Source organism: Ochlerotatus camptorhynchus, unplaced genomic scaffold (genome assembly GCF_037179485.1).
Source record: "Ochlerotatus camptorhynchus isolate MF236.1 unplaced genomic scaffold, CSIRO-AGI_Acam_v1.1 ptg000140l, whole genome shotgun sequence".
In the NCBI taxonomy this organism is placed as follows: Eukaryota; Metazoa; Arthropoda; class Insecta; order Diptera; family Culicidae; genus Ochlerotatus; species Ochlerotatus camptorhynchus.
This window is the reverse complement of record NW_027040630.1, coordinates 305332-593689: the sequence shown is the minus strand read 5'-3', so window position 1 is coordinate 593689 and position 288358 is coordinate 305332. Positions and strand designations below refer to the sequence as shown.

At 41.6% G+C, this 288358-nt stretch overlaps 1 protein-coding gene and 3 pseudogenes across 1 annotated transcript; 2 read left to right on the top strand and 2 right to left on the bottom strand.

Annotated features, from left to right (window-relative positions):
• The first annotated feature begins 85810 nt into the window (after positions 1-85810).
• LOC135700659 (ras guanine nucleotide exchange factor R-like) lies at positions 85811-87899 on the top strand (annotated as a pseudogene).
• A 30592-nt stretch (positions 87900-118491) lies between these two features.
• LOC135700654 (uncharacterized) lies at positions 118492-259136 on the bottom strand. The gene is made up of 8 exons (XM_065221237.1): positions 259046-259136; positions 207856-207962; positions 183762-183878; positions 183445-183591; positions 122510-122576; positions 121999-122367; positions 119952-120053; positions 118492-118628 (listed from the first exon to the last, which is right to left on the bottom strand). Exons 1-8 carry the CDS (start codon positions 259134-259136, stop codon positions 118492-118494), a joined length of 1137 nt encoding a protein of 378 aa, XP_065077309.1.
• Positions 259137-267239: 8103 nt separating this feature from the next.
• Positions 267240-268409, top strand: LOC135700623 (uncharacterized; annotated as a pseudogene).
• A 55-nt stretch (positions 268410-268464) lies between these two features.
• On the bottom strand, positions 268465-269567 carry LOC135700622 (uncharacterized; annotated as a pseudogene).
• Positions 269568-288358: the final 18791 nt, after the last annotated feature.

Below are 288358 nucleotides of genomic sequence, written 5' to 3'. Positions count from 1 at the left end.
GTTGCACTACCAGGAAAAAAGCACTTCAAAGGATTCAGAACAAAATTCTGAAGATGATTTTGAAGTTGCCTCCCTGGTACAGTACTACCGAAGTACATAGAATTTCGAATGTTGAGACTTTAGCACAAATGTCCAACAAAATAATTAATAATTTCCGGCAAAAATCGTTACAATCCTCAATTGCAACGATTAATTCCCTTTATACTTAGATAAGATTTAGTTTTAGTTATTTAGTTTTAAGCTATCAATTGTTATACTGACATGCAGGTTTAAAAAACCTGTTTAAAATACTGAATTGCCAAGACAGGAACAATGTAAAAACACTTAGATATATATCATAACAATTAAGGCTGGTAAGTTACTGTAGTAACTGGAGCACCTAGGTTAAAAATGAAATGTAATTTATTTTGAATTTGGAACAAATAAAGAGTTAAAAAAAAAAATAAATAAAAAAAAAAAAAAAAAAAAAAGGACATCCAAAACAACAGTCTGCCGTACTGCTGGTCGGTTGAGATGGTGTGTTTTAGGGTGGTCCTCACAGACAGTTTCGTTAGAGTACAGCAGTGAGAAAATTGTATTTAGAGAGCAGAAAGCGTGCTTGCTATTTTTGGTAAAGGAGATTATCAACCCGATTCATGCCTTCCCCAAAATTGCCGACCTTCTGAGCATCGGTGGTTCGCAAAAAAGAGATCCTAACTAACCCTAATGTGTTAGAGCTAATCGCAATAATTATATTGAGCGAGTGCGCAATTCCAACAGAAGCTTGAAAACATCCCAAATATTATTCACGGATCGAAAGCTAAGACCTCAAAACTCCAATCGATTCCAAATGCCCTCCCACAAGCCCATCCATCGTACCGCGTTGACAGATGCTACGATCGAATGGATTCCTCCCCCACAACTGTCCGCCCATCATAAAGCCATGGCTGTCGTGCGTGATTCATTATATTCAAACGACATAATTAGAGAGTGAAAGCTCGCATAAATCTCCGCGCTGTTAATTTCTTTCAGAAGCGGGAAAACTGACGACCATACAGCATGGAGCAACTACAGCTCGCTAAAATAATCTCGTTCAAAGTTTCTCGAATAAAGCGACGGAACGAGCAGGATGGTCGTCACAATTTTCTCAAAAAAAAAAAAGAAAGACGCTTGGGTTGGCGATCTGCTGGAAGATCTGGCTAAAGCAATGGACCGCTAATGGCGCATGACGTCGTAAATTTGAATTAATTGCCAAACGAGTGCCGCCACGCGACCTGGTGTCCCGTTTCGGGTTCGGGCCGGTATGAGAGGGATGGGGGTTGAGTAGCATAGTCGACAGCTATGACGGTCTGTAGTTGCCTTCATAATTACGCTTGGATTTCTCATGCCACTCAATCCAGAGAAAGGGGAAATTGGCGGGATGATGCAGGCGGTGGAAGATGTTTATATTTTTAATACTCAGCTAAATGATAAAAGCAAGCTGTAAGAGATCTTTTGCGAGTCTTAGATAAGAGGGATGGGGGGGGTTAGTGGCCAGGATCAGAGTAAGGTTGAATGTCAACCTTGATTTTAATCAGGGATTGCGAGCGTCATAACGAGGAGATACCGATGAAAATATGTTTTCAAGAAATATTTTATAGAAACAGGAACAGGACGCGTCTCTCCAAATCGAAATTCAAGATGCCAGAAAAATCTTAATTATGTCATGGCATGGTAAGTATAGAAAGAAATTTCTACATTAAATGAAATTAACGGTCTTACATTCGGTACCGACTTCCGCCACGGTACAATCTGGAACGACTGAAGCTGTCCGAAATCGCATCTGATTACGCGCAATGCCTCGACACAGCTTGCCGGATGAAGGAGAGCTCACCGAAGCCCCTCTTGAGGACTGCTGGAACAACTTTAAAGCAGCCATTAACGGCGCTGCTGAAGGTGCCATTGGGTTTGTGGGGCGGAATCTGTGGAACGATTGGTTCACCGAGGAGTGTCAGACGGTTTTGGACGAGAAGAATGCAGCGCGGGCGAGGATGCTGCACCAAGGAACCCGTCAAAATGTGAAGCGATATACGGTTAAACAGCATCAGTGTCCATAAATAGCTCAGATTTGCCACCACGGTGACGATGGTAAACAAACAACTACCATTCGGGAAATTTTACCCATTTCAGGAGCAACGATGGCAGTGGTGATGTGAGTAAGGTTTTTTTTTTCCACTGGCCAATGTTCTCAGCATTCAGTTCTGTAAAGTATTTAAAGCTTCTGTCCTTTTCACCCAACTGCAACAATGCAACTGAAGTCGTTAGGTTTTGTTTACCAAAGGAACGAAGGAAAAGGGTTACCTTTATGAAACTTCATTCATTTTGGAAGCTATAAATTTTGCAACCTTATTAAATACCTGTCGACATTTCAACTTTTACACACTCACACACCGACCAGAAGTTCAAATCTAATTTCCGTTTAATTTTCTCGTTCTACTACACCTCTGCAACTCTGCAACATTCGCTCGGAAAAAATAACCCATACCACCCATCCACACTCAGCAGATGTGCAATTTTGGCCACTCAGTTAGAGTGAAAACCTAGCAAAATGGGAAAGAAGGTGCAATTTCGCCTTGCCACCCCGTGGAGCAGCTGTTCAATTTTGCTCAAGTTGCTGGCAGGAAAAACTGCAGAAAATTCTTTGAGCAAACTGTGCGCTTTTTTTTACTCATCATTTTCCGAGCTAACACTTTGCACTTAAGGAAGGAGGTGAAATACATAATTGCATTGCCTAGTGCGCAGGGAATGCTGCATGCAAGAAGTAAATTTTGCTCGTGTAATTAAAATGTGTTCTGTAATAGTTTGCGCTGTGGTTGCCATCGCTCATGGATTGAAGCAGCGGTTCTCAAGCTTTTTTCGTTTGCGACCTACTTCGTACAAAATCATAAGCTATAACATCTAAAAATGAACATCAGCATGATTGACCGCCCGAGGATGCTACTCCGCTATTGCCAGTTCAAACTTTATGATTGTCTGAATCCCAAAAACAAAACAAAAATCCAAAATAACAAGAGCAACATAGCAGCACTTGTGGTGCCGTGGGAAGCGTCATTGCATCTCACCCCAAAGAGCCTGGGTTCAATCCCAGTCAACGCCACCGGGATTTTTTTAAGCATAACACCTCTGATCACGACTTCCTTCGACTGATGGCACTGATGAAGTCTGCAAGTTGATTTGGCAACTTTTAGCGATTTTGCCAACTTTGCGTGCGAGTAGCTCGGATTTTCGCGATGCGCGAGCAAAATTTTGATACGCTGCTCTTCTTGCTTGAACGGCATTTTGACAACTGAAGAGTGAATTCCAAAATCAAAATAGGAGCAACATTCTACACACACACACCTTCAAAATGAGGGGTGTTCAGGTTTTTTAAATGCAAAATTGAAAGAAATACGTCAAGTTGATATTGACCAAATTTTGACCGTATCACCCTTTAGTAGACGAAATACGCGTATCTGTCAAAAGATAAGCAATTATAACGGAATTTAAAGGAAATAATCCAACCCACTCAAAGCTCTTCAAAAAGGGATTCCGTTAAGAGGTTCGACAAATTTAAAGGATTGATCAAAATATGTCCAAAATTACCAAAATGGCCCAAAACACAAAAATAACCACCGATGGGTCGTGACCCATAGATTGAGAATCGCTGGTTTGCTGGTGATCGTTTTGAGTATTTTACTTTTTAAAATTAGAGCAACATTAGAAATTGACTTTCACAATTGATACTGATCAACGGGGAATTAATTTGATATTCTGTTGAATAACATATTTTGCAACTCAGTGCAGTTTCGAACCCCTTCGGATACGGTTGTGTTTAAAGTTTGCTCTCTGTTTTGTGCGTGCTTTTGCTGTCATAGTTTTCGGCTGCATTTACCAGATCAGTGCTGGCACTCTGCCTCTCGGACGGTTATACGTGTGTGATTGGTGGTTTTTTCGCTTTCGGAGAAGTTTTAGAATCGAGAATGAAAACATGATTCATCATGTTTGCAAGCATCAGAAGATTTTGCGCTATCTGCGTTGTTTGATTTCTCCCGTACCAGAAATTTGTGGCATCACGAGTGATAATTTTAATTTCAGTTTATTTTCGCGGTGATGATGTTGGTTCGCTAGCAACAATTTTTGTTTTCAATCGAAAGGGGAAAGTGCTGATATTGTGTCCGTCGCGAGTTTTGGTGGCTGACGTTGCCGTGAATCAGCAAGTTTACGGCTTGCAAAAGTGCTCGTCTGCTGGTCTCTCGCAAGCAGCGTTGCCAGTATTCTAGATTTATTCAGATGCACAGACAGACCACGTATATTTCCAGATTTTTTAAATATGTTTCAGATTTTCCCAGATTTTTTAAACATAGGAGCAGGAGGGGCATAGTGAACAGGTGGGGCATCGTGAGCATTCCGCACTTTGGCTCTGGATCTCCAGCTGAATGAAACAAATCAACTGGTAGTAGGTTCAATATCATTATGATATTGATCCTAACACCAACCAATTTGTTCCGAACGGCCGGAAGACCAAGCTGGGGCATGGGATGCTCACTATGCCCCTCTTACCCCTTTTGCTTAAAAAATATCACTGCAATTAATTTACCCTCTAATCAAAAAATAAACAGCCAAACTTGCTGCTTCAATTATTAAAGACCATCAACGTTAGACATTATTGGAATTTAAAGGTAATTCAGAAAATAGTTCACAGTGAAGTGTGAGGCGAATTCCTTGTGAAATCAAAAGAGAATTTCAAGCAAATTCTGAGTAGAGTTACATCCATTTTGGTGGGCTTCAGGGTTATGCGGCGTCACCCATCATTCATTGTGAGTGCCACGAAGTGAGGGTTCCATTCCCGCTCCAGCCGGTGCAAATTTTAGGAACCAGAAAATTTCCCTACTGGTCTAATGGGTGTGGTGTGTTGTCTAGTGTTGAATATTCAGTCTGTGCAACCTATGGTTGAAGGCGGCATCAATTTTCTTGTCAACTGTGATGACAATTGCATGGAAATTTTTGTCAATAAAGGAAATACAATCCGGAAGAGAAATCATAGAAAATTCTTATGATGAAACTTAACGAGTATGCTGATACAAATCGTGGGAATAATTTCAATGTAAATCTGTCCAATGTTTCTATGGAGATTAATTTTAATAAAATTTTAAGCGCAATTTCGGGAGACTTTCAAAACCAGTTTGGCAAAGTATTTGAGTACTTGGGTAACACTGAAAAAAATTTCAAAACAATTCTAACATTACCTATAAAGCAGTTGAAAGGGAATTATCGGATAAGTCTGAGAAGAGTGTGACGGTCATTCTGAAGAGCGTACCAAGGAAATTGTTAAGAATATTTTAAGAATCCTATGAAGAGTTCTAAGTAAATTCAGACTTAAAAAAAAATAATGATCTGGGACGCAGGAAAAATATAAATTCCGGAATTTAGAATCATTGCAAGATCCTGAGACTTCAAAACTAAAGCTATCAGACTTAAATTTTAGTAATATAATTGAATAATTATTTGGCATAATGTTCATGAGAATAGTGGAGTTACCCGTAATTAAGATAAACTGTGTGTTAGTTCCACGATGTTAACCTTTATTCCCAATTCAGCCCGCTGAATTTGGCTTCAAAATAAAATTGCCTACTGGTCTGCTGGGTGTTGTGTGTTGTATGATGTCAAGACCAGCAGGTCCCGAAGAAACATGTTCAACTTTCTGGCTCTGCTCTGGTACTATCTTCGGTCCCAAGATAATCGATGCACCCCTCGAAACATAGGAAAATCCACGAACCCCTCATTTTATCTGTCAAACTTTCATAGCGAATCAAAACAAACATTTGCTTGGGACCAATAGTCTAGTCAAGTAGTGAGCCAATTTAGGATCGTTAGTTTCGTACTGATTGTTGGTTGCACCATGACGAAATGGCAGCGTATTCGTGATTTGTCCCAAGCGCAAATGTCGCAAAAATACATTTCAATCGCCGTGGGAGTGTCCCGGTGGACCGTCAAAAGGGTTTTAGACTGAGAAAAGAAAAGACAACTATCCGCGAAGGTGGCCACAGGTCGTCCGAGGTCAGCTCGGGTTCCGAGGGTTACCGCTGCTATCAAAAGGAAGATTCGGATGAATCCAGTGCGTTCAATAAGGAAAATGGCAAAGGAACACGGGATCAGTTACTTTACGGAACGGAAGATCGTAAAGGAAGATTGCGGGGTGAAGTCGAGGGCACGGAAAAAAAACTCACATGATTACCAACCGCATCCGGGAGCTACGAGTCGAACGATGCAAGAAAATCTTGAACTTCCTTAAGCGAAAAAATCCGGTAATCCTGTTCACCGACGAGAGCATGTTTACCATCGATCCCGTAGCAAATTTCAGAACCGACCGGTATATTAGTTCTCTTCCGGTAAAAGACGCGGCCGACGAGCATAACAACGTGTATCTGACCAAGCATCCTGCTCGCGTTATGGTGTTTGGATTGATGGCTTCCGATGGCAAAAAAAAATTGACCCGGTGTTGATTCCAAAAGGCGACAAGGTCAACACGGAGGTCTACATCGGGATTTTAAGTAAGTATGTTCTTCCGTGGATTAAAGAACAGCACTGTCCGAAGCCAAATGTTGTATTTCAACAAGATGGGGCTCCATGCCACACCTCGAACCGCACTCAGAAGTGCTAGCAGGAACATCTTCCGTTCTGGGCGAAGGATATGTGGCCGCCATCCAGCCCCGATCTTAATCCGCTGGATTACTCAATATGGCGCGTCATGAAGGCCAAGGCCTGTTCTAAACACCACCCGAGTACAGCAAGCCTCAGCAATGGATCCAGACTACATTATTAGAACCTGCCGTGCATTACGGAAGCGTGTGGAGGCCGTAATTGCAGCAAGTGGAAACTCGATCGATGATTAACATAGTGTAAGACTCTGAGAAACATCCTTAAATTTTTTTTTAAATTTTGACATTGCTCAATGGTGCAAACATTATCACGCATACGGTTTATCCCGTGTCCTTAGTTTAGTGCATGTCGTATTACTCCATCACTATTGAGAAATAATGAAGAATTCGGTTTTTGATTCAGTTGTCATTCTTGCCTTCATCGCAAGGAATCGATTCTAATTGAAAGGTCCCGCTATTTATACCCTTCGTAGTGTTGAAACACCCTCCAAAGGCGCACCCCTTTGTCAGTCAAAACTGGATTCCTTAGCAACAAAATTAAACAATGACACCGATAATGACCATGCATCAGAACCCTAGTCTTAACCACTTCAAACGAATAGAAGATTAGGAATCACATCGATGAAGACTAACTAACTAATTTTCCCTTGTTTCAAGATCATCCTCGGTGAACAAAGCCGAGTCTTGTCACTATCAACAAGGCATAAAAAGTAACAAGGACTAAGATGTGTTCCTTTGATAACTGAAAAATCCTGTTCCCCTATTTTGTAGTAGTCAAGACTAGGAATCGGTGGTAGAACCTACATCCCGTAAAGTACAACGAAAAGGTGATCTACCTACCCACGTTACGGGGCAGCTTCATTTATGTCAGAGATGTATTTTTCTAGTGGTTTATTAATTAAGGTTCAAATATATGTCAGCCGTTTTCGTTCTTGCATGCACAAAAATCACATAGGATCAAAGTGTAGCAAACAAATATAGCAAGAGCTATATGCCTGAGATTCGCATTCGATAAATACTTTGAACACATTTTCCAAACAGTATTTAAAAAAACAAAGGATCAATAATAGGATCCAATCCACCTGTAGTCTACGTATCGGTTTTCTTCTCAGGCTCATGAAACTACCTCCATCCAGCCAGAACCAAACCACTCCGAAATAAAATTGGTTGGTAAGCATTATTTTTTATGATCTGTCACTTTGCTTTATTCCTGGTCTTCATTGTTATTTCTCACTTCCGTTTCCTGTCCTCACGCTCGCTATACCTTAAATTCCTGAATCCATTCTCCATTATCATCGCTGTCTGTGCGGGAGTTGCAACCGCGAAAATTTCACCATTAGTTACAGCTATTTTTGTCCTTGTTCAAGATTTTCCCAGCGAATCCCGTTGGTGGTCGCCAGATGAAGAAAAATAAATGAATAGAAAGGGCACCTCGCTTGTGCAATCGCGAGGTGAATGCTACTTGCTATTGGTTCGTGTAAACTTGTGCACGTTTTTTCGGGAACTTTCACTGCAAAGAGAAAGCTGGGAAATTATAACGACGAACATGACGCTTTCGGTGTTCGGGAGAGGCTCCTTTGTCCCATGGGTGTATTATTTCCTTTATGCAGTAGCCTCTCTATACATGCGGTGGGTGGTACTGTCCACCCACCGCTATTTATCGGATGTCCTTCAACCAATTGAGCTGATTTTCTGGAGATAGCTAGTTTATGGTTGACAGTTATCACACACCAGAAATAAGGGTATTTGGTTAAGCGACAACCGAGAGACAGTGGTGGGTGGATGGTAACACCCACCACATTTATGGAGGGGTTACTGAATTTCTTTTTCACTTAGGATAGTTCAGAATACAAGATAGAAGAAGCAGGTGTATTTGGGTAATTTTGTTTTGTATTAAGTCCTATCACTACATCAGGCGATGGTTCGTGCAAAGCCTACACCGACTGAGAGATGAGAGATAAAAGGAAGCAGGATCAAAGAGATGACCGCTGATAGATTCCTTTATAATGCAAGTAAAATACGATTGCTACACGTCCAATCTTATTAGCCCAAACCGAACCCCATGACTTGTCGTCCGGAAAGTACTTTAACATTTATAGTTTATTAAAATTAACTACCCTTTTCTCGATCCGGGTTGGAGGGGGAATCACATACACAGTAATCGAAACCCATAAAGTTGCCGCATTGTAAATTGAAAGCATCTGATGGGATATTCCAGTAACTATATATCCAACTCAGAGTTGACAATGACAATAGTGGTTCACAATTCGATAACCCAACCAGGAACACCCAAACCACACATCCAGAGTATGCCCTAAATATTAAATCCGTACAGTTGTGCTTTATGAATTTATGATTGCTACTTATTACATGATGAATGTCGATGGTGTGTGCCTGCAAGATAGAAGGCGTAGTCTCCGACGCGAGTCTGACTGTTGAGGACTTGAAACGTGCCTCAGGTAGTTTTAAAAACTCGACACTCGCTAGTGCTAGTGCCGTGATGTAAGGCAACTGCATTCAGTATCTTTGCTAGACGGTAAAAAAGTTTATCGACATTCAGACGGGTGACTTTCGCAGGTTCAGCGCGCCCAAACTATGTTAAAATTGATGGTACTTTTTTTTCCGGTGCTGTTGTTTGTACAGAGGTTATACAATTGTACCAACTGCAAAAGGCTGGGACACTCGGCCAGCCATTGCGGCAACAAAACTCGTTGTGGCAAATGTGGTGAAAACCACAAAGAGGATTCTTGCCACAAAGAATCAGTAAAATGCGCTTATTGTGGCGATAATCCTCACCCTTTGCAGGAGTGCCCGATGTACAAGCAGCACTCCGATAAAGTGCAGCGTTCAATCTCAGAACGCTCCAAGCAGACATATGGTGAAGGCTGCATCAGCCGTCCAAGACGCAAACCAATTTTTTGATTTTGTCAGCTGAAGAATCGGACCCTGACTCATCCGATGAAGGTGATTCGACGGTGGTACACGCACCTTCAAAAATGGACGGATCCACAAAAAGAAAATGCCCCTCCCCGAAAGTGCGCCGTAAGAAAAGTGAAGTCACCTCCAGAAGATTGGCAAATTCCCAGGGTAATGGGGATGAAAAAACGAAACCGAAGGCTCCACTATTTTCTACCATTGCCCAAAAAAGATACGAAAAATAATTAAGCAGCTCTTCAAACTTCTCGGAAGAAATCCAAGTCTGAACGAGGTTTGCTAGCTTTTTCGGACATTAAATATGTTCAACATACAAGACCCTCTTAGAAGCTTAGTTTCTGCCTTGCTTCCAACATTAGAATCATATCTTAAGCAATTGACTGTTTCATGGCCCCTCCTTGCATCAATCATATCTTTCGATGGATAATTCGTCGAACGAGGTTGAAGATATGATCACTGTGCTACAGTGGAACTGCCGTAATCTAGTGCCTAAACTAGACTCGTTCAAATTTTTACTTCACAATTCTGATTGTGATATATTTTCTCTCTGTGAAACATTGCTTTCTTTTGATAAAGAACTGAACTTCCACGATTTTAACATTATACGCCTGGATAGAGACGTTGCTCATGGAGGAGTACTTTTAGTGATCAAAAAGTGCTACCCTTTCTAATCTAAATCGTCGATTGCCAAATAAATGTGAAGAACAAAGACCTTTGCATAGCTTCAGTTTATGTTCCACCAAGAACCTTCATTAGCCGTAGTCAACTCTGGAATCTAGTTTCCATTCTTCCATCCCCAGCAATATGCGAACGCGCCTCCGCTGTCGGCAGAACCCCATCGGAACACACCGCCACTGGTACGATTCGGTGGAATGGAGAGCCGTCAAAAAGCGAAGAATACACAACACCAGCAGAAGAGTTCGCTGTCGGGAGATGCTGCAATGAGACTTGAAGTACCTTCGAGATTGCTTGGTGTGATTCCGAAGCAGTTACAGCATCAGGTCAAATTTGTGGAGAAGGTTGTTCCAAAAGGGTTCATAGCGGATGAACAGTGCAACACAGAACCGTTGGCAAGTAGTGAGAGAACATTCAACAGTAGTGACAAGGCATCATCGAAGTTATCGAGACGCTCAGCGAAATTACGGGAACTGCAAGTGAAGGCCCTGGAAGCGAGACAAGCGTTGGAAATAAGGCAGCTAGAAGAGCGACTGGCGTTTGAGTATGAGATGTTGGAGGTCACTGATTCCGAGGTAGAGTCGATAACGAGTTTTGACAAGATCAACGAGTGGCTGGAGAAAACGGACAACGTAGGGAAGGGTGTAGGAAATATGACGAACCTCTGCGAAAACCGGTGGTGTATTCAACCCAACCGTGGCTCACTAGCAGCTGCGGCCTAGTTCCACCATCTAGTCTTCAGCAACCTGTGGGGAATCCTACTTCGTTTCAGCCACGCGTCTCGGAGCATTTTGGTGGAAGTTACGGTCATGGTGGCAGGTACATCGAGCAGCCTCGACCTGGCCAAAACTTTCCAAGAGCAACAGCGAGTCATCATCCAACATTCGGCGGATATTCAGCACCAGTAAAGGGTGATACGGTCAAAATTTGGTCAAGGGAAAACGCGTGTAAATCGGTGAAATCGTTTATTTAAAAAATCAAATTAATTTCAATTAGTATTAAATTCAGGAAAAATATTCAGTTAGGCTTCCGCTTTTCCAAATCCGAATTGCCGGGCCTTACGCTTGACCCCTGCCATCAGATTTTGTACAGCCACCTTGTCCACCTTCTTCGCCGCAGAAAGCCAGTTTGCCTTGAACTGCTGCTCGCCCTTAGCAGTTTTTTTGGTCTTCTTTAGGTTCCGCTTGACAATAGCCCAGTATTTCTCAATTGGGCGGAGCTCTGGCGTGTTGGGAGGGTTCTTGTCCTTGGGAACCACCTGCACGTTGTTGGCGGCGTACCACTCCATGGCCTTTTTACCGTAATGGCAAGATGCCAAATCCGGCCAAAACAATACGGAACAACCGTGTTTCTTCAGGAAAGGCAGCAGACGTTTATTCAAACACTCTTTCACGTAAATTTCTTGGTTGACAGTCCCGGAAGCTATGAAAATGCTGCTTTTCAAGCCACAGGTACAGATGGCTTGCCAAACCAGATATTTCTTTGCGAACTTTGACAGTTTCATGTGCTTGAAAACATCTGCTACCTTTCCCCTTCCTTTTGCCGTATAAAACTCCTGTCCCGGAAGCTGCTTGTAGTCGGCTTTGACGTAGGCTTCGTCGTCCATTACCACGCAGTCAAACTTCGTCAGCATCGTCGTGTACAGCCTCCGGGATCGCGCTTTGGCCGTCGTATTTTGTTTATCATCGCGATTTGGAGTCACTACCTTCTTGTAAGTCGATAGTCCGGCTCGTTTTTTTGGCTCGATGCACGGTTGTAGACGATACACCCAGCTTATTTGCGGCATCTCGGAGAGAGAGGTTAGGGTTTCGCTTGAAACTACCGGCAACTCTCTTTGTCGTCTCAGCGGCTTCCGGTTTTTGATTTCCCCCCGATCCAGACTTCCTGGCTGTCGACAAACGTTCCCCAAACACTTTAATTACATTTGTAACGGTTGATTTGGCAACTTTTAGCGATTTTGCCAACTTTGCGTGCGAGTAGCTCGGATTTTCGCGATGCGCGAGCAAAATTTTGATACGCTGCTCTTCTTGCTTGGACGGCATTTTGACAACTGAAGAGTGAATTCCAAAATCAAAATAGGAGCAACATTCTACACACACACACCTTCAAAATGAGGGGTGTTCAGGTTTTTTAAATGCAAAATTGAAAGAAATACGTCAAGTTGATATTGACCAAATTTTGACCGTATCACCCTTTATCCAGTCAACCGTCGGCCCCAGTGTACACCATACCGTCACAGCAGCCGGTATTGACTACAGCTAATCCGGTAATGAGCTATCCGTACCTAGGCGCTCAGAACTTCCAGAATATGGCGGGCATGTCTCAAAACATTGGACAACCACCGATGGTAACGTCAACCCCGCGGCAACAGTATCAGCAACAACCATGCAGTGATCCTGTACTGCTAAACAGAGACCGTTTAGCAGCAAGACAGACGGTAAAAGATCTGCAGAAGTTCGGTGGAGATCCAGAAGATGGCCACGTTTCATCGCGGCGTACGAGCGAACTGCCAGGATGTGTGTGGATGGAACGATGAGCTACTCGATCGTCTCGAAAGGAGCCTGCACGATAAGGCACTCAATGCTGTTAAAAGCCTCCTCCTACGTCCCGATAACGTTCCAGTCATAATCAATCGGCTGAAAATACTGTTCGGCAACCCGGAGTCTATCGTTGAAACAATGGTTCGGAGAATTCGGATGATGCCGCCTCCGAAGGCTGATAAACTGGAAACTATTGTTGACTTCGGCGTGGCAGTTCAGAATTTGTGTGCAACTATACAAGTGTGCGAAATGGACGAACGGTTGTACAATGTCGCTTTGCTGCAGGAGCTTGTAGATAATTTACCGTCAGCGTTGAAAATGAAATGGGCATTTCACCGTATAGAGAAGGACGCTGCCACACTGGTGGATTTTAACGATTGGCTCGGAGACATGGTGGAGGCGTTCAGTCAGGTGATCAGACCCGTTGTGTGGACTAAATCACAGAAGTTGAAGAACAAGCCGGAGAGGAAAGGTCGATACATCCGTAAGCTTTCGGCGCAGGAAGAAGCAACGTACACAGGGCGCTCGTGGTATCTGCCGATCTTTCCGGTGGTTAACCCCAACAAACCCGGCAAGCTGTGAATTGTCTGGAATGCCGCCGCCAAAGTGGGTAGCCTCTCGTTGAATTCATTTCTGCTAAAAGGTCCTGACTAAGTCACGCCCCTTCCACATGTCCTTCTACGGTTTCGTGAATATCGTACGGCTGTGTCAGGGGATGTTCGTGAAATGTTTCATCAAGTGCGGATGAGACCCAAAGACCAGCATTGCCAGCGATTCCTGTGGGATGATGACGTTCCCGGAGAAGGTCCTTCGACGTACGTGATGGAGGTGATGACGTAGCAGCAGGGTTGCTTCCACTCACTTGCTATAAAAAAATATTTTTCGGTATTATGCAATCATTAGATGTTAATAGATTTAATTGGACACATAACGTTCATGTGATTTAGTGGTGCAATTTCCAACTATGGGATCACATGAAAGTTATGTGAAATTCACATGGATATTTTCCACTGGTTATGTGATTTATTTTATGAGTGTAGACGTAATTAGTAATTAATCTTTCATTTAAAAATGTACCTTGTGTTTTTTTTTAATCCGTTCAATTTTGGCACGGTGCCAAAAACGAACGGTTTTGTGGTTTTGTTGCCAAAATGGAATCGTGCCATTGTTTTTCCATTAATCTGTCGATGCTACATAGGACCCAGTCCATTTTTTGGTTTGAAATTCTTCCAGCACATGCAATATTCATCGAATGTGTTTTTCAATCGTTTATTCCAAATGGTCTTTTTCAAGAGAAAAAAAACCAAACAATCCGCTTCAGTCGCATGCAATTGATTACATTTTGTTTTGTACACGCATCACTTTCAAACGGTGGTATACTAGAAATGCACTCAACAATGGATGATGTGCTGAGTGCTATGGGAAAACATACTGACGTCAAGCTGTGTGCAGTGTGCTAACACACGCACAGCGATTCCGATTTGCCTGGAAAGAGTGCCTCTCTCTGTAAAGCTTTTCGGGTGATTTTTTTCCTCACCAGAATAGTTAGCATTGATCAAATGCACTTCGACCGAACTAGACTGATGACGGACATTGGATTCACAGCGGTCGGTTTTCTATTTCCGCGTCCTCTTCATAATCGCCGGGATATTCGATTGTGGTACGATTTCAGTGCTTTTGTTCTTCGTGGTACGTCGGCAGGTCAGATGACTTTGAGAGGTACAAAAACTTAAAACCCACGTTGCACGCCCGGAAGGATTGCGGTGGTACATTTCGTACACTGAAAAAAGTTAATAGCGGTGGAATCTGAAATCAAAATGACGAGTGCAATTTTTTTAGTGTTGGTCACGAATCGGTTTGCTTTAAAGAAAGTAAAGCTGAACAATGCATTAGGTCCTAAGTAACATTGATCGATTCTCTTCGTCAACTTTCTCTTTCGGTAGTAACTTGATCCCAGAACCGTTTCTTGATGTGTTTGTCGTATTAGATGCTAGATAAAAACTTCTTTAATCAATCTGTGTGCTGAAACTACCTGGGAATGTCTTTACATGGCCGTGGGGATGCAAAGAGAATGTCGATGAAGAGAATCTGTCAATGTGACTTAGGACCTAATGCAATGTTCAGCTTGAAGATTTGTTTCGATTACACGGATTCAGTAACAACTTTCTCGCTGCCAAACATCCAACCCTAAGAGGAAGAGAAGGCAACTGACTTCTTTTTGTCTGTGACGTGTTCAACCGTGCAAAAACTACTTCATTATGGGCGACGCAGTCGACTGTCAAAATAGAAAATTCTCGCGTTTATAAGTTCACCAGACCAATCAGACGCTGGTTTGCGTTGGACAGAAAATTTGTTAAAAAAAACCCCCTATTGTCTCCTCTTCCTCTTAGATCCAACCAGCAAAGTAGGCACCTGTTTATTATAAAGGGTGATACGGTCAAAATTTGGTCAAGGGAAAACGCGTGTAAATCGGTGAAATCGTTTATTTAAAAAATCAAATTAAATTTCTTTTTCAAGTTCAATTAGTATAAAATTCAGGAAAAATATTCAGTTAGGACTTTGACAGTTTCATGTGCTTGAAAACATCTGCTACCTTTCCCCTTCCTTTTGCCGTATAAAACTCCTGTCCCGGAAGCTGCTTGTAGTCGGCTTTGACGTAGGTTTAGTCGTCCATTACCACGCAGTCAAACTTCGTCAGCATCGTCGTGTACAGCCTCCGGGATCGCGCTTTGGCCATCGTATTTTGTTTATCATCGCGATTTGGAGTCACTACCTTCTTGTAAGTCGATAGTCCGGCTCGTTTTTTGGCTCGATGCACGGTTGTAGACGATACACCCAGCTTATTTGCGGCATCTCGGAGAGAGAGGTTAGGGTTTCGCTTGAAACTACCGGCAACTCTCTTTGTCGTCTCAGCGGCTTCCGGTTTTCGATTTCCCCCCGATCCAGACTTCCTGGCTGTCGACAAACGTTCCCCAAACACTTTAATTACATTTGTAACGGTTGATTTGGCAACTTTTAGCGATTTTGCCAACTTTGCGTGCGAGTAGCTCGGATTTTCGCGATGCGCGAGCAAAATTTTGATACGCTGCTCTTCTTGCTTGGACGGCATTTTGACAACTGAAGAGTGAATTCCAAAATCAAAATAGGAGCAACATTCTACACACACACACACACCTTCAAAATGAGGGGTGTTCAGGTTTTTTAAATGCAAAATTGAAAGAAATACGTCAAGTTGATTTGACCAAATTTTGACCGTATCACCCTTTACAGTCAAAAGATGACCTTTCTCGACGACTTGAGCGAAAGATAGTTGCATTTGCATAATGCCCCAGTGGAAAATCTCCCAAAGGCGAATTGCATTTATTACTTCCGGTTCACAGAGGAGGACAAAACACTTCCTCTTGGTCTAAATACTAACCGTGCGGATGTTTAGCATTTTGCGACCATTTCACTTGCTTGCCAGAGCTTACGAGGAATGAAAAAGAAACTTGCTTCAGTTGCCACTTCTCCATTTCCCAGCCGAGAGAAGCAGCTCAACCGGATGGATACGATTGCATGATCATAAAAGTGTGAAAAAGTGTCGCTCTCGCAGTTTTCTCGCCTCGATGCAATTCAGGAGGAGCCACTCAAGGAGGTGGAAAATTGCTTGGGTAGACTCGTTGGATTCGTTTTGGTTTCTGGTTTTTGATACAGTGCTGTGGGACAATTTTAATAGGATATAATAATCGAAAGTTTGCCCGGGTCAAGACTATACAATTTGTATTACGTATACATTGTATGAGCAAAACTTATTACTCGCTACGTGGGATCATGATTTGCGCAAACACCAAATGAAGAAAGTTTCATTTTTTTTCTCGAAAGCTAATTCATCACCCAGCATCGCTGGCGTGCTCAGCAGGTGGCCAGGGGGGGGGGGTCAAACTCGCTGTAGATTACTTTTATACCAAAGCCCAAAAACAGCTCTCAAACGAATAAAGGGACTGACGTTGCCAATTTGGAAGTTGTTTGCCACCCCAATATACGCAGCACTACGACCATCTGCATGGGCTGTGCAGGATGGCCCACTTGGCATCCTGCTGACTGTTACTTTTTGCATCCCTTACTTGGCCCAGGGATTAGCCCAGACAGACACCCTACATCGGACAACAAGGGAGAGAGAGAGCAGCTTTGTCAGCATGCGTAAATGCCATGTCCTGTCGCTCTGAGACAGTCCAGAGGAGACTCAGAAAAAGGGTAGCATCAACCAGTCCACCAGGACCTGAGATGGGTCCGACAAGCAGGCAAATAGAAAGTTGTGCTTTTTTCACTTGTGCACCAAAATCCGATAAAGCAATTTATGTGATACGTAATCAGTTTCTGCTGGATTTATAACCAGAGGCCTGTTGGGAAAGTGCCAATCGCAGGAGTTGATTCCCATCCTTCGTGTGAAGCTGTATGTGTGTATGGTAAAGTAACAACAGTAACCCCTCCATCGCTGTTTCTCGGCTGTCGTCCAACCAATTACGCCGAATTTTGGTATGTGATTAGTGTTAACCATAAACTACTAATGTACAGAAAATCAGCTCAATTGGTTGAAGGACAGCCCTCTGCATATATGGAGGGGTTGCTGTATATGCGATTTTAATAATTCAATCGAGAATTGTATACAACCTGTGGCCCACGAAGTCTACTGACAGTGAGAGAGTACCGGAGAATGGAACTTGTCTAATTGAATCAATGGGTTATCTGACTTGCAATGAGAGATTGAATTCTAGACTTGATATACAATCCAATTTGCTGCAAGCGTCGAAAAACTTTTGTTCCGATACCTATCAGTTGCAACGTAGTTGGAAATGTGGGCGATGTGTAGCGCTCAAACAATACATCCAACGGGGAAATGTAAGATTCTATTCCAGATGTTGACATTTTGCAGTCCATGAACTATATTCCCTTTGCTGGTGTCCGGTACACCGTAACGTAGGCGTTACGTTTATTTTGTGGAACAATGTTCACGATTTCATGATTTTTATTCATGGTATTCTTTCGGAAACGAAAAATTGACTTTGTTCGAAGAAAAGTTGCGGACGTCGCCAGAATTTACCGAATTCATGAAAATTTATTCCGAAAGTAAACGATGTTATACATTCCTAAAAGGATTTCAGTATGTTAAATTTTGCATTAATTACCGGGTATCAACTACGACATAATTTTGCTAATTCAACACCTCTTCAAACATAAATCCGATTGCGTCGTATGCATCTCTAGCGTGCGCAGTTTCAGCTGCTGCATATTAAATGTTGATTAGCAAATGGGTGCTTATAATCTTCAAATTAATTAATTTCCCCTTACCTTTTAGTTCGGTAATATAGACTTAGATTTATAGATTGTAGTTTGTAGAATAATTTAGCAGTTTCTCCTAAATTTCTTTTTATAGATGTAACCTATTATTTAAGAAAACTAGTCAGTAATTTGATTCGGTATTTGTAAATTGTTCTTCTCACCTTATGTTGATTTCAGTATTTCAGTGATTGTCTTCTATACACGTTTGGCAAGTCATCAATGGATGGCAGATCGCGATGACGACAGCGAAGATGACGTAGCGATCATGAAGTGGTGATCATGCGAGATCAGTGACGGGTCCCGCTGCTCACTTCTCATCACTCACAGGAAGTCGAGGGGTTCGCCGAATCGATAGGCGTAGTAACAGACTTATTCCGAAATTCGTGATTTGAGGTTCATGTTTTTTCTCGTGTACGCAACATCAAAAAATTCTAAAAATTTCAGGGAAGTCCAGAGAACACATTTTTGGAACATTATAGATTTTCAAGAAAGTTTAAATATTTTAGGACAGTTCCATTTTTGTTCAAGGCAGAACCAAGAACTTCACGAGAATTTCAATAACTTCAGCGTAGCTTTGAGAACATGTTCGAAGATCAGAGAACTTCAGGGCAGTTCATTCACCATGAAAAAATAGGAACTTCGAGAAACTCGGGGAATTTCCAACAAATCTCAGCAAAGTTCCGGGGCGTCCGGACATCTTCAGAGAGGTTTTGATATTCTTATACAGTTTCATTGTTCTCAGGGATGTTCCGAGTACTCCAAGGAAGATCAGAACGCTTCAGAGTAGATCCATAAGTTAATTGCTGGAACTTTCTGCAATTTCTGAGGAATTATGGGTAATTCCCAGAATTTTAGAACCACTCCAAACATTTTATGAATGTTACGGGGTTTTAGAAAAATTCGAAAAAATACCAGGAAAATTGTTGAGACGCTGGGGAAGTTCCGAGAACTTCTTGAACATTAAGGTAACTTCACCATGTAGAAATGAAAACTTTAGGGAAGTTTGGGGAAGCTTAGCGATTTTAAGAAAAGTTCCATGACATTCAAGGAAACTTCTTAAACTTCAGGAAAGGAGATTGGGCAAATTCGGTCCTGTGATATACACGAATTACATATATCTCATTTGAAAGGTCTCATTAAGACAAGAAACCGTTGGTATAGGTTTGAAAAAATTTATCGTGGAAAAAAAAAGTTATCCCGTAAATTCTAAACGAATTTGAGCAGTTTTAGTTATTTGTTCCATTCAGCTTCAATTTGCCTATATTTTTTCCACTGAGAAAAAGCAATCTAGCAAGGTTTTCCTGAAATGCAACACACGCACTTCAAATTGTAGCTGATTTCGAGCTGCCGATAATAGAACAGCAGATTTACATGCAGTTCAAATGGAACGGTTGCCGAAGAAAAACTGGTTGCCGACAATACTCGCTCTCACTAGAGAAGATTGGAGCTTTGTAAAAGCGTTTCAAAACAGTTTTTGACAATTCTTTCGACTGAAATTGTTAGAGCAGCTGGCAGCAAAAGATTGTAAACAAACCAATACTGCATATGTGAGCGTTCCATAGAGAAAAAGGCTATAGAAAGAAGGTTGCTGCTTAGGTTGCCGAGAATACGTAAATTCCCCTATATTGAAAAAGAGAAGTTTCACATGACAGTCCAACAATCTAAAAACTTTTTTAAAACTAAAGTAATATGAATAAATCAAAGTTTTAAAATATCATAAAAAAATAAAGACATCCTGTTTTATCAACTGGAGTTAGTAAACTGACTAAAAGCATTATTTTTTTACGTTTTTTTAAACTTTGTTTGCGATATTTTTAGCCCTCAGGTAGTTCATCTCGTGACATTATGTTAACATGCGTTACAAGGGCATACTTATGAAATGTTATGATGTTGGATGTAGTTTAAATTCATTATGAATCTCGCAGGCTGGTCAAACCATTTGTGGATATTGATTTTTTTGACGTAGGACTACGTCTTTGATTTCTATATGGGGGTACACTTTGTGAAAACCGAAAATGGAACATGTAACAAATTAAGAAAGATTTTGAACGTTAATAACTCAGCTGCCCCTTGTCCAATTTCAATAATTTTATCACGAATCGATCAGAAATATGGCTACGCATTTATAAAAATGCTTCCAAATGTTGATTTTCAACAAGAAACTATTGAAAAACTGGTAAATGTTCAGCCTTGTCCAAAAGCGTTGAATTAACTAACAAATCCACCAATTACCTACATGCATATGCTGCTTCCCCAGCACAGTCGTCAGAGAGTAGTAAGTAGACGAAACGAGTCGAAGTGGCATTCGCCTCCGATCCTCAGGCGCGTGCGAATAGGGAGGATGGAATTGCGTAATATTTTACACACTCATCGCCATGTTCAGAACCAAACGCAAATTCTTCGAGATAACCACCATCCGTCGTCTGGCTCGCCGTGGCGGTGTCTGACGTATCTCCGGTTTGATTTACAAGGTATGCTGAAGGTGTTCCTGAAAAATGAGATCCGTGATGCTGTCACCTACACTAAACACGCCAAGCGTAAGCGGCCATGGATGTCATCTACGTTTTTGAAGTGACAGAGACGCACTCTGTTTGGTTTCGGAGGTTAAATCATCACCAACATTGGAAACAAAAAGGCTATTTTCAGGGCCACCAAGCTTATTACAGAAAAGAGTAGGAATAGAATTCATCTGCCTGTTTGTCCATATTCAGAACCACCGACCACACAAAATGCTCATGTAATCAAACTGGAAGCAGGGATACAAATTATTTTGATCAACCTTGATCAACTTTGAATCGCCACGGCCGGATATTTTCGATGGAAGAAGCAACACTCTAGCATATAATTCTACGAAGACGGCAGGAAACATTTCTGGATCAACAATAGATTAGGGCCCATCAGCATTTGTAAACAAACCGTTCCAAAGCCTCACAAATCGAAGGCCGCTCACATAAACCAACACCAACATCTTGTAGGTAGAAGTTTCCCCTATCCGATGATGGTGTTGGTTTGTGTGGGTGGCCTTCGCTTTGTGAGTAAAGGGCTTTGGAACGGTTTGTTTACAAATGCTGATGGGCTCTTTTCTATTGTTGATCCAGATTTGTGAAGCCGAGTTATTTACGAAAGAGAGTGTCGATGAAGAGAATCGATCAATGTAGATAGGACCCATTGAAAAGTGACGCGAGATTTGTTTTCCGTACTGAGCTTCAATGCTACCGACGCCAGGGAGGCAGCTCCCAGAGATGTTATGCCTTAGAACATGCCGATGGCACCGACTGAGATTGGACCCAGGCCTGCTGGGGTGAGAGGTAATCACGCTAACCACAGACGCCGATATCTATCACGGCGAATGAGAACGACCCAAATTTGAGTTTAGTTATCTCAGAAATAAGAAATAGAGTGCAGGAACTCAGCGATGAGTAAATTTGCCTCATGTTTTCCCAGGTTTTTCCAGGATTTTCCAGGGAAAAATTCCCGAATTTGAGAAAAGTAAAGATTGGATTCACTCAGTCTATTGGCACTACTCCGAGACTGAATAAAATTTTCGTCAATCTCCTCATTTTCTGGCAGATTTTTTAGGTTTTCCACACGAAATCATGAGACAAATTTACTCATCGCTGAGTTCCTACACTTTTGGCGATTATGAGTGAACTAAACTCAAATTTGGGTTGTTCTCATTCGCCGTGTACGCAAAAAGAAAATAGCCAGTGTCGCTACTTGATAGCAAACTACTCATAATGGGAGGAGTCTTTGTAGCTTTTATACCACTTGGTTGCACATCATTCTGCTTTAACCTAAAAAATATAAAGCAGCGCTGCTGTCTGGTATCAGCTGAGACTCTTTGCTCGACTGTTGAGCTGTTCAGTTCGTTTTCTTTTTCGCTCGATTTCTCGCTTCGATTCGGTTTGTGTTGTCGCGTTGCGCCGTGGAAGCGTCGCCACCTTCGCGCGTTCTGGCAAGTTTACTGCAACTTGCCAACACGAAACAAATGGTGCGTAAACGTACCAATGATTCAGCAGCGGGCCCTTCAAAGAAGGTGGTAATCCAGCACAGCGCGTCGCAGGATGACGCCGGAAAACGGGTACTGCAAGCCAACCAGTTTGCGGTGCTCCCCGAAGAAAATGGCGATGGTGACGTCGTTCCCATCGCTGCAAGAGAGCGGATTCCCCCGCTTTTCACGCCGGAGAAGGATGTTGCCAAGCTGCGTGCCGAACTGGCAAAACACAAGCTGCTGCCTCGCTTCAAGCTTTGCAGCATCGGCACCAAAATCATGTGCTCCAGCCTGGAGGAGTACAATCAAACAGGATGTTTCCTAAAGGAAAACAACGTTGACTTCTTCACGCACGATCTGCCATCGAGCAAGCCACTGAAGCTGGTATTGCGTGGATTACCGTCGTTCGAGGCGGCTGTGGTTAAATCCGAGCTGGAGCGGCTTGGGCTCAAACCTGAGGCGGTGTTCCCAATAAACCGGCGTTCCAACCACAACACCAGCTTCCGTGACCAGTTGTTCCTGGTGCACTTCACGAAGGGATCCACCAGTCTAGCGGCTCTGAGATCCAAAATCCGGGACCTGTTTCAGGTCATCATCAGTTGGGAACATTACAAATCCCAACATCGTGATGTTACGCAGTGTATGAACTACCTCTCCTACGGCCATGGCACCAAAAACTGCCATATGAAGACTATCTGCGACAAGTGTGCTGGAACTCACTCGACTGCGTCCTGTGAGCAAGATGATGACATCGAGCCAACGTGTGTCAACTGCGGTGGTAACCACCAAGCCTCCAATCGCGGATGTCCCAAGCGAGTGGAGTTCATCAATATCCGTCGGAAGGCTACGATCAATAATCAGCCCGGTAATCGCCTCCGTAATCATCGTTCGCCTCCTGCACGCACGGAAGTCCAGTACCCAGCTCTCCAGCCCCGTCGACATGTTCCGAACTTAGAACCACTTCCGCTCAACAACCAACAAGTCAAGCATGTGAGTATTCCTAACAATCGAACAGTCCAGCATCGTCTCGCTGCTGCTGCTGCCCAGCCAATGCCAGGTCCCTCCACCGCCCCTGGTTTATCATACGCTGATGTTGTCTCAGGTGAGCCTGTCGACGATTCTCCGTTCACCTCGGAGGAACTTGTGACGCTCGTGGCCGAGGTCATCATCATCTTGCGCACCTGCAAGACTCGATCTGAACAGCTACATGCTGCCCTGTCCCTTGTCACTAAGTATGGACCGTGAAGCCATCAAGATCGTAAATTGGAACGCTTGCTCCTTGAAGAGCAAAAACATCGAGTTTGTTGAGTTTCTCAATGAACGAAACATCGACATTGCCATCATAACTGAAACCCACCTGAAGCCTGAAACAAACGTCTACCTTCCCGATTTCCGGCTCGTGAGGCTAGATCGGAGAACTCTGGAGGAGGAGGAGTGGCTATTGCAATAAGGAGAAACATCTGCTGTCGACTGATGCCCACCTTTCAGCTGAAGATCATCGAAGCCGTAGGGGTGGAAGTTTCTACTCCTATCGGCCCCATCACCATCGTCGCGGCTTACTGCCCCAAACAAGTCAACATCAGGGACGGATCGGCAGCAGATCTGCGACGAGATATTATCAAGCTAACACGACGACGGGAAAACTTTATCATCGCTGGTGACCTGAACGCCAAACATCAAGCTTGGGGCAACAATCGGCGCAATCAAAACGGCACCATCCTAAACAACGACCTGCAGGAAGCGCAATACAACATCTTGAGTCCGGAAACTCCCACCCGGTTGAGTCGGTCCGGTGTTCACGCTACCATCGATATCTTCATCAGCAACATGGGCAACAACATCGCTCAACCTATCACCTATCAGGAACTCAGCTCGGACCACTACCCGGTGGTGACTGAGGTGGGATCCTCCGTAAATCGATTTGAAGCTTTCCGGCGCAACTATCATCGTGTTGACTGGGGTCAGTTCCAACATTGCGTCGACACCGCTGTAGACTACGATGTCCAACCGGAATCGTCCGAAGATGTTGACCGGTGTCTGCGCTCCATCGATCAAGCAATTTCCTGGGCCAGGGAGCTACATGTGCCAGTATCCAGACAGGTGAGTAATACTCTGAACCTTGACAGGCCTACTAAAGACCTCATTAGACTCCGCAACACGATTCGTAGGCAGTACCAGCGTACTGGGATGCCTAACCTGAAGACCAATTGCAACCGTTTGAACAAAATCATTCAAGCAGGATCTCAGAAATATCGATTTTGCAAACAAGATTCGTTCCCTCCCAGATTGTGCTAAGCCATTCTGGAAAATGGCAAAGATTTTGAAAAATAAGCCGAGGCCCATTCCTCCCCTTTCCTCTCCTAACCAAAATTCGGACCCATCTTTACTAATAACCCCATTTGAAAAGGCCAATGCTCTTGGACAACACTTTGTAAATTCACATAACCTTGGCCACGCCATGGTGAGTCCCCACGAGCCTGCAGTATCACAGGCAATGGCTAGTGTCGCTGCCACCCCCGTAGTTGTCCCTGACGAAAGTAGAATATCGGCTGATGAGGTGATAGCAGCGATTAAATCAACAAAGAACATGAAGGCCGCTGGTGTCGATGGAGTGGTCAACCTCGAGCTGAAAAACTTGAGTGTTGACTTCTTCAAGCACCTTGCAGTGGTCTTCAACAAGTGTTTAATGCTTGGCTACTTCCCTGCATGCTGGAAGTTAGCCAAAGTTATTCCAATTCACAAACCTGGCACAGACCCTACCAGTGCCAAAAGCTATCGCCCCATCAGCCTCTTGTCCTCCATCTCGAAGCTATTCGAAAAATTGATACTCAGCCGTCTGCTGGTGTTTTCAAATGATAATAACATCTTTCTCAAAGAGCAATTCGGGTTTAGGAAAGGCCACTCTACCATCCACCAACTCGCACGGGTTACTAACATCATCAAGCGGAACAAGTCCGTTTCCAATACATCTGCCATGGCATTGTTGGACGTCGAGAAGGCGTTCGACAATGTCTGGCATGATGGTCTAGTGTACAAGCTGCATCGATACAACTTTCCGAACTACCTCGTGAAGATCATCAAAAACTACTTGTCGGGCAGATCATTCCAGGTCTACTTGAACAATGTCTCCTCTGATACGTTCAACGTTGATGCAGGGGTCCCTCAAGGTAGCCTGCTTGGGCCTATCCTATTCAACATTTTCACGTCAGACGTTCCTCCCCTGCCGGGTGGTGGTATCCTGTCAATGTTCGCAGATGACACCTCCATCATCTATAAGGGTCGAGTGATCCGTGCTCTGGCGAGTAAACTACAATCAGGCCTGGATGTTTTGTCCGACTATTTTAAGAGCTGGAAGATTTGTATCAATGCAGCTAAAACACAAACCATTCTGTTTCCACATTCGTATTCACCTCGGCTTGTTCCGCCTGCTAACGTCAAGATCCATCTTGATAGCACTCCCATTGAATGGTCGAGTGAAGTAGTCTACCTTGGTCTCACCCTCGATAGCAAATTGCTATTCCGATCCCATGTGGACAAGACATCCACCAAGTGTAACATCTTGATCAGGTCGCTCTACCCTCTGATAAACAGGAAGTCCACCCTGTCCCTCAAAAACAAGCTTGCTGTCCACAAGCAAATCATTCTGCCGGCTATTGAGTATGGTATGCCAATCTGGGAGAGTTGTGCAAAGTGCCACCACTTAAAGCTTCAGAGGATCCAAAACAAGATCCTCAGAATGATCCTTAACAGTCCACTGCGAACTCGTAATTCTGAGATTCACCACCTGGCCGGTCTTCAAACACTCGAGGAGCGAAAGACTTCCACGCTGGAAAGGTTCAGAGTCGCCTGTCTGCGATCAAACCACCAGATCATTCGTGATTTGGCAACCTAGTTTAAGTAGTTAGGTGCTCAAGTAGGTAGGTTATCAAATTTTTAAATTCAAACCAAAACAATCCCACAAAGGGTATCCTGTAAATTAGCGCTAAACGCAATCATCACATTAGAATAACCAATTAACTAGAACAAAGATGAAGAGCCAAAGGCTAACCAATTGAAATGTTAAATCAAATGTTGAAACATAAAACCCAGAAAATAAACGTAAATTTTACTACTACTGGTATCAGCTCATTTTCGCTTCGGACGGCGTGGTCAGCAATAGCAGCAGTAGGTCGTGGCTGGTCGTGGCAAAGGAGGTGCCAATCGTCATCGCAAATTCTTCGAGGTAACCACCATCCGTCGTCTGGCTCGCCGTGGCAGTGTCTGACGTATCTCCGGTCTGATCTACGAGGTGTGCTGAAGGTGTTCGTGGAAAATTAGGTCCGTGATGCTGTCACCTACTCTAAACACGCCAAACGTAAGTGGCCATGGATGTCCTCTTCAATAAAACGGCCCTTTTCAGGGCCATCAAGCTTACATCAGTAAAGAGTTGGAATAGAATTTATCTGTGCTTGTTTGTCCATATTCAGAACCACAAGCCCCCAACGATCACACAAACTTGGAAGCAGGGGTGCAAGAGATTTTGATTGATTCAAATGATGATCATTTATAACATTTCTCGATAACTTTTTCAAAGGACTTATCAGCTTTTGTAAACAATGCATTTAATCGGTGATTTGGCTCAACTGGTAGTTCGCCCACGCATGCTAACCAGGGTTACTTCCACTCACATAAAAAAATGTTTTTCGGAATTTTGAAATCATGATATAGTATAATGCTAGGGGCATCTGACTCTAAACTTCAGACCTAATATCAATTAAATATTTTTAAATTCCTCGTAAGTAGCATAAGTATTTTTAAGTATTTTAAACTAAGATTATATTTTCATCGAAGTAACACTTGTTTTTATGACGTATTGCTAGCGTAGAGGTTTGTTGTTGTCTTTTTTATATCGAGTCGTTCGCCGTGTATTAAATATTATTCAAATTCATATGAAAACTCATGTTAATGGGTGGATATTTTTATTATGTCTATGAAATAGTATTACTAATTTCTATTTTTCAGCCATTCAAAATGTTAAAATGCAAAGGTCAAGATCGACCTAGCTACAAAAAACGATGTTTTGCTATCGTTGGCATGAGATGCACCCGAGTGTAAATTATGATGTGTCTAATGATCGAGAGAATACAGATTGTTCATTGGCTCACATAAACCCTTTCGGTGGACCCCTACCTTCCTAGCAGCGAATCATCTGACTTAGTAGTTTTTTTACAGATGAGGAACTAAAAGTAAGCTCAAGATGCCGAGAAAATCGTGTCACAGAATATTCCTAAGGAAACCAAGATGACCAAGCGAATGGGTACTGGAGGATTGTGTCAGGAGGGTCAAAACGTCTGATCGAAAGCAAAAATAAAGTTTATCAATCTATCGAGTTTCTCAATTAACGAAAAGTTTCTATTAAAATTCAAATATCTATTACATTTAAACATTGTATTGCTTGTTTCTATTCTACGTAGGAAATCCTAAAAGTTAAATCCGACTATTTTAATCAGTCCCATAATTGTTTCATTTTATCGTTGGACCATTATACTCCAACTATTGCTTTGAACTGCTTTTTAATTAATTAATCAACAGATCATGCAACGAGAGTATGGAGTTCAAAATCGATATAGGATATAAACCGTATCCTCCTGGGAAGTTATAAAGAGAGCTGTGCTGAAAACTAAAAATGATTAAAATTAGTTTCAAACACGCTCCACCTTTGGTTCAAAGAAGATATCTTGCTTCGATGGTATCCAGCTAAACAGCCTTGATGATTTTTTATCTTCTGTAATAAACATATTCTACATTTTGAAGGTGAGAAGCGACGAGATCCGGGTCCGCATCATAGTATGTTGTGAAAGGTTTTACCACTTCCGATTTTGCTTAGGACCCGTAGTTATCGTTTGACTGGCAAGAACCTAGCGGCTGAAAAGTAAAAATATATCCCCGATTATAACACAATACTTACATGGAGATAAGGAATACAAATGATAGAAATCAAACCGAACGAGTAACCAACAAAAGGTTCTCATGTCTTTCAGATCAGAATGAACTCTTTCTGGTTCCGATCGAACAGATTACACCGGAAACGGTTTGTGACATACAGCTGCTCTGCTCACTCTCTCAATAAAATTAATGCTAATTCCATAACAAATTCACCAATATCCACACAAGCCTTCTGACTTGGATAAATAAACAAAATAAATCGGTAAAGCAACCAAGCAAATAAACTAACGCTAGATATTTCTTAAGTATTTTTATGTATTTTCAGGTATCTTAGATATCACTAAGAACTTTATTTGGATATGAGGGAAATACAAAGTTTAAAGTGGGATGCCCCTAGGTATAATGCTAATTAGTGCTTGTAAGTTACAAGAAGAGGTCACTCTTAGTGAACGCTCGCGAATCATAAGATCGCTGATTGTGACACTCTCAAAGCGAAATGAACAGGTTTTATGAGTCAAACACATAATTTACACCCTCTTCTTGTTACTTACAAGTACAACTTAGCATTATAACATGTAATGATTGCATAATTCCGTAATTTTTTTTATAGCAAGTGAGGGGAAGCAACCCTGATGCTAACACTACCCGAGCAGGAATGAATATCTCAATACCTTAAATTGGTATGGATGAGCCTGACATAAGAGGTAAAATACCAAAAAATAATACCAAAAAATTTTTCCCACAATACTATTCCAATACCAAACTATGATAATACAATACCAAAATAGTACCACCCAGGTATTCTTTTGGTATCCAAATATCAATTTTTGGTATTCACAAAGTATTTTGCACGTAATTTGTTGGTATTATGCTTTCGTATTTTACCTCTTATGTCATGCTGGTCAATACCAAATTTTGATATCAGATCAAAATTAGGTATTCATTAGTTATTTTCTCCTGCTCGGGTACCATCAGATAGGGGAAATTTTTCCCTACCTGCTAGTGGTGTTAGTCAGCGTGTGCAAGCTACCAGTAACGCCAAATCGACGATCAAATGCATTGTTTACAAAAGCTGATACGTCCCTTTGAAAAAGTTATCGAGATTTATTAGAATCAGTAGGTATCGAGGAAGTTTAGTGTTCATTAAAAAAACATCAATGATAGTTCTTCACAAAAATTTTCAGCTGCAAATGAAGAAAAAACGAGAATAATTAATTTTATTTCGATGTAAGAAGGTGAAACATAATATTGTAAGAGAGAGTAGGCTCTGCCTTTGAACAAGTTTGACGTGCACTTTCTTTGCTGTGATTTTTTTCGGAGAAACGATTTCGGCACATTTTTAAAACAGTATAAGAAACCAATCTGATAGTGATTTCTACAGTTATTCAAGTTTGGGGCTGTCTTTCCATGACTCTCAACAGAACCCGTGTCATGAAGTTTTTTCGGAGCTTCAGAGGGCAGCAACTCCGAAAACAAACTCCTCCAGTGAACCCCCGACGTTATTTCGTTTGCGACGACGTCACGGAGAAGCGAACCACAAGGGCTGACCCTGGGGACTCTTTTAGTCATATTTCATATTAGCTGAACCTGATATGGATGATCAAAATGTGAAAATTACAAAAAGATAACAGATACAGGGCTACAGGAAATTCTCTCTAAAGAAAAGGAATCACTAGGAATCGGGATGTACTCAAGAAGAGGCAACATGCTAATTCTGTTGAATAGTACCAGGTGGATATCATCCTGATTCAAGCAAGAAAGGTGGACCATGAAAGTACCAGTAGCACCATGCAATTTCATTCTGTTGACATTGCCCATGAATTAATTTGGTGAGTTCATTCCTACTTATTAACACTATCTAAGATGCAGGAAAAATTTTGCTTTGCTGTTGTGAGATGCACTCGCGCTTAATAGATAGAAACACGATTGATTATGATTTTGAAGATTTCCTGCAAAAAGGTGGAGAGCGATGCGAGTAGATGGGTTTAGATGCAAGAGATGAAAAAAGAGTTTTCGTAGATTGATTCGCTAGTGTGAGATTTGTCGACCATTTAAAATCGAGATTTAGATGTGTCACACCTCTCGTGGTCAACAGTGTTGAATGGTCACAAACGATTGTACGACTTTTCCCCGAAAACCAGTCCCCCGAAAACCAGTCCCCCGAAAACCAGTCCCCCGAAAACACTTTCCCCGAAAGTTATTGCCCCGAATGTAACTTTTTCCCGAAATACAATTCCCCGAATGGCACAGTTTCCAGAAAATAATTTCCCCGAATGTACCATTTCCCCGAATCTGCGCATCTTCGCTGGTTAACTACTTGTATCGAACAATACCACAATAAACATATTAATGTGCGTCGAATAAAGACAATAGTTTGACTTTCGTTAAAACAAAATGTAAAGGTCAAGCTCCTGAAATCAATGTAATCCTTTTTCAGCAGCTTTTGACCTTTCCATGTAGTTTTAACGAAAGTCAAACTTTTGTCTTTATTCAACACATATTGATTTCTTCGTGCTCCATACAATTTTAGATTCACCCTATAAGGAGTCACCATGTGACTAATATGTATGGCATGGGGACGCATGATATCTCTTCTTTGTTTGTATGGAGTTTTTTTAACGGTCGTACCTATCAAACAAACACACACATTGTATGCAATTAGCTCCATGGATCATACCATATTATACGTCAAAGAATAAACTATGATTCAAAGAAGGAAAATTTCTTGCGACAAGCAAAATTTTCCCTTCTTTGTATCACAGCTCGTTCTTTAACGTTTTGAGGAATAAATATCTTACTAATTTATCAAAGCGATATCTCATTGTACTAAAATTGAAGAACGAGCCGTGATATAAAGAAAGGAAAATGATATCTCTTTGATAAAACCAATTAGATACTCTAATAAAAAATTACCATAAACGAACGATAACTCAAATGTGTGAACGTTAAGCAAATTAACCATAACATTTTTATTAGGGTAGATATTATGCGATACGTTAAGAAACGAGCTGTGCTACAAAGAAGGAACATTTCTTGAAACAAGCAACGATTTTTCTTCTTTGTATAAGGGGTGATGTACAAATTATGTCACGCCCTAAGGAGGGACGTGTAGAAATCTGTGATTGATTAATTTTGCCTCAATTTCGCGTAACATAATTAATGTATGGCCCCTAACGGCTCGTTTTTTTAATTTGATTACGATTAGATATCAGTTTTATAAATTAGTAAGATATTTATTCTTCAAAACGTTAAAGAACGAGCTATGATACAAAGAAGGGAAAATTTTGTTTGTTGCAAGAATTTTTCCTTCTTTTTATCTTAGTTGATTATTTGACGTATAACTTGGTATGTTCCATGGAGCTAATTGCATACAATGTATGTGTGTGTGTGTGTTGGATAGGTACGAACGTTAAAAAACTCCATACTAATAAATAAAAGATACCATGCGTCCCCATGCAATACATGCTATAGTCACTTTGCGACTCCTTATAGGCCGAATCCAAAATTGTATGGAGCAAGAAAAAAACATCATACACCGATTTCAGAATATTTGGTAAAAAATAACAGGAAATCTGTGAAAAATCACCGAACTGTTTACCGAACGTTCAGCTGTTGAGATTTCGGTAAAATTTCACAGATTTCGGTGAAATAATCTTAGTGTGTGGCCTTTACATGTAGTTTTAACGAAAGTCAAACTATTGTCTTAAGCGAACCCTACACGGTAAGAAATATTGTCAATACTTAAAAGTATTGACAATAATATTGATGATGTGAATACAGATATATTGTCAATACCGATGTATTGACGTCAATATAAAATGCAGTGACAATACGATTATTGTCAATACAAACAGTCGTGTAGAGTCCACTTTAATTCGACACACATTGATATGTGTATTGTGGTATTGTTCGATACAAGTAGTTAACCAGCGAAAGATTTGATGAAACTGACACAATTTTCCCTTCTTTATATCAAAGCTCAGTCTTTATGCTCATTACAATCAGATATCAATTTGATAAACCGCCAAATGACATAACAAGTCATAACCACAAACTTTATCTAGGGTGTTGAACGACTTTGTTCTGTTTATCAATATTCAGCAAAGATATTTTTCTCAATTTCATATAGATAAGTTGTAACAAACCCAAGGATCATATTTAAATAGATCGCACAGTGTAAATTGTATCTTTCGGGGAACTAGTTCTTTCGGGGAAATAGTTTTCGGGAAATCGTTCCTTTCGGGGAACTGGTTCATTTGGGGAATCGTATTTCGGGGATAAAACTTTCGAGGAAAGTGTTTTCGGGGAACTGGTTTTCGGGGAAAATCGTACAATCGTCACAAACAACTGCAGAATCTGGTGAGAGCCTACCATTTATTCAATTTAAATTTTTGTACATTAGACGTTTGATTTAGGCACGGTTCGATTTTAGCAACAAAATCACAAAACCGTTCGCTTTTGGCACGGGGTTTAATTTTGGCAACGAGCCAAGATTGAATGGAATTTGAAAATAGTGTGTTTTTGCTCTTTGTGATTACAGCTTTTAATGATTTTTATACACGTAGGGTACGAGATGTCGTGTTTAAATCTTCGATTTAAACAGGCCCGATGTTTTCTGAATCATCTTGTATCTTAAATGCTGCACAGTAGGCCTGGCCGTTTTGATATGTGTGACGCATCTTCGACGTGAAACATATATCAAATAGACAAGAAAAATTAAGTAGGTATATATATCATTTTCCATAGGATGCTTTCAATATTAGATTAGATTAGATTAGATTAGATTAGATTAGATTAGATTAGATTAGATTAGATTAGATTAGATTAGATTAGATTAGATTAGATTAGATTAGATTAGATTAGATTAGATTAGATTAGATTAGATTAGATTAGATTAGATTAGATTAGATTAGATTAGATTAGATTAGATTAGATTAGATTAGATTAGATTAGATTAGATTAGATTAGATAAGATTAGATTAGATTAGATTAGATTAGATTAGATTAGATTAGATTAGATTAGATAAGAAGGTGAAACATAATATTGTAATTCCCAGATATTTGAAAAATGTTAATAATTTTTTTTTTTTTCCTTTGGTTTGTTTTTTACTGTCGATCTTGTTTTCCGTGCTGAGCACCAATGCTACCGACCTGCCAGGAAGGCAGCTCCCACACCTGGATCCTACCTATCGACCCATCAACTCATGAACCGGGGACCAACGGCTTTACTTCCCATCCGAAGGAAGGCGTGATCAGAGATGTTATGCCTCAGAACATCCCGGCGGCGCCGACTGGGATTGAACCCAGGCCTGCAGGGGTGAGAGGTAATCACGCTTACCACTACACCACCGGCGCCGTTAATAAAGACTTTTGTTATATTGCTTATTCAGCAATTACATTATGTAAAAATTGAGCAGGATGATTAATGTTAGGCTGGAATCTTGCGTATCCTAAAAACCATACTATTTACAGTCATAATATGTGCGCAACACCTTAGGTTAGGGCTACTGATCTTCGCATCGTGCGGCTCGAAATCACTCTTCTTCTCCGAACGCGTTCGAAAGAACGATGCAAACAAGTACCTATTCTCGAGCGATGCAAACGCTGCTTTGATTCGAGCCTCTGTGAGTGGCCAGTGAGCGAGAAATATTCCTGCCTGTTCTTGCTGTCCTCATTACAGTCTCGTTCAATTAGGATCGTCCGTATGAATTGATGTGATCGGATTCGAATCTAGTTGCGTGGGATGCAAAACGATGCGAAGCGATGCGATGAATATTCGCGGTGAATATTTGCGACAAATATTCGCCGCGAATGCTGGGTGGAAATGTTAACTGTGAGGTGGAGGCGAACCAGCCCAAGGCTGAAAGCCTCATTAATAAAGTTAAATAATAATAATGTTAACTGTGAAATGTTGAAAAAATAGTTAAGTGCCACATTGAGTAAACGACATTACCATTCATTGTTGCTTTTCTCTTCAGTTCCAGTAGCTTTCGCTTTGCTCTGAAGCACTCGTTGTGAATATTATTCGGCTGCGAATCGAATCGCTGTCGAATGCATCACCCAAGTCTTCGAGCAGAAGTAAGCAGCTGGTGAATGACGAATGATTGATGGCAAAATGCAGTAACTCAGCGAATGATAGCGAAGAGGAGAGGGAGCAAAAAACCGGAAAAAAACGAACCATTCGTGCAGCACTGTATTTGCGTATAACTAGCGCAACGTTTACTGCGATAGCATCAAATCACTGATGAGCAGCAGACAATGCGATGCATGATTCGTTGCGAATATCTGAGCTTTGGCTTAGAGTTCTTTTGCCAGAAATGCATGAGCAATAATAATTCCCTATTGCCTCTCTACCCACCTGGTCTCGACCAACAAGAATTTAACTATAGTATTTTCGTGGTCGAGCATGTCTAGAATGAATACTGCATCTTAGCAACCAAATATTCCTGCTGAAACGTGGAAATCTGGTACATCCCCAGACATTCGCAAAAAAGTTGATCGCTGCCTGTTCAAATTGTTGTTTTTGACGTATTCAGACAATCGATTGGGTAGGTTGATTCTATCAATAATGATATTAAGTAAGTCGGGAGCCCGTGCGTTGTTCACAACAGGAAATAAACATATGCCACTTAGCCACATTGAAATAACTTTGACGGAACAACTTGAAATCTCGCTTGAATCGTCCGTTAACTACCTCAATCACCCATCGACAGATGGTAACCAACCGTGACTATAGTCGCTATATTCATAGTCTGGCGGATAGAATCTCAGGAACCAATTGAGCTGTCAAATAGCGGAACCAATCAAGCAAATCACGACCAACAACAGAAATGAGCACATCAGCTATTGCGAACAAAATCTCGGAAACCGTTTTCTCGTGACTCAAGGCTCGCCTACACAAACTAACACCATCTTTATGTTGGAGAAAGTTTCCCTTATTCGATGATGCCGGTAATTTGCGTTCGATTGGCGAGGAAAGAATAATCAACGTTTTGTTTATAGAAGTTGATAGTACCTTTTCAATTATTGGTCTAAAATATATTGAATTGGTTCCGCTCTTTTATAGATCGAAATTCTATCCGCCAGACTATGAATATAGCAACTATAACCGTGACTGCTTGGCCTGCTCCGTTGTCAGTTGGTCTTGATTTCGTCTTTTGGAATGTGGCATCACTGCTTCATAGCCGAATAAACTAAGTTTTTTCAAAGCGCCCCAAAATCCTCTGTCCAAAATAAAAACATCAAAATTTCAAAATTGTGGCATCCGACGTTGAAGCTGCATAAGGACCATTTGCTTCAATGATGAATCCATCACAGCAAACGATTAGAAAGGGTTTCAATAGATTATCGTATTTATGAAGACTGTACGACTTTCGCTGGAAAGAAAAGTTACTGCTTTTTTGAATATATACGTACGTGCCAACGCAGATGACGATTGCTTTTCGCATTTCCAGCGGAACATCCATGTTTCCGTCTATTGCGTCTGGGATCATGAGATTTCTTCTCACCACGCCTTCTCGGTCAATATGATCAAATCCTTAATGCCAGGGTACAAATTCCAGTCATTTTAAACAATGCACTTAGATTTTTGATTGATGCACCACTGCGCAACTTTACAAGATATATTCCCAAAGCCGTACCTGGAGTGCCACATCTGTTGGTAAGCGACGGAATTTGCTCAAGAATGTGTTCGAACTGTTGTCTTTCAAATCCTACTAAATAATAAAGTTCATTATCATCCATTTCCAACAAGTTTTGGAAATCGAATCGTGTTTTGCTGCAAAGCGGTGCGCGCCGATTCAAAAATGGTCGGCGGCGGCGTTTGGGATAATTATGCTCGGCGGCGGCGGCGTCATCGGCGTCACGCCGATAGCACTTTTAGGCGGCAGCGGCGTGAATCGGCGCGGCATTTTTTTGCGCCCATTAGTTTTTTATTTTCTCTATTTAGGAGATTTTCAGCCGTAGGCTGGTTCATCTCCGACCCATTAGTATTATTTTTTCGAACAAATTGAACAATGAATATGTACGGTCAATATAAAGATAAACATCGCACAGTTTACATTTCTTCAAATATATAATTATATATTATGTAAGTGACATCTCATCATCATATTTTTAAGTTTTATTTGTGAGATCTTAGATCATGAGCAAATTGAAATGAGTCTAATTCGATTAAAATCACAACATTTAAACATCAATGCAATTTGTCCACTTCCAAACAGATAGCTCATTTGGTAAAAAATGGCTTAGTTGTAATATTCCCGAGAGTTCGACAATTTGAAATAAAAAAGGAGGGAAGTTCCTTGCACTAATTGGAAACATTCGCTATGCCTGTCATCTGGCGAAATGCTAGAGCTAATTTTTGGCCTATTAAGCGGATTTCGCACTTTATCCCTCATTTCAAACGGATTTTTTTAAAGTGAATGTTTCCACTATGGGTAGCTAATAAATGTATTCACCTTTCTATAATTACTAAAGGGTGATACGGTCAAAATTTGGTCAAGGGAAAACGCGTGTAAATCGGTGAAATCGTTTATTTAAAAAATCAAATTAAATTTCTTTTTCAAGTTCAATTAGTATAAAATTCAGGAAAAATATTCAGTTAGGCTTCCGCTTTTCCAAATCCGAATTGCCGGGCCTTACGCTTGACCCCTGCCATCAGATTTTGTACAGCCACCTTGTCCACCTTCTTCTCCGCAGAAAGCCAGTTTGCCTTGAACTGCTGCTCGCCCTTAGCAGTTTTTTTGGTCTTCTTTAGGTTCCGCTTGACAATAGCCCAGTATTTCTCAATTGGGCGGAGCTCTGGCGTGTTGGGAGGGTTCTTGTCCTTGGGAACCACCTGCACGTTGTTGGCGGCGTACCACTCCATGGCAAGATGCCAAATCCGGCCAAAACAGTACGGAACAACCGTGTTTCTTCAGGAAAGGCAGCAGACGTTTATTTAAACACTCTTTCACGTAAATTTCTTGGTTGACAGTCCCGGAAGCTATGAAAATGCTGCTTTCCAAGCCACAGGTACACAGGTTCCTTTTGCCGTATAAAACTCCTGTCCCGGAAGCTGCTTGTAGTCGGCTTTGACGTAGGTTTCGTCGTCCATTACCACGCAGTCAAACTTCGTCAGCATCGTCGTGTACAGCCTCCGGGATCGCGCTTTGGCCGTCGTATTTTGTTTATCATCGCGATTTGGAGTCACTACCTTCTTGTAAGTCGATAGTCCGGCTCGTTTTTTGCATCATATTTTATATTGCGTGGTTTGATGATGCTTCATGCAAAGAGTAGCCAAATTCTGGAACTATTTTTGAACTGGACATTGTTTACAAATTGATTCTATTATTGAAAATAAAAAAGGGTGTGGTATAGGGCAACCATCAAGAATTCCGCCTATGTGTAAAAATTTACAATGATGTGGCATCACTGAAACTAACAAACGTTTGTCTCTCACGCTCTCGTCCAGATTTTTCTTTGATATGTGATTTCTAATATTCTGCAATGAAAGAACACCCATGACTGCAACCTCTTGGAGCCAGTTTTTTGTTTTTCTGCATTTCATTCAGTTCAATACTTATTTGCCAATTAATATTTTTTAAAGTGATAGTGTTCAACGTTGGAATTGCATTGATGCTGTTTGCAAAGTTGTAAGTCTATTATAAGGTTTTCGTTGCTTGCTGTCAGCAATTTAAAACATTCGATGATTTCTTATTGTAGATTAAAATGCTGCCCCAAGGAAGGATCACCAGTGATATCTGGTACCGTTTCAAAAAAGAAGAAGGCAGAGGTATATGTCATCACTGCAAAGCCAGCATCGCTATGTCATCAGGATCTTCGGGAAATTTAAAGAGGCATATGAAAGGCAAACATCCATTCATCCGGCTGAATAGAGATGGAACACAGGAGCAACCGAAATCTTCAGCTACAACTGCTTGCACTGTCAACTCAGAAGACGTACAACCGCAACCTACTTGCCAGAACGTGAGTACTCAAAATCGAGAATCTGCTACCAAATCCGACACTGCTGTTACTGGATCGTCTTCAATTTCGATACCATCTGCCTCACAGACTTCGATGGCACGATTTGTCGAAGTAATCAAACCCATACCAATCCAGAAAAGTAGACTCATTGACATTCAGCTCTTGAAAATGGTTTGCAAGGAGTTCCATCCGTTTTCAATTGTGGAGGATATGAAATTCAAGAAATTTGTGCAGCTACTTAACCCATCCTATGTTCTTCCAAGTAGAAAAACATTGTCCATTGGATTGTTGCCAGTTGTCCTACAATGACTTGATGGAAAAGGTTAAAGCTGAGTTGATTGACGCTTCTGCAATTTGTTTAACCTGCGATGGTTGAAACAGCATTACCAACACCGGATTTTACGCACTTACTGCTCATTTCATTAACAAAAATGGAATGGTATTTTGACATCTTTCTTGCTGGAGTGCTCCGAGTTCATGCCAAGGCACACTGGTGAAAATATTGCAACATGGGTTACCAAAGTTCTTCGTTCGTCCGATGTCGAAAACAAAATTACAGCAATTACAACTGATAACGCTTCGAATATGAAGTCGGCTGCGACTATTTTGCAAATGAGACAGTTGGGATGTTTTGCTCATTCATTGAACCTCGTCGTATAGAATGCCATAGCAAATTCCATCAAAGCCACAGTCGATAAGTGCAAGGCGATTGTGCAATTTTTCAAGAAAAGCAGTCATGCTCCTTCAAAATTGCAAGAAATGCAGTTTAAACTCGGCCAAAAGGTTTCTAAACTCAAACAGGATGTTCCGACCTGGTGGAACTCCTCATACTACATGTTGGAACGCATGTTACTCAACAAAGAAGCTGTAATTTCTACTCTGGCACTTCTGGACTCAACACGATGCACGTTTGAGAGTAATGACTGGGACATAATTCGGAAAAGCGTAAAAATTCTCGGCCTCTTTAATGATGGTCGAGATTTCAGCGGAAAAATCAGTGCTGGCTCGAATTATGAATGAGCAAATCAAATAACTTGCAAATGACTACCTCCCGCGGTGTGTCAAGATGCTGATAGATTAGCTAACTGATGGCCTTATTAAGCGGTTCGGGGACAGAGAATCGAATAAATTAGTAGCCCAGGCTACCCTTCTCGATCCCCGTTTTAAGAAGCAAGGTTTCGCAGATGAGGGTAACTTCAACACGGCGTACCAAGATATTGTGGACAAAATGCGGCAAAATATTGGAGCTATGGATGAAATTGAACAGGCCGAGCCACAACCTTCTGTTGCTAAATCATCCATTTGCAAACAGTTTGATCACACAATCAGCAAATTGCACACAGATCAGGATCCTAAAGCTGCAAGCGTAATTGAATTGGATAAATTCTTGGCTGAGTCGTATTTGCCCAGAACTAGCTCACTGCAATGAGCGGAACGTTTCACAGGTGCTCACTTCAGTGGACCATTTTGCCCATCTCTAGCTTGAACGACGTTGTATTAGTCGGTTAAGATAAGTATTGGTTTGTTGGCTAGCGTCGTAGCGGCACGGAAGATCGCTGCAGCCTCGGCCAACAAAACCAAGCCCTGTGGAGGGATACTGCTGCTTTCAGCAATACCGTCTCCGAAAATTCCGATACCTACTCCGTTTATCGATCGGGAGCCGTCGGTGTACCGGTGTACGTGGTCGGCATAGTTGGACCCAAGTAACTCGTCGACCGATCCGCGCAGAATCACGGATGCATCCCCTGCTTTGAAGCGGTTCTTGATCCGATTGTCCAATTGAAATTGTGAACAGGGATAACTTTTCTCTCCATGCCAATGGACTTTGGGGAGGTCGACGCCGGCGGCCGTGCGGTGGACTCTGTTCCCCTCGTCGAGGAGAAAGATCCTATTGTTTCCGGAGGTCTTGACGGAAAGGCGGCGACTTTTGAGGCAATATTTGCGTTTAAGCAGAACCGGAAAGGAAGAAGACCCGATTCGATGCATGCGGCGTCTGCTGGAGTGGATGGCAGGAGAATAGATATGATGCAGATGAAGCTGTTGTAGACCGGTACTAGGGTTCTAACCAGCTTCTCGGAGGTGATACAAGTAATTTCCGTCCCTTGATTTGTTTTCCGTCGATCTTGTTTTCTCTGCTGAGCACCAATGCTACCGACGCCAGGAAGGCAGCTCCCACACCTGGACCCTACCTATCGACCCATCAACTTATGAACCGGGGACCAACAGCTTTACTTCACTTCCGAAGGAAGGCGTGATCAAAGATGTTACACCTCAGAACATCCCGGAGGCGCCGACTGGGATTGAACCTAGGCCTGTTGGGGTAATAGGTAATTACGCTTACCACTACACCACCGACGCCTCTAATTTCCGTCCCGTAAAGCAACCAACTGTCGATGATGGCTCGCGCCACCCGGAACCGAACATCGCGGTTGTTGGATCGGTGAGACCAAGAGATCGTTTTAACGAGGTTGAGTCTACTGCGCTAGTCCTTTTTGACCTGTTGGAAATGTTGGTCGAAGGAGAGCGTTCGGTCGATCAGTACGCCGAGGACGCGAACTGTTTTCCTAGTTGGAATGGCTTGGTCGTAGATCGTAATTGGGGTGCTATTGACTAAGTGATGAGACGGACATACGTGGCATCGGATGCTCTTTCTGACGGACAGTCGGTCCATTTGACGACGACAGAGACTGCCGCTTGCGCTTGCCGTAGGGTTCGCATCTGTGTGGGACCGGTGGCCACAATCAGCACATCGTCAGCGTAAACAAATATGTTAATGCGCCCAGGTAGCCGGTCAAATACCCCGTTCATTGCCACCAGAAACAACGTGACTGCGATAACGGAGCCTTGAGGGACTCCGGTCTCTTCGCTGAAACTTTTCGACCACGTGTTCCCCACCAATAAACGGAATGACCGGTCGGTCAAGAAGTTTCGTATGAAATACATCATATGCCCATTCAAGCCCCAGTTTGTAAGTTTTTCCAAAACAACTGGCGTCCACGTCCAGTTGAAGGCCTTGGGGATGTCCAATGAGATGATTTCAACGTGGTGTTCCTGGTCGTAAGCTTCCTTGAGGATGTCCCCCAGAGTGGCAAAGTACGTGGACGTACCGAAACCTTGTCGAAAGGCATGTTGTCGGTGGTCGAGCAAGCTGTTGGTCTCAAGGAACATCTTGAGTCAACGGTTCACCATCCGTTCGAATACCTTGGCCATGCAGGATGTGAGAGTGATCGGCCGGAACTTAGATGTGCCCCTGTCTTTTTCGTTTGCCTTTGGGATGGGCAAGACGACACTCTCCTTCCACAGCGTCGGATAGGTATCCGAGACCAAGAGTTGGTTGAGCATCTCAAGCATGCAACACTTGCCCTCAAGAGGCAGCTTTTTTAAAAGTGGATACCCGAGATCGTCAGGTCCCGCAGATTTGCCGTTGCTGCGGCTTAGTGCGGGTTGGAGTTCCTCCCAGGAGAAAGGCTCGTTGATCTCGAGGTTGTCCGCGTCAGGCGGGATGCTGAACTCAGCGACTGATGTACGGGAGACCGGAGATGGCCGAAAGTTCTGCGAAATACCCTCCGAGCCGGTTCGGAGATGGTAACTTCGTTAGGCCCAGATGGAATTCCCAACGTGGCGTTGAAGGCGGCGATCCAGACGTTCCCGGACATGTTCAGGATAGTGCTGCAGAAATGTCTGGACGAGGGTCAGTTCCTGATAGGTGGAAGGTACAAAAGCTTGTGCTGTTGCCAAAGCCCGGAAAACCACCGGGGGATCCTGCATCGTATTGCCCAATATGCCTGTCGGAAAGCTCTTGTAGAGGATCATCCTGAACAGGCTGGCGAAATGTACGTAGAGTGAACACGGGTTGTCAGAGAGGCAGTTCGGATTCCGGAAAGGGAGATCGACGGTGGATGCAATTCGGACAGTGATTGACAGAGCCGAGAAAGCTTCCAAACAGAAGCGGAGAGGAAATCGATACTGCGCCGTGATTACGATTGATGCGAAGAATGCATTCAATTGCGTCAGCTGGGAGGCCATCGCCAAGGCGCTCCATAGAATGAAGGTTCCAGACTACCTCTGCAGGATTCTAAGTAGTTTCTAGTCTACGAGACAGACACGGGGCAAAAATCGCTTAGAATCACGGCGGGAGTTCCACGAGGCTCCATTCTAGGTCCCACGCTGTGGAACGGAATGTACAATGGCGTGCTGACGTTCAAGCTGCCCAAAGGAGTTGAGATCGTTGGCTTTGCGGACGATGTCGTCTTGATGGTAACCGGTGAGACGCTGGAAGAAGTGGAAATGCTGGCGGCCGAGGCGATAGATACGATTGGTAACGGGATGCCAGGAGCGAAGCTGCAGATAGCCCATCACAAAACAGAAGTGATGTTCGTCAGTTACTGCAAAGCAGTGCAGCGGGCAGAAATTACCGTTGGAGAGCACACCATTGTTGTGAAGCGCGTGCTGAAGTATCTGGGAGTGATGATAGACGACCGGCTAAACTCTAACAGCCGCATCGAATATGCGTGCGAGAAGGCGGCGAAGGTCATCAACGCAATAGTCAGAATCATGCCGAACAATTCTGGTCCAAGCAGCAGCAAGAGGCGTCTTCTGGCTAGTGTGTCTTCATCGATACTAAGGTACGGAGGTCCTGCCTGGATTGAAGCGCTGAAAACGAAGCAGAACCAAAGGAAATTGAGCAGTACGTTCCGGCTCATGGCCATGCGAGTCGTGAGTGCGTACAGAACCATTTCGATGGAGGCAGTATGCGTTATCGCTGGTATGATCCCGGAGGACTACGAGTGCTATATGACGAGATAAACCAGAGGAGTACGAAAAATGGTGAGAACGGTGTCGATGGTTAAGTGGCAGCGTGGCAGTGGGACGCAGCAGAGAACGGTAGATGGACACACAGGCTAAAACCGATTCTTTCGACCTGGGTGAACAGGAAGCACTTGACGCAGTTCTTGTCTGGTCATTGCTGCTTCAGCAAGTACCTGCATCGGTTCGAACACACAACGTCACCCTTCTGTCTGGAGTGTGGGAATGTGGAAGAATCACCAGAGCACGTGGTCTTCGAATGTCCTAGAGTTGATGCTGTGCGAGGGGAGATGCTGGTGAGCGTTTTTGCTAGCAGCGAGCTCATTAGTGCTAGTGAACTAGCATAAGTGTAAACACCCCATAATGTGCTCACTAGACTGATGCAAAATTTGAAATTTTCGCTCCACAGTGTTCAAACGGTTTCAATTTGGGTCCTGATTAGCTTACGAAAGTTTAAACTCATTTGATAAGAAACTGACTTGGCACAAACCATTTGAAGTTTATACGGAAATTACTATGGGAAAACAAAACTTGTTGTTCATTGTCTTCTAGCCTTTTTACAAATTGTACTGTTAACACATTCTATTGTTATTCTTATGGGAATTTTTATCAGCTACAACTTTACACAAAATCGTTTTTCAGCCACAAGTCATATTAAATAGTTTTAAATTGTTTAAGAGATTGATAATCTTATTGCAAGATTAAGCATCTGTATTTTGGGCAACACTGTATTCTGCAGTGTGACATAGTAGCCATGATTTTTGTCCTCTATTCTACGCTCCATAAACACCATCACACCATGATATCTAGATTGAACAGTTGATTGAGCATAATCATAAGGCATAAGTGACTTGAATCATTGATAATTTTTGTTCCTTACATTTGATCGAAAAGTGGTCTTGAACAGAATTGTAGTTGAGAAAATTTTCAACAAGCTCAGCTATCATTTTCTAAAGTAGAGTGAACTGGTGAATTTTGAGATAGATAAGATCCGAAGTTATGGTTTCTCCTGGAGGCTAATCAGGGCTCAAATTGAAACCGCTTGAGCACTGTGGAGCGAAAATTTCAAATGTTGCATCAGTCTAGTGCTAACACCAGTGTGAAGTGAAAGACGAAGCCGGGAGAACTCTCCGTCGTAGTAGGCTGAACCCACCGCCGGGGGTTAGCCGAGTAGACCGCGACTACGCTGGGAGCTAAATGGCTCATAAATTTGAGAGACGATCAGCGAACTGGAAGCGCCAGTTAGCTGAGGTAAAGTGAGGTGCGTAATGCACAGCCCCCTCCGAAGTAATACGACAAGTGATTCCGGGGGAAAATGGGAAGGCGTCCAAGGAGGTTTTAGTGCTGTAAGAATCCCACACACCGTGTCACCGCGACCGTGCGTCCGGTCGTCAAGCGGTGGCATGAGCATGATGGCCTTTTGAAGGTTTTCTTCTTGCAAAAACACACACACACTTGTATCCCATCGTTGGCTTGGTAGAAACTTTCACAATCGTAAGGGAAAATAGCCTAAAATGCACCCCGGTGCAAAACGCCCGATACGAATTTTCATAGCATTCCCGGTTTTAACTCATAAATTTGACAAGCCACAGTGCTAGTTTCATACTTAAACTAGCATTTCGGCACAAAAAATCCCATAATTAAGAGTGGAATAGCTATTAAGCGCTATTTGTCCCCTGTTCTACCCTACGTGTAGCAGCAGCAGCAACAGCTAAAAGATAGAGGATGAAAGGGTTTTCGGTAGCCTTCCGGTGGTGTAGGGTGGCAAGAAGCTAAACCTCGGGAACATGGTCCCGTTTGTGCCAGTTTTTGGCACCTCGAACTTGTTCTTAGCTTCTTTCTTTACATCCGTGTGGTGGTAAAGGGTGATACGGTCAAAATTTGGTCAAGGGAAAACGCGTGTAAATCGGTGAAATCGTTTATTTAAAAAATCAAATTAAATTTCTTTTTCAAGTTCAATTAGTATAAAATTCAGGAAAAATATTCAGTTAGGTTTCCGCTTTTCCAAATCCGAATTGCCGGGCCTTACGCTTGACCCCTGCCATCAGATTTTGTACAGCCACCTTGTCCACCTTCTTCGCCGCAGAAAGCCAGTTTGCCTTGAACTGCTGCTCGCCCTTAGCAGTTTTTTTTTGTCTTCTTTAGGTTCCGCTTGACAATAGCCCAGTATTTCTCAATTGGGTGGAGCTCTGGCGTGTTGGGAGGGTTCTTGTCCTTGGGAACCACCTGCACGTTGTTGGCGGCGTACCACTCCATGGCCTTTTTACCGTAATGGCAAGATGCCAAATCCGGCCAAAACAATACGGAACAACCGTGTTTCTTCAGGAAAGGCAGCAGACGTTTATTCAAACACTCTTTCACGTAAATTTCTTGGTTGACAGTCCCGGAAGCTATGAAAATGCTGCTTTTCAAGCCACAGGTACAGATGGCTTGCCAAACCAGATATTTCTTTGCGAACTTTGACAGTTTCATGTGCTTGAAAACATCTGCTACCTTTCCCCTTCCTTTTGCCGTATAAAACTCCTGTCCCGGAAGCTGCTTGTAGTCGGCTTTGACGTAGGTTTCGTCGTCCATTACCACGCAGTCAAACTTCGTCAGCATCGTCGTGTACAGCCTCCGGGATTGCGCTTTGGCCGTCGTATTTTGTTTATCATCGCGATTTGGAGTCACTACCTTCTTGTAAGTCGATAGTCCGGCTCGTTTTTTGGCTCGATGCACGGTTGTAGACGATACACCCAGCTTATTTGCGGCATCTCGGAGAGAGAGGTTAGGGTTTCGCTTGAAACTACCGGCAACTCTCTTTGTCGTCTCAGCGGCTTCCGGTTTTCGATTTCCCCCCGATCCAGACTTCCTGGCTGTCGACAAACGTTCCCCAAACACTTTGATTACATTTGTAACGGTTGATTTGGCAACTTTTAGCGATTTTGCCAACTTTGCGTGCGAGTAGCTCGGATTTTCGCGATGCGCGAGCAAAATTTTGATACGCTGCTCTTCTTGCTTGGACGGCATTTTGACAACTGAAGAGTGAATTCCAAAATCAAAATAGGAGCAACATTGTACACACACACACCTTCAAAATGAGGGGTGTTCAGGTTTTTTAAATGCAAAATTGAAAGAAATACGTCAAGTTGATATTGACCAAATTTTGACCGTATCACCCTTTACTTGGTTTGATGAAGATTAACAAATTGTTGAGATATAGTTTAAAATGTACCACACCTTCTTGACAGTAAACTCAGCCTACGGTACGAAATTTGGCCTCAGGTATTGAAATTCAATAGCGCTGCACTTCGGCCTATTGAATGGAGAAAAAAGTTGATTCTATCCAATGTCATTTACCGTATGCGTGATAATGTTTGCACCATCGTACACATAAGGTTCCCGTTTCACCTGTGCATACAATGCCTTGGTTTTCTTTGCATGCACGTAACCTATAGCTCATACCGTAGTAGGCTGTGTATAAAGAAAATGATTTACTTAGTTTGACAGTTGCACCATGACGAAGCGGCAGCGTATTCGTGATTTGTCCCACGCGCAAATGTCGCAAAAAGACATTTAAATCGCCGTGGGAGTGTCCCGGTGGACCGTTAAAAGGGTTTTAGACCAAGACAAGAAAGGACAACTATCCGCCAAGGTGGCCACAGGCAAATACTTTATTTGCTTATCCTTGACAGATACGCGTATTTCGTCTACAATGTGCAGACTTCTTCAATGTCTTGTACTAATACTCGACTGAAGATAATGACTTCAGGTAATTTCCCGAAACTTTTAAAAGGTTCTGATAAATTCAAGGAAATCCTGTGATTTATATTGAAGTTAAGAGATCTTGAGGACATTTCAAATAACTTCAGAGCAGTATCAGAAGTTTCAGAAAACTCTAGACTTTCGGGAAAGTTTAAAAAATCTTGAAGAGTTATTTTGTAGCTTTAAAAAAAATATTGCAGTTTTATCATCACCAACGTGTGGAAACAATTGTTGAAACCTTCATCAAATCTATTGAAATAAACAAAATTGCAACAAACCTTTTTAACTAATGGTCATCCATTATCAAGCCCTACATCGGATCCATTTCAAAGGCTAAGAAAATAGCTTCTGGAGAGAAATTCTCTGCAAAGAAATTCCAAGTCAATCATCGAGTTGACTTTCAATCGCATCTTTAAAGAGATGCTCGAGCTCCTGTCAGCACCAAATCCTGTCAGAAATTGGAATCTCCTTCGTTGAAACGACTACACTCTTGCCGCATTGGCAGAAAATTGTCTGCATCATCAACAAATTCTGTCGAAGCATACCTTCACATCCGAACAGAAACTATCACCTTTCTAGCATCCTTCTCTTGATCCCACCTCATGCCACCTCGGTCGAACTATTTTCGTAACCTCTTTGTGCTCTTCACGTCCGACCATTATCCCTGGTTGGGGTCTGCATGTCCCGATTCCAGTGTCCCATAAAACTCGATGCACCGAAAAGTCTCCTCTCCGGTGAAGGCGATAACAATTTTACACTTCAACGAGTTTCTTTATGTCTTTTTAAAGAAGCTTGACACTCAGCTCCTACACTTGGGTGAACTTCGGTAAGGACAGACAATGGACCCCCCGTCCGACTAATAAACTCGGAGACATTTTATGGCAGAACAAACCGACGTCGTCACTATTTTCCTCGAAGTCGAACCCAGTCTTGTTTCAGCCTTTCCTTGTTGTTTGGCCCCGATGTGAGCCCGGAGTTATTACCATAGAAACGTGACCACGATACGAGATGACGATGATGGGCCATGAGTTCACGAGCATCTACGGATGCGACCATAACCATTAATCACGTTCTTGCCTGAAAATGGGAACCACATTGGACCGCAATCTAATTATCCGGGAGCGCTTTTGGTTTGATTCCGAATTGATTAACTGCTGCAGTTTCGATTGCTTTCTGTTTCGACTTAATGAATGTTCAATGCGGTTCCCATCGTGGCCAGTTCAGATCTCGGAAAGTGATTCATGAGCTTTCCTTCTGGCAGATCAGCGTGCATCCACCAGATTTTGTCCTTTCTCAAGAGGGAAAACGACGACATTAAAATGAATTATGCATTCGTGAGCTCTGCTATCATCCTCCTTCGGATGGACACCGTAAAGGAATCGTGAGCCTTTACCGTCATCGCCGCCCGGGATGATGAGGTTAGAATGCATGGGAAGGTATCATTCGTTACATCGCTTCGGGGGTGGAAAAGTGATGGTCAACGTCGTCGCCGTGAGTTGTCGTTGTCTTTTTGGTCCTCGGGGGAAAACAGTGAACAGATTTAATTGGCTTGATTCGGATTTACTGCTTCGGTGGAGTGTGTGTCTTTCGGGAGATTTCAGGTCCATTTCCATTAGAGGTGAAAAGAGTGGTGAAACTTGGTTGCTCCATTAATTCCTGAAAAATCAAGGAGGCCCATGGTGGATGGTAAAATTCTTTTAATATACAAAATTTCACCTCAATTTGGTTTTCTTAAGCCAACCAGTCACGCTCCAGAAAATCCTCCAATAAAGTAGAATCCCTCCCACATTAAAACAAGTAAGCAAGTAAGCTTTCGTGACCAGGAGATTAAATCTGAAAATCACTATTGATGGAAACAACAACAACAAAATGGCGAGTACCAACGCAGAGAAAAGATGGAATACCATCCACCATCATGATTATCATCATCATCTCCTTGGTTTCATTCGATTTTGATGGGAGAGAAGGACATCTTCCCAGAAGGCAAGCAGCAAACTGTTTTTAGGCTTCAGATGGATGGATTTTTCCTAAGCAAAACCTCACAGCATTTTCTCGGTTCATATCGGTCTTCGTCTTCTGATGATCAATTGTTCGAACCACAAGGCGTTGTGATTTCTCATAACCGACACCACCCTCCGTTGCTATTACGGCTGTTTCAGTGGCATGGAATTGCGTCTTTTCAAGAGTTGGAATTGGAAAGGTTGTCCCGGTTTCTTTTGCTCTGATTGGGCTGGTGGTAAAATTATCACTTTCAACGAAAATGGAAGCTTCCCTCCACAGTCATGACACAAATCCTTCGCCGAAATATTAGTCTTTCTTCGTTTTTGCTTGGATTCGGTCAATGAAGTAGATACGGATTGGACCCAGAAGGATTGCAGATTAGTTTGCGTATTTTCGTCGTCTTTTGAACCACAATGCCGTCACAAGACAACAGACACGACCGGAAGCTTTGATCCCCAAAACAGACAAAACTATTGAGGGGGGAAGACGAGGACATCAACCGTTTTGTTTCGTTTATCAAAACTAACTGGTCTCAGAAATATTGATCTATATGTGCTTCATACATAAGTCATGAGTTACATATATTATGTCTTCATTAAGATTCAACCAGTGCCTTTTAAATGTGGAATTATAATATTACAAATTCAAACGTTCGAAAAATATGCAGCCTATAAATCTATATGTGCTATGAAAATCGTTCTACACTCTTCCAATATGAAATTAGTGGCACCCATCAGATGCACACAGTGTGATATTTAGGCCTATTCTGCGAGGCGTGTGGGGTGAGGTGACAGTGCAGTGATGGTTAAGTGACAATTGTCACCTCGAGTGGGGTGACTCTCCGTGCAAATCAAATGGAGAGTCACTTCACCCAAGGTGACAACTGTCACTTAACCATCACTTCACTGTCACTTCACCCCACACGCCTCGCAGAATAGGCCTGATTATTTGGGCTGCTTTATGACAACTCACGTGCTCCTGTTGAGACAAGTATTTATACATCTCCAAATGAAGTAAGGTTTTTTTTGCTTATCAGAGTGATACAGTATTGATCCACTCCTAGTGATAACAAGAAACCATTAAAAATCCAACGAAATTATTAAATAAATTAAAACGGAAATAGTAGGAACTTTAAAAAAGTTCTGAGAAATTCAGGATAAATAGTTCAAAGAATAAAACAAAAAACTTCAGAACTCTTCAGAGCAATTTTGAAAACTTCATTATAGCTTCGAAAACTTTTAATGATGTATTAAGAAATTTTGGGAATATTTACAATATTCAGAGATGTATCAAAACATTTCAGGGCAGTTCTACAGTAAACTACAGGAAAGTTCAGAACTTTGGTAATGTTTAAAGATCTTTAAGGATAAGTTCCGAGAGCCTCAGGGCAGTTTAATAAAGTTCAAGAAAGTATCGTGAACTGAAAAAAGAGCAGAGAACTTCCCAAGAACTTAGACAAAACTTGTTACTTATCCTGGTCCGACATCCCTCAGGATTGCACCTGCATCACAATGTTGCGCCAATTCACTCGGTCCGTGGCTGCTTGTCTTCAATTTCTTGACCGTCCCACACTTCCAAGATTCTGCTCCACTTGGTCTAACTGCCTTGCTCGCTGTGCTCCTCTTCTTCTTGTAACGGCCGGATTCGAGGTAAACACCATTTTTGCGGGATTGTTGTCCGGCTTTCTTAAAACGTGTCCCACCCATCGTACCCGTCCAGCTTTAGCAACTTTCTGGATACAGGGTTCGCCATAGAGTTGCGCCAGCTCGTGGTTCATTCTTCGTCTCCATACACCGCTCTCACATACCCCGCCAAAGATGGTCCAAAGCAGTCGTCGTTCGAAAACACCATGTGCTTGCAGGTCCTCCTCGAGCATCGTCCACGTCTCGTGCCCGTAGAGAACTACCGGTCTTATGAGCGTCTTATACATGGTACATTTAGTACGGAGGTGAAGTTTACTCGACCTCAGGGTCTTGTGGAGTCCGTAGTAAGCACGACTTCCGGCAATAATACGCCGACGAATTTCTCTGCTGCAGTTGTTATCCGAGATAAACAAATTCATCCACCACCTCGAACTCATCCCCGTCGATTGTCACGCTTCTGCCAATGCGAGCCCTATCGCGCTCGGTGCCTCCAACTAACAGGTACTTTGTCTTCGACGTATTCATCTTTAATCCAACCTTCTCTGCTTCACGTTTCAGTCTGTTGTGTTGCTCCGCCACGACCTGAGACGTTCTTCCGACAATGTCCACGTCGTCAGCGAACCAGATGAACTGGCTGGACTTATTGAAGATCTTGCCCCGCATGTTAAAGCCCGCACGTTTCATAATACCTTCTAGCGCAATGTTGAACAGGAGGCAGGAAAGACCATCACCTTGTCGAAGTCCTTTGCGAGTTTCAATCAAGTCCGATAACGCACACGATATCTTCACGCAGCACTGTACACCATCCATCGTAGCCCTGATCAGTCTGGTCAGTTTCCCGGGAAAACCGTTCTCGTCCATAATCTTCCTTAGCTCTTCACGGTCAATAGTATCATAGGCGACCTTGAAATCGATAAGTAGGTGGTGCGAAGGGACTTGACATTCACGACACTTTTGGAGGATCTGCCGCAACGTAAAGGTTTGGTCCGTTGTCGATCGCCCATCCACAAAACCGGCTTGATAACTTCCCACAAATCTGCTCGTTAGCGGCGATAGACGGCAATAGATGATCTGGGAAAGCACTTAGTAGGCCACGTTGAGAATAGTGATCACTCGATAGTTCTCACATTCCAGCTTGTCGCCTTTTCCACTCCTGTAGCTTTTCTGTATCCCAGATCCTGACTATCAGCCAACTTATCCCATTTTAATAAGTTCCGCTCCGATACTATCTTTCCCAGCTGCTTTGTTGTCCTTAAGCTGTCGAATAGCATCCTTAACTTCACCTATCGTAGAAGCTGGCATGTCCCCTTCATCCGTTGTACCGACGAAGCTATCCCTCCTGCTGCCTTGGTCCTCTACCTCTGTGCCATTCAGATTTTCATAGTAGTACTGCTTCCACCTTTCAATCACCTCACGTTCGTCCGTCAAGATACCCCCTTGAGTTTCTCGTAGAACTTGCGCGTTTTGTGAGAACGATACAGCTGCTGCATTTCTTCACACTCCAACTCTTCCAGGCGGCACTTGTTATCCCGGAAAAGATGGTTTTGCTGCCTTCGATTCTGTTTATATTGCCCACATTTTGATTGGTTCCTTGGTGCAGCATCCTTGCCCGCGCTGCGTTCTTCTCGTCCAAAACCATCTGACACTCCTCGTCCAACCAATCGTTCCGTTGATTCCACTCCACAAACCCAATGGGACCTTCAGCAACGCCGTTAATGGCTGCTTTCACGTTGTTCCAGCAGTCCTCAAGAGGGGCTTCGGTGAGCTCTCCTTCATCCGGCAACGCTGCGTCGAGGCATTGCGCGTAATCAATTGCGACTTCGGGCAGCTCCACTCGCTTTAGATTGTCGTCGGTACCGAAGGTTGTTGGCAACAGAAAGTTTTTGGCGCACCTTAACCATTAAAAGGTAATGGTTCGAATCGATGTTTGCGCCTCGATAGGTCCTGAAGTCGATAATGTCCGAGAAGTGCCTTCCATCGATCAAAATGTGGTTGATTTGCGATTCTGTCTGCTGCGGTTATTTCCAGGTATACCGATATGGGAAGTTATGCTGGAAGTAGGTGGGCTCTTAGAGGCGGAAAAATCGATGAGTCTGAGGCCGTTGGCGTTCGTTAGCTGGTGAACTGTATACTTTCCTATAACCGGTCTGAATTCCTCCTCCTGGCCGACCTGAGCGTTAACATCTCCGATAACGATTTTGACGTCATGGATTGAGCAGCTGGCGTATTCCCGTTTCAGCTGCGCGTAAAAAGCGTCTTTATCGTAATCGTCACTTGCTAAGTGAGGGCTGTGCACATTGATTATGCTGACAGTGAATAAACGGCCTTTGATCCTCAACTTGGACATTCTGTTATCGATTGGCCACCACCCAATCACGCACTTCTGCATTTCTCCCATCACGATGAAAGCTGTACCCAGCTCAAGTGCATTGCCGCAGCTCTGGTAGATGGTATAACCATCCCTAAACGTATGTACCGACGATCCCTTCCTGCAAACCTCCTGCAGCGCTACGATGTCAAACTTGCGGACCCTCAATCAATCGGAAAGAATGCGGGGGGCGACCCCGGCGTAGTGGTTAACATCCATACCTCTAACGCCAAAGTCACGAGTTCAAATCTCACCCCCCGGACAAGTCACGAATGACCCAAGAGTGTTAAAGTGACTATAATAAAAAAAGGAAAGAATGCGGGTACTTTCCAAGAAACTGAGAGACTTGCAGTTCCATGTTCCGAGTTTCCAATCGTTAGTCCGTATCCATTGCTTGGGTCTATGCCGATTGTTCCGGTTCGTATTTACATTGCTTGCTTCCTGTACTTTTGTTATTTTACGGCTGGCTTGTAGGGCCTCTGCACCAGCCCCCATTGTCTCGCCGGGGACGTTGATCAGCCGCTCCTAACATGGAGAACAGACGCCGTTTTGAGCCGCACATCCATGGTGAACAGACGCTCGAAGACTGCACTCTCCGAAGACTGCACACATCGACGACAACCCACCGCTCGACACAGTGGAGGACATCGACCGAGCCCTGGAGGGTCTCCATCAAGCCATATCCGTGGCTGACGAAGAGTGCGTTCGACGAGTTCCTGTGAGGGGTAAGTTTCAAGCAATTGATTCCCACACCAAACTCTTGATTCGGCTCAGAAATGTTCGTAGACGTCAGTTTCAGCGGGATGACTGGGGATCTGCAGCGTAAATACGAAATGGTTGATCTGAATCGGCAGATCGCTTCCAGAATGGTCTCAATCCGGAACGAGAGCTTAGGGCGGCTCGTTCAGAACCTGGACGACCGTTCCAGACCATTCTGGAAGGTTGCTAAGGTGCTGAAGTCTCACCCCAAGCCCATTCCACCACTTAGAGTCAATGACGAACGGCTTATCACCAACGAAGAGAAGGCCAATGCGATTGGGGAGCACATTGCCCAGTCGCATTTGCTTGGCTCCAAAACCCCAAGTCCACTCGAGAACCAGGTTGCGCAGTGCGTCCAGACATTAGATGCCTCCCCTTGTGCCGTCCCTCCAGAAGAACGGATTACAGAGGAACAAATTTGCTCAGCGCTGAAATACAGTAAGAACATGAAGGCTCCCGGGTTTGACGGAATATTCAACCTAGCGTTGAAAAATCTCAGCCCGAGGGTGCACTCGCTGCTGGCTGCCATCCTCAACAGATGCTTGGAGCTGCACTACTTTCCAAGCATCTGGAAGGTGGCAAAAATCATCCCGATCCGTAAACCTGGGAAAGACCCTTCACTACCTTCAAGCTACAGACCGATTAGCCTGCTCTCAGCGCTGAGCAAGCTGTTCGAAAAATTAATCCTCAGCCGACTGAACAAGTTTGTGTAGGAACATGACATTCTTCTTCCGGAACAGTTCGGGTTCCGTAAGGGGCATTCCACCAATCATCAGCTAGTGCGGGTGATGAATAACATCCGGAGTAACAAAGCTGTATCCAAGTCCACAGCCATGGCCTTGTTAGACGTCGAAAAGGCGTTTGACAATGTCTGGCACGACGGACTTATATACAAGCTTTGTAACTCAAACTTTCCACCATACCTTGTGAAAATCACCCGTAACTACCTCCAGCAAAGGTCGTTCAGGGTGCCGTTGAATAGTTCCCTTTCGGGACAATTTCCGATCCCAGCAGGTGTTCCGCAAGGGAGTCTCCTGGGACCACTGCTTTACAGCATCTACACGTCGGACATCCCTCCTCTAGGAGACGGTTGCGTGTTCTTCCTGTTCGCAGATGACACCGCGATTGCCGTCAAGAGTAGGATGTCTCGTGAAATTACGAGCAAGCTCCAACGATGCCTTGACACCTTTACTGATTATGCCACCACGTGGAAAATCAAAATCAACGCCTCAAAAACCCAAGCGATCATGTTCCTTCACAGACAATCGTCAAAACTTAAACCGTCTCCCTCCTGTACCGTAATAATGGATGGTACAAGGGTCGAGTGGTCCACTGATGCTACTTATCTCGGGATGTTGTTCGATGAGAAGCTCCTGTTCCGCTCGCACATAGAGAAAACCCTAGTTAAGTGCTCCGCCTTGGTTAGGTGTCTGTATCCGCTCATTTGCCGCAGATCCCGTCTCTCAAGGCAAACAAATTGGCTGTCTACAAACAGATCATAGCCCCCGCGATCTTCTATGCCGCCCCGGTGTGGGAATTGTGCACTCAGACCCACTGGAACAAAATCCAGGTTGCACAGAATAGAGTGTTGAGGATGATCCTAGATCGTCCATTCGACACAAGAATAGCATACCTCCATCAAGAGGCAGAAATTCCCAAAATAGAATCCAAAATTGAGGATATGACAACCAAATTTATCCAAAAAGGCAATCTTTCTGAACATGCTTTAATAAGCAATTTGTACATAGTAGGTTAAGTGTTTATAGTAGAGTAGGTTAGTTTTAAGCTGTAAATAGTAGTATTAAGTAGTTTCTCTTCAAATTCTAAAAACAAAACAAACCAATCCCACCAAGGTGGTCGACCGTGTACTAAGTCTAGGACTAATTCTTTCAAACAAATTTTGAATTTTGACCATACCTAAAGATGAAGAAAGCAAGTTGAACTTAAATAAAGATCATTTAAAGTAAGTTCCAGAACTTCTTAAAGTTTCTTGAAGATGTTCAGATTTTAAAACTAACCTTTGCAGATCTTTAAACTCCTCCAAATGGTGGGCTTTCAGCCCATATAACAATTTGGGTTTATGAGGGTTCTGTAGACCATTATTTAGACTTGTAGAATGCTATAAAACCACGATAAAGTTTGGAATGCTACTTGGGAGGAAGTTATAGCGATTGGAGCTGCTCTTAAGATCGTTAGACCTAGCTTCCCTGAGGTTATTTGAATATCTTACCTTATGTTATCTGATCTGTTTTTATAATATTCATCTTCCACCGTCGTTAATTGCTTATTTTGGAATCGCTTGGACTTTTTCTCTAACGCTTCGTATTTCATTCCGTGCTTGTGAAGGACGGACAACCAGCAGAAAGGCGGAACCGGAGTAAAAACGGATAGCAAAGGTTTTTCTCTAAGCGGAATAAAGACGCGACCGAACTCAAGCGAAACGTGTTTATTTGTGTCAAAGTACAAGTGTGCAAAAAAACAGAAAAAAGATAGCACTCAACGTGCATAGAAACAAAGGTAGTTAAATTAATTTTCTCCGTAGTTCCCTTTGGTAGCAAGATATCGGTAGTAGCGAGGTGTTCATCATACTCCATCACTCCTCCTGGATGAACACCAAGTCTAGGGTTTCAGTCCAACTTGATCGATGAACTTCTGCATTGCTGTTGGTCCCATCAGTGCAACAGCGACCATTTCGTTGGTCGGGCAGTACACCAATTTGACAACTTTCTGTTCAGACAGCTCCCGTATGTAGCGCTTCTTGGTGTCAATGTGTTTAACACGACCGCTAGTTCTCTCCGAGGTCGCAAAGCTGAGACACCCTTGGTTGTCCTCGAAGATGACCGTTGGTTGTCCTTCGGGTACTCCCAGCTCTGATAATAGCCGCCTTAGCCAAACGGTTTCCTGGCAAGCGAGCGATAGAGCATTGTACTCGGCTTCGAGGGATGAAAGAGCCACAGAACTTTGACGCTTGCTCACCCAGCTTATCGGGCCGCTTCCATAGAAAAAGATAAACCCGGTCGTAGATCTTCTTGTCCGACGATCTCCGGCCCAATCAGAATCGGAGAAGCCCTTGAGACGCCATCCTTTACCTGGTCCGAATTTCAATCGCCAGTCATTCGTTGTGCTCAAATACTGCAGCACGCGTTTTGCTGCACCCCAATCCATGTTGTTAGGCTCGGCGACTTTTCTCCCAAGCAATCCGACGCTCAAAGACAGATCTGGTCGTGCGTTCACGGCCAAGTATAATAACGCTCCTACGAGGCTCCGGTACAGCGTCGGATCATCGAACCTCTGACTGTCTTCAATAGCTGACGTATACCCAGAATCCATTGGGGTCTTGGAGGGCCGACAGTTTTCCATGCCGTACTTACACAGCAAAGTGTCGATGTATGCTGACAACTTTAACGTGTAGAAGCATCCATCTCTCCCTATCTCATAGGCCAAGAAATGACGCACGGAGCCTAGCGAAGTAACGTCGAATTTCTTCCGGAGACTCTCATATACCTTGGCTATATCGGATTCGCTTGCGCTGCCAATCAACAAGTCGTCAACGTAGACTAAAATGACGACAAACGGTTTTTCGTATCGTATGTAGAGACATGGGTCTGCGGTGCTTGGCTTGAACTTTAGCTCGAGGAGTACAGAGTGTAATGCTTTATTCCAGCATTTAGCGGACTGGCGCAGCCCGTATATACTTTTACGAAGCCTACATACCTTTTGCTCGTGCCCTGGAAACGCAAAGCCTGGAGGTTGCTGCTTATACAGCTCTTCTTCGATGGTGCCGTTGAGGTAGGCCGTTCGAACGTCGTACTGCTCCAGGAACAGCTGCTTCTTCCCTGCAACGGCGAGCAGCGCACGCAACGTAGCCTGCCGCGTGACTGGTGCATACACCTCCGTGAAATCCACACCGAAACACTGTGAGTATCCCTGTGCGACGATACGGGCCTTATGCTTCACTATGCTGCCCGTCTCATCCCGCTATATCTTGAATACCCATTTCGCACCAATGGCCTTCTTGCCCGGCGGCAGAACTGATAGTTCCCACGTACTGTTCACTTTGTGTGCTTCGATCTCTTCCCGCATAGCGCATTGCCAAACAGGTTCACTCAATGCATCACGAAAGTCACTGGGTTCTTCGCCATGTAGCACTTGTCCAACAATAAAGTCCTCATACCTGTTTGGTAACACACCACGCGTACGCCGATGTTGGCGGTTCATCACTGATCCATCTGGCACTTCCGGTTCATCACTCTGTTCTTCAAAGCCAGGAAAGTCACTATCAATTGTGTCTTCTGCGTCTTCATACACCGACTGACGCTCTTCTTCCTGCGTCTTTTCATCTTCACTGTGTTCAAACACTACCACTGGGTTTTCTTCACTCTCCGTCACTGGATCATCTGGAACACGCCGCTCCTCCTGCTGCATATCCGGAAGCGCGTTTGCCTCCTCTCGCAGCCCGGCTCCTTTCGGGAGCTCCAGGAACTCAGCATCTCGACCAAAGACTATGCGATTGGTTTCGACATCAAGAAAGCGAAAACCTTTGTGGCAGCCGGAATAGCCCACGAACACAAGCTTCTTCGATCGAGGATCAAATTTCTTGCGCTTGGCGTCTGGTATACGAACATACGCTTCACATCCAAAGATTCGGAGATCTGTCAAGTTCGGTTTGTTGCCTGTCCACAACTCGAATGGCGTCCTCTCAACTGCTCTGGATGGAAGCCGGTTCTGGATGAACGTGGCCGTGAGAATAGCTTCTCCCCAATAGAGCTTAGGAAGGTTGGCATCTAATAACATACAGCAGGCCATTTCTTGGAGGGACCTGTTCTTTCTCTCGGCTGCTCCATTTGACTGCGGTGAGTAGGGAGTCGAGAACTGCTGCTGTATGCCCTCCGATCTGCAGAACTGCTTCAGCCTCTCGCCTACATATTCTCCTCCTCCATCAGAACGTAGTACACAAGGCTTCCTGTCGAAGATATTTTCCACCCACCGAACATATTCCATAATCTTGTCGGCAGCTTCGTCCTTCGACTTCAGAAGGAACACTACGCAAAACCGACTGAAATCGTCGATTAGGGTGATGAAATACTTGTTCTCGCTTGGCGTAGGGTTTTCCATGGGCCCGCAGAGATCGGTGTGTATGATGTCGAGCGGCCGCTTCGACTTCCGGTCTTGAACCTGTGGAAAGGGCTTTCGTACCAACTTACCCCTCAGGCAGCACTCACACACCAACCGTTCTACGCAATCCGTCAGTTTGATTCCGCTGGCCAAATCCTGTGTCACAATTGCATTCACAACACTAATGTCACGATGGCCCATTCGCCTATGCCACGTTTGCTGGCAGTTCACACCATGATTTCCCGCAACCGACAAACACTGTTCTGCCAGCTTTAACTTGTACTGGCAGCCGACCAGCCCGCCTACGGCTAGGATGGTATCATCAGCCGTTTTGATTGAGCAGCCTGTTGCCCCAAAAACTACTGTGAGGCCTTTCGTTGCGAGTTTCCGGACAGAGATCAACCCGCCTTCCAACGAGGGAACCAACAACACATTCTCGAGAGTAATTGCAACGCGTTCACCCTTGGCATTCACGCCCATAACTACGCCACTTCCTACTCCGGCCGATTTTGTTTTCGTTCCATCCGCCAGGGTCACATCCACGACGGCTCCGCGTTTAAAATCCACGAAAAACTCACGGTCGTTGGTCATGTGGCACGTGCAGCCACTGTCGATCGTCCACGCTCCACGAATAACGTCACCGGCCATAAAGCACACGGCCCCACAGACAACATCATCCGTGACCGCTTGCTTCGAACGATCACCACCGCCGCCCCCCGCTTGGGCTTGTTTTGCTTTCATCTTAACAGCCTGGTTGGATCCCGCCGGTTTACGATTTTCACTTGCATTTTCACCACCTTTTTCCGCGAGAAATTTACGGCAGTTTCTCTGAAAATGTCCTGGCTTCGAACAATAGAAACACTTCTTTTCACGCTTTTCTCTGTCGGCAACCCGCAGCGCTTTCTCACTGTTGTCACCACATCCACTGGGATCCGCACGCTTTTGGTACTCGTCACGCAACCGAGCTACCACTAGATCCATCGTGAGATCTTCCTGCGGTCGATTTTCTAACGACGTCACGAAACTACTGTATGTCGGCGGAAGACTGCGCAACATCATAATTATGCGCAACAGCTCACTGAGTTCCACCACCGCATTGTCGAGGTGCTCATACAAACACTCAATTTCTTCAAGATGCCTCTCAACGTCACCGCCCTCGCACAAATTCTTCGAGCATAACTGCTGCAACAACATTGCCTGGTTACCGATGGTGGCCTTCTCATGATACACTCGCAAATTTTCCCACATCTGATGAGCCGTTTCACATTTCTTCACAAAGCGGAGTTGACTGTCCTCAACGAACAGAGCGATGGTCGCTCTCGCTTTGATATCGTTCTTCTTCCACTGCGGAAATTCTTCATCGATCTCCTCCGGCTTCGGTTGACCGATCGTATCCCACAAATCCTCTCGTTCCAGCAAAGATCGCATGCGGAACTTCCACGAGGCATAATTTCCATTGCCGAGCTTGGCAAACGATGCCTTCCAGCCGTCGGTCATTTTGTCTTTACACTTTCGCAATAGGTATCGCGCCGCAACAAATCTCTTCGAAAAGTCTACTCAGAAACTTCCCGGAAAACCACAACTCCACCGAAACACTTCACTACTTCACACTCCCGGATGCCTGTGCCCATAACCTGAAGGACGGACAACCAGCAGAAAGGCGGAACCGGAGTAAAAACGGATAGCAAAGGTTTTTCTCTAAGCGGAATAAAGACGCGACCGAACTCAAGCGAAACGTGTTTATTTGTGTCAAAGTACAAGTGTGCAAAAAAGAGAAAAAAGATGTGCACGTTGAGAAACAAAGGTAGTTAAATTAATTTTCTCCGTAGTTCCCTTCGGTAGCAAGGTATCGGTACTAGCGAGGTGTTCATCATACTCCATCAGCTTGACCGGCATTTTCATTCTGTAGATCGTCCTTGGTTGATTCTAATATGATTCCGCCTTTTTTGGTCGGTTTCTTGTTCACCATCTGTCATTGAATTGCCATGGTAATCTGGGACGAGGCTCACGTCCAAAGTCACTGGTCCACCGAGCGCTCCGTGTGCGAAAAGAGAATGAAAGAAATACGAAAGGGTCAGTTTCAATAAGTGACAGTTTCATCAAATTCCCCAACTAACCATACTCAAGCAAAGTAAGAATATACAAGCTATATTGCGACTATATGGTTACTTGGGTACTCATATGGCCGTCAGAATAGTTCATCGGTTGCGAAGTGAAGTATTCCTGAAAGTGATGCGTTATATTTCTCAATGTTTTGATTTTATCCTAACGTTACCTCAATGTTATATCACAGACAAGCGGACACAACACATTGAACACTAATCATTGTAAATCCTACCGCCATCGGTCGAATAAACTTTGATGGGTAATACACTCAACAGATGGTTGTAGTGTGTAAATGTCAAAAGCTAGAGAATTGATAATGTGCACCACAAGTGGCGGTACTACCAACTAAGAAACATTTAAATTGACCGTTAAAAACGATTCAAATGAACTATTTAAAAGTTTTATGTTTGCTTGTCTGTGATCATACCTATATCGCAACTTCGGGTAATCTGCGAAAGTACTTGCATTTTTCTCAGGCAACCTTTCATCTAACTGCAATTACTCTCTCATACTCGAAATGTACCACGACCAACGACGCCCTATACGCTCTCTGACTGAAGCGCAGGGACCAATAGGCTAGTCAAGTAGTGATCCAATTTTAAATCGTTAGTTTCCACCGGTTGGCACTACACAGAAGCCAGAGAAGTAAACGGTTTATAATGATGAATAATGGTTGAAGGTTCCGTTAAATGAGGCCCACCAGTTAAATAGACAATTTGTGTCGAAGAAAATATTTATTTTCTAACATCAATTCGACGTTCAATGATCACATTTGAATAATACTTTTCTCTTAAAAACAAACAAAACTCGTAAAATTCATGAGATTTCCCATTTAAGCCAACGGATCCATAAATTCAGCCATTCAATTTTCAAATCCATTGCCTCCGATTGGGCCAACAAATTGCTTCGCGGGTGAATTGACAGACAGGTGTGGTACACCAAGAAGGTCCATGGCCTATTGATAAGACTCCTTGCGGAACACACCCAACCTCAGGAATTTGCAATTTTAAGCAACGGACCATTGGTTTTTCGATCATCCGGGCCTTTTGTTATATCTTCGTACCATCTCGGACTGAGGAACGTCTTCTGCCTTATTTTCTTTGGTTTGGTTCAAAGTTCTTCACAGTGGTGTTATCATCATCAAAGCCTTTCAAGATTCTACTCGGGGGAGAGAATGATTGATGTCAGCTGGCTTGCGGTTTGAGAGCTTGAATATTATCTTAAATCAGAATAGATTATTATTGGGGCTTTTGAAATGCAGGGCAATTGTTTAATTATATAGATTTCTCTGAATGTTCAAGGATCTGTACAGATTAGTAGGCGTGCAAACATATACAGTGTATCTCAATATTGAGCGTACATATTTCCTTAAGTTTTAGAGAAAATCAATTTTAGAGCACAATTTTAAGAGATACTTTTCTTAATTTCTGGCTGCTGAATCATCATAAATTTATCAATTATTTGTACAGTATTGGACTTATTTGGTTGCGTTTATTAAAAGTAAGAGCTATTTGAGAAAACGCCTTTTCCTTGAAAAACCTTAAATAATATCTTGAAATATAATGAACCAAACTTTTTGAAATTTTGCTAAAACGTTGAAAATCGTGCGTCATACTAAAATAAATCTTACTTCATACAGGCTATTCCAATAAAGTCCAAAACTAAAACGATAAATCAATAAACATCTGTTTAACCACCAGCCAAGATTTAAACAATTATATCTATCTAAATTGTTCCACTACGCTCAATTTTGCCATACACTGTTATTGCAAAAACTATCGTATATGTACACGTTTTCTTGCACTCATACGACTGCGTGAATATTTATTGCTTGCATTTACATTTACACCGATAGACAGCAGTGAGAAAGAATCGTTCGCTTCAAATGCAACGCCAACTATACCACCCAACCACCCAGCGATATGTTACCTATATAGGAAATGAGGGTTACTAGAATATTGTGTGCAAATACTTGACGGTATTAGATGCTTATTTTTCAAAATATCAATCAATTCATCACACCTTCTTTTCAATCGTTCTCATTTGCAGAATGCTGATGATTTCACAGCTAAAAAAGCCAATTATTCATCTAACCCTCAGTTCCCCTACGCTTACTTACTGTCGGTGAATTTCCTTGGAAAAGTCCAAAAGAAATGGAAATCGACACTGTTGTTGGGAGCTTTTATAGTATGTAAATTTCATGCAACGTTTCAGTTTTTATTTTTTATTTTTCGAGTTCAATGCGAAAACATCAACATGGTAGTTGATCTTGTTTGCGTTTCTGTGAGGGAAACGTGTGCTCCAGTGGAAGTTGCTGCTATTGCATCTGGTGGAAACGAGAATCGAACAGCATCAATAATTTTCCGCTCTTGGCAGTATTTTCCATTCGTCGATTTCAGAACAAGGGCTCATGCACATATTATGTCACGATATAAGGGGAGGAGGGGGTTTCAAATATTGTGACAAATCGTGAGAAGGGGAGTGGGGGTTGAAAAAAAAACGTTAGGTCACTCCAAATTTATCCCGAAAAAAAAAGGATTTAAAAGTTCTTCGGAATTTATTATGGTTGCTCAAGGGGTGGTCACTGTTCACACGAATTTAACGCCAACTTTTTTCTCAGTGTGCCTTACGTGTGCCGGCAGTACCGAGAGTGTCATCAGACTGATTTTTTTTTTGTATGTATGTTTAGCAACCCGTTTAATTTGACAGTTCATATGTGTTATTTGGAAGAAACAAAACAACAAGCAGTGGAATCCTATCGCAGATGTCATGACTCTCGGTTCGTTGCTCCCAAATTCTATCGGAAAAGGACTACACTGAACGTAATAAGCAACGACCTCAGCCACCGAATCGAAGCTTGGAGCGATAACTTTCTCCCGGGAAGGTACTTACAATTTCCGACAGGACAATAACTTTTACTGGATTGGAGTATGATGAGGACTCGAATGAACCACAATTGACTGTGGTAAGTAGACGAAGCGAGCGTACATCATCAGAGGAAACTGGTGCAGATACTATTCAGATTCTGATGAACGCCTCCGGGAGGAGTTTCTCCCGAAAGCCATCGACTCAATCAAAGATGTATCGCTAACGTTCTAGTGGGAGTTTCATCCGGAATCAGACTTCCCTGGTGGAGGTGGAGGCGGGGTTTAATATTTCCACACGGTAAGATATTCCAACGATCGGACAAATGGAGAGAAGTATTATGTCTCTGGCAAAAAGCAGTGCTGGCCAGAGAACATCTGTAAAAGCTGGGGCGCTGTCAATGGTAGACAATCAAACCCCGGTGAAGATTATACCTCCGAACATAGTCCGAGTGATCATCGAAGGCGAATACATTTATGTCAGTTACGGCGAGGAACGAATCATGGAACTGAATGTTGCTTGGCTGATCAACGAAGTGGTGTGGCGTTATGGAATTAAACATGCAAAACGATCACTGATAAAACTACTACGGCCAGATGGTGGCCTTTGAATGGACACCGATCGCCGTACGACCTTCTTTGCTGCTCGGATTCCATAATCAATTCGTACCTTATAGAGTTCGAAAAGCTGCGTGCGGATCAGTTCTACGAGGATGATTGCAAACATCGCGATGTTGAAATGCTTACCAGATATGGGAATTGTCGCGTTTGTCATTGACGCACAACAAGAGACATTAAAAAATGGTAATCCTGGAAAATTCTCGTCAAACAACAATTTATTGTCGCGTGACAAGATCACCACGACAAAATCAAGAATCCATCCAGTCGCGATTAACTATTCTAGTCATATGTCACTCATACTGTTCCTTGAGACATAGTACTATAGCTCATTTAAAAAGGAGGATCACGACAAGAAACCATCCATTCTAAAAAGGAGGACAAATTTAAAAAAAAAGGCCGGAATAATGCTAATTTCCTTCAATATTGGTTTTTCCTATTTCATAAAAAGTGGGCAATACTGCCAAATACCCTTGAATATGCATATTTTGGGAATCGGGATGACGTCTAGAGACCAAAATCGATATCCAGCGCCATATTGGCTGAAATCCAAGATGGCGGCTTCCAATGTCAGAAAAAGTGGGAAATACTGCCAAATACACTTCAATATGTATATTTTTGGAATCGGGATGACGCCTAGAGACCAAAAATCTATATCCATCTTGAAATCCAAGATGGCGGCTTCCGATTTCAGAATAAGTGGGAAATACTGCCAAATACCCTTCAATGTGTATATTTTCGGAACCGGGATGACGTCTTAAACACGAAAATGTTGTCCAGCGCCATGTTGAAATCAAAGATGGCGGCTGCCGATCTCAGAATAATGGGAAATACTACTAAATACCCTTCAATATGGATATTTCCGGAATCGGGATGTTTAATCAAACATGGTGGCTCTCAGATTCTGAATAACTGTCATAAACTCTACAAGATGGGTATTTACGGAACGGGTTCGACGTGTACATCCCGAAAATATATGTCTGACACTTTATGTAATCCAATATGGCGGCTCTCAGATTCAGAAAAACTATCAAATTTGGGTAATTTCGGAACAAGTACTACGCGTACATCCCAAAAAATCGAGGTCAGACGCCAGTTTTGAATCCAAGATGGTGGCAAGTGACTTCAGAAAAACTGTCAAATACCCTATAATATGGATATTTTCAGAACTGGGTCGACCTGTACATCCCGAAAATTGATGGCATTTTGGAATTAAAGATTGCGGCCGTTGTTTTCTGAAGAGCTGTCAAATTCTACGATATGGATATTTTCGGTACATGACGCGTGTAGATGCCGAAAATAGATGTCCGATACCATTTTTGAAATCCAAGATGGCGGCTCTCAGATTCGGAAAAACTGCCAAATACCCTTCATTATGGGTATTTTCCGAACTAGTACTACCATTTATGTCCGACGCCATTTTGTAATGCAAAATGGCGACCATTGACTTTAGAAAAACTCTCAAATACCCAATAATATAGATTTTTTGAGACGACATGTAGATGCCGAATATCAATGTCCGACACCATTTTGAAATCCAGGATGGCAGTTTCCGGTTTCAGCAAAAGATATAAATACAGTCAAATACCCTTCAATATAAGTATTTTTGGAAAAGGAATGACGTCTAGAGAATTACATCTAGAAATAGAAAATGAGTGACCTGAAATCCAAAATGGCAGCTACAGGATACAGGAAAAGTTGAAAATACTGTCAAATACCCATAAATGCCATATTGAATTCCAACATGGCAGCTTCTGGTTGCAGATAAACTGGATAGTAATGTTAAATACCTCCACAATATGGGTGTATTTTGAATGGGGACGATTTGTAGAGACTCAAAATCGATGTCCGACGCAATTTTGGAATCTAAGAGGGCAGTCCTGTTTAAAAAAACTGTCAAATACCCTTCAAAAGACGGAAAATTGATGGCTGTCGCCATTTCTGCATTCCAATTTTCGGCATCTGCACGTCGTCTTTGAGCCGAAAATATCCATACTGTAAAGTATTTCAAGCTGAAATTTGCATTAGTTCCTAAGTAACATTGACAGATTCTTTTCATCGACTTTCTCTTTGTATCCCCATGGCCATGTAAATACATTCCCATGTATTTTCAGCACACAGATCGATAAAAGAAGTTTTTATCTAGCATCTAATACGACAAACATAACAAAAACCGGTTTTGTGCTCAAGTTATTATCGAAAAAGAAATTCGACGAAGAGAATCGATCCATGTTACTTAGGACCTAATGCAATGTTCAGCTTGATTTTACAGTTTTACCCACTTTTTTCTGAAATTGGAAGCCGCCATCTTGGATTTCAAGAAGGCACTGGATATCGATTCTTGGTCTCTAGATGTCATCCCGATTCCGAAAATATACATATTGAAGGGTATTTGGCAGTATTTCCCACTTTTTCTGAAACCAGAATGGCGTTGGACATCGATTTTTGGGTTTTAGACGTCATTTCGATTCCGGAAATATCCATTTTGAAGGGTATTTGGTAGTATTTCCCACTTTTTCTGAAATCGGCAGCCGCCATCTTTGATTTCCAGATGGCCCTGGAGATCGATTTTCGGTCTCTCGACGTCATCCCACAATTTACGTATTTGGCAGTATTTACCACTTTTTTCTAAAACCGGACGCCGCCATATTTGATTCCAAACATCGATTTTCGGCAGCTTCCAGTTGTGTCCCTTCCAAAAATACCCATCACTGCAAACACGAAGTTCAGCGCCAAGATTCAAGCTACTTCGAGTCAGAGGTGAAATCACGTCAAAACAACACAATTCCAGTTATTTCTATCTTGTTATGTCTCGCATGCAAAGCGACATGCATGTACTAGAAAACGACCAGCGGCAGTTTTGTCGCGACAGAATGGAAGAATGACATGACAGACTTTTTTCGTCAATAACCATGTCGACAGTTTCCGTCATCTTGTCGTCCGACGTACGTGAAACGTCGTTCTGGAAAACGTCACGCAACAGATTTTTCGTGATCAAATGAGAGAAAGACAAGAATAGAAAATGTTTCGTCGCGAGACAGCCCAGTAGATCAGTCTTTAAAGCAAAAGTATGTTGCATCGTGCTTGTCAGATGAGCGCTGACTTTTGTTGTTGTCATTGTTACATAGTTTATCGTCATGAGGTTGACAATTCCCAAGCCTGATGCTTACCAATTTTCTCCAATCGCTGGGTACCATGGGAACCACCGGTCTCTTTACACTTCGCTGGGACTTCTTTTCCGTTAAGCCTTTAAATATTCTATTTCAAGCGCTGGGTTTCCAGGGTCGTGTCTAAGAGCTAAACCTATACTTCAACCAACTCACCGATGTCAACTTTCAGAAGCTCACCTTCAAGCCCAACAACTGACCAATCAACATTTTACAATTTGATTTCAGCTTCGCCACGAATCTCCCCACCACAAATCGATCTACCAACATCTTCAACGTTCCTTTCACTTCCTCCTTCAGTGTTTCGCTGTCTCCATTAACCAACACACTTACCAACCGAATCGGCATTATAACCAGTAGCAGTCCCTTCATAGTCATTTTTTTTCAATAAGCTTCCGGAACGATGCCACCCCTTTCCCAACTTCGATCAAACTGTTCTGAAACACCAAAGCCTTCCGCACCAGATCCTCGAACGGTTCGATCGTCTTGAGTGGAGGTTCTCCGATCTCAAAGTCTTCCGGTTGCGACTCCAGCACCATCCGGAAGAATTCCAGTAAGACCCCCCAGTAAGATATTACTGTTGTACTTGGCCATGGTCATCGCCTTGATGACCTCGCTCATCCTAATGTTTTGACAATATGTCCACTGGGAGGAAATTCACGGTTGAAGTTATGAAATAACAAAATCGGATTGTGTCAACAATAGTGATTCTCATTTTGACACATATACAGAGCAGGCGCAGATATAGTACAGTGTTGCCAGTAACTTTAAATATCATGAAAATGTCTAACCATTGGTGCCAATGAATGTGCCCAGGTGTGCCCGTCTGTATTTTTGGCACACTTTGTGGTTGACCGATGTGATTCATGATAACAGGAGTGGCACGTGATAGTTTGAGAGCAACCTGCATAATAAAAATTCCATTTGTAGAACAGTTCAAACTTTACTTACACCCTACTAGATATGTTAACCGTATGTTAAATAGATCTTTTATAGTTTATGAAGAAATGTAATGAACTTGTAACCTTCATGTAATGCTTCATCTACTGCATTTTCTCACGCCGTTGACATGAACCGTTTGATGGAAATTGATGCATTCGACAACATTTTGAAGTTTGGTGGTTCTATCAAACCCGTTATGATATGGAGGATGGAGTACCAGACGAGAACCCACGATACACGAAAGTGATTCAAACAGCCATTCACCACCAATGCTCCAGGCCGTAGTGCCCATAACAGAGTTGAGAGAAGAATTGGCTGGACTTATAATTCCATACGACAACTTCGGTTCACACTTGGACTTGCAGCTAAGAACTACAGACATTGAACTTGAAAAAAAGAACTTTAAGTATGCTGGTGAAACACAAGCCAAAGTTTGGAACCAACTGGTTGTAGATGAATACTCGACAGTGGCTGAGTATATAGATCCTGAAGTAAAGGGTGATACGGTCAAAATTTGGTCAAGGGAAAACGCGTGTAAATCGGTGAAATCGTTTATTTAAAAAATCAAATTAACTTTCTTTTTCAAGTTCAATTAGTATAAAATTCAGGAAAAATATTCAGTTAGGCTTCTGCTTTTCCAAATCCGAATTGCCGGGCCTTACGCTTGACCCCTGCCATCAGATTTTGTACAGCCACCTTGTCCACCTTCTTCGCCGCAGAAAGCCAGTTTGCCTTGAACTGCTGCTCGCCCTTAGCAGTTTTTTTGGTCTTCTTTAGGTTCCGCTTGACAATAGCCCAGTATTTCTCAATTGGGCGGAGCTCTGGCGTGTTGGGAGGGTTCTTGTCCTTGGGAACCACCTGCACGTTGTTGGCGGCGTACCACTCCATGGCCATTTTACCGTAATGGCAAGATGCCAAATCCGGCCAAAACAGTACGGAACAACCGTGTTTCTTCAGGAAAGGCAGCAGACGTTTATTCAAACACTCTTTCACGTAAATTTCATGGTTGACAGTCCCGGAAGCTATGAAAATGCTGCTTTTCAAGCCACAGGTACACATGGCTTGCCAAACCAGATATTTCTTTGCGAACTTTGACAGTTTCATGTGCTTGAAAACATCTGCTACCTTTCCCCTTCCTTTTGCCGTATAAAACTCCTGTCCCGGAAGCTGCTTGTAGTCGGCTTTGACGTAGGTTTCGTCGTCCATTACCACGCAGTCAAACTTCGTCAGCATCGTCGTGTACAGCCTCCGGGATCGCGCTTTGGCCGTCGTATTTTGTTTATCATCGCGATTTGGAGTCACTACCTTCTTGTAAGTCGATAGTCCGGCTCGTTTTTTGGCTCGATGCACGGTTGTAGACGATACACCCAGCTTATTTGCGGCATCTCGGAGAGAGAGGTTAGAGTTTCGCTTGAAACTACCGGCAACTCTCTTTGTCGTCTCAGCGGCTTCCGGTTTTCGATTTCCCCCCGATCCAGACTTCCTGGCTGTCGACAAACGTTCCCCAAACACTTTAATTACATTTGTAACGGTTGATTTGGCAACTTTTAGCGATTTTGCCAACTTTGCGTGCGAGTAGCTCGGATTTTCGCGATGCGCGAGCAAAATTTTGATACGCTGCTCTTCTTGCTTGGACGGCATTTTGACAACTGAAGAGTGAATTCCAAAATCAAAATAGGAGCAACATTCTACACGCACACACCTTCAAAATGAGGGGTGTTCAGGTTTTTTAAATTCAAAATTGAAGGAAATACGTTAAGTTGATATTGACCAAATTTTGACCGTATCACCCTTTATCCAAAATCGATCCCGACCTGCTTCATGAGATCGATACAAATTGGTTTGCTGAGTATGTAAGAACCAGTCAATATATCTTGTAAATAATTAAATGTTCAGATCTGTACGCATATGATTAAAAGTTCAATTGTTATATGGTAATTAAAGATATTTCTTTTGTAGTCAATGTTGCTCACCGATGAGAAGCAGTTTGAGTCACGTTCTGCAGACAAGATTTTTGCCTCCTCCAATATCCATCATGCTAACTTCAGAAGGACTAAAAGGATCAGCTCGAGATGAGCCACAGCATTTTCCTTCGCTGTTTTTATTGAATTCCATGGATATTTTCAAGACGTTACCGAAATCGTTTTCCGGCTTCAAAGTGGTTCCATACGACTTGTATTGCCCGTTGCTCAAAGATTGTTTGAAAGAGCGGGTCTGTACACATTGTGGATTATATTTCGCCACGCAGATTATGCTTCGAGAACAAAAGAAATTACATAAATCCAGAGGTGTCGCAAAACTGAAAACGTGTCCTATTCGAGTAGCTGCTAAACGCCAAAAGGAATGGTTAGGAATCTTTCTTCGCAATGACGGTACTGACTGCGAATTGATCGATGACACCGAATTGGACCTCAATGGTGTCCGTACCGAACATCTTGACACGACAAATGACTCGCATTTTCCTGTCGTCACAACAGAATCCCATCTTCAGAATCCGTGGGAAGACGAATGAAATGGATACTGCTTGGGATGAAATATACGAAATAAAGTACCAAACTACTCAGTGCTGAAAAGCGCAACTTTGTGTGATTCGGAAGAACATAACTACCTATTTTTCCAAATTTAATTATCAGTGCCGAAACAAAAGCTCCCTTTCGAAAAGTACTGCATTTTTATACTATTTTGACTGCAACTCATTGCAAAATAAGATTTTTTTAGCACTCGTAAGTATCCATTGGATCCTATCCTGGATTTATTCTCATTGGATAAATGTACGACTCGGGCTGAAATATGCAATTGTTGCATTAGTAAATGTTACGTTATATCACACTCTAATTCCTTCTTAAATTGCATTTGTTGGGGTGGGGGGGGGGAGGGGCATAAAAATATGTGACATAATTTCTGAGAGGGGGTTTGAAATATTGTAGCTCATTGCGGCATGGGGGGAGGGGGTAATTTTTTTACTAATTTAGCGTGATATAATTTGTGGATCACACCCAATTCAAGCTGAAAAATGCATTAGGTCATCGATCAGTGGGCTGAAAATAGCTAATAGGAATGTCTTAACATTGCCGTGAGGATGCAAAGAGAAAGTCGACGAAGAGAATCTGTCGAATGTTCGTTAGGACCTAATGCATTGTTCAGCTTGAATTGTTTTGCCAATTCATTTTCTCCTAGCTTCCGACAGTCGTCTCGACCCTTGTTTGCGGCGGAAATAGATACACGGCCAATGAGAACGACCCAAATTTTAGTTTAGACTACTCATAATCACACAAACTGAAGGAGCTCAGTGATGACTAAATTTGATTTTTGTTTTCTTGTGGAAAACCTAATAAACTTAATTGAAGATGCTAAAACAATAGCTGTAATTTCCAAACCTACGACTGGATGCCTTCCTTCAAATAACAACTGGAGTGGGGTAAAAATCGGTAGAACTGTTTCAAACACACCATCCCTCTCCAAAGGGGGAGTTTGGTAAAGAGAGATGATAAAACCGGTTTGTACCTTCCTAAAAGTTGTCCTAGCTCGCTGTCTACTCCTCTATATGATATTTTCACACTGCCGTACTCTAAAAGGAACTATCAATTCTATACTTTCATCTCCTCACTCTATCGTAAAAAAAATTACCACTTCAGTCTGTTATTTGAAATTAGCATCTTCAACTATGTAAATCGTTGACTTCACGCAGAAGTAATACTAAGCATATAGTCAAACTAAAAAACTACCGGAAATGAGGAAAATTGACGAACATTTTACTCAGTCTAGGAGAACTACCAATAGACTGAGTGAATTCAATCTTTACTTTCCTCATATTTGGGATTCTTTCATGGACAGACCTGGAAAACTCTAGAAAAACATGAGGAAAATTTTCTTATCGTTGAGTTCCTGTACTTGTTTTTTGCGATTTATGAGTAAACGAAACTCAAAACCCGGTCGTTCTCATTGACCGTGTAGATGAATAAAGGATGATTAGCACAGAAAAAGCAAATTCAGATCGTTGATAATGGAAATGGCATGTTCTCGATCATTCCCTCCACGTAATCGATTGAAGCTGGAAAATTTCATTTGTGGAATTTGAGCGGCTTCTGTAGCAAGAATGGAAACCAATATTTTCCTCCACTAGATAAAGACTTCTTCTGCTTCTTCGTCTTATTGTAGGCTTTCTAAGCTTTTGTACCCGAGTAGACGAGAATATCAAATCAATAGCAAGTTTTACTATTCAAATCGGGGAACAGAACATCAGAAATTGCTATTAGTTTGATTGTTATAACAAGTAAAATATCAAAAAAATTGACGGAACCATAACAGAATAAAAGCAAAGTCAGTTGTTCCACTTGTAAAAAATAGCGAAAATCAACACACATTTTACTTTTCTACCTTATTAAGCTATTGGTTAATCTAATTAATGACATATTACTAGCTTATCAGATCAAAATTAAATCTTCAATCCATGATTCCAAAATATCAACAATATATAGAGCTCAATTTTGGCATGTGGATACATTGTGTTCCAGAGCAACTGTTGGCCAAATTTTAGTGCTCTAGGACTTTGTTTACCCCCCTGACGATAATAGGTTAAGGTATTGCCGAAGCCAACATTTCCCCTAACTCAACTATTACAATAACATTATAAGATCCCAATTAAGTGTTCTAGATGCACTTCCACGGTTATTAATCGAGAGCTTTCAATGCCAATCATTGCATGGATTGGTATATTGCGTGGCTATGCCCAGGAAAGATGTTCCAATGCAGGCCCGGGAGTCGAACCGACCGTCTCCGGCTTGATAAACCGTGCCTTTAGGAACTAGGCTATCTGAGGCCGCACACATTATACCGGCACACTCAAGTCAAATAACAAACAAGTTGCGTGACGAGGATAGGAACGTATCCCATGTGGGTCGACCACACTCCGGGCGGAAAAGTTAACCACCGCTTTGCCTCAACCATAGCCTTCGCCATATCAATATTTAACTTCTGCTACACCCTCGTCACGGTTGGATTTCGGAACTTGCATCCGCTGGCGCTGAATTTGCGAGGAGATAGCAGGTACCACGCCAGCATCACCTTTCGTCCTATTTTTTTTGTGATTCAGTCGGCGTAGACCCGAATAGAAGTTTTGATGTAAAATAAATATCACATTAATCATCCATTCCAAAGACAAACGGGTACAATAATTATCTTTTGCATGGTAAAATTGGCACTTAGAAATCATAATAAATTTAGATTTCTTTGACCCGATCAGGGGCTGTTCATAAACTACGTAGACAGTTTAGGGGGGGGGGGGGTTGAGAATTATCCAAGGCCCATACAAATTTTAAATTTTTTGTATGGACAATTGTCTACGCAGGGGGGGGGGGTCAAAAATCCCAAAAAACTGTCTACGTAGTTTATGAACAGACCCTCAGCTGAAGCATTCGGTTAAAGCAAGCACTTCAAAAGCTTCACAAAAGTTCAGAGATTTAAAAAAAACTTCAATAACTTAATAAAAGTCCATGGGTCTTTAGGGAAGATCCGAAAAGTCCATGAATGTTTTATGAACCTTGAGAAAATGCAGGAAACTTTCAAAATTATCTGGCGAATTCCCAGATTTTCGTAGAATTATGCAAAGAAATTTTTTGGGTTCGTCACAGAAGTTCGGTGATTTTCACTGAAGCTCAGACATTTTCACTTTAATTAAGGTTAAGAAAATGACATTTCAATTGAATTCTCCTCAGAACAAAAAGCTTCACGTGAACTGCAAAAACGTTAAAGAGATTTCTAGAATTTCAGGAAATAACAGAGAACCAAAGGGCCGTTCCATAAAATTTAGAGAAATAACACGAATTTAATAATAATTACAAGGGACAGCCCCATATGGTTGTACGCGATAAGGACGTAGAACTACGTGGTCTTATAGCATAAATCAGCAGCAGCTTGTGTTTGGTGTAGGAATAGGAATTTGAGCGGGGTTCTCTCTGTTTATACTCTTTAGTATGACGCGCTTGACATGATGGCCCACAGCGACTCACAAAGAGCTACTGATTCCGATCAATGGTGGTGCGGCTTCTTCCTCCTTCTATGGATGTTCATGTGGACTGTAGCTCACTGCTTGCAGGCAGCCTTTCGTTGTGTACTGGAGAACAATGTTCAACGCCACACGCCGAAAGCACTGCTGCTGATGATGCCGAAGACCGGACACTACCACACGGTGATTGGAACTGAATCCGATCAGCTGTTGAGGCCAGCCTTGATAGGAAACTGCTTGCAGGCAGCCTTTCGTTGTGTACTGGAGAACACCACCAGTCACCACGCGGTGATTGAATAAACACCGTTTGGTGAGACTGTATAGAATTCAGCTTTGAAATCTGTGTTAGGGAAATTGCTTTTCGCAGGTTATCGGTGATCATTTTAAATATTATAGCAACAGTTGCCCATTCGTGCAATTTTCAATAGTGACATTTTGAAATATGATAAAGTCTATAATTTAAAATATGCGTAGATATATATAAGATCCATTGAAGATAAAATTATTGGATTTGGTCCAGAGGCAGCTGAGTTATTAACGTTCAAAATCTTCCCTAATTTTGTTACATGTTCGGTTTTCGGTTTTCACAAAGTGTACCCCCATATAGAAATCACAGACGTAGTCCTACGTCAAAAAAAAATGCCTTATCCAAACCGGCTTCTGCTTCACCCCTTCCATTAAATTTGGCACAGTGGTCTCATCGACCTTATTCGCCGCCGAACGCCAGTTAGATTTAAACTGCTGCTCGTTTACCATGGATTTATAAGTTTTTTTGAGATTCAAGACCTAAGGCCGAGAACATAGTAGAAGCGATTCGATGCGTTAGCAATAAGCGAAGCGCTTGCGTGAAAGCTCCCTCTATGAGCGTTCTATGGGAATCGCCCAAACCTGTCATAGTGAAAGCGATGCGAAGAGGTGTAAAGCGTTCAGCAAAGCGACAGAGCTGTTCGTGTAGTGTTTTGACGCCTGCGAACGCAAGTGGACTGATTCGATTGAGGAAAAATGAACACCGATATCGATTCACAAAATCTGATTGCTCTCGTTTTAACGAGAAAAGCGCTGTGGGACAAAACATTGAAACAGTACCGGAACAGGTTGATTGTCGATAAACTTTGGCGACAAGTTTCCTGTGAGCTGGGAGGAGAGGCAACGAGTAAGTGTAAATATAGATTTATTTCTTAATTAATATAATGTTTTTTTATTTACTTTACAGCGGATGCAGAGAAGAAAAGATGGAAAAAAATTCTGGTGGCGCAGGACCATCGAACTATGAAACATATACCGCCTGCCCCTTTTTCGAGTCGATGCTTTTCTTGAAGGATCCAGTGAAACCACGCAAGTCCGGCGGCAACCTTTCGGCTGGTGTTGGTGGCAATGAAAACGATGAGGAAGATGAGGACCTCCACGAAAGTGTAACAGAAACCATATCTGATGAGCCAACCGATAATGCAGATGCATATGAAGTCGCTCCTGCAGCTGAAATAATTCCTCAGCCGAACCCACAACCACAAAACAGACCAGGAAAGCGAGGTGTGCAACAGCAGCTGATTGACATTGAAGCCCGGAAATTGAGACTTCTGGAAAAAAAGGCTAATTAGTCTAGTGCTTGTGACGACGATGAGGATGAAGCATTCTTCAAGAGCCTCCTGCCACATGTGAAAAAGCTGAAGCCAAGAGAAAAACTTGAATTTCGTATGGAGATGCAAAGTCTCGTACACAAGCTTGTGTACAAGGACTACAGAACCCTGGATGATCCGAATGTGTACAACATTCAACGTTCTATGCAATTGCAGAGCCAAGCACCATTTGCTGAATTTGAAATGAACGCATCACAGCCATCTTGTTCATATCAACGTAGTCCACCAATGCAACAACATGATGATATTATCACAATAGAGTACCAGGACGTCCCGATGACAAATGAAGATCAGCGCTCCACCATAATTTCCCCAGAAAGGCAATATTAATCAGTGATAACATCACCTATCTCCAGTGTAATCTCCCAAAAATAGTTTTGATTTTTGAACAGTTTATTTATTTTCAACTTCAATATGATAAATACATAAGTTCGAAACGATTTCAAAGCTTATTTCTGTCCATAAAGTCTTTGAAGTAATTACGTACAAAGCGTCCAGTTTGTTGTAGATATGTTGATACATGTGTTGTTCGTCGTCTTCTTAATACCTCCTTCATTCAACTTAGCGGCCTCCTCCAGTTGCACATTGAGTCCTTCATGGTCAATGATGACATTGTGAAGGATGCATATCGCTTTCACAATAAATCCGTTCCTGATTCAATTGGTTTCCACAGGAGCCTCCACTTTGCGGTCATAAAGCCGAACGCACACTCAACACACTTTCTTGCTCTCGATAGCCGTGAGTTGAAATATGCGGATCAAATTTCGTATTAGTGGTTGGGTTTCGTCTCCGACAAATACGTACGGCATTTTCAATGTAAGTTCCTGGGGGCACATTGCGCAGCTGAACGTTCCAGCATCGCTCTGCTTACCTTATCCACCGACTTCCACCATCAAGAACCTGCTATTGGCGTCTGCAACGGCTTGTATAACGCTTGAATAATATGCTTTATAGTTGAAGAACATTGATCCGGAATTATCTGGACATCTGACTCGAATATGTTTGCCATCAATAGCGCCGATGCAGTTTGGGAAATTCCATTTAGTCCAATACTCATTTGCCACCGATCAAAACATTTTCTCAGTTGGCACTGGCATATAAATCGGCTGACATACCGAGTTTGTAAGTCGCCGCGATCGGACGTATGCATAAATAGCTCTATAGAGCATCAAATTGCATATCGGTGCTGATTGCTTGTGAAGTGTGTGGACCGACGAAGTGCATTTTTCGTTCTTTTTTGCCAGACCAAGCAAGTTTCGCTGCACAGTGAATAGAGGGCAAGAAAGGCAATGCCCTATACAGGCGGCCCCAGTGGGGCCCCTGGTCCCCTTCTCCCAGGGGAAGACTTTCCAGCACTCGGTTAGCAAAGATTCTCCGGAAAGTTTTTAGTGATCGAAAGAATTGATGAAGGCGAAACTCTTGAAAAGGTTTCACCTATAATCATTGAAAAACAATTCAAACCTGGTGCGGTGGTGACAATGTCGAACAAATAAGAAGAACAAAGGAGGGAAAATGTCTAATCAATACGAAGAATGATAGACAAGCTCAAGCTCTGTTTAAGCTTAAAACTATCTCTAGTGATATAAACGTTTAGATCTACGAACACAGAACACTAAACTCGTGCAGAAAAGTTATCACGAATCGCGACCCTTACGTAGTTACGGATGACGAAATGCTTGAAGTGCTAAAAAATCAAAACGGTGCAAAGGTAGAACAGATTAAAACGAAGCGCAACGGCGTGGTAAGTGCAACAAACTCGTTCATCATAACGTTCAACAGTGTAAATGCCCCCAAGTATGTGAAGGTAGGCTTCGTACGAATTGCTACTAGGCCGTTTTACCCTCGGCCAATGCGATGCTTTCAGTGTTTTCAATTCGGACACATCGGCAAAGCGTGCAAAGGAGAAAAAAGGTGCTACAACTGCAGTAAATCGTTCCATGGGGATTCATGTGACAATGTCCAGTATGGAAAAGGGAAAGTACCATAATGAAGATCAAGGTTGATCAGAACCTAACATACAGAGAAGCAAAACAAAAAGTGAAAAAAATCGGAAAAAAATGATTACTCTGAAGCGCTTAAGAAGAATCTGGAGACCAAATTTGAAGATAAATTGAAGAAGAGGGAAGAATGGTTCCTCGCTGAATTGAAGAAACGAGATGAAAAAGAGAAGGAAAGGTTGGACCAATACAAAAATCACTTCAAAAAAATGGAAAAACAGATGAACGAGTACAAAATGGACTTAGAAAAGATCAAAAGTCAATATCAAGCTGAGCATGAAAAAAGGGCAGAACTTGAGGATCAAAATAAAGCCCAAGATTTGACTATTCAAAAACTTAAAAAAAAAACTTAAACTATACGCCGATTACGGGGACTACAAAAGCAGTCGAAAAACCAAGCAACATGAAAGTATCGAGGCCTCCCCACCTAGGAAACGAGGAAGTAAGCGAGGCAAAGAAGATAAACAAATTGAACAAGAGGAAAATAGTGACATGGAAGTTCAACAAATATCGGAAGAAGAGGATCAAAGCGATGAACAACACTGTGAACAAATTAATACAAGACACAGAGTAAACAGCAGGTAACCCCACAAAAAAAAAAAAAAAAAAAAAAAAAAAAACAAAATGCAAAGACCCAAAAAAACAAGAATCATAACATGGAATATTCAAGGATTACGCACCAGTAAACAGGAGCTAACAATGCTAAACAATGAAATTGAACCACTAATAATATGTTTACAAGAAACCATGTGTAAAACTGATGCACTGGCAACCATTGGAGGATACAATGTAATACACCGAAAAAGGCAAACCAATAACAGAGCAGCCGGAGGAATAATAACTGCCATCAAAGAAGGTATAGATTATAAAGAAATAGCAATCGACACACAGATGGAAATAACTGCTGTTAGAGTAGAACATCCCATTAACGCCACTGTAATAAACGTATACTTACCGCCAAACACAGTTATAGATAAAAATGAAGTCGTACGAATCCTATCGAAGGTACAAAAGCCGTATATCATGCTAGGAGACATGAATGCACACCACTACTTATGGGGAAGCGAATTTATTAACGCTAAAGGGAAAGTTCTAGAAGAAGTATTCGACGAAATGGAACTAACAGTGTTAAATGACGGAGAATATACATATATAAATAATACAACAGGGAAAGGATCATGTATCGACTTAATCAGCTGTACTAACAACAGGAATAATAGACTTCGAGGTACACGAAGATACGCAGGGAAGTGATCATTTTCCGCTCGTGATCACCCTACCAGCAAACTCAGAAATCAGTAGCAGCACACAAAACTGGAAAATAGACGAAGCTGACTGGGTTCAGTTTACAAATACAGTCTTTTTTAGAATCAGAGCAACAGTAGAAGAACAAATTGAAGAAATTACAAAACAAATTATTAAAGCAGCTGACAAATCCATACCGAAATCAAAAGGATTCCCGGGTAAAAAAAGAATCCCGTGGTGGAATGCTGAAGTTTCAAAAGCCGTCAAAGCCAGACGAAAAACACTCAGAAAATTAAAAAACAAAAATACTCTCGGAGAAGAAAGACAACTCGCATTACAAAATTTTCAGACCAGAAGACAGGAAGCGCGAGACCTAATCAGCAAAGCCCAAAAACAATCATGGGAGGAATTTGCAAATAGTTTCACAGAAAGCACCCCTATAAAAGAAATTTGGACCAATCTCAGAAAGATACAGGGCAAATACAGTAAACCAACCATCAGACAAATCAAATTTAATGGTCAGGTAGCAAACGATAACAAAAGAATTGCTGACCTTCTAGCCAAGGCCTTCAAAACTGTATCTAGTAACGAAACGTATGATAAAGAATTCATTGAATATAAAAATAAAATGGAAGAAATACCTTTAAACGTACCTGTAAATCCAGCTGATGAGTATAACAAACCCTTCAATCAAACTGAACTAGAAGCAGCAATGGAAAACCTCAAAGGAACATCACCAGGACCTGACAACATTCATAACATGATAATCAAAAACCTTCCACCAGACTGTAAACGGATCCTTATAAATACCTTCAACAGGATGTGGAACGAAGCTTACTATCCAACCCTTTGGAAAACAGCAACGGTAGTACCCATATACAAAGGCAAGGGCGAAAGATAAAACCCAAATAATTATAGACCAATATACCTAAATAGCTGCTTAGGCAAAATCTTTGAAAGGATGATAAACAATCGTCTGGTCCATATCTTAGAGTCCCAAAACCACCTGTATGAACATCAATATGCTTTTCGAAAAGGCAAATCGACTACGGACCATCTAACTATGACCGAAGAATTCATCAGAACGGCTATGAGCAAAAAAATGATTACTCAAGCAGTTTTCTTGGACATCAAAAAGGCCTATGATACAACCTGGAGACGATTAGTCTTGAACGAGCTATCCCAAAAAGGCGTTGGAGGAAAATTACTGGCTTATATCCACGAAATTCTCAAAACAAAACATTTCAAAGTTAGAATCAATGGACAATACTCTGACGAAGTAGAAATGGAAACTGGACTATGCCAAGGATCGGTCTTGAGTGTTACACTGTTCTTAATTGCTATAAACACGATAACCAGCTTCATCCCAGACGGAGTAAAAATTCTAATCTATGCAGATGATGTCATCCTTCTAGCAACTGGTACAAACGCCAAAATAACAGAACATCTATTACAAACCACATTAAACAAAATACACAACTGGGAGATGAAAACAGGATTCCAAATTTCGGCGGAAAAAAGTGCAACAATAATTTTCAGAAACCCTAAAAGCAGAAAACCAACGAACCTCGATGGCCTAATACTGAATGGACGATTAATTCAACATAAAAAACACCACAAAATACTGGGTGTAATTTTTGATCAACATTTAAAATTCAGAGAATATGTAGAAGAAACGAGATCATCCTGTTTACAAAGAGTACAGATTCTAAAATACATCGCAGCCAGACAATGGGGTGGTGACACTAAAACACTTACTCAATTATACAAAGCTACAGTATTGGAAAAGTTGCTGTACGCCGCACCAACAATAACATCCATCAACAAAACCTGTATACAACGACTTGAAACAGTGCATAACGAAGGCCTAAGAGTAATATGTGGAGCATTCAGAACAAGTCCCATCATCAGCATTCAATCGGAGACAGGCATCCCTAACCTCAAAACATTACTCAACCAAAGATTAGTAACACATTTTGCCAAAAAGAGAGCAACTCCAGAAAGCTTTCCCCACACACCTCAAACCGATACCCGCACAGAGGATCCTAGCAGCTACAGTTCCGGAGAAATGTGGAATGAATCACGAAGCCCAGACCCCAACACACCGGAAATAAGGGCAGCTGATGTGATGAACAGTATTGACCTAACACTACCCACGATTAAGTTCCTAACGGTACCAAAAACAGCACCCTGGAATAGAAAACCAATTATTATAGATAAGCACCTCTGGCACCTAAGCAGAGAGAATGCAAAACCCCCAGAACTGGTTCAAGCATTCAAAACCCGGAATTGTTCTCTATACAAATTTCATCGTGCAATATGTACCGATGGATCCAAAAAAGATGGCAGAACAGGTTACAGCGTAGTGACTGCAGGCTTAACTATACGTAAAAGAATAAAAAAACTTGTGCAGCATATACACAGCAGAAAGCCTCGCCATAATTGAAGCACTGAAAAGGATTGTCCAACAGGAAACAGTCGGAGCATATATCATTTATACGGACTCCCTAAGCGCAATAACAACACTGGAAAAACAAAAAATCTCCAGCGTCTGGAAAGACGAAATCATCGACCTCTATAATAAGGCAGCACACAATCATTCATGTGTAACTTTTGGCGGGTCCCTAGCCATATTGGAATAATTGGAAATGAAAAGGCAGATACGGAAGCCAAAAAATCCCTCAATACTACGGAAATAATAAGTGCAATAGACAAACAAGACGCCAAGGCATTTATTAAACAAAAATTCCTAAATAAATGGCAAGAAGAATGGACTAATACCACCGGAAACGCTCTACGTAAAATAAAAAAAGGCATTACTCCGTACAAACAGTCCATGACAGGCAACCGTAAACAAGATGTAATGATGACCAGACTTAGAATCGGTCATACTCTTCTCACCCACAAGTACATACTAGACAAAGAAAATCCACCCAAATGCCAATTCTGCAACTCCAATTTGTCTGTCAAACACATAATAGCAAACTGCCCAGGTCTCGATCACCTAAGAACTTCAATTGGAATTTCAACAAGCTTAAGGGAAGCACTGGCGGACGACAGGGAGAGTATGGAAAAAATAACACTGTTCTTCCAGCAAGCTGGGCTAGTTAAGCAAATTTAATAAATCGTCGAAACATCAAAACCGTATCGCGCCATCATCATTTATTAGCTCGGTCACCCAAAATGCCAGCTATAAAAATCCCCATCGATCGGAAAGAGTCAATAGTCATACATCAAACTCCAGTCAACCATCATCATGGGCAACAGCGACTCCAAGGACCAAGAAGTGAAGCAGATAGGTGACCAACAGGTTACTGTCATTGAAAACCAGGAGGTGCATTCGGAGATGCACTCCCAGCATGAAGCGAAGCTGTGGATCATCATAGGCATGCTGACCTTTATCATCGCACTCAACCTAACAAAAATTGTAATCAACAAATGTCGGAAGGAGGCATACAAAGCAGCGCGAAGAAAAACAAAAGTGAATCTATATAATGTACTATAACTCTAAAGTCACAAGACCCGAATGACAACAGTTAAAAGGTCTTTAATAAAGAGAAAAAAAAATCGGCTGAAGAACTTCCCATAATGCACGTTTCTCGGACTACGCTAGCAACCGTTGATTGACCCATACGGAATGAAAATGCGAGGCTAGCAAAACATGACCCTGTTGCAAGGAACCTGCAAAAGAAATGTACAAGGTGCATTTGAATATGATGTTGTTCCAATAATCAAACAAATTTAATCATACCTGAGAGTAGCAATCAATCGTCCACAAGGTAGAATCCGTTCTTGATTAAAGTTAGTCCAGTCTTTTATTATCTTGTTTGTCACTAAATTCAAAATCAGATCGATTGTTCATATTCATTCTTGTGTAAGACCGAAACTTTTCTGGATATTTACGAAGATCTTCGTACAATCTGAAGAACTCCCCATATCGCCTTCTATTTCGATTGATCGTGTGAACTGCGAACTCTCTTTCGTTGTTCATTACGGAATTAATCGTGCTTGAGGAAGCGAAATATTCCTCATCGGATGCATCCATGCTGGATTCAAACAAATTTGAACAAATATTTTGCACTGCACCCGTGACTGTAATGTTTTCAAAAACGCTTTCGCTATGGCATAGATTGCTTTGCTTGTCGCTTCATTTTGCTTTGCCAATTGCTATCGCATCGAATCGCATCGAATCGCTTCTACTATGTTGTCAGCCTAATACTGTTCGATAGGGCGGAGTTCTGGGCTGTTGGGAGCGTTGTGGTCTTTGGGTACCACAACCACGTTGTTCGCATCGTACCACTCGACTACCTTTTTCCCATAGTGGCAGCTCGCCAAGTCCGGCCAGATCAGCGCAGGTCTAATATGTTGCTTTAGGAATGGTAGCAGCCGCTTTTCCAGGCTCGTCTGGACGTCGATCTCTTGATTGATGGTTCCCGTAGTAATGAAAATGCCACTTTTTAGACCACACGTGCATATGGCCTGCCAGACGAGATATTTTTAGGGGAACTTCGATAGTTTGATGCTTGAAATCTGCCTTCACATAAGTTTCATCGTCCATGACGACACAGTCGAACTTTGTGAGCAGATTCGTATACAGCTTTCGGGACCGCTGCTTTGCCGACGTGTTTTGTTTGTAATCTCGGTTCGCCACCTTCACCTTCTTAAACGTCGACAACCCGGCTCGTTCTTTGGCCCGCTGCACAGTAGTATGGGAGACATTGAGCTTGCCAGCGACTATCCGGATGGAGAGATTAGGATTCCGCTTATATTTCACCGCCACCTTCTTCGTCGTCGCTTCCACGTCCGGATTATGATTACTACCGCTTCCAGGCTTCCTAGCGGTCGACAGACGCTCCCCGAACACTTTTAAAACGTTTGTCACGGTCAATTTGGCCACATCCAGCAATTTTGCCAACTTGGCGTGTGAGAACGTCAGATTCTCTTGCTGCGCGAGCAAAATTTTGACACGCTTCTCCTCTTGCTTGGACGTCATTTTGAAAACTGGAGAGCAAACGTGTTACACTTTTCGAAGCTATGCCGACACAAATGCGTCAACAATTGCCGAAGTTACCGTGTATACTTTTAATAAAAGCAACCAAATCTTCAATGCAACATCATTATCCCTTCCTTCTACACGACGTCACTAGAGAGGTCCATAGAAATGGATTTATCTCATTCTCGCACAGTCGCACCCGCCGAACAATTAGCCCGAGATACAATAGGACGGCAATTGCAAGGATTGAAATCTGGCGTGGGGTTGGTTTCAGCCGGTGATGCCTGAAATTTGTGAGTTTTCCTAAACGAACAGACGTTAAAAGTGATCTAATATTACTAAGTGATAGTGAGCTCACTGTATGTTCAAACGGTCCCAGAGATCGACAGATTTGATGTGCCGTAAATGAATGCGACACCCGTACAAGACACGTGCATGGTAAATTCGCTAAAGCCGGATAACTCACCCAGAGAGGTAACAAATATTTTTGCATAGTACCCAGCATTCTTACGAACTCCTTACAGTATTGCATGTACTTCTGGAACTCGAGCTACTCAAATCGGGATATCTACGAGAGGGCTCTCCAAACCGTCACCGTTTCGACAATCGGAGGACAATAGGTCAAGATGACTCAAACACGCCATTAGGTAATACGAAGTCATTCATGCAAATTTGGATTTGTACCAATTTCCGATTTTACAGTACGATCGTCTACGTTATCTAACGATCGAGATCATCCAGCCTGCGACAAAGAGATACCAAAGGCTCTCAGAAGGTAACCTGATCATTATCAGTGATGACCAATGACTGGCTAACGCAGTGCCACCTCTACAGAGGGCCTTTATTTACAGAGATCACCTGACGATCGTACCCGGTCGAGCGGACCATCCCGGGTCGCCTCAAATCGCGCCACCAGACACTATTGTCTCGTCAGCGCATTCCAGTGGATTGCCAGGAGCGATAAATCCACAAATCGGTGATAGTTCACCAAGGCGGCTGAGTGCAGCGGTGCGGCACACAAGGCAATAGTGCGACGCGCACAGACGGGGCAACGGGAGGCAGTGGACAGTGCGACGAAAGACTGCTGCGTGACAAGCGCTGATACACTAGTGCCGTGGGGCTACAGAGGAGTGTGACGGTTGCATACCGAGCGTCAACACGGTCTGGCTCGACACCGATACGGCGACTGTTTGTTGTCGCGCGATAAACGGCGGTGCATCGACGCAACAGTGACGTTGTGGATCTACGGTGCAACGAAGGGCAACGACCTGATTGCGCGACACGGCGGTGCATCAGCAACATGAGCATGCAGGTGAAGCAGCATCACGGGGCCCCCAACGATACGCGTTAGGAAGAAGTAATAGTCTGTAGTAATAAGCTTTTAAGAGATGCATATTAAATCGTTAAGTAGCAAAATCCTGATGTTATCGTTCCGTGATTGAGTTTTTTGAATGAAATCATCCTCGTTTCATTCCCGGCCATCTGTAGCTAGTACACCTTATTAATCGTGAGTGGCTAGCAGGCCCAAATAAGAGCTTTGAGTGTGCAATTGCACCGAAGGACCACTTCTCCCTTTTGTGGTACAGATTCCGTCATTAGCACTATTAATTGACTTTGATTGCATTGAGTTTCGACATTCCTGTCGTATCTTGGACAATTTATCATAGTTAAAGAGAAAATTGTGACATTGGCGCCCAGACAAAAAACCCACTATTGCGCGCAGTAATTCGCGTGCGGTCAAGTGAGTGATCAGTGATTATTGGTGATACGAGTGTGAAGTAGCAGATCCATCATGGATTTGGACCACCTCACCCCAAAGGAACTGGACTTTGAACTGGCGGTAAGATCAGCGAAAGGATTGAGAGGACAGGATCGAAACTGGAAGACGTCACGGCTGCTACAACTGATAAGCAAGGAGAACGGAGGAGGAGCAGCTGCACCAACAGCGTCATCACATGTGCTTTCGGACGTCGATAGCATATACCAGTGCCAAGCGAAACTACCTCCAATTAGTCAGGCGTTGGAGTCAGCTTTACGACAGAACGACGAAGATCAAGTAAGGGTGTGCAGATCCAGGCTGCTGCACTATAGATTCAGACTGTCCGTTATTTCGGATCCGACGATAACAGTAAATGCTAAGAAAACGCTGGCCAAGATCGACAAAGAATTCCTAGTAAACTTGGCGTGTGCAAATCCAGATAATGAAGAAGACAACCCCGATCCCGAAGAACTACCTGGAGATCCAGATACGCAGCAAAGACTCAAGATCGCGCAGCTACAATCTAGCATTAAGGAAGCTTCCCAGCAGCAACAACTGTTGGAGCAGGAACTTCAGCAACAATTGCATCAGCAACAGCAACAGCTACAACAACAGGAAAATCAACCAACTCCGGAAAACCAGCATGAACTGTACGAGCAACAAAAACAACATCAGCAGCTACAGCAACAACAAGACATAATACGACAGCATCAGCGACAGCTGCAAGAGGAGCAGCAGCTCAGACTTCAACAGCAAAAGCAAGAACAACAGCTCCAACAACTAGTGAACCAGATGCAACAACAACAACAACAACAACTGGAACAGCAGCTTCATCAAGAGCAGGTCAGAAGGCAGCAAATGGAATTGCAGTTGCAAAACCAACTACACCGAGGCATTCCAGGGGCGGGACCTCAGAATAACAACATGTTTCCAGGATATTGGGGCCCATACCTCCAAAACCAATCAGGAATACCACAGCAGGCATCAGGAATGGATCATATTCCTCCCCACTTGCGAGATGACTTCAAAAGGTTCCTAAGATCTCAAGGCAGGCCCACCACACCAAGAACACCGAATCAACAACCGTCTGCAAACAGGTTCACTCAACCGGTACATAAATGGCCTTTCGAATACACGGGTCAACCCAATATCATTCAGTTAGGTGAGTTCCTCAACCAGGTAAACACCTACGCCGACACTGAAGAAATTGATGAGCAAACCTTGCTTCGATCAATCAAACACTTACTCAAGGGACGAGCTCTTCAGTGGTACATTCGCTCCTATCTTCAACTAACCAGCTGGGAGGTGTTCAAGTCAGAAATTAAGCAGGAGTTTCTACCACCGAACTATTCCGAGATCATCAAGCAGGACCTCTACTTACGCTTCCAAGGCCAACACGAGTCGTTCACGGCGTTCTACAGGGCCTTGGTTGCTGCATTTGAGATAGTAGAACCAGCAATGTCAGAGTTGGAGGAACTGTTCATCGTGAAATCTCACCTGAATTCGGATTACACTCCGATAGCCGCAGCTTCTCGAGCTACCACAGTTAAAGAGTTAGTCACCGTCTGCAAAGACTTTGAAGTGTCTCGATCCTATTCAACAAGCCTGAAACTACATCGCATCAACGTCCAATGGTGAACAGCATGGAAAATCCTAACAGGCCATTCAACAGACAGCCATTCAACGCAGCACAGGTCAACATGGTAGAACTAAATCCAGAGGAGGAAGAAGATTGGAACCCACTGGACATTCAAGAACGTGAAGCTTTCCAGCAGGACATCGCTTGGCAGAATGAAACAGCTGCAAATGCCGCAGAGGAAGTAAACGCAGCTCGCTTGCAGAACAACTGGAGAGAAAGGCCAGCCACAAATCCACAGCAACCAAGCAGCGGAGAGCAGCGAACAGGGAATTCAGCGTCAGCGATCATCTGTTGGCAGTGCGAAAATCCAGGTCACACCTATCCGAACTGTCCTAACCAAAAACGCTTCCTTTCTGCTACAGTTGCGGGAAAAAAGGATGTACAATTCGAAACTGCGATGCTTGCATTTCGAGATGGAGGCAACTGGATTCGGTTAATGTTCCACAGCATTCGGGAAACCGCAGCTGCGAGAACCCTCAATAAAAGGCTTGGGCTCTCCCGCTATAACTGATATCCCTTCACTCATCAACATTCCCGCATTCTGCAAAGCAGAATATATCGTAATCGACCCAGAAAACAACGACAATTGCCCATATGCAAACATCAATATCCTAGGTCGTCAATTACGTGGTCTCCTGGACAGTGGAGCAACCTGCAGTCTAATTGGGGGTTCACTTTCGATAATAGCGGACGAATTAGGGTTAACCAAATTTCCCGTCAACGGTGAAGTAAAAACAGCTGACAACTCTGCGCATTCAGTTTCATTCTTCTCCCACGTGCCGATATCCTACAATAACAGAAATCTTACCTTACCGGTGCTCTTCATCGAGACTATGCCTTCCATTCTCATTTTGGGAATGGACTTCTGGTCCAAATTCGGTATTAAAGCAACTGTTTGCACTGTTACGGCTACCGAACCATCGATCATCGAATCTTTGTCAGCACACGATAAGCAGCGATTGCAAACAGTTATCCAGACGTTCCCGACTTCACGCAGCAAAGGCAGTCTGGGAAGAACGAGCCTGTATTATCACAAAATCGACACAGAAAGCGCTCCTCCGTTTAAACAAAAATACTACCCAACATCCAAGTTCGTGTTGGACGACTTAAACAAAGAAGTTAACCAAATGTTGGAGCTAGGAGTCATCGAGGACGCCGTTTGCTGTCCATGGAACAACGCCACAGTTGCGGTGAAGAAAAAGGACGGCTCTATGAGGCTATGCCTGGATGCCAGAAAGCTGAATTCCGTTATAGTGCAAGAGGCGTATCCAATTCCACAGATAGCTTCAATCGTAAACAACTTGAGCGGATCGAGGTTCCTGTCCTCAATCGATCTAGAATCGGCTTTTTGGCAGATACCACTGGAAGAAGAATCAACGCAGAAAACCGCCTTCACCATTTCTCAACGTGGACATTATCAGTTCACCGTAGTACCTTTCGGGCTGTCAACGGCCAGTCAAGCGCTTTCACGCGTGAAGAATCACCTATTCATCGACCTCGAGCCGAAGATATTTGTTTACCTGGATGATTTGGTGCTAGCTACGGAAACGTTCCATGAACATTTAGATCTCTTGAAGGAACGTGTTGGACGAAGAAGGATGGCACGTGGACGAGGTAACGAAAGTAGAAGCGATCAGCAAGTTTCCTGCTCCAACCACGAAAAAAGAAGTTCAACGGTTCATCGGGATGTGTAGCTGGTATCGGAGATTCATTAAAGACTTCTCGCGAACCGCCACTCCACTCACGGAACTAACAAAGGCCAAAACGAAATTCCGGTGGACGGAAGAATGCGAGAAAGCGTTCCAGACTCTCAAAGCTCATCTCGTCTCGGCACCCGTTCTTGTAACTCCGGATTATTCAAAACCGTTTTCAGTGGCTTGCGATGCGAGTGACGTTGCAGTAGGAGGAATTCTCACGCAGGCAGGACATCGAAGGTGACGAAAAAGTAATCTAAAAACTGATCATAGCAACCATTGTATAAACACTCAAATTTCAAATGCAGCATTTCAGGTTTTTGTTTATGCATTTTTAACAGAAATGCACCAATTTGAAGTTGACCAATGTTTGCGCGTTCCAGACTTTATAAAGATCCGCCCTCATGTGCATCCTCCGTTAATATTTTTGAGTGGAAAGTCTACCACTCGGAGGCTACACATTTCCGGTCATTCACTTCGAATCCGTTTCGAGTTCTCTCAGACTCCGTTAAAAAGTTTAGCATAACTTAGAGATTTTTCACATGTTTGACATAACATTGTATACTTTTATGCAAAACGTTCATCACGAAAAACGTCTTTATGTGGAATGGACCATCCCCGGTAGTGTGTGCTCAATCGTTGGAAACTTTAAGTGAATTTCTATTCGGGATGGATAACTGGCTATCCGCACCGACTATGGCTGAAAGACAAACATCATCGCTACGGGACGTGTCTACATTCCTAGCGAATACATCAAGAGGCCTCGGAGTATGGGTGCTGAATTTTATCACGTCAGGTTGAACCGTGGATTACCGTTTCAACTTTTGAACACCGCTTTCCCACTTCGTCTCGGGTGCGAATGTAATCAAAAGTTCAGTGTCTGGGAAGAGATGCATAGAGTGTGTGTGTGTAGATGTACTGCGTTACCGTTTGTTGGTTTGGTTCAATTTCGTGGTGTTTGTCTAGGAATATAACTTCGTGAATTTTCCTAACCTAACCGGAAGGCGTTCCGCATTTTGTGTATGTCGGTTGTTAAAATTCGAAACATCTTTCATTGACTACAGCTGCGTGAGAACTATAAACTATAAGTAAACGGATATGAGTCGTAATTGCGTAAAATGTTCGTGTTTGTTGTCGTTCCGTTTGGAACGAAAAGTTTTTTAATTAAATTGTTACCACATATTCGATTGTTTGATAAAACTTTGTAGAAAGATCTTTACACTCATTTTCACAATTGATTATATAATCCACAATAATTCATGTTCCGATCCCGCGTTTCACAGTTTAGCAGTGCAGCACAATTAGCAAAGCAAACATTTGAGCAGCATTGCAGCAAATTAGATTAATCCCCTCATTAAATTTTCAATCATCCAATATAATTAATTCACCATGTCTTCTAAACGAAGCTCACCACCTCCTCCCTCCCAACACGCTTCAAAATCAATTAAATTTGTTTTAACGAAAATACTAACACATCCGGTTCACCTCACTGCCATTGATTATGAGAGGGATTTCTGTGACCAAGCGAAGGCGCGGCTGGCCGTTTGTCCGGAGCTGGCCCTGCCAGACTGGCAGATCTTGCAGAATTGGAAACTAATTTTCCAATAGGATGGATTCAGCCAGAACCGATGCGTTGAGGAATGAGAATAATGTGATGTGAACACACAGTCAAATCAGATATGTGTCATTCCTCATCGAGGATTGGCCGTTCGGTTCGAAGCGGACGACAGCTCTAATGGGCAGTTAATTGAATTATATTCAAGCTGAAGTAGATAACTGTTAATCATATTTACATTTGGAGTTCATAATTCATCATTACTTTTCGACTGTGTTGAAATCGTTGTTGCTTATCCAATAGGTCGGATTTCGACAGAGATCCTTAATTAAACAGCTGCTTTCTCCCCAATTACCCCAGAAAGCATATACCACCTCCCAAACGTGTTATTTCGATTGAGTGCTGATAAACTTCACCAACGCCAATTTCCTGCATGAGAAGCACCATCATCGTTTCTGGATTGCCAGCAGTGTGGTTGATAATGATGATTATACCATGGAGAGTTCCTCGATCTCGCATTATCAATGACTGGTCATTATGCAACTTTCTCCTTGTACCTATCACGTGCTGGGTGGGAAATGCTGAGAGGAAGCCATCGTCGGAGAATGTGCATCAGCAAGGGTGGTGAATGGATGGACAGGTTGGTCGGATCGTATTATCTAATCGATGTGTCATTAGCAAACGCATCCACCCCCGAAAGCGTTCCAATTGTGTTGGAATGTTCACGCTCATTAGCAGAAAAGTGATGGCCTCGGCTTCCTGTTTCCGGTTGGTTAGACACGTTTCTGTGTTGAATCATGTAAATTAGACAAACAACAACAACGACGACGAACTCAACTGAAACTGATTAAAATCTCAATTCGTGTGACAAACAACGCATGATGATTAGGAAAAAAACGTGACAAAACAGGGAAGGGAGGGAGAATTTTTGGTGACCTACTTAATGCGTGCTCCCTAACTCAGATTTCTATACTTGACAGGGAATCGAAACCAGCCCACTGTGGGAGAAGGGTGGCCATTAATACAACAATTTATTATTTTAATTTCACATATTGATATGCCAATTGAGAGTACATACTCTAGTTAAGAAAAGCTGAAAATATTTCAACTTAATAGATTGCCAAAGTAACATTTCAGGTTTTATCGAGGTTTTATAGCATTCTACAAGTCTAAATCATGGTCTCAGAACCCTCATAAAACCAAAATTGTTACTTGAGTGGCTAACGGAAGATACATGCTACCAAAGTTGAAACAAGCGGAAAATCATAGAAATCTAGCGTATTTTTAATCTTATGTTTCCCATATGATGTACAGTATTGTTAACTTATTGAAACATACCATTTAAAAGTTTTAAATCTAAGCTTTCCATTGGGGTTATCTACATTACAAATCGATCAAAGTTTTGGATAGTCACATGAAAGAATACTAAAAAATTACGATTTTTCAAAACTAAATCATGTCGCAATAAAAAAAAGTCCACCTCGTTTCGCTCAACTGTTCATAAGAGAATAAAGTACAATCCTAGTGCTAAATTTCAGCGAAAGTTACATTTGCACTTACTTGCTCTTTGCAACCCAGCATGATCTTACTTTATATAGGGTGTCCCAGAATGTCTAAGCCCGATTAAAAAAAAAACGATAACGTAACTCTGTTTACAGCAAATTCTATTTTTATTTCGTACGCATGTTCTCTATAGTATTCTCTTACAGTTAAACGTATAACATCTCAGATCCGATTAGTCGTAAGCCAAGGAGCGGGTGTTTGATCTCACGCTGCTCATTAGCTTCAGCACAGATGCCTTTCCAACAATTCTGGATACTTTTTCCCAGTCTTTTGCAAACTTTGTAACGGAATCCGCTGCCTTCACGTGTTTCCGCAAATACGCTTCGGTCAGGACCCAAAAAGCTTCGATTGGCCTGGCCTGGGGACAGTTTGGCGGATTCATCTCCTTGGGTACGAATTGGACCTTGTTGGTATTATACCAGGCTACCAGTGTCCTTGGAGTAATGAACCGATGCCAAATCCGGCTAAAACAGTACTGAGGCGTCGTGTTTGCGGATCATGGGTAACAGACGTTTGTTTAAACACCCACGCACGTAAACATCGGTTTTCATTGTCTCCGTTGTCACAAACGGTTTGGAAAGCATACCACACTCACAAATGGCTCGCCAAACCATAATTTGCACGATTTTCCGGTACAGATTTCAGTCAACAGTGTTCGGTTAACGTCCAGATTTGTGCTTGTCCTGGAAAGTTGCTTCATCACCATACTTCCTAATCGCGCTTGGAACAGCTCCGATACTAGCACCATCCAATTTCGCTTATTGACGCAGAAAAATGTTGGGGATAGAACACCATTTGTGTACGATCTGTTTGCGCTTTTCCGAAGAAATGCTTCGCATTGTCACGGAAAAGAACCAACACTTGCGACACACGAAACTGTTGGTCGAAATGTAAACAATGATTCAGCGTGATGATCAGCTGCTTAAAAGTCATCTGAAACAAGCAGGGGTGTTCCAAAGCCGTGCTTAGACATTCTGGAACACCCTATAGCAGGGATGGAAAATCATTTACATTCATTTCGTGCATTAATTGACATGCATTTGCCTCTAACTTTTTTCATCAACAGAATACCGTAGAATAGTGTATGAAGCTTTTGTAGCTTTTTTTAACAGCTAAAATCTGAATCTCTTATACATGACGAACTAGAGGTGGCAGAACATGTTATTGTTTTTCAGTGAATGCAATTTACATTCACTGAAAAACAATGGTGGGTTCTTATCGTACTGATTCATCATGCATAAGAGATTCTGATTTGAATTGTTAACAAAAGATGTAGTTAATATCAAAGCCTACAGTAGCTTCATACTCTATTTTACGGAATTTTGTTTGTGAAAAAAGTAAGAGGCAAATGAATGTAAATGAATGCACAAAATGAATGTAACTTTACCGGCTGAGCTCGAGTTAATTAGTAATACCTTTTTTTTAATTTTATATTAGATTTTCAGTTTAACGCAGGCCTGTCATGGTGGTTACTCATGATTACTCCATGAGTAACGAGCTCCACAGAATATTGTTTGGGCGCAGACTTTTTGCTCTACATGCGCTCCTCTGATTCAGGCTGCACCAAAATGCCATCTAGATAAGTATGCGTTCATGGGAGCAAAATATCGAAAATATTTTGTCTTCATCCAGAATCAATCCGTCAGCAAATGTTCTACCGTATGCGTGATAATGTTTGCACCATCGTACAAATAAGGTTCCCGTTTCACCTGTGCATACAATGCTTTGGTTTTCTTTGCATGCACGTAACCTATAGCTCATACCGTAGTAGGCTGTGAATAAAAGAAAATGATTTACTTAGTTTGACAGTTGACATTTCAATCACCGTGGGAGTGTCCCGGTGGACCGTCAAAAGGGTTTTAGACCGAGAAAAGAAAGGACAACTATCCGCGAAGATGGCCATACATCGTCTGAGGTCAGCTCGGGTTCCGAGGGTTATCGCTGCTATCAAAAGGAAGATCCGGGTGAATCCAGTGCGTTCAATAAGGAAAATGGCAAAGGAACACGGGATCAGTGACTTTACGGCACGGAAAATCGTAAAGGAAGATTGCGGGGTGAAGTAGGAGCACGGAAAAAAACTCACAGGATAACCAACCGCATCCGGGAGCTGCGAGTCGAACGATGCAAGAAAATCTTGAACTTCCTTAAGCGAAAAAATCCGGTAAACCGACCGGTTTATTAGTTCTCTTCCGGTAAAAGACGTGGCCGATGCGCACAAGAACGTGTATCTGACCAAGCATCCTGCTAGCGTTATGGTGTTTGAATTGGTGACTTCCGATGGCAAAAAAATGGACGCGGTGTTCATTCCAGAAGGTCAACACGGAGGTCTACATCGGGATTTTAAGTAAATATGTTCTTCCGTGGATCAAAGTACAGTACGGTCCGAAGCCAAATGTTGTATTTAAATAAGTGGTTGCAGGAACATCTTCCGTTCTGGGCGAAGGATATGTGGCCGCCATCCAGCCCCGATCTTAATCCACTGGATTACTCAATATGGTGCGTCATGAAGGCCAAGGCCTGTTCTAAACGCAACCCGAGTACAGCAAGCCTCAGACAAACATTGACCCGTACCTGGAAAGAAATGGATCCAGACCACATTATTAGAACCTGCCGTGCATTCCGGAAGCGTGTGGAGGCCGTAATTGCAGCAAGTGGAAGCTCGATCGATGATTAACATAGTTTAATACTCTGAGAAATATCCCCTTTTGAATAAATAAATAAACTCGAAAACGAATTTTTTGAGAATTTTGACATTGCTCAATACCCAAGTAACATTGCTGGTTCTATCGCGGGTTTATAGCATTCTACAAGTCTAAATCATGGTCAACAGAACCCTCATAAAACCAAAATTGTTACTTGGGTAGTGCAAACATTATCACGCATACGGTATGCTTATCAAATATAATCTGTTGTATGCCAATCAGGTATAAAGAATTTGATTTTATTAGGGCCGCCACATACACAACTAAAAATTAAAATCGCTGATTTGGAAGATGAAAAAATATTGCTCTATTGTGATAACAAAAAAGTTGGCAGGGAGGGTTGAATTTTCAGTTAACCCTTGTTCGATGAGAACATTCATCGATTTCTGTTTGGACGAGGTAATAGTGCTTGGACATCGACTTGGAAAAATTCTTTTCGATCCTTCGGATTCTTATAGTAATCTGCTTAGAAATCGATTAAGAGAAACGTTTTACTGCCGCCAAGACGCCTAAACGCAAAAGAAATGAGCAATCTCTTGATCTCCCTTCTGATGACATTAATTTGAAGAATCAATCGGAGTTGCTCACGGATGACGACAATCATCCATCATCCAGGCAAAATTCCAGTAAACTTTCCCGGCGTAATGCCAACAAGGAAAAGGTCCCCCCAAGGGGTAATCAACTCTGCACACTGTGCCGAAACACTGTTCAGCACGATAGGGCACACTTTGACAAGTAGGACACAATTAATATAATATAAAACGGCATCACTGTTGAGTGTTGACATTTAGCCAATCGTTGCCTACTCAGTTAAAAACTCGGTTGAATCTATTGTTAAGCGGCTTCGAGGATCGTTAGAAAAACATCCGTAAGTATTCTCTAAACCATGAATCCCTTCAAATCTAGAAAAACTCGGTTTGTCTCATCCGATTTGCAGCAAAAATTCCAGCGGCTCGTGTTTTAATCCAGAACAGCCTCTATTCAATCAGGTTCTATCAAGAGGCCGGTTGAGAGTGTGTTGTCAATACGGCTGAAGCGGGTTACCTCCAGTGACAATTCTCGATAACTTTTTCAAAGGGATGTATTAGCTTTTGTTAACAATGCATTTGATCGACGATTTGGCGTAACTGGTAGCTCGCACACGATTACTAACACCACTAACAGGTAGGGGAAAATTTCCCCTATCTGATGGTAGTGTTAGCATGCGTGGGCGAGCTACCAGTTACGCCAAATCGACGATCAAACCCAAGTAACCATTTTGGTTTTATGAGGGTTCTGTAGACCATGATTTACACTTGTAGCATGCTTTAAAACCACTATAAAACTTGCAATGTTACTTGGGAATGCATTGCTTACAAAAGCTGCTACGTCCCTTTGAAAAAGTTATCGAGAATTGGCCAAAAGTCTGGAAGATCTGGTCATCCAATACGACGGTACAGTTCGGAATGCAATCGGCGAAATCGTTGAGTCTTCCTATGGTGAAGACTGGTTGGATCCCATAATCATGAAAATCAAAACCAATGCACGTTCGCAGTAGATTTCAAAGCAAATCAAAATTAAGCCGGTTGCGGAGACAATTTTGAAGAAGTCTGGCTGGGTAATGCTTTGAAAATTAGAAGTTGCCTAAACTTGGGTTGTCGACCGACACGTTTTCGATTGAGGATGGAATCATAGAGAAAAATGGCCGCCAGTTGTCTCTTTGATGATAAATTTGGAAGGCCACGCAAACAATCTCATCAATATCAAATAAATGGATCCCCTATATGCCAGGGATAAACCTCAATAAAGCTTTATTACAGAAATCGCTTCTTATTTTTGGACTAAATATTATATACTATCGTGGGTTTCCGATCTCGAAGCGAACAACGAAGGATCAGAGCAGGATTGTATAGGGACTCCATAGGGATGTCCATATAATTTTGAAACAAGTCCCTGTACTGTTGTGGAATGTCAATACGTATTAACCCCATATATTCCATCAGACCTGGACTGGTGCACGATTGCCTTAGCGCAAAAGCAAAATCTAATTGAAACGGATCATTGCAGTAAGAAATGCAAATACATTCTATTCTATTCCACGAGTCCGATATCAAGCACATCCCCGTCACCAGATCGGGTTATTTTGCAGATGCCTCGCTGTCACTATCCTTCTGTAGAATGAGCTCGTATCAAGGGTCCTAAGTGCGATGGGCTGCCTACCAATCGGTCAACTGTAAGGCATTGGTCATTACCGAAAAAAAAATTGAGGCCGTATTAAAAGCTAGCTCGAGGATATTGCTCCTAGGATCGGGATGAATTTGGTGGCAATTTGATCCATCATTGATCAAGCTACGCCTTCGTTTCTGTACATCTGCAAGGAATCAGCACTTCATCGATCCGGAATCTGGTGGACGGGTTCAATTTGCTTGAACACTGTATAGGTTTTATGGCTTTCTCTTGCTCTACCACTTCCCGAAGGGAAGCTGATTGCTTGCCATGATCCATCAGAGAAATTGAGAATGTAAACACAATCACAAAAGTCGTAGCTTTCGGGGTTGCTAAACTCATCGATTGTTGACACCTTGATAGACATGTTCGGCACAGTGCTTAGCACAGCTTTCGGCACAGCTCAATCACTCCTTACCGATTAAGGTATGCAGAGTTGAATGCCCCTTGAGGCCCCCTCTATTGTGATAACCACTTTTGATTTCCATGCTTTTCACACGGAACTTTTGAACTTCGTTAAATTCAAGTTTTTACTTCAAATTGGACGTAAATTATTTCATTTCTTGAAATGATCGTCTTGATGGAGCCGGTGGTGGCTTTGCCATCTTTTTTTTTATAGACTATTGATTTGATCTTAACTGATTCATGTCAACTTTGTAGCCAATAGGTTACCCATCAAGGGCTAATTAACTCAGCACAATGTGCCGAAACACAGCATGGCACGCTGTTCGGCACGTTAGGGCATACATTGTAGATACAATAAAATATAATATAAAATGGCATCACTGTCAAGCGTTGACGTTTTGCTAATCGTTGCTAGGAATGAGTCCTTTGGTTACTCCAATAAGTTCGTGGATTGTGACATGTCACATTTAGAAAATCTGTTAGTAGTTTCTGCATCATGAATCCAATCAAACTAACAATAACCAGTCTATCTGATTTCAGGCATAACATTTGATAACGGCACAAAAGCATTTGTAAACAAACTTTCTAAAGCCCTTTACACGCGAACCAAAGTACGCCCACGCAAACCAACAACATCATCGGATAGGGGCAAGTATCACCTTTCCGAAAGTGGTATTGGTTTGCGTGGGCGTACTTTGGTTCGCGTGTAAAGGGCCTTAGAAAGTTTGTTTACAAATGCTTTTGTGCCGTTATCAAATGTTATGCCTGATTTGATTCGCAGTGATAACCCCTGCGGCTTGTGATTTTGTCTACTAGAACATCTGGTTCGGAATGCGGTCGGCGAAAACGTTGAGTTTGCCGTTGGTGTAAACAGGTTGGTAAGTACATTGAGTTCAAAAACGAACCGTCAGTTTATGTGCTTTTCCAGTACGTATCTCTGTAGGAACGAAACTCTTCTGAACGGTGACTGAATTGTGCCGGCTGTAGAAGAAATGTTGAAAAAGTCTGTTTGCAACCGTAGTCGAGCAGGCACGTGTGACGCTCTAGTACTAGTGAGGTGACTCTCTGTTTTATTTGCACGGAGATTCACCTCACTAGTTCAACTTGTTCATCGCAAGAGGCCCCGGTGCGATGGGTGGCCTTCCGATCGGTCAACTGTAATGCCTTGCTGAATTTAGAAAATTTGGCTCGCTGCAGAGTGAGTCATTATAGCTTCAGCGTTGCCAAACTCGTAGGATATTGACACCTTGATTGGCAAACTTCGGCCTACTTCAGCACGTTTGGCATAGCACATGGGACAGCTAAAACAGTCGGCACAGATTAAGGTGTGCAGAGTTGAATAACCCTTGTTACCCATGCTTCTGATCAACTTTCAGTAACTTTTGAAATATCCCAAGAAATAATTTCTAATCTAAACAGCTCTACTTTCAATTGCCATAGAGTTGATTGAAAGCAATATCGAACATTTATGGAAGATTACTTCAATCCAAATATTCCTTTGCAAACCAAAGATGATGTTAATTATGCTCTTTGATCTCTGACTACTTCTACAGTTGAAGCAAGAGTTGCCTCAGAACCAAAATGCGAGTTTAAATTCGATTCAATGATAATAGACGACGACCATCAGCTCTTGATCCATCTGAAAAATGTCCATAGGAGGCAATATCAAAGCACACGCGACCCTGCCATGAAAGTTATCTGACGGGATTAAACAAAATCAAATTTATTAAATTTTCTGCCCTGAGGATCAATGCTTTGAAAACCTGGAAGCTCATAAATTTTTTGAAAAAAAAAAACCTCAAAAGCCTATTCCAGCGCTTAAAGAAGGTCGTAAAATTTTGATCACAAATTCATAAAAAGCTCAGGAACTTGCTAAGCAGGTAGAGAGTTCCCATAATTTCAGTTTATTTATTTATTTATTTCTACTTGTCAACAGATAAAATAGTTACCCTAATGACAATTTTCTATATCTTAACATCAAAACTGCTTCAAACACAAAATTAACGCAAACATCTCTTAAAGCTACGCTTATTTTTCTCGCGGGACACATTAAAATCGAACACATAATAACAACTATTGAAAACGCGGCACATACTCAACATTGGTTCGTGTACGCCATAGTTGGTCCTCGAACGCCGGTTGTTGAAGAACGCATGCAGCCGGAGGTCCCGTCGTTGAGTGTTGATGTCAAGAAGACTGAGAAGTGTGGAGCAGTCGACGTTCCCTTGCAGAAGATCCGCAACGAAACAAGCCTTCGCCACATTACGCCTTCCTTCCAAGAGCTCCAGGTCGATGAGGTTACAGCGACTATCATAGCTCGGCAAGTTACGCGGGTCGCGCCAACGAAGGTGTCGCAACGCAAAGCGAATAAATTTTCGCTGAACAGCTTCATTTCTATGGATGGCATTCTGATAGAATGGCGACCAAACAACGGCAGAGTATTCCAGTATAGGTCGAACCAGGGAACAGTATAAAGCCTTCAGGCAATACACGTCCTTGAAGCTTTTGGCGAAACGGAATAAAAATCCTAGCTGCGATGAAGCTTTAGATACAACATAAGCAATGTGATCCTTGAACGTTAATTTGCAATCGAGCATGACTCCCAAGTCCTTGACAGTCGATTCGCGTTTCAAGCTTATTCCTCTTAAGGTGTAATCGTGGAAATGCATCGCCCGTTTACGGCCAAAGGAGATGACCGAGCACTTGGACACATTTAAAGACATCCTGTTTATCCGGCACCAATCATCAAAGACTTCAAGTTCTTCGTGGAGGAAATGAGCGTCTTGAGGCCCTTTTATTACGTAGTAGAGCTTCATGTCGTCGGCGTACGAGAGTTTAAGGCATTTGAGGATCAAGTTCACGTCGTTCATATACAACAGGAAAAGCAATGGCCCCAGGTGGCTGCCTTGAGGAACACCAGATGTAACAATGAAGGGTGGAGAAGCGTAGTCACCGATCTTAACAGATATAGATCTGCCAGTCAGATAGGAGCGAAGCCAGGTAAGTAGACTCCCATGAACACCCATTTTGTCATATTTAGAGATGGTAATTTCATGGTTCACTCTATCGAAAGCTGCAGAGAGGTCGGTGTATATGGCGTCAACTTGATGGCCACGTTCAATCTCACGAATAATGAACGATGTAAAAACAGTTAGATTAGTCGTCGTCGAGCGCTTAGGCATGAAGCCGTGTTGATCCTGAGAAATACTGTACGAGCAGTCTTGAACCAACTTTTCCAGGACAATTAGCTCGAATAGTTTGGAGATACCATTCAATGCAGCTATTCCGCGGTAATTGGCGACAGTCTGCTTGCATCCTTTTTTGTGAACAGGGAAAACAAACGAATCCTTCCAACATTCTGGAAAAACTCCGGAGGTCATTGACAAGTTGAAGACCTTAGCTAAGGGCTCTGAAAGAGTGCCTAAGCAACGTTTCAGTACTAATGAGGGAATGCCATCTGGACCAGATCCTGTTGATGTTTTCATCTGTTTCCCGGCTGAAATCACCATGTCGCTGTGGATGGTGAATGGAGAACCAAACACCGACGTACGAGGGACATTACTCGTGGCAGCAGCAATTTCCTGTGCATCAAGAACTTTGTCTGAAAAAACGCTGCTGAATTGTGTGCGAAACATATTGGCGATATCTGCGACGGAGTTGGCATCAGTAACGCCATCAGTCATATTGGACGGCAATCCCGTTTCTTTCCGTTGCTCGTTCACATATCGCCAGAATTCCTTAGGATTAGCTTTGAGACGACTCTGCAAGTGAGACTGATGTGCGTTGTACAAGCTTGCATTGAGATCTCTGTACTCGTTGTTGGCGCGGACGTAATTAGCCTTCGTAGAATCTGTGTGATATTTACTGTGTTTCCTCAGTGCAGCCCTTTTCACCTTTTTCAGATGCTTAAGATCAGAGTTCGACCAGGCGGGTTTGGCAGGTTTACACCGTAGTTTTTTAGGCACAAACTGATCGATAGCGTAGAATATGATACCACACATGGTCGAGGCAGACGAGTTTGGGTCTTACTAGTCAGATTGAGAATCAGATTTTTCGGGATTATCTGAATATTTTCTCTCGGAAAAATATTTTTGATGTTTCCTGGAGGACTGTTTTGGACGATCTTACTATATCTTAAAAGTTTCATATTATGAAAGCTCCAGGTGGATTATTGGTATTTATAACGATTACATTAATTTAAGAGCAGTGAAAACTGATGCTATATACCAAAATCTTCAAAGAAGCTTGTAGAATTTCAGATTGGTCCAATTAATTTTAAAAACATCATAGGAACATAATGGAATGAAATTAAATTCCGAGAATTTCAGAGACGGTTCATCAAAAGACTACTGGTACATTGAGAAAGCTCAGAAAAATTTTGCAACACTTCACAGAAGCTAAGAAAAATTCTAGGCGGTTTCTAAACTTCAGAGAAAATGCAGGAACTTTCAAGAAGTTCATAAAATTTCAGGGATATCTAGAGAATTTAAAGGAAGTCCAGATAACCTTAGAATAATTGTGGGAACCTTAAAAAAAGAGCCAAGAGCTTCAGGAATGTTACAGATCTTTAAGGCAGTTCCGATAGCTTCAAGCAAATTTCGAGAACTTAAGAAAATCCCAGACTTTTGTGGTAGTTTAAAGTCCTGTCAGAAACATATCAGGAATTTAATAAAAGACCGGGGAACTAACGGGAAGTTTTCAGATTTTTATGACAGTTTCATTAATTTTTGGGCAGGAGAATTGCACAAACTTCAGCAAAGCTCCAAGAGCAAAAGGGAGTATTAAAAAAATCAGAGCAGTGCCATCAGGAACTTTAAAGTTGTTCCGAAAAAATAAAATAATTTCGCAAAAACTTCCGCAATGTTACGAGAGAATACGAGAATAGTGTAAGAAAAGTTCCGTAAGCGTCAGATCAATTTCGAAAACTTAAGAAAAAATGCAAGACTTGAGCAAAGATCAAAAAACTTCCAGGCAGTTCCATTAGTTCCAGACAACTTCAAGAACTTTCAAGAAGTTCCGAGACTTTCGGGTAGTTCAAGAAATTTTTTATACTGTGGAGTCGCTTATAGTACTTTGGGTGGAAGATCAGATAACTTTAAAGCAGTCGTATTAATTGCAAGAAGTTCCGAAGAACTATGGAAACTCCCGAAAATTTCAGTGATATTTCGAAAACTGGAGAATCTTCAGGAAAGTTCCATCAATTCCAGGATGATTGCCAGATCATTAGGGAAGTTCCAAAAAATTCAGGGAAATCCAGGGAAGTTAAGATATTTTGAAGAAAGAAGAGAGGAAAGTCCAGATCTTTAGGGTAGCTACAACAACTTCAGTGAGCTCAGATTTTTTTAGAAAGTCTATTCAGAAGAATTTCAATAAAATTCCTAGAACTTCTGTGACAATCTTGGATTCGCGTAAATAATTTAGATTAGAAATTGAGGAATTTAACCTCCTAATCCTGATAATTTAAGGGAAGTTCAAATAAGTTAAGAGAACTTCAGAAAAGATAATGAAACTTCATAGAAGTCCAGATAACTTCAAATTAATTCCGAGAATTCCTGTTAAATTTCGAGAACTACAGAGAAGATCCGAGCTTTCAGAAAAATACGGCAACGTCATAGAAGATTAATTTATATTAATAAAATGTTGACAACTTGAGAGACGTTCTGAAAACATCTAGTAAATTTTGCAAACTTCAGGAAAACCCAATGAAGTTCATAAAATTTAGAAGCTCTTTAGCAAAGAGCTTCAAGATAGCTCCTTTAACCAATGGCATTTTCTGCGCTTCCTTAAATTTATCGGAGATTCTGTGAAGTTTCAAACATATCTGTATATCTGTTTAGTTTATGGACTGCAGCTTCGGTAGGGTATAGATTAACGAACCTTGTCAGGACTAGGAGTTGGGGGTTTGATCTGAAACCATGACGCACCACGAAGACGTGATCTACCCCTGTCACGGTAGCTGTGATTAGTTTTGGGAATAAAACGCTGAAGGTAGGTTCTACTGTGAGGTGGGACTAACACTAGTTGAGTAACCCGTTCTATATTTTTAGATCAATGATCTCAGACCCAGGTATTGCAGATTTTCATCAAATATAGAACTCTATTTACTCACCTGATGACTCGAAGTTTTATTAAAAGTTATTAAATTTCAATAATTAACGAAAGAGGTTAGTTTGCAGCGTTCTGGTGATCTCAATCAAAGGCATTTCTCATATCCTATTTTTTATGGAAGCGAATGATATAATATATTCTATGTTTATTTAATTAATACCAAATAGAATACACAGTTTTAGTACCCTCAATTAAGAACAGAGTTCTTACCTAATCACACGCGCGATCGTACGATAAGTCTAAAGAAAAGAACGTTTGCTACATTCCAAATAATCCGTTTATCGATGCTTTCTCCACGACATCGCTCATGTTTTGAATGTCTTCTTCACTGCGGCCATTTCTAATCTGATAGTTTCTGATACTCACTTGGCTGTTCATTTTCTTATGGGAATGTGTTGGTGTGTGAGCCATACTGATTCCGCTTTGTTTGTTCGCACACATGACCACGCTTACCTATAGTCGCTATCAAGGTGACTACATATTGGTGTTCTAATGTGTCAAATTCATGATTCAGCCATGTTGGATTTTTGTATGGGACAGCGACCGAGTTTGTTTACAATTTGCTCTAAAACAGCACTTACCCCCCCCCCCCCCCCCGCGACCTCCTCGCCTATATAGTGACAGTATCACCATTTATATACCCACCATGGTCGCTATATTCATCGTCTGGCGGATAGCCAATTGATATGTCAAATAGCGGAACCAATCGAGCAAATCACGACCAACATCAGAAAAGAGTACATCAGCTATTGCGAACAAAAGTTCGGAAACCGTTTTCTTGTGATTCTAGGCTCGCCTACACATACCAACACCATCTTTAGGTTGTGAAAAGTTTCCTCAATCCGATGATGCTGGTAATTTACCTTCGATTGGCGAGGAAAGAATAATCAACGTTTTGTTTATAAAAGTTGATAGTACCTTTTCAATTGTTGGTCTACAATATATTGAATTGGTTCCGCTTTTTGATAGATCAAAATTCTATCCGCCAGACTACAAATATAGCGACTATACGCTTACCGAGTTGCACTATGAATACGTTGGCAATGATTTCAATTCTGTTCTTGTTGTGCTTCTTACTGTACTTTAGACTTTCACTGGTGACCATCATTTGCCATGCTTTTAACTTTTCACTGCATGGCAATGCAATCAAGCAGTGATGGTCAGTTGTTGCTCTGGAGACACTCACGAAATTAAACGGCTTAATTTTACCCACAGCAACGATTTAATGGGTATAACTGGAACCAGGAGAAGGGAATATTTGTTCCACCTTGGATCCAGAAGACTACGAAACTTCATCATATTTATCACGCAATCCCTTGCAGTTTTTTTCCTGGATGATTGGCCATCTCCAGATCAAGACCAAATGTTGGTGCGTGAAATATAGCACCCACTGGAAACACCTTGTCGAAGTCAGCTGCGATCGCCATCTGTGGATATTGTATAATATATGCAAAGTCTGTTGTCCAAACAATTTCGATTATAATTTGAACAATATTACAAACCTAAATAAGCATTACCATCTTAGTAGCTGACTGCAAACATGGAAGTGATCCTCGGAGGGAAAATGCCGGTTCATCCCTTATTATCCAGAATGTCATGGATGCACGTCTGATTGACGGCGGTACCAGGCCCAGGAAACGGTTTTCGACAAGTTGTAGTTAGTCTCTGGATAAAGACTTCCCAATTTTTAGGTTGAATGCTGCGGTAGCGGTCTGTCATCTAAAATAAGTATAAAAAGTAGAACAGTTACTTAATCTTAAATTTTTGATCATGCTTCATTTTAATCATAAGTTATAGTAGTTGTAGTAGTTCTTGTTGATGAAGAAAGGTCTGCTAAATCTGGAAAATTTTGAAACTGTCTAGAAGCCCAACCCAATGGAAGCCCATGAATTTACCATAAAGGAATTCAAATAGAGCAAGAAGCAGTTTTCAACATCACAAAATTGGTGAAAGCTATCCATTTTTATTCATTGAAACACTCACACAGACACTCACACTCACATACACATTTACTTTATTTTGATGCATAAATATATTTTAACCAATCAGTGCTGATAAAAATCATTTCTTCTACAATAAACTTAGTTGAAAATGAAGACAACCTTAACAGATAGACCTACTACTTGCATGAATCTTAATTTTGGCATAACAACAATCTCTTGATCGAGGCAACCTCTGAGTATCGTAATCAACATTTCAAGAACAACATGGGAAAAGGGCATACAAGCTTTTTGTAAACAAACATTCTTATGCCCTTTTCTCGCCACCCATATGACACCAACGCAAACCATCAACATCGCCGGATGGGGGAAGGTTTCCCCTTCCCGATGATGTTGTTAGTTTGCGTGGGCGACCCTCGGTAGGCGAGAAGAAGGCCTACAAAGGTTTGTTTACAAAAAGCTTGTATGCCCTTTTCACATGTGGCTCTTGATTTGTTTTCTTCATTCGTGCCTGGATGGTCATTATCGCCTCCGTTGTTGTCAATATAAATATTTGTCTTCACTTGGTGGGGATGATTTTGAGGATCAAATGCAAAATGATTATCTTCATTTTACACAAATATAGCGCTGAAGTACATGTCGTGTAAGTTTTTACACACAAACCGATGGAAATTATTGCCTCATGCTGAATTGAAGATAATATCGAGGTTTTAGGCTCTGGAGTTAACAATATTGCCCAAAATGAATTTGATTATTTTGCTTTTGAGGATCATTTTTGATTGGTTGGATAATCAAGCACTGGAGAATATCAACAAACGTGTATTCGTTGATGTATAATGAACTCATTTGCACATTTCGCTAGTACGTAACAGCGAAGATTTTCAAAACAAACGCAATTCATCTACCCTGGGTTGAAGCGCTACTCCTTGCGTGTGATGGTGAATGATACAGAAACTGTAACCAATACAATCGTAAATCTGCAAGCAACGTTTACCGAACGTATGGCCATACCCTCCCCACTAAGAAACCTCCAAACTCCTGTAACACGTATGAGAGGTCGTAGAGTCCTTTGCATCTCTTTTAATATCAAATTCGTTTATTAACGGGGTTAACACCAGTTCCAACCCAGTGCGAAACCGAACTTTTTGTCAGTGTGAACCTCAACCTGAGCTAGGTTTAAAAAACAAACGAGCAAATTGACGTTTGTCAGAAAACAAGCAGACCCAATCTTGATACCCGATCCGGGTTGGAACTGAATAATAAACGAATTCGCTATAAGTAAGTATCTAACGAAAAGTCCTTCCCATCCCCAAGGACTCAAGCACGTGGCCAAGACAGTTTTTGATTATTTGAGATACTGCTATTTCCATCTAAGAGGCCGAGATCAATCCCATATCTCGGTCAAAACTCGCATTTAATGGTCTAGGGCTTGTACTACCTACGAACTTGTGCAACTTGTTTCTTGCTAATGCTACCATATGCGTGATAATGTTTGCACCATTGAACAATGTTAAAATTAAAAAAAATTCTCAAATTTTTTTTTTTATTTATTCAAAGGGGGGATGTTTTTCAGAGTCTTAAACTATGTTCACGGAATGCACGGCAGGTCCTAATAATGTAGCCTGGATCAATTTCTCTCCAGGGGTAAATGTTGGTCTGAGGTTTGCTGTACTCGGGTGGTGTTTAGAACAGGCCTTGGCCTTCATGACGCGCCATATTGGATTAAGATCGGGGCTGGATGGAGGCCACATGTCCTTCGTCCAGATCGGAAGATGTTCCTGCAACCACTTCTGAGTGCGGTTCGAGGTGTGGCACGGAGCCCCATCTTGTTGAAATACAACATTTGGCTTCGGACCGTACTGTTCTTTGATCCACGGAAGAACATATTTACTTAAAATCCCGATGTAGACCTCCGTGTTGACCTTGTCGCCTTCTGGGTCCATTTTTTTGCCATCGGAAACCACCAATCCAAACACCATAACCCTAGCAGGATGCTTGGTCAGATACACGTTCTTGAGCTCGTCGGCCACGTCTTTTACCGGAAGAGAGTCGGTTCTGGAATTTGATACGGGATCGACGATAAACATGCTCTCGTCGGATAACAGGATAACCGGATTTTTTCGCTTAAGGAAGTTCAAGATTTTCTTGCATCATTCGACTCGTAGCTCCCGGATGCGGTTGGTAATCATGTGAGTTTTTCCCGTGCCGTCGACTTCGCCCCGCAATCTTCCTTTACGATCTTCCGTGCCGTAAAGTCACTGATCCCGTGTTCCTTTGCCATTTTCCTTTTTGAACGCACTGGATTCACCCGAATCTTACTTTTGATAACACCACCTTCGCGGATAGTTGTCCTTTCTTTTCTCGGTCTAAAACCCTTTTGACGGTCCACCGGGACACTCCCACGGCGATTGAAATGTCTTTTTGTGACATTTGCGCGTGGGACAAATCACGAATACGCTGCCACTTCGTCATGGTGAAACTGTCAAACTGAGTAACTCATTTTCTTTTATACACAGCCTACTACGGTATGAGCTATAGGCTACGTGCTTGCAAAGAAAACCAAGGCATTGTATGCACAGGTGAAATGGGAACCTTATTTGTACGATGGTGCAAAACATTATCACGCATACGGTAATGCTATTAGTTTAAACTATAGTTTAAACATTGAAATTTAATGACCACCCTCTACAATTAAATGTATTTTTGTGTATTTGGGATAACGTTCCAAGGTTGGGGGAGCTGGGTTTTTGAAATCGGTGACAAGTAATGTAGAGAAAAACGAGTCGAAAGGGGAAGGAACATCATTAAATAATAATAAATTCTGATGAAATTCTGAATTAAAAAAATTCAAAACTTGATAGCTTTAAAAAACACATCGCTGATTGTTTGATATGTTGTGTAAAAAAGGCAAAATTTTCAAGGAAAAAGATGAAAACATATTGCGCTCTCCGTCTACAAACCATAAAAAGCATGAACAACAATGCTTTTCAAAACAAAATCCCAATGTTTATTTTTTCAAAGTATTTTTAATAAACTTTCATTAAATATTTTGATCTTTGAAATCGACCCAGCAGTTCATACACTTCAAAAAATCAATGTTTTTTTTATATGTGTAGCAACATATAAAACAATCAAACCGTATAGAATATAAATTTCATGTGGGCTTTATAAACTATAAAATCGCTCATATATGCTTAATAAACATATATAATAGGTATTACTAGCGTCCCATTTAAAAAAAAATGTGTGATAACTAATGGTCAAAAACAATAACATCTCACACATAAATTTGAAAAGCGATCAGAAATAGCATCAATATATGAATCAAGAGAGAAAGCGTGAGGATCAAAACTACAAAATGGCGACTGAAAAGCGTTTTGCGTTCGTCGTGCTTAACGAGTTCGAGCTTCCGGAGGATTTGTTTTCGATTTTTGAAGGTGATATTTATCCCAATAACATCAGTTTTGTGGTTAATTCCGATTATTTTTAGGTCAAGGTTTTGATTTGTTCTCTGTGGTCAATATTTCCACAGACGAATTATCAGAAGCGCTATTGGAGACTCAGAGCGCATCTGGACAAAGCTGGAATATCGATGAAATATTCCGGCGAATAATTTTTTGGCGGCAGAAATATGTAGATATTGCAAATTATACATTTTGAATATTTTGCTAACACAATCATTGCATCTTATAGGGTTACGATATCATGGGGTTAACAAAGATAGAAGTCCAAGCGTCTTGGCTTCAGTCACAAGAACTACATCCATCAATTTATATTGAAAAATGTCAAAGATGCCATTTTGAAAAAGAAAAACACAATCCAAAATGGCCTACTGTTTACAAAAAAAAGTAGAAGAGTCTGTGCCAAGGGGCACGAACGGAAGCTTGACGTAGGACCGGAATAAATGTGAAGAGCATTTAGTTCTTTTAATTGATCAATTATCTATTATCTCAACTATTTCCGTTTTTGAATTGTAGTGATTAAGTCCATTTAAGTTGATTAAGAGAATCAATCAAAATCACTTGCACCCCTGCTTCCAAGTTTGGTTACAAGATTACAACTCTGGATAGCATTTTGTGTGGTCGTTGGGAGCTTGTGGTTCTGAATAAAATTCTATTAAAACTGTTTACTGATGTAAGCTTGATGGCATTTTCCAGGAACACCTTCAGCACACCTCGTAGATCAGACCGGAGATACGTTTGACACCACCACGGCGAGCCAGACGACCGATGGCGGTTATCTTGAAGAACTTTGCGATGACGCTTGGCGCCTCCTTTACCAGACCTTTTCCTCCTTTGCCACGACCAGTCAATTGTTGCTTGTTATGTGTGAAGGAGTAGACTAGCCACCACCTTCCTACCACGCCGTCCGAAGCGAAAATGAGCTAATGCCATTGATGTTTAAATGATCTTTATTTTAGTTTAACTTGGACGATTACCATATAAATTTTTTACTAAGTGATTTAATTGCTTTCTTCATCTTTAGGTATGGGCAAAATTCAAAATTTGTTTTACAGAATTAGTCCTAGACTTAGTACACGGTCGACCACCTTGGTGGGATTGGTTTGTTTTGTTTTTAGAATTTGAAGAGAAACTACTTAATACTACTATTTACAGCTTAAAACCTACTCTACTATATACACTTAATCTACTATGTACAAATTGCTTATTAAAGCATGTTCAGAAAGATTGCATTTTTGAATAAATTTAATTGTCATATCATCAATTTTGGAATCTACTTTGGGAATTTCTGCCTCTTGATGGAGGTCTGCTATTCTTGTGTCGAATGGACGATCTAGGATCATCCTCAACACTCTATTCTGTGCAACCTGGATTTTGTTCCTGTGGGTCTGAGCGCACGATTCCCACACCGGGGCGGCATAGAAGTTCGCGGGGGCTATGATCTGTTTGTAAACAGCCAGTTTGTTTTGCCTTGAGAGGCGGGATCTGCGGCAAATGAGCGGATACAAACACCTAACCAAGGCGGAGCAATTAACTAGGGTTTTCTCTATGTGCGAGCGGAACAGGAGCTTCTCATCGAACAACATCCCGAGATAAGTAACATCAGTGGACCACTCGACCCTTGTACCATCCATTATTACGGTACAGGAGGGAGACGGTTTAAGTTTTAATGATTGTCTGTGAAGGAACATGATCGCTTGGGTTTTCGAGGCGTTGATTTTGATTTTCCACGTGGTGGCATAATCAGTAAAGGTGTCAAGGCATCGTTGGAGCTTGTTCGTAATTTCACGAGGCATCCTACCTTTGACGGCTATCGCGGTGTCATCTGCAAACAGAAAGAACACGCAACCGTCTCCTAGAGGAGGGATGTCCGACGTGTAGATGCTGTAAAGCAGTGGTCCCAGCAGACTCCCTTGCGGAACACCTGCTGGGATCGGAAATTGTCCCGAAAGGGAACTATTCAACGACACCCTGAACGACCTTTGCTGGAGATAGTTACGGGTGATTTTCACAAGGTATGGTGGAAAGTTGGAGTTACAAAGCTTGTATATAAGTCCGTCGTGCCAGACATTGTCAAACGCCTTTTCGACGTCTAACAAGGCCATGGCTGTGGACTTGGATACAGCTTTGTTACTCCGGATGTTATTCATCACCCGCACTAGCTGATGATTGGTGGAATGCCCCTTACGGAACCCGAACTGTTCCGGAAGAAGAATGTCATGTTCCTCCACAAACTTGTTTAGTCGGCTGAGGATCAATTTTTCGAACAGCTTGCTCAGCGCTGAGAGCAGGCTAATCGGTCTGTAGCTTGATGGTAGTGAAGGGTCTTTCCCAGGTTTGCGGATCGGGATGATTTTTGCCACCTTCCAGATGCTTGGAAAGTAGTGCAGCTCCAAGCATCTGTTGAAGGTGGCTGCTAGCAGCGAGTGCACCCTCGGGCTGAGATTTTTCAACGCTAGGTTGAATATTCCGTCAAACCCGGGAGCCTTCATGTTCTTACTGTATTTCAGCGCTGAGCAAATTTGTTCCTCTGTAATCCGTTCTTCTGGAGGGACGGCACAAGGGGAGGCATCTAACGTCAGGACGCACTGCGCAACCTGGTTCTCGAGTGGACTTGGGATTTTAGAGCCAAGCAAATGCGACTGGGCAATGTGCTCCCCAATCGCATTGGCCTTCTCTTCGTTGGTGATAAGCCGTTCGTCATTGACTCTAAGTGGTGGAATGGGCTTGGGGTGAGACTTCAGCACCTTGGCAACCTTCCAGAATGGTCTGGAACGGTCGTCCAGGTTCTGAACGAGCCGCCCGAAACTCTCGTTCCGGATTGAGACCATTCTGGAAGCGATCTGCCGATTCAGATCGACCATTTCGTATTTACGCTGCAGATCCCCAGTCCGCTGAAACTGGCGTCTACGAACATTTCTGAGCCGAATCAAGAGTTTGGTGTGGGAATCAATTGCTTGAAACTTACCCCTCACAGGAACTCGTCGAACGCACTCTTCGTCAGCCACGGATATGGCTTGATGGAGACCCTCCAGGGCCCGGTCGATGTCCTCCACTGTGTCGAGCGGTGGGTTGTCGTCGATGTGGCGGTCGACCACGCGTCGAAACTGGACCCAGTTGACTCGATGGTAGTCCTTCCGCTGGCACGGTGCAGGGGCCACGTTGTAGCCCAGCTCGGTCAGCACCGGTTGGTGGTCCGAACTCAGGTCGTTGACGGCAACCGGCTTGGCTAATCTGGTGTTTGCCAAGAACAGGTCCAGCGTCGATGGGTTGCCCGTCGGTGATGTGAAGGTTGGTTCGTCCGGAAACCAGACGGAATAGAGACCATGTTGGGAATGGTCGAATAGCAGGCGGCCGTTCTAGTTCTGCTGGTAGTTCCGCCAGGCCTCGTGCCGGGCGTTCAGGTCCCCTCCGATTACGAAGCGGGCATTGGTGCGGGTTATGATGGCAAGGTCGTTCTTGAACTGCTGTGCTGTACCATTGCTAACGGTACATTGCCGGGGACAGTAGGCGGCGATGAACCGGATGTTTCCGGTCGATGTTTCCACCTCTACGCCGACGGCCTCGATGATGGAAGTGCGGTTGTGGGGTAGGGTGCAGTACTTGATGCCTTTCTTGATGATGACCGCGACACCGCCCCCCCTGGAGCTGGTGCGATCAAGCCGGACAATGCTGTGGTCGGGCAGCCAGAAGCTGTCACCGGTCTTGAGGTGGGTCTCGGTGAGGAGGCCCACGTCGATGTCGTGCTTGCGGAGGAAGTCTGCAAGCTCAATGTTTTTCGCCCCTACGGAGCGAGCGTTCCAGTTGGCGATCTTTATGGGTTCACGGTCCATAATTAGCGACGAAGGAGATGATAGCTTGGAGCTGTTGTGTTCTTGTTGCGCAGGTGCGCTTGATGATGATGGCCTGGGCCAACAGAGTGACGATCTCATCCGTTGACAGCGGAGAATCGTCTGTAGCTTCACCGGTTGTACCGGCCAATCCCGGAGCAGGGGGATCCGTCGATGGGCCGGAGGCTTGACTGGGTACTGCAGCGGCAGCCGACTGGGCAGCAGCCAACTGTTGGTTGAGCGGGAGCGGCGCCAACACTGGAATTGGCCGTGGTTGGACCGGTGATAGCGGAGGAAAGTTCTGCGCGTTGTTTTCCGGGACCTTCTTGCGACCGGGCTGGTTGTTGGACGAGGCCTTCTTCCGGATCTCGGCGTATTCGGCCCGCTTCGGACAGGCCTTACTCGTGGCCTTGTGGGCAGCACCGCAGTTGGCGCATGTGGGAGCGGCTTCCTCGATGCTGTCGCAGTCGTCGATCTTGTGGTTTTTGCCGCATTTGATGCAGCGGCTGGCCATGCGGCAGTTCCTGGTGCCGTGCCCGAACAATAGGCAGTTCGAGCACTGAGTGACGCCACGGTGGGTTGGCTTATACTGCTCCCACTTCACTACGATGTGGAACAGTGTGCGTGACGTATGGAGATCCTTCACGGTTGTGGAGTTCTTCTGCAGATGGACCAAGTAGAGCTGGTCACGATACTTGATGGCCTTGCTGCGGGTCATCTTGTGGATTTCGACCGGCTTGAGGCCGTTCGCCTTAATCTCGTCCATTAAGGTGGTGGTGTCCATGTCGTGGAGCCCGCGCAGCACCACTTTCAGCGGCTTGGTGGCCTCGACGTCGTGGGAGAAGTACTCCAGCTTCATCCTGTCCAAGAGGGCCTGGACTGCGTTGTAGTGATTTTCGGCCGAGACCATCAGTTTGTAGCCTTCCGTGCACCGTTGAATGGTGCAGCGAAGGCCCTGCTTAATGTAGAAATCCAGCTGCTCCCATAGCCCGGGAGGGAAGCCCTTCACATAGAAGGGTGGCAACTTAACTTTTTTAGGCACCGTCTCAGGGTCCGACTGCGGCTGGGCTCCGTTCTGCAGGGCGGAGAACGGATTGATGCTCAGCAGCTTTTTTGCTGCCGATGCGGTGGCGCTGATGTCTTCAGGTCTGGGTCGTTTAGTTCCGGGAGGCCCCGGCTGCGGGTCCGCAACGCCTGTCGGGACGGGCAATGGGGTTTTCTTCTGCTTCTTCTGAGCTGGCTCGGTGGTCGCGCCGTCTCCTGGGAAAGTCTGTTTTCCCGGTAAGCCGGCACTCGCGTTACCGCGCGATTTCTTACCCATGGCTGGGTCAGCGAGAGCGTCACTATACAACGCGGAGCTAATTCGACTTGCGAACGAACGAACGAAACTAGAGAGAATTCAAATCGACTGAACTGCTCAACAGTCTGGCAGCGAATGAGCTAATGCCATACAGCAGGGCTCTTTTATATCTTTTCAGGTTAAAGCAGAATGAATGGTATAAAAGCTACAAAGACTCCTCCCATTGTGAGTAGTTTGCTATCAAGTAGCGACACTGGCTCTTTTCCTTTTGCATACATGGCGAATGAGAATGACCCAAATTTGAGTTTAGTTCACTCATAATCGCCAACAGTGCAGGAACTCAGCGATGAGTAAATTTGTCTCATGGTTTCCTAAAAAATCTGCCAGAAAATAAGGAAATTGACGAAAATTTTATTCAGCCTCGGAGTAGTACCAATAGACTGAGTGAATCCAATCTTTACTTTCCTCAAATTCGGGAATTTTTCACTGGAAAATCCTGGAAAATCTTTGAAAACATGAGGCAAATTTACTCATCGCTGAGTTCCTGCACTTTATTTCTTATTTCTGAGATAACTAAACTCAAATTTGGATCGATCTCATTCGCCGTGATATCACCTTGAAAGATATCAGCGCCGGTGGTTAGCGTGATTACCTTTCACCCCAGCAGGCCTGGGTCCAATCTCAGTCGGCGCCACCGGCATGTTTTAAGGCATTACAACTCTGATCACGCCCCGTTGGTCCCCTGTTCATGAGTTGATGGGTCGATTGGTAGGGTCCAGGTGTGGGAGCTGCCTCCCTGGCGTCGGTAGCATTGGAGCTCAGTACAGAAAACAAATCTCGCGTCACTTTTCAATAGGTCCTATCTACATTGATCGATTCTCTTCATCGACACTCTCTTTCGTAAATAACTCGGCTTCACAAATGTTTCCTACCGTCTTCGTCAAATTAGATGCTAGATTGTTGCTTCTTCCATCGAAAATATCCGGCCGTGGCGATTCAAAGTTGATCAAGGTTGATCAAAATAATTTGTACCCCTGCTTCCAGTTTGATTACATGAGCATTTTGTGTGGTCGTTGGTTCTGAATATGAACAAACAGGCAGATGAATTCTATTCCTACTCTTTACTGTAATAAGCTTGGTGGCTCTGAAAAGAGCCGTATTGTTGCCAAAGTTGGTGATGATTTAACCTCCGAAACCAAACAGAGTGCGTCTCTGTCACTTCAAAACGTAGATGACATCCATGGCCGCTTACGCTTGGCGTGTTTAGTGTAGATGACAGCATCACGGAACACCTTCAGCACACCTCGTAAATCAGACCGGAGATACGTCAGACACCGACACGGCGAGCCAGACGACGGATGGTGGTTATCTCGAAGAATTTGCGTTTGGTTCTGAATATGGCGATGAGCGTGCAAAATTTTACGCAATTCCATCCTCCCTTTTTGCACGCGCCCGAGGATAAGAGGCAAATGCCACTTCGACTTGTTTCGTCTACTTACTACTCTCTGACGACTGTGCTGGGGAAGCAGCATATGCATGTAGGTAATTGGTGGATTTGTTAGTTAATTCGACGCTTTTGGACAATGCTGGACATTTACCAGTTTTTCAATAGTTTATTGTTGAAAATCAGCATTCGGAAGCATTGTTATCGATGCGTAGCCATATTTCTGATCGATTGGTGATAAAATTATTGAAATTGGACCAGGGGCAGCTGAGTTATTAACGTTCAAAATCTTTCTTAATTTGTTACATGTTCCATTTTCGGTTTTCACAAAGTGTACCCCCATATAGAAATCAAAGACGTAGTCCTTCGTCAAAAAAATATTGCCCATAACACACAGCTAGGCAAAGTTTATTGCAAATCGGAGAAGGTCTAATTTATTCTCATTCGTCATTTGGCGTGGAACTGCTCAACGCGGAACAGATCGGGCCAGTCGGATTCGGAATTAACCATTTTATTCGAGCTCTTAAAACGACGTTTACTACCACTCGAACTTTGAAATAAAACATTATTTTGAGATTTTTTCTTCTAGAACCTCGAGAAAAGTAGCCAACATTTGTGCGTTTCATAAAAAAATATAAATTATTTGGTCCAGTTTTGTGAAATCGCTGGTAGAAAGTCACGCCAAAACTGCTTGACAAAGTGGTCAATTGCTTCGCCACTGGTATAATCTCCACCGTAAAGTATCGAAGCTGTTCGGAAATGGAGCTGCATTGCGAAAAGGGATCTTTGGGATCCCACAACGCCAAACCGAACTATCCATTAAATTGCTATCCTAGCATTTGAAGGCACCCGGTTCAACCAAACCAATCCAAGCACAAAAGGGACGGAGAACGGAATGAATCGATTGCAGATGTATGTACACAATTTATCCGGTTCTATGTGCATCGCCCCGGGTTGTCGTCAGCCGGAATTTTATATTATTCGCAAAGGAATAATAAAAAAAAAGTGGGAAACTGTTGATCTTTTCCACGCTGCAGTTGTATGACCGGAGGATTGTTGCATTCAAACTGCTCGAATGGCCAAAAGCCATAGAGACCGAGGGAAATTATAAAATTGAATTACCAGTTGAATCTGAAGCTCGATTTTCTGCTTCCGTGCAGGCCGATGAACCCGACTCAAATTTCAGATTCGTTTACTCTAATTCGCAAACACGCAGGTGACGTATAGACCATAGTACATTTTGCGAATTTGAATAAACGGAACACGAATTTTAGTCAGATTCAGCGGCCGAAGGACGAAAAAATAAATGTGCTTAACGAATTTGGTTTCATTCCCTTGATTAACATTAAATTCAGGGAGAGTGTCTTTGCATTGAATAATCCTTTAAAGGAAAGTACAAAATTTTTAAAGAAAGACAGCATTACTGTGCAATCCCAATGTTCAATGGAATCTTAAAAGGAGTCTTTAAGGGTAGGGTAAATGCTCCTATAGTTTCGGTACGTTAGATGCGTTAGGTTCCTATAGTTGTGTATTGAGCCTCCATGCACAACTATAGGAACCTAACGCTTTCAACCTACCGCAACTGTAGGAGCGTTTCCTCTATTAACTTAAATATTTGCTGGGAGCGATTGACCGAATTGTTCAAATTAATGAAACAACCCAAAGGTTATCATATTTTCTGTCGTTTTTTTTAATGCATTGTAGGTTTTGCTTTGCTAAAATCAAGCATCTACCACATGGGAAGCTGAGTCCCATTTTATTGTAGAATTACTTTCCACGACCAGTCTCCAAATCCCACCACAACCTCGCCCGTTGGTCTTTCAATGGTCTTTCATTCAATTTTCTAACCATCTTCCGCACGTCTTCACTCTTTATATATTCAATGCAGAATAACAAATTCCCTTTCGACTCATGAACTGGCTATAGCTGACCACAAATCATTTCACTTTACATTCCAGGAAGGAAGAAAGAGCTCAATTGCGATAGGAAATGAAAAATATTTCCCAAATTCAGTTTGAAAACTGTATGGAAGCGACTCAAAAGGCAGCTGGATGGAATCAAAACACCATTCGTCTGGCTAACACAATATGATTTGCGAGTGAAAAGTCGGCATTTTGCATTCAAAAACTCAATCTAAATTCATGAGAATGTAAGCAAAACGATTGCATGTGCTTCTCTGAAAGAGATATTTAGTTACCAAATTTTCTCCGTTCTTGACCAGGATCAGGAATACTTTTCTGTAATCTCGTGAGTAAACTCGATCTCCACTGAACCCTCGCCCTTCTCGGGGCTTGGCGAGATAAATGAGAACTTTGTCTTCCTCTGCTTCCGGACAGAGCTTGATGGAAGTAATTAATCAGTCTGGCATTCGCTGTAAGGAGGAGAATATAAGTTTCCCAGAAAATGAAGCTATCTCCTACCTATCAAACTGATCCTGTCAGGATTTTAGCATCCACCCACCTGGTTACATGCAATCAATTTACTTACCCGAAGTGAGCAGTAAATTTAATTAAGGAAGGCTCACTTGGAAGTTCATTGATGGATCGATGGAATGCTCAACTTCAAGGACTACTCACCTCACATTAAAAGCAGTGTTCCTTTTGTTTTCGCTCCGTTGTTTGCTTGGACCGGTATCAAAAATTATAACACCTTCAACAGCTCTGATCCCACCGAACTCGTCGTTCGCCTTAGATTAAGCCCCCTGTAGGATGTTTTCCTTTTGCACCGATCCGAGGGTTGCGAAATCACCGATTACCTGAATGGGTGAATGGGTCTGTGTGTGTTACAGGAAGAAAACAAAGACTTATCGGTTAGGTGTCATGCATGAGGTAAACGAGGAAGGGAAGGGAGGCGTGGTGCTTGGGAAACTCACTCTCCGATGGGGGCTGCCATTCGGGATCCGTGCATGGCTTGAGCGGCCCGGGCGCGGGCAATCAGCGTCATTACGGTCCGCTTCGTCGGGTTCATACTGGAACGAGGACCATCCAGCAGGGGCCGCTTTCGAGCTGTGTTGGAAAGAAAGATGGGAGAATTATGAGGGAAAAAGGCTTCACAACAATGTGGAAATTCGTCAAGAAATGCTGATGGGAATTATTGAAACATTGCTGACCGGAATTCTACCAACTTTCCTGCCAAAATTTATTGAAGAGTATGAAGTGAAATTTCACATTTATTCCTGAATTGAACTCCACAGTAGTTTCTGGCCAAAATACCACAAGATTTTTGTTCTATAAAAATTCCCTTCAAAAATTCCATGAGAATTTTATACAAATTCCTGGATGGAAATCTATACGAATTTTGAAAGAAATTAAATAACATTAGAAAACAAAAATTAGGGGTATCGACTGGTTTTAGGGAGATTTATTTTTTATGGATTTCACAGCCAAGGGTAATCCAAACGGTCAGTTATGCATTGCCCAACGTTTCGTCCGTTTATTGTGGTTTTTAGTTGTTGGGTTCTCAACGGGCATTGGGACTGCCATAAAAAATGCTTGATTTTGTCCCGGAAATTCTAAAGCCGACACTTTTCGCCTACACACTTAGAAACATTGATGTAAATTTAGGTGCTCTGAGTCAGTTTGTGAAAGGTATAAAACATGTTCACATTAATATATGTCTACAGGTATCGTCAACTTCATTTCTTTTCATGGATGCGTCAAATGCTGCACTATTGGCCAACATTCATCATTGCTTCGAATTAATATCTTTTCACAAACGTAATATGAAGGCCATTATGAAGTATACAACATTCGTGAAAATGGAAAAGTCAAAAGAATTCCTGTTACCCCACCACTTCTACAGCTACCCATTGATAAGGTTAAAGATTTAATTGTTTCTTATTCATTGCATCTGCTACATCTAGGTATCATGAAGCGATTATTAATAGCGATGATAGAAAATGGCCAAGTAGTGTCTTTGAATCAATAACAGGCATCTTACTGTCAAAAATATTGCCAGTTGAAATCCACAGAGCAGCTCGTGGCATCGATTTCTTAACCCATTGGAAAGCATTAACATTAAATTCAACACAATAAGTGAAATAAATCATTCGCATTCCTTTACCAATGTTCAAAAATAAATATATCCTCTGTTAAGGTATGCATTTAAAAAAAGATTCACTTAAATTTGCTTGTATTAAACTATCCGAAAGCTTTACTTTGAACAACAATTTTACTAATTATAATATCTCACAAAGAATAGACGCATTGTTGATATGCAATTCGCAAGCGCAGTTGAATTTTTCGGTACAGAATTACATTCAGTTGAAGAACTTTTCGATAGTTCTTTTCCGTCTACAAACATTCATGTGTTTAAAACATCTTTCTTACCTAAATTCACAGTTTTCACTCCTCGCAGCACCGGATGAAGAAACGCATTAGCCGATGCAACGAACGCCAGTGTCTGCGGTTCGATGTCTGTCGTTGGCAGGGCTGCAAAGAAAGAATTCAAAAACCATAAAGCAACAGCCGGAATCATTCGAACCTAAACTAAAAGGCTACAGCCGATTGGGATCCCTGGTCCATGGACGGTCGAAAAAAGTTCCACCTTGGGAGTAATACTTATCCATGAAATAAATCGCTGCTCCGAGGCGCATAAACCGACAGTTCTTCTTTCACAGCCACAAATGAACCAACTTCCAACCGGTCGTGTCCCAACACGACATCGGTGATATCAAATAGTAAATTACTGCTGCACCTCAATCCCACACGTCCACCCTGAGGTCGAATTTTACGGCATATCATAAATTGAGCCTCTTGTGCCAACCATGCAACACAACACAGAAAATTCCATTATCTCATAAAACTTACACGTTCTAACGTCATGTATTACATAACTCAAGTTGAGCGCCACCACCACCGCCACCAGCTTCCTCAGGAGTGTGGTAAAATATGAAGTGATAAAATGTGGGAACTTTCTCCTTCATTAAGGAAACGGGCATACACACACACATTCTCACACTTTCGGTTGGTCCTTGCCTCCTGCTTCGGTCATCTGTTGCAAGTAAGATGGCCCCTCTGACCGACGACTGACCGCATACTCATTTGGTATGCATTCTATATAGTCTGCGTCTCCTTCCCCTCGACGGTCTCGATGGTGTTTTACTGGCCAGTTGACAATTGGCGTAGCGAGAGTTTTATGTAGGTAATAGATCGCAATCATAAAGGCTTGGGAATATAATGAAAAACCATCATTAATGGACTAAAATAGCAAGGGGTCAAGGACTTAATTTCAATACTTGGTGTCGAAATGATCATCTACAAGGTCAGTTGACTATACTCACCAACTGACTCGAGCAAGTAATATTCTCAGGCGGAATAAGTCTGTATCTAAGACATCTGCCAAACTTCGGAGAAACTTGAATGTTCTCTGATTATTTCAACAACTGGAAAGTCCGTATCAACTTGGTGAATACCCAGTCCATAATCTTTTCACATTTCCAATCACCTAGACTTTTCCGTCTGTGAATATCGAAATCTGTTTAACCGGTGGTGGAATGGTCGAAAGAGGTAGTCCAGCTCGGACGACCACTAGACAGCAAGCTGATTTTCAGGGAGCACATTGACAAAACTAATAGCAGCTTGGTAAGACCACAGTATCCGCACATCAACAGGAAGTCCCCCCTGTCCCTGATAAATAAGCTTGCTGGTGCCACGAGGATCCAGTATAAGATCCTCAGGATGATCCAAAACAGTCCTCCGTGGACACGTAATCCTGAGGTTAGACACTGGAGGAGATGAGAACGTTAATCATGAAAAGGTTCAGAGACATCTGTCTGAGGTCAAATCATTTTTTTTTTTTGTTTATGTTGAATTATTCAAATGAAATAAAACATAGAAAAACCTTTAAATTGAGATAGGGGAAAAGTTGACTTCGTCAATATCTTAAACTATTATTGTCAGGAGGGTTAACAACGTCCTTGAGAGCACAATTAAAGTGCGAACTAAATATATAATTGGTGTAGTGGACAAAAAGAATTTTTTAACTTATTTTCTAAAACTACCTTTCAAGTTCCGCCAGAAGGTGCTTAGAATGCTCTTTAATTATGAATTTTCAAGTTCTTATAACGACTTTAAAATGAGGTTGATTAGAATTCAATAGACCATTTTCGACCAAGCTGCTAAAGCCTCAAACAGCCTTTTATCTGAACTTTTGGTTACTAGGGCTAAACGTTTCAAACTTAGGACAAAAGCACTAGGAATGTTGTCTTGCCAAATTCCCATCTAGGTGGACAAAGCTCTTAACTCCACTTGCATCCATTTCAGGAGCCAACACCTCTCATCACATACCGACACTTCCTAATAGAAGAAGCTGTCACTTTTACGCTAATAGCCGTTGAAACACAGACCAGAACGATCATGCAACAAGCTTACTTACAGTTTACAAAACGATTAGCCGACGTCATGTTCACGTTGACCGCCATCAGATTGCTTATATCGGCGGCGGTTCCCGACAGGAGCTGCTGATGCTGATGCTGTTGAGCATTAGTGCTGTTGGTATGTTGCTGCGACGAGTGTTTACTATTGCCATCCGATCCGTGCGTCGTTCCAGCGGAAAGAATTCCCCTACAGCCCGTTGTGATCGAATCAACTCCGCAGCTCTGATGGTGCATCATCTCTGAATTACCGTCGAGACCGGTTCCGTTCAGTGTCACGTTGCCGATGGATGTGCCGTTATTGCTACTGCCGCTGCTGCTGCTGCTATTGACGTTCTGGCCGTTGGAGTTGCCATTCGTTCCGTTCGGTACTGCGTGGGAAACGGGAGGAATAAGAATTAATTGAAGTGAGACTACATGGACTGGGATTTGACCCGAACATGTGCTATTAATATTGGAAAATTCCAGTTTAAAACTACAAATAAATTGCGAACTTAGCTGAGTTATGCTTACCGTTCTGTGTCGAGTTGAGTGTCTGCATCTCCCACATTTGCTCCTGCCGGATATCGTCGTGGTGATCCTGTGGATGAATCAAAGAAACAGAACTAAATTAGTAAAATGAGTATGCGAGCAGAGCACATCATTACAGATGAAATTGATAATTGTTTCTACAACTTTGCTGAGGAATGATCCAACGATCCAACTATAGCTTATAGCATAAAAGGAAGATTCTTGATTTGAATTTTAATGAGGACCATCCTACTCACAATTCTCATAAATGAAGAAAAATTTAATTATAAACAATTTCTACGAAGACAGCAACCGCCTAAAATCAACAGAAAAGGAATAAATATTTGTTTCCCGGTAAATTTCCGTTTCGGACTACGCTCTAACAGGATTTATGTTGTAGCTAATGAAGTAACGCATCGGAACAAACCTATTATTGGTTTGTGCACGTTGATCGATAGAACGGAAATGGGCGACTACGACGAATTAGCACTCTATCCTACTGCAGTCTGGTTCAATAACTCTTTCAGTGTTTTCGGATCATCTTCGCACATTAATTTAAATTGTACAGAGCTGGGACAAATACAAAGATCAACTTGTTTATCAAATGCTGTGCCAATGCACAATGCTCCAATAGTGCAATCTAATGGAAAACATTTAATAACTCTAAAATGAATAATTTTCGTAAACTTGTATATGCGCCTGCGATTTCTATATGGGGGTACACTTTGTGAAAACCGAAAATGAAACATGTAACAAAATTATGAAACATTTTAAACGTTAATAACTCAGCTGTCCCTAGACCAATTTCAATAATTTTATCATCAATCGATCAGAAATATTCCTACGCAGCTTTTGAAGTTGAGACCTTATCATTTTTCAAAATGTCACTATTGAAAATTGTACGAATGTACAACTGTTGCTATGATAATTAAAATTATCACCGATTGCATGCGAAAGGTTTGAGAACCACTGCATTAGATAGCTGTCAATGCGTTGGTGGAGCTGACGAGGCTCGTCGTTGCTTCTCGCATGTGGGTGTTTTTGCCTCGAAGTAATTGAGATCCCTGTTTGCTGTGCGTCTTCAAGTGTATCTTCGCTTTACATAGTGTGCTAGAGAGGTTTTTGTGCTTTCAAGCAAAGAACAGCCACGTGAACGGGAAGAGGAAACTTAATTCTAATTTCAGTGCTTTGAAAGCACATTGCCGGAAAGAATTGAAATGTTATCCTTGGTCGAGGATTTGAAACGGTTGGTTTTGCCTGATTTCTTAGGATGGTCATCGAAAAAAATGAGCTTTCCGCAGAATCGCTTAGTTTTGAGCAATATCATTTTCGTGTAAGTCATTGTGTTTCTTGTTATTGAGTCACGATGAACACTCCTTCTGTCAATCATTACATGAATATCGGTTGTTTCGTTCGTCAAGTGCATCAGTACCTTCCTTCGTTTTTTCCTCTTGCACTTCAATTCGGGGCTCATTCGACTTGTCACGCGTCGCGTCATCAGGCATCAAAATATAGTATCCAGATAGTCCATATCGGTTGCCGATAGAGATGGCATCCGTATTATATTTGGTAATAAAATGTTATTTTATATTACCGTGCCAGCACCATATTTGACGCGTCCCTAATGATGACGCACTCGTCTTATTTTCATCGCATCTCGATTTTGACAAGATATTTTTTTTAAACTTTGTTACACCATCATCCCTAGAGCACAGGAACTAATATTTGCAGAAGTAAAATTTCAAAAATAATGATTGAAAATAGTCGAACATTATTGAGTGCGTCGATTTAGGAACCGCTTCGAATATGCTGCCTCCACGGTAAACGAAAATTAAATTAACAAGGCCATTCTGGATATGGCAGACCACTACAATATGGGTATTTTCGGAACGGGGACGACGCGTATATGCCGAAAATCATGGAATCCAAGATGGTAGCCATCAGTTTTCTGAGAACGTGTCAAATATCCTAAACGTTGGGTATTTTCGGAACGGTCAAAACGCGAAGATGCCAAATTTTGATATCCAACGCCATTTTGGAATCCAATATGGCGGCCATCGAGTTTCAAAAAAGTGTCAAATACACTATAATATGGGTATTTTTGGAACGGGCTGAAAATCAACACTCGACGCCATTTTGGAATCCAATTTAGTGGCCATTGATTTTCAGAAGTGTCAAATACCCTACAGAACGGGGACAACGCGTAGATGGCGAAAATCGATACTTGACCTCATCTGTAGAGTATTTAACACTTCTGCAGAAATCTGAAGCCACCATCTTGAATTTCAAGATGGTGTCAGACAACGATTTCCGGCCTTTAGATGTCAGCTCGATTCCAAAAATACTCGCATTGATCGGTATTTGCTAGTATTTTACTCTTTTTATGAATAAGATTTTAAAATGCCGTCAAACATCGGTTTCTGGCCGCTAGACGTTACTGGGATTTCAAAAATATCCACATTGATAAGTATTTGATAGTGTTTTCCACATGTTCTGAAACCATAAATCGCCATTTGGGATTGCAATCAATTGACATCGATTTCCGACCTCTACGTGGCATCCCCGTTCTGAAAATACCCATATTTTAGGGTATTTGATACTTTTTCTCAAATCGGAAGCCGTCGTTTCGGATTTCAAAATGGCGATATCGATTTCAGGCTTCTAGACGTTAACCTAATTCTAAAAAAATATATGTATGGTATTACTTTTCTTAAACCAGAAGCCGCCGTCATGGATTTCAAAAAGGGGTCGGATATCTATTTTTATTCTCTAGACGTCATCTCGATTCCATTAATTACCATATTGATGGGTAGTTAACAGTATTTTGACGTAGGACTACGTCTGTGATTTTTATATGGGGGTACACTTTGTGAAAACCAAAAATGGAACATGAAACAAAATCATGAAAGATTTTGAACGTTAATAACTCAGCTGCTCCTGGACAAATTTCAATAATTTTATCATCAATCGACCAGAAATATTCCTACGCATCTGATAAATTAAAGACTATCATATTTCAAAATATCACTATTGAAAATTGCACGAATGTGCAACTGTTGCTGCGATAGTTAAAATTATGACCGATTGCCTGCAAAAAGCGATTTCCCTAGCACAGATTTCGAAGTTGAATTCCATCCGGTCTCACCAAACGGTGTTTATTCAATCACCGCGTGGTGAGTGATGGTGTTCTCCAGCACACAACGAAATGCGTCGCATATCTTTTTCCAAACTCTACCCACCCCGATTGCAAAAATACCCATATTGATGGGAATTTTTCAGTATTCAGTATTTTGACACTGACGAAGTCTGCATATTGTAGACGAAATACGCGTATCTGTCAAGGATAAGCAAATAAGGTAGTGAATTTGAATGGAAATTAATATTTTGCACTTTTATAAAATCGAAAACTGCCGCCTTAGATTTCAAAAATGGCGTCGAATATCGATTTTCATTCTCTATACGTCATACCGATTCCAAAAAAATCCATATGAATGGATCGGCATAAGTATTTCCCACTTTTATTATAAAAATCTACTATTCCGGCCTCTAGACGTCAATCTGCTTCCAAAAACACATATATTGATGGGCATTTGGCAGTATTTCCTACATTTTCTTGAACCGGAAGCCACCATCTTGGACTTCAAAATGTCATCATATATCGATTTCCGGTCTCTAGAGGTCACTCCGATTTAAAAAAAAAACCATTGTGATGGGTATTTTACAGTATTTCCAGCTTTTACGAAATCGGAAGCCGCCATTTTGTATTGCGTCTGATATTGATTTTATTCTTTAGACGTCATCCCGTTTCCAAAAATACCCATATTCATGGGTATTTGATAGTGCTGCACCGAATATTTGGCCGCCGTAGTATTCGGCCGAATATCAAGTGTTGAACTAACAAAATTTCACTCAATCGTTTTGTCGACTACTCATTTGCAAGAAAATGGTTGAATATTTGCGAAACTTCACATGTAAACACCGAATACCAGGCCAAATAGCACTGTTTGATGCAGCTCTAGTATTTGACAGTATTTTCCACATTTTCTTGAACCGGAAGCTGCCATCTTGGACTTCAAAATGGCATCGGATATCGATTTCCGGCTTCTAGACGATTAAATGAAAAATACACATATTGATGAAAAAAAAAACCACCCGTCAATGATAAATTTAACATCCACGTACACATGCGCTTAAATGAGTAAACAATCACCAAAAGTCAGAAAACCTGCGCGAAAGTGGATCGAACAGTTTCGCTTCGATACGAAAGTAAGTTCATTTGACAATGAAATACGAGATGAATACGAGTCAAGCCAAAACAAATAGCATGAAAACTGATCGAAAGTGGTTCTGTTGATGTTGAAGGGGATCTGCTCGAAGAGATGACGGCATGACTTTCAATTGAAAGTGATGGTTGACAGCTTCGTAGTCGCTTGACGACTTTCGAAAGAAAGTGACTTTGTTGGGCCCTGGTTACTTCTTACGTGAAGTTCACGATTTTCAAAGTTGGGAGGAAATGCTATACTTTTATCAACATGAAGCTTTAGTGCGATAATTTATTAGCTGGAGAAAGTTCAATCTATCGTATCCAGAACTTTCTTCAGCTAATAAATTATCGCACTGATGCTTCATGTTGATCCAATTTTAGCATTTCCTCCTAGCTCATGATGTTTGATTCACTAGAATTGTGTGATCAAGATCTTTGGCATCTGATTTCTCAACAAAAACTGCCGGGGATTTTCGAAATATAGGTATAGTTATGTACAAACACTTGCTCTACCTATGATCAGCTGATCATGGCCTAGATGCAGAATCATCAATAAAGCTGGTAGCAACATAGACGGGCTAGCAACACTCCAACCAAGGAGCCAATAGCAGAACGAACGCGATTCATCTGCACCGTTGACAACGACGACGCAGAACTAATGGGGACGGACGTGGACTCCTGACGCAGCAGCTAATCTACCATCGATTGGTAGGTATCATTTCATTTTCAAAATTAATAAGTTAGTCCAGATTAGGTAGACAGAGTGAAAAGACAAAAGTGAAGTGAAACTTTGTACAGTCAAGATTCCTATAATGCGGATTCGTTCTTGCCGGACTCCTATAGTATGGATGCCACTGGATTCCTGTAGTACGGTCGATCCGGCACGTACCATATGGGATTTGAGCTAATTGGGACCAAACACTGAGTGTACGGAAATTTGAAGAGATAACTTCCTGATACCTTTGGAGAAGTTGTTAAACAGATAATTGACCACCTTTTTGGAAGAATCAGTTTCCAGTAAGACACAAGTTTGGTCCTGTTGAATATCCGAAACATCCGTAAAAGTGGTCAATTCATGAAACTGTTCCTAGAGCTCCGAAGTTTTTTCGAAACTACTCAGAGCCGTCTTATCACAATAAATTCGGAGTTTTGACCAGACAATTGATGCCGAGGACCACGAGATGGTCTACTAAAAGATCCGAAACATCCGTAAAAGTGGTCAATTCATAAAACTGATCCTAGAGCTCCGCGGTTTTTTTAGAAACCAGTCATAGACATCCTATCAGAATGAATTCGGTGATGTGGCGCACAATTCTGAGGAATTTGAAGTGCGGAAGGGGACTATAGATGTGATTCCTCTGAGGAGGAAGATAAAAGTGCAACACCTCTGAGGAGGTGGAAAATGAGTAGCTGTTAGTTGAGTGGAGAGTTATTTCTTGAGAATGAGGTTATGATGTCAATAGGCTTTAAAAAAACACACGACTAACGATGTTTACATTGATTTTTTTAATGCATGTTCCAATGTGGAATTCATCTTGAGGGATGTCTTTGTTATGATTGGTAAATTGCAAGATGAGTAAATTTGTTTTTTTTTATGATTCTAGATGCGATGAAAATGAAAAAAAAATCATTTGGCGAAAGAATGGAAAGCTTGGAAATTTATTTTGACACGTACGACGTGATGAACCAACGTAAAAATAGGGCGAAACTGTTGCATCTGGGTGGAAAACAGTTGCAGCGAGTGTATGACAATCTACCGGATGTCGATAAGATTCCACTAGTGACAACGAAGATAAACTGGTACGATATAGCTGTTGAAAAGATGGACGCCAGGTTGTCAATATATTTTGGAACACTGTCGATTGAGGAAGATTAAGTAAGAACGAAATGAGTGGTTTTCGAATTCGTGAAGCGCATCAGGCAACAACTTCTGATTGTAGACTGGAAAAATACTCTATCGAAGTGAAAGAAGTTCTTACGGAAATTTTCGTAATCGATACCATCGTTGAAGGATGCCTTTCTGATAAACTACGGCGCCGAATTCTACAAAAGGATAGATCGTTATCGGAAATTGTGGAAATGGGCGCGATGATGGAAGGCGTCGAGAAGCAGATTAGATATATTGGAACGTTGAAGTCTCCCGATACAACAGAAAAGGTGTTTCAAGTGAAATCGGAACGAAGTGTGAAGAACAGGACCGCGAACCGAAACCCATCGTACAATCACAATTTTTCTAAATCCTGTGAAAGATCCGTCACATGTTATCGTTGTGAAACGAAGGGTCACATTGGATCATCAGAAATTTGCCGCCGCTGTAAGAAAGCTGTTCATTTTGAAGCTGTGTGCCGTAAACGTACCGTTGGTATCTGCATCGGGAACAGGGAAAACCAATAAAATTCGCCTGATCGAAAGTCACGACTCTCTACATATACAAAGAGCAAACCTATCCGACCATAAACCTTCTGAAGAATCACATGATTCAAAGGTGTACTACTGTTTTTACGGCGGCAATGAATCGAATGTCGATGAGTGTAGTGTAGGAGGCATTCTTCTTAAACTATTGGTGGATTCGGGATCCGATATCAATGTGATACACGAAGAGGCCTGGAGGCTTCTCAAACAGCAACAGGCTACGGTGACCAACATGCAAAAGGGATCAAAACAAGTAATCAAAGGTTATGGTAGTGACATACCACTGAGAGTTTTGGAAACCATCGATGCAGAGCTAACCATTGCTTCGCGAACGGTAACGGCAAAATTTTTTGTTGTTGAAGGAGGTCAACGCTGTCTCCTCGGAGATGCCACAGCCAAAAATCTTGGAATTCTGAAAATTGGTTTTGATATTAATTGCAAATACAAGTGCAAATACATATGGACCCATCTGTCAAGCCGGTATGCCAGCCTGTACGATGCGTTCCCATTCCATATGAGGCTGCAGTTAATAAAAAATTAGACGATCTTTTGACGCAGAACATTATTGAGATGAAGATCAATACCAATTAAATGAAACATGTATACTTTTGGTTCTAACGAATAATAATGATTGACTTATTATTGGAATATTTTCTCAACATTTCAGGTAAAAACAGGTTCAACAACGTGGGTGTCGCCTTTGGTAATGATGGGCAAAGCCAACGATGAGCCACGTGTGTGTTTGGATTAGAGAAGAGTGAATAAAGCGGTGGTCAGAGAGCTATTTCCAATGCTGATTGTGGATGAATTATTGGCTCGAATTGGAACAGGGAAAGTACGTAGCAAGCTAGACATCCGAGAGGCATTCCTTCAAACGGAGCTTGCGCCCTCATCTCCTTTTCCGATTCAAACGGCTTCCTTTCGGATTGGTTTTGACTCCGGACATTTTTCAGAATTTTTTTTTATGGACGAGATTTTGTTGGGATGCGAAGGAACAGTTTGCTATCTAGATGATATAGAGGAAATGTAGATAATGTCGGCCTACATGTCCCTAATTTGGGCCTATACATAAATTCAGCAATCGACTAAATTTTCAATAGCGACCAAAAATATCCATTAGTACCGTCTTAATGACGCGTTCATCTAGATAAAATTGATAAATAGCAGACTTTTTGCGATGGGCCCAAATTAGGGACATGTAGGCCGACATTACCTATATTTCCCCTATATAGAGGGAAAGGACATGGATGAACATGACAACCGCCTAAAGATAGTATTCGATCATTTTAATAAGCGCAGTTTTGTTCTGAATTTTCAGAAATGGTTAATTAGAGTGTCAGAACTTCAGTTTTTAGGTCACGTAATCAGTTCGAATGGGATGCGGCCGTCTTCATCCAAGGTAGAAGCTCTGCTGTCTTTTTGTCAACCGAAAAACGCAGCCGAAGTCAAGAGCTTCCTAGGTTTGGCTAATTACTTATATAAATTCATACCAAACCTAGCTGCTGTAGATGAACCACTCATGAGATTGTTGCATCAAACGGTGAAATTCCAATGGACGCAGGAACAGCAGCACGCGTTCGATATCATCAAACAAGCTATGACGAAAGAGAACAACTTGGGATACTATAACTGCAAGGACACTACATCGGTGATTGCCGACACGAGTCCTACGGCATTGGGAGCTGCTCTTATTCAGACTAACAACCAAGGAGAGAATCGTGTGATCTGCTTCGCTTCCAAATCACCACCAGACAGAGAAAAAGGCGTTGGCATTAGTCTGGAGCGTTGAAAGATTTCAAATGTATCTCCTGGGGAAGCCATTTGATCTAATAACAGATTACAAGGCATTGGCGTGCCTTTTTATTTCTCGTTCGAAACCGTGTGCGCGAGTTGAAAGATGGGTTCTCCGACTTCAAGGGTTCCAGTATAACGTTAAGCATATATCAGGGGAACATAGTAGATGCGGTTTCCAGGTTATCTACGCTGAGACCCGTGCCTTTCGATGTTGCAGAAAAACTATTCGTGAACGAATTTCGACGCGCAGCTGCTTCAACGGCAGCTATCCGTTGGGAAGAAATGGACCGTGCGTCTGACCAGGACAAAGAAATATCAAAAGGTTTTGAAGCTCTTAGCAGTGGACGTTTATTTGAACTACCAATTGAATACCGCATCATAGGTAGAGAACTGTTTCCCATTGGTAATGTGCTGATGAGAGGGAATCGAATAATTGTTCCTAGGAACCTGAGAGATCAAGTGCTTTCCCTCGCTCACGAAGGGCACCCGGGCACCCGGATGATGAAAAGTCAACTTCGGTCTTCGGTGTGGTGGCCCAAAATAGACTCCGATGTTGATTCTTATGTGAAACGTTGCAGAGGATGCTTACTCGTGTCAGCTCCAGACGCTCCTGAACCAATGAGCCGACGAAGCTTACCTGTTAAACCGTGGGAGGACGTGGCAATTGATTTTTTAGGACCATTACCAGAAGGACAATACCTGTTGGTTGTAGTCGATTACTACAGTAGGTACTACAAAGTGTGTGTAATGACCACGATCACGGCTGAGGATACAATCGCTGAATTGATAAAGATTTTTAGTCGCCACGGAATACCGGTTACACTGACTGCTGACAACGCACCACAACTAAGTGAAGAATTTGAGACGTTCTCCAAATTTTGTAAAGACTATCGTATTTTACTAATCAATACCGTCCCTTACTGGCCCAAAATGAACGGAGAAGTAGAACGCCAGAATAGAACAACACTAAAGCGTCTAAAGATCGCTCAATAATTGGGTCAGGATTGGTGCAAAGAGCTTCTGAAATTCTCATTCTATTCTTCTTCAGAGAATGCGAACTAAACTTCCACACACCACGCCTACCTGTGACGATGAGGAGGTAAGAGATCATGATTCTTTGATAAAGGAGAAAGGGAAGAAATAACTCTAAATTCATTCTGATAAGACGCCGGGCCTCTAAGCTCAGTGTCAGGAACTGACCACTTTTATTAATGTTCCGGATCTTCTTGGTGAACCATCTCGTGATCCCAAAGGTTCCATTTTCCGGTCACAGCTTCCGTTTTATTCTGATGATTCATCTATGAGTGATACAACCACTCACCACACGGTGATTGAACAGACACCGTTTGGTGAGACTTGATGGAATTCACCTTTGAAAACTGTGTTAGGGAAATTGCTTTTCGTAGGCAATCGGTGATAATTTTAATGATCATAGCAACACTTGCACATTCGTGCAATTTTCAATACTGACATTTTGAAAAATGATAAAGTCCTAAATTTAGTAGATGCGTAAGAATATTTCGGGTCGATTGGTGATAAAATTATAGAATTTGGTCCAGGAGCAGCTGAGTTATTAACGTTCAAAATCTTTCATAATTTTGTTACATTTTCCATTTTTGGTTTTCACAAAGTGTACCCCGATATAGAAATCACAGGCGTAGTCCTACGTCAAAAAACTGTGTAGCTCTAGTATGATTCATGAAACTGATTTAGCACTTTTACGGATGTTCTGGATTTTGCGGTGAGTCTCTATGATCAGTTTAATGAATTGACCACTTTTACGGATATTCCGGATCTTTTGGTGGACCATCCTGTAGTCCACAGAGTCCAAATTAAGGTCATAGCTCCAAATTAATGCTGATAAGACGTCTATGAGTGGTTTTGAAAAAAAAACCATGGAGGTCTAGGATAAGTTTCATGAAATGAAGTGATAGAAATTTTTAAACGATATTTACAGCGGCCTTATGAACCCTAAAAAATTAGCGAAATCTCAAGCTGCTTAACCTCATATCAACACCTTCACGTCTTTGTCAGTAAATTTTCCTCGGATTCCACAAAAATCTGACATCCATCCACTCGGAATGTGCACGTCGTAGAAATCCTTCCGGATCTTTGTTAGACTTTCCGGAGTGCGAATGAGCAAAGTTTCAACAACCATTTCCATCCATCCTGTCACTTCTTCTTTAACCCTCCATTCCACTTCCATTCATATCAGCAGCCTAGTGGTCGGAGTAAGCTTTCCATATTTTATGGCCTGTAAATGGCTCGGTGAAGAGTGACACAGGATGACACTCCATGGTGTCCAGATAGGAGACAAATTGGACATCAGAGCCTGGAGTGCCTCACGAGTTGGGCCGCTCACTGACCGCACAAAGTGAACGAACAATGGGGCCAGCAAATGTAGTGAATTATTCAGGCAACTGTCCCTGGTCTGTCGGATGATGGAATTTTGCGATTTGCTCGCTTTTTGTTCTACGGTGATGTGGCGAGGATCCGTAGCCATTCCATCAAACTTGGTGGGGTGCTTTTCTTCCCAGAGAATGTCCTAGCAGTAGCTGTCATCTCTACGTTGCTCTGTGTGTCCTTTCCGCATAGTGATGATGGAATTATGATTGACGGCCAGCAGGGTGAAAGTAGTTTTTCGTCCTCTGACCCGCAGGGGAGATGGATTCTTCTCGGTCACCGGGATAATGGATCTCCAAGAGCTCGTCTGTCTTCGCATCGATGAATGGAATGATTAATTGAATTTCCATGTACGGAAGGCACTTTTTTTCAAGTATGAAGACGAACTAAGCTCTACACTGAGCAAAATCATTACCGTGAAATGATTATTTAAACCGCAAAATACCGAATGGCCCACGGGTTTCAATTTCAATTAAGGCCAGGAATGGCACACCACCCACCGTTATCGCCCACTTTCCCTCTGTCTCGCTCTTCAAAGACCTTTCAATCTTGTTAATTGATTCACCCAGTTTGTATTGACATTGAATGTCACTCAACCTACGCACAGCAAGGCTGTTAGTTAAAGGCAAGCAGTACTATCGTCGAATAAGCGGCTTGGGAAAAGTCGTAAATCAACTGGGGAAAAAATGCTTTTTGAGCTAAGGGGGTGATATGAGTGACAACGTCACCGCTTGAAGTTCGACGGAAGTATGAGATTGGGAGACAATGTCTGGTGACAAGGTTTTTCCATTCGGTGGCAGATTATCTTTGTGAATGCAATGCGAAACGAAATAACTTTTGCCAACTTCACCGGAATAGCAATTGTTTTAAGGCGTGTCATGAGGAAAAGTTGAGTTTAGGTAGGATGGACATGAGAAATCGAAATGAAATGTTGATATCTACCGATCTACCATTTTTATTTGAGCAATACCATTTATGGAAATCTGGCTCACTTGTAAAATATTTCACTGCGAACTTTTTTGTAAATCAAACTTAAGTGATTTATAGTTCCCTGAGATTTAAATGCTACATAAAACATTTACTGGTGGGAGCCGAGCCAACGCAAGTTATTCGAATTGACGAGAATACACATATTTGAAACAGTCAGTTACTCGTCAATTTCACAATTCCACAGTTCCACAGTTACGGGCTAAATAGCAAAGAGTTAATTAGCTTTTGACTCGACTTACACCGATTTGCATGAAAATTTGCATAATTATTTGTTATGGACAATCATTCACATTTGTGCAAAAATTCGACCATTGTGGACCTTTGCTTCAAAATGGTGTATTTGACAATTTTGTGTTAAATCGAAGCATGAAAACATCACTTTTAATCGAAATGACATTTTAGACAAAGTTGTAGAGAAACTTAAAGCATTTTTTGAAAAAAAAATACATACGGAAACTATTGGTTAAGTTTTTTAAATACTTTATTAGGGTGAATTTTTGCTACTCCTGGGCTAGTTCATCACCAACAAATTTCAAAAAGTGTAAAAATCTTAAATAACTCAAAATGTCTTTGCTCAGTAGTTTTATGATTCTATTTATTACACTGCCTATAATCGCATATCAGTCCCATACGGATTTTCGTCAATTTTGAGATAACATGCGACTGACGAAATCCTTGTTGTTGGTGATTTCAATCTTGCTTCAGTCAACTGGTCATCGAATGAAACAGGGTTCTTTCATCCTCGCTCTAATGGTTCATACATTACACCTCTAGTAGCATCTCTCCTAGATTGCTACAATACTGCTGATCTTCTGCAACGGAACGAGATCTTCAATGAAAATCATGATCTATGTTTCCTTAGCCGTGAACTCGCCTGTAATTGCTCGGTTCAAGTGGCACCTGAACCACTAGTTAAACATTGTAGACACCATTCACCTCTGAAGATATCATTACACTTATATCAGACTTGCACTTTTCGGGTTACCGTGGACAGCGTATCGTATGGCTATCGTAGGACTGACTTTGAGGGAATGGCAACCTTTTTGGAAAAAAATCAGCTGGGTCGATGAACTCCGAGATCCTGACGCGAATGCTGCCTCTTCTATTTTCTCGAATATTGTCGTGTATGTGATCGACCAATGACCCTCCTTGGACCAACCACCGACTCAACCGACTGAAGTCATCCAAACGAGCTGCCTTGAAGACATTTTGTAAACTTTGAACGGATACATCGAAGAGGAAGTACAACCTCGTTAACAAACAGTACTAGCGGATCAACAAACAGCTTAATCAAGCCCATCAGCGCAATCTACAAACTAAACTCTAAGCAAATCCCAAGAACTTCTGAAATCATTTGAACGATCAACGGAAGGAATCGGGCTTCTACAATGTACAATACGGATCAAGAAGAATCAGATACGGATATGGGAATCCCTGACCTGTTCATGTCACAATTCAGCAGTCTCTTCGTCAAAGAAAATTTACCTAACGAGCACATCAGTGATGTTCCCGTTCTTTCTGCTGTCGGACCGCATCCGCCTATCTCGACTAATAATGTTCGTAGAGCAGGCCTTCGTTTGAAAAATTCTTTCAGCGCTGGCCCTGACGGAATCCCTTCCACGGTTGTTAAGAACTGTACCGGAGTGCTGCCCGCACCTTTAGCATCCATCTTCAACCTCTCTTTGGATCCTGGGATCTTTCACGACTGTTGGAAGGATTCTTTTGTTTTCCCTGTATTCAAAAAAGGCAATAAGCAGTCGGTGTCCAACTACCGTGGTATCGCTGCATTTTTTGAACTATTGGTGCTAGATTATTTAAAACACACATGCTCTAGTTACATCGCGACTGAACAACACGGATTTATACGGAAGAGGTCGACCGCTACAAATCTCGTTCAATACACATCATCAATCATACGCGAGATGGAAAGAGGTCATCAAGTGGATGCTATCTACACCGATCTTTCTGCTGATTTTGATAAAATCAATCACGAGATTGTAGTGGCCAAACTATAGCGACTTGGTTTTCACGGTTTCACAGCTTCGCTCATACCTCACCGGTCGACATATGTCAGTGAAGATTGGAGATCATTTTTCTCAACCGTTCGCTGTTTCTTCTGGTGTACCTCAAGGCAGTCATCTGGGACTGTTCATATTTGTATTGTATCTGAATGACGTTCCCTTTTCGATCTGTTGCCTGAAGCTGTCTTATGCTGACGATTTCAAACTATACTTTCTTATACTTAAAGTTCTGATGGACTGGTTTCTTGAACTCGACTCTTCAGCTGGTTAGCATGCGATTGAATCAACCTATGCCTATCTCCGAGAAAAAACGTTGTAGGTTACGTTTTCCACCTTCTCGATGACCGTCGCTAGTTCCCATTGCCAAGAATTTGCTTGATGAACCTTGGCATACACCAAATCGCCATGCTGGAAACTCTTCTTAAATAAATGCGCCGTGTTTCCTGTTGAAAGCGTCGTTCTGCTTTTGTCTGTCTCTGGATGTGGTGGTGTGCTTACTGGGCTGCAGCAGCGATGAGACGGTGCGTATCGACCTACCGAACATCATTTCAGCAGGAGATCGCTGGTTGGAGTTGAGCGATATAGGGGAAATGGCTTTAATGTTGGCCTATGGATCTAAGATTGGGCCCATCGCTAAAAATATGCTATTTATCAATTTTATCTAGATGAACACGTCATTGGGACGATACTAACGGTTATTTTTGGTCACTATTGAAAATTTAGTCGATTGCTGAATTTATATATGGGTGCAAATTAGGAGCATTTAGGCCGACATTACATCCATTTCCCCTACTTTCAGGAATTTTTGCAGCGCGTTCCTCTAGCGTTTCTACTTCATCCGAACGAATTTTCCGAAGGCTTCTTTTCACGGTGTCCACAAATCTTTCAGCCAAACCGTTGGATTGTGGAGGGTAAGTTGGGGTGCGGATGTGCCAAATACGGAGATTGGTGCAAAATACTTGGAATTAGTGTCGTGAAAATTGAGTGCCATTGTCGGATACGATTATCTCGGGTACACCAAACGTAGCGAATGACCGGTTCAATAGTTTGATGGTGGGGTTAAGTGCACCTCAGGCCACTTGGAGTGCGGGTCGACCACCACCAGAAAGTAGACACCATCTACACTACCCATAATCGCAAATCAGTCCCATCCCATTTCCTATCCATATGGGACTGATATGCGATTATGGGCAGAACAGGTCCTGCGTAGTCGATGTGAATCCGGGACCAGGGCTTACTTGGAATGGGCCACGATTCTAGTGTCGTTTTCGTCGAAGCTTTACCAGCTGTGGAACATGGTACGCAGCGTATGACGAATTCCTCGATCTCGTTATCCATACCGGGCCAGTATACATGCTATTGCCTTCATACGAACCATTCCTGACCACGGTGGAATTGATGCAGGATCCTTCGTCGAAACATGTTGGGAACGACAAATCTATCGCCGAACATCACGCAGCCTTTTTTTTTTTTTTTTTTTTTTCTTTATTAGAGAGATTTTTAGCCTAAGGCTAGTTCATCTCTTTTAAAAATTACAAAAAAATAATTGGGACCTCAAAAGGAGGATACCAATCTTGGCAAGTGGGCATTTAGTTTAATTATATAAAATATTGTAAAAACACTACCAAAAGGGCCAACGAATTCAAAAGCACAAACAGAAAACACTCAAATGTTGTAAAAAAGATTCGCCTCCTTCAGGAAGGCGATGAGGGCGTCTGCTGCCGGGGACTCGTCGCCAAGCAGACTACGTATGCTGGTTCCCTCCAGACCGAAGGCAACCCGAAGGTCCTCGAGCTCCACACAGTTGATGAGGATGTGTTCTACGGAGGCTGGCACTCCGCAGGTTTCGCAGGTTCTCCGGAACGGTGTTCCTCCGAAATTATGGGAGGCCCTGCTATGCCCGGTGCGCAGCCTGGACACCACTTGCTGCTCCTTGAGGCTCGGTCGATCCTTCCAGGGATCGGTGGTCGCCTTGATTTTTCGTAGTTGGTGAGTTCGATTGTTCCTCCACTCGTTGTCCCACGCTCTCCGAACCGTCCGCTTGATCCATTTCTTGATGTCCTGGAACGGAACATTGTTAGAGAACCTGGGTCCGATGGGGCCTGAGCCGGCGAGGTGGTCGGCGATCACGTTCCCCTGGATGCCACAGTGCCCGGGTACCCACATATATACGGTGTTGGGCGGCGCATGCGTTACCGTCCCTTGTATCCACGGATGCTTTGGTGCTTCATCGGTTAGGGCCATTATTGCGCTTTGAGAGTCGGTAACGATGAGGATCGGCCGATTGGCCGGAAGGGTGGTTGCGTGAAAGACGGCCGCTGCCTCAGCGGAAAACACCGAGCACTGGGCCGGAAGTGAATTGCTGACGACCAAACTATCTCCTGAAACCCCCATTCCCACTGCGCTGCTGGAGAGCGAGCCATCAGTGTACCTGATTTCGTGATCTTGATAGTGCGCCCCGAGAGTTTCGACGACTGTCCGGCGCAAAGCCAGTGTGTTGTCTCCTGCCCTGAAGCGGTCCTTGATTCGGCTGTCGATTCTGATCTGATGTGATTGCCAACTTTTGTCTCCGTGCCAGTGGACCCTGGCCACTGGAGGGAGATCTACGTCGGCGACCGTGCGGAGGAGTCGGTTCGCCTCGTCGAGGAGGAAGTTCCTGCTGTTTCCCGACGTTTTAGCGAGGAAGGCAGCGGCTTTGGTAGCGGTAGCTGCGGTGTAGACGAGCCGAAAAGGCAGAATACCGGCTTCCACGCACGCGGCGTCGGCCGGGGTGGAGGGCAGGAGACCGGAGACTGTTCTTACGTATCCGTTGTAGACCGGTTCCAAGGTTTGGACGGCTTTCTCGGCGGCAAGGCACGTTAGTTCTACGCCGTACAATAGGCGACTGTCGATGATGGCTCGGGCTACTCGGAAGCGGATTTCACGGTTGTTGGATCGGTGGGGGCGGGAGATGGTCTTCATCAGGTTGGATCGACTACGACAGTCCTTCTTCACCTGTTGGAAGTGCGGCTCGAGGGATAGGTTCCGATCGAGGAGCACTCCCAGGACCCTTATTGTGTTTTTGGTCGGTATCGCTTGCTGTTTGATCATGATGGGCTGTCCGTTGTTCCGATGCCGGGTGATGCATATATGGCAGCGCACGCTCTTGCCGGCGGAAAGCTGGAACCCAACGGAGTCAGCCCATCTGACCACCGAGGAGACTGCCGCTTGCGCCCTTAATTTCGTCCTCTGCAGGGTGGGGCCCACCGTTACAATGAGGACGTCATCCGCGTAGACGAAAATATATATGTTCTTGGGTAGCTTGTCGAAGACCCCGTTCATGGCCACCAGGAAGAGGGTGACCGCGATCACCGAACCCTGTGGTACTCCGGTTTCTTCGCTGAACCTTCTGGATTGGACGTTTCCGACCAACACCCGAAAAGATCGGTCGGTCAGAAAGTTTCGGACGAAGTGTAGGATGCGTCCTTTTAGTCCCCATTCGGCTAACTTCTTCATTACTGCTGGTGTCCACGTTCTGTTGAATGCTTTGGAGATGTCCAGCGAGACGATCTCCGTATGATGGTCTTGGTCCTGTGCCTCCTTCAGGACTTCTCCAAGAGTGGCGAAGTAGGTGGAGGTACCGTACCCTTGCCTGAAGGCGTGCTGTCGATGGTCAAGCAGTCCCTTAGACTCCAGGTATTGCTTGAGCCTTCTGTTGACCATCCGCTCCAAGACTTTGGCCATGCAGCAGGTCAGCGCGATGGGGCGAAATCCTGTGACGTCCTTGGTCCCTATATTTGTTTTGGGGATCGGGATCACGAGACTTTCCCTCCATTCGTCCGGGTATTCTTCGTTGGTCCATAGCTGGTTGTAGAGTTCGAGCAATTGTGTTTTCCCTTCGAGTGGTAGATGCTTCAGCAGTGGGTATCCGATTTCATCCGGTCCGGCCGAGTTTCCGTTGCTCCGGCTAAGAGCGAACGAGAATTCTTCCCAGGAGAATGGTTGGTTGATCGGTAGGTCGTCGTTGTCTGTGGGAATTCCGAAAGTGGGCACCGAGGACAGTGAAGGACCGACTCGTCGTTGGAAACTTTCGCTGTACTCCGCGATTCCTGATAGTTTGGCGAAGTATTTTCCCAGTTCATCTGCTATGGCGTTTGGTTCGGTGATGGTAACGGTGTCGGCTTGCACTTGTAGCGGCGATGATCGCCGCTTGCCGCTGAGGGCATTGATGCGGCTCCACAGTTCTGCTGACGATTGTTCGGCGTTGATGCTTTCCAGAAAATCCGACCAGCTATTTTGCATCACGCAGCCGTCGATTACACTGAGCGATTCTCGTCTGTTGTAGTAAGGTTGAACTTCAGCACCGAAGAGAGTTTTGTTGGGCCAACCATCATGGATATGCTTTGCAACGGTTTGAAGAGTGTCGTTTGTTGCTGTAGCCTTTCAAAGTTCTGCAAAAGAAACTGGTACTTTTTCCGTTGTATCTGCCAGGATGCTTACCAAATCTTCTTCCATGGTGAGTGCTGCAATCACAAATTCTTCCTCTGGTGGATTGGTTCGGGCGATGAGCCGGGATAAAAAATCTGCCCATCCGAAGTCGTTGGTGGACACATGTTGAATTTCGAAGTCGTAATTGAGCATCGTGAGTGCTCAGCGTTGCAGTCTGTTCCCAATATGCAGTGGAATGTTCTTTTTCGAACCGAAAATAGATAGCAATGCCTTGTGGTCGGTCAACAATGTGAAATGTCGTCCGAGCAAATACTTATGGAACTTCGTCAATGCGTAGACCAACGCAAGTCCTTCCTTTTTGTGTTGTACAACCTTCATGATGCCATCGGGAAACTGGTGAAAGATTACTGCACCGATGCCAGTGCTTGATGCGTCTGCTGCCACGATGATCGGCAGCTTGGGGTCGTAGTATGTCAACAACAAGTTTGATTGAAGACCTGTCTTGAACTTTTCGAAAGCTTGCTGACACTCGGATGTCCGTTTCCACTTCGTTTTTTTTTTTTTTTTTTTTTTTTTTTTTTTTTTTTTTAACTCTTTATTTGTTCCAAATTCAAAATAAATTACATTTCATTTTAACCTAGGTGCTCCAGTTACTGCAGTAACGTACCAGCCTTAATTGTTATGATATATATCTAAGAGTTTTTACATTGTTCATGTCTTGGCAATTCAGTATTTTAAACAGGTTTTTAAACCTGCATGTCAGTATAACAATTGATATCTTAAAACTAAATCTTATCTAAGTATAAAGGGAATTAATCGTTGCAATTGAGGATTGCAACGATTTTTGCCTGAAATTATTAATTATTTTGTAGGACATTTGTGCTAAAGTCTCAACATTCGAAATTCTATGTACTTCGGTTGTACTGTACCAGGGAGGCAACTTCAAAATCATTTTCAGAATTTTGTTCTGAATCCTTTGAAGTGCTTTTTTCCTGGTAGTGCAGCAACTAGACCATATTGGCACAGCGTAAAGCATGGCCGGTCTAAAAACTTGTTTAAATATTAGAAGTTTATTCGTCAGGCAAAGTTTGGATTTCCTGTTTATAAGAGGATACAAACATTTAATATATTTGTTACATTTGGCTTGAATGCCCTCAATGTGATCTTTAAAAGTTAATTTTTGGTCAAGTATTAATCCAAGATATTTTACTTGGTTTGACCAGGAAATAGGAACTCCGTTCATAGTGACTATGTGACTACTACTAGGTTTCAAAAAGGAAGCCCTGGGCTTATGTGGAAATATTATAAGTTGAGTTTTGGAAGCGTTGGGAGAAATCTTCCATTTTTGTAAATAAGAAGAGAAAATATCTAAACTTTTCTGAAGTCTGCTGCAAATAACACGAAGACTTCTTCCTTTAGCGGAAATGCCTGTGTCATCAGCGAACAAAGATTTGTGGCAACCCTGAGGCAAATCAGGGAGGTCCGAAGTGAAAATGTTATACAATATAGGCCCAAGAATGCTACCCTGAGGAACTCCTGCTCTAACAGGTAGTCGATTAGATTTGGAATTTTGATAATTTACCTGCAGAGTTCTGTCAGTTAAATAATTTTGAACTAATTTAATAATATAAAGTGGAAAATTAAACTTTTTCAATTTAGCAATCAAACCTTCATGCCAAACACTGTCGAATGCTTTTTCTATGTCTAGAAGAGCAACTCCAGTCGAGTGGCCTTCAGATTTGTTTGAACGAATTAAATTGTTAACTCTTAAGAGTTGATGAGTAGTTGAATGCCCATGGCGAAATCCAAACTGCTCATCTGCAAAAATTGAGTTCGTATTGATGTGAAGCATCATTCTATTCAAAATTATCTTTTCAAAAAGTTTACTTATTGAAGAAAGCAAACTTATTGGGCGGTAGCTAGAAGCTTCAGCTGGATTTTTATCCGGCTTCAAAATTGGAACAACTTTTGCATTTTTCCATTTATCAGGAAAGTATGCCAAATGGAAACATCTGTTAAATAATTTTACCAAGAAAGACAAGGTACTCTCTGGGAGTTTTTTGATGAGGATATAGAAAATTCCATCATCACCTGGAGCTTTCATATTTTGAAATTTTTTAGTTATAGACCTTACTTCGTCCAAATCAGTCCCCCAGGAATCATCAAAAATATTTTCCCGAGAGAAAATATTCAGAAAATCCCGAGCAACCTGATTCTCAATAGGACTAGTAAGACCCAAACTGAAATTATGGGAACTCTCGAATTGCTTAGCAAGTTTCTGAGCTTTTTCCAAATTTGTGATCAAAATTTTACCACCTTCTTTAAGCGCTGGAATAGGCTTTTGAGGTTTTTTCAAAATTTTTGTGAGTTTCCAAAAGGGTTTGGAACTCGGGTCTAATTTAGAAATATTATTTTCAAAAGTTTTGTTCCTCAGGGCAGAGAATCGCTTTTTAATTTGTTTTTGCAAATCCCGCCAGATAACTTTCATGGCAGGATCGCGTGTTCTTTGATATTGTCTCCTACGGACATTTTTAAGACGGATCAAGAGCTGAAGATCATCGTCTATTATAATTGAATCGAATTTAACCTCGCATTTTGGTACTGAGGCAGCTCTTGCTTCAACTATAGAAGTAGTCAGAGATTCAAGAGCATAATTAATTTCATCTTTGGTTTGCAAATGAATGTTTGGATCGAAGTTATATTCCATAAATGTTCGATACTGCTCCCAATCAGCTCTATGGTAATTGAAAGTAGAGCTGTTGGGATTACAAATTATTTCTTGGGATATTTCAAAAGTTACCGGAAGGTGATCAGAACCGAAGTCAGCATGGGTAACCAATTGGCTACAAAGTTGACATGAATCAGTTAAGACCAAATCAATAGTGGAGGGATTTCTTGCTGAAGAAAATCATTCTGGGCTGTTTGGATATTGAATAGTGTAATAACCTGCAGAACAATCATCAAACAGAATATTACCATTGGAATTGCTTTGAGCATTATTCCATGAGCGGTGTTTTGCATTAAAATCACCAATAATGAAGAATTTAGACCTATGACGGGTAAGTTTCTGGAGGTCACCCTTGAGAAAATTCTTTTGCTGGCCTACACATTGGAATGGCAAATAGGCAGCTATAAACGTAAGTTGTCCAAATTTTGTTTCAACAGAAACTCCCAAAGTTTCAAAAACTTTGGTTTCAAAAGAAGAAAGAATTTTATGTTTGATTTGTCTATGAATAATGATGGCAACGCCACCACAGGGTCCATCAAGACGATCATTTCTATAAATTAAGTAATTTGCGTCCTTCTTAACCTTGTGGGCAGGTTTAAGGAACGTTTCAGTTATAACGGCAATATGCACGTTATGAACTCGTAAAAAGTTAAATAGCTCGTCTTCATTATCTTTAAGAGATCGAGCATTCCAATTTAAAATGTTTAATGCTTTAAAATCCATTACTGAATTTTAAAGTCATGACAATATTATTTGCAAATTTTACTCCAGTTTGAATAGCATCAAACATGGAGTTAGATTTAAGCATATCAGAAATCATGTCAATTAATGAATTCTGTAAAAATTCCATTTTGGGGGCAGTAATGCTTCCTAAGTCAAAATTGTCAAAATTTCCGTTAGAACGTTGGTTAGTATTTTGATTTCTACCCGCTGCAATAGCAGCATAGGTAGCTCCATTAACTCGCTGAACATTGTTAGCAGCGAGGGGAGTAGGTACAGATGAAACATTTGAAGCAGGGGAGATATTTGTACCTGCGGGTACGAATGTAGAATTTGTTCCTCGCTGACCGTTGTTAACAGCAGAGGAATTTGTACCTGGTCGGAAACGTGGAGCGTTTCCTACCTGACGGTTAGAACGAGATTGTAGGATCGCTTTGCGAGTCTTACATTCCCAAAAATTGGATTTGTGGTTTTCACCACAATTTGAACATTTAAATTTCTTAGGATCTTCCTTCACAGGACAGTCGTCCTTTGCGTGAGAGGAATCACCACAATTCATGCATTTAGCTGGCATGTAGCAATTTTTAGTTCCGTGACCCCATCCCTGGCACTTACGGCACTGGGTGAGGTTTTGGAAATTTCCTCCAGTCTTCCTGAAGTGTTCCCACTTCACTCGGACATGGAGCATAAGGCTAGCTTTTTCTAAGGCCTTAAGGTTGTTTAGTTCACTAGACTTGAAGTGAACTAAATAAAAATCATTAGAAATCCCGTTGCACGAATCGCCAGGACGGGATTTCATTTTCATTTTGATTACTTGGAGTGGCACAACTCCAAGTAATTTTGCCAGTTCATCTTTGATCTGATCCAGGGATTCACCACTGGGCAGTCCTTTCATGACAACCTTGAACACACGTTCAGTTTTGGTGTCGTAAGTAAAAAATTTGTGCTTCTTCTCAGTAAGATACTTGAGAAGACATTTAAATCCGTCCAAGGTTTCAGCCAATACACGGCATTCACCCCGACGTCCAATTTGTAGTGAAAACTTAACTTTCACGAAATTCAAAAGTTCCATGCGAAGAGCATGGAAATTGGTAGTGGTTATCACAATAGGGGGAATCTTTTCCTTCTTGGCATTAAGCCGGGAAAGTTTACTAGAATTTTTCTTGGATGATGGATCATTCTCATCATCCGTGAGCAAATCAAATTGATTACTCAAATTAATTTCATCAGAAGGGGGGTCAAGAGTTTGCCCCTTTCTTTTGCGTTTAGGCGCCATGGCGGCAGTAAATTTTTATCCAAATCGATTTCCAAGCAGATTACTATAAGAATCTGAAGGATCGAAGAGGAATTTTCCAAATCGATATCCAAGAAGGATTACCTCGGGTAGGGTCCAAACAAGGATCGAAGAGGAATAAGAGTTGAACAAGGTAGAAAATTTTTACAGGTTGAGCACTGAAAAGTGCTGTTTAAATTTGTTGTAGCTTTAGGTAGTAGTAACACTTCCTTCAGCAAAAAGCAAATAGATCCGCACGGCAAGAGAGCACGATGCGGACTGAGTGTTTCCACTTCGTTTCTTTCTTGAGATGCTTGTCCATGGGATAGCACAATTCTTGTAGGTTGCGCACGAATCTTCCGTAGAAGCTGACCGCGCTCAGAAACGATCGGAGCTCAGTGACGTTGGTTGGAGGTGCCATTGCAGTGATGGTTTTGATTTTCTCGGTCTGCACGGATACCTTGTCGGTCCACGATGTGTCCCAAGTAGCGGATTTACGACTGGAAGAAACTACACTTCTCTGCCTTGACGTGGAATCTATACTCCTTGAGACGTAGGAAAAGCTGGTTGAGTGATGCTGCATGCGACTCCAAGTCCCGGCCGAATACTATGGCATCGTCAATGAAAGAGCGGGCGTCAGGTATTCCCGCAATAATTCCATCAACCAGTCGTTGGAATGCTCCCGGTGCAGACTTCATCCCTCGAGCGAGGCGATTGAACCGGAATAAACCTCAATGCGTATTGATGGTGAGCAGCTTTTTTGAAGCTGCAAGTATGCATCGGAGAGGTCGATGATGCTGAATACGGAACTGCCATTGAGAAAATTTCCTCCGGAGTGGGAAGCGGGTAGTGATTAGCTTCTAACGCCGCGTTGAGTCCTGTTGAATAGTCCGCACAGATACGAACCCGGCCGTTTGGCTTACGGAGAAATCGATAGGCTCGATGATACCCAATGATTCCAACCGTGGAATTTCAGCATCAATCAATGGAAATGTGTTGAAAGGAACTGGCCGCTTGGGACAGAAAACAGGTTGAGCATTAGGTTTAAAGAAAAGCTTTACCTTTAGCTTCTTGCAATGTCCTAGTGAATCGTTGAACACATCTGCGTGCTTGGCCTGGAATTCACGTACTTGCTGATCGATTGGTTTTGTCTTCACTTGGTTGCAAACCGAATCGATGGGCACTGACCATAGCTCGAAGAGTTCAAGCCAGTCGATGCCTAGCAGGTTCAGATTAGCAGCCGTTGTGACGAAGCATCTTCCTTGGGCAGTTTTGCCGTTGATTCTCACTTCGCACTCGAACTCACCCATCAAATGGAGCGGCTTGCCTGACGCGTTCATTGCTTCAATGGTTGGTTTCTTGGTTGCAGGTTTGCCCAGATAGTTCCAGGTTTGCTTCGAGATTACCGTTATGTCACCCGCTGTGTCCAGTTGTAGCTTGGTTTCCACGCCGTTGATGAATGTTGGCACACTTGCTTGAGTGTTGAGCGATGTGATTGACGATGTACAGGGGTTACTCAAAATAACTAGGATAGGCAAATTTTTGGTCAACTTTGGAGTGTTGTAACTTCGTCAAATATGATTCGATTTTAAATCTTCCAAGAGCATTTGACTGGAAAACTAATATTGTTCTACGGTGTAGCCACGAAAATAATCCTGGTCACCGGATATCGGAGATACTCCGGGTTTCCGGAATAAATTGCTAAATTTTTGGTGAAATTTTATATATGATGCTGGTTAAATATATATATTTTTAGTAAATACAACGAAAGAAGAACCATTTCTTAGGCGAATCATATGCCAAGAACTACAATCGGCCTATAATCAACCGAGATATGGCCATTTCCCTGGAATCGGTTCTGGTGGAGGGTTCTGAATGCGGGCAGATCATTTAATCATTCAAAACATGCCGTGCGACAGCTCTTTCTTCATGGTTTCTCGTCAATAGACTTTCGATAAACTTTAAATGTATCATTGACCACATTGGCTACTCTCGAAACATCCAGTACGCCCCCAGGGGAACCTGGAACAGGGGACAATTGCATTTTTACACAAAAACATGCCGTGCGACAGCTCATTCTTCACGGTTTTTCAAGAAAAGGCTTTCCATAAACTTCAAATGAATCATTGACCACATTGGCTGCTGTTGGAATTACGGGATACCCCCGAGGGATCCTGTAGCAGGGGTCAATTGCGTTTTTACACCAATGCATGCCGTGCGACAGCTTTTTCTGCAAGCTTTTTCATGAATAGGCTTTTGGTAGACTTTAAATGGATTAGTGACCACATTGGCCGCTCTCGGGACCTCCGGTATGCCCCCGGGGGAACCTGGAGCAGAGGACAATTGCATTTTTACACCAAAACATGCCGTGCGACAGCTCATTCTTCACGGTTTTTTCATGAAAAGGCATTCATTAAACTTAAAATGGATCAGTGACCACGTTGGCAGCTCTTTGGAATTACGGGATACCCCCTGGGGGAACCTGTAGTAGGGGGCAATTGCGTTTTTACTCAAAAACATGCCGTGCGACAGCTCTTTCTTCATGGATTTTTATGAATATTCTTTCTATAGACTTAAAGTGAATCATTTACCACATTGGCCGCTCTTGGAACCTCCAGTATGCCCCCGGGGGAACCTGGAGCAGAGGACAATTGAATTTTTACACCAAAACATGCCGTGCAATAGCTCATTCTTCATGGTTTTTCATGAATAGGCATTCATTAAACTTCAAATAGATCAGTGACCACATTGGAAGCTCTCGGAATCACGGGATACCCCCGGAGGGAACCTGTAGTAGGGGACAATTGCGCTTTTACTTAAGGTGATTCGATTAGACATCCTTATTCTCGTAACCACTTCGAAACATTAAATGCACAAATATAAGCTTCTACGGCATGTGCAACATTCAAATTGTTACTCCACGTTTGCTGCATTGCAGCATACATGAAGTAGCAATTTCAGGTGAAATTGGGTACTGATTTCCGAGATTTGTGCAATTGAAAATTCGAAGTGGAAGTACATGTATAGCCTACGTAGCGGCCATTTTTGGACTCTACAAGGAATCACCTTAAAAACATGCCGTGCGATAGCTCTTTCTTCATGGATTTTCATGAATATGCTTTCTATAGACTTAAAGTGAATCATTGACCACATTGGCCACACTCGGAACCACTGGATACCCCCGGGGGAACCTGTAGCAGGGAAAAATTGCATTTTTACTCAAAAACATGCCGTGCGACAGCTCTTTCTTCATGGATTTTCATGAATATGCTTTCTATATAATTGAAGTGGATCATTGACCACATTGACCTTTCCTGGGATGACCACATCGACTGGAATGCCCTGGGGAAACCGGTAGTGCGGAACACGACGAGGAGTTTACACACCTGCCATGGCCAGCACAGTCGCCAGTTCAGGCATGTTTTTGTAAGAAAAAAAATTTTTCCCTCAAAAGTGCCCATCCCGCGATGTATGGACGGTTGGTAGTAAACATAATTACCTATCTTGAGGCAAAGTTTCATCCAAATCAAACATGGCCATTTTTTTAAATCGACTTTAAAATTTTAAAACCCGATTTTTTTCAGTGTAGGTCTCAAATGAAATTTTTTCCAGTATTTTTTTTCGATAACTAGGACAATTTCCTAAAAGTCATCCATGCGACACATTTTTGTAGGAGTTGTCATTTTTCCATAATTTTTTTTTTGAAAAAAATCGGCATTAAAGTTTGGCCCTTCTCAAATGAGAGTCTAGGTACATTTTGGTAAAACTAAGTATGCAAAATGGCATATTTAGTCAAGGTCCACACATCCAGAAAGTTTCATTGAAATCTGAGAGGGTGCTGCCAGCTCCGAATACGATTTGGCGCGAAATGCGTTTATTTTCTTATCTTCGCCTTTGACGAAATACGCGTATCTGTCAAAAGATAAGCAATTATAACGGAATTTAAAGGAAATAAACCAACACATTCAAAGCACTTCATAAAGGGATTCCATTAAGAGGTTCGAACAATTTAAAATATTAATTAATATTATTTTTAATCAAATCGCTGGTAAATTAGGTGCCGACTGGGATTAAACCCAGGCCTTTCAGCCCAGAGGCATTCACGCTTACCACTACACTACCGCCGATTTGATTGTATTTGTAATCAAAACTAACTGGGCACAGAAATATCGATCAACCTGCGCTATAGGACATACCTCAAATCCCCTCAACCATCAATGCATGAGTTAGGTAAAAGAAAGCTCGTTTGATTAGTATTGTCGCATTAATAGCCTGTCTCTCAACTTCATCTTCTGTTCAATTTTTGCTCAGCCGTACTCTAGCAGAACTATCAATCTATCCTTTTTATAAAATTAAAACAAATTTCCCATTAAAATTTCATGTTGATATTGCTCATTAATTTATTAGATAAGGATCAACCGAGGATTCTTGTTCAGAATACAATACATCTTAAAACTATACTCTCCCCCCGAAGAACGTGAACTCGGTCTACACGAATTCCATTTACTTTGGTCTCGCATGATTCCGTTTACGTGAGCGGAAGTACACGTGGCATATGGGATTTGACCTAATAGGGACCAACATGTAATATCTCACGATCCTGGACATATAGAAGGTAACTGTTTTGGGCAAAGTTGTTCAGTAGATCAAAACCTACTGATGGTAGACGCAAGTTTGGAATTTCCTCACTACGCGGCGCTAGTGTGCTTGAATTTGTAATTTCTTTGCTTATGTGATATCTTGAAATCCTTGCCATCTAGAAAGTTGCTGTCTTGGGGGAAGTTGTTCAGTGGATCAAGACCTAATGGCTGGTGAACAGAAGTTCAATTTTTTTTCACTACGCGGCACTAGTGTGCTTGAATTTGTGATTCCCTAGTTTGTTATACCTTGAAATACTTGCCATCTAGGAAGTTGCTGTCTTCGGCAAAGTTGTTCAGTGGACCAAGATCTTCATTTAAAAAAATAAATTAGTTGATAATTCGGCAACTTCGTCCTGCTGCTGTATATTCTTGAGCACTTGATGCTGGCATCTCAAGGCTATCGTTCAAATCGCCAGGAGTATCAAGATCTCCAACTACTTCTTCAAGCGTTGTTTCCTTTTCTGCAAACAGTTCATAAATCTCAGATTGCGTCTTATCAACAACTCCCAGCGCCGGTCCCAGAGCTCGACGGTTGCATTGTCGGTTTCATTGACATTTCCGCTGATTTCAGGTGGCAAAAGAGCATTCCAGCCGTTCTTGAGCGCAGAAGGCTTTATATCACGAACGGCTTTTCCAGGCTGTCAAAGCTATCTTTGATAGTGAACTTCTTCCACGATTTAATGAAATCGTCCCCTGTTTCATCCATTCGGTCCACAATCGTGCGGTAGCTATGATGGATGTAACGCAACTTAAAGTTTGCGATTATCTCTTGATCCAACGGCTGTAGTATGGAAGTCGTATTTGGAGGGAGGTAAGTCACTGTGATGTTCAGATAGATTAACTCGGGAGGGTGGCTAGTCGCGTTGTCCAACACCAAAAGGACTTTGAACGAGAGGTTCTTATCCCGACACATTTGATCAACATCTGAAGCGAAAATGTTGTTAAACCAGTCCAAGAGAAGGGATAAGGTCATCCATCCCTTTTTGTTAGCTCGGTAATGTATCGGTAGCTGATCTCTGCTGATGTTCTTGAGCGCTCTTGGTTTCGCCGTTTGATCGATTACGAACGGTTTGACCATATGGGGCCCTGATACGTTGGATCAGAAAAGTATAGTGTATCCTGTTTTATCCGCCTTGATCCCTGGAACACTTTTAAGATGTTCAAAGACGTAAGACCGCTGAGGCATTTTCTGATAAAAAAAAGTTTGGTCTCGTCGCAATTATAAATTTGCTCTCGAGTGTATCCGCCTTGTTTGATTATTTCTTCAAATGTTCGTGGAAATATGGCAGCTGATCCATCAACGATAATGTATTGATCCACTGAACAACTTCGCCGAAGAAAGCAACTTATTAGATGACAACGATTTCAAGATATCACAAAAAAAAGGGCATCATTAATTCATGCATACTAGCACCACGTAGTGAGAAAATTCCAAACTTCTGTCTACCAACCTTTAGTTCTTGATCCACTGAACAACTTTGCCCAGGACAGTAACCTTCTATATATCCAGGATCGCGAGATATTCTATGTTGGTCACTATTAGGTCAAATCCCATATGCTACGTGTACTCCATTTACGTGAATTCGATTTACGCGGTACGTAAAATTACTCGCGCTTTTCTGAGGGAGAGTGTTTAATCAAAATGTGCCACACAATAAGCGCTTTATCTTTCGTTATCCGATAAGCCTCCTCCAACATAACGGGTTCTACTTCCAGTGGTTTCATTGTATGGCAGTATTGCCAACGGGGCTCAGAGTACTTTCATTGCAGCAATTGATGCAAAACGTGGTCAGCACTCACACACTCATCATCACGAAACGGTTGCTTTCCAAAGTCGACGACGCAGCAACCGAAAGAACTGCTGATGAAGAACAATGAGGAGGACCACAGAATGATTGTTGCCGAGTAAACAGACGATCGCGTGAAACACATCGAGAGTGGCCTGCTAAGTTGAAAGTTATTTGCGTTGGGGAAACTTTTCCTTAACTGATGAAGGTGTCAGTTTACGTGGGCGAGCTAACATTTTTGACAAATTAACGAACGAATCTTTGTTTACACAAGCAGGTACTACTATTTAAAAATTCACTGTAGATGCTGTACACATCGTTGACGAGTAAAACAATTATTTGTTCGTCCACGGAGATTCGCTTCGTGACGCAGATTTCCATGACTGATTTGTGAGTATTTGTCGAAGCACCAATCTAAACATTTGAAGAGAGCTACGTTAACAGAACAGGCTCAGTAACTAGATCCCAGTGTAGAGATCCACTTGTCAAAAACAACTGGTTAGGTTCCACAAATAACCAATAAATTATAATTATAAATCAACACTGTGAAACTCAAGGCAACATCCTTCCTAAAATCCAGACAGCGAAAGTACCCACAACGAAACAAAGAAAATACCCTTCATCTTTGAACCGCTTTAAGCTACATTCCAAGATATCACTGCATGTGAGATATCTGTCCCAATGCCAACCAAAAGTCGAAACTTTCCATGGTCCGGTTGTTTTTGCAATCCCTTTGTTCACTCAATCACGCTCTAAGCTCACATGGCTTCTTCCCAACGTCCCCAATTGGTTTGCCCGCACCAGTTGACCAGGTTGCTACGGGTGGGTGGTCAAATCGCTCAGATTTCTCTGTTTACCCGGAACAACGGAGCAATGGGATGCGTCATGCATCGAGTCGTACTTAGAATTTCTTTTGTTTCTGTGGAGAGTTAAAGGGTGATACGGTCAAAATTTGGTCAATATCAACTTGACGTATTTCTTTCAATTTTGCATTTAAAAAACCTGAACACCCCTCATTTTGAAGGTGTGTGTGTGTAGAATGTTGCTCCTATTTTGATTTTGGAATTCACTCTTCAGTTGTCAAAATGCCGTCCAAGTAAGAAGAGCAGCGTATCAAAATTTTGCTCGCGCATCGCGAAAATCCGAGCTACTCGCACGCAAAGTTGGCAAAATCGCTAAAAGTTGCCAAATCAACCGTTACAAATGTAATTAAAGTGTTTGGGGAACGTTTGTTGACAGCCAGGAAGTCTGGATCGGGGGGAAATCGAAAACCGGAAGCCGCTGAGACGACAAAGAGAGTTGCCGGTAGTTTCAAGCGAAACCCTAACCTCTCTCTCCGAGATGCCGCAAATAAGCTGGGTGTATCGTCTACAACCGTGCATCGAGCCAAAAAACGAGCCGGACTATCGACTTACAAGAAGGTAGTGACTCCAAATCGCGATGATAAACAAAATACGACGGCCAAAGCGCGACGATGCTGACGAAGTTTGACTGCGTGGTAATGGACGACGAAACCTACGTCAAAGCCGACTACAAGCAGCTTCCGGGACAGGAGTTTTATACGGCAAAAGGAAGGGGAAAGGTAGCAGATGTTTTCAAGCACATGAAACTGTCAAAGTTCGCAAAGAAATATCTGGTTTGGCAAGCCATCTGTATCTGTGGCTTGAAAAGCAGCATTTTCATAGCTTCCGGGACTGTCAACCAAGAAATTTACGTGAAAGAGTATTTGAATAAACGTCTGCTGCCTTTCCTGAAGAAACACGGTTGTTCCGTACTGTTTTGGCCGGATTTGGCATCTTGCCATTACGGTAAAAAGGCCATGGAGTGGTACGCCGCCAACAACGTGCAGGTGGTTCCCAAGGACAAGAACCCTCCCAACACGCCAGAGCTCCGCCCAATTGAGAAATACTGGGCTACTACCTAAAGAAGACCAAAAAAACTGCTAAGGGCGAGCAGCAGTTCAAGGCAAACTGGCTTTCTGCGGCGAAGAAGGTGGACAAGGTGGCTGTACAAAATCTGATGGCAGGGGTCAAGCGTAAGGCCCGGCAATTCGGATTTGGAAAAGCGGAAGCCTAACTGAATATTTTTCCTGAATTTTATACTAATTGAACTTGAAAAAGAAATTTAATTTGATTTTTTAAATAAACGATTTCACCGATTTACACGCGTTTTCCCTTGACCAAATTTTGACCGTATCACCCTTTATGAGTTCAGTATCCCTCCCACCAGTCCTGCGAAATTTCAACAATACACGACGATGTTCAAAATTCTGCTTCGGTCACTCATTTGAGCTAACAGTCATCGTCAAAGCAAACCATGTTAATTGTCAGTTACAATGCTGTCAGTGACGAAGATGTGCAGATTTTTGTATTAGCTAAATTTGAAACGTAATTAATTGACATGAGCAAAACAATAACATGGAGCCGTTAAAGTGAACAAACATTTACGTACTGAACTGCTTATTTAACAATAATGTGACTCAGAATGCATGAAATGACACTTTTTGTTATAAGTTGAAGCTTTGTCATTGACGAAAAAATGAATGAGATTGTGACAAAGGTTTTTTAAGGATCAAGTACCGTGCGGGACCGAAATCCGTACAGCACCGAAATCCGTACACCTTATTGAATTTGTTTATTTATATGCATCATAACAATTTAAATATTATACAAGAATACATATTCATGTTCATTCATGCATTAGTTTGATGTTTACGTCAACAATTAAGCAGTATGTCATGCAGTTAAAATAAGAAAAATGAAAACCTTATCACGTGTCGGGCATTTCTATCAATCGGTTGCGTTCTTAACGATTTTCTAAGAAAATCTCTCGGATTTACTTCCAGTTGTTAAGCGTATTTAAGTGATTTTTGCAAGTAGTTTCCTGAAGGTCGATCGGAAAGGTAAGTGTTTATCGTTTTATATCTCAATTCTAAGCAATGGATCATTCATATGGTATTTATTTATCAAAATTAGTACTGTACGGATTTCGATCCATATATAACAGCTGATTCTAAATCCGTACACTTGTGCATTCACAATGACGACTCCACTTTATCCAATGTTTTTCAGCAGATCATGGAAGCTAAATACACGCCGGAGGATTTGGAGAAGACTGTGGCAATGATGCGTGCGGGGAAATCTTACCAAGAAGCATCCAGGGATTTTGCCGTTCCATTTACCACCATAAGAGATGCCGTATTGAATCGCTACTCTCTTATTTTATTCGTATTGTAAATGTTAAATTATTAATATCTTTTAATGAAGAGTGTCAAGAACCAGCTGGAAAGGAAAACAGCGCAGCTCCTCTACACCAACACGCATATACAAATTACAGAGAGCAGACAGAAATGGGCAAGAGAGCATTCCCAACAGTAGCCACCAGCGAGGAATGGCCGGAAATATACATGAAAGTGAACGGGAGAAAATTGATAAAGAGAACGCAAAGAAACAAAGGATTGAGGAACGACAAAAGAAAAAGGTTGAGCGAGAGAGGAAGAGGAGGAAGAAGATGAAGAAGAGGAAAGAAAGCTGGAAGCAAGAAAGCATTATAACTTGAAAAGGTAATGGCAACAATGGAGAAGAAGCAGAAGAAATCTGCGGAAAAGAAGCAATGAAAGATCTGCATTTCTATAATTATTACTCTCTTGACGTTTTAAATTAAATTAAGTTTTAGTCGTTAACTTACGTTTATTTTATTTTTCATGCACAAAACGAAAAACTAATCTTTGATGTCAGTTCATTGTCTTTTTATGTTGGTTTCTAAGATGGTTGTATTTTTTTTTTTCACTTATCCGCCATTATAGGGCTACCATCTTAGGAACCGCTTATTCTATCGCTTGATGCCAGTGGGTTGGTGGAGCGTTTCCATTATCGGTGTATTAAAGATGTTTCGGCAGTCTTCTATTCAGTTTGCTATTATTGATTCGACAACATTGTCCAAGCTACACCACCCAGTTTAGTCCCGGTTAATAATGTTTTGTAGCGTTGAGCTGGAGTGCCCCCAAGTTCCAAAGTATGGCGCATCTTGCACGTTATCACATGTCAAATTTCAAAGACCTCGAAGTTGTGATCGGAGGTAAACTCTAGTAATAATATTTAACCCAAAGAACTGGTATAGAATAAAATTTGGAGGAAATGAATCCTTAAGCATGATATTAGTTAGCATAAAAATCCAGAGCATTAACCTTCTTAAATAAAAAGAAATCAGTTACCTTTCCTTTGAATCGATTGGAGGATCAATTAATCTAACGCTGATATTACTAGTTAAAATAATAAAAGTAAAAAAATGAACTTGAACCTTTGACGAATGATTCTTATGTAAAATCGTACGCTGAATCCAACAATATAAATGTCAATTATTTTAACGCTAAATTAGAGGTAAGAGAATTTTTGTTCGATCAATTGAACATCAATTGTCAGTGAGATTAGTGGTATTGTTATTATTTAATAGTTTTTTTTTTTAAGTTTTCCTTAGAAAAATTGAATTTCTGCTAATTTTTTAAGCAATGTAAATAAAAATGTTTATTGTGGTTCTACCATTACTCTCACGGAAAAAAAAATGTTGTAATGATCGAAATCAAATTTTATCACGTTTAATTCGACGTTAAAATAATTAATATTACTTCATTACAGCCGGAGGTATTTGTGGTTTCAGTAAACACGTTTTTTTTTTTTAAAGTGATATATAATTTTTTAGCTATATCTCAAAAACTATCCTACTGAGATTTTTTGAACTACATTTTTGGATTCAGCGCACGATTTTACATGGGAAATGACCATCAGCGTACAACGTTCAAATATGCTGTAAACTAGTGTATTTAAACGAGTATATCTGTTTTGGACTCCTAGCCAAGCAACTTCTAAATAAATACTTTATTCAAGACAGCAACATGTTTTTTTCATTGATTTTGATCAATTTACATGCATGTACGGATTTTGATTCATGACTTCACGGATTTTGATTCATCCTCAACATAGTGTACGGATTTCGATTCAAAATTGTACGGATTTTGATTCAATCGTAGAACGCTGTACGGATTTTGATTCAAGAGATGTGCAATTTAAATACTTTTTTCTTATAATTAAAGGTAATTTTAAGACCTGGTGTTTGCAAATAATGGTAAAATAAAGATAAATGTATGGGGAATAGATGTGATACAGAGCATAATGTGATAGCATTATTTAGTATTGACTGTTAATGGTTCTCTCGTGCTTAGGTGTACGGATTTCGGTCCCGCACGGTATACCGGGTGGGGGAAAGTGTCCAATATTTCAGATTTGTAAAACAGAGTCTTCTCAGAAGTTCCGGGACCTTATTAGAAATTAAGGGTAGTTTATAAAATTTAAGGGAACATCATTTGATTTCAGAGAACTTCGTAGAAGCTAGAAACTCGGACAAATTCTTAAAATTATAACAAACATTGTAGAATTTCAAGAAACATCGTAGAACTTTCAAAAACTTCGTTAATATTCATTGAACTGAACAGAAGTTCTGGAAATTTTATAGAAGTTCAGCTGTCTTTGTAGAAGCTCATTGAATCAAAATTTGATATCTTCTATTATAAATTGATTATCTTCAGTGAAATGACCGTCGTCAAAATGACACATAGATAATTTAATTTACAAATGAACCAATTTTGAACAGTTAAAGTTGAAATCCACTTTACTCAAGAGAATTAAAATTGTAGAACCCCGTTATAAAGATCCGTTACTGGCATGTAGCAATAACGAAAAATATTAAACAGACTATGACTGACAGGGGAACAATCATGCTTACGACCAGAACGGCAATAGCTTCAACTTTATAAAATGACCACCATCCCATCGAAGCACGAGCAACATGCCGTGTTTGAATGGCCAATAAATGATGTTGCATTCTATAGGGTCGCTCATTATGTAATTTCTAAAATTAGACTGAAGCACCCCCGCTGCGACAGGAAGCCTGGTGTCACATTGTTGTTTGGCTTAATGAAGGCCCTGGAATGTTTTTCGCGTAATATATATCTGGTGATCTTGTGCCCTAGATTCAAAACAAGCACGCACCATGCTGCTTCTTGACAGGAGACTGCTCGTTGTCTTGAGCGGTGCCTCTATACACCAGAGAAGGAGAACTAATTACGCGAAATTAGTCGATCCCAGTCCTTTAATCATCGGCATAGGATCTGCTCCGAGGGAGCCAAAGCTTACGCCTAACAACAGTTCAGTCGACTGGGAGCGTGGGTGGGTGTGTTGGATTTTCCACCACAAGACAAACTCATTTACAAATTTGCAGCCTCGTTCCAACTCTCACTCTCATTCTCCCTTCGTCATCCCCTTGGCAACGCAACCTCAGCAAGCTATGGATAGGAATTTTTCCATGTTCCCACTTCCATCTCCTTCTCCACAGGAAGGCACAGTGGAGGTGTACGTACTCCTCACTCCGACCCACTTGTACGTACAGTGACCCCTCCATATATGCGGTAGGTGGTACCGTCCACCCACCGCTATTCCTCGGCTGTCCTTTAATTGAACCGGTTTAAGAAAACTAGAGTACAGTGTACACTGAATAATCACATACAAAAAATCAGGGTAATTGGGTGAAGTACAGCCAAGAAACAACCCACCACATATGTGGAGGGGCCACTGTGTATGATTGGAACAATCAACTGCCGAAGAGGATACATCAATCTACACATTTTGACGAAGGGCTTTGGAAGGCAAACTCCACAACAAAGGGAAACTTGTTTGAGGCTATGGCATGATGTTTCTGGACACTGACTCCACGATCGTTCATTCCTCAATCTGTGATGATAGCAATGGCTCGTTAAAAGTTTTTCCCGCTTGTGGAATTTTATAAAATAAAACGTTATTGCGCATCAATATGAGATTGCAGTCGATGATTAAGTAATTGAAAAGCTGTCAAAAACATGTTAATCGGTTAATCTTGAAACGACCAAATTGGGTTCATTTACCGGAAATACCACACAAGAAGAAAAACAAACAACATCTTTTCAGAATAAGAGCATCGATCTGGTTTCTGCCCAAGGGGCATCCCTAAAGGCGAAGAAAGCCGATAAATTCTACCGTAATCTGACGATGACACGTGACTACTTCGCAGGGCAGTGAAACGACTGGGGTTTTGACTTGCTAAATGGAAGGGAGAGGCCTAAAGGTGCTACCAAATTGATAATAAGTTTCGAGATAAGCATCTTGGCCGCAGCTGATGATAGTGGTGGCAAGGTGTTCTGCACGGTAGGTCTTAATTTCGGCATGGGATAGGATGATGGTGGGGGAAATCATCAGAAGCAATAGGATGGCACTGGTATGGGTAAAGAGAGGGGACTGATTAACGGGTTACAATGAAATGATTCTTAATTGGTGTTGTGGGTAATGTTTTTGATCGAAGATAATGGTCAACATCAGGCAATCTTGATGTTACTGATAATTATTCAATGAGTACTCAAATACTCAAATAAAATTTTAAAATAACACCATACCATGCCAACCATCATAAAAGTGCTTTGCATCCAGGAGGGTCCATACTATAGAAATCTGCCAGAATCTGAGTTTAAAATCATTATAAGAGCATTTGCATTTCATTATCTACTTTCTACAATGTCTTTCCAACATTTTTAAAACTGTATTAAAACCATTTTGTTCATATTGAAAGCCCGCAAAATTGGTTTATAATTGAATTCAACAAAACAGAAGATATTTTTTTACAATGATGGATAAATTGTTTTGTGTATACTCCTATTGTCGACGGAAACTTCATGGAATCACCAAAATCCTGTAAGTTTATGGCAGCAGTCTAATATTCAAACTTTTGAATAATCACTGATCTAGCATCTTAAAACAAGGCTTACGAGATGTCACTGATTTTTTTGATCACTCCATCTTCTTTTTCTTCGCATTTCAAGCTTATTGTATATCACATATTAGCTTATTGCGTGCTCTCAACTTAGTGTTCTAGATGCATTTCCACAGTTATTAATTGAGAGCTTTCGATGCCTGTACCATTTTTGCATTAGTATAATTGTGTGACAAGTTCAATCATTCTTCTATGCCCAGAGAAGTCGAGAAATTTTCCAACCCGAAAAATTCGTAGACCGAATCGGGAATCGAACCCAGCCACCTCCAGCATATGGTCTTGCTTTGTAGCTGCGCCTATACCGACTGAACTAAGGGAGGCCCTCGCTTTGATCACTCCAAGATCTCCAGAATAATATTTGATCTATTTGAAGGCATCATATTCGAGAAGCGTCTCTTGTGCTTTCAATCAGTTGGATATCTTCAAACTAGCTAATCGTCATGAAGTCATATGGTTATTTGAATAATCTCTAACATAGTGAAGAGAAATGTGAGGGATTATCTGAACAATTGATCAGTATAAGGTCTTCGAAATAATTAATCAATCTGAATCCTCGTAAAATATCCAAGGGGCTTTGAAATTCTCAGAAGTTCAGTAATCGTCTCTCAATTTGCATTAACTTCAAACAATTTGAGAGCACTTTGAAGAATGAACCGTGAGGAAATATCGAGAGCTTCGGGGAAGAGTTATGAATATCAGGAAAACTGTTGGAGCTTGAAGGAAAGTTCTGTGAATTTCAGGCAAGTCCAGATAATTCTAGTTTATTGAGAAGTTCGAAGAACTTGTGGGGAGCAAAGATAGGTATCTTAAGGGAAGTCCCAATTATCGGGAAAATTTAAGAATCTTCAAGAGAATATTCAGACATCTTTGTACATTTCTGGAAAATATTGAAAACTTCATCGAAAATCTAAAGTGGTCTTCAAGAGAATTTTAGAGAAGTTCTAACGAGAAGTTAGTTCTGAGGAGAACTTCAGAGTAATTCTGATGAGAATTTCAAAGTAATTTCGAGGAGCGCTTCAGAGTAGTTCTGAGCAGAAGTTTAAAGTAAATCTGAGGAGAACTTCAAGGTAGTTTTGAGGAGAACTTCAGAGTAGTTCTATGGAGAGTTTCAGAGTAGTTATGAGGAGAACTTCATAGCAGTTCTGAGGAGAACTTCAGAGTAGTTCTGAGGAGAAGTTCAATATAAATCTGAGGGGACCTTCAGAGTAGTTCTGAGGAGAACTTTAGAGTAGTTCAATGGAGAGTTTTAGAGCAGTTATAAGGAGAACATCAGATGAGATCTTCAGAGAAGTTCTGAGGAGAACTTCAAAGTAATTCTGAGGAGAACTTCAGAGTAGTTCTGTGGGGAGTTTCAGAGTAGTTATGAGGAGAACTTCAGAGCAGTTTTGAGGAGATTTTTAGAGTAGTTCTGAAGAGAACTTCAGAGTGGCTCTGTGGGGAGTTTCAGAGTATTTATGAGAAGAACTTCAGAGCAGTTCTAAGGAGAAGTTTAAAGTTATTCTGAGAAGAACTTTAGAGTAGTTTTGATGAGAAGTTCAAAGTAATTCTGAAGAGAACTTCAGAGTAGTTCTGTGGGGAGTTTCAGAGTAGTTATGAGAAGAACTTCACAGCAGTTCCGAGGGGAGCTTCAGAGTAGTTCTGAGGAGAAGTTTAAAATAATTCTGAGTGGAACTTCAGAGTAGTTCTGAGGAAAACTTCAGAATAGTTCTATGGAGAGTTTCAGAGTAGTTATGAGAAGAACTTCAGAGTGCTTCTGAGGAGAACTTTAGAGTTGTTCTGAGGATAAATTCAAATTAATTCTGAGTAGAAGTTCAGAGTAGTTCTGAGATGAAGTACAACGTTATTCTGAGGAGAGCTATAGAGTAGTTCTAAGGAGAAGTTCAAAGTTATTCTGAGGAGATCTTTACAGTAATTCTGATAAGAAGTTCAAAGTATTTATGAGGAGAACTTCACAGTAGTTCTGAGGAGAACTTCAGAGTAGTTCTGTGAATGGTTTCACAGTAGTTATGAGGAGAACTTCAGTGTAGTTCTGATGAGAACTTCAGAGTAGTTCTGACAAGAAGTTCAAAGTTATTCTGAGGAGAAATTCAGAGTAGTTCTGAGGAGAAATTCAGAGTAGTTCTGTTGAGAGTTTCAGAGTAGTTATGAAAAGAATTTTTGAGCAATTCTGATGAAAACTTCAGAGTAGTTCTGGTAAGAAGTTCAAAGTTATTCTGATGAGAACACTTCAGAGTAGTTCTGAGGAGATGTTCAAAGTAATTCTGAGGAGAACTTCTGAGTAGTTCTGAGAAGTTCAAAGTAATGCTGAAGAGGAATTCAGAGTAGTTCTGTGGGGAGTTTCAGAGTAGTTATGAGGAGAACTTCTGAGCAGTTCTGAGGAGAACTGTAAAGTTGTTCTGAGAAGAAGTTCAGAGCAGTTTTGTGGAGAGTTTCAGAGAAGTTATGAGGAGAACTTCAGGGCAGTTCTGAGGAGAACTTCAGAGTAGTTCTGAGGAGAAGTTCAATATAATTCTGAGGGGACCTTCAGAGTAGTTCTGAGGAGAACTTTAGAGTAGTTCAATGGAGAGTTTTCAGAGTAGTTTTAAGGAGAACTTCAGATGAGATCTTCAGAGAAGTTCTGAGGAGAACCTCAAAGTAATTTTTGAGGAGAACTTCAGAGTTTTGTGGGGAGTTTTCAGAATAGTTATGAGGAGAACTTCAGAGCAGTTTTGAGGAGATTTTTAGAGTAGTTCTGAAGAGAAACTTCAGAGTGGCTCTGTGGGGAGGTTCAGAGTATTTATCAGAAGAACTTCAGAGCAGTTCTAAGGATAAGTTCAAAGTTCTTCTGAGGAGAACTTCAGAGTAGTTTTGATGAGAAGTTCAAAGTAATTCTGAGGAGAACTTCAGAGTTGTTCTGAAGAGAACTTCAGAGTAGTTCTGTGGGGAGTTTCAGATTAGTTATGAGAAGAACTTCACAGCAGTTCCGAGGGGAGCTTCAGAGTAGTTCTGAGGAGAAGTTTAAAATAATTTTGAGTGGAACTTCAGAGTAGTTATGAGGAAAACTTCAGAATAGTTCTATGGAGAGTTTCATAGTAGTTATGAGAAGAACTTCAGAGTGCTTCTGAGGAGAACTTTAGAGTTGTTCTGAGGAGAAGTTCAATTTAATTCTGAGTAGAATTTCAGAGTAATTCTGAGGAGAAGTTCAAAGTTATTCTGAGGAGAACTTTACAGTAATTCTGATAAGAAGTTCAAAGTATTTATGAGGAGAACTTCACAGTAGTTCTGAGGAGAACTTCAGAGTAGTTCTGTGAATGGTTTCACAGTAGTTATGAGGAGAATTTCAGTGTAGTTCTGATGAGAACTTCAGAGTAGTTCTGACAATAAATTCAAAGTTATTCTGAGGAGAAGTTCAGAGTAGTTCTGAGGAGAAGTTCAAAGTAATTCTGAGGAGAACTGTGAAGTAGTTCTGAGGAGAATTTCAAAGCAATTCTGATGAAAACTTCAGAGTAGTTCTGGTAAGAAGTTCAAAGTTATTCTGATGAGAACACTTCAGAGTAGTTCTGAGGAGATGTTCAAAGTAATTCTGAGCAAAAATTCAGAGTTGTTCTGAGGAGATGTTCAAAAATATTCTGAGGAGAGCTAAAGAGTAGTTCTGAGGAGAATTTCAAAGCCATTCTGAAGAGTACTTCACAGTAGCTGTGAGGAAAAGCTCAAATTAATTCTGAGGAGAATCTCAAACTAATTCTGAGGAGAAGCTCAAAGAAGTTCCGATGATAACTTCAGAGTAATTCTGAGCAGAAGTTCAAAGTAAATCTGAGGAAAACTACAACTAGTTCTGATAAGAAGTTCAATGTAATTCTGATGATAACTTCACAGTACTTTTGAGGAGAACTTCAGAGTAGTTCTGTGGAGAGTTTCAGAGTAGTTCTGACGAGAAGTTGAAAGTAATTGTGATGAAAAGATCAGAGAAGTTCTGAGGAGAAGTTCAAAGTAATTCTGAAGAAAACTTCAGAGTAGTTGTGAGGAGAACTTCAAAGTCATTCTAAGGAGAACTTCAGAGTAGTTCTGACGAGAAGTTCAAAGTAATTCTGATAAGAAGTTCAAAGAAGTTCTGAGGAGAAGTTCAAAGTAATTCTGAGGAGAACTTCTGAGTAGTTCTGTGGGAAGTTTCAGAGTAGTTATGAGGAGAACTTCTGAGCAGTTCTGAGGAGAACTGTAAAGTTGTTCTGAGAAGAAGTTCAGAGCAGTTTTGTGGAGAGTTTCAGAGAAGTTATGAGGAGAACTTCAGGGCAGTTCTGAGGAGAACTTCAGAGTAGTTCTGAGGAGAAGTTCAAAGTAATTCTGATTAGCACTTCAAAGTAAAGAATTCTTCAAAGTTCAAAATAATTCTGATAAGAAGTTCACAGTAATTCTGAGGAGAACTTCAGAGTAGTTCTGTGAGGAGTTTCAGAGTAGTTATGAGTAAAACTTTAAAGCAGTTTTGAGGAGAATTTAAGAGTAGTTCTGAGGAGAAGTTCAAAGTAATTCTGTGGAGTGTTTCAGAGTAGTTATGAGAAGAACTTCAGAGTAGTTCTGTCGACAGTTTCAGAGCAGTTATGAAACTCTCTGGGAACACCTGGAACATGTCTGGCCAGTGTGGTCCTGAGTACTTATTATGACCACCAATGATCTTATTTTTGAATTCTCATGTTGTTTTATGTGTCACATGAGAATGTAGGTTCAAGTTTCCCTTCTCCGGGGGCATTCGGAACATATCCGGATCTGGCCAACGTGATCTTCAGTACTTTATATTGCAAAAAAATGAACATATTTTTGAATTCTCATGTAATTTGACGCGTCGCATGTAGGTGTTGGTTCTACAAGAATGCAACCACTTTTCCAAGCGTACCCGGAACATGTCCGGATGCAGCCAACATGTTCCTGACTACTTACCACGGCCTTGGGTGATTATCTGATAGACGTCTTGAAGGTTCTGGTTAAATCAAAATTACAAAAAAATACAGCTGAAGACATTGAGCACACCGAGAAAAAATTACGTAAGAATTTCATTAGAAACACTTATGAATTTTAGCCACAAAAAATCGGTATGAATTTCATTGATTTGCCTTATGAAAAATAATGTTGACAACAGAATAATAAATCGGAGAAGACGGGAACCAAACCATGGACGTACACGCAAACCAAAAATCTATTACAATGAATGTTAGTTCCGTTTCGTATCATCCTCTGTTCATGAACATCACAGCGAATGTTAGAAGTTGACCTTACAGGCGATGTAATGGTTTTTTGTCTTTTTCATTTCGTGTTCTATCTACGCTTTCGACTATACCAGTAATTTTTAAGAACGACGCACATTGTAGAACATTGTAGAACGACGCACACACTTGCCTCGAATCTCTCCAGCAGAAAAAGCATACGAAGTCGAGCATGCGAGAAAATGAGCGCTTCATGTTTGCTTTTAGGCTAGCCATATTCAGAAGCATGGAGAGAGCAGTGGAGAAAGCACAGGTCTGATAGTCGCAACGTCCGTGGTTCGAGTCCAGTCGGCAACCTTTTTTCTATTTTTTCCACATAATTAATTTCACTCACTAAAGGGTGATACGGTCAAAATTTGGTCAAGGGAAAACGCGTGTAAATCGGTAAAATCGTTTATTTAAAAAATCAAATTAAATTTCTTTTTCAAGTTCAATTAGTATAAAATTCAGGAAAAATATTCAGTTAGGCTTCCGCTTTTCCAAATCCGAATTGCCGGGCCTTACGCTTGACCCCTGCCATCAGATTTTGTACAGCCACCTTGTCCACCTTCTTCGCCGCAGAAAGCCAGTTTGCCTTGAACTACTGCTCGCCCTTAGCAGTTTTTTTGGTCTTCTTTAGGTTCCGCTTGACAATAGCCCAGTATTTCTCAATTGGGCGGAGCTCTGGCGTGTTGGGAGGGTTCTTGTCCTTGGGAACCACCTGCACGTTGTTGGTGGCGTACCACTCCATGGCCTTTTTACCGTAATGGCAAGATGCCAAATCCGGCCAAAACAGTACGGAACAACCGTGTTTCTTCAGGAAAGGCAGCACTCTTTCACGTAAATTTCTTGGTTGACAGTCCCGGAAGTTATGAAAATGCTGCTTTTCAAGCCACAGGTACAGATGGCTTGCCAAACCAGATATTTCTTTGCGAACTTTGACAGTTTCATGTGCTTGAAAACATCTGCTACCTTTCCCCTTCCTTTTGCCGTATAAAACTCCTGTCCCGGAAGCTGCTTGTAGTCGGCTTTGACGTAGGTTTCGTCGTCCATTACCACGCAGTCAAACTTCGTCAGCATCGTCGTGTACAGCCTCCGGGATCGCGCTTTGGCCGTCGTATTTTGTTTATCATCGCGATTTGGAGTCACTACCTTCTTGTAAGTCGATAGTCCGGCTCGTTTTTTGGCTCGATGCACGGTTGTAGACGATACACCCAGCTTATTTGCGGCATCTCGGAGAGAGAGGTTAGGGTTTTCGCTTGAAACTACCGGCAACTCTCTTTGTCGTCTCAGCGGCTTCCGGTTTTCGATTTCCCCCCGATCCAGACTTCCTGGCTGTCGACAAACGTTCCCCAAACACTTTAATTACATATGTAACGGTTGATTTGGCAACTTTTAGCGATTTTGCCAACTTTGCGTGCGAGTAGCTCGGATTTTCGCGATGCGCGAGCAAAATTTTGATACGCTGCTCTTCTTGCTTGGACGGCATTTTGACAACTGAAGAGTGAATTCCAAAATCAAAATAGGAGCAACATTCTACACACATACACCTTCAAAATGAGGGGTGTTCAGGTTTTTTAAATGCAAAATTGAAAGAAATACGTCAAGTTGATATTGACCAAATTTTGATCCTCCAGTTCCGCTCCTGAAAATTGACCCCCATCACAAGCCATTTCTCCTACGACTCGATACTCATTACACTACGAGGAATCACGCCAGCGCTCAAATGGGTGTAACCTATCTAGACTTCAGAAGATGTGACGTAAACCTAGTGAATAACGAACTTTCGGCTGTTGATTGGCTCTCACTGTTGAATCGACTCTCGATAGACGAAACTGTGTCCGTTTTCTATGATAAACTGCACAGGATCTTTGACAAGGTTGTTCCTCGCCGTCACTGCACTTCCAACGCGGTAAACAGAAAACCCTGGTGGACAGGGGAATTACGTCAACAACGCAACAGGCTTCGTAAGGCTCGTAATCGTTTTTTCAGTGTGAGATCAGACGAGAACAAGAACAACCTCCGTAACATCGAAAGCAGCTACAACGAACTTCTTGCATCGACCTATGAAGCATACGTCAACAATCTCCAGTCAAACTTGAAGCAGAACCCCGCATCGTTCTGGAAGTTCGTCAGGGACAGCAAAGCAAACAAACGCATTCCCTGCAATGTCGAATATGAAGGAGTGACAGCTGCAACACCTAGTGAATCTGCAACTCTATTCGCTGACTTTCTCAAAAGTGTGTTCAGTACTTCTCCACCGATTCCTCTTCCCGGAAGTTTCCAGCGAGTGCCATCGTACGACGTGAACCTGCCTACTGTATGTATCTCTCCAGAGGAGGTACTGAAATTATTGAACGACCTGGATGTTTCGAAGGGAGCAGGTGTAGACGGATTGCCTCCTTCCATTATCAAAGCTTGTGCATTAAAACTAGTGACGCCCGTAACCTTGATATTTAACCAATCGCTATCAAAAGGCGAATTTCCAACCATGTGGAAAACTGCTAAAATGGTGCCAATCCACAAAACTGGCAATCTAAATCGAGTAGAAAATTACAGAGGCATTTCGATACTTTGCTGCCTCGGTAAGGTTTTCGAGAAACTGGTGCACCAGTTTTTGTACAATGCATCTAGACCGTTAATATGCGAGTTCCAGCATGGTTTCGTGGAACGGCGATCAACAACGACCAATTTGATGTGCTACACAAACACTCTGTTCCACGAAGTCGAGGCTCGTAGCCAGGTTGACTCAGTCTACGTGGACTTCTCTAAAGCGTTTGACACCGTACCACACATCCATATCACTGAGAAACTTCTGCACATGGGCTTCCCGATTTGGATCATTGAGTGGCTCAAATCTTATCTAACAAATCGCAAAGCTTTTGTTCAAATCGAGACTGAAGAGTCATCAGTTTTCGACGTAACCTCTGGAGTACCTCAAGGAAGTGTGCTAGGACCACTTATTTTCATTCTGTACATCAATGACCTCGGTCTCCGCTTATCGTCTGGCAAATCTTTCTTCGCAGACGATTTTAAACTATTCAGGGTAATTGCATCGGTCTCGGACTGTGCTGCCATACAAAACGACATTGACGAATTGTTGAAATGGTGCGAAGAGAACGGGATGAACGTTAACATAAAAAAATGTAAAGCGATTTCATTCACACGTTGCCGCACTGTGTTGAAATACAGCTATAAGATCGGGCCCTCTGCCCTGGAACGTGTAGATTCTATTCGTGACTTAGGTGTTATATTGGACAGCAAACTGAGATTCAACGAACAAATCTCTACAACAGCTGCAAAGACCTTTGCTGTCCTAGGATACATTCGACGCCATGCAGCCTTCATCACCGACGCTTATGCTTTGAAGGCGTTATTTTGCTCATTGGTACGAAGCATACTTGAATACGCCGCACCTGTTTGGACACCGTATCAATCTACACTAGCCAGCAAATTAGAACGAGTTCAGAAATACTTCGTTCGGTTTGCTCTCCGCCACCTACCATGGAACAATGAAACACACCTGCCTCCATATACCTCACGCTGCTTATTACTTGACTTGGAAACGCTGTCTGCCAGACGCCTGAAATTGCAGCGTATCTTCATCTTCGACATTCTTACGGATCGCATCGACTGCCCTGCGCTGCGTCAGCTTGTCAACTTCTACGCTCCATCTCGTTCACTTCGAACTCACGCTGCGCTTTACGTACCTCATCACAGAACAAGCTATGGACATAACAACCCTCTGAGTACCTGTATACGTGCTTTCAGCACTGTTTATGATCAGTTTGACTTTAACATTAGCAAAAATGTGTTTAGTACTAGAATTAGAAATTTAGATTAAGTTGCAGTCTGAACGAGTATATCGAAGACGAAGGAATAAATAAATAAATAAAAATCACCCTTTAGTTCTGAGGAGAAGTTTAAAATAATTCTGAGTGGAACTTCAGAGTAGTTCTGAGGAAAACTTCAGAATAGTTCTATGGAGAGTTTCATAGTAGTTATGAGAAGAACTTCAGAGTGCTTCTGAGGAGAACTTTAGAGTTGTTCTGAGGAGAAGTTCAATTTAATTCTGAGTAGAATTTCAGAGTAATTCTGAGGAGAAGTTCAAAGTTATTCTGAGAAGAATTTTACAGTAATTCTGATAAGAAGTTCAAAGTATTTATGAGGAGAACTTCACAGTAGTTTTGAGGAGAACTTCAGAGCAGTTCTGTGAATGGTTTCACAGTAGTTATGAGGAGAACTTCAGTGTAGTTCTGATGAGAACTTCAGAGTAGTTCTGACAATAAATTCAAAGTTATTCTGAGGAGAAATTCAGAGTAGTTCTGAGGAGAAGTTCAAAGTAATTCTGAGGAGAACTGTGAAGTAGTTCTGAGGAGAATTTCAAAGCAATTCTGATGAAAACTTCAGAGTAGTTCTGGTAAGAAGTTCAAAGTTATTCTGATGAGAACACTTCAGAGTAGTTCTGAGGAGATGTTCAAAGTAATTCTGAGCAAAACTTCAGAGTTGTTCTGAGGAGATGTTCAAAAAAATTCTGAGGAAAGCTAAAGAGTAGTTATGAGGAGAATTTCAAAGCCATTCTGAGGAGTAATTCACAGTAGCTGTGAGGAAAAGCTCAAATTAATTCTGAGGAGAATCTCAAACTAATTCTGAGGAGAAGCTCAAAGTAGTTCTGATGAGAACTTCAGAGTAATTCTGAGCAGAAGTTCAAAGTAAATCTGAGGAAAACTACAAGTAGTTCTGATAAGAAGTTCAATGTCATTCTGATCATAACTTCACAGTACTTTTGAGGAGAACTTCAGAGTAGTTCTGTGGAGAGTTTCAGAGTAGTTCTGACGAGAAGTTGAAAGTAATTGTGATGAAAAGATCAGAGAAGTTCTGAGGAGAAGTTCAAAGTAATTCTGAAGAGAACTTCAGAGTAGTTGTGAGGAGAACTTCAAAGTCATTCTAAGGAGAACTTCAGAGTAGTTCTGACGAGAAGTTCAAAGTAATTCTGATAAGAAGTTCAAAGAAGTTCTGAGGAGAAGTTCAAAGTAATGCTGAGGAGAAATTCAGAGTAGTTCTGTGGGGAGTTTCAGAGTAGTTATGAGGAGAACTTCTGAGCAGTTCTGAGGAGAACTGTAAAGTTGTTCTGAGAAGAAGTTCAGAGCAGTTTTGTGGAGAGTTTCAGAGAAGTTATGAGGAGAACTTCAGGGCAGTTCTGAGGAGAACTTCAGAGTAGTTCTGAGGAGAAGTTCAAAGTAATTCTGAGGAGAACTTCAGAGTAGTTCTGTGGGGAGTTTCAGAGTAGTTATGAGGAAAACTTTAAAGCAGTTTTGAGGAGAATTTAAGAGTAGTTCTGAGGAGAAGTTCAAAGTAATTTTGTGGAGTGTTTCAGAGTAGTTATGAGAAGAACTTCAGTGTAGTTCTGCCGACAGTTTCAGAGCAGTTATGAAACTCTTTGGGAACACCTGGAACATGTCTGGCCAGTGTGGTCCTGAGTACTTATTATGACCACCAATGATCTTATTTTTGAATTCTCATGTTGTTTTATGTGTCACATGAGAATGTAGGTTCAAGTTTCCCTTCTCCGGGGGCATTCGGAACATATCCGGATCTGGCCAACGTGATCTTCAGTACTTTATATTGCAAAAAAATGAACATGTTTTTGAATTCTCATGTAATTTGACGTGTCGCATGTAGGTGTTGGTTCAAAAAGAATCCAACCACTTTTCCAAGCGTACCCGGAACATGTCCGGATGCAGCCAACATGTTTCTGACTACTTACCACGACCTTGGATGATTATCTGATAGACGTCTTGAAGTTTCTGGTTAAATCAAAATTACAAAAAATAAGCTGAAAATATTGAGCACACCAAGGAAAAATAACGTAAGAATTTCATAAGAAACACTTATGAATTTTAGCCACACAAAACCGGTATGAATTACATTGATTTGCCTTATGAAAAATAATGTTGACAACAAAATAATAAATCGGAGAAGACGGAAACCAAACCATGGACGTAGAGATTACGAACGCTTGGGAAAATGAAATTGTTAAAGGCGTATAAGAGCTACCTCATATTACACGAAAATCATTCATAGGTCACGCTCATGAAATTCATACGTGTTATTCATAAGTCGAGCGTGATGAAATTCTTAAGTCTATTTGCCTCAGTGCTTTTCTCAGATTGCCGTTCAACCACACCGCGTTTTTCCAAAATGTTGAGAAAAACGCGTTTTAGTACACTGAGGCAAATAGACTAAATAATTTCATAAGGCTCATCTTATGAACGACACGTTCTGACGTTCTTTTGCTTCGGTGTACAAAACCGTTTTAGCCGCAACGCGCTCATTGTGGGTTGTTAAACGGAATTAAGTGTATTGAAAAATTTGCGCTTGCCCCTATGCCACTATGCAGCTATCACTGTGTTCAGCCCTTTAAAGCAGCTGAATGCTGTATCGTAAATTTCTCTAATTCTCTCTCCCACTAATACAATCTGCATATTGCGGCAGTGTATTCAGTGAAAGGATAGATAACAAGAAGAAACCGAATGGTGCGGTCAATCATACCAACTCAGCGACTGAGATTAGTTGACTCAGAGATTTTTTTCTTTCCATACGAAATTAACTCAGATTTGGAATAAATTGCAGTTACTCATAGCTTGCTTATTTCAATCCCTAGAAATAAGAAACAAAGTTTGTTATGTGTTTGGTGTTGCAATAAAGTATCGTCCCTATGTACGAATGTGTTTCATATATATCATGCAGCTAGATAGCTGCGTATTGATAACCGTAAGGCGAGCGACGGTCGTAAAGCGGTGGGAATAGGTTCTTCCTCCACATGCGCATATTGACTCAGTAAAAGTGCAGGAACTTTAAAGCAGTACAGAGAAGTTAAGAAAAAATAGAAAAGTTCACAGCTCTTTTGAGCACTTTTGAAAACTTCATGGCTGTTTAATTTTGACGTAAGACTACGTCTGTGATTTCTATATGGGGGTACACTTTGTGAAAACTGAAAATAGAACATGTAACAAAATTATGAATTTTGAACGTTAATAACTCAGCTGCCCCTGAACCAATTTCAATAATTTTATCACCAATCGATCATAAATATTTCGATGCATCTGTTAAATTTAAGACTTTATGACGAACACGCAACTGTTGCTATGATAATTAAAATTATCACCGATTGCCTGTGAAAAGCGCTTTCCCTAACACAGATTTCAAAGTTGAATTCCATCCGGTCTCACCAAACAGTGCTTATTCAATCACCACGTGGTGAGTGGTGGTGTTCTCCAGTACACAATGAAAGGCTCCCCGCAAGCAGCTAGCTATCAAGGCTGGCCTAACCCATTGAACGGATTCAGTTACTATCACCGTTTGTGGTGGTGTCCGGTCGTCGGAATCAGCAGCAGCAGTGCTTTCGGCGCGTGGCGTTGAACATTGTTCTCCGGTACACAACGAAAGCTGCAGCCCACATGAGCATTCATAGAAGAAGGAAGAAGCTGCACCGTTATTGATCAGAATCAGTAGCTCTTCGTGAGTCGGTGTGGGCCATCTATGCCAAGCGCGTCTCACTCATTCCAAACAACATACGCTCACCAGCCTCATCTGTGTTAATAGCTCAGCATTACTCAACCATCACGACAAAATGGTCCTTTCTACCATAAATTTTTAAAAGATTATTTTTTTGGACATTTGTCAAGGTTATCAATCGGATGTCAGTTCCCATATCAAGATAGAGCTGGAATTAGGGTGTAATAGCTTTTGTAAAAAATGACTTCTTTCGATGATGCCTTGAAAGTCAAGGCTCACACATGCAAATCAACATCACTATCAGGTAGGGTAAGACTTACCCTACCCGACGGTAATGTTGGTTTGCGTGGGCGTGCTTTGAATTCCAAAAAATCATAGAGAGAAGTCATTTTTTACAAAAGCTGTTATGCCTAATTACAGCTCCATTAAGATATGTTTAAATCTAACATACCATGTACTTTAAGGCAACATTAGGGGTGCAAAACCAAAGTCGGTCGCGGCATGAAAGTGGTCTGATTTTGATCCAGATATGGTGAATTGTAATTCTTAATACGCTAATCGAAAGCAATTTTCTCTACAAATCTGTTAAAATCAATTTTCATTTTTGAAAATGTCATTTTTGAAAATTGCACGAATGTGCAACTGTTGCTGTGATAATTAAAATTATCACCGATTGCTTGCAAAACCCCACTTTCCCTAACACAGATTTCAAAGTTGAATTCCATCCGGTCTCACCAAACAGTGTTCTCCAGTACTCAACAAAAAACTGCCTCCAAGCAGCGAGCTGCAGCCCACATGAGCATCCATAGAAGGACGAAGAAGCCGCACCGCTATTGATCGGAATCAGTAGCTCTTCGTGAGTCGCTGTGGGCCATCTATGCAAAGTGCGTCATACTAAAGAGTATAAACAGAGAGAACCCCGCTCAAATTCATAGTCCTACACAAAACACAAGCTGCAGTTAACAAATAACATTTATTATAGAAGATCACGTAGTCCTATGTCACCATTGCGTACAACCCCATACGACTGTCCCTTGTAGTTTTTTCACAGAAGTTCCCATAACTTCAGTTGAATTCACGATTTTAGAATCCATGCTACATATAATCAAAGTCATACAAAAATTTCACTTATTCCAAGGTACCATAACACAATACACAAAGAATGCCTTGTGGTAAAAAAATCATTCACCGTAATTAATTGGTAAGCATCAAATCAAATTGAAACTTTTCACTCAGGAACCTAACAGCGTGAAATTAGATAAGCTCATGCGAATATATTCTACCATCAACGCTTTCAACCTTCTTTCATAGAAAGCCTGCCAGGGTGTTATCCCCAAGGAAAATTCACCATTCATTAAAAATATCATTCGTCAAAAACCGACTTCGCGGTTGCTAGCGGTGCTGCTCCTCAGCTGCCTTGGATCTATTTTTGTTTTGTTTTAGGCAAGCCGAAACATTATTTTATATCATTCATCTCAGGTGAAATTTATCCAAGCAGCAAGCATATTATGACAGGAAAAACCACAACATGCGCTGCTTCAAAATGGATTATCATAATTTCGAGAGGCGTGAAAATACAGGAAAAACGAATTATCTGCTTCATGAAGCAGCTCCTCCCTTGGTTGGTGTTATGACTGTCGGCGCTAGAGTGCTATACGTCAATCTTGACTTGCTTGGATAAATGAGGAAAAAGTGAAATGATAATAAAAACAAATGCTCGGGATAATGACACCATAACTGAGGGACAGTTTTATGGAACCGAGGCCGGCTCCTTCGTCATCGTCGTCGTTAGTCGGAGAAGTATGAAAAAAAAAATCTCTTCTGATTGAGGAGGTTTGATAAATTGACGGATTTCCGCGCACTTTGGCGAATCGTTGAAGGAGGCGAACATAATCTAATTCTCATTAATCAAGGGCATTGATGTGGTTAGAAAGAGAGACCGAAATGGGCTGGTGGCTAGTTTGATTAAAGAGCTTTCCAAATAAAAAAGTTGATGACATTTTCGATTATCTTGAATTAATGTTGGCTTTTAACAATGAAACACCACCCCCAAGCTCCTCCCTTGCTTCTATCATTCGTCAATGTACCTCTCTAACCTCGAGTAAGCCGCGAGTATTCGGAACAACTTCTACTAGACATAGATATAAGTGAATTTTGCTACAAACAATGATCAATGAATTATAGGATCCGTAAACCTTACACGATTGAGCCTTCCAAATAAACGAACTAGATGAAAAAAAATCGCTTCAGAAGCTTTTGTTGGTGTAGACATCGAGGCACTACTTCAAATGAATGCACATTTTTATTCGGGTTATGAATGAAATATCTGGGTCACCAATTTTCATCTCGCAAAAACATAATCGAAATTCTGATAACGAACCACTTCCACTTCGTTCGCCAACAATAACCCATCAGACTGGAGTTGTTCCACCCGAACGACCTTTGCTCTCGTGCCGAAACCACGTGCCACATCAACTGTGCAAATTTCCAATAAAGCACCCGATTGTGGTAATTGGAGACATTCCTCCAGAGGGGCCTTCAAGTTGGACCTCTTTGCCTTCGGGTCAATTGCCTGTTGTGAGACGCTTGCTTGCTTCTATTTTGGGAGAAACGCAAAATTCGATCCTCCCACTTGGTTCGCGGAAAAAATGCAAATGGAATTTGGGCCTTTCTGCCGATTCATTGATTCAATTAATAATCAGAAAAAGCAGCGGATAATGAAAACAAAGTTACAAGAAGCTCCCGTCCTACGGCGTTGGAAGAAATCAATAATTCTGCTTTCAAGTGGCAACAACTGAAATCTAATCTCTCCCACCCAGACCGGTATTGGCCGCATAAGGGAAAGCAGGAAACTTGCAAATAAATAAACATTACAATCACATCTATCCCAAGAAGGCACATTCGGGACTCCAGGGCAAGATTTGTCTTTCAAGTCGTCGTGTAATCCACCAGTCAAACAGTGACAGCTTTTTTACGGGGTGACGGGAGGTGGACCACCCACCGTCAGCCAGACTGAATGACAAACTTTTCGAATCAATTTGAGTCTTTGCTCAGGGATTATTTTTTTTATATTATGGAAATCGAGAAGGAGGTTGTCTAAATTTTGCTTTTCATTTTGCCGCGCTTATAACAGAAAGCCGAGTCTAGTCAGAGGGAACGGAGATTGTAAGTGGTTCTGCCGGGATGTAGAGCAATTCAGGATTTGATTTTTGAGAACGGTTCCTGGGATGGGGGATGTTTTTGGGCGCAGGAAATTTCGAAAGTCAGTGAAGCATATTCATTACGGAAAGTTCTACGGGTGATCGGTAAATGGGTTGGAAGGAATCAGTGCTCCTAATGGGTTGGGAATTGTAGTTCATTAATTCTGAGGGAAAAGAAATTAGATTCAATCGAACCGTTAATGTTTTCAAGTTGACGCTTTTTTACCCTTGATGAGAAAAACGTGATTGGTATGATAAAAAAATTCTTTACTCAAAAATTGTCAGTGAAGTATGAGGCGAATTCCATGTGAAATCAAAGGATAATTTCAAGTTAATTCTAAGTAGAGTTCCATCCATCTTTGTGAGCTTCATGGTCATATGGCATCACCCGTCGTTCAGGCGTATTGTGAGTGCCATGAAATGAGGGTTCGATTCCCGATCGAACCGTAACCCGAAAATTTCCCTACTGGTCTACTGGGTGTGGTGCGTTGTCCGTTGTCTATTGTTGAGCAATTAGTCTGTGCAACCTCTGGTTGAAGACGATGTCAATTGCCTTTTAAAATCTCTGATGAAAATTGCATGGAGATTTTGAAAAGGAAGGAAATAAAATTCGCAAGAGAATTTATAGAAAATTCCTAAGAAACTTAAGTAGTTTGCTGATACGAATCATGAGAATAATTTCGATGTAATCACGCTCAATGTTTCTAAGGAGATTAGTTTTATAACATTTTAAGAAATTTCAATGGAATTGTGTGAAAAAAACATCTGGCAATTTTTGGGAAACATTCATGGATATGTTGACAAAGAATTTGAGTACTTCGGACATACTAAAGAGGGTTTCAAAACAATTATGACCTAACCTACACAGCAGTTCAAATTAAATTATCGAATAAATCTGAGAACAGTGTGATGGTCATTTTGAAGAGTGTACTAAGAAATTTATTAAGAATATTCTAAGGGAATTTGATGGCCAAAAATGGAGGCAAAGTTTTACCAATGTTTGGGAATTATTACCAGTTTGAGAGAATTGTGGAATCGGAGAGTGATTTATAAGAGATTACAAGTGATAATGCAAATAACTCTTAGAATGTTACTGAAAAAGTTTGGATATATTATCAAGAGTATTAGAGGGGAATCCAGAAAATGAGTACTTGATATTGATATTGAAACTTTTTGGGCAAAATTCCAATACTTTTCTTAACCTTTTGATGATCTGCAAATTATTTGCTTTATATAATTTTTTTGGAACATGTAATTCATAAACATTCAGGTACTTTCAATAAATTCCAGATGATTATACTGACCGATTTTTTGGCAGATTGGCGCATCAATTTGATTTCAATAGCATTATGTTAAAAACTGGGCTTTTTATAGCATTCCAGATTTTTCATATTTTATGTTTTAACTGGTCCATATTTTTTGGCTTTCTGTATGCCAGCCACCAGTCCATCCAACAGGGATACGTGCGTCTTTGGCGAGTCTAGAACTGCCAACGTGTTTGTAGCTCCACCAAGTTTTCGTCGGTGAGGATATGGGGACGAAGCGACGGTGAGATTACTCGCAAAGTCACAGCTATGTGATCGGTGAATGAACACACGTGAGTATGCACTGTTTTCAGCTGTCCACTCAACCCTCTGCTGACATATGTTCGATCTAGTCTGGAAGAAGAATTTGCAGTGATAAATGTGTGACCACAGTCCCTAGACCGAAGTTTCAGCCACACGTCGTGACTTGGAGAGACGGACTCATATTATACCCCATCGCTCGCGCTGCCGCAGTACGCAGTTGAAATCTCCTGCGAGAACTATGTGTTCGGTACGGTGACGGAGGTAGTAGGCTTTCGTGTCGTTAAAGAACCGCTCTCTCTGGGTACGGTATGTTGTTCCAAACGGGGCGTAAATGCAGCAGAGTGTGGTGTCTTGGACCCATACAGCGACCAGGCGACCATCTATACTCCTCTTCACATACGAGAACTGTATGTGGTCTGTCAATGCGATGGCAGTTCCTCATCTCCCATGATCAACGTTGGCAATGACGTTAAAGCCAGGCAGAGTAAGTTGCTCATTTTCTACCTCCTGGAGCAAAACGATGTCAAGATCCATCGTTCGGATAAATGTTATAACTTGCGTCCAGTTTGGTTGTATTCGTGATGGTGTTCACGTTTATCGTTGCTTCATTGTAACTGGTGAAGAGGACTGATTAGTGGTTTAAGTTTTTGTCGTGTGAGTTGTTGCCATTGTCACAGCGCATTTTTTGCCGATCGGCCTTAGTGAACGTCTGCGAGTTGGCCTCATTACCGTCGCTCTTTGGATGCGAACCCGATTTTCGAGTTAGTGGTGTCCATGAGTTGCTGCTGGCTTTACAAAATTATCGAGGTCGACATCTACTGGATCCATAACAGTATGAGGTGGTATTGTGCCAAGAATCGTAAAAAAGCTGTCTACGTAGTTAATAAACAGCCCCTTATACGAAACGCGGAAAAGTTATTTATGCGAAACACCCCCTCTTTTCCGGGAAATAATTGTTAAGTAAACTATTAATTGGAAAACACAGATGTGCTTAAGCCCCGTATGATCGTTATACCCCTTCCTCCCCTACTTCGCTGACATATGAACCAAAATTTTGTTGAATATTGAAAGTACCGTCTTCTGATAAGAAAAACAGCTGCCTGTTGCGTTATCATGAAATGCAACCTTCACCTCTTCTCTGCTTCAGAGACCTTATTTAAATCTAATGATGGAGCGACTGAAAAAAAAATTAACGAATTTTTTGGGAATTGTTTTATTTCACAACACACATGGCGTTTTTGTGCACTTAACTAAAGAGCAAATCAACAAATGTGTGGCGAAATAGCGTTCCTATTGTAGTCTATGTCGGTGTCGAATTTAGTGCAGATTGATCACAGCTAAATAGCTCAACATTAATCAACGTAATGTAGATATATAGGGAAAATTCTGTCAATACTTAACCATTATATTAAATGTGAATGGTTTGCTGATTATGCTAACATGAATTGTCGCGAGTTTTGAACCATAACCTGAAACATTGAAATACTTGAAAAATTTAAGCAAAGTATAATAGTCAAAAATGCATGACACACTCAATTTTGCGTACACTGAGGCAAGAAGACTTAAGAATTTCATAAGACTCGACTTATGAACGACAAATATGAATTTCATAAGCGCGACTTATGAAAGATTTTCGTCTATAATAACGTAGCTCTTCATTCCGTCTCGCACGCTGAGCCGATCAAGTCGCATCGGTCTCGTTGTACGACACTATCATTTAGTTTTGAGTTTTTCCCCACGCGAGGGTTTTTTCTCGCCAAAGTTAATTGGCATAGTGTTTAGACGACTAGTGCGCGAGTGATATGCCGAGTGCTTTCATTACGGTCCAGCTTTAACCCAGCATCATCGCAACATCATCAGCAAAATCATCACCACTATCGGTACATCACCCCATCGATAGCAACAACGAAAGAGCGTCATATTGCCTACCGAGTCGACCGAGGCACACCAGCATCGAGGTTATTGACTCTGCAGCAGTTGGATCAAACAATTATATCTCTCCAGTCTGCTGCCGCCTCAGTGCGTTAGGTATAAATCGTGTCGTTTGTATTGTTCTCGCCAGTATAGCATCTTCCTTGTTTCCCTGGTCCAATATTAGATTGGTGTTTAATTAGGGTGATCCAAAAATCCAATTTTTTTTTCGCTTGATTTTTTTTTTTCTTGATTGTTTTTTTATTATTATTTTTGTATTACTTAGGGTGATCCAAAACTCTGTAAATAGTATATAATCATTATTTATTTTTTTTTTATTTTTTTTTTTATTTTTTTTTCTTTGCATGTATTACTCATTAGTAGAGTGAAACTATATATATATATTTTTTTTTTTTTTGATATTATTTGAAATTACTGCAATTATTTGTATAATTTTTTACAAAAAACACCATTGCGGCGATATTTCACCGCAATGGATGAAAATGATAAAGGCGGGGGATGGTCGCTTTCCATCTTTCGGGGGGACCACAGAGGCCAGGCAGATATTTTCTGTAATTGTAAAATTATCATATTTTTATGCTAATACAATTTTTTTTTACTTTCACGTATTACACGTACATTAACATATGTACGTAAACATAAAGGTTCTTTAAGTTCAGTTCATAATTGATTTTATTTAAGAATATTGGACGTACCTACATTGAACATCACTACTTTCGAATGATAGATTAGGTTGAACACGAAATGAATACAAATGAACATCCTCTACGGCTTTTTGACAAAGTGTGAGCAAGAGGGAAATAGATCGATGGGAAAATAATTAATCCATTCATCCTCGTGTGCTAGTGAATGAAGGTTAAACGTCAGAAATCTCTATACATGCAAAAAGAAATCAGCTCTCAAAATCAAAACAAAGCATCGCAAGGGTTGGTTTAATTGCAAGCTGATTATTTTCCTGTGAGGTCGTGTTAAGTGTACTCGAAATAGTCTTTCAAAGAACTGCTTTTTGCAACCACTCATAGGAAGGAAACATGAAAACGTAAGTTTAATATGCGTCATCCAGACAATCTGGTTTATTGTTTTCAACGAAATAATATTATTATTTCAGTTGTTTTTGAATAATGCCTCGAATCATTCAGCCATCTGGTGCTCAGAAGAGGACAGCTTCGAAGCAGAAGGCAGAGAAAGATGCAGCAGTGCTGGCTAACAAAAACTGAAAAAGATCTCGTTGCTCCTACTTCGCCCGATAAACCAGCTGAAACACCTAAACAAGGCTTAGAATCTTCTGAGGTGGTTGCTGCCTTTCCAAAGTGTACTGAAAATGCTGATCAAATTAAAGCTGGGTCTTCGAAAACATATGATGGAACAATGTCCAGCGATCCTTCTACCTGGTTCCCAATCACAGAAAACCGTGTTTCTTTATTGGCTAAATCTGCAGTGAACCAAAATAAAAAGGAATCTGACTCGTACCCGGAATCTCAGCGCTGCTATCAATTGTACTGGCAGTATTTATCGCTTTTTCAAAAACTCGATGGTTTTAGACCAGACACGACAACGGAGAACAGCGTTTGAGGAAATGGCTCATCTACAGTTTATCAAAAGGTATGATTTTGCTATTTTTTATCAATTCAGTTTAATAATTCATCACTGGCTCATCAGCTTCCGTTTACTGCTTCTACTGCACACTCATGACAACAAACCGCGATGCGTTTTCCAGAGAAGAAGGTTTCAATAATTGGAAGAAATCGGAGGAAAAATGAAAACACATGAGCAAGGTCAGCCACATCGAGAAGCGGCACTGTCACGGAGAGGAACTGGAAGCTTAGGTAAAAGAAAAACGGTTGTACTGGCGAGAAATTCTGCGTCGTACTATTGCTGTCATTATCATTTTGGCGGAGAGAGGTCTAGCGTTCAGAGGAAGTGACGAGATTATTGGCTCCAACTTTTTGGGAATAATGGAACTCATAGCTCAATTTGATCCGCTTTTGATGAGCCACCTAAAGAATTTTGGGAATCCTGGAAGTGGTCGGGAATCGTATTTATCATCCACTGTTTATTTTGCTACTAATGGCAAAGAAGGTTCAAAGTTTCATCATAATGGAACTGAAAGCATCCAAATACTTTTCTGTATCAGTGGACTCAACACCAGATCTCACTCATACTGATCAGCTCACATTAATCTTGCGATATGTTGTTTCTGGCAGACCAGTGGAAAGATTCTTGACTTTCTTGCAGCCAAAGTTTCATAAAGCTTGTATTTCTTAAAAATCAATGAATTAATTTCGATTACTGTCGTGGACAGTCATATGACAACGCGTCTAACATGGCTGGTCCCTATTCGGGTATGCAAGCTTGACTTCTTGAGAAGAATCCATCTGCTGTTTTCGTTCCCTGTGTAGCTCATTCGTTGAACCTAGTAGGTCATGCGGCTGTCTCTAGCTGTGTAGAAGCTGTTAGTTACTTCAGCTTCGTTCAAAAACTGTATATATTCCGTTCTGCATCTACCTGACGATGGAATATTTTAAACGAATTTTTGAAAGGCAATGAAAGGAAATTAACGGTTAAATCTCTCTCCGATACTCGTTGGTCAGCACGTGCCGATGCAACTGAAGCTCTCCTTAAAGGATATGGAAGTATTAGGAAGGCGTTGAGACATATTGAAGCTGCGAATGACCAATCTCCTGCAACAAGATATGAATCGCATTCACTAGCTGATAGAATGGATCTCCTCGAAACTGCTTTGATGACCAAGATCTGGTGTCGCATTCTGTTACGCTTTAACGAGACAAGCAAAGCAATGTAGGGCATCGATGTCGAATTGAAGAAGGTGGTTGATTTGTATAATTCACTGGATTCATTTTTGCAAGGAGAGCGAAACCGTTTTGACGAAGTAGAAGGTGAAGCTATCGCTCTTTGTGACACTGCGGAATACAGACCCACCAAAGGAAGACCACGGGAAAATCAACCCGAAACATCCAGTACATGCAAGAACTTCAAGCGTCTTACATTTGATGTCATAAATACTTAATCAGCTTTCACAAGCATTACAAAAAAGGCGAGCAGCATATCAAGTGGTTCACGATAAGTTCAAGGGCATTGTTGATCTATGCAGTCTGTCGGAAGCAGAACTACGGTTTGAAGCTGAAAAGTTAGTTGCCATGTATTCGCATGATCTGACAAGGCTACTTGCTGATGAAATCGTACAGTTTGCAGCATTTGCCAATATTAGGGCATGTCTAACAGCATCTGCACAGGCTATACTGCTGAACGATGAAGAGTTAGCTGATACGTTTCCGAACGTATACATTGGTCTGCGAATTTATCTGAGTTTGATGGTTACGAATTGCTCAGGTGAAAGATCGTTCAGATCTGCATTATTTTATGTACATTGAAATAAAGAGAATAAACGCACCGCCAAGCAACTGTTGCATTTTTTTTAACTTAGAAAGGTTTTGGGGGCACCGTATCTCTTATCAATTAACTTCTGATTTTTTTAATACTAATTAAACCCGCATATTTGAAATTAAAACTTCGAAAACAGTTTACATTGGGGCCCCCCAAAGATATTTGCCCGGGCTCCCCGAGTCCTAAATCCTGCACTGAGCACGATCCCAAATAATGTAACCCTGGCTCAGGTCTGACTTTGTAGTGGACAGTTTTGATTAGTATATATTTATTGTTACATTATTATTAACCGTATTTCATGTAATAAGACTTGTTTTCACATTTGGGAACATGTCCCGAAATAGCAGCATTCGTTGTACATATGTATGGAAAAAAGTTTTCAGTTAAGGAAATTCAAATCTTTCTGATAAGTGGAACGCCTTACAGACAACGGCCACGGCAGTTGGGGCGGATTCTCTGGGATTGTGAGAACGTCTGTAATGCAATCAATGTTGACCTACGAACGGGCTAGGGCAGGTAGTGTTTTTTGAGTAGCTGAGGTTCTGTTATCTTGATGCGGTGGAACTCAGTTCAATGGGCGATTATTTTCAGCTTACTTAGCGGAGCGCAGCGGTTTCTCTGTTATTTACCAAAATAATGTTTGATCGATCACATAAAATAAAGCTTTTATTCCTATGCTAAACAGCTTACAATACTCTTGGAATAGGGTGGCTGTCAATTTCGAAGAGAATTTAACTATTTTTGATTTCAGATCCCCTATGGATGACTAAAAAGAAGAAGTCGCTACTCACCGGCACCAGAAAGCGTCGAATCTCGGCCAGGGCGTAGGCGATACGGGCGTGGGCCTCGGCCGGCGCTGTGTAGGTGGAAATTTCGACGTGCAGATCCTCGGATAGATGCGTGTACCGTGGGTCGCCGCTGAGTCGCAGTTCCTCTTCCTGAAGGAAACGCAAAAAAAAAACCACGAAATAAATAACATGTTGCCTTCGCCCGCTCCCCCTCAGACCACCAACCAATCAGTGGAAACCGACGAGATGGAAAAGCGGATATGACACACTAACTGGGCGGTCGGTCTTATCGGAATGTGTATAGATAGATAGGTACGAACCTTCTTACGATCCCGCATTGAACCCTTGCCAAGGACTGCCATTTTGCACATCGTTTCCTCCTGCAGCCGCTTCAGGGAGTTTCCCTTCGGGCCCAGTAGCTTGCCGACAAAGTTGAACTGGAAAGAGAAAAGAGGGTGGTGAAAATTCATTGGATGCGTTTGTTTTGCGGTGCGAATTCAGTCTGTGCAGAGATGCGAACAGGTCACGACGAGGAATGGGGTGGAAGCGAGAGTTATTTTTCTGTTGTGCTGCTCCGTCTTCCGGTAGGTGCAATGTCTTCCTCGTCGAGAGAAAAGAGTACGTGGAAGATCAGGATGAGCTCAAGCTATATTAAAAGCTTATTTTTTGCCAACCTGAGTGTAAACATCAGCAGAAGAGCAAGTGGTTTGGTTAGATGATACGTTCGTTCGACGATGCGATGAGACCAAGCAAAGAAACGAACGATCTAAAGCTAGTGTGCTGTTGGAGCTGAAGCTGCAAAGAACAACTCAATTACTGCCCGTCTTCATGAGGATCTTGGAAATATACGGGTGCAATTAATTCGAGACGACACGTGAGAGGATGCGAAGGCTGCGAGCATATGTTAGTGGGATCTTCAGCAGTAGATAAAACCCCCCTGCCCTCACATTGATGCGACTAAATATGGACGACGATGATACTATTGCATGTCGAGACAGCCACAATCACTATGAACGAAACATCATAAACATCATGACGAAGATGACACAGAGAGTACGAGACACTTAATTTGGTGGGCGGGCATATACAGGGTGATTCAGAATAACTGTTCACAAATATGCAATTCTCGATGGGTAAAATGGGTATATGCTCAAGTATTTTCATTTCAAAGTTGAAATTGAAAGTAGGATTTGAAATTTCATTCGTTTTTGATTTCAAGCAGCTATGGACGTGAAACTGGAGCATGTCATAAATCTGTATTAATTTGTGTGTTATCTTTTAGAAACTGAAATCTTCGAAAAAATTAAACATTTATTTTTTCACATCCTTGTAGAGGTAAAAAAGAACCATGCTAACCAACAAATGTGCTGAAACTAAAACGTGCGTTCCAGCTGTGGTTAATTTTCGTCACAAATTTGGCTGGTACTTAAATGTTAAGGAAGAGAGATTTGAATTCAGGTATGCTAAATTGAAGGTTATAGGGGAAATGGATGTAATGTCGGCCTAAATGTCCCTAATTTGGGCCCATACATAAAGTCAGTAATCGACTAAATTTTCAATAGCGACCAAAATAATAATCCATTAGTACCGTCCCAATGATGCGTTCATCTAGATAAAATTGATAATTAGGAGATTTTTAGCGATGGGCCCAATCTTAGATACATAGAGCAACATTAGTGCCATTTCCCCTATATGTAGTATATCTGAAATATACTGATACCAAAATATCATGCAAGCGTTCAATCGTTAATAACATTTTTTTAAATTAACAGTTATTCCAAATCACCCTGTAGTGGAAACCAGTGGAAGAGTTTGCAGTAGCACTGATGATGGCTCGATGAAGAACTATTCTCAACTGCTTTTGTTCGGACTTTAAACCAATTTTTATTAAGCTTTATGAGATCCGTTTATTATTGCGTGGCGTGGATGAATCGAGATTTTTATTTATTGTGAAATCGAAAGCTTTATTAACAGAGCTTTGCTTGGTGTTATAAAAAGACTAGTTGGTCTGTGGATGCCGTGGCGCCTGTTGTAGGTTGTTTAGTAAGCAATGAGCAGTTGAGTTCCTTGCCCCGAGGAAGTGGCCAATTCTCAACAAGAATTAAAAACCCATTGTGCGACACATCAAACTTCATGATTTTACAAATCTTGGCCCGGTAATGGCGTTATTGAGAGTCCATGGACATACAAGCCCTCCCGAGCATGTTCTGGTGCCCTCAGAAATATTACGGTCTCCCCGGAAAGTGGCCAATTCTCTACAAGAACCAAAACCCGTTGTACGACATATCAAACTTTATGGTTTTTCTTAACTCGACGGATAATGGATTTAATGAGGGGCACACACTTAGAAATTATTATTTTTACACGAGACGTAAATTAGCTTTGACGTAAATCATGGAACGTAAACAAAAATGGCATGTAAAATTAAGTGTCCTGAAACTGAAACATATGCAACTCGACGAAAAGTGCGTTTGATTGAATTGATTTTCTCGTCCTTTTCAACTGATTCTTATGTCAAAAGGGCCGCTTGCATGTGTCGGTCTCAGGGAACTGAAATTTACATGTCTTTTTCGTAGTGTGCAGTGGAACATGCCTGGGAGGGCCAATTTAGTAAAGTTTGAAATGTCTCAAAGAACGCCCCTCCACCTTACGTTCATAAATAATAGAGATATTGGAAGACGCATACCCGACTGGACAGAGGCAGAATGTTTCCTAGGTACTGCCGTTTAAAACCCGCGTTGGAACTCTTTTGCTCAGTAAGCACAAATGGTTTCCACTAGGCCGAGCCCCTTATATCATTCCACAATTATAAACGAGCCTAAATTGCTGTCACTATCGTTCAATTTCGGCTGGGGGCCCCGTCCCCTTAAATGAATAATAATAAATCAATACGACCCTCGCAACACATTTATGTGAAGAAGTTAGAAATTGAACCTCCGATCTTTGCTCAGTATGCAAAAAATGTCACTACTAGGCCACTGAGCTCCTTAATCGCATAATCTGGCAACACGGTTTAACTCCAATATCTCTCGTGTTTTTGTCGTACGCGATTTTATTTAATTTTTAGTTTAACCAAGCGTTTTAAATTATCCATTCGAGCTAGTTTCTCTTGCTATATTAGTACATGTTAAATTGTGCAGTATAAATACGCATGCGCAGTGGTTTTCGTCAGTTTTGTGATAGTAGCAGCAGCATCAAATTACTTCTTTACGTGTTGTTTACTTCTCCATTCATTAAGTTCACACGTTGCGAGCTGTCCAGAATAGTGCCCTTTGTTAATATCAGTTGCGGAAAGCATCTACTCGTTCAACTTCTGTTGTGTTGTTATGTACTTCATCATGGTATGCCAGCGCTGTCAGAAAAAAACGTATCCGACTCCGATCGTGTTGTATGTCTGGGCTATTGTGCTGCTCCTTTTCATGCAGTTTGCGTGAATGTTGACGAGCCTCTCCTGGAGCAGTTGGGGATATACGGAAATAATGTTTTCTGGATGTGCGATGGATGTGCCAAACTCTTCTCAAATGCACATTTTCGCACTATGATGACCAGTTTCGACGATAAAACGGCAAATGCTATGCATTCTATGCAAAAGCAAATTGAAAAACTGCACTCTGCGTTCGAAGCTTTATCGGAAAAAGTGGATGTGAAAACTAGTACGCAGACTCCGTTTGCCACAACGAACCCTTGGCCTAATGTGAAGCGTATCAACCCTCTTCCAAATACACCAAAGCGCCGCAGAGGTACCGACGGGAAAATTGTCGACACTCCCAGTGTCCCAATTAACTTGGGTTCGAAGGCAATCAACACGATCAAAACTGCCCCGACGACGATCTATTCTGGATCTACTTATCCGCTTTCCATCCAACAACCTCAGAGAGCCAGATTGCGGGACTTGTTACTGAGTGTCTCGACTTAACCAATATGCAACCAAAGGTAGTGAAACTGGTTTCAAAGGGAACGGACCGCAATTCGCTTGGGTTCGTGTCCTTTAAAGTAGGCTTAAGTGACCAGCTGAAAGAAAAAGCACTGTCTTGCGAATCCTGGCCAGAAATCATCAGTTTTCGAGAATTTGAGGATCGAGCAAAAAACGTTCCGAGAGAAGTCAGTCTATCTTCGAGGGATGCAATGGATTCCTCAACGTCGGGCGTATAGGAATCAATGAATCTACTTCTTCAACACCGGGACGCACATCACAAAGCGCTGTGGGAGCCTCTTCTAGCACCGTAACAGTCGAGACATCAACTGCTATTATAGACGTCATCAATTCAGCTAGCTGCCATCGCAGTTGTCCTGGTCCTGTTTAAGAGTGTGTGGAAGGGGTCTCCCAGCCTGCACTCCCAGACAAGTATACGTGTGTTATCAAACCTTCTGTCCCTGATGATTTGCCTACTAATGATGTGTGCTCACGAGGTCAAAGTCACCTTGCTCTTGTGGACGATGGTAGGACAGGAGCCGTCCATAAATCGTACTACGAATCTGCATACCGTCGTCCGAGAATATCATCTCTCCGAGGGTGCCATTGCTGCTTCAACTCAACACTCTGCAAGTACTACTCAAACTACAGGACGCAACGAGGTTAGCTCTAAGGAAACCCCTAATCCTTCCACCACAGTCGAGCACACTCCGTCATCGGCCAACAGTTGTCCTGGCCCTGTGTGTGGTTATGAAGAAGGGGTCTTCAAACCTGTCATGCAAGGCAAGTACGATGCAATTCTAAGCAGTATTTTGTCCGATCCACCCTCCGATTCCAGCACAACGACTGGTCATCATTCCAGTGGTGTTAACCAAACTTTGGAACGTACTGACATCCCTACATTGACCGAGCAGAACCCGCAGAGACGAACGCAGGAGCGCTCCATGAATGCACCCGAGATTGCTTCGGTACGAGTTAATGATAGTGAGATAGAGAACCTCTCGGATTCAGTTTTCTCTATCTAATATCAAAATGTTAGGGGTTTACGTACGAAGATCCAAGAACTTCGTTTGAGACTGACGAGCAGTGATTACGATGCAGTGGTCTTAACAGAAACCTGGCTTCGACCGGACATATCCGACTGTGAAATTTCGACGGACTACCAAATATTCCGCTGTGATCGCAATGAATCTTCCAGTCAATTATCCAGGGGAGGTGGTACACTCATAGCAGTCAAATCTGTGCACCCTTGCTCCCTTGTTTCGTTGGAAAACTGTGACCAGCTCGTTGTTTGGAAAACCGCTCACTGTTCATCTCCGGAATCTACGTTCGCCCTTTGTCAGGTCCTGAGTTCTACAAGTTACATGCCGTAGCTATACGGAATATTACAGAGACGTCCTTGAGCGATGATATCATCATGGTGCTGGGTGATTATAATCTCCCTCATTTACTCTAGAATTTCCACGAGAACATGAACGGAGCAGGAAGTGGCTCTTACCGAAGAAATGCTTGCTAATGGTCTAATTCAGGTTAACCCATTTGTAAACACAAATGGAAAGCTGTTTGATTTGGCATTCACTACCAATCCAGACGTTTTTGATCTCCTTGAACCAGCGGTTACACTGTTTAAAGTTGACATCCATCACAGGCCATTCATTCTGAACCTCGATGCGCACTTCAATCTACCTGATCGTCATGATGCCCCAGCAGTATTTGATCTTAAAAACTGTGACCTAACCGCCCTAGATCACATACTTACAGCAGTTAATTGGTCCCTAGTTCTGAACGGTGATTCAGTTGACGTCATTACAAACCAGTTCTACGAAAAACTGCACGAAATTTTCCACGAGTGTGTTCCTCTTCGTAGACCTTTCTTCGGCTACTCTGCGTGGAAACCCTGGTGGAATACAGAGCTGCCTAACCTCCGCAACAAACTTCGCAAGGCCCGCAAACGGTTTTTCATCTCTAAATCCGAGGACAACCGAAATACTCTTCGTTCAATTGAAACTCAATACAACGAACTACTCGCCGCTAGCTACGAAGCACATGTTCAACGAACACAGTCAAACCTGAGACAAAACCCATCGAATTTCTGGAAATTCGTGAAGTCGCAAAGGATGTGCAATCGCCTACCCAACACTAGATATGGGAATTGTCGCGTTTGTCATTGACGCACGACAAGATACATTAAAAAATGGTCATCCTGGAAAATTCTCGTCAAACAACAATTTCTTGTCGCACGACAAAATCAAGAATCCATCCAGTCGCGACTATCTATTTTATAAGGAGGATCACGACAAGAAACCATCCATTCTAAAACGGAGGTTAGATTAAAAAAAAGGCCGGAAATAATGTTAATTTCCTTCAATATTGGTATTTCCTTTTTCAGAAAAAAGTGGGAAATACTGCCAAATACACTTCAATATGTATATTTTTGGAATCGGGATGACGTCTCAAGACCAAAAATCGATATCCAGTGCCATCTTGAAATCCAAGATGGCGGCTTCCAATTTCAGAAAAAGTGGGATATACTACAAAATACACTTCAATATGTTTATTTTTGGAAATCCAAGATGGCGGCTTCCAATTTCAGAAAAAGTGGGATATACTACAAAATACACTTCAATATGTTTATTTTTGGAATCGGGATGACGCCTAGAGATCAAAAATCGGTATCCAGGCCATCTTTAAATCCAAGATGGCGGCTTACGATTTCAGAAAAAGTGGGAAATACTGCCAAATATACTTCAATATGTATATTTTTGGAATCGGGATGACGCCTAAAGACCAAAAATCGATATCCAGCGCCATCTTAAAATCCAAGATGGCGGGTTTCGATTTCAGAAAAAGTGGGAAATACTGCCAAATACGCTTCAATATGTATATTTTCGAAATCGAGATGACGTCTAGAGACCAAAAATCGATATCCAGCGCCATCTTGAGATCGCAAATTTGTTCGCTACGTTTTTTCAAGGTGTTTATGGTGCAAGGCCAGCTCGCTTCCCCGCTTACAGAACATGGATATGACTTAAATTTCCCCTTACTGCGCTTCACGCCAGATGACGTCCATACAGTTTTGACCAATCTTAATGCATCAAAAAGCCCCGGATTTGACGGAATTCCTCCGAATTTCCTGAAATACTGCGCTCGCTCGCTGGCTTTACCGATTTGCTGTATATTCAACCGTTCGCTGTCCGAGAGGACGTTCCCCAGCTTATGGAAAACTGCTGCTATCGTACCAATACACAAATCCGGTAGCCGTAACCACGTTGACAATTATCGTGGTATTTCGCTTCTATGCTGCATTAGCAAGGCTTTCGAAACCCTAGTGCACGGAGCACTCTACAGTGTTGTTCAGCCTTCAATATCGGAGTATCAACATGGGTTTGTTCAACATCGTTCTACATCCACGAATCTGATGTGCTATGCCAACACACTGTTCCGCGAGGTCGAACTTCGCAATCAGGTTGACTCGGTCTACATTGATTTTTCAAAAGCGTTTGACCCGGTACCACACGCGTGTGCTGGTGAAAAACTGAAAGCTATTGGGCTACGATTGACTCAAAGTTGAGGTTTAACAACTACGTAGCGATGGTTACTTCGAAGGCATATGCTGTTCTTGGTTTCATCCGGCGGTACACTTAGCAGTTCACGGATACCTACGCCCAGAAGACGCTGTACTGTACTCTAGTGAGGAGCCTCCTAGAATATGCAGCTCCCATCTGGGCTCCGTTCCATACCTCACTCGTTTTAACAGTTGAACGAATACAGAGACTGTTCATCAAATTCACACTACGAAATATGCCATGGCGTGATCCCGTGCACCTACCTGACTACACCGCTCGTTGTGCATTGATAAACTTAGAAACGTTAAATGAAAGACGTAAAATGATTCAGCAACTATTCATTTTCGACCTACTTGGCGGAAACATCGATTGTCCTCAATTGCTTCAGGAAATTCCTCTCTATGTACCACCGCGGCAACTAAGGAGATCTCCTCTCATTGCTGTACCGGCACATAGAACCGTCTATGGTCAGAACAATCCACTAAATACCTGCTTGAAAGCCTTGAACGACGTTGGTGTTCATTACGATTTTACTATTTCTAAGAATGTTTTTAAGAATAGAATTAAGAACTTGTAGAGTAGTCTGTAAGATTCAATCGAAGACGAAACAACAATAAATAAATAAATAACAAACCATTACGACCGACGATCGTTCCAACGCAAAGCCATTCAAAAGAAGTGGCTTTCTGTTCTTTCGATGCGTATTGAGGTCGCAGACAACTGTGCAAAATTTGAGCGAATTTGGATATGATCTGGATTGGCAGGAGAATTTTAAATTTTGTGTGGGAAAATGAGACGAAACCATTCAGGGGCTGTTCATTAACTACGTAGATAGTTTTTTTATTCTTTACTCCCCCCCCTCCTCCTACATAGACAATTGTCCATACAAAAAATTTAAATTTGTATAGGCCGTGGATGATTGCCCCCCCACCAAGCTGTCTACGTAGTTTATGAACAGCCCCTCATTTGCTTGCCAAAAAAATGCTTATAACCAAACCTCGGATTTAGATTGGGAATACAACGCAGAGCAGCTTTGTCCAAGACCACTAGTCGTTTTAACTTATGAGAAAAAAAAAAGTTTTTATTAATTGACTATAGGCCTATTGTTCAGCACTTACCTATAGGCATTAGGGTGCCAATGAAAATGGTCATCTTGAATTTTTTTAAACGGCACATGTGCAAAATGTTTATTGCCTCGAAAAAAGACCCTATGCGAGATTTAGGTTCAATGAAGTGGGGCAAAATCAACTAAGAAAAAAGTTTTTTGAAAATCGAAAAATCACCCAGGGCTATGTCATTTGGCATCCAAAAATAAAAATCGATTTCCGAAATTCCGAAAGCCTACTTGAACTATCCATTTCATTTTACTTTAAAAAACTACTTTTCTCTAGTGTGAATATTCGAAAAATATTTGTCATGAATGGTCATTGGTTTCTTATAGGACACGATGTTTTCCTAGTTTTAATCAAACATTAAAAAAAATCTTAACAAAGTATTACTTAAGTCCATTCGGGGCATTATTGCACGACTGATATTTCACAAATTTTCTGCTTAAATGTTTAAATGTTGCATTATTCCCTCTATAAATATGACTGTACCATATAAAATCACGTTTTGAAGCAGCTGATTTAGTAAAAACCTGTCATTCACAAGATTTTATAAAAAATATAGCCGAAAATAGGGAGTACTACTTTTTGTTTGCTTTATTTACAAGGTGTTCAGCCAGGGGTTGGTTTACCTTTGCGATTGTTTCCGGTACCATGGAGTCAACAAAGTAAAAGTAAAATGAGAGCTGCAAAATGGAGCACATGCGATACGACAAAGGAGTGATGCACGTTAAGGAAAATACCCGGATATGGCCATTGTCTATTTTCCGCGCTGGTGTTACAGTTTTATAAGACGCCATTAGGAACTCAAGATCATCATAGATAATTGACTTACGTCAGAATATCGTCGAACACATCAGAAATAACACGCGATAGATTTTGGGAGACTAGTAGTCATTCTGACTGGAGAAATATGAAGCGGTAGAGCGATAAATTACAGAGAAGAGCAGAGTATCGCGAGAGCTGCCCAATTATTCTTTACAAATTAAATATCAAAATTAAACTAAATAGGGGAATTTACGTATTCTCGTCAATCTAAGCAGCGTCCGAACTTCTATTAGCGATTTCTCAGCGTCACACACATACATGACAGGTTTGTTTGTTGACATTTATCTGCTGCTTGCTGTTCTACCAATTCCAATCGACAGAATTGATCAAAACGGGTTGAACATGTTTTTACAACGCTCCAAACTGCTCAGGTGAGTGTGACTATTGTCGGCAGTCTCTTTTTCTTCGGCAGCCTTTCCATTTGAACTGCGTGTTAACCAGCTGTTCTATTATCGGCAACTCGAAATCAGCCGTATTTTGTAGTGTGTATATTTCATTTAAAGAAAAATATGGCAGAACAGGATTGCACAGTCGTAAAAATGTAATCAGATTGAAGCTGAAAAGGTAAGGAATCGGCTTAATACATTCAGCGAAGAGTTTTGATGGGAAAATACAGTGAAATTAACGTTTCTATTTCGGTTGCCGAAAACAGTCAATGGGTGCCGAAGCCATAATTTACCCTACGTGCCAGGTTTTAAACGATTATTTTCGAACCTGGAAGTGTGCATGTAATACCAATATCAATTTCATAACGATGATGCATACATGCGGGGCTTATTGTGAGTGAAAGTGACCTCAGAATGGGCGTGGCTCTCCAGACATTCTGATATAGGTTGCTGGATCGGGATGATAGAGCTGTCAGCTTCTAACTCCCGTGTAACGCACGACTCGCTGCCTGTGATATCTCGACCACCGAATACGCTTCCTGTCTCTAAAACGAGTGACTTAAGTGCCATCTACGAAGAGGACCACTCGTCAAGGTTTGATTTGCCCGGCAAGAAACCCAACCTCAGGCGGGTTTATGAATGCAAGATACCGAAATTTAGTTTGAGAGCGATTCAGCAGACTGAAACCCTATGAGGGATTGAGATCTTCACTAACGGTACTAAGCGAAAGTTGATGCTAACCGTCGTTCTACCGTAACACATCAACCCCACTCACATTCATCATCACTAGAGGAACTTCCAGAACCCTCAGATAGGCGTGAATTCAGCGGTCATCGTGGCCGGAAGTATGTCAAATTACCGAAGTAATTCAACGACCTTTCAAACGACAATTTGCATCGTCTTTCTCTGTAACCATTCAATGCTACATCTCATTCCTTATCATGCAATTTCAATCTACTATCTTGCTCAAATCTACGTTCCTTGGCGGTGAATACATTTATGAACTTAATTTAAAAAAAAACGAAAGTTCATGCAAAATACTCAAATGTGGAAACTTGTATAGTTAGGAATTCTGTGCAAATAAATAACTAAATAAATAAATGGAAAAGCGTACTTGTTACACCCGGACTATAGCTGTCTGCGATTGTAGATGGCAATTTTTTCTCAGACTTCATTTCAATAAGAAATGCCGTTTCCATCCTACTTTTTTTTTAATTTAGAGGGCGTCATTTTGAAAAGTTTTCAATATCCTAAATGGCCAATAACATTGTTATTATTATTAATTTATTTGATAAGGCTCAACCGAATTAACTTTACAGAGCCGAGGATTATTGTTCACTATACAATACATCTTCAAACTATAGTCAAAAGGTACAACACAATAAACATTTTATCTTCCGCTATCCAATAAGCCTCCTCTACCAGAACGGGAGCCGATTCCAGTGGTTTACTTGTATGGCAGATTCGCCAACGAGGGTCAGAGCGCTTCCATTGTAGCAATGGACGCAAAACGTGGTCAGCACTCACACATTCTTCACACGAAACGGTTGCTTTCCAAAGTCGACGACGCATCGATTGAAAGAACTGCTGATGTAGAACAATGAGGAGGACAATTCTAGATAGAGCTGGAATAAGGGCGTAACAGCTTTTGTAAACAATGACTTCTTGCGATGATTTCTAGAAAGTTGAGGCTTGCCATCGCAAATCAACCACACCAACGGGTAGGAAAAGATTTGCCCTACCCAAAGGTTATGTTGGTTTGCGTAGGCGTGCCTTGAGTTCCTAGAAATCATCGATAGAAGTCATTGTTTACAAAGGCTGTTACGTCCTAATTCCAGCTCTATCTAGAATTGTTCCCTATCATGACCGCGCGACAAGGAAAGAGCACAACCCACAAAGTTCGTCTTAAAGTTTCACTTGTCGCACATATAGACTGGCTGCCTCATACGAGACTTTACCGTCATGGTTTTCGCTTCCCATAAATGGCACCAAATTGAATTAGATCTCACAAGTAGCAAGTTTTCTTCGATTTAAAAGCTTCATTCCCACTCCCACCGTCGTCATCGTCGTTAGCGTTGATAGGCTTAAGCACAACCGGATTCCTTGAATGGCTCACGGGATGTGTGCTGTTGATATCGATTCTCGCTCTGACTTGGGAAAATTTTACCGAACTTTGACTTCCAACTGCCGCCGGGAGCCATCGAAGTGGCATCAAAACCAACAGCAATGATAAATACGATGCCATTTACCAGCGACCGTGCGAAACGTTCAAATATATATCAGGATATCTGGTCGATGGGTTGTGGGTGGTGTGGCCAAAAAGTCACGGGGCCTGACAGACTTTCTCCGGTGGCAATTTCCGGCTGCTGGCAGTCTGTCAGTGCTGAATTTAGCATCACGACGTTGGGCTGCGTAGCTGTGCTTGCGGAGTGGGCTGCCTTGGTGGGTGAGTGCGGTTTCCTGACTAGGCGTGCCTACGGTGTCAGTACTGGCTTATGCTAGGCATGAACGTGCGTGTGTGGTTATTACACTTCACACAGTAGGGACAGGAATTGATGATTTTAGTACGTTCGAGAATGCTACGGTCAAAATGAATATTCCGAGCACTATTCCGGTTTCTTGCTGTTCCATCTGGTTGACGACTGGACAATGTGTACCATAGGTGCTTCACGTACCCTGTCGGCAGGGCTGTCATCTGATCGCTCAATGCGCGCAATGTTCTGATTTTCTAAAACATCCAAAGAGAAAGAAAAGTCAGACTCAGACACACACCCAGAAATAACGAGAGTCCAGCGCTCCGACGGCTCCGACGCAAAGAGCGCCAATCAGTGTAGGATTTCAAATGGGAAACACAGCAAAAATACAAAATTCTTCTTTGTTATGCCCTTCTTCATTGCCTATGGATGCAGTCGTGGAAGCATTGTTTGTGAAGAAATCAAAGAAGACATTAGCGCTTCTTGTAATATATTCTCTCCCTGGGCCGCACGGAGTATACCGCTCATTGTGTGGATCGCTTTCTCACAGATTAGTTGGAAAAGAGTGTGCGAAGTAAATGGGAGAACCACACACGCTTTGTCGAGTGTTATGAGATGAATGCACAAAGTTGCTTTGCTAACGCTCTGAGGTGCTTTCTAGTCCTGCCTGTAGGTAGTGAGGAGTCTACAACATTGTTTCAGACGCAGTGCTGAGATTTGTCATTGTCATTGAAATACTTACGTGCGATTTTGACAAATTTGCTCTTCACATAGTCACTTGATCCTCAAAAAAACCTTTGTCAAAATCTCATTCATTTCGTAAATGCTAAAGATTCACCTGGTAGCAAAAAGTGTATTTTCGTGCATTCTGAGTCACATTATTGTTATATGAGCAGTTCAGAGTATACATGCTTCTCCGTTAAGGATCCATGAAATTGTTTAGCTCAAGTTATTTAATTTCGTTTCAAATTTAGCGAATACAAAAATCTGCACATGTTCGTCACTGACAGCATTGTCACTGACAGTTGACATGGTTTGGCTTGACGATGACTGTTCTGTTAGCTCAAATGAGTGACCAAAGAAGAATTTTCAATACCGTCGAGATTTTGCAGCACTGATCAGACATCATTTCGATCAGAAGTTCCGTTTCCGTGCTAAAATGTTTTGAAAAATTTCAAACACATAATTTTGAAAATTTTATAGGATTTAAAGTGGCCGAATTTTGGCAAAAATATAAATCACTGCCCATAACGGATAATTATGCAAGGTTTCGTGCAAATCGGAAACGGTCGAGTTTTTTTTTCCGATTTGGCCACTTGTCAAGGAACTACTCTGCCTTAAAATCCCTATTCGAGGGCATTTATGAAACTATGCGGAAATTTTGGGATGATTCTAAAGATATTCTTAACTAGATTCAATAGGAATCGTGAAGGGTTCCACGGGAAATAGTACATATCTGAAGCTACTAAACTTCTCCGAATGAAGCTTTTTGAGCTTCTCTAAATTTTGCTGAATTTAAATAAATATACAATTGATATTATTTGAGATAAAGGAGATTTTTTTTTTCCAAAACAGAAAAAAGACAGCTTTCGATAAAAAAAAACTCAGGGTTCCCGAAAAAAAAAACTTGATTAACCGGGTAATGGGGGAATCAAGAATTGCCAGAAATCATTACTCACCGGGATTGAATGAGGAATAGTAATCTCAAGAAAAAACTACAAGGGACAGCCCTATGGGGTTGTACGCAATGGTGACGTAGGACTACGTGGTCTTATATAATAAATCTTATTTGTTAACTGCAGCAGGAGCTTTTGTTTTGTGTAGGAAAAGGAATTTGAGCGGGGCTCTCTCTGTTTATACTCTTTAGAATGACGCGATTGACATAGATGGCCCACAGCAACTCACGAAGAGCTACTGATTCCGATCAGTAGCGGTGTGGCTTCTTGTGTGTATGGATGCTCATGTGGGTTGCAGCGCGCGATGCTTGCAGGCAGCGTTTTGTTGTGCACTGGAGAACAATGATGAACGCCACGCGCCTAAAGCACTGCTGATGCTGCTGATACCGACGACCGGAAACCACCACACATGGTGATTGGAACTGAATTGGAACTGTATTGCGGGCAGCCTTGATAGATAGCTGCTTGTGGGGAGCCTTTGGTTGGGTACTGGAGAACACCAACACTCACCACGCGGTGATTGAATGAACACTGTTAGGTGAGACCGGATGGAATTCAACTTTGAAATCTGTGTTAGGGATATCGCTTTTAGCAGGCAATCGGTGATAATTTTAATTATCACAGCAACAGTTGTACATTCGTGCAATTTTCAAAAGTGACATTTTGAAAAATGATAAAGTCTTAAATTTAACGGAAAAGTATTTCTGATCAATTGGTGATAAAGCTATTGAAATTGGTCCAGGGGCAGCTGAGTTATTAACGTTCAAAATCTTTCATAATTTTGTTACATGTTCCATTTTCGGTTTTCACATAGTGTACCCCCATATAGAAATCACAGACGTAATTCCACATAAAAAAATATTTGATCTTCAACAAATGTCAAGACTTTTGGACTGGACTATATTTTCAGGATACAGTCGCTTTGGGGAACTATTAAAAGAACCAAATGTATTTCAGAGAGAAAAATCCAAGGGAGTTTTTGAGTGAACTCTAAAAGAGTTTTGACTGTGCGTGTGATCGAACGAGACTTTTGTTTTTTTTTTCGTGGTGTCCTGCGAGAACTTCATCTCATTCTATCTAGTGCTACGTCGCTATTATTTGTCGCTAACAAGCTGTTCCCACGCCAAGTAGAACCAACATGGGACCCTTGACGTCCCATCACTGCAGCACTCAACCTGACTTTTATCTCAAATCGAGGGAAGACATTCGTGCAAGCTCTACCATAAACCGGACTAGCTCATGTTGGTCTTCATCAAGCACAATTTGGACTTCTACATCAACACATCTCAAGCAGCCTTTAGGTTCAATTGGCTAAACTTGGTGAGTTCGTTTAAGGCTGGTACTCGAAAAAAATGCACCATTTTTATCCGTGGGTAAAAATGGATGAACATCTGGGTATAACTAGATTGGAGTGAATTGTTTACATGTGCAAAATTTCATAACAATCGGTTCAGTGGTTATTGAGATGTCATCGAAACAAGAAGAAAATCGCCGGAGAATTTTGCGCACCGTCATGGAAAATCCGACTGCGACCATAAGATGGATCGGAAGACAACTGGGAATCACCGATACAACTGTGTCTCGGGTGGTAACATCGTTTAAGGAGTCCCAGACGACCGAGCGGCGGGCTGGAAGTGGAAGAAAATCGAAGACAGCTGACCCTGTGAAGGCCCGGAAGGTGTTGGATTATTTCAAGCGTAATCCGAACCTTTCGATTCGCGACGCGGCTCTGAAGGCAAAGTGTGCCGCCTGGTTCGTTCAGCAAACCATGAAACGAGCTGGGCTTCGTGTTTTCAAGGTCCGGAAGGCACTGAACTGGCGTGATCAACAAAACACGACGGCCAAATCCCGCGCAAGGAGCTGTATCGAGAGTGGTTAAGGAAACCGATGTGTGTGGTTATGGATGACGAAACCTACATATAGGCAGACGCAAAGCAGATACCGGGGCTGGAGTTCTACTTTGCCAAAACACGGTTTGATGTTCCGGAAGACATTAGGAAGAAGAAAGTGGATGAATTCGCCAAAAAATACTTGCTCTGGCAGGCCATATGCCAATGCGGTAAACTGAGTAAACCGTACATCACAATGGGTACCATCAACAGTGAAATTTACCGCACCGAGTGCCTCCAGAAGCGTCTGTTGCCCTTCCTGCGGTCCCACGGAGGCGAGACATTATTTTGGCCGGACCTGGCATCATGCCATTACGCGCGATCGACGTTGGATTGGTACAGAGACAATAACGTTGGTTTTGTACCAAAAACCGCCAACCCCCCAAATTCACCAGAGATTCGTCCTATGGAAAGATTTTGGGCCATAATGAAGGCCAAAGTTCGAAAATCGTCCAAGGTGTTGAAGAACGAGCTGGAGTTGAAGAAAGAATGGATGAAAGTGACCAAGAAGGTCGGCTCCACCATTGCACAAAATGTAATGAGGGGTCTTAAGGGAAAGGTGCGGGCTTTCAGCGATGGAAAGGAAATTGAATAAAATAATTATGCCGAAACATAATCCATTCCCTGAAAGTTTCAAGAAAATCCGACTTAAAATAATTTTTTGGCGAACACTTCTGCCTGGTGCATTTTTTTTCGAGTACAGGCCTCATGTAAATTTTTATTATTTCAATCCAGTAACATATTATCATTAAACATATATCAAATAGACGAGGAAATCATGGAGGTGTATCAATCTTTTTCCATGATCATTTCAAGAACTGGCTGTGTTGATGTTAGATAAGATTAGAATAGAACTCTAAAAGAGTTTTGACTAAACCTCCAAGTCCATTGTACGAAAAGTTCCATGGTAATTGTGAGAAGAGTTCCAGGTGAATTTTGAAGAAAATTAAGAGTTGAATATGTTGGTGGTTTTGGGGAAGATTCCATGACGATATTGAAAAGCATCCTGATCCATTTCCAATGAATATTCCAAATCAGTTCTGTGAAGAATTTCTATGGAAGTCTGAAAATGATTCCAATGAATTACCTAGGGTTTTGAATTCCGAGGATAGTTCCAACAAAATTCTTGTGCAAATTTCAGGGAAATTCTAAAAATAATTTTATGTGAATTCTGAAGAGAGTTCCAAGGGACTCAATCATTTTGTCAAGCTTCTGCATTTATGTTCCATCACTAAACTACGCACAATCTGTTTTCCGTTAATTGACACTACAGTGCAAAACATGTCTGGTATCTGTATATATGGATTTAGATTAATATTCGAAGTCCCTCTTTTTTTACACATTCTGCACATAAAATAGCTCACCCCTCACAGAATTTCCCGCCGATTTTTATGAATGGGGCGGGGCAGAACGTATCTTTTGAGCAGAATATGTAAAAAAGGAGGTACTTCGAATGTTAATCTCAATGCATATATAGAGGTACCAGACATGTTTTGTAGTGTCAGGTACTCTATTTTGAAATCTGTGAAAGGGAAATCACAAAACGAGTGTCATCAAACTACATGCCATGTTGAGAGATTGAGGTCGTGAGAGCAAATTTTCTCTCTCATATTTGAATTTTTTTTTTGGCTTTCTGGGGACTGGTAGTGAAACAGGTAAAACTGTATGGGGAAAAATCTCTTTTATTTAACTGTAGCTTGTTTAACAATAATTTCCGGAAAATAAGTGAACGACAAAGTCCTGACTAGTTTATTTAGGTTGTCGTTCACTATTTTTTACCTGAATATACACCGAAAGCGAATTATTCCCACTTCTCTCAATTTCTATGTGGGGATTTTCATCACTTCCTACCAGCGAAACAACGCCATCTCTGTGGAAAATGGTCGGACGATATCATTAATTCTGAGGAGAATATCGAGTGAGTCGCCTTTAAAGGGTCTTATCTCAAGGAAGTTCTGAGTGGATTTATTTGGGAACCCCAAATAAGGAAAATTCCGACCTGAATTTCAATACTTTTCTTAGGTGAAATGCATTCAAGCGATATATTATATCGTATTATATGACAATATTTATCAAGTAATCCATGATACTATTCCGGTAAAGGCTATGCAATTGCCTAATCTACGTAACCGTCTGCGTGAGGCCCGTAAACGCTACTTTGGTACAAGGACTGCTGAAAACAAATATGGTGCGCAGCTTACAGAAGCCGATTACAACAGTTTGCATGAAGTTCGCCTTTATGAGTATATCGATGACTTCCAGAGTGGCTTCAAATAAAACTCGAACTCGATCAAACTCCTCCGTAGATGCAATGAAGGGTGTCCCACATCAAATTGCATCACGGAAAAACGCTGTAGAAAATTACCCATTGGGTATTTTCTCTTGAAAATTTAGGTAGCAGTAGTTTAGAGTGTATTGTTTACACTGCACTCTATTTTTTTATCGCTGTCAGTTATTCGAAAGTTGAAAAAAATGGCGTCACCCGAAAAGCAACGTCGTGAATTGATTTTGGCAAAGAAACTGGAAAATCCTCAACTCTCTCATCGGGACATCGGAAAACAACTCGGAATCGTGCAGTCAACGGTATGTCGTGTGATTAAACGTTACTACGAAAGTATGAGCATCGAACGGAAGGAAAACTGCGGTCTAAATGGATGTTCTATTAGTGATCAGGATCACAAGCGTGTCGTGAAAGCATTTAAGCGGAATCCCAATGCTTCGGTCAGGGATGTGGCCAAAAAGTTGAATCTGTCCAAGTCTTTAGTTCTGTACACCCAGATGCTGACGAAGCCTCATTGTCTCATCATGGATGATGATACTGACGTCAACGTGGACTTCCGGCAGCTTCCGGGGCTACTGTTCTTCACCGCCCAGCACAGGTTTGATGTTCCGGAGGAAGTGAGGAAGCAGAAACTTTCAAAGTTTGCCAAGGAATACATGATTTTGGCAAGCGATCTGCTCATGTGGCAAACGGAGTACGCCGTTTGTGACTACCGGGACTGTAAACGGGGAGATCTACATCAAGGAGTGTCTACAGAAACGGCTGCTTCCTCTGTTGAAGCAACACGAGGGCCCTACGATGTTCTGGCCGGATCTAGCTTCGTGCCACTATTCAAATGTTGTCCTGGAGTGGTACGAAGCCAGCGGGGTCACTTTCATTCCCCCAGCGCACCGGAGCTAAGGCCCATCGAAAAATACTGGACTATTATGAAGCAGGCACTAAGGAAGCATCCCAAAGAGGTCAATTCTGAGGAATGGAGTTATGCGTAAGGTTCGAGCGTACGGTTGTGGTATTGAAGTTGAATGAAATGAATATGCCAAAAGCTTACTAATGCATTATATTTTGAAATGGATCAGTCAACTAGGAAATTTTCTACAGTGTTTTTTTTTCCGTGATGCAATTTAATGTGGGACACCCTTTACATCGAACTTCAACATTCGTCTGCAGCAGCTTATCTTCAGCCATGACGCTATTTTCAAAGCCCTTTGATCGGTGGATGCATCGAAAGGCCCAGGTCCAGATCGTGTTCCACCGTCTTTCATCACACCCACGCCCGTTATGTCTATTTTCAATCGTTCACTCCTGAATGACGTTTTTTCCGGATTTCTGCACGGCGAATGAGAACGACCCAAATTTGAGTTTAGTTTCACTCATAATCATCAAAAGTGCAGGAACTCGGCGATGAGTAAAATTTGTCTCATGGTTTCCTGTGGAAAACCTAAAAAATCTGCCGGAAAATGAGGAAATTGACGAAAATTTTATTCAGTCTCGGAGTAGTACCAATAGACTGAGTGAATTCAATTTTTACTTTTCTCAAATTCTTGAATTTTCCCCTGGAAAATCCTGGGAAAACATGAGGCAAATTTACTCATCGCTGAGTTCCTGCACTTTTGGCGATTATGAGTGAAGTAAACCTCAAATTTGGGTTGTTCTCATTCGCCGTGTGGAAGCTTTGCATCAATTACACCGATCTTCAAATTCAGGTAACATTCACAGCGTGGATATACCATCGGAAGTTCCACAAGGGAACCACTTAGGACCTCTTATTTTCATTTTATTTATTAACGACGCCACCTAATTTGCTGTAAGTTGTTGATGCAGATGATTTGAAAGTCTACCATCACACGGTAGTAACAATCGATCCTAGATTGTTGTGCTCTACAAACTGACCCGTAGTCACTCGCCGATCAGATTTGATTATTCGATGAATCAATTGCCGCTTGAGCGAGTTGATTCTGTTAAAGATCTTGGACTTATCTCGAATAGCAAACTTAGGTTCAACGAGCACATATCTATGTAAATTGCAACTCTATATCATGCTGTGCACATATCGTGCATCGTGAGCGGCGCCGGTGGTGTAGTGGTAAGCGTGATTGCCTCTCACCCCAGCAGGCCTGGGTTCAATCCCAGTCGGCGCCGTCGGGATGTTCTAAGGCATAACATCTCTGATCAGGTCGTTGGTCCCCGGTTCATGAGTTGATGGGTCGATAGGTAGGGTCCAGGTGTGGGAGCTGCCTCCCTGGGATCGGTGGCATTGGTGCTCAGCACGGAAAACAAGATAGACGGAAAACAAATCAAAGGAAAAAAAATATCGCGCATCGATAGAATCCAGATATGTTCTGTCAGATTCGCCTTACGACAGCTTTCATGGACTAATCCCGATAACCTACCACCATACGAACACACACTGATGTGCGCTTATTGGACTGCAAACAGTCGCCGAATCTTCCTTCAGACTGTAGTAGTGAACTCCGGATGATCAACTTCCACGCTCCAGTCTGTCGTCTCCTTAATCCATACCTCTTGTGAACTCCTGGACATCCTTTTGCTTATGGCTATAACAATCTGCTCGACAAATGTTGTAGACTGTTCAATGATGTGTGTGATCCTTTTGATTTTAAGATTAGTAAACTAGTTTTAGTTCTAGTAAACTAGAATAGAATACAGTCCTGATAATTCAGTCTGTGTTACTTTAATGTCAAAGATGGTAATTATAAAAAAATGATCTATAAAAGGTTTAAAAAAAATATTCTTGCTCTTTCTATGCTTTCCGGAATTCTTAAATATGTTTCAATATAAGAAAATGCTATTCAATCTTATCACACGCACCTAGCCGCATCTACCGAACAATAGATCATGCGCGATCGAGGTTATCCTACTGTGTCTTCTTCGTTTTCTTTTTCTACACTTTTCAGGCTTTTTGCTTATCGCATATTAGCTTATTGCGTGCTCTCAGCTTAGTGTTCTAGATGCACATCCACAGTTTTTAATTGAGAACTTTCGATGCCTGTCCCATGTTTGCATTAGTATACCGTATGCGTGATAATTTTTGCACCATCGTACAAATAAGGTTCCCGTTTCACCTGTACAGACAATGCCTTGGTTTTCTTTGCATGCACGTAACTAATAGCTCATACCGTAGTAGGCTGTGTTTAACAAAAAATGATTTACTTAGTTTGACAGTTGCACCATGACGAAGTGGCAGCGTATTCGTGATTAGGGTTTTAGACCGAGAAAAGAAAGGACAGCTATCCGCGAAGGTGGCCACAGGTCGTCCGAGGTCAGCTCGGGTTCCGAGGGTTATCGCTGCTATCAAAATAGAGGTGGGTAAAATAGCTCAGATGGCTGAGCGGATCAGACCCGTCCAGCTCATTAAAGGGAGTCGATTCTTGAAATTATAGAAATTTTGACACAAATGTCACACGCGATGATATGATCGACATCGTGTTACACGATGTTACGCCTTTTCTCAAGCTATGCAATCCAGTCTACATACAGATTTTATTTCTGATGTAAATTCTTCAGCAGATTTGCTCTCACTATTCTCGGTTTCAGCTCCCGATCATCAGCTCAGATCTAGAGATGGGCTCTCGAGCTGTTCTATAGACTCGAGTCACTAAAATCAGCTGATGACCCGTGGTTCATTTTTAGGAACCGCAGCTCATCAGCTCACTGATATCATAAGTCTAATGGTGTATTCAGATCTGAGCGTGCATTAGCGGAGCGGAGCAGAATTTGTGTTGGAATGAGAGAGACAGCTAGTACTTCTCTGCCTATCGTAAATTCGCAAAATGTCGGCCCGCGCGTGAAATATCACTCAGGACGGAATCCATATTGATTCTCCAGCACAATTGCTCCCACTATTCTCGGCTTCAGCTCCAGATCATCAGCTCAGATCTAAATCTGGAGCTGAATCGTGTAGAATCGAGAGAATAAAGATCCGCAGAGCTGGACGGGTCCGAGAGCTGTACTGTCAGTAAATCATTCGAGCCGATGATTCTGATCCGAAGCTGAGCTGATAAGCTGGAGAGAATGATGGGAGGATAGGTAAGAGCACATATACTGGAGGAATAACAGCAGCAATAAGAGCCGTGTACGTAAATGCATTAGATAATACCAGTAGAAATCTAAGATCGTCTAATCGTAGGTACATGTAGAATTACACGCGCATCTTGGTTTACGTGGTGGCTGTTCAATGCGCAAAGGAGCAATGCGTGCTTTTTTGAAAAATTCCGCAATGAGTGACGAATTGAATGGTTAAGATTTGTGATAACAGTGTGCTGATGAGCTGCGGTTCCTAAAAAAATGAACCGCGGGTCACCAGCTCACTTTAGTGAATCGGGTCCTTAGAACAGCTCGGGAGCGGATCGCTCATCTCTATATCAAAAGGAAGATTCGGGTGAATCCAGTGCGTTCAATAAGGAAAATGGCAAAGGAACACGGGATCAGTCACTTTACGGCACGGAAGATCGTAAAGGAAGATTGCGGAGCGAAGTCGAGGGCACGGAAAAAAACGCACATGATTACCAACCGCATCCGGGAGCTACGAGTCGAACGATGCAAGAAAATCTTGAACTTCCTTAAGCGAAAAAATCTGGTTATCCTGTTCACAGACGAGAGCATGTTTACCGTCGATCCCGTATCAAATTCCAGAACCGACCGGTATATTAGTTCTCTTCCGGTAAAAGACGTGGCCGACGCGCACAAGAACGTGTATCTGACAAAGCATCCTGCTAGCGTTATGGTGTTTGGATTGGTGGCTTCCGATGGCAAACAAATGGACTCGGTGTTCATTCCAGAAGGCGACACGGAGATCTAAATCGGGATTTTAAGTAAGTATGTTCTTCCGTGGATCAAAGAACAGTACGGTCCGAAGCCAAATGTTGTATTTCAACAAAATGGGGCTCCGTGCCACACCTCGAACCGCACTCAGAAGTGGTTGCAGGAACATCTTTCGTTCTGGGCGAAGGATATGTGGCCGCCATCCAGCCCCGATCTTAATCCGCTGGATTACTCAATATGGCGCGTCATGATCGCCAAGGCCTGTTCTAAACGCCACCCGAGTACAGCAAGCCTTAAACAAACATTGACCCGTACCTGGGGAGAAATGGATCCAGACTACATTATTAGAACCTGCCGTGCATGTCGGAAGCGTGTGGAGGTCGTAATTGCAGCAAGTGGAAACTCGATCGATGATTAACATAGTTTAAGACTCTGAGAAACATCCCTCTTTGAATAAATAAATAAAGTCGAAAACGAAATTTTTGAGAATTTTGACATTGCTCAATGGTGCAAACATTATCGCGCATACGGTAATTGTATGGCAAGTACAATCATACTCTATGCCCAGGTAAGTCGAGAAATTTTCCAACTTGAAATAGAACCGTAAATCGAATCCAGCTAACTCCAACATGGTTTTGATTTGTAGCTGCGGCTTTACCGACTGAGCAAAGGGAGGCTCCACTGGGTAACAAACGAAAATAAAGAAAAATGATACACTTGATTCAGAAATGGCAGAAAACGAACCAGAACTCGCCCGACCTACACAAAATGCATACATTGTTCATAAGGAAGACGGGTTCCGAATCATTTCCCACGATAACCATCGACAAACCGACAATTATGACCAACATTTCGCGTGTTTTCTATAGTTGATTATAGCCACACAATTTGCTTTAATTTTCTTCCATATCATTTTCATTTTTGCTGAATGACACTTTCATCACCACTCCCGGTCACTCAATTCGGTCAGCCAAAGGCCAAACTCATACACCCTTCGATGTCTGAATACTGTCCTTAAATATAAAAATTTAAACAGACTTTTCAATTTTCCAGTTCACCGACTTATCGATTCTTTATTTGCTTCTTTTGCAAGCGATGACAAAGAAAAGCAAACCAATCATCTCTATTCGCATCCTTCCAAACCAAGTTTGCTGCGAAGCAAAAAGCCCCGAAAGCAAACCTTGACTTACGTACCCCATCGGAAGACAGATCTACGCTGCAGAATGTCACAATCTAGCAAAGATGAAAAATGCTTGATTAAGGTTATCTTTTTGTTCTCGTCTGACTTTCCATTTTATTAACCCCCCGCCCCTCACTGAACCGTGTCATTGGCTATGACTGCGAAACACTGCGATTGCCAATGGAATCCAACGACCACCTCCCGAGTCCATAGATCACATCAAAAGAAATCTTTTTTTTTTTCACGACGAACGGACTCGATAATTGATAGCTGCACTTACTGACTGTAACAACTGAAAACCGTTGTGCTGGAATGGGAAATTTTCACACTCACCTTGGGATGTTCGCGGACGGGCACCTGCACCCGGACGATGATTTTGATCGGCTTGTCCCGGGTGATGTCGAGCATTTTCATCTTTTCGTGTACCACCGAAGGAGAATCTGTGGTTGAAAGGGAATTTCGAATTAAAGCTCTCATCGAAAATGTAGTAGACGAGAAAAGGAAGATTCGGATCTGTCGCTCGGTGATATAAATATTTATGCAATTAAGATGAAATGTGATAACAACGGAAACAAGAGTAAGTTGAACACCGTTAATAGGAAATGGGACGGGAGCAATCGTTTGGAAATCGTAGGCCATTATCATTCTGCTAATGATGTTCGATGGCTTGTGGGGCGAAAGGATACAGTTATGAATATTTATCATTTGTTTATCAATTGAGTGGTCGAGGCAGTGTGGCATCAATGATTTATGATCCTACAACAATGTGTACAATTTTATGACCGTGCAGAGCCCAAATGAATCGAATTTAATACCATTTATAGGTCCAATTGCAGATTATTTCACATGGTATTTTTTTTTTCTGGAAGTGTGCATCCACAGCAGAGTAACTTTTTTATGTGAGTAAACAGTGGGTAGCAATTAGAGCAAACGCGGGTGAGAATTTACTGATATTTTTTTTTATTATTTCACTGGAAACCACGAATTCATCGAACAGCAACGGGAAAAACGAACTCAGTATAACCTCAGCTGGTCCATAACCAATGGGGGGAATTGAAAACTTTTCCGGATATCTGGGGTTTATCCTGCGTTGGTTATTCATGGCGTGGATCATGTTGCTATTAACAGAATCGCTAGATATTCGATAAATTTAATTTTTGTTGCTGTCTGCAGGGGGCTTCATATAAAGGGTGTCCCACAACAAATTGCATCACGGAAAAACGCTGTAGAAAATTACCCATTGGGTATTTTCTCTTGAAAATGAGGGTAGAATTTGTTTAGAGTGTATTGTTTACACTGTATTTTTATCGCTGTCAGTTTTTTGAACAATGGAAGAAATGGCAAAGCAACGTCGCGATTTGATTTTGCGCAAGCAGCTGGAAAATCCTCAACTCTCTCATCGGGACATCGGAAAACAACTCGGAATCCTGCAGTCAACGGTGAGTCGTTTGATTAAACGTTACTACAAAACTCTAAGCATCGAACGGAAGGAGAAATGCGGTCAGAATGGATGTTCTATTAGTGATCAGGATCACAAGCGTGTCGTGAAAGCGTTTAAGCGGAATCCCAATGCTTCGGTCAGGGATGTGGCCAAAAAGTTGAATCTGTCCGAGTCTTTCGTTCAGAGAGTCAAGGATCGGGAGGGACTGCATACGAACAAAGTGCAGAAGGCTCCAAGTCGTGACGAACGGCAAAATACGGTGGGAAAGTCACGGGCCCGAAAACTTTACAGCCAAATGCTGACGAAGCCTCATTGTCTCATCATGGATGATGAGACTTACGTCAAGGTGGACTTTCGGCAGCTTCCGGGGCTACTGTTCTTAACCGCCTAGCACAAGTTTGATGTTCCGGAGGAAGTAAGGAAGCAGAAACTTTCAAAGTATGCCAAGAAATACATGATTTGGCAAGCGATCTGGTCATGTGGCAAACGGAGTGCTCCGTTCGTGACTACCGAGACTGTAAACGGGGAGATCTACCTCAAGGAGTGTCTACAGAAGCGTTTGCTTCCTCTGTTGAAGTAACCATCCATCCTAAACCTACCATCTTCCGGCTGGATCTAGCTTCGTGCCACTATTCAAATGTTGTCCTGGAATGGTACTAAGCCAACGGGTTCACTTTCGAAGAAAAAGTGGGTTTCCGTACAGAAGAAGCTACAGCCAGATGTTGTACAGATCCTAATGACTGGAGCTAAGCGTAAGATGCGAGCGTACGGTTGTATTGAAGTTGAATGAAATAAGTAGGCCAAAAGCTCGCTAATGGGTTTTATTTTATTTTCGAAAAGTTTGAAACGTATCGGTCAACTAGTTAATTTTCTACAGCGTTTTTTCCGTGATGCAATTTGATGTGGGACACCGGATAGGCGGTGAAGGCAAATACAGTCAGAAATCCTTATTGCCGGTATCCCTTATTGCCAGATCCTTATTGCCGGACTATCCGCGAAGAAGGATACCCACAGCTTATGGGATTTTCACTAATAGGGGCTGTTTTCGATTATAACATTTGTTTCAATACATAGAGCTATACTCTCTTGAGCAAAGTTGTTGTACTGGGATAGACCAACAAGCATGTGTCATTGGATTCAGGTTTGATTACGAACTCCGTCGCTAGAGGCGCTTCACTTTTCTGTTACTTATGACGAGCGCTATAATAAATGTCCAACATACAATATTTCATGATCCTGGTCATATAGAAAGTTACTATCCTGGGCAAAGTTGTTCAAGTGACCAAGTCCTTTTGGATGGTTACCATATTTGATCAGAATTTTCTCACTACGCAGCGGTAGTGTGCACATGAGCTTCCTATATAATATGTATCTCCAAATCCTGGACATATAAAAGGTTACTGTCTTCAGCAAAGTTGTTCAGATATCAGATTATGATCTTGCAAGATCCTATTTTTTACCAGCGATTGTCGAAAAATCTGGACAATTTTTCGGACATGCCTCAGAATTTCAGCAAAACGCGTAAGATAAAGCGCTAAAAATTAAAGTACAACTAATTTTCAAGTAAAGTACATTAAGTCACATAAAAATAACATGCCAGATGGTGTGTCAGTTTCTTCATCGGAATATTCGTTATAATTGCAGTCATCATCGGTATCGCCTATGGAATCAGTCATAGCAGAGTTGTTTTCCAGAGGACATCCATCACTGGTAAATGAAGCCCATGGATGTAGCACTTTTTGTGACAGAACTCTTACTCCCTTCCAAATGTCACCATTACGGCAGCTCCGTCAGTTGTAGCAGCAGCAATATATGTCCGTGGTAAGCAAAAGCTTGAGGTAACGATGTTTACAGCCTCTCGGATTTTTTCAGCCGGAAGAGACCCATGAGCACGAACCAGTCCGAAATTGAACATGACCCCGTCGAAGCAGTGCACGTTGACATTGAAAAACCGTATATTACTGATGCTGGTCCACTCATCCAAAGTGAGGCTCATACATTACTCGCTTCGCAATTTCGTTCTTGGTGAGATCTTTTGCTTTATTCAAAAAACCGTGTACTAGTTTCATCACAGCTGGTTGGGAATTGCATGCCACGAGCGGAAATTGACTGGCGGATAAACTCACTTTTAGTTATAGTGTGGATTGAAAATCCGTCAAGTGCAGCAAGCCGTGCTACAATTTCTTTCAAAGACTGACGTTTAATGAATTGCATCATTATGGTGGATCCTCCAGGTCTCGATACTTTACTTGGCCATGATCCCTTGCAGGAAAGTTGCTGTGGGCATTTGGAATATTGTGCTTTTTCACCATCAGCGGAAAGCTTCGTAAAATATTGCCAAACGTCCGCAAATAACTTACTCTTTTCAAACAGATTTGGAACTTTTAACTGTCGTATTCAACGACAGCAAAACTGGATCTTTTTCTAGGTCTGACTTTTCGGGGTGTCACTTCTAAATAACATTCTCGATCGTAGTAGGCAATCAGTCTCGCTTGCCGGTTTTGCTTGTTCCCTTGGTAACCATCGAACGACATGAGGGCTCGCTGCGTTCTTTATGGAATCAGACTGGAGAATTACCCACATGGAATATGCACCCCCTCCAAATAGTCAATGGCTTTTGCACTTCAACCAATCAGAGTTCACAAAGGGGAATTCAATTTACTCCTTTTCTCTCATTGGAGAATTGCAAATATTTTTATAACTGCCAATATTATTATTTTCATTAATGAAATAAAAATCCAGTAAATCAATGAAAGCATGCACAGATAAAAATTCTGAATTTTAATTGTGATGTAAACATTCATTCACGTAAACTTGTATTTCATTTCACGCAACCGAGCAACTTGCAAACAATGTTGTTTACAAAGATGGGCTTTTGTATACAATATTGGCTACATTGCATGAAATGTGTCAGAACTTAACATGATATATAATGTAAACTTATATGAAATGTGACGCTCCATTTATGTGCATCATGTTGAACAGAAATTCACAATACTTTTTCGAACTGTGTGGTTCTTTTTTTCTGGATAAAAGTAGCTCTATTATTTTCAAATCCATATGTACCCATCGTAACTTTGTCCAATATTAATCAAGAATCAAATATTCAAATGAAAACGAATAATTAAATAATGACTTGTTCCACGTCATTTGCAAATAATTATCCTACAGTGGAACATAATTTGTGTATAAATTATGAGTTAAAAAAAATAATCCCGGGATGAACGGGATCCGGGATTTTTCATCCCGGTATGGAAGCTCTAATTCTATCCACCCTCTTCCTTCCACTCCTTGAGAAGTGTTTCAACTTCCCTTAGCAAATCTTAAACTTTTGTACTCTGTTCGACATTACTTGCCAATGTACAGAAGCTTTCGAACTCGGAGAGTTGATTTATTTTGAACTCAATTTCTGCCGTGGTGGGATGAAAATATAATTCATATTCATTTTAGATGGATCCAGTTCGCTAACAATTTCATCTGCTGCAGCCGGTTCATCTATTATAATTTCATTGATTTTACTGTGTTTTTATCCCCGGCGCACCAAACTTTCCGTGAATTTGTTGAATTTTGGACATGATGAATTCGCGAAAAACCAAGGGAAAATTTTACTTGCAGCAGTTAACCAACGTGCTTTGTTTTATATCATTTAGAACCACATCCAAGTAGTCAAAACAATTCTTGATGCTGAACTAATTTCGTGTATCCGCTAGTGAAAGGCCTTCATTCTCGGCTGTTTCCAGAATAAAACTGCAGATTCTCTTGACATACTTCAGCTTGAAATGTTTGATGATGCCTTGATTAAGGGGTTGAATCAAGGACGTGATCTTTGGTGGCATGTATAGAAGCATTATGGTGGGATTGCTTATGGTGGGCGGATGCGACTAGAAGCAGCAAAGCCATGAAGCTAATGTTCTCGGCTGCCCAAAACTCCTGCAACTGTGTTGAGAAGTAGTCGTTTATCCAGTCCACAAATCATTCTAGGGTCATCCAACCTTTCTTGTTACTACGAAAATGCACAGGGAGATTCGCTTTATGTAAATTTATGGGGCTGTTCATAAACTACGTAAACAGTTTAGGGGTTGACAATTATCCATGGCCCATACAAATTTTAAAAATTTTGCATGGACAATTGTCTACGCAGCGGGAGGGGGGAGGTCAATTATCAAAAAAAAAAATGTCTACGTAGTTTATGAACAGCCCCTTTTAGTGGCCCTTGGATTCGCGATTATTGTTTATAACCAACGTTTTCATCATAAGAGACCCTTTCGTGTTAGAGCAAAACATGATTGAGAACCTTTTTTTGTTTTTAGATGCTCTGAGACATAATATTTTCGAAGCGTTTTTTTTTTGTTTGTAAAACAGTTTTGTTCATCGCAGTTGCATACTTGGTTAAGACAATACTGAACACTTTCAAATAATCAAAAAGTCGAGCAATTTTGAGACGACTTTCTACCAGAGATTTTAAAGAAATTAAATAACAAATTCCAGATTTTTCGAGCTTAGCATAAATAACACCCTATTTTCTCGAGGCTATGTAAGAAAACATATCAAAATACTGTACCACGGCAATGTTCGAGTGGTAGGAAACATCATTTGAAACTGATCGTGATGTGATCCATTTCTTTTTTGACTAACGATCAAATTGCATCGATTTCTGGCCTCTACACGTCGTTTCCTTTCTGGAAATACCCATATTTTAAAGTATTTGACAGTATTTCTTGAACTAGTGGTCGCCATCTTGGATTTAAAAATGCCGTCTGGCATTGATTTCTGGTCTCTACACGTTATCACCTATCCGGAAATACCTATATTGTAGGCTATCTGACAGTTTTTAAGAACCGATTTCCGCCATCTTGGGTTCCAAAATGACGTCTGGCATCGACTTTTTCCCTTTTCCGAAAATACCCATATTGTAGGGTATTTGACAGTTTTTCTTGAACCGATTGCCGCCATCTTGGATTACAAAAATTACGTCCGGCATCGATTTCCAGCCTCTCTACACGTCATCCCTATTCTGTTTCGTGTTCTCCCATTGCACAGCAACATCTTATATGGACAAGCTTTCTAGACATATCATATTAAGGAAGTTCATGTGCACACAAGCGCCGTGTAGTGAGAGAGTTCTTAAATAATATGACCACCATCCAAAAGGACTTGGTCACCTGAACAACTTTGTTGAAGACAGCAACTTTTTATATGGCCAGGTTCTCGAGATACAGTTTATATAAGAAGTTTACATGCACACTAGCGCTGCGTAGTGAAAGAGTTCTGAACTAAAATGAACACCATTCAAAAGGTCACAATCACCTTAACAACTTTGCTGAAGACAGTAACCTTCTATATGGCCAGGATCACGAAATATTGTATGTTGGACATATATTATAGCGCCTGTCATATAAGTAACATAAAAGTGAAGCGCCTCTAGCGGCATATTTCCCAACTAAACCTGAATTCAATGACACAGTCGTGTTGGTCTATTCCAGCACAACAATTTTGTCGAAGGCAGTATAGCTTTATATATTGAAATAAATTAGATAATTCACCACAGCCCCCAATTAATGAAAATCCCATAAGCTGTGGGTAACTCTATTCGCGGTTCCTTATTCACACCCCCGTTACCCCGGCAATAAGGATTCCTGGCAGTATTATCTAGATGAAGGCGGCGGGTTCGCTGTGCGATCCAGTATAGAACATCTTTTAGGATGGAAATTTTGTCGACTTCCATGGACATAGAGTGCTTTCCACACAATGTATATAAATTTTGAAATTTTCGCTCCACCGTGCTCAAACGGTTCCAAATTGGGCCCTGATTAGCCTCCCAAAATTTGATCTCATTTAGTGAGAAACTGACTTGGCACAAACCATTTGAATTTTATATGGGAATTACTATGGAGAAACCATAATTTCGGTTCATATCGATCTCAAAATTCACCAGTTCACTCTATTTTAGAAAATGATAGCTGAACTTGTTGAAAATTTTCTCAGCTACAACTTTGTTAAAACCACTTTTCGATCAAATGTAAGTCCGAACAAAAATTATTAATGATTCAAGTCACTGATGTCTTATGATTATGCTCAATAAACTGTTCAGCAGGCAACATTGGTGTTTATGGCGCGTATAATAGAGAACAAAAATCATGGCTACTATGTCACACTGCAGAATACAGTGTTGCCCACAATACAGTTGCTCAATCTTGCCATAAGATTATCAATCTCTTAAACAATTAATAACTATTTAATTTGACGTTTGGTTGAAAACGATTTTCTGCAAAGTTACAGCTGATAAAAAATCCCATAAGGATAGCAATAGAATTTGTTAACAGTACAGTATGTAAAAAGACTAGGGGACAATGAACAAAAAGTTTTGTTTTCGCATAGTAATTTCCATATAAACTTCAAATGGCTTGTGCCAAGACAGATTCTAATCAAATGAGTTTAAACTTTCGGAGGCTAATCAGGACCCGATTTGAAACCGTTTGAACACTGTGGAGCGAAAATTTCAAATTTTGCATCAGTCTAATATTCATGCATTGGTTTCTGTGCTTAAACACACTAAAATGCGAGCTAAGTGCTCATCTAAGAGCGTCAAAGCCAAGTAGAGAGAGAGAGAGAAGAATCTGATTTTTTTTTTGGAAGATTTCTTCCACGATTCATGTCTCTGATATGCTATTGGAAGTTTCGATGGCTTATTCATTCTGATTTTTTTTTATCTTGGAATTAAAAAAATACAATTTTTACTTTCTGAGCAGAAGATCATAGTTAGCAATGGGCGATATTGTTAAAAATATCGATTCTTGAGTATCGAGGTATCGAATTGGAATGTATCGATAAGCTCAAAATATCGGGCGAAAAGTATCGATATTATCGATATTTCCGTATCGATACAGGTTTTGGAGAAATTTCGTTTTTCTAAATAATGCGGCAGGGATAAAACAGTAAAGAAATGTGTTATTGTATAACAGAAAATTGAACATTCTAGTAGCGTTGAGTCTGAATTGGTTTTCACATGTTCTGCCAGTCCTGGAGAACAGTCTTTCAAACGGTACAGATGTTACCATCCTTGATATATAGTCTATTGCGACCAAGAAGAGGTTGGGTTTCATCGATGCCGTTTTTTTCCATGACCTAGTTTGTTTAGCTACCAAACGATCGTGAATGTCCCACAGGCTTTGTTTGCTGCCTTGAATTCGGTAGATCATCGTTGGTAGTGTCTTCATTTGTCAACGTGTGTTACTGCTCTACCCTCTCTGCTGCTTCAAATTGATTGTTTATTGTATTTCATTTTATTTGTGCTACCATCGGTAACAAGAACGCAAATTAAAATGAAATACACGGTATTTAAAAGCCTTACTTAAACCTAATTTATATTCCATTCCGTGCATTTGGCTTTGAATTGCTTTACCAAGTGATCTTTAGTATGATAACCTTCTAAGGGGCGTGTGACAAGAGCGATGGATTTCATAGCTTTTTGGTCGTCGTCGAGCAAATGTAAGGTCATACCCAAATAACTCTTATTGTTTCCAGTGTCTGTCCGCACATCTGCTGTCATACTGTATTTGTCAAAGCATTTGATTTTCAATCTGATTATTTCGCTCAATGACTATGACAATGGCAATGACAGTAAGATATTTGGAATTAAATAAAGTTGAAATTTGCATCAAGAGAATCGATAAAAAAAAATATTCAGGTGTATCGATATAATATCAGGATAAAGGTATCGATACACAGAAATATCGGACTTTGTAGTATCGATACAAAATATCGAAAGGTCGACTCAAAAGTAGCGATATTATCGATATTGATACATTATCGCCCATTGCTAATCATAGTGTTAATCCCATTAAATTACAATGTTGAAAAGGATCTCCTATCAAATATGTTATTTAATTAGGCCTGGGACTTAAGTCATGATTTTCTGCTCAGTATGCAAAAACGGTTGCCATTGGGCCAATGAGCCCGTTACGTCACAGCAAACCACATTGACCAATGATCGTTCATGCCCTACATCATGGAATTATTCATACGCAATGACAAACCCACTCTCAATGGCATTGATCGCCACCATCCAAAGACCGTAAAAAATGTTGAACATTCACAAAACTCGATATAGATATTTGCGTTTCTCACCACGCACTCTCTCATGCATAGCAAGTATCTTCCTTCTCCACATTGAAATAATGTATACAAGGGCGTAGCCAGGTTTCGAGCTAGGAAGGGGCGAAAAAAATTTACTATGGAAAATTTGGCAGAATGCAGTTACAGTTCAGACATTCTTTGGACTATAGTTGTCAAGTGAACCCTTACTAATTGCTTTTATTAACAATAATCGTATTGTCAATAAACTCTATATTGACGTCAAAACATCGGTATTGACAATATTTTTGTACTCACATCCCAAGTAGTATTGCAAGTTTTATGGAGGATTTCTAGCATTTTACAAGTATAAATCATGGTCTACAGAACCCTTATAAAACCATAATTGTTACTTGGGATCATCAATATAATTGTCAATAATACCCCTTCACGTCAATTTATTGACACGTTTGGGGTTCGCTTCACGATAGGAACGTCTTTCGGGAGCAGCGAACCGGGTTGTCCCGACAACGCCGTCAAATCTAAGTTTGTGCGAGTGAGCATCCACTCTCGGTGAGTGTTTCTCTCGCTTTCCACATGCCAGACTCATCTCACGAGACACGGAATGATTTTTATGAGCAAAACATGCAAATACTGTTGAATTAGTATTCCATAAGCGCACTTCTGTGGACCGCCAACTGACACAGAACTCGAAAGCCAGCTTGTGGAGGCTGGAGCTCCACGCTTTTACGCATAACAGTTGACAGTCAGTGTGCCAAGAACAATTGTCTTCCGTTTTAGTCCCAGCTGCATCATTTTTTTTTTTTTCTTCTTTCAAGTGCACGCGTGATTTATAAAAAAAAATAATCCCCTTCAGGAAGCAACAGAGGACGAGAATTCCTCTCACACTTGAGCGTATGTCTTGGAGCACTTCTGGCCTGGTGTCGTTGGAACTTTTTGCCGCAGTAGGGGACTGAGTCGAGGTACTGATGGATGCATAAAAAGCCTAGCAAAAACAAAAGCTCATCTTTCATGCAGGGTGCGATCTGTGAAAAATTGTGCCATTCACTGGCAGCTCTTTAGATTTTACTATGTGTTGTGCAATAACGTAGTTGATATGAGATACATAAAATCAACATATTACTCATACGACAAATAGGTTACTCTGACAAATCCAGATCGTTCTGATATGTTGATAAATAATTGAATTCAGGTTGCAAACTCGCTCAGTTAAAGTCTCCTTTTCGCCCACTTCTATTTACCACTCATCATTGCTACACCTTATTCCTGCTTCTGTAAGAGCAAATCTGTGATTTTTTTTTTACTTTCTAAGGCCGTAAAACCGATTCAATGCGTCCGGAAATCTCGCCCCAGGGCCTTGCAAGGATGGAACGCAGGATGAACCACCAACCAGCTAGATAAAACCGTGTCTGCCTTCTCGTTTCCTGCCAAAATCCGCTGGATGGATTGTGTGAAAGACCTCGTCACTCCTCCATCAGTCAGCTATAAACATGTTAGCTCGAAAAATTGGAATCCTCCCAACCGTTCGTTGGCTCGCTGGCTCGCAGGAGGTCGGAATGACAATGATTGTTGCCTTTTGGTGCTGTTGGTGTGTATGTTCAATGTTCTACATCCCTCCCGTTTTCACTCTCATAGCCAACATTTTATCTTTTTGATGTATTGTCGTTTTCTGGAGGCATTCTCTTTTTTATTTGTACAGAATGTGAGCTTTTGATGTTGGTGGAGGCTTATTAGTTATTACCAACAAGGAAGAAGCCAAACGCCTGTGCCATAATTCTTCGAAAACGAATGCGATGACGTCCGTGGTCATTTATTGAATTTATGGATCTTTTCAATGTAGGAAATGGCGGGCAAAACCCATTACACTTGGGACGTATTTTTTTTATTAAAACGATTCCATGGAAAATAAAGATTGAAGTTCGACAGGAGATTGACGTGAGTATTTTGTGAGTTATCAATTTGGTTTGACTAAGCATTCTATCACAGATTTCTCGGGATCAATGGAAACATCAGTGATAAATCCATGTAGCGACTGGTTGCAGAGAGGGATGTGGCATCTGTGACAGTTTAGATTGAATTTGGATTTCAAATTACGTTCATGTTTCGTTCGGCAACTTTGAAGTGTCAAACAAATCTGATCAATTTCGCTTAAAATTTAAACAGTCGGGTTGCTCTGGAATCTTATCTGAAAGCCCTTTCGTGAAGAGTAAAAATCTCATAAGTTTTTCGAAACGCATTATTTCGATTATAAAATGAATATTCAATTTTCACAATTGTACGGAGAACCTGGTGACTTTCACCTATTTATAAATCGTTTTAAATTGAAAAATTCAAACGATGACTCTGGCACACAAGAAGTCATCGTTTGAATTTTCTTATTATATCACCTTACTCACACTTCACGGGGTACAGATCAGCTATTTTCATTTCTTGAAAGTATCATCCACTTGAAAAACATCACAAAAAATAAAGAAAAGCTGAGAAGCTTCTCAAGCACTGCTTCTTAGCTCCAAAATTAGGATTATCTCCGGGAAACCTTTATTTGCTACAGCACTTGCCGTATCAGCTTTGTTGGTTGGTTGGTTGGGTTGATGTCATTTTGGAGTGAAAAGTATCCAAGATACGACCGTAGATTTTACGTACACACTTAGTTTTTTTTTTCTACCGAGCTTGGCTGTGCAAATCTCTGCAAAAAAAAGTTTTACTGAGATCTCAGCAAACATTGCATTTGTTTGCTGAGATTCAGCTAAGCATTATCCGAAACTCAGAAATCAAATGTCACTTTTGCAGAGAGTTGCACAGCCTAGCTCGGTAGGAAAAACTAAGTGTGTAGGATTACGTGCTCGGTATCAATATTCGGCGACTGTGTTAGGGAAACCACTTTTTCCCATCACGGAAACGCCTCGTTTTCTGATGACAAAATTACGCATTTTCCGACCGACCGGACACCACCACACACGGTTATTGATTAAGTACCGTTCGGCGAGACCGGATGGAATTCTATGTTTTGAAATCTGTTTGAGGTAAAACGCTTTTTGCAGGCAATCGGTGATAATTTTGATCACCATTGCAACAGTTGAACATTTGTGGAATTTTCAATAGTGACCTATTGAAAACTAATAAAGTATTAATTTCATCAGATTTGTAGACAAATTTCCAATCGATTGGCTTGTTTGTAATTGAAAGCCATCCGCTATTGACAGAGTTATAAGTGGACCTAACCTGACCACTTTTCGTAACGCGGTCGATTTTGTTTTTTTTTTTAATTGCACCCCCAACATGTTGCCGGAAGACGTGATCCTACGTAAAAAATCTGAATATAATGCATATTCACACTTTCCCACGCTTGCCTGAGTAGGCAGCCAAGTAAAGCAGCAACGACAGTTAGCTAAACCATTCAGTAGTAGTAAAATTACGTTTATTTCTGTTGATTATGATTGTACATTGATTTGACATTTCAATTGATTAGTCTACTTGGCTCTTCATCTTTGTTTAATTGGATATTCTAATTTAATTTTTGCATTGTCAGGGGGTGTGTTTCATTCTAATTGAAAAACGTGATAACCTACCTAACTACGGCTATAACTTAACCTAACGTGCTAGATCACGTATGATCTGATGATCCGATCTCAGACAGATGTCTCTGAACCTTTTCAAGAAGACCGTTCTTCGCCCTTCCAGAGACTGAAGACCAGCCTCAGAATTTCGCGTTCGTGAAGGACTGTTTAGGACATCCTAAGGATCTTGTTCTGGATCCTTTGGAGTTTAAGGTGATGGCATTTGGCGCAACTCCCCCAGATTGGCATATCGTACTCGATTACGGGAAGGATGATTTGCTTGTAGACAGCAAGCTTATTTTTCAGGGACAGGTTAGACCTCCTGTTGATGAGTGGATACAGTGATCTTATTAAGATGTTACACTTGGTTTTAGTTTTGTTAACGTGCTCCATGAAAATCAGCTTACTGTCTAGTGTTAAGCCGAGCTAGACTACCCCTTTCTACCATTCCACCACTGTGCCGTTAAGACAGTTTTTTTTATTCTCAGACGAAACAAGTCTAGGGGATTTTTAGTGTGGAAAATTTATGACCTGGGTCTTCGACACGTTGATACGGATCTTCCAGCTGTTGAAATACTCAGCCTCTGTTGAGTTTGGTAGTCAGAGCTTCGATGACCCTACCACTGTAGACTATGGATGTGTCGTCTGCGAACAGAGACAGCAATCCACCATCAGAGAGAGCCGGAATATCGGCGGTGAATACTTCCTTGGGGCACACCTGCAAGGATGTTGAAAACATCCGATGTGAGGGCCCTGGAACGTCCTGTCTGATAGATAATTTTGTGTGATCATCACGAGGAAGATCGGAAGACCGTATCGATGCAGCTTGTACACCAGGCCATCATGCCAGACATTGTCAAGCGCTTTTCCAATGTCTAACAATACCATAGCAGATGTTTTAGAAACAGCCTTGTTCCGCTAAGAATGTTTGTTACCCGGGTCAGTTGGTGGACGGTCGATCGAGCTTTTCGAAAACTAAACTGCTCCTCAAGTAAGATGTTGTTTTCTTCGGCAGATGTTAGAAGCCGGCTGTAAACTGCCCTTTCGAACAGCTGAGAGAAGGCTGATCAAACGCGTTTTCAGCAACCGCAGTCTCGTGTGGACTTATGCTCCTCTGTCCGACATTGTGGGAGCTGACGAAGTCTTTACCAATCACTGCAGCCTTCTCTACAGGGGTTATCAGATGAACTACTGAATCGTCGGAACTATTCAGCGGTATCAGTGGTGGAATGGGCCTAGGTTTGTTTTTAAGAATTTAGGTTTGGCTTAGCACAATCTGGGATTATTGCTGAGATCTACCATTCAGTCTTGGATAATTTTGGTAAGGCGATTGCAATTGGTTTTATGGACAGGCAGGTGCTGACTTCGGATGGTGTTACGGAGTCTTATAAGGTCTTTGGTAGATCTATCAACGTTCAGAGTATTGTTCACCTGTCTGGATACTGGCACGTGTTGTTCCCTGGCCCGGAATGTTACCTCCGCGATGGATTGCAGACACAGGTCAACGTCTTCGGACGTCTCCGGTTGGACATCGTAGTGTTGATATTGATCCCAGTTGACACGATGGTAGCTGCGCGGTGTTCCTGGTAGGTGGTAGGTTGAGCGATGTTGTTGCCCATGTTGCTGATGAAGATTTCGATGGTAGCGTGAACACCAGACCGACTCAACCAGGTGTGAGTGTCCGCACTCAAGATGTTGAACTGCGCTTCCTGCAGGTCGTTGTTCAGGACGGTTCCGTTTTGATTGCGCCGACTGTTGCCCCAAGCAGGCATTCAGGTCGCCAGCGATGATGAAGTTTTCCTGCCAGTGTGTTCGCTTGACAATATCTCGTCGCAGCTCTGCTGCCGACCCGTCCCTTATATTGACTTGTTTGGGGCAGTATGCCGCAACGATGGTGATGGGGGCGTCAGGACTAGTAACTTCCACCCCTACGGCTTTGATATTCTTCACACAGCCGACAGTTGATGTTCCTCCTTAGAGCGTTGGCCACTCTTCCTGGCCCGGAGATGGTTCAATCAAGCCTCATATGCTGGAAATCGGTAAGGAAGACGATAATTTTGGACTTCATGTGCGTTTCGGTGATGATGGCGGTATCGATGATTCGTTCGTTGAGGAATTCAATGAACTCAATGCTCTTGCTTCTGAGCAAGCAAGCGCTCAAATTTGCAATTTTGATATCTTCACGGTCCATATTCATTGATGAGGGATACTGCAGCATAAAGCTGTTCTGTTCGGGTGCTGCGGCTGCGCTGGATCATGATGGCTTCTGTGTAACAAATTCCACCGTTGTAAGCAGAGTGTCTGCGTTCTCGATAGTTGGTGGAGGAAGAGCATGAGCTGCCACGATAGCCCCGTAGGTGGAGAGGTGCTTCGGGATGGAGCGGTTGCCTCATATGACCGTTGACTTGAGTTTACCGGAGTGTTATGCACCTCAGCTGTTAGCGGGACCGATGAAGCACCAGCAAAACTGTTGGTGAGTGGAAGTGACGGAAGCAGCGTTCGGCCAAGTTGATTATTCGTAGAGACTTTATTGCGGATAGCAATGAATTCCACTCGCTTCAGGCATGTCTTGCTGGTTGCCCGATGTGGGGTCTGCTTCCTCCAATAATTCGCAGGCATCAGGTGCGTGTTGGTTGCCACAATTGTTGCAGCAGAAAGCCATGAGGCAGTTTCTAGTTCAATGCCCGAACAGCATGTAGTTCGCGCGTTGAGTGTAATCACGGTGGACTGGCTTGTTCTGTTCCCAAATCACCACGATATGGAAAGAGCCAGAATGCTCTGGAGGTCTTTCAAGCACGTTGAATTCCTTTTCAGGTGGACCAGATACAACTGGTCATGGTACTTACCTGAAGCTTCATGACGATTCATCTTGAAGATTTGGATTGGCTTGAGTCTATGTTGCTTCTATTCATTCAACAGAATTACTGTTTCCATGTCGGGAACGCCGCGCAAGGCCACCTTGAGCGGCTTGGTCGCCTCAATACTCCAAGTTTTTCTGTTTCAGCAACGCTTCGATGGCCTTTTAGAGGTTAATCGCTGGAACCATCAGCTTGATGCCTTCAGTACAATGCGCATGATGCACATGCACATGCATGGTGGGAATTCACTGAACATTCTCTTAATTTTTTAAAACGCTTAAATTCACAATACAATTTCCATGCAATCCAACACAGGACAGGATTGTCTTAAAATTTTGCTCAGAATAAACTTAGAGTTCTTCCCTTACTTCTTCCAAAAAATCACTTGGGATTTTCCTTAAATTTTTTAAAAACTTTTCTCGAGATGCCCTTGGAATTATCTTCGTAGTTCCCTTTTCACGGAATTTTCTACAGAGCTACTTAAAATTTTAACTATGATTACTTACAACTGACTAGGAGTTCTAGTGAAAATTCTCGTAAAGTTCTTCCCAAAACTGCCAATTTTCTCTGAAACACGTTGGTGTTATCTCTAGAATTAATTTAAAAAAATCCTCAAACTCGCTTAAATTATTTCAATAGTTCTTCTAAGTGACTATATCCCGAAAATCTAGTCTGGAATTTGTACTTTGTATTTGTATTTCTACTCAAGGTCCAAAACCTTATTTTTTTTTTCGAAGTGATAATGGAACTGGTCACCCTGTTTAGAGAGCCTCAGGAGAACTTTTCAGTAGTTCCGAGAACTAATGAGGCAGTTACGAGAACTTTTGGGATGATCAGAAAACTTCAAAGCAGTTCTATTTACTTCAGGAAAATATGAGCAGCTTTGAAAAAGTTCCGAGAACTTCAGAAGTCTAAGAGTTTCAGAAAAATTACTAAAATTTAAGGAAAATGCGAGAATTTAAGTAAACCAATTGTTGTTTTGATTTATTTTAAAACTGGTATGTATTGCAAATTTGTATATATTTAATTGATCATTGGTTATTCCTTTAACTGCAAATTCGATATTTTTATACGGTATTTATTCTAAGATTTTAGTTCACCAACCAAAAGTCCTTGACTTAATGAACAAATATTCAGAAGATTGCAACCTTTTATAAAACCATCCCAAGATATAGAATATACAGGAAATTCACTTGCACACTTGCGCCACGTGGTGAGAAAATCCTGAAATTCAGTCCACCAATGAAAAGATCTTCACCTACTGCACACATTTACTGAAGACTGTAGCCTTCTATATGTCAAGGATCCAACAAATAGCATATTGAGGAAATTCACACGCACACAAGTGCCACGTAGTGAGCAAATTCTTACCTTCTCATCAACAACCAAAAGTTCTTCACTTAGTCAACAAATTTACCGAAGATTGTAACCTTCTGTATGTCAAGGATTCCAAGATATAGCAAATGCGTATAGCGTAGTGGGAAAACTCTGAATTTCTGTACACCAACCAATACTTATTTATCACCTGAACAAATTTTCCGCAGATTGTAACCTTCGATAAGACCAGAATCCCAAAATATAGTATATTAAGGAAATTCACTTGCACACTTGCCCCGCATAGTGAGAAAATTCGTAAACTGCTGTCCACCACCCAAATGAAGGAGCGATTTGTTTCCTCCAACAAAAATGTGCATTTTTAGAGCACTTACAATTGTGTACAACAATGGAAAAAAGGAAAATTTAAACTAAAAATTTACATTTTTACCCTATAATTTCGTCCGCTTTAGAGAAAGAAAATTGTCAACATGGACAAAATGTCTTAAATAACATTATCTACAATGTTTCCATAGAGGTTCATAAATTTTAACAACAAGTTATGTTATTTATCTGAGTGTATACTCCCCTTAAAGAAAAAATGTTCACCACTCAAATGAAGTACTTTAAAAATGTAGAAACATTCTACAAAATATCAAAATGCTATATTAAATAGTTTCGTCACAAAAGGCCATGTCATTTTTTTTTTGTTTCATCCCACTGTGACTGCCCCTAAAAGCTGTGTTCTAGTTATACTTTGCAATCTCACAGGATGAGAATTTAATATACCTTTTACGTAAATTTTCCCTTTTAATTCTACCATATTTGTATCACTTTCACATTCCCTAATTCACTGTTACTCTTTATTTTCACTATCACTTTGAACTATGAAAGGAAAGAGTGAAAGTGAATTAGTGAAAGTGAATTAGTGTACGTGAATTAGTGAAAAGGAAAGTGATATAAAAGTAGAAGAATTAAAAGGAATAGTCGACGTAAAAGTTATACAACAAAATCGGGTCATTACTGTATTCTACTAAAACGCTCATTAATCAATTTAGAGATTTTAATGATGAACCTGGGTCAGGGAGGAGCTAGGATAAAGCCCTCTAGTAAAAAGTATAGACGACTGAAACCAGAAAACTGAAAAACGTTGATTCAATCGAGCCTAGGATACTGTCGAATGCCTTCCTAAATGATGCTCCCAAGTCAGTGTCGGAATTCACGGGAGCACACTTGACCACTGCTCGTTTCTTCCTTTTTTTTTAATATTTGAGAAATTTAAAGCAACATTTTTGTAGGGTGAATGCTTCCTCAGTCAAGCCCAGAGTCGTTCCAGATAAGCATGCAATCGTCTTAATTTGATTTAATGATTTTCACGAATGACTGCGTCTCTTCACTCTGTTGACCTCTTGTAAATATCGAGATCCAATGACCGACCGATTGAGTGGGTCTGATGGACATTAGATGCCTACGAACGTTTGGATCGCTCACCCACGTAAAGGAGAAATCGATGAAGAGCAAAATCCAGTTAATGTGTACTCGTTCAATCGGGAATGGAACGGAAAATATAGATCTAACATTACATTGGCTGAGATCCACTCGATTGGATTTATGTACGACCTTCAAAAAGTGTTTCCAAAAAAGCCTAAAAAAACTACAAACACAGCTTTTCCATTATCCCGCGTCTCGCCATCACCAATGTCGAGGGAAATCTGCTGCGATATCATCATTCTGTTTTAATTTCCTCGGCACTCATTCGTTTGACGTTCACGGCTCACATTAGCTAACAGGGCGAAAAGTCTAGAAGGCGTTGTTTTTGACATTCGTATTTGAAAGCATCCCTGCTGACTTGTCGAGTGTTTTGTTGTTGTTCCACTCAAAGACAACAACAAAATGGGAATATGAGACGGAGAAAAAAAAAAGCTGCTGATGCGAAACTCAGTCAAGAGTAGAATTATTTGCATACAAAAATAGCTTGGAGTTCCGATTTCACACCGAACAAACAAATGCTTAAATGACTGGGAAGAGCACCACATGTCGTGATTTCCATGATAAGAGAACTGACACGGACAGAAGGCCTCCCTTAGCTCAGTCGGTAGAGGCGCAGCTACAATGCAAGACCATGCTGGAAGTTGCTGGGTTCGATTCCCGGTCCGGTCTAGGAATTTTTCGGGTTGGAAAATTTCTTGACTTCCCTGGGCATAGAGTATGATTGTATGATTGCCTTGCCATACAATTATGCTATTGCAAAAATGGTACTGACATCGAAAGCTCTTAATTAACAACTGTGGAAGTACATCTAGAACACTAAGTTGAGTGCACGCAATAAGCTAAAATACGATAAGCATTAAAGGCTGATTAAAAGTAAATTAGGAATCGAAAATCTTTGACAGTGGTTTGTTTAAACTTCTATAGAGAACAACTGGTGCAAGTTTGATCAAAGTAGTCGATCGCGTTCAGAAATGACGTCAAATGGAAATCTAAAGAAGAAAAATATTGTGCATAAACACCTGGTAAATCCGGAGTGGCCCGGTTCCAAGCTGGCTAAACTGCTGAAGATGTCGAAAAAAAAAACAGTTTGCGGAGTGTTCAACACCTACAAGGAAACTCTGAGTGTGGAAAGGAATCAGCAGACATACGAAAAAACTGGAACCAGGGATCGTCAGCTGCGCAGCAAGGTGTTGAGAAGCGTTAAAGCCAACCCCGGTCTTTCGATCCGAGATGTGGCCAGAAGGTACAACACCAACTTTCAAACGGCGCTGAACATCCTTGCCAGGGAAGGATCACTAGCTTGCACAGGAATCTTGTTAAGGAGGGGCATTTTTTTTGTGCATTTAATCTGGGGATGGGGAGTACTCCAAAGTACGTCGTAGATGGTGCTGTCCTCCGCCCACTTTTTCCCTACTGTTCAATTTAGCTAATTTTATTTATTTTTTGCTCCGGTGGTGGTTCATCTTCTTCAATGCAAACTGCTTTCAGACAGCCAATGGAAATTGGCAATTTAATCCCATCGAAGATGTCGATGATGATCGGTTCATCAAATGGTTGCGATAGTAGGGCTTAATCCGAAATTATACATTTGCTGCGATGTTGTTGCCTTAGTGGTTGAATTCAGCTGAAGTCACGTCAGATGGTGGTGATAGCATCGACAAACCGAGATAATGGACCAATAAGAAACGCATTCTCCTTTCGCAAACACACTGCGTCGACAAGTACGAGGTTCAAACAGTGCGCATAGCAGTGTATTGAGTGCTTGGCACTGATGAAGTCTGCAAGTAGTAGACGAAATACGCGTATCTGTCAACAGATAAGCAATTATAACGGAATTAAAAGGAAATAAACCAACACATTCAAAGCTGTTCATTGAAATTTTCAGAGAAGATTCTGAGACGATTTTTTTTATAAAGATAACAATCGACCTAGGTTCAATGGCAAACTAATACCCACTTTTCAATTAAGGAATCCAAAAGCTTTTTTTTTTAGAACTCTATGAGCTCTTTTGAAATTCTTTTCAGAAGTCCTCTGGAGTTTCAGAAGAATTTCCCTAGTATTATCCAGAAATTTCTCCCGGAATGAGCTAGAAATTATCGGTACACCCTTGAAGTTTTCCTCAAAATCCCTTTGGAATTTCACTCAAAATTTAATTTTCTCGGTATTCTTTTCTGAATTATCTTGGAACTATAACAGGATTCACTAGAAATAATTCGCAGATTTTTCTTGGTAAACTCCCCAGAAATTCTTTGGGACTGTCCACAGAATTCAATATCCTTGAGGATCTTCTCGGATTTTTTTAGAACTCTCCTAAGAGCTCTTTTGAAATTCTTCTCAGAAGTCCACTGGAATTATATTTAGAACTCTATATGATTTTTTCTCAGAACACCTTGGAACTGAATGCACTAGAAATTTTCCTCGGAATTCGCTTGAAACTTTGCTTAAAATCCCTCTGGAATTTCACTCAAAATTTGATTTTCTCGGTATTCTTTTCTGAATTATCTTGGAACTATAACAGGATTCACTAGAAATAATTCGCAGATTTTTCTTGGTAAACTCCCCAGAAATTCTTTGGGACTGTCCACAGAATTCAATATCCTTGAGGATCTTCTCGGATTTTTTTAGAACTCTCCTAAGAGCTCTTTTGAAATTCTTCTCAGAAGTCCACTGGAATTATATTTAGAACTCTATATGATTTTTTCTCAGAACACCTTGGAACTGAATGCACTAGAAATTTTCCTCGGAATTCGCTTGAAACTTTGCTTAAAATCCCTCTGGAATTTCACTCAAAATTTGATTTTCTCGGTATTATATTGTAACTGTCCTAGGAATTCAATATCATTGAGGTTTTTCTCGGAATATTTTAGAACTTTTTTTTTCTCAGAACACCTTGGAACTGAAATTCCCCTAGAGTTACAGAAGAATTTCTTCTGTATTCTCCAGAAATTCTTCCCAAAATGAGCTTGAAATTCTCCACGGAATTTCCTTGCAATTTTTCCCAACATCCCAATATGGGCAAAAATGGGTCCAAAATTACCCAAAATTCAATATCTCAACAGCACGCTGAATTCCAGCCATGAAAAACAACTTTTCCGAAGGGTTCGGGGAATCGATTGCACGTGGTCCCATAGACCGGAGAGCCTTGTAGGTATGTGTTTTGGGCCATTTTACCCCATTTTCCCCTACTTTTTGAAGGAAATGTTTTTTCACAGCACTATTTTTCGTAAAACATAAGCACTTTATGCATGGTTTTAGAATAATATGTCTTTAAACAACAGTTCATGAGATATTAGGGGAATACGGGGTACACTTTATAGGGGAGTAAGGGGTAAAATCAATGTTTTTTAATATAAAATCAATTGTTTTTAATATCATAATATTTTTTTCTGAAAAATACTTTTAATTACCTTTCATTTGGCATTTTGAGTTCCGTCATCGGCCTAACAGTTCAAAAGTTATACATTTTTGAAAAAAATCAAAAAAAAATTTTTTTGACCGCTCTAATATATAAATAGTCACTCTAATGACAAAATTAAAAAAACGGGTCTAATATGTTGCGATAAAGACAAAACTACCAATTTTTACAAAATTCTCAGAACCACTATATCGATTTGCTGTATACAGACAAAAAAAGTGAAAACAGTAAATTAAAACTTATTTAACCCCAATTAACCTTAAAATTTCGAAAAAAAATATCTCATTATTGCAGGCAACCTTTGGGGTCATTCAAACAATCGCATCGTTCAACATTTTTATGAATTAAAATAAATTTAGCGAGGGTTCACTTTTACCCCTTACTCCCCTATAAAGTGTACCCTGTATTCCCCCAATATCTCATGAACTGTTGTGTAAAGGCATAGTATTATAAAACCATGCATAAAGTGCTTATGTTTTACGAAAAATAGAGCTGTGAAAAAACACATTTCCTTCAAAAAGTAGGGGAAAATGGGGTAAAATGGTCCCAAAAACATACCTACAAGGCTCTCCGGTCTATGGGACCACGTGCAATCGATTCCCCGGACGATTTCCCTTCGGTAAAGTAGTTTTTTATGGCCGGAATTCAGCGTGCTGTTAAGATATTGAATTTTGGGTAATTTTGGACCCATTTTTGCCCATAGTGCATCCCTTTCGAAATTCATTCAAAATTTGATTCTCTCGGTATTCTCTTCGAAATAATCTTGGAACTATCTGCAGGATTCACTAGAAACTATTCGCAGAATTTTCACGGAATCATCCCCAGATATCATTTCTTTTGGAACTTGTCTCCAGAATTCAATACCCTTGAGGTTCTTCTCGGAAGTCAAGTTTAAGTTGTCCGTCCATTCACCAAAACGTTGTAGTTTTTCTACCAGAAATGTTCAAGAAAGCTTGCCCCTCCAATCACCAGAACTGTGCAATTTTTACATCAGGAATTTTCAATTCAGCTAGCGCCTCCATGCAGCAGATTGCTCCAAATCTTTATCTCTCTCCATGAACCACCTTGAAAAAACTACAAGGGACAGCCCTATGGGGTTGTACGCAATGGTGACGTAGGAGTACATGGTCTTATATAATAAATCTTATTTGTTAACTGCAGCAGGAGCTTGTGTTTTGTGTAGGAATAGGAATTTGAGCGGGGTTCTTTTTGCTTATACTCATTAGTATGACGCGCTTGACATTGATGGCCCACAGCAACTTACGAACAGCTACTGATTCCGATCAATAGCGGTGCAGCTTCTTCCTCTTTCTATGGATGCTCATGTGGCCTGCAATTGCTGATTGCAGGCATCCTTTCGTTGTGTACTGGAGAACACCACCACTCACCACGCGGTGACCGCATGGAATTCAACTTTGAAATCTGTGTTAGGCAAATCGCTGTTCGCAGGCAATCGGTTATCATTTTAATTATCATAGCAACAGTTGCACATTCGTGCAGTTTTTAATAGTGACATTTGGAAAAATGATAAAGTCTTTATTTCCACAGATTCGTAGAAAAAATTCCTATCGATTGGCATATTAGGAAGAAAAATCCATCATCTCTAGATCAAAATCAGACCACTGGTTGATAGTGATGTTCATTTGCTTAGGCGAGCCTAGACTTTCAAGACATCATCAAAAGAAGTAATTGTTTACAAAAGCTGTTACGCCCTAATTCCAGCTCTATCTTGATATGTGAACTGACATCCGATTGATGACCTTGACATATGTCCAAAAAATACTGAAAAGGACCGTTTTGTCGTGATGGTTGAGTAATGCTGAGCTATTAGGGTATTAATCACAGGTGGACTGCATGTTGTTTGGAATGAGGGTGACGCGCTTGGCATAGATGACCCACAGTGATTCACGAAGAGCTACTGATTCCAATCAATAGCGGTACGGCTTCTTCCTCCTTCTATGGATGCTCATGTGGGCTACAGCTCACTGCTTGTAGGCAGCCTTTCGTTGTGTACTGGAGAACAATGTTCAACGCCACGCGCCGATGATTGGAACTGAATCCGATTAGTGGTTGAGGCCAGCCTTGGTGGCTAGCTGCTTGCGGGGATCCTTTCGTTGTGTACTGGAGAACACCACCACTCACCACCGAATAAACATTGAATAAACACCGTTTGGTAAGAGCGGATGGAATTCAACTTTGAAATTTGTGTTAGGGAAATCGCTTTTCGCAGGCAATCCGTGATAATATTAATTATTAGAGCAACAGTTGCACATTCGGGCAATTTTCAATAGTGACATTTAAAAAAAAATGATAAATCTAAATTAGGATGCGTAGAAATATATCTGATCGATTGGTGATAAAATTAATGAAATTGGTCCAGGGGGAGCTGAGTTATTAACGTTCAAAATCTTTCATAATTTTGTGACATGTTCCATTTTCGGTTTTCACAAAGTGTACCCCCATATAGAAATCACAAACGTAGTCCTACGTCAAAAAAATTTACGCCAGAAATGTTTTGTATGCGCCACTGGGTTGCAATTTTTCGACCAAAAAATTTCATTGAAGTTTGTCCCTTCATGCACCTTTGTGGTGCAATTTTCAGGCACCATCTCAAAGGAATTGACGCAATAAAAGGTATTCAGTGCCCTCATAGTATGAAATCAAGACCAACAATTGAAAAGGTCTCAACTCAATTTTGTAAACAAACCTTGTAAGGCCATTTTGTCGCAAACTGAAGTCCGCCAACTCAAACCAACAAAATGAACAGCTAGGGGAAATTCTTATCTACCCGATTGTGTTTTAGGTTTGCGAATGTAGATTTTGATTCTCGAGAAAATGGCCTTACAAGGTTTGTTCACAAAATGAAGTTGTGGCCTTTTCAATTGTTGGTCTTGAAATGAAGTTATTTATCTTCAAATCAAGTTATCAAGAAATCAAGTTATGTTATATCATAATTTGGAAATGTGGAAATAAACATCTTATTTATAAAATGAGGGGCAATTGCCTCACCTTGCCCCCCGCCAGTGGGAAGGATACAAGTCTTACAAAGCCAGTAAACATCCAAACCGGCACATGGAGCAAAATTTCGTGTCCAAAAAGCGTGCAAGGTTCTTGTACGACCATATTTTTACGAAACTTAAGGGCTGCATTTTGATCGATGATGAAACTGACGCGACTGGACGAGGGGATGTGCCGGGAAGATTCCAGTTCGTGTTTACCGACAAGTTCGAAAAAGGTCATGATTTGGCAAGCGATTTGAAGTTGTGGCCTGAAAATGGAACCATTCGTCACATCCTCGACGATGACATCCCAAATTTACATCGAAGAATGCCTGAAAAAGTGTGTATTGCCGTTCATCCGCAAGCATAGGGGCAAAGTTCTCTTCTGGCCCGATTTGACCAGCTGCCACTACTCCAAGGTGGTTCTGGGGTGGTATGCTGCCAACAAGATCGATTTTGTCCCCAAGCTAATGAATCCTCCGAATTTCCCAGAATTTCTGCCAATCGAAAAATACTGGCCAATTTCAAAACAGCGACTTCGACGAAGTGGCGGGCAGTCAAGGACATCCAGCAAATGCGGGAAAATGGAAGAAATGTGCTGATTCCTGTAGTATAAAGGTGCGATTAGAAAATAAAATTAATAAATAAAATAAAATTAGAAAATAATAATTGTGTTTTAATATCCAGAATAGAAAATACGAAACTATTAACGAAGTCATTTCCCCATTAATCAACTGGTAACCGACATGACTAATAATAATAATAATAAAAGCAATAAGAATATTTGAGCTTCCCTTATTATAAAGAATATTGATTTTCCCTAATGAGATTGAATTCCCCTTCGCAAGGTTGAACCAGCAAATCAACCAAGCAACTGCAGCAAACCGACCCAACGGCGAGCAAGCGAGCCCTTTGTTGACGATAACCAAGGCAACCACCGAGTACCGATCATAAAACACCAGCAGCCTACTACGATCGAGAACTTGAGACTTGGAAAGCCCTCTTATTTGAGTAAGTAGCGCAATCCAGCCAAATCTCGAGTAGGATGATGGCCAGTTACGACAATTCCGTGTCCGTTTCCACTGTACGGGCGCTGATCGGCTCCATCAAGAGGAAGGTTCGAGATTTCATTCGAACTGGAGAAATATAACCATCTTTGAAGTTTTAATAAAAGTTCAGTAATGAACTTTTAAAATTTATTGAATCACGAATTACAGGTCTCTTTGAGCGTACCAATTTACTTTTAGTCAGCTTTTAAGCTTGAAATGCGAAGAAGATGAAGATGAGGGCTGCAGGGCTGGTAGCAGGTCACTTTTTAGTGACTTGGTCACTTTTTTCAAGTAAGTCACTAAAAAATCACTTTTTTCACCTAAAAGTCACTATAGTCACTATTTCTTAAAATTTAGTCAATAAAGTCACTTTTTTATGATTAATAATGTAGAGTAAATAATTTTCCTTTAAAAAATCACATCAAGTAACAGCTTGATTTGTTAACAAGTTTTTGTTAAAAAAGTTTCATTAAAAATCAGCGTGTACAGTTCGACAAAGAAGAGTTGTGAACAGCCCAGAACGTCCAATTGGTGCTGATGGAATCACTTATATTTTTTATTTTTTTCATCTCCGTGATTTAGACATTCTCCGTTATCTTCGGTTTTTTTTCAGACCAAATTATAAAATTTCTAACTTCTGCCTTGTGATCTCTAAATAGTAAAAAAAAAAAAATTAATCGCAAATTTTCTGAGGTTTCGATAAAAAAGAAATCTGATTCCAACATCCTGGCTTCTTTACTTCGTGATCTTGGAATTTTTCCAAGTATTAGATATTTCAAAAAATGGTCTAGGAAAATTTACTAATTTAAATTTCTCAAGGACTGTGATCTTACATTCCCTATTTTCAAAATATGAAAATTATTCCGGGCCGTACAAGTTTCTTAACTTGTTTGTCCTAGAGATTTCGATATCCCGGAATCTTTCAGTTTTTTTTTTCGATTTCCAGATGTGAGTTCACATTTAAGTAAATGGTCTATCTCTTAGAGCTATACAAATCTGAGGTGTTTCAAAAGTTTCTATATCCAAGGTCTTTTAAATTTATTGTCTAAAAATTGTCAATATTTGCCTTGTTATTATTATTTGATTACCTAATAAGGCATAAGAATGATGCAAATAATATTTTCATTTTATGTCCGACATCACTCAAATAGGACGAGGAGGGGCAAATATTGAATAAAAAACAACAAATAAATTTACGTATAAGTAACTCATTTAATGATCAATTCATAAATCAATAATAAAATAATTGTGTACTTTAAGGATAAAGCGTAGAGTAGAAAAAAAATTTAAAAAAAGAGCTAAATTTTCAAATTTTGGGTGACATAAACAAAAATCAAATTAGCATTAGTCATAATCATGGTGACCAGCAAATCCTAATTTGCAATTTCCCAGGGTTTTCCCAAAATTTTGGTGATTTTTCCGGTTGATTTGAGCCAGGGAAATTTCTGATTATTAAATTATAACCCATTTAGCTTAGTGATCTCTTCGGCTCAATCGCATATATGCTTAATTTAAGTGTATATTTCACAACAGGGAAGTACCAAATTCTTTTTTTTTAAATCGTTAGCTTATTATCAAGAATTTATTAAGATTTTTCGATGTTTTAACTATATTGAAAAAAGTTCGCTCAAAACTCTTTACATGATTTTTATGAAATGATCTCAAATTTCCTTTACAACCATTTCCTAACACAGAGTTATTTTCAGAGTTTCTCTTAAATTAATTTGAGATTCTCTCCGAGAGACCGTTGAAAATGTCTATACAACATTAAAGAAAAAAAATTAAAGAATTCATCCTAAGATTCGCTTCGAAAAAACTTACTGAAACTTACTTACATACTCCTTCCATTCTATTTAGAATAAGACTGAATATTCCTTATAATTTACATGCAATTATACTCAGAATTGTCACACAATTTTGCTCATAACTACCTTGGAGCTCTCCACTAAATTCTTCTGAAAATTTACTTGGGATTCTCCTTCTGAAATTCTTCTCGAGATGCTCTTGGAATTAAACTCGGAATTCTCATAAAACTCATATCAGAATTCCTTTGGAATTGTTCCCTCAAAATTCGACTTCCTTGGTTTTTATTCTGAGATCCATGAAACTCGCTTCAGAATTCGCTTGATATTATCTTTAAATTTTCTAAGATTTTCCTTTGAATTGCCATCATCTAAGAACTTATTTTGAATAGTCATTTGAAATGGACCTGGAATCCGCTTCACAATCGTCATGAATTTTCCAAAAGAACTGCCTAAAGATTCTACTCTGAACGTCGGAAGTCCGAAGACAAATGACTTGGAGTTCTAGTGAAATCTCTCTTAGAGTCACATTGTTGTGGTCTGCTAAATTCATCCTAAAATCTTTTCAAAATCTCATAATATTTAGTTCATTAAAGTGACTGTATCCTGAAAATATTTCTAGTCCAAGGGCCTTGCAATTGTTTAAAGGTCTAAAATCTTGTTTTTTTTCCGGTTTGTCATCGAAATTCACGGACTTTTCCCGATTATTTCCCGATGATTTCGAATTTGCGCCTTTTTCCCGGTTTTCCTGAATTCCTGGTTCACTGTTTAATAAATAAATAATTATTTTTCGAGGCAAAATATGGGATCGATAAACTTTTATTTGTTTTATTTTAAACGAGCATGAAAAATGTTCAGGATGGGTTGTGATTGTGAGTTTATAAAATTTCTCGAAATGGGTCGCAGTCAACGAAATATTGTAACCATTTTTTTCCGATTATTAATGTCACTATTAGTCACTTTATTATTGCTTTGAAGTCACTATTTGGTCACTATTTTCATCATTTTAGTCACTAAAGTCACTACTATTATGTTACATATCCACTACCAGCCCTGGGGCTGACAGGCTCTTTAATTTCAGGTGTATGGAAAAAGTGAAAAATCGTAATCGGCGACAAGCATGCTCTAAAAAGATAGAGGTTGTATCCAGGACACGACCGTAGATTTGACATAGGATTACGTACTTGGTATCAATATCTGGCGAATGTGTTAGGGAAAGCACTTTTTCCCATCGTTTTCTGATGACAAAATTAAGCACTTTCCGACCAACCGGACATCATTACACACTTTCTGAGGCATAAAAATCTCTGGTCACGTCTTCCTTCGGAAGGGAAGTAAAGCCGTTGGTCCCGACCCATGTGTGTTGAATGTGTGCGATATCCTACGCAGATGTGGAAGCTGCCTTCCTGCACATTCGTCAATGGATTGAGTAACGGTGCAGCGAGACCGAATTTGATTTTGAAATCTATGTTAGGGAAAGCGCTTTTTGCAGGCAATCGGTGATAATTTTGATCACCATTGCAACAGTTGGACATTTGTGTAATTTCAATAGTTACCTATTGAACATTGGTAAGGGGCTGTTCATAAACTACGTAGACAGAGGGGTGGGGGAGGGGACTTTGGCAATTATCCATGGCCCACGCAAATTAAAAAAAAAATGTCTGGACAATTGTCTACGTAGGGGGAGGGGGGAGAGTCGATAATCCCAAAAAACTTTCTACGTAGTTAATGAACAGCCCCTAAAGTGTTCATTTAAGCAGATTCGTAGCACAATTTCCAATCGATTGGCTTGTTTAGAATTAAAATCCATCTGCTATTGATAGAGTTATAAGTGGGCAAAACCTGACCACTTTTCGTAACGCGATTGGTTTATTGAAATTGCACCCCCAACATGCTGCCGAAAGACGTAATCTTACGTTAAAAACAATTGATCGGCTACTCAAACTCTCTGAAAAAAATCAATAAATCTCCCGCTTACCTTTGTATGGGTCCCCTCACATTGCTTAATCTCAGGCAATGAGAAGGCGGACTCTCTCGCAAAGGCAAATTTTATGACAGGCATATTTCACACGATGCAATTAGTGCGTCAGAGCATCCTTTCGAGTTGGCAAACCGATTGGGACACTGGAAATCTTGGACGGTGGTTACATTCAATTATTCCTAATGTTTCTTCGAGAGCGTGGTTTACAGGCTTGGACTTAAGTCGTGACTTTATTCGCGTGATGAGTAGAGTTATGTCCAACCACTACTCGCTAGATGCGCATCTCAATAGAACAAACCTCGTGGACAGCAACATCTGTCGGTGTGGAAACGGTTACCATGAAATCGATCACGCAGTTTGGCAATGTACGGATAATTACGCCGCCAGAGAGTGACTTTTGAATATTCTCGAGGCCCAAGTAAGACAACCCTATATCCCTATCAGAGACGTGTTGGGTACTCGCGATCTCTGCTATATGCAGTCGATTTATGTGTTTCTGCAAATGTCTAGTATAAGAATTTTATTCGTTTGTCTTTTCTATCTCTTTATTAGTTTTTTTTTGTCTTGTCCCTCATCGAGACGAGTCTCATCGTCGCCCACTAGTCACTATAGCCGGTCGAACTCCAGACGAATTTAGAACCACACTACCGTTCATACTGGCGACATCGCTCTGATGAGACAACGAAAACTCACCCATAAGCTCCTCCCCTGATCCTATCCTTCGACAATGTACCTGTCTAACCTCGAGTAAGCCGCGAGTATTCGGCCCAAATCGTACTAGACAGAGAATTAAGAGAATTTTGTTACAAACAGAGAACAATGAACTATCAGCTCCGTAAAGCCAACGCGATTGAGCCTTCCAAATAAACGTACTGAATAATAAATATTCTCTCGCCTCTCTCATTCTCATCTGCTTTTTTCTAGCGGTCGAAAATGATGTTTATCAATCTCAAATCGGTTAAAATTACGATCTCTGTTTTAAACCATGGACATTTGAAAATTGACAAAAATCGTTGGACATGAACTTTTGGTGTAAATTTGAAGTTTTTGCTAGTACTATATCAAGCGAAAACGTAGTCCTGTATTGTCGCGAAACGTTATGGTTCTGAGATGCTCGATGACCCTGGAGGGATCGTTTTTGCTTACTGAGCAGAAAATCATGGGTTTAGTCCCAAGCTCTCCGTCATGACTCTTAAAATTCATTATCACTAAACAAAATTAATATGTTCTTTCGATAGCCGGCTATCGAGAGATTAAAAAACAACAAATAAACAATACATACTTTTGGTTGCATCGCCAGCTCGAGGTGAATCCTAACCGAATACCCTTCCCAACCCTCCAACTCCGTAGCACTTATGAGACATTTTAAATCGTTATCCGTGCACACATTACATTTATAAGCTAGTTAACAAGATGTTTAAAAATATGACCAAAAGTTGATGTTCTACGATTTTTGTCAATTTTCAAGTGTCCATGGTTTTATGTATTTCTATAGTTTGCATTTTTGATGAGCTTTATATGAAAAAATAAATTACTTATATTTTATACAAAATTAAAAAAAAAAAAAAATACCGTTTTAATTTGTCCCAAAAAAAAAATCATTTTCTAAACAATGTTTAATTGCTACAATTTATTGATGAATTACAAAGACGCCATTTTGAAAAAAATTGCATCATCTAAAAAAGCCGATATTTGCCAAAATGTGAATGATTGCCCATAACACCTAGTAATGAAAAGTTTCATGCAAATCTGAGAAGGTCGAGTCTTAAATTTTTATTTCTTTATCCTATTTGACCTGGAACTGATTTCAAGACAGTTTTTGTGTAAAATAATTAATGAACGCTCCTTTACTGAGCACTCAGTGGTTGAAATGTTTATTGTACACTGAAAAAAGTTTTCACTTGGTTTCTATTAGGAACGCACATAGTACAATAGCACAATGATTTTTACCTGAATATCACATAGCTTTAGAAATTCTATATGAGAAATCATATAGATTTCATTGGACACATAACGTTCATGTGATTTAGTGGTGCAATTTTCAACTATGGGATCACATGAAAGTTATGTGAAATTCACACATGGATATTTTCCACTGGTTATGTGATTTATTTTATGAGTGTACTCATTTTACTCATTCATTTATTTATTTATTGTTCCAATGATTCATTAAAATGAATTGAAAGTTTGTAGAATTAAAACAAAAAAAAAGAAAACATGCTAATTCAGGACAGTCTTCTAATAAAAACAGTTACCGGCACATGAAAGTCAAACAATGCATAGACGTCATTTATCGCATTAGCGACGGCTCGGATAGGTTCATTCAACCCTTATTGCCGATTACGAGCTGCGAGATGTACAAAATTACGCTGTCTAATCACTCTCCGAAAAGCTGCCGACGTAATTCGGGGGAATCAATCTAGCTGGTGATTATCTTAGCAGAAAACACAGCTTAAGCATTCCGTCTTCTTTGTTCCAAGGTGTCAATTTCAAGGAGACGACAGCGATCCACGTTAGACGGCAAGCTGGCCGTGTCACGCCAATACAGATGACGAAGCGCGTAGCGAACAAAGTTTCTCTGTACACTCTCAAATCTTGCTATCCAGCATGGTTGATACGGGTACCAGACGACAGCACTTTACTCTAAGATTGAACGTACTAACGAACAATACAGCGCCCGCAGGCAAAGCGGATCGCGAAAGTCTTCAGATATTTTGAACATAAAGCCAAGCTGATAAATAATATCCAAAATCGAAAACAGCAGACACAAAACATAAACAATTAAAGCTAAAATCCTATCGGAAGGCTTTAGTCAGGATGTCATTGTAGTACGGTTTGAAGTTCAATTCACAGTCGAGTGCTACTCCCAAATCTTTGACCTGGCTAATCCTTTCTAATGGATGTCCGAAAATGGAATAATCAAATATTATAGGGTTTTGTTTGTGGTGAAAGGATATCACATTGCATCAACAAGCGTCAAGAAATTACGGGAGCACCAACTCTGCATACGATCCACAATCAGCTGCAACTCCTCACAATCAGCGATGCAATTGATAACCACATAAATTTTAACATCGTCAGCGTAGAATAGCCGGCATACAGGTGGCAGTAGACACGAAAGCTCGTTGACGAAAAGCGAAAACAGAAGGGGTCCAAGATTACGTGAACATTTCAGAACGAGAAGCTCCAATCTTAACGCAAATCGAACGGTTAGTAAGGTAAGATATGAACCACGAGATGAAGAATCCAGACACTCCGAGTTTCTCAAGCTTGCTCAAAATAACCGCGTCGATTTGTCCGCCAGAGTCCATTGTCCGAAAGCAGAGCGACACGAATTCGGTCAAATTGGTTGTATGCCGTCTGGCGGTATGTTCACTGATGTGAAACGGACGGAGCTCAAATGCATCTGTTGGAGAATCGCTTATAGCAATCGTGACTTGACTTGGTGAGGCCGAAGATTCATTGAAAAAAAAAATCGATTTCGATGATATTCTTTAAGCTTGAATTAAGCTATGAAAATTGAGTAATCGGAATTGTTACGTTTAACAACTAAGTAACTGCATTTAACAACAATTGTGTACACGGAAATTTAAAGATTACCACTTCGGAGGCCACAGGCAATGCTGTTTCTGAGCAAACAATTTGTTTTCATAATTCTTCGAACAACGCTTATCAGCACATTCAATTTAAGCCGACACGAAACATCCCAAAGTTGCAAATGGAACTTTTCAATTTTCAGCCTTTCAATCCCCTCCAAATTACCATATTAAGTAGCTTTCAAAATCCCCGACAAATTCTAACTCATCTCGCTTACATCTCACAACATTAAGGCCACATCCAGTTTTCTTTTATGTGCTCAAATCCCATATCTTTTCCACCACAGTGACAACGACGACGACGACGGCAGGCAGGCGGCAACCAGGGGAGTCCCGATTTCGATTGCTAAAAACATCATAAACTTTCATCACCTTAACAGGACTTCTTTCCCATTTTTGCCAAATCCTTCCTGCATTCGCAACCGATGTGCCATGCGATGTGATCCCGAGCAGGAGCAAATAACTTATGAGTATCTAATTCTGTTCCTCATACCAACATTTGATGTTGATCAGCTTGACATAAGAGGTGAAATACAAAATAATAATACTCAAAAAGTTGCATTCAAAATACTTTCTAATCAACAACAATTGAATGTTTGCAACATTTACTTATTTTGGAACTGGAATGATGTTATGGGAACATTCCAATTTAAGCTATCGAGATATTCGTTCCTGCTCGGGTTGCGATGATGGTTGGCTTCTGGGAAGTTCGAGCTCGGCCAAATCCCTCAACTTCCAAAGTATTAGCTATCGCTTTTGCATATGCCGATCAAAGTCGGAGGAAAAGTTCTCGTTGAGAAAAGAACCGATGGGAGGAAACTTTTTCCATCCCACCCAGCAACGACAACAACAACAACAATTCGGGGAAGGGGAACCACGAGAAAACAACGTCGTAAAGATACGGGATGAATGGCAGATCTTTCTTTCTGCGAATTTATACCCCGGGCGCCAACGAATCGGGGACGTCGTTCCTCACCTGCTCCTAGCTGTCGTTTTGTTGTTGTTGTTGTTGTTGTTCATCCTTCTGAAGACATTTCGTGATAATTTTTGCAAGAGTGGAGCTACACGGCCAATGAGATCGATCCAAAATTTGAGTTCAGTTTACTCCTAAATCGTAAAAAGTGCAGTAGTAAATTTTTCTGAATTCATTTTCCGACAGATTTTTGAAGTTCTCCATAGGTAAACATGGGACAAATTTTCTCATCGCTGATTTTCTGCACATTTTATTATTTTTGAGTAAACTGAACTCAAATTTGGGTTGATCTCATTGGCCGTGTAGGTATTTGCTAGCTTTCTTTCTTTCTAACAAGGATCCGTTTGACTCCCAAGGCTGTTTCGAATCTTTCCTTCTATAATGACGTAGATGGTGTCTGTTTTTTATTTCTCACGTTCGTTTGTTCTAGCTCATTTAATCGTGGTTTTTGTTTGTTAATTCTATGACAATTGAAGAACTTTGTGGATGCCATGAGTATCATCTTCATGTAAGGATCAAGAGATTTGAATCATTACGATTCTGCGGATCGTGCAATAGTACAATGATAATGTAAATCATCTAGTCTGCCTTAGATTAATCAGCAGCCTATATTATTCTACCAAATTAGAGCCAGTAAAATATTCAAAAAATTGATACCCAGAATATCAAACTCATAACGAACAATTTCAGATCAAGATCCGTAACGCGATCCTCTCTTCAATTAACTTCCGAAATTTCTCAAACAAGCTTTCCCGCAAGGTGTCACATTTTTTTCATTTTCGAAAAATAGAACCAGACACCATCCAGATCGCGGAAAATACTCGCCGTCTCCATCGTCATCATCATCATCATCCGTCACCAAGCGTTTCAAATTGGCGCGTGCTGTTTGCGGAAATTCAATTAGTTCCTTTCCACTTCAGCCACAGGGTTCCACCTGCAGGAGGAAAGCCTGTTTGCTGTTCCGCCAATTGAGACAAACTCGCTTGAGACTCGTCACATCCTCCTCCACCTGAGTAATCAAATAACGATGAACCTTCCCGCGCAGAGCCACGTGAAATTTTCGGTTGCTACCTTTTTTTCACCGAAGAAACATGAAACCCGCTGCATTCCGGTGAGTGAGTGGTGTGCCAATTTGGGCTTTCCCCAAAATCGTGCCGTAATTGAGGCTCGAAGCCTTCGCTGCCGGGTAAACATGAGAGAGCAGCAGCGTCCTGAAATGCAAACATATTGAGTAGCAGCATCTCGTCGTTGTCGTCGCTTGATGATGCAAAGTGATGTAAGACGTTTACTTCAAATGTACACAAAGCAGATTCAGTCGTAGCCCACCGGCCTACCGTGGGTTTCATAAGCATCGTCGAGGTCAGTTACTACCCAGGCTTCTCAAGCCTTCCGAAGGACCGAACCAATATTTGCCCAAATCGTCCCAGGGAAATGTAAATAATCACAACGATTGCCGTCTTCGTTCGCATCGAACACGTGACTTTCGTGGTTGTTGGTATGTCAGCGCACATGTACTGATTTTGAATATTGATGAGCAGCGAAAGTTTATCGGATCGGAATGGCGAAATTTGACATCCTACCTTAGAACAAGCAAATATTGATCTATTTGCTGCCGGATGGAAATTCATTTCGAAAGTCACATCAAAGTGAGGAGCGAGAATTTGTTGCTGAGAAAACGTCGTTCTACAAGCTTACTGGTATAGTCGAAAGCGTAGATAGAACACGAAACGAAAAAGACAAAAAACCATAACATCGCCTGTAAGGTCAACTTCTAACATTCGCTGCGATGTTCATGAACAGAGGATGATAGGAAACGGAACTAACATTCATTGTAATAGATTTTTGGTTTGCGTGTACTATTGTAGTGGTTATGGAATGAGAGTCCTGTGTCCAACACAACTCCAAGATCCTTCACAACTGTCACACGCTGAACTTGCTGGCAATTTATGGAATAATGATATTCTATAGTGCTCTTCTTTCGGCTGAAACTCATTACAGAGCACTTCGGTACGCTGATATTGAGCAAGTTGCGAGCACACCATTCATAAAATGTGTCAATCAATTTCTGCATCTTAATGCAGTCATCAACTGTACGAACCTCAAGGTATATTTTAAGGTCATCAGCGTACACGATTTTGCATCCTGGAGGAAGTAATAAGCACACATCGTTGAAATAAAGCGAAAAGAGTAACGGCCCGACGTTGCTGCCCTGAGGGACACCTGATGTACAGTGGAAGACTCGCGACTCAGCGTTTCCCAATTTCACAGAAAGTGAGCGATTTGCTAGGAACGATTCTAACCTGCACACAAAAGCATCGGAAGCACCTAAGTGCCTTAGTTTAGCCAACAATATAGCATGATCAACACGGTCAAATGCTGCTTTGATGTCCGTGTATTTACACCGTATCGACTTGTGCTCCTTTCTCCATGTGTTGCAGACAAAAGGAGCAGAACTCCACTAGATTTGTGTTAATCGACCGTCCAGGTAAGAAGCCTTGCTGATCAGTTGAGATATACTGCGCAACACTACGCTGCAATAAGCCTCCAATTAAAATCTCAAAGAGCTTTGAGCCAGCACAAAGCGAGGTGATGCCACGATAGTTCGTAACATCTGCTCTGTTTCCTTTTGACGTAGGACTACGTCTTTGATTTCGGTATGGGGGTACACTTTGTGAAAACTGAAAATGGAACATGTAACAAATTATGAAAGATTTTGAACGTTAATAACTCAGCTGCCCCTGAACCAATTTCAATAATTTTATCACCAATCGATCAGGGCTACGCTTACGCATCGATATCAATGCTTTTGACTGTTTATGTTCAACAAGAAACTATTGAAAAAGTAGTAAATGTCAAGCATTGTCCAAAAGCGTCGAAATAATTAACAAATGCTGCTTCCCCAGCACAGTCGTCAGAGAGTAGTAAGTAGACAAAACATGTGGATATAGCATTACGACGAGGTTCTGTAGTTCAGTGGTTACCGTTTCTGCTTACTGAGCAGAAGGTAGGGAGTTCAATCTCCTACCCCACCCCCTTGCAAATTTTCACTTTGCCTTATTATATCCCCACTAGATTTAAATAAAGAACAAATTCTGCTTTAACCGATCGCATCACTTACCACAGCGAATCCTAATCTAAAAATAACCTACCTCACTTACACTACTATCCTTCCCGAGATAGCCGTGGAGATGTAGAGGTATTCTCGGTCTCTAGTAACAACCGGACGTCGAACTAATCATCCTTCCCTCCCCAAAAGACCGGGAGGACGTGGCCGGCGCTGTGAATTGATCTATAGAATGAATTAATGTGCTTGTACATTGAAGATGGAAAGCTTATCCCATGCACCCATCTATGTAGTTCTCTGTGCAAGTGGATTAGTTGTGATCATTCACGGAGGAGCAACTACGAAGTGCACGGTCAAATAACGTTAACTCGACGGCAAACACATTCATTGATACGTTTATTGTTGTAGATGATAGAAGAGCATAGCAGAAATAGTGGGAAATAGGAAACTATGGTCATCACAAAAGAGGAAATCGAAAAAGCGAATTGGCTTTCACCCTTCTGCTTCTAAGCCCCTTACAGTCATCGTCATAGCATCGCATCGCTTTTGGTTCTAGGGCACTTGCTGGTTGCAATTTTTAGATCAGGATTCACTGTGATGCGATCAGTTGTAAGCAGCAGAAATTTCCTTCCCAACTCTCTTGTGGAATCTTTTAGTGGCTCTGAAAAGGGCCGGTTTTGATAGATTTCAACGGAAAAATTAAAAGCCAGCTGAATGTCCTTTGGCATAATTGTGACAAGCTTGGCGTGCATGGTGAACAGACCGACCAGATAGGTCGGTTTATTTCATTTTTTTTTTTTAAATGATCTTTATTTCTTGTGATTGTGTGGTTTACATGTATGAATTTTTAAGTGACACAGATGCGTCTTTTCAACTTTAGTACATTTGAGATTTTAATTATTATTTACAGTTCCTAGTCCTATCAGGCCTGTTTTAAAGTATGACCACCTTGGTGGGATTGGTTTGATTTGAATTGGAAAAAAGGAGACTACTTATAACTACTATTTACAACTACAACTAACCTACAACTACTATGTACACCTAACCTACTATATACAAATTGCTTATCAAAGCATGTTCTGATAAATTACATTTTTGTGTAAATTTAGTCTTAATTTCGTTAATTTTGGAATCTATTTTGGCAATGCCTGCCTCTTCATGTAAATTTGTTATTCTAGTGTCGAAAGGACGATCAAGTACCATCTGAGCGACCTGAATTTTGTTCCTGTGAGTCTGTGCACATGATTCCCACACCGGAGCTGCGTAGAGGATCGCAGGTGCTACGATTTGTTTGTAGACGGCCAGTTTGTTCACCCTTGAGAGGCGGGATCTGCGGCAAATCAGCGGATACAGACTCCTAACCAAGGCGGAACACTTGACTACGGTTTTCTCCACATGCGAGCGGAATAGGAGCTCTTCGTCAAACAACATCCCGAGATAGGTTACTTCGGCGGACCACTCAACCCTTGTGCCATCCATGATTACAGTACAAGAGGGAGCCGGTTTTAGTTTGGGTGATTGCCGATGGAGGAACATGATTGTTTGTGTTTTGGAAGCATTGATTTTGATTTTCCACGTGGTGGCATAATCAGCAAAGGCGTTAAGGCATCGTTGAAGTTTGTTCGTTATTTCGCGAGGCATCCTTCCTTTGACGGCTATTGCGGTATCATCTGCGAACAGGAAAAACACGCAACCGTCTCCAAGGGGAGGAATGTCGGATGTGTAAATGCTGTAAAGCAAGGGGCCCAGCAGACTGCCTTGCGGGACTCCTGCTGGGATGGAAAACGTGTCTGAAAGACAACCATTCAACGATACCTTAAACGACCTTTGCTGGAGGTAGCTACGGGTGATTTTAACCAGATGTAATGGAAAGTTGAAGTTACAAAGCTTGTATACAAGCCCATTGTGCCAGACATTATCAAACGCTTTCTCAACGTCTAACAATGCCATGGCTGTGGACTTGGATACAGCTTTGTTACTTCGGATGTTATTCATCACCCGCACTAGCTGGTGATTGGTGGAGTGCCCCTTTCTGAAACCAAACTGTTCCGGAAGGAGAATGTTATTTTCCTCGACAAACTTGAGCAAACAATTGAGAATGAGTTTCTCGAACAATTTGCTCAGCGCTGAAAGGAGGCTGATTGGTCTGTAGCTTGAAGCTAGCGTTGGGTCCTTCCCGGGTTTGCGGATAGGTATGATTTTCGCTGTCTTCCAGATACTTGGAAAGTAGTGCAGTTCCAAGCATCTGTTGAAGACAGCAGCCAGCAGAGAGTGAACCTTCATGCTGAGATTTTTCAACACTAGGTTGAATATTCCGTCAAACCCGGGGGCCTTCATGTTTTTGGTGCATTTCAGCGCTGAGCAAATCTGTTCCACTGTGATTCTATCCTCCGGAGGGATGGCACAAGGGGAGGAATCAAGGTTGAGTACGCATTGCTCAACCTGAACTTTGAGCGGACTTTGGATGTTGGAGCCAAGCAAGTGCGATTTGGCAATATGCTCACCAATCGCATTTACTTTCTCCTGAGGGGTGATTATGAGCCGATCGTCATCATTTTCATCTTTTAGTGGCGGAATGGGTTTAGGGTGCGTCTTTAAGACCTTGGCAACTTTCCAGAATGGTCTGGAGCGGTCGTCTAGATTCTGGACAAGCCGCCCGAAACTTTTGTTCCGGAGTGAAACCATTCTGGAAGCAATCTCCTTGTTCAGATTGGCCATTTCACGTTTCCTCGCTAGATCTCCAGTCCTTTGAAACTGGCGTCTACGAACATTTCTAAGGCGAATTAAGAGTTGGGTGTGGGAATCAATGGCAATAAACTTACCCCTCACAGGAACTCGTCGGACGCACGCCTCGTCAGCCACGGTTATGGCTTGGTGGAGTACTTCCAACGCTCGGTCGATGTCCTCCACGGAGTCAAGCGGCGGGTTGTCGATGATGTGCCTGTCTACCACGCGTCCAAACTGGGCCCAGTTTACGCGATGGTAGTCCTTGCGCAGGCTTGGAGCAGCAGCTACGTTGTATCCCAGTTCAGCCACCACCGGTTGATGGTCGGAGCTGAGTTCGTTTAAGGCTACCGGCTTGGACAAGCCGGTATTTGAAAGAAACAGGTCTAGCGTCGATGGGTTGCCTGCCGGTGAGATGAATGTTGGCTCGTCCGAGAACCAAACGGAGTACAGCCCATGCTGCGAATGGTCGAACAGCAGACGACCGTTCTGGTTCTGCTGGTAGTTCCGCCATGCCTCATGACGAGCATTCAGATCTCCTCCAACAACGAAGCGGGAACCGGTACGGGTGATGGTGGACAGGTCCTTCTTAAATTTAGCCGCTAGTCCACTGCTGGCGGCACACTGTCGAGGGCAGTAGACGGCGATATACTGGACGTATCCAGTCGACGACTCCACCTCCACACCAAGGGCCTCGATGATAGAGGTGCGGATATGGGACAGAGTGTGGTATTTTATTCCTTTCTTGACGACGACCGCAACACCACCCCCCCTGGAGCTGGTGCGATCAAGCCGGATAATGTTGTGGTCAGGCAACCAGAAGCTGTCACCGGACTTTAGATGGGTCTCGGTTAGAAGGCCCACGTCGATGCTGTGCTTGCGGAGGAATTCGGCAAGCTCAATCTCTTTTGCTCTTACAGAGCAAGCATTCCAGGTGACGATAGTTAGCGGTTTAGACGCCATACTGGATGATGAACTTACCGAGCACCTGGATCTGTTCGGGCTTATTGCGGCACTTACGAAGAGCACCGGACATGTTGACGAAAATTTCCATCAGTTCATCCGCTGAGAACAGATCGGGGTTGTTGTTTTGCGCTGTTGGTTGTCTCCAGAATCCAGGGGGGATGGAGAGCTTTGGCCAGCAAAATCACCGGAAGCTTCTTGAGGGGGGGCGGGTTGCACCCGCGAATTCGCTTGCCTTTGCTGGGGAGCACGAAGAGGCGGAAAATCCTCCGTCCTGAATGCTGGGGTTTTGTCCTTCTTGCGTCCTGGTTGATTGTTGCTTGACGCCTGCTTTCGGATGCGTTTGAAGTCCTCGCGTTTGGAGCACTGTCTGTCGGAACCTTGATGTGCACCACCACAGTTAGCGCATTTTATCGCCACGGCTCCATCCGCAGGGCAGTTGGAAGTGGCGTGTTCTTGAGCGCAGTTGCTGCAGCGTGGCTTGATGTTGCAGTTGCGGGTACCGTGTCCAAAATTGAGGCACCTCATACACTGCGTTACGTCACGATGGCCGCCACGGTATGGCTCCCACCGTACGATGATGGAGCAGATTGATCGGATGGCTTGTAGCGCATTGAGCGTCACCGTCCCTTTCTGGAAGTGCACCAGGAAAAGACAATCCGGGTACGTCTTCACGTTTTCATCTCTCCTTGTCATTCGGAAGACAGCGATTGGGGCTAGCTTGTACCGGTTGATTTCGGCTTCGACCATCTTGGGGTCGAAGTTTGGTAGACCCCTGATGACTACCTTGAAGGGCTTCTCACCGGGGATGTCGTGCGTGAAGAATTCCGCCTTGGTATCCTTCAGATATTTCACGGCCACTTCGTACTCCGCTTTTGTTCGGAGCATCACCTTGGTGCCGATCCTGCCGAGCTTAAACTCAGCTGCAACGTACAGCGATGAAAGATCGCCAATCAGCGTGTTGAGTGGGACTTGCTTCACCACCAGTGGAGGAAGCTTCATTTTTGCTGCACTCGGGGTGGCAGCAGTTTCGTTGTCGACGGCGTCGCCGAAATCACCAATGACGCTGACGTTCGTCGCGGTGGCATCGTCCCGTCCACTCGCACCATCGGACTGGCCTTGATTTTTCTTCCTCTTCTTAGACCGCTTCACCGTGGCTGAGGTGGGATTCCCTACATCGGTGGGAAGAGTAGCGTACCTATTCGAAATAGGAACACTCAAGCTACCCTCACCGCTGTTCTTCTTCTCCGTTTTCTCTCGGAGCCTGCTCCGGGAGCGCTGTCTTCCCATCACACGAAGCGACCGACACTACTGACGACGCGATTAAACTGCGAATGTTTGGAACAAACTAGAAACTTTAGAACAACTCGACAAAGCGAGCAAAGACCGAACTGTACTGCTTGACGTTCAAGCAGAGAATGAGCCTGATGGATGGTCGGTTTATTTCACTCATCGAGGGTATACTTATACCTGCGTCGAGTAGCATATTATTAATACAAGGAGGGTACAATAAAGGCCATGAGCATCATGAACAGCTTCGTCAATGACATCTTCGAACGTATTGCTGCTGAGTCGTCCCGTCTGGCTCAATACAACAAACGCTCGACGATCATGTCCCGCGAAATCCAAACTGCTGTCCGTCTGCTGCTGCCGGGTGAGTTGGCCAAGCACGCTGTCTCTGAAGGAACCAAGGCCGTCACCAAGTACACTAGCTCCAAGTAAATTCGTACCGTCCAAACAATCAATCGGCCCTTTTCAGGGCCACAAATCGATTTCCAACGTGAACGGCGCCGGTGGTGTAGTGGTAAGCGTGATTACCTCTCACCCCAGCAGGCCTGGGTTCAATCCCAGTCGGCGCCACCGGGATGTTCTGAGGCATCACATCTCTGATCACGCCTTCCTTCGGATGGGAAGTAAAGCCGTTGGTCCCCGGTTCATGAGTTGATGGGTCGATAGGTAGGGTCCAGGTGTGGGAGCTGCCTTCCTGGCACGTCGGTAGCATTGGTGCTCAGCACGGAAAACAAGATCGACGGAAAAAACAAACCAGAGGAAAAAAAAATCGATTTCCAACGTGAAAGAGCCTTATGAAAATAATGTTGACAAAAAGAATAAGAGGTTGCATCCATTACACGACCGTACGGTTTTGACGTAGGACGTCTGTGATTTCTATATGGGGGTACACATTGTGAAAACCGAATATGGAACATGAATTATCTGTGACAGGCTTGGCGAACAGACCGACCAGATAGGCCTCGCTGAATTCCTGTAGGGCCATTAACGGCCGAGCTCTGGAAGCGCAGATCGGTCTTAAAGTCCTGGGCGATTTCACGGACCAGACGCTTGAAAGGCAACTTGCAGTCAGCAGCTCGGTCGATTTCTGGTAACGACGGATCTCACGCAGAGCGACAGTTCCTGGCCGGTAGCGATGAGACTTCTTCACTCCTCCATCTGTTTGAGAGGAGCCTTTCCTCTGGTGGACTTACGAGCGGTCTGCTTGGTGCGGCCATTATACAATGTGGATACGTTGAACGCAATCTGTTGAATAAAAATTTTAATTACCCAGCACAATCATGGGCATTCAAGACAAATCTGTACGATAGTAAGTAGAGGTGAGGTAAGGAAAATAATTAAAATATGGTTCAGATTAATACCTGGCTGAATAAAGATACACATTACCATTTATTATATAAGACCACGTAGTCCTACGTCACCATTGCGTACAACCCCATAGGGCTGTCCCTTGTAGTTTTTTGAACACGGGAAAGATGAATGAAAAAACACCAGAGAACTGCTGAGCGAAGAGGTTACAAATATCTTCAGGTGTGCTGGCTGAATGGTCACCTAGAACCATTTGCGCTGGAAGACCACTTTCTTTACGTTTATCGTTGACGAAAGACCAGAAACGTTTTGGATTTTGTTTCAGCTCATTTTGCTTACGCAAAACATATGTCGAATATAGATGACGGTTATAGTTTCTATACCGGTTGCTGGCTTTAGAAAAGTTGCGTTTGGTGATCACATCTCGCGCACGAGAGTATTTCTTCAAAGCAGCAGAACGCTTGCGTTTAAGCCGTTGAAGCCGTGCATTTGACCAAACTGGCCTAAGCTTTCGTCTGGGTCGAGGGACATATTGACGAAGAAATGATGTCAGTGTTTGGTTGAAAAGTGAAACAGCCACATTCACGTCAGCAACATCCAGAAATGACCAATCTGTGGTCCGTTACGCATCACTCAAGCCAGCATAATCAGCACGATAGAAGTCGAACTCCCTTTCCTCAGGTATGTCATTGTACCGAACCAGAGGCGGACAGCCAAGGTTGACCAAAACTGGAGGATGGAACGGGTCAGCATCAATAAGAGCTTCAGGTGTTTCAATTACATCACAGTGTTTAACTGCATCGGAATTAGCAAATATCAAGTCCAAGGTTCGGTTCAGGTAATTCACAGTAGGGTTTATCTGCTTCATGTCGAGTAACGCCATTCCATCCACGAGTGAAGCACTTGGAGCAGTAAACGTAGAGCCCACAGAGGCAATGTAATCCTGTCCAGTAGCTGACGGCGTCCAACAAAGGCCAGGCTGGTTGTAATCGCCAAACAGCAGGTGAAAGTCTTGATGTTGCAGTTTCTCAGACATGGCTAACGCGGATCCGATTTGTTTATCAATGTAGGCCGCAGATGTAGAATAATCAGGAGGGATGTATACGACACCTAAGCAGATTGTCCGAGAGCCTCCATTCGCATTAACCCAGAGCTGTTCTATGCCGCTGTCATCTTCGATAACAGATTTTGATGAACTGTACCGTTTTGAGATAGCAATCAACACACCACCACCTCTCTCTCTCTCTGCCCGTTCTAATAGGATCGCGGTCATTGCGGTACACATTGTATCCATTTCCGAACAGCTGCGATGAATGAAACTGATCGTTTAACCAAGTCTCGGTGAAAATCAGAACGTCCATTACCGGATCGCAAACCGAGGTAAAGAGGCTATCGACTTTAGTACGAAGACCTCTGACGTTCTGATAATATATGCTGTGGTAGTCGACGTCCGAGCAGTTCTGGAATACGGAGTTACTTGAGTGGCGTGCGGTATCACAGACTTCGGTAGCACATATACTATGTAATTTACCTGGCGAAGCAGGGTTCTCAACTGCTTTTGAAGATATGTCTACATCATCGGTAATCTCGGCAATAGGTGACTGATACAGGGCGTTCTGGAATGCAATCTCATTTAAGTATTGAGGAAGACAATATTATGTGCACTTAATCTGGTTGGTTTAAAAATGCGATTAATTTTTCATAGTTCAATGTAACAGCTATACATAAGTATGTATTATGCACATTGTAAGACCATTGTTTCAGTCTTCCTTCTGACCATAGGCCATTGCTTGAACTTCTTCGTACGCGGCCCATCACCTTTTGCACGAGCCCTGTTCCCACTAGTTTGGCTGCCAAATTCAGGTCAACTGCAGTTCCACCCTTTTTCTTCAGTATGTGCTTCACTATTGACCTGTATTCATCAATTGACCTTAGTTCCGGTGTATTGGCGGGATTCATCTCCTTGGGAACCACTGTGACGACATTTTCGCTGTACCACTGTTTGGTGGAATTTGAGCAGTGACAGCTTGCCAAGTCCGCCCAGAATAGACAATTCACCTCATGCTGCTCCACAAAAGGCAGTAGTCTCTTTTGTTGGATCGCTTCCTGGTTAATTTGCTGGTTAATGGTCCCAGAAGTAACGAAAGTTTCGCTTTTCAGTCCACAACTGCATATTGCTTGCCAGGCAAGGAACTTTTTGGGGAATTTCGACTTATTTTAGATTTTTCAATCTTCCGGGGCACTCTTGCGGTCAACCGAGGTATACAATTCCTGACAGGAATTTGATCGAAAACTGCCAGGAGCGGATAGACCAGGATTTTCGTTTCGAGTATGCAGGCTTGCTCCGGTGAAGCCTTGATGTATACAAATGAACTTATTCTGACAGCCAATGCCTACTGTGGTTCTATGCACCCTTAGCTTGATTCAGTGAAATTTTGAAAAAAGTAGAAGGGTCTGTGCCTAGGGGCACGAACGGATGCTTGACGTAGGACCGCTAGTGGACGAAACAAATGTGAAGAGCATTTATTTTTTTTAATTGATCAATCATCAATTATCTTAACTCTTTCCGCTTGCCAAATTTGTAGTATTTTTTCAATGAGAAAGTTGATGCAGAAAATCAATCAAAATCACTTGCACCCCTGCTACCAAGTTTGGATACAGATTACAACTCTGGAGAGCATTTTGTGTGGTCGTTGGGGGCCTGAGGTTCTGAATATGGACAAACAGGCACAGATAAATTCTATTCCAACTCTTTACTGTTATAAGCTAGTTGGCCCTGAAAAGGCCCGTTTTATTGTGTAGATGTTTTCTCGTAGATCAGACCGGAGATACGTTTGACACTACCATGGCGAGCCAGACGACGGATGGTGGTTATCTCGAAGAACTTTGCGATGACGCTTGGCGCCTCTTGTACCAAGACCTTTTCCTCCTTTGCCACGACCAGTCAATTGTTGATTGTTGGGTGTAGAAGAGTAGACTAGCCACCACCTTCGTACTGCTGCTATTGCTGACCACCACGGTCCGAAACGAAAATGAGTTTATGCTAGACAGCAGCGCTGTTTTATATCTTTTCAGGTTGAAGCAGAATGATGTGCAACAAAGTGGTATAAAAGACTCCTCCCATCATGAGTAGTTTACTATCAAGTAGCGACACTGGCTCCTTTCCTTTCCTTTCCGGTGGTGTAGTGCTAAGCGTGATTACCTCTCACCCCAGCAGGCCTGGGTTCAATATCAGTCGGCGCAGGTCCCTCTGCAGGTCTGCCACGGATCCATCCCTGGCGTTGGCTTGTTTCGTGCAATAGACCGCAATGATAGTGACGGGGTCGACTCCCAATGCTTCAATCATTTTCAGCTGAAAACAGAGTAGCAGCCGGCAGCATGTGTTGTTCCTGGTAGCGACGGCCACTCCACCACCCCCAGAGCTTGTCCGATCCAACCTCACGAGCCGGAAACCAGGAAGAAAAACGTTTATCTCCGGTTTCAGGTGAGTTTCGGTAATGATGGCGATGACAATGCTATGTTCGTTGAGGAAGTCAACGACCTCGATTATGTTGCTCTTGAGCGGGTAAACGTTCCAGTTTGCGATTTTGATGAGCTCACGGTCCATAATTGAGCATGAAGGTAGCCACAGCTTGGAGCTGGTCGAATTTGTTCTTGATGGTGTTGACAATGTCGGGCATCTTGAGGAAGAAGATCATTAGATCCGCTGCGTTGAACCACGAACCATCGTTGATTTCGGGCTGCGGTAGGGATGGTCCATCCTGACGCCAGTTTAACCCGGGGGCTGTGGGGAGATTCTGCGGCTGTGGAGCAGCAGTCGTCTCTTGACCTGAGCGGTGCACAGTGGTTCCCCTTAGAACGAAAGTTGGCCAAAACCTCAAAATTGTTGCTAATAGGCAAAACACAGTTGAAATAGATGTTTTTTAGCTGTACGAAGAAAACTTGACAATCAAGACGTCACAAAAAGGAGTATAGTAGAACCAAAACCAATGCCCAATGGTCTCAGCCGTATTTACCTAGGAAGACAAAAATGTTTGCGCCCAAACTGTCAGTTTTAGGTATATGGTTTCTTAGGGAAAGTTGCTTCATATTTTTTGTTCAATCTTTTTATGTTCGTAAAATTAGGGTGGTCCATAAAATTGGTGAATTAAAAATACAAACTATTTATTATTTGAGATAGACCAAAGCAGTGTTGTAAACAGTTGTAGAACATTAAATTCAAAGCAACTTTGTAGAAGACACAACGTTTTTATCTCTTATGGTTCATGAGTTATGATTTTTTAAACAAGCAGTTTAGGGTGGCCACTAAAATTGGTTTTCTTTGAATATCTTTTCAGTCGTTAATTTCTTGCAAAAACATTGTTCTGATTACACTTTGAACTTTTGATGACGCATATTTTTGGTCAAGCAACTAGATTACTATCTTTTTTGATAAGAAAGTTAAAGGCTATTTTCTTCGAAAAAATGACTCTTTTCAATTGTCAATATCTCAGAATGGAGCAAACCGATTTTCAAACATTTAACTTCATTGGAAACATCGTTTTTTTTTTCATTTTTGGTAAAAAAAAACTGCAAGAGCTTTTTGTGTTTAAAGCATTTAATTAAATTAAAAAAAAGTAATATTTTTCAACAAAACTAGTCATAACTTTTCAAATAAAAGAGATAACAACTTAGCAAAATATGCGTCATAAAAAGTTCTTAAAGTATATGGTGTAAAAATTTCACGAGAAATTAACGTATAAAAAGATATTTAAAGAATGCCGATTGTCTAGGGGCCACCCTAACCTGCTTGTTTAATAAAATCATAACTCATGATCCATAAGAGATAGATATATGGTGCGTGTGTGTATGTGTGTGCGTATTGGTGTGCTTTGAAAAAGGCATTGTAAAGCTTGCTACGGTATACACCGCAGATTATATAACTAAGAAGCAGATATTTTCAAAGAACACTTTACTTCTTATTCCTGATTTCAACATGTTTCGCAAAAAATCGCAAAACACATTAAAGCCTATCTGAAAGTTAACTTTTCTAGCTATCTTTTGGTTACTAAATTATAGTGGGCGGATGTGTCCGTCATATGTTTTGCTTAGTCTAAATGCGAAAAAAGTATATTTTTGCTAATTTTTATATCAGAAACTGTCACTAAAAACACTAAGACACTTTTTTTTGCCATCCATTTGACGTTAAATAAGTCGAGGAACATTTCTTCTGAAGCAACCAAGTTTATAAACACATTAGTTTTTGCTATATTTGAGCAAAACAGTAACAAGAAGCAATACGATTTCTTTCAAAAATGTTTAATATCTCTACACTGTAACAGCCATAAAAAAATATTTAATCAACATAACTGCAAAAATCATTCAATTTAAGATACTCTTAACATGTAAAAATAATAAAAAAATATTGAAATAAAAAAATATCAACTTTAATTTTTGAGGTTTTGGCCAGCCAGGAACCACTGTGGCGGTGGTGACCGCCGCAGCAGTAGCAGCGACACGAGCAGCAGCACTGGAATCGGTCGTCGTGGTACCAGTGGGAAGTTCTGATCATTAATTTCCAGCACTTTCTTGCGGCTGGGCTGGTTTCTCGTCGATGCTTTCTTCCGGATCTCGATGTACTCGGTGCGCTTCGGGCAGGCCTTGCTTGTAGCTTTGTGAGCTGCACCGCAGTTGGCTCAAATGGGATCGGCTTCATCGAGTCTGTCGCAGGCGTCGGTTTTGTGTTGGGGCATATTACGGATGTCACTTCACGGTGAAAACTTGTCACTTGTCGTCACAGGGAACTGATTCCCATTTGATTTGTACGGCAATCACCGCTCTTATTCTGAGTATCACTTCTTTATCACCGGGTAGTGACACCCGTAATAAGGGCCGATGTTTGCCACACTTGATGCAGCGGATGACCATATGGCAATTCTTCGTTCCATGCCCAAACAGCAGGCAGTTCAAGAATTGGGTGAACCCACGACTGACCGGCTTGTACCGCTCCCACTTCACCACTATATTGAACAGGACGTGGATGCCCTGGAGGTCCATCCAAGTTGTTGTTCTCAAGGTGAACCAGGTATAGCTGGTCGCGGTACTTGACGGCCTCCACTTGACATTACCACTTTTTCAATAGCTTCTCGTTAAAAAAAATCTATAGATGCGTAAAAATATTTTTGATCCATTGGTGATAAAATTATTGAAATTGGTCAAGGGGCAGCTGAGCTACTAATGTTCAAAATCTTTCATTATTATGTTTCATGTTCCATTTTCGGTTTTCACAAAGTGTACCTTAGAGTGATGCAAATTTTGAAATTTTCGCTCCACAATACTTAAAAGATTCCAAATCGGATCCTGACTAACCTCTCAAAATTTGAACCCATTTAGTGAGAAACTGAGATGGCACAAACCATTTGAAGTTTGTTTGGGAATTACTATCGTAAAACTAAGATTTTTGTTCATGTCTATCTAATAATTCACCATATCGATCTGCTTCAAAAGTTTTCAATTGTACTTGTAGAATATTTTCCCAGCTACAACTTTGCTCAAGACCACATTTTGATTAAATGCAAGAATCGAAAGTTAGCAATGGTTCAATGCGCTGATGTCTTATGATCATGCTCAATCATCTCCTCAGCAGGCAACATTGGTGTTTCTGGGGCGTTGAATAGGACACAAAAATCATGGCTACTATGTCACACTGCAATATACAGTGTTGCCTACAGAGCAGCTGCTTAATCATGTCATAAGTTTACCAATCTCTTCAATAATTAATAACTTTTTCCTGTCTCGTTTTACATAGAAACGATCTTCAGCAAAGTTATAGCTGAGAAAATTTTCTATAAGAATGGCTATCGAACTGTTTCGCAGCTTAATATGGAAAAAGACTAGAAGGCAATGAACAAAAAGTTGAGATTTCCCATGGTAACTTACAAGTAAACTTCAAATGGCTTGTGCGAAGTCTGTTTCTAACCAAATGAGTTGTAACTTTGGTAGGCTAATCAGGACCCGGTTTGAAACCATTTAAGCACTGTGGAGCGAAAAAGTCAAATTTTGCATCAGTCTAGTGTACCCCCAGTAAAAATTATTACGCAAAAATACATTAATGGCAGCATTTAATATGTGTCCGAATTTTTTTTTTTGTTCAACCTTTAAACCGATAGTTTTAGTTTATCAAAAAGAGGGGGTGTTTTGGTTAAGAGAACCGTCTAACAGATGTTTAAACCACTAACCTGAATGATGGAATGGCATATTTGCGATACAAATGTTTGGCAATATAAAGTTTGTACAGGGCTTTTACGGGTTGAGTGTTCTTGAAATTTTCCAAGAATTTTTACTTGTTTTTTTCGGAAGTTTTTAAAATTATAGTATTTAATTTAAATCGGAGGCTGCGTTGGTTTATTTCAAATCAGAGGAGTCGGATCCAACTTTCCAATTTTCGATCCAAATCCACAGCCCTGGTTTGACAAAATAAAACGAACAATTGGACTCATTTGTTCCACTCCTAGCACGCTCAGTAGCCGAAAATTCATGCAAATTAAAGTCCGAACAAATCACACATAACACCTACCACTCATTATCTACCCCGTCCTAAATAAACATCGAAATAACCGACTCACCTGAGCTGCTGTTACTGTTCCGCGAGGACCGATCGTCGTGCAGGACCATACTGTTTTTCAGCATTCCATCCATCGCGGCTGGAATTTCCATTATCGCACCTGTCTGTGGCCGATGGATTTATCCACGAACGATACTTTATGCCCGTTGTTCGCCTGATGGTGAGCAAATTTTAGCACAATTTTTTCCCGATGATTATTGGGAAAGGAGAAACTTTTTTTTTTTTCAAACAGTCACACACCTGTTTCACTTTTATACAGATGACACGTTCGAGCTATGTGCGAGCTTTAATCCTTTCCATGCGCGCGTAATCTCAGTAGGCAAAACAAACTGGACGTATGTAGTCAAGCACAATCTAATAAGCCTACTTAGATGTAATAAGAGCAGTTAGCACTACACACTGAACTAGGAAGCTTTATGGCATTAATTACACACCTGTTAGAGCGGGACAACTTTATTTCGTAAAAGGAATGCGATTTCCTTTTTTTCACAAAAGAGTTCTTAGTCCTTCGAACAAAGCGCCTTTTTGTAATTTCGAAGTTTACCCAACTATGATGGGATTAGTGAGTAGTTGAAAATTATCCGCAGGGTAGTTGCTAAGATTGTGGAACTAGTTCATTGGAAGCAGATTTTTCAATTGTTCTGAAAAGAAAAAAAAATGGAAGGGAACGATGTTATCTTCATGTAATCTGCAAAACAAAAACTACAAGGGACATCCCTATGGGGTTGTACGCAATGGTGACGTAGGACTACGTGGTCTTTTATAATAAATCTCTTTTGTTAACTGCAGCAGGAGCTTTTGTTTTGTGTAGGAATATGAATTTGAGCGGGAGTCTCTCTGTTTATACTCTTTAGTATGACGCGCTTGACATAGATGGCCCACAGCAACTCACGAAGAGTTACTAATTCCGATCAATAACGGTGCGGTTTCTTCCTCCTTCTATGGATGCTCATATGGGCTGCAGCTCGCTACTTGCAGACAGCCTTTCGCTGTGTATTAGAGAACACCACAACTCACCACGCGGTGATTGAATAAACACTGTTTGGTGACTTGGTGAGACCGGTTGGAACTCAACTTTGAAATCTGTGTCAGGGAAATTGATAAAATTCATGATAAAATCTTAATTTTAACAGATTCGTAGAAAAAATTCCTATCGATTGGCGTATTATGAATTAAAATCCATCATCTCTGGATCAAAATCAGACCACTTTCATGCCGTGACCGACTTTGGTTTTTAAAATCGTACCCCCAATGTTGCCTTAAAGTACATGGTATGTTAGATTAAAACATATTCTCTCGATGATTTTTAGGAATTCACGGTACGCCCACGCAAACTAACAATACCGTCGGGTAGAAGAAATCTTACCCTACCTGATGGAGATCATGATTTGCGTAGGCAATCCTTGATCGAGCCATCGAATTAAGTAATTGTTTACAAAAGCTGTTACGCCCTAATTTCAGCTCTATCCTGATATGAGAACTGACATCCGATTGATGACCTTGACAAATGTCCAAAAAATACTCTTACAAATTTATCGTAGTCCTTTGGTTGTGATGGTTGAGGAATGCTAAGCTATTAACACTCCAAATACGGTGGGTAAAATACTTTAGGCTGACTACGAAGCCTCCGAAAAACGTGCAAAAGCAAGTTTGCAATGACATAACTTAGCCATTTCTTGATGAATTTCAAAAAAATTCCTACCTCTAGAATTCCTAGGCCCTGTAGATTATTTGAATTGCAAAAATATTGAAATAAAGATCGTCAACTTTTTTAGTGAAAAAAGTCTTACACGTTTTTTTAAAGGTGTGTTTATGGGTTTTGCAAGTGGCTTAAGATCCATAATTTCGATTAATGAGCACAAATGTTAATAATTAGCCGGAACGGTCCTCGCAAGAACCGGAACATTCGTAAAAGGTGTCTATCCATAAACCTAATCCTAGAACTCCGCAGTTTTTTTTTCGAAAAAATTAGGAACTGTAATATAAGAAATAATTTGGGTTCATGACATAAACCCGGTTATTCCGGAGTTACGCGCTGCAAGGTGCGTGAAAGAGCTCGGTAAATACAATCAGTGTTGATGTTGGCTCGCTTGCAACTTTTATTGTGTTTTCCAAAGAAATTGATCGAAAGTGTACCAAAAGTGCTTCTGAACGTGTTTCGCAGTTGGGAGTGGTGAAGTTCGTAAATTCGCGGTTTATGTTCAGTGAAAATTCCGTATGACAAAATTGCTCAACGAGTTCCCTTTTTTTTGCCGTTTGACGACGACGGGCATGCGAGAGAAAAATAAGCATCGGGAATGTGCTCCCGGATGTATTGATTTGGTGAGTTCGTTCCAGTTGAAGATTGTTCTTATCTCGATTGCATTTTCGAGGGGACGTCCGGAGAGCCTTGAGATTTAGGCGTTGTTGCTTTTGCGGGCAGACGAGTTGGTCGCCGGTAAGGTCCAGTAAGTGCTGCCAGCAGATGAATCAAGAGGCATTCGAAACAAAATTGGTAAGAAATGTCCATTCAAATCGTTTTATTACAGTTAAACAAATTTCAAAACTATATACGTGCCAGATTTGGAAATAATATTTTTTGAATCTGGAAGTGTGTTTATGATACCATTATCCATTTGATAAAGGTAGAGTGAACATGTGGGGCTTATTGTAAGTAAAAGTGACCTCGGAGTGGTCGTGAATTACCAGGCATTCTGAAATGGGTCACTGGAGCTGCAATAGAGCTAACACCTTCTAACTCCCGGACTAAACCTGCTTTAATTGAAGGGTAATAAAAAGCAGTTTTCTTCCATAATAACACTGCCGGACAGTGGGGGTTAGATTGTACACACACACACACACACACACACACACACACACACACACATGACATAAACCCGGTTATTCCGGGTCTTCTGAATGACGGTCCAATGGCTATCCAGGTCCAGGTTTATGTCACGACCCCAAATTCATTCTTATGACGTTATTACTAAATTTCTCAAATAAACTGTGAAGCTCTAGGATCAGTTTCATGGATTTACCACTTTTAAGGATGTTCCAGATCATCCAGAACTCGGTCTCATGCCTAACCAGGTCCATGTTTACGGCTCGACCTAATTTTTTATTCTTATATCACAGTTCCAAGAGATTAAAAAAAAACTGCTGAGCTCTAGAATCAGATTCATGGATGAACCAATTTTCCCAATGCTCGGAATCTTCCGAAGGATGATGTTTATGTCACGACCCCAAACTTTTTCCTAAATCACAGTTCCTAATGTTTTTGAAATAACCGCGGAGCTCTAGGATCAGTTTCATGGATAGACCACTTTTAAGAATCTTTCAGATCTTCCGGAGAACGGTCTCATTGCCATCCGGGACCATGTTTATTTCATGACCCCAAATTATTTCTTATATTACAGTTACTAATGTTTTCGAAAAAAAAAACGCGGAGCTCTAGAATCAGTTTCATGGATAAATCACTTTCCGAATCTTCCGGAGGACCGTTCCGTTGTCTCCAGAATCCATATATAGGAACCATGACTGTATTCTAGCTAATTATGTACATTTGTAACCATTAATCTAATTTATGGATCTTAGGCCACTTTCAAAACTCATTAACGCTCCTTTAAAAAATGTGTAACGACTCTTTTTGCTTTTAAATAAATTTGACGACCCTATGTTTAATCTTTTAAAATCAAAATAGTCTACATACCCTAGGAGTTCTAGAAGTACCACAATTTTTTAAACTCATCAAGAAATGGCTAAGTTATGCCATTGCTAACTTGCCGTTACACGTTTTTCGGAGGCATCGTATTCGGAGTGTTAGGGTGTTAAACACAGATGAGGCTGGTGAGCTGTACATATGTTGTTTGGAATGAGGGTGACGCGCTTGGCATGGATGGCGACTAACGAAGAGCTATTGATTCTGATCAATAGTGGTGCAGCTTCTTCCTCCTTCTATGGATGCTCATGTGGGCTACAGCTCACTGCTTGCAGGCAGCCTTTCGTTGTGTAATGGAGAACAATGTCCAACGCCACGCGCCGAAAACACTGCTGCTGCTGCTGCAGCTGATGCTGACGACCGGACAACACTTCACACGGTGATTGGAACTGAATCCAATCAGCGGTTGTGGCCAGTCTTGTTAGCTAGCTGCTTGTGGGGAGCGTTTCGTTGTGTACTGGAGAACACCACCACTCACCACGCGGTGATTTAATAAACACCATTTGGTGAGACCAGATGGATTTCAACATTGAAATCTGAGTTAGGGAAATCGCTTTTCGCAGGTAATCGATGATAATTTTAATTATCCTAGCAACAGTTGCACATTCATGCAATTTTCATTGGTGACATTTTGAAAAATGATAAAGTATTAAATTTCACAGATGCATAGAAATATATCTGATCGATTGGTGATAAAATTATTGAAATTGGTCCAGGGGCACCTGTGTTATTAACGTTCAAAATCTTTCATGATGTTCGTTGCATTTTGGGTTTTCACAAAGTGTACCACCATATAGAAATCACATACCTAGTCCTACGGCAAAAAGACAGTGCACCATCCTGCTAAAAGCAACTTAAAAAAATAGTATTTATAGTTTTAAGTAGCATCCATTGAAAAATATGCTATGATCTATCAAAACGATTTTATAAGTTTTAGGAAAGTTTGGATATTCAGTCAGACCAAAGGGTGGCCACACTCATTTTGCGCCATTTTTTTCTCATTGTGCCGCAGCTGTACCGGCAGTGCTGAGAATGCCATTCATCGGACTAATATTGTTCGCTTGTGAATAATGGCATGTTTGGCAACCCAGTTCAAATGTTTTGTTTTTAAGCAACAACACAACTGGCGGTGGAATCCGAACCAAGAGACGATGATCCAGAGGTACTCCAGAAGGAAAAACTGGCCCAACCAGAAGATGGCGGTGAAGTTCTTTAGACCGCTCAACAAAGATAGCATCGAAGCGCTACTACTACTACTACTTCTGATGTTTCAATCGCTGGAACGAGCTCACACTATTGCTTCGAACCACCCGTCGTTGCACTTTCGAAAGCAAGATTATTGGCATGAAGTTGACGAACGCGTGAAGCTGGTCATCGATCAGGCACGGGAGAAGCTCTTCCGTGGTTCTAAATCGGCTTCAGAGACAATTGCTACTTGACAACGGACCGGGATAACGTGGAAGCACGGTTCGAGGTGGTCAAATCCTGTACCAATGCGACGAAAGTCTTCCTTTTGTTAAGGCTACTATGCGCACCGCGGCGCCGGTGCGCATATTTGCAACATTTGAGCGCGTGAGATGAAAACGTCAAAAAACTGATCGTTCGGCCATTTTGTCCACTATTTGACCGCCCACATCCTCCCCGGCGCGTTCCCCTGTTGATCCCCACATTTTATTTTTCAATGGGTTTTAATTTACTAAAAATAAAAACAGTAAAAGCAGAAGCATGACTTCATCAATGAACTTTATTTATAATATGCTTGTAGCTAACATTATTGTGTTTTTTTTTATTAAATAGATCTTAACGCAACAATAATATCTTACAAGCTAAGTCAACTCCAAATCAAATCAAATTACATGAGAATTCAATAACAAGTTCAATGGAACTCAAATCTTGTTCCTAAAACCACTTTGGCCACATCCGGAAATATTCCGGGTGTCCCGGGGGAAGAAGCCAACATCTGATTAGGATCAAAACCCAATCAATTTTGGAAAATAATTACATCAAAATTGAACAGCTGGAGAAATCCGGATGAGTTGAACATCCTTGTTGATTTGTTGCATAAGTAAGGATGCTTAACTCATCCGGATTCCTCTAGCGGATCAATTTTGGAAAATAATTACATCAAAATCGATCCGGAAACGCCCGGGTAAAAGTAAACAATCAGCTGGAGGTAAGCTCCAGCTCGGATTAGCTTGAAATACCGTCCCTGTTTGAATGATCTGCAAAATGTTCGCTTATAGTCGTTTTAATTAACTCTGATATCGACATCAAAGCAGCCAGACATTCTTGATCAGGATTTAATTCGATGATAATACCGGTTACCACCAGACAAGATGGCTGAGCACACCGCAAAAAAAAACACACCAAACTTGCAACATAAAAACGATCAGCTGTTCATCCACCCAATGTCAAATGATGTCACTTTTCCACCGGCAATTCGTGTTGGAGCTGCTGCAGCGGTATCTGTCAAGGGGGGAGGTGGCTGTCAAATACGAACAATCGTCGCCTACTTCGCATAACTGATTCCAAACGTATACAACCCATAAGAAAGCTACAGGGTTTGTTTACGTTTGGAACCAATTTCATACAAGAATGATCAGTAGGCTGATTTGACAACACTCCTCCCCCTCCCCCCTCTCAGGTATCAGTAGATTGATCCATTCAAAAAATGATTCGAAAAGCGATTTCTGAAGCGTTTGTATTCGCTGATGTTGCTACTCTCACTACCCAGTCGTGTTGCCATTAACTTCAATGGTCATGACAATTTCTAGCCATGGATGCCAAGCAGTGCCAATGGGTGTGCCCAACTGTGTGTTTGGCACACTGTGCGTAGAGACCATCCCCTTGAGTCAGACCCCATCATTTTATAGGCAGGCTAATAAGTTGTACATATTATTTATTGGCACTGTTTTGAATATCATAATAGCTTAATTCGTAACTAAAATAACAGTATCGAAAAGTTTAACTTTTGAAGACTCTTTTGAGTTCAAAAAATGTTGCATGCCACTCGCTACAAAATTCTATTTTCCAGCACTCGTCGTAATTGAAAACAACGACTCGTGCTGAAAAAGTCTCTTTTATTGAACTTTGAAACTTGTGCATCGCTCACATTTTAATGCCGAAATCACCAAACTCACTCTCTACATTGTATTTACAACTACCATCTAGTAATTTGTTTTGAAACAATTCTGCCTCCCGTAAGCAGTTCCCCAATGTTTGAACGTAGGTATTATGCATGGCCCGACTCCGAGAGGAGGGACCAACTTTTAATACCAGCAAATTGAGTGTAACTACTGCAGCCTCACATATCGTTTTTGACAATGCCAGAACACATCTAGGTACAGCACTTGAGGGTGTATAGCTTTCCAATGCAGCATCCACCGCATCATTGGATGTTCATTAGACTGATTCAAAGTTTGAAATTTTCGCTCCACAGTGCTCAAATCAGGCCTCCCAAAATATAAACTCCTTTGGTAAGAAACTGACTTGGCCCAAATCTGCGTTATATTGTTTTGTCAGGCAAATGTCAAGTTATATATTAATTAATTGTTTAAGAGATTGATAATCTTATGGCATGATCAAGCAGCTGTTTTGTCGGCAACACTGTATTCTGCAGTGTGACATAGTAGCCATGATTGTTGCACCGACAAACCGACATGATTCTTAATTCTGACTTATGCCCGAAAATCGTAAATGGCCGATTAAAATGTGCAGTGATCCGAACTGTCAAAACCATAGGATTTTTTATCTAGATAAAAATAATTGGTCCAGAATAGATCAGACGCGACCCAATTCATAACTTTGCATGCGGGTTCATGGCTTAGCTAAATATTTCCCGCGAAAAAGGAGCCTGATGTCAGTAGTGTGCTTTGGTCAGAAATTTTAATGTTTTTGTTTTGGTCATTCATGTCGGTTTGTCGGTGATTGTTGTGCTCTATTTGATTAAATCTTTAAAAACTGTTATTCCATACATTTGATCGAAAAGTGGTCTTGAACAAAGTTGTAGCTAAGAAAATTTTCTACAAGCACAGCTATCATTTTCCAAAGCAGATTAATGGAGTGAATTGACAAAAAATTAAGTTTTCCCATAGTGAATCCCGCATAAACTTGAAATGGTTTGTGTCAGGTCAGTTTCTTACTATTGGGTCATTCTCTGAAACTTGTTCAACCCACCAAAGAACACAGCTTTGAAACCAAGCACCGCATCAAGGTTACCGGATTGTTTTTTTGTCACCAGTACAATTTATTAAGTAAATTTAAAATATTTCAGAGCCACTGGCAACCCTTGCTTCAATGCTGAGAACCAAAACAAACAGTTGTCAAAAATGTAAAAGGAAATCTTATTCGATCTCGGTTTCGAATGTTTTTGAGGAAAATAATCTCATTGAGGCTGGGATTAACGATAAGATATTAATAAATATTGCTTTCTATCACATATCAGATAACTCCCGTATTTAATTCACAGTTTTATACATTAGACAGGACCTTCGCAATGGACCAGCGAGACAAGGATTCAGATGAGGAAGTAGACCAAGAAGTGGAATACCTAATCGAGGACCCGTTGTATAATGCTGGCCAGGATGAGGACCCATTTGCCGAAGACGAACTTTCAAACAAGTCGGATGCTCCAGACTGCTCAACACTTGTCAACTATACGATAAACCCATTTTTGAATCAGAGTGAATTTGCAACTGATGATTCAACACGAGAGGTAGGAGATTTAGCTGAGGAAGCAGTAGAGCAAAAACGATTCTACTTTCTGGCCAATTATTTCGTGCAGAAGTATACGAGGCAAAAAAATGGTGTATGCATCAATGAAAAAACAAACGTTCCTGAAAAAGTATCCGGAGACAGTGTGTCAGATGTCTTTGAGTGCATATGGAGCTTCGTCAAACCACATCTCTGCCGGGAAATTGATGTGAATGAAGTTGACGGGATCAAAGTTTCTTGGTCTGCGAAAGAAGATCCGGATATTCGCGATATTAATAACTTCGTCTACCTACGGGACGCAAAAAGAAAGACCATGATTAAATTGGACCAACTAGGAGAGGGAAAAATCATGCTAAACTGGAGAGAGAAAACTATCAATGTGTTTGCATTCGCCTACTCCCAATCCGTCAGTTCTGTGGCTATCTGGGAAGAAGTCAACAAATGCCTTTTTCAACCAAGTGAAACAGACAGAGCTGGAGCACCAAGCAACGTAAACCTCGATGAGTTGGTCCAACATTTGAAAGAGCAAAACTCCCTCTTGAGAAGCCACGATTCTGGATGGATTCAGTGGGCCAACTAGATTCACGTATCTCCAGCTCATCTTCAGACTGGGTTGATGACACAGTTGCCACCAGTGGAAATGAGGGGTATGTTTTCGTCCCTTCCTATCTCTGAAAGAAGTCGATCAGCTTGTGTGCGTGAAGGTCTGGTGGTTGCTCAAAACATCGTAGACAATCTCGCCCCCAGTGTTCAAGTGTTGTGTGATAAAGCGGAACAACTTATGAACTTCGCTTTTGAAGTGAAACTGTTGGCTCAAGGTTTGAACGAGAAGCTAAATATGTGCCGAGACATGCTGAAGGGTATGCAAACTTCTTTGGCACCCCAGGAATCAACTGTAAGTCAAAGAGTTACAGAAGAAGTTGGGGACGTAATGGATGTTGATCATGCTTAGTTGAAATAAAGTTTGACAGAACATGTGTTTTACTGCAAATATTCACAGAATGCGTTTATTTCTTGTTTTCAAAGCCAAATGCACTCAGTGGCTGATCGAGGCCAATATTTGGGTCAAAGTTGCCTCCGAAAATGTACCCACATTTATGAAAAAGTTTTGTACACGAATAGTTTTCAAACTTGTAGAATGTCTCGGTAATCGTTATGGATAACGGCTTCTTACTGTTTTCGACGAAGTTTCTCTTCAGGTGCTTTTTGCAGATTCCAAAGATCACCTCGATTGGATTGAACATCGGGCAATATGCAGGCAAGAAGATGGGTAGAATGCCCAGGGATCGAAGATATATTATGATATTTTTATCACAATGTATTCTAGCACCATCCATTATCCATACAGAATGGTGCCCTGGATATGTTTCTGCTTTTCCACTTTGAATTGCAATCTTCCGGATGCACTCGAAAAACTTTTGACGAGTAAAAGTACCTTCTGTTCTAAACGATTCCAGCAGCCCTGTTTGTCCTAGAAAGCATAAGTAGGATTCCCGTGAGCGTCTGTTGAATTCACCGCGATAGATGACTTTTTTTCCTTAAACTCCATATCCGTAGCTCCGCTGCATGTCACGAGAATCGAATAAAACCTCGTCGATGAAAACAATTTGGTGAAGCTCCCACTTGAAAGCTTCTAGCTTGTCAGCATACCTGATAATATGAAATATTTATATCGAAATTGTCATCAAAATAGTTTTATAGTGATTAATTAGTTTTATACCTGAGAATATTCACCTTCCGAATTTGAATGGCCCGTTTTTCAATCTTCTTCCATGTCAATCTAGCAGTTTTCAAAATCCGAATGACGGAAGCAGCGCTGATAGAGATTTTGAAATGCTTTTGGAAGCGATCTCGTGCTTCATCTATGAAGGTCACAGGTTCCTTGTAATACAAATCCAGCAGCCATTGTCGTTGCATGGTTCCAAAACGTCGATACACTTGTGTTCGGTGCTTTCTTGAGAAGACATATGATGAACTTTGATTTACAAAATATTTTTGCCAGAGAAGCACGGTTCATTCCGAGAAAATAAAACGCGTAGAGGCAATGATAAACTGTATTAACACTTGCATGATTATTATGTACATGGTGCAAAATATCTTCGTGGGGCATTTTACGCGACAAATTAAAAATATTTATAATTAAAGGATGTTAATTTTGAATCAAAGTGCTCGATGGCATGCTTGGCATGTACAGTTGTACACTCCAACTGCTCATTTGTTAATAACTTTTCGCTCAGTTCTTGAAATTTGTTTTTCTTTAAAATAATTCATAGATTAGGATCATAGTTTACTATAAACATGCAAAGAGTAGCTAAATCTTATCATTTGAATCAATACCAATGAATTTTTACACTTAAAGTCCGAGATGTGCAGTGAGCATTTCTTACTTTATTTTTACAACGCAAAAACAAATATAGTTTATTACTAGAATTGAAATTGACTTTTTTTAAAGTATATATAACAAGCTTAAACTCTATTCTATCTACTGCTTTAAAAAGAACTTTGTTTCGTCAACTATGTGCAAGGTTATTAGCAAATGAGCAGTTCGTGACCAAAACTGTGTATGCCAAGCATGCTCGATGGATAAATATTGACTCTCATCAGGCGCCAAAAGTTCAATGTTTGTTTACAAAGTTTTGACAGGCTGCCCAACCACGGCCTTTGCTTGAAGCGCGGCCGTTCCTTTCGTCAGGCATAGGCCGCGTGAAATTTTGGGGAAATACCCCAATAAATGAGTTCAAATTTTGGAAGGCCAATCAGGACCCAATTGGAAACCCTTTGACCACTGTGAAGCGAACATTTCAAATTGTACATCAGTCTTGTGTTCATTCGACCGGACCAGTCTGGAGTGGCAGCAGCGTGGCCGAAAACCCCATTCTGAGCGACTACAAAAAACCTCGCCTTCTCGCCTGCATGCTCATCGAAACGACGGGAACGTACCTTTTTCGAATCGACTTTAATTAGAGTTGCACGTTGGAGGCGCTCGCTTTACAACCAGAAAAGCAATGACGACGGTAACGATGACTGCACCAACCCTTTTGTGGGTAAATTACAATTCCATCAGCCAAAAAGGCCCCCAAGCGCACCTGACAATGTTTCCCGATGATCATCGATCGATGCCGTGGACGCTCTCGATTAAAAATTTCGTTCGACGGGGCTCCAACGCTTTCTCACAATTCGGTTGTTGTCGTCGGTGAAAAGGGTGGCAATGGAGTGAAACTGGATCTATGCTGCCCATTACGATGGCATCGGAGCTACCCATCAGGAATGGAATGCATATTAATTACCGATGTTCGTGTCGGCAATCAGTTTCGCGATTCGATAAGAGAATTGATGAGGCAGCGTTTTGGGCATTTTGGGATGGTTCGAACTGTGAATGACCATTGTGCTGATTGCTGATGCTGTTTTGGGTGGTAGATATGCTGAATATTTATCAGTTTATTGTATTAGCCGATACCACACAACAATACATTTACACTCAATTCTGTTTTACGGGCTTAGTACGTCCGTATTGTTCCAAAGGAAAACTCATGTAAATAGAGTAGGGAATGGGGCCTCCCTTAGCTAAGGCGCAGCTACAAAGCAAGACCATGCTGGTGGCTGGGTTCAATTCCAGGTTCGGAAGAAGAAGAAGGAGAAGGAGAAGAAGAAGAAGAGTAGCAGTTGAATCAGTTGAAGGATAATATGACTAAAACTCCTACGTTTTGCGCACTATTATAAAGGTTCAAGATGGGAACGCAAACTCTGTCTATTAGGCTGGGTTTTTTCAATACATGTCACATAACTGATCACAGGTTGATTTTATAATTTTGAAGATTAACCGTTTTCTAGGGGCTGAAGAAATTCACCTGCTTACAGCCTCTGGGATTTTTCTATTTGTTTAACCCGTGCAAAGAAGTTTCTCTTGATTAGTTCTAGTTTCACAGCTAGCATTGTTGCCATGATGTAATGTTGACTGTTGAATAGAATTGTCTTAATTTTAATTTCAGATGAAATTTCCATTGATCTTATGCTCATTGCTGACTTTTGAAAATTGACTATTTATGCTTCATCATTTGGTGCAATAATTTCAATTAAAACATACTTTTTGCAACTGTATAACAAGCATTGACCAATTAGTCCAGGTTTGTATAAAATCCATAGCTATGGCATCGCTGCTTCGTAGTAGTGTACGAAGAAATCTTCTTTTTTTGCTATCCATGTCCTTGGAGTGCTGGTGTTGTAATGTGAAGCATGTACATTTGATTGACTTTAAACGGAATTGCGGGTGTTTCGTTCAAGTATATATTGCATAAAAATAGCGTAAGAGTACAAGAGAAGAAAACTCCACATTGCCAATACAAAGATTAATGACAATAATAGCGAAGTACACGACATTCCACCAGAAGTCCCGCATATCAACCTAGCGTTGGTGCTGGGGAAATATGGTGATGCGAAGCGTGTCACCCGGAAGAAATTGTCATATAACAAACAGCTAAATCGTCAAACCTGCATATATAAGCGCTCTGTTTTCGAATCGGTTTTAATAGTATCGTTTAATACCATTTGGACTGCAACTTCAGTGAATCGGTAAACAATTAGCTCCTGTACCATCCAACATAAAGTACGCATCGAGTTTTGCCCAAATCGAAGTGGTGAGCTGGTTTGAAAATTCACTCCCTGCTTCTATTCTGCCGCCATTGACAGTGATATTTCGTTGCCAGGAGTGTTTGTGTTTTCTTTAGGGAACGATCGGTGGTATTACTCATTATCTGCTTTGTGCTCATACTGTATCTGTGGTTGCTCTTTGGGTAGTACTAGAATTTGCTGTTTCTGGTTTTGCTCCAGTTATTCACACGTTCCACTGTTTACGATTAGATAGGATAGCGAAGGTGTTTATATACGACAGTCTCAAAAGTCGTGTTGTTCAACCTGAGCCAGTCCTGGTCAGAAGTTAAACAGTGCGTGCGGTGCTGATGCGTGAATAGAGTCGCTGTTGTTGTGTATATCGGCGGTCTCAAAAGTTGGTATACATCAGCTCGGCTAGATTCTGGTTCTGGTCGGATGCTTTGGTGGATTCTGAGCGAGACGGTTATTTCGCATTGTATAGGAAACCTAGCTTGCAATTGTACAGTGCAGTTCTAGTTTCAGGGTAGATTTCTGAGTTTTGCTATTTCCTGTTTCCAACTGAATTTACATACTTCTCCTGGTAGGGATTTCTCTCTGAAAGTGTGCTGCAGAAACGTAGCGTGAATTTGATGATCATGGATCCATGTAGAATTTGTGGCAATCCAACTGAGCCCACGGATAAGACCGTCCTGTGCAGTGGATCATGCGCAAAATTTTTTCACCCCTGCTGTGTTGGATTAAACGCGACGAATCACAAAGCCTGGACGGCGAATGTGGGACTACTGTGGTTTTGTGACATCTGCCGAGTATCCTGTTGTCATGGACCGAGAGACAGTGCTGCTGAAAACTTTAAGGGATCTTCTGGTACGTGTGGATTTCATGGACCTGCGCATCGGACAATATGGAGAAAATTTGAAAGTTCTCAATACTATGTTATCGGCTGTACCATCTAACAGAAGGAAATCCAGTGCATCCAATGGTCTCCAGCAATTACTTTCCGGCTGTTCTGGTGGCGGTCTTGCGCATTTTCATTCGAGTATTGATCGGATAAACCTGGACAGTTCCTTACAATCGCAGTTGGAGAACTCATCAGCTGGTGAGGATGGTCTGGCAGCTCTATCACCTATCGTGGAAAACAATTCTGTGAACCAACTCACAGCCACCCAAAATACTGCAAGTTCCGTTTCGACTGCATCTACCAATACTACTACAACTGTTACTGCTACTACCGCTGCTGCTGCTGCTGCTGCTGCTACTGCTACTGCCACTACTCCTGCTCCAACTACCATTGCCGCCACTACTACTGCTGCCACCTCTGCCACGTCTACTGCTACTGCTACTGCCACTGCTGCTGCCAGTACTCCTGCTGCCACTTCAACTGCTGCTACTGCTTCCACCTCCACCGCTCTCTCTTCCTCATCATCTGCTGCAACGGTCACCACTAACCCGGGAGATGATGAACAACGAAACCCACAAACGGAATGTCGTCTGAGAGCTGCAAATAGGAACCAACGTCAACGTGATCAGACTGAAGAAGTGCTGAGGTCTTTCTATGTAACACCATTCGCCATTGATCAAACAGAAGTCGACATCCTGGAATACATCAAAGAGATTTCGAACGCTGAGAATTCTACACTTCGCTGTGCCAAGTTAGTTCCGAGAAACAAAAACATCGATGAGCTAACATTCATCTCCTTCAAGGTGACGGTATCTGATGATCTGGTTGGTATTGTCAGTGATTCCTTCTACTGGCCCGAAGGCGTTCAGGTCCGTGAATTCGAATCAAAAAACGCGAATCGACCAGTGAGCCTTCAGCAGTCCTAACAAATGAGATGATGATCAGTTCCGAGGTAAGGCCCGATGATGTCTATGAATCGGTTAATTCACGTTGCATTTCTGATACGATCATGAAACACTTTATTGAGAAACCCGCTAGGAACTACATTAAAATTGCCTTCCATAATGTTCGCAGCATTGTTAAAAATATTGATTATTACAGAACCTTCTTTCAGAACTCAAAGCTAGCTGTGTTGGGGATTGTTGAGTCTTGGTTGAAGTCTTCAATAACAAACAAATTTGTCGAGTTAGATGGCTACAAAATTGTTCGTTCTGATCGACTTTTAGACAATAAGAAGCGAGGCGGAGGAGTTGCTTTCTATCTAAACAGTAAAGCAAAGTATAAGGTTCTTGCTAAGTCTGATGCTGGTGATGAAATTGATTACCTTTTTGTTAAATTAGTTCATTCAAAGCTTGTGTGTGGCATTGTCTACAGACCTCCAGATGTAAGGGTTTCTAAACTTAACAGTATTTTCGAACTTGCGCTGGAAATCAGTGCTACTGAATCTCATTTCGTATTGATGGGTGATTTCAATATAAATTTGTGTGACACTTCTTCACCTGTTACAAACAAGTTAATCGATATGGTTAAATCGCTTTCTGTTAAAATTTTACCTCTTTCCCCCACTTGTCATAAATCAGGCTGCAGTTCATCTTTTCTTGATTATGCACTTGGAAATTGTACGTTTAACGTTAGCAACATCTTTCAATCTTCTATAGGAGGTGTTAGCGATCATGATTTGATCTGCTTCGATTACAGAGTTAAGGTACCTTATCAACCTCCAGCTGTGTACTGGACAAGAGAATATCACAAGATAAACACCGATAGTTTAATAGTTGACTTGCAAAGGTACAATCTTGATGCTATTTATTACTGCAACTCAGTTGATGGAAAATTACAAATTTTAAACGATATGCTTTATTCTGTCATTGATGATCATGCCCCGTTGAAAATGAAAACTACTGTTGATCCTAGTGCTCCATGGATTAATCCATACATCAAAAATCTCTTCCAAAAACGATCTGAAGCTTATGATAAATGGAAAACAGATAAACCCAGCGCAACTAAATGGAATGCTTTTGCAAGGTTGCGTTTGGGATTTTTGGGACGTTTGGGACTTTCAAAAACTCAAAGTAGAGCAGGTGGTGGTGATGTGTGTAACATCACTGCCGAATCATTGAATCAGTTCTTCATGTCAAATCAAGCTCCTATTACTTTTGATGAACAATCTGTGGCTGGTAGGTCCTCGTCATCTTCTTTTTTCATTTAGGAATGTAACGAATGAAGAAGTCCTGACCGAATTCAATTCCGCGTCCAGTGATTCTATCGACTTTGACCAGTTACCACTCAGCGTTTTGAAAAAAACTCTTGTTGTCATTCTTCCTACCATAACGAACTTATACAATCACATTATAACAACTTCAACATTTCCACAGCTTTGGAAGATAGCACGTGTTGTACCTATTGGCAAAATTGATAATCCAGTGAACAACAAGGACTACAGACCGATTAGCATCCTACCTGCTATTTCCAAAAATTTTGAAAGTCTTCTGACTAAACAATTAAACGATTATCTGATTCATAATACGTTACTATGTCCTTTACAATCTGGTTATCGTAAACATTGCAGTACTACAACAGCTTTGATTAAAATAGAAAACGATATAAAAACTGCGCTTGACAAACGTAATCTAACAGTTCTAGTTCTTTTGGATTTTAGTAAAGCTTTCGATTCTATCAATCATAAATTGTTATGTCGGAAGCTACGTAGTTTTTTCTATCTCGATTCAACTTCTGTAAACTTACTTTCCTCACTTTCCTTACGGGACGAACGCAATATGTTGAATTTAATAATACAAAATCGGAACTTTTGAATGTAACAAGTGGTGTGCCACAAGGATCTGTTCTAGGTCCACTGTTATTTTCCATGTTCATCAATGACCTTCCAAGTATTTTAAATTATTGTGCTTACCATCTCTATGCTGATGATGTTCAGTTATACCTCTCTGGTAAAGTCGAAAATTTACAAAATATCGTACGTTGTGTTAATTCGGATATTTCAAAAATTTGTGAATGGAGTGTAACAAACGGCTTACAATTAAATGCAAACAAAACTCAAGCAATCATATTTACAAATAGATCAGTAAACATTTCAGATGCTTCTTGCATTATGATAGGTGATACCACAATAGCATATTCAGATGTTGTTAACTGGAACTGGACTGCACAAGTAAACAGTGTTTCAAAAAAAGTATTTTTTGGTCTGCATTCATTAGTACTGTTGAGAGACTGTACTCCTAAACGTATTCGTTTGAAATTAGCTCAAAGTCTTCTAGTTCCGCTATTTAACTATGCTGATGTTCTATATACATCTACTTCCTCCAATAATACTCGAAAATTACAACTTGCATTTAATGCTGTTACAAGATATGTTTATAAAATTCCTCGCTTTGAACATATCGGCATCAATCACAAGGGGATTTTAGGTTGCACTTATGAAAATTACGTGAAGCTGAGAGTATGTACCCAAACTTACAAAATTCTGAATGAAGGTCCTGTTTATTTGCATAATTTCTTTTCATTTTTGAGGTCATCTCGCTCAAGAAATTTAACACTCGCTAGATGTCGTACAGAGATCTACAGATGCTCTTTTCATCAACGTGCTGCGAAATTATGGAATGAACTGCCTATGAATTGCAAACAAGCTGCCTCATACGTATACTTTAAAAATCAATGTAAACAATTATTTTCGAGACGGAACTGATCATCTCTCAGTGTAGTACGAGCTTTGAGAACACATGTGGTTATTTGTACTACGCTTAATACTTGTATTAAATAAATAAAAATAAAATAACAATAAAATAGAAATTGTGTTAACCGTCGCAAAAAAAAAAAAAAAAAAAAAAAAAAAACCCTGCGGACTTGGACCTCGCTATATAAACAGTTTGCATGGGGTGTATGGGTACACCGTACTCAACAGATGGCGAAGGTAGTCAACATATTCCAGAGGTGCGGAAATTTTTTTCTAATATTATTTGAATATGTACAAGCATGTTTTGCAATATCTTGCCCAGATTAACAACTTGTAACTGGTGACACGACTTTCAAGAACATATCCGGAGATCTTCGATATTAGGGTGAAATTGCTTTTGTAAAGAAACGCGTCAATCGTCGATTTCTCGGGAATTAAAGTACAATCCAAAGAATAAACAACACAAACAGGTAGAGGAATAATTCTTCTATCATTTAGTAAATTTTTTTTGCAAGATTGAGCTTTTATTCGCGAGAAATTGGCGATTGACTTGCTTGTTTGCAAAAGTAATAACGCCCAAATTTCAATTCTCCGGAATTAAAGTCTTGAATAATTTAAACGTTTGTCATAAGATCTCTCGCTAGATCTTGTCCTGGCTTTAGAGATTTAATAAGGTTCTGGGACATCGAATATGTTCAAGCTTCTGAACTTTGGGGAAAGTTGACAAATTTTGAATTAAGTTTTAATAAATTCGAGATGATTTATCTTATTTATTTTAAAATTATTTTGTACGTTGAGCAGCTGAGGTGAGAGATGATCATATGATTTCAAAGAATATTTTATTTATTTTATTTTTATTTAATACATCCATCTGACAATAAGTCTTAATGAACCAGAAGCCATAACAAGTACTAAATGTATCTGGAGTTAATAATACGTCTCTGGAATTGAGCAGCAGGTTCCCCAAACTCGAACAACTCTTCAACTGTAGAAAACGTGCGAATCATACTCGTAACAGGTTCATGTTGTCCAAAAGAAGAGCGGTGTGAGTCTTGACGCAATAGGAACGTTGAGCGTAGAAATCTGCTTGGCGCACGAAAGTTCAAGCAAGAGAGTAAGTGGGTAGAGTCAATTTCACCACTTAATAAATTCGCGACGAATGTTGCCTGTTGAATTTGTCGCCGTCGTTGTAACGTGTCCATGCTTAGCAAGCGACATCTCTCAGCATACGGAGGTAAGTTTAGTGGATCTCTCCAAGGAAGTTGTCTTAATGCTCGACGAATAAATGTTTTTTGGTTACGTTCTATTCTGATGTTCCAGGAAAGTTGGTAGGGAGTCCAAACAACAGATGCAGTCTCGATAATCGGACGAACTAGTGAACAGTACAGTGCTTTTAAACAGTACGGATCCGAAAATTCTCTTGAGATTCTTGATATAAAACCAAGCTGACGATTAGCCTTAGTGATTACCATTGAACGGTGTAAGTCAAACGTTAGTTTAGGGTCCAGCATTACACCTAGGTCGCTTACTTGTTCTACTCTTTCTATTACAAATCCATCAATTGAGTAATCGAATACGATTGGCGTTCTTGTGCGATTAAATGTCATGACCACACATTTTGATATACTGACGGAAAGCTTGTTTAAGCGGCACCAATCAACAAATTGGTCTAACATTGCTTGGAGCTGACGGCAATCCTCGACGTTCTTGACAACAATGTATAGTTTGAGATCATCGGCGTATATGAGCACACAACCACTCGGCAAGAGGAGCGTCACATCGTTGAAGAAGATTGTGAACAGCAATGGTCCTAAATTGCTGCCCTGGGGAACACCGGAGGTTGCAGCAAATGGCGATGAAGTGCACGAACCCAGCTTGACACGAAGTGTTCTGTTGGAAAAATATGATTTCAGCCAATCAACCAAACCATCCGAAATTCCCAGGCGAGACATTTTCCGAAGAAGAATACCATGATCGATGCAATCGAATGCCGCTTTCAGATCGGTATAAACGGTATCTACTTGAGCCCTATTTTCCAAGTGATTTATACATGTTGAGGTGAACTCCAGCAAATTTGATGTAACTGAGCGTCCTGGCATAAATCCGTGTTGCGTTGCTGAAATGTAGCTCTTGACATGAAAGAAGATAGCATCGTTCACAATGATCTCGAATAATTTTGAAGCTGCAGATAGACTTGTTATGCCACGATAATTTGTCACGTCACGTTTGTCGCCCTTCTTATGAACAGGGAACATAAAGGAATGTCTCCATATTCGGGGAAAACTCCTTGGTGCAACGAAGCGAAAAATTTTCAAAGAAATTTAGAGTTTCTAATTCCAAGTCTAAGTTCTTGTTATTTTCTGCTATTTTTGCCATAATAAAAAAGGAAGTCTCAAACATTTGACGCATTTAATTTCTAGCAATCTTGAAAACATTTCGTTGTATGTGGGTGACCCCGGCGTAAATCTCACGCCAACGAGTTTAAATCTCATCCTGAACAAGTCACGAATTACCCAAGAGTGTTAAAGTGACTATGATAAAAAAAAACACATTTCGTTGTTCAGCATTTGAAATATTTGAAATATTCTATTGATTTTATCCTCACGATCTCTTCTGCAAACTCTTGACACCACAAAAACTATTACCTTCACTGCATCTTGCATCTCAGGTAAAGTTGAAAATGACGATAGGACTCGCTTCTCCTTAATTATTTCTTTGCAGTTCCGGCAAAAACGCGCTGCAGTTTCCGTAAATCCTCGATTTTTTCAGAAATAAGTAACATTTCAAGTTTCACTGTGGCACTGACGACAACCGTGGTCTTCAGTTTGGGAATATCTTCATCTGGATTTCCAGTAGAAGTATTTGTTACAAACACTTCTAGCTGTTTGGGATTTTTCTTCAGTCACGCTAGCACGATTTGGTTGTCTGACCACAACACTACTTGCCGGAAGGACAGTTTTAAAATTTCCAACACCATCTTCACTAGACGATGCAACAACACTATCTTCGATTTTGCAGTCAAAATCTTCGCCTCATGGGACTTTAAAGGAGCAATTGATCTGATGTAAACGCAGGCTCCGTAAGCTTCCAAGGACGCATCTCCCAAACCATGGATTTCAAAGGCAGCACCTTCAGATGACACCACTCGACGATGGATTTGGATGAACTCGACGTACTGTTGTTTCAAATTCGGATCTTGTGCAAACCTTCTCTTCAAGATGTAAAACCTCTTAAGGGCCAGTGAACGGGAACTTCTTAACATTGTAACATTCTCCTTGAGAGGAAATTGGACGACGTACCTCGCACTTTCGTCACGACGGTGTGTTTCTTGAAAATGTTGCTCACACTCTAGACCTTCCGAGGATGGTTCCACACTTGCAACTTCTTCAACTTCCCAGAACCTCTTGACAATTTGGTTCAACTCCTCAGGCGTAAGTGAATGCGAATGGACCAAGGCATCGGACATCGTGTCATCGCAAACCCCACCATTGACCCAGCCTAGTTGGGTCTCTCGCATACTTGATGCATTACTACTGGATCAACGATCGACCACCGCAAATTTCCGGAAAAATCAACTGACCACGAAACACGACGATTGACTAACGGAGTAATCCATGATGGACTAAGGACCCCGCGACGCATGTTAGATAGCATTTTGGAGGCCTCTTCTCAGCCCGACACAGTCCCGTCTCTTGCTGCCAGCGATCGAGTCTGCAGTTGAGGTCCTCCAGCCTGCTCTTCCAGGCAAGTACGTTCAATATCATATGCTTTCACTACCTGATCGACATTCCGTTTCCAGCGTGTGTCTCGTCGAGGACACTATTGGCTACAATACACCGACACTTAGTCCTCCACGACTTTTCTACGTTTCCTCTTCACACCATTCTCCAACGCAACCAAGATAACCGCCATCGAACCCGGGACGCCTGACACAAAGCAGTACGGAAGCCCCTGACCCGTCTAGCTCAGCCGCGCCTCCAGCCATCATAGATAACCTGTCGCAGTTCTCTTGTTCCTGCCATCCAAGTCGTTCCGGCCCTGAGTCTAGCGCTGGCGATGGGGTCTTCCAAGCTGCCTATCATGGCAAGTATCCTATTAGTAACGGCAATCCCCGCTCTGACGAATCTTCAATCCCTAGGACTGCGCCTCTAGCAAGTAATGCTGCACCTGCTTCTTCGAATGTCCTGATGTACTACCAAAATGTTGGTGGGATCAACAGCTCTCTCGCCGAGTACCAATTGGCCTTCAGCGACGGTTCCTATGATGTTTACGCACTTTCCGAAACTTGGCTCAATGGACATACCTCAACGAATCAGTTGTTTGGCGAATCATATTCCGTTTATCGACAAGACCGGTCGCCTTCGAATAGCAACAAAACCACTGGAGGTGGTGTTTTGCTGGCTGTTCGCTCGAGTTTTAAATCCCGTACGCTCGACCCTCCTGATGGCTCGGCGGTTGAGCAAATATGGATCGCAATTGCCACTGTCGATGCAACACTCTACCTATGCGTTGTGTATATTCCCCCTGATCGAGTAAACGATGAATGTTTGATCGAAAAGCATATCGATTCGCTTAACTGGGTGGTTTCGCAGTTAGGACCAAGAGACAACGTTATCATCCTAGGCGATTGCAACTTGAGCTCGATCTCTTGGCAGCGTAGTCCACATGGTTCCCTGTACCCGATTACATCACGATCCTTGATTAGCCTGGCATCACGGAAGCTGCTTGATGCGTATGGCACCGCTGGACTCAGACAAATGAGTGGAATTGCAAATGAAAACAGTCGTACGCTTGATCTATGCTTCGTCAGTGAGGAACTTTGCGAGCACATCACAGTTATGCAAGCTCAATCACCGCTCGTTAAAATCTGCAGGCATCATCCTCCTGTACTGATGGAATTCAAGATAAGTCCACAGCAACGCTTCCAAGATACATTTAGAGATGAACTAGCCTAAGGCTAAAAATCTCTTAAATAAAGAATTAAAAAAAAAAAAGCTTCCAAGATACATCTGAAAGCATCGCCTATGATTTCAGAAAGGCTGACTTCATCAGCATGAACGAGTTCCTCGCACATGTCGATTGGGACGAGGTGCTTCAAAATTGTGATGCAAACCTCGCTGCGTCGACCATATCTGGTATCCTGTGGTATGCCATCGATCAGTTCGTTCCCGTGAAGTCTAGACACGAACCGGCTAAGCCAGCCTGGTCAAATGCTGACCTCAAGCATCTTAGGACTGTGAAGCGGGCAGCTCTTAGACGACATAGCAAGTATCGCACGGACTCCCCGAGAATGAGATATATGGCGGCGAGCACTGAATACAACCAACTTAATAATCGTTTGTACAACGCATATCAGGACCATTTGCAAAGGCGCTTCAAGACAAATCCCAGAAGTTTTTGGCGTTACGTCCATGACCAACGGATGGAATTCGGACTGCCCTCTACGATGACCAACGGATTGTTCGAAGCTGATTCCACCACTGACATCGCCGACCTGATCCGTTCTCAATTCAGCAATGTTTTCACTAATGAACACATCGACCCGCAGGATGTAGCCGTCGCCACCAGAAATGTTCCTCAACTTTCGGCCTCTGGGCTACAGTTCGTGATCACGAACGATATGGTTATATCAGCCGGAAAGGATTTAAAATCCTCCACGGGATGTGGTCCGGATGGGATTCCATCGCTTGTCCTCAAATGCTGCGCGGATACACTTGCAACACCACTAGCAAGAGTATTCAACCTATCTTTGGCTACTGGTGTATTCCCAAACTGCTGGAAGCAGTAGTATGTTTTCCCAGTTTTCAAGAAAGGCTGCAAGCGGATTGTTTCGAACTATCGGGGCATAGCTGCGTTGAGCGCCACTTCTTAGCTGTTTGAGATCGTTCTGCATAAGCTGGTTCAGAACTACGCACACTACATTTCGATTGATCAGCACGGATTTATGCCTAACCGTTCGACGACAACTAATTTGACTTGTTTAACTTCGTTCGTGATCCGCCAAATAGAAAATGGTCAACAAGTAGACGCTATTTACACAGACTTATCCGCGGCGTTTGATAAAATGAATCATCAAACCGCAGTTGCTAAATTCGACAAGCTGGGAATGAACAGTAACTTGCTTTCCTGGCTTCGATCCTACCTAACCGGTCGAAGTATGTCCGTCAAAATTGGAGACCACGTTTCGCCCTCCTTTCCGGTTTGGTCCGGTGTTCCCCAAGGAAGTCACTTGGGGCCGTTTCTATTCTTGCTGTATATGAACGATGTCAATTTCATCTTGAAATGCCTAAAAATCTCGTATGCCGATGACCTGAAGCTATTCTACATGATTAGGCAACCACAAGACGCGTTTTTTTCTGCAACAACAACTGGAAGCCTTCGCTGAATGGTGTCATATTAATCTAATGTCGCTGAGCGTGTCCAAATGTTCGGTTATTTCATTTGGCCGCAAGCAATCACTCTTCCATTTTAGCTATGCTTTGGGAGGCGTTAATCTACAACGTGATTCGACAGTCAAGGACCTGGGGATTCTGGTTGATACAAAATTAACCTTCAAGTATCACGTCGCGTACGTTGTGTCTAAAGCCTTATCGCAACTAGGATTTTTATTTCGATTTGCAAAAAAGTTCAAGGACGTTTACTGCCTAAAAGCTTTATACTGCTCAATTGTGCGCCCTATTTTGGAGTATTCGTCTATCGTCTGGTCTCCTTATTACCAGAATGAAACTCAACGCATCGAAGCTGTTCAGCGAAAATTCGTCCGGTTCGCTCTACGTCATCTTAGGTGGAGAGATCCATTCAACCTGCCCAGTTATGAAAGCCGTTGTCTACTTATAAATCTGGAATTACTAGAAGCAAGACGCAACGTGGCAAAAGCATGCTTTGTTGGGGATCTTTTGCAAGGCAACATTGACAGTCCTACGCTTCTTAGTCTCTTGGACATCAACGCACGTCGTCGCAATCTTCGGTCGCACTCGTTTATCACTATCCCTCCGGCAAGAACTAATTATGGCTTTCACAAACCTTTGCGAAGCATGTCCCGTGTATTCAACCGGTGTTATTATGTGTACGATTTCAACGTGTCACGAGAAACAAACAAGCGTAGTTTTAAACAAGTTTTATGTTAATTTATGTTATTCGTTAGTTTTGTATTTAGTTGTAGAACAGGTGTCATTGGGGTAAACATTTTACCTGTTGACTGATAAACAATAAACAATTACTCCTGGCAGTAGCAATGTTAAGAACAGCTGATTGCCGAGCAACATCCTCATACAACATCGGATCAGCAAGCTGGATACCAGGTGGAATTTCCCATGAACATACATTCACCGTGGCAGATAGCAGATCCGCCGAAACTCAGTTACCAGACACGTTGGCATTGAAACCACGAATCTCTTGAACGAATCTGCACCACGCTGCTGCTTGACGCATGGCTCTTCGTGTTGTTCACTTCTGCAACGACCACGTTGGAACGAAACCGCTTCAAACCCAGGAACTCTATCATTGATTTTCATCGATGATATCCACCACTGCTGTAAGGAGTAGCACTTGCTGGGTAGGCATTCTCTCGCTGCAACAGCTGGCGGATGTTGCTTCTTCTGATGGCTTCGGCTGTTGTCCTTCATTCTTCGGCGATTGGGTTGATGGTTTGGTCTGTTCTACTTCGGGTGTCAGCTTCGGCTTATCCTCAGTGTGCAACAGACTATGATGCCGGCACTTGCACTTGTTGCAGGTTCTGTCTGACGAACAACTACTACCACGATAACCCATCCTTAGGCAGTTGAAGCACAGGTTGTTCTCTACCTTGGCTACTCGTTTCTGAATCGACAATCCCATGAATTCCGAGCCATGTATAGTTGAGATGACCTTTTCCACAAAAGTCGCATCTTGATTCCGGACCTTTAATTTTGTTTGGTTGCAACCGCGGATGGCTTAGCTTGCATTTGAGGCTGCTTTGTGGATGGACCATCGCATCGCTCCATAGTGAAGCACTGTTCCTTAAGATACTTCATAATTTGATCATAGCTGGGAGGATCGCCGTGCCTAGCCGTGTGTTCCCAGCGCCTTCTGATGCCGCGGCTGCTAGGACATGTACCAAGATGAGCTCCGGCACTCCTATGAACTCCTGCGCCAGGAAGTTCAGACTTTTTTTTAGAGCATTCGTCCAACAAACTCCTCAATGTCAATGGTATGACGCTTGTTCCCGTATCTCTTGTCTTAGATCTGCCAGGCACGATTGTGGTTGCCTTCACTGTTGGTTTTGGCCAGTTGCACTGCCCATCAAAGCTTTGTCGAGATGGTATGTGTGTGTGTGTATTCCCTCTAACCCCCACTAGCGGGCAGTGTTATTATGGAAGAACTCTATCTACAATGTCGCATTTATGGTCATTGTAGACAGCTTTAGTCCGGGAGTTAGAAAGTGATCTACCTCTATTGCAGATCCAGCAACCCATTTCAGAATGTCTGGAGAGTCACGCCCATTCCGAGGCTACTTTCACTTACTCTAAGCCCCGCATGTATGCATCACCGTTATCAAATGGATATTGGTCTTACATACACGCTTCCAGGTTCAAAAATATTCTTTTCAAACCTGGCACGTATTTAGTTTATGTTTTTTTATTTTTTTTTTTTAAATGTATTTGAACTGGTCTCACCATGTTAATTTGATCCTCCAATTCATGGGTTCCGTAATTTTGATTTTTTCTAAGCTTGGCATTTCATTTCGTAATGCTTCCTTTAACGAACACAAAATTTCTTGCATTGCGATGGTCATCTGGGAGGAGGCTCGCGTGTAGTGCTTTCCCCAGGAACAGTTCGCGGCCACCAACCAGTCCAGTCTTGGGCGTAGCCAGCGAGGCATCTTTCATATTGCTCGCAATCTCCGACACCGGCGAGAGACCAGCAGCCGAGCACTTCTGCAAGCGGAAAACCCGCTGATTCACGGAAACATCGGCCACCGAATCACCACCAAAGCTCGCAACGGACACATTATCAATACGTTCCCGGGCCAATTCACCAACCGGACCGATCTCTCAATAGAACTACACGCCGAAAGTGTAGCATCCGAACTCGGAGAACCGGGCTCACGGGAGGCAATGACAATCGACACCGAACAATGGAACTGAATCTGCGTTGTATATTTTGGAGGTAAGATTCAAGTTCAACCGAGCCACTCAAGGCAAACACAGGCAAAACACAACATATCACTAAATGATAACTTAATGAACACTTGCAACTAAATTTCAGCACACAAATTAACAATTTTAAAGCCAAAATGTGTTTAATTCGCTTACGAAAAATACGCAGCAAAAGAAAAACACGTCAGCTTTCAAGCGCGGCCTACTGCGATCTCAAAGCTTTGTCGAGATGGTATACCCACTTATTCTGTGCCACGAGTGAGACGACACTCACCCAAGTAGTGGCGCAGAATAGGCCTCAAGATTGAACGCTGGGGATCAGGAGTTGTATCAACAGTGCCTTAAACTTTGGTAAGCTTTCGTAGCGAGCATCGAAAGTGGAAATTGGTATCTTCAGTGGTTGGTGGACAGGTATGGGAACTTGAGGATGTGCGGTGGCAATGGTAGCTCCAAGCGCATCTGCGGTAGCTTGCAGCTTAGCTAGTTGCTCCTCGAGCTTTACGTATAATTCATCCTGAAGTTCCTCGAACTGCACATAGTGCTGGTCGTGGTCGTCTTGATTTTGAGCAGGGACTAACGGTAAGATGTGTTCATGAAGGTCATTGTGGTCGTTCTGAACAGTCGAATTTGGGGCTCACTTAATAGAGGTTCTGCTTGTTTATCGGAGAACAAATAGTTGAATAATCTGGTTAGCTTAAGTTTAGTTAAACCGCGACGTTCGACGAGAACGTCTACCTGCTCTTACTGCGCCATTTCTTCTTGATGGTTCTTCTTATCCTTCACGTGTGGAGTCGGCTGTTTACCCGCCGCTTCACCTTTCTTGGACATAACCAGAGAATCACCGAAACATCCCAAGGGTATATGCCTGAACGAAGCACAACCAAGTCTATAATCACGATGCCTGGGCGGAAATTGGTGTCCTAGTGGTTGCACTTAATTTTCTTCAGTTTATTTTTTTTTTCAAGATTGCGTCTCATTGAGCTCATCAAGCATTTGAACACATTGCCGTCTTTTCTTCTTGTCCAACACTTGCAAATGGCATCTTCACCGCATGGTGTCGGTGGCGGAGTACCAATCTTTACAATTTCCGCAGTTCTTCCGAAATTCCACTGTTCAATCGCGGACTGTTATCGATTCGCGGGGAATTTTGAAAGGATATTTTTAAATGAAAAACACTTAGTAACTGTACTGCACTTATATTTACGCTGTTACTCTACGACAATTTTTTTTTTCCTCTGTTCGGGACTTAACACCACTGCGAACAGTCATTTGATCTATTGTAGTATAGCCCGTGTCCTTAGTTGAGTGCATGTCGTATTACTCCATCACTATTGAGAAATGATGAAGTATTCGATTTTTTTACAGTTCTTGCCTTCATCGCAAGGATCCGACTCTAATTGAAACACCCTCCAAAGGCGCGCCCCTTTGTCACCGGTAATAACCATGCATCAGAACCCTAGTCTTAACCACTTCAAACTAGGGAACAACGAATAGAAGATTAGGAATCACATAGATGAAGACTAACTAACTCATTTTTTCCTTGTTTCAAGATCATCCTCGGTGGACAAAGCCGAGTCTTGTCACTATCAACAAGACATAAAAAGTAACAAGGACTAAGATGTGTTCCTTGGATTACTGAAAATTCCTGTTCCCCTAGTTTGAAGTAGTCAGGACTAGGAATTGGTGGTAGATCTTAAATCCCGTAACGTACCACGAAAAGGTTATCTACCCACGTTACGGGGCGAATACTCTACGACAATAAATATTGAACTGCTCGCGACGAACGCTAGTGACCTTCTCCGAACGAATGGAAAAACTCGGTATGGCTCGGTAGCACCAATCTTCTCCTCTCCTTCGGTGCTCTTCAATGTGTTGCCAAATCGATCTAGGTAGGCCGGTTACATAAAAAAGCTTGAATCGATATTTTTCTTCGAGCTGTCATGACACAGTTCGAACAGATGACATTAATTAATATTTTATTGAATTAAAATATTCTCTAAATTTTTCCACAAAATTTTCATTGACGATCCTAGATGATCCGACTATATAAGTTTCATTTAATACCTAATTTAAAGGTCATTTAAAGAATTGAAATAGGTCGTAAAATGGCAAAAATATGAATGAACATATTTGCCAGTTTTTTTTATGACCCGAAGCTTTTGATCGGGAGTAAAGGGTGATACGGTCAAAATTTGGTCAATATCAACTTGACGTATTTCTTTCAATTTTGCATTTAAAAAACCTGAACACCCCTCATTTTGAAGGTGTGTGTGTGTAGAATGTTGCTCCTATTTTGATTTTGGAATTCACTCTTCAGTTGTTAAAATGCCGTCCAAGCAAGAAGAGCAGCGTATCAAAATTTTGCTCGCGCATCGCGAAAATCCGAGCTACTCGCACGCAAAGTTGGCAAAATCGCTAAAAGTTGCCAAATCAACCGTTACAAATGTAATTAAAGTGTTTGGGGAACGTTTGTCGACAGCCAGGAAGTCTGGAGCGGGGGGAAATCGAAAACCGGAAGCCGCTGAGACGACAAAGAGAGTTGCCGGTAGTTTCAAGCGAAACCCTAA

Excerpts from the sequence above, each read along its gene's own strand:
- LOC135700654 (XM_065221237.1), bottom strand. The coding sequence starts at position 259,136 with ATGGAAATTCCAGCCGCGATGGATGGAATGCTGAAAAACAGTATGGTC. Across the intron at positions 122,577-183,444 it reads TTCGACGCTTTCTGGTGCCG|GATCACCACGACGATATCCG; the intron begins GTGAGTAGCGAC and ends ATTCATCCACAG. Across the intron at positions 120,054-121,998 it reads GGCTAATCGTTTTGTAAACT|CCCTGCCAACGACAGACATC; the intron begins GTAAGTAAGCTT and ends CTTTCTTTGCAG.